The following is a 288358-nucleotide window of genomic DNA, read 5'->3' as shown; positions in this document are numbered from 1 at the left end:
TTGGTACAGTTAAAAACATGATCTTGGACTAAATGGATCTTTGATCTGACTCAACAGGCCTTTTGTTATATTCAAATATTTTACAACTTCTGCAACCTGATATTTTTGGATTTCATTAACTCTAAGCGGCATAGCTACTGGTCAGGGGTGATGGGTTTGTAATCCAAAATGCTAGGATAGCATGGATTTTGGAAAGGCTGTCCTAGAAGAGACTTGAATTCTATCTAGTTCAAGAAGGAGAGCCAGGAGAAATGTATAACTTCATCACAAACTGAAAGACCAAATTATGTGAGAGAACTTCTCATTGTTATGATGCAGTATCTTCAGAACAGCTGAACTTATAGACTGTTTTTCTAGCCATAAAGAAATAGCTATCCCTGTTATTTTTCATCCATTTATAAAGTTCTGAAGCATTTTCAAACATTTCACTTTCTCGTTTCCCCCCTCTCTCTCATATACCTAGATTGACCCCTATAGTTACTCAGCTACTTAAGCTTTTTTTTTTTAGCCCCTACTGAGTGGAACAATAGAATTTTTTAAACTGTTACTTCAAATGTTTTTCACAATCTTGATTCAAAAAGGGATAATTTTCCACTACATTTTTGGTCTAATTATCAGATGATGGTGGACAATGGATTGATAAGAGTCATTCAAGAAGATGCGCTTGTATATGAGAGCAACTGCAATTATCAGCCACTACTAATCCATTATTGATCTTGTTCACATTGGGTGATAACTGAGCATTTTCCACTTATTTAAAATGCTGTTAGCCAGAAATTCCCATCAATGAAAAGCAGCAGATGATCTTGTTCAAACATGGTTCAATAAATAACGCACACGTGGAAGATGCAGAATTTCGAAGTCTCGGTAAAATAACTGTGAAGGAAAAGCACCACATTGCTGGCATTAAATGGTTGATTACAACATAATTAATTCCCCTAGAAGGTTATTTAATACGTACTTTTGGGAACAGAGAGATGCTAAAAGAAAATACTTCTATACAATTTCAGTAATATGAAAAGAAGGTAGAACAAGGAGTGGGAGAATGTCCAGCTTTAATGGAGTAATTTTTCTTCAAAAGTTCAGAGTTCATTCTTAGTGATTTTGTTTAACAACTCTTTTCTATGGGATTATATGATTTTGAAGATCTTGAAAAAACTGATTCATGCTAAAGTAATTATTGTGGCTTCTTTTCTTGTTAATACTGGGAGTACGTCATACAGTATTCAGCATTTCTTTTTCCAAGCACAGCAGTCAAAACAAGAAAGGGACAACATTTAAATAGACCATTAAGGATATCAATGAGTAATTGCCAAGTTAATCTCTCCAAATAATCAGCAGTTTTAAGAAAAGGGCTGACCAACAACATTTAAGGTCAGACTAAAATTGATCAAAAGGAGTCAATTGAAAGGACTTAATTATTTGTGTCACCATACCTTCATTTAGGGTGGATGTTTTATATTTTAATGTCTACAAAACAGATAATTTGACTCAAACGTTTTCTTTTTGTTAGGCCAATAAATGGATCAAACACACAAACCTTGGGTCACAAAGCTGCTTTCTTTGTTGAACAGGATCAAATATAACTAATGATTTTTTTTTCTATTGAAAGATTAACTCAAACTCATCACAGCCAATACACCCAGCAGCCCTGGATCATATCTCAATTGTGAGAGGAGAAGAAACCTAAAATGACCAAGCACCTTCTGCTGGCAGAAGCTCTACAGATGGGCAATAGGCTTCTATATATGAGGATATCAGTTAACTTTCCGATCAAATATTGTCAGTTGATCTCCTCTTACTTGACAGTGTTTTAGTATGCATCGGGGATACTCTGTTCTCCAGTTTGAGTTAAGTCTTACAAACACATAATTTAAGACACGGATGCAACATTTTTGGGGCATACTTGATGTTGCGATGGCATAAAAAATTGCAGAGGTCTGGATAATGAAGAGGACACTGCCATGGTAGAAACTGAATTTCATTTCATTGCCATTTAATTATATGTAATTATGTATTATGTAATTCATATTCACCTTCTGTCATATTAAAAATTACAATTTGATGACAACATTTGGATTTGCCATAAAAGTCACACTCAAGGCTTTCAAGGGCTGTGGGCACTCCTGGGGTCTATGGTTATACACCAAAGATTCAAGCTATATCTGTACCTCCTATGGTATACTAACCTAAATGCTACTGGAGCCCCACTGGAGGCACTGAAAAATGTATTTTTCATTGTGCATGAAACGTAGAAACATTCAATTTGACTGATTATAAATTGATACTGATTTAGAACCAGGTCCATCCTAGCTACAAACGCTGATATCGGCCGTGTTCTTAATGACTGGGTTCACACATCACATGAAGCTAATGCTTATTTAAATAAACTACAAATGGCTGGATTCATTTACTACTCTAAACAGTAAATAGTGATTTACGAACCATAATGGCTGAGTTCATGCCACATGCTAAAAGCAAAATCAAGCAAACTATATTTAGTGCAGTATGTCAAATAGACTGCTGAGCTGGATCCTGTTATAATCATAGTGAAGAACCACTGGAATCAATGAGATTTATATTAAACATCATTTAATGGGTTTCATCTAATATGTCCATTCAGAAGTAATTGCCCCTGGCCTTGTTCCCACAACACACTAACCTAGTTAGGTACTAACCCGATCAACTCTGACTGGTGCTTCTGACAGCACACCATCATACTAACTAGGTCAAAATTGGTCATTTAGAAATATACTTTCTCCAAGAAGATGTTAGTATCTCATGAGTACCTGGACCAGGAGTTTATTGGGAAAATTTATTTAACTAGTAACCCCTTCCTCATTGGCCAACAAAGTAGCAGTAGGTGTGGCTTAGCTGCTGAAGTCAATCGGTGCTTGGAAAGTATGCTAGACCTTTGCAGTGAGTTACATAATGGAACAGGTTGATGTTTCAGCCACTGTTCTCTCCCATTCTTTTTCTTGGAGGATTAGGTAGTCAATACAGGATAGTTTTTCACATTCCTACAAATACCTGACTCAGTGGAATTAGTTCAACCCTGTGCAAGACTGAGTCTGTTTTGGGCTAAATATAATTCCTGATAGCTGACTGTGTCAACTGAGTCCTTTCTGGTGTTCCCTTCAAATAAGACAGCGTTTCAAAAATTCAAAGTACAAATGATATCATTTTTTTTCTTGACATCCAACTTTCAATCTAATCAAATCTAAGCAGGTATACATATGCTGATTATGACACAAGCTTAACTGCTCTAGATGAAATCCATTATCTACATTCTTTTCAATCAGATTTCAGACCTGGACATGGCACTGAGATAGCATTGGCTGCTCTATGGATGACCTTTGTTGGGACCTTGAGAGAGGAAACACATATTCCCTGTGTTCGTTTATAACTACAGTTATGGTATCCTTCTGGACTACCTGCAGGGTTGGGGATTGGGGACTTTACAGCAGTTCCACTCCTTCCTCGATGGGCAGTTCCCATCACTGATCATGGGAAGGAGAGGTCACCCTTGTGGCTGCTCCCTTGTGGAGTTCCATAGGGATTAAAAGAAGATTAAATGGTGGTCTGCATCTCTTTCTGCTTTCCTATCTTCACTTTCCTCTTTCTTCCAGCTTAATGTTCCTTCTTCTTTCATTACATTCCTCTCCATCCAAAACCACCCATAGCCAATCTCTTGTCACAATCTCTTGTCTTCCATTAATACTTTCTCCCTATCACCTATTACTAGCCTCTTCCTATCTCTCAAAGCAAAAACCTGAACTACCATTCCTAACAACTAATATTGGACCTAGCTAAAAACTACACTTCTGCCCTGGGGGATGGGTGTGCCATCTAAAGGTTAGTAAACAAATAAATAAATAGAGTTGACACTAGGATCAGAGGATTTCACCTGGGTATTTCCTTGCCTGTTCAGTCCTCCTTTAGGTATTAAAAGTAATGAAGCCTAAAGAGCATGCCCACCATCAAAGGGACTATAAGACTTCAGATCCAATTCTATTCAACACTATTTAATCTCTAAACTCATTTTTTAAAGAAAAAAATGCTTTATTTCATATTCTCAAATAACTGATTTCTTAGGTTGGCTAATTGAGCTTTTTGCTTCTTGTTTTATTAGCGTAAAGACTGATTGCTGTATTACAATAAATTTATTTGATGCTTTAATCATTTGCTTATTTTGTGGCAACAATAATGAGGCCAACTGGTCAAATGTTATTTCCTTTCTTTTTCTGGTTATATATCCGACTCTAATTATTTTTAATTCATTTTTTTTTAATTGTAGGGTTTAAGAATAAAACTCTTTAAAAGATTAAGCCTAATGCTTTGTTGGGTTGATCTAAGAAGCTCACAGGACAACAGTGAAGAAATTATATTTGGTATCTCTGTTCTTTACTTGAAGTTTTCACTCCGCTAAGTATTTTCTTCCCATTACAGGCAAAGAAACAGAACATGCATTTAGACTGAACAGTCCAGCTGGTTGGTAGGAGTTTTAATCCAACACATCTAAAAGGCAAGAATTTGGCAAGAGGGATTCTCAAATTCATACTGTAGTGCTCAAACTCCATATTCAGCTTGCTTTATGTGGAGGATAAAATCTGTAAGCCACATGCAGCCAGCCCAGCCTAGCCCCATTTTTTGTCCAGAGCATTCTCTGATTGCATCAGTGAAAATCAAAGGCAAAATGGCCTTTGATTCTGGGGTGTTGAGATCTGGTGCCTTCCTTCCTCCCCAAAAGTTACAAAGACATACACACCAACTTTGCACCTTAACCCTCCCCCCACCAAAAAAACCTAGAACGTTTAAAATTTCACCTTTGCAGTAGCTAAAAATCAATGACATGGAAGTGTGGGCTATCTTTCCTTGCTTTATGTAATTTGGCCATAGATATATATGATTGAATATGTTAGTATTGCTAAGAAAAGATATAATTTCCAAATAGATGTATCAGAACAAAAATCACCTCAAAAATAATGCATGTCCTTAACTCTCAGCATCACAGATTGAACCATAGACTATATTGTATCTATATGTTATATTTTATAAATTCTGTAAATTAGAACCTGTTTTTAAGAAAAAAATGAATCTTGCCTGCAAATATGCATTAACCCTATTTTTCATGTGCAGAAGAGAAAGCTGACAGAATCCTGAGATGGCTGAACAAACAACACCACTTCATGCAACAACTCAAGGTGGTCAATTTTAAAGGTTATACCACACGTGTAAAAACAAAAAGTATCAACTTCCCTTAAAAGTGACAGAATATGAGGATAAATACATATGGTGAAATCTCTCTTGTGAAACTCAACTCTTTATGTGACTGCATACAGTTTTCTTAGCAACAGCATAGAAGTGGCTTTCCACAGCTTTCTTCAGATTAATATTTCAATTTTCCAAGCTAATGTATGGCACTGGATTTCTTTTTGGTCCTACATCAAAGTTCAATATAGTTATCTTTTGAAAGATCATCCAAGGTCAGCTAGATGCTGCCATATGCTTGGACATATATGTACTTCGATGAGCTACAAGATGTTACTTGGGATGGGTCAAAGTGACATATGTTTGTTCAGGCTGATTAAATGCCACCTAAGTAACTCAATCCTGGCTTAAAAAATATGGAGTAAATTTTTGTTTTTATTTTTTAAGATAGGGAAGTATGCACAAGTGACACTGCATAGCCAGTGCTGTAGTCTGTTCCTTTACCTCATTCTGTAAAGGTAGCCTTCATGAACAAAAGAGAACGTAGATATTTTTCCCCTTTAAACCACACATGCCCAAAAAACTCCAATTCCATATTATGCAATTATGAGACTCATTCATTAGTATCACATCATTGACTACCCCATGAAAGAAATGACAAATTAGCAATTTCCCAGGCTTGGCATAATATTATCATTTGTATCACAAAGTCAGCAAGATCTACTTTCCAATAATTCAGCTCACTATTCTTACCAAAGACTGGCCATCAATACAATTTGATATGCCCTGTACTAATCACTAAAGTCAGATAATACGCTGGGTTAATGGTTGCAGACAGTCTCAGGAAATATCCAAGATCTGATAAGGAAGCTCCATATTATTGCTACTCTATGTGTATATATCCCACCCAAGAATAGGAGAAAGAAAGAAATCAATACTTAAGGCAGTTGTAATATATCTCTCTGTGTAACAAATAAATTGGCCATTCATTGCCCATTCACATTCCAGTTAATAAATAGTTCACATGCAGGATACACCAATAGGGAAGAAGTGTAATCATTGTATGCTTGTCGCTTTTGGTTTAGATTTATGCCACTTTGGCACATGAAAGTCTAAGCAGCACTTTTCAATTAACTCATTGGCCTTTTAAAAAAATGGCAAGAGCTTGCTCCATTCTGATTTGCATTTTAAAATACAACCCCCACTCTTCCCAAAGTGCTCAACTCTATTTAAACAATAAGCCAAAAACAACAAAACACAATCAACAGTCCAGATCCTCTCTCATCTATCTTATCATGAATTGCTATTCAGAGATAGCTTCATAACATGTATATATGGGTCTATTCCAAACAGGGAGAAAATGGTATTGCAAAGTCAATAGCACTGGTCTGTTTTAATGTTTCCTTGCAAAACAATATTGAGGAACAGAGGAAATTATTTCATACTGAATCAAGCCATGGGTCCATCCAAGTATTGTAGACACCAAACCTTTCATGTTTCCAAGAAAGACTTTTTCCAGTCTGCAGATTCTGTGGATTGGATCTGGGACCTTCTGCATAATACATGTGGTCTATCACTGAACTGGAGGTTCCTCAGTTTAGCATTACACATACCTAGCTATTTTATAAATTAAGGATGTTTACTGTGGTGTTTGTACAAAGGTATTGCAGGCCTGGTTAGACCTGAATTCACATTAGTTCTAGCCACAATAGCTAGTGGTAAAGAATGATGGAAGCTGTGGTATAAAATCATCTGTTGAGTCATTTCATATCCAAAAAAACAAAAGAAAAAGAAATAAAACAAACCAGATTTGGTAATATAATCAGCATAATTTAAATACAAGAAAATACATATTAAATGAAAAAAAAAGAAAAAAACCCAGAATCACTAAAATATACATAATTATCTTATATTCAGGTATTACATTTTACTTATTCCTGTTTGCCCTCATTGCTCGTTGTGTAAACCTTGCTTACTTTAATAAATTATTTATCTTTATGAACTCTTTGTATGCTGTAAACTACTGAGCTAAACTTAGAAACATTATATGAGATGTCTGCGTCTTGATCTGAGAGCTGCAAGATGATTTAAAACTCAGTGGATTTGCGTGATCCACTAATTTAAAATAAGTATAACTACATTCTGATGAATATCATGACAAAAGAGATAATACAGAAGTACTTTATTTATGTATTTATTTCACAATATTTGTGGACTGTCCCAGTCCAAAGAGACAACAAAGCACAGAAACAGAATTAACAATGATGGACATTGGGGGGGTAGGACATTGTCAATTACTGCACAGGCCACTTCCACTGGTGCAAGCCCCCATCTAGCCCCCAGGCCATCTGGCATAGCCAAAATTTCACACTCTTCCTGAAGGCCATGAGAGTGGGGGCACACTGCACCTTGGGTAGTAAGTTGTTCCACAGAGCAGGGGCCATGGCAGAAAAGGCCCTCTTGCTAGACCCCACCAGTCGAAATTCCTTGACTGGGGGGTCTGCAACATGCCCCTTCTGCCGGACCAAGTGGGGCAGGCTGATATAATGGGGGCAAGACCACTCCTCAGATAACCTGGTCCTGTGCCATGAAAGGCTTTAAAAGTAATAGCCAACACCTTGAATTGGACCCAGAAGCAAATGGGCAACCAATGCAGCCCACGTAACAGAGGTGTTATATGGACTCCCCTCAAGGCATTCAGAACTGTCTGCGTTGCTGCATTCTGTGCCAGCTGTAGCTTCCACATACTCTTCAAGGGTAGCCCCGTGTAGAGTGCGTTGCATAATCCAACCGGGAGGTGACCAGGGCATGAGTTACTGTGCAGAGAGCCTCCCAATCCAGGAAGGGACATAGCTGATGCACAACACGAAGGTGCACAAAGGCCCTCCTAGCCACAACTGCCACCCGCTCTTCGAACAGGAGTCGTGAGTCTAGGAGGACCCCCAGATTATGCACCAGGTCTGTCTGGCGTAGTGCGACCCCATCAAGAACCAAAGATGATAAACTCCTAGATCTTGAGGCTCCCCAAACCCACTCCAACTTACCAAGGTTCAGTTAAAGCCTATTGTCCCCCATCCAGGCCCCTACAGCCTCCAGACACCGCAAGAGGGTAGCCACAGCATCACTTAGGTCACCAGGGATGGAGATATATACAGTAGTTGAGTATCATCAGCATACTGATGATACCTCATCCCATGGTACCGGATGATCTCACCCAACGGTTTCATGTAGATGTTAAATAGGAGCGGCGAGAGCACCGAATCCTGAGGCACCCCACAAAGTAGGGGCCATGGGTTGGACCTCTCACTCCCTATCAACACCAATTGGGTTTGGCCTTGGAGAAAGTTGCTGAACCAACACAGAACTATGCCACCCAGCCCCAGCTCCTACAGCCAACCCAAAAGGATACCATGGTCAATGGTATCGAAAGCTGCTGAGAGGTCAAGAAGAGCAAGGATGGATGCACTACCCGCATCCTGCTCTCACCAGAGATCATCTAAAAGTGCGACCAATGTTGTTTCTGTCCCATAACCGGGCCTGAAACCTGACTGATAGGGGTCCAGATAATCCATTTCCTCCAGGTTCCTCTGAAGCTGCTATGCAACTACTTTTTTCACCACCTTTCCTAAAAAGGGAAGGTGGAAAACTGGACAGTGGAAGTGGAAAACTTTCCAGAAGGATGGGATTTAGCAATGGGTGCTTCAGGAGGGGGAGGACCAAAGCCTCCTTAAAAGGCTTCAGGAACACCCCCTCCTGAAAGGATGAATTGACCACTGCCAGTATCCACCCTAAAGTCATCTCCTTGGTGGCTTTAACCAACCAGGAAGGACAGGGATCTAAAATACGGGTATATATAATATAATCCAGAACCCCAAAGTTTCTTGGTAAAAGCTTTATTCCATTCTTAGTTTGCTGTATGCAGAAATACTAGCAAAATTAATCCTGATGGAAGATAAATCACTTTTAGCTAAAAGTTAAAATGATACAACCGTATATTTCTATCTTTAACAGCATTTAGAAGCAGCATTTGAACAACACTTAGGAACTGGTAAATGGAACTCAATTTTTTTCTCTAGAAGTCAATAAACCTAATAAATACAAACATGAGAACCATGTAAGAGCTGAGAAATCATTTTTGCTTCATTGCTACTGGTCCATAATGTTCTCCTGCAGAACTAGGGAACTTGCACTTCTTAAGGCTTTTCCTATGTTATACTGAATTTGAGGTTTTCACCTTCCAGCACCGTAAAAACAATGCCAAAGTATTTATAACACTGCACATGTTCTATTCTGACTCCATCTATCCACCATTTGTGAGCATTTTGCCTCTGGGAGACTAATAACTATTTTGTTTTCTGATAATTTATTATCAGATAGTCCCTCTTCACAGGCATCCTCAATATTGAAGGCTTTTGTCAGCGTTGCACCATCAGGACACAATTTCTGCTCCTTTCTTACACACATACAAACTCACAACACATGTACACAAAAGGTGGAGCTTGCATTATGACAGCACAATGCTACTTTTAACATTTGGTCCTCCTTATCTCTTCATCCTGCAGGTGCCTCATAATGAATCAAGGCACATAAAAACCTTCTCATTTCTGTTGCTGTTAGTAACATGATAGTCATAGATTTACTATATGGAATAGCCAATAAATGCCTTTACTAATGGGGGAGGTGACAATCAGAGTTTGACAAATTCATTATAATGGATTTGACATAAATAGTAATGGAACCATTATACATGTCTAACCCCTTTCTCAGGGCATATTACATTAGACAAATGACCCAATAAATCAGTTCATGAACATGAAAATAGGTGTTTTCATATCATTTCCTCATAAGTAGGAACAAGCATTGTTGAGGGAAGTATCTTAAAATTTATTCCATTATATATCTCTTGGTACTGAATCAAAAGCAGTCTTAAAATCAATAGATTCCCCATTGCATTGCTCTAGATTTATTCATATATATTTCCACCAAATTAATGTCCTAGCCAAAAACTTGCCTGTACATCTCCAATAATGTTGCCGTACTCCTTCCATTTAGACAGCTTCCTACATTATTCAGCAAACTAACTGGTCCATATGGATCTAATTTAGTACCCTTTTAACAAATCAGAATGATAACTGGTATCATTCCCAATATTAGGGTATTAAATCTACAGGTAGTCCTTGTTTAACAATGGTAATTGAGACCAGCAATTCTGTCACTAATCAACATCATGTGACCACGCCAACTTATGATGGCAGTTGTGGCAGTCCCAACTGCCATCATTATGCAAATTCTAAGTGGTCACAGCATCCTGGGTCATGTGATCACCATTTGCAACCTCCTGGCGGCTTCCCCATTGACTTTGCTTGTCAGAAGCCAGCAATGAAGGTTGCAAATGGCAATCACAGGACCGCAGGACACTGCGATGTCATAATTGTGAGCCAGTTGTTAAGCGCCCGAATCATGACCACGTGACCATGGGAATGCTGTGACAGCTGCAACTATGAGGACCCGTCATAAGTCCCCCTCATTCAGAGCCATTGTAACTTCAAACAGTTGCTGAATTAGTGCTCATTCAACAAGGACTACCTGTATTTGTACATATGTAAATAAAATGGCCAATAAAGATACACACCAATAATATTAGCTTTTTATCAAATCCATAGGAATGTTTTCACTATCTGGAGCTTTTCATATCTTCATACCGGTGACTCTGAGCCAGTTGCTCTTTCTCAGCCCAACCTATCTCACAGGATAGCTGTTGTGGGAAAAATAGGAGGAGAGACTGCTATGTACAACTCCTTGAGGTTCTGAGTGAAAGCCAGGATACAAATCTAATAAATAATTTTTAAAAAATGATTTGGCCAACTAAAGTTTTGACCTGTAAAGTAGTTACTAGGGACTATTCTAGTAAAGTATCACTCTTGGGCTATCTGTGGCCAAGGGCCCATACCCACTGTATATTGTAATCATACTGGACAATATGACAAATTATTCTGGGGTCATTGCATTTGAAAATCTCCCGTTTTAATATTTCAGAATTATTCAGTTGTACCTCTTATTTTAGCAGCCTGAATAAGTTGTTGTCAAGCTTCATATATCACTATACTTTTTTTTTTATTATTTACATACTGCTTTGTATTTTTTCTGCAATAACAAAATTGCAAAACTGCCACTACTCATCCCTTTTTTTTTTTTAAAGATACTCTTAGAGTATATTAAAATAGGAGATCTGGCAGTTGATCATTAAAATATTGAATGCTACCCTAGAATGTTTTGCAGCCTGTGATTCTTTCCTTTGGTAATATAATTACATGCATTTACTCTCTCAAGGAATATAAAAGGCATTGCATTTAATTTGCAACTATATCACTAAATGCAAATATAAAATTGGCTGCTTTGCCAAGTGCAATATTCAATATAGCTTATCTCATTGGTGACAGTAAGAAACAGACATTCTCTTAGGACTATGAGTTATGACAATCCAGTGAGTGAAAAATCATCCCTGTATAGCTGTCACCATTGAGATTTTCTTTTTTTCTTACCTAGATACGCATGTGTGCACATGCACATTTAGAAACTGTATTGTAAACAGTTTTAATAGCACTGAAGACAGATACTAGTTACTCTTTCAGCTCACTAATATTAAATTGTTACATATTAATTTGCAAAAAGAATATTTAAAAAATGAAAAGAAAAATCACCAAATCCTCTAGGAATGCAGAAAACCAGTCATTCTACATTTCCTAGGACAAGAAAATGCAAAAGCAAACCATTCCTATCCCAGAAGTAACCTTGCTAATGACACCGATATACATGTTATTATTCAGGCATGTGCTCTCTTGCTGTCCTATATCTGTTTTTTATTCTTTTAATTCTCAAATACCGAAGCATTCCATAATCAATACAGAAGCATAGTTAGGAACGTATAGAAATAAAATGAAGTTTCAGGAAACCTTTGTTGTCCTGATTGGGCAGATAACTGTTTGGATGGAAGTTGATGAAGTCTTGAAAAAAATCCAGTCTCTTAATTTCTTAAAGCTGTTTGCAGGAATGCCTCATTATGCCATCAGTAAGCAGTATGCATGGATCATTCAAGCCCATGTTCAGAAAATGTGTAGAGTTATGCTGCTTGCCATCTGAATATATAATGCTTCCTTTTCACAAGCAAAAAGCAAAACAACAACTTGCTCCAGTTGACTTGCCAATATGATGCCAGAATGGTGCTTTTTGGAGCAAAGTCAAAGATGTTGTACTTTCTGAAGTGCATGTGTGTATCCATATTCATATTTTGTTGCATTCTGCTTCCAAATCTATAAAGCCAGAGGAGAAGACCACAGAACGGTGTGCAAGATCAAGTTCCTAGTCCTCCATGATTCAGTCCACTGGACTATAAATCCTTATTGGTCATCCAGGTGGCATGCAGGTTGACCTCTAATAATTACACTGATCTATCTACTAACACTGAATTTCACTGATATGCAAGTATAAAACAACAAAACAATGACAAGTGTTATATTTGAGGGTTCTTGTAAATGGGCATCAAACACTTCTGAATACACTTTACACTACTGAGAATTATGTAAGAACTGTTCTCTTAGAACAAATCTCCTCCTAGGACCAACAAAAATTGGCGACAGGTAATATTACTGGAGTCTGTTTTTCAGAATACCCTCTACTAATCAGATGAAAACAATATAACTGCCAGAATAGCATATTGCTCAAAGGCATGTTAGATGAGCTTTCCCAACCTGCCATTTGTGGGATTGCAGACCCCAGAATTCCCAGCCAAAATAGCAAGCTAACTGGGATATTGGGAGACTGCTGTCCCAATGCATCTGGAGAATATCAGATGGGGTAGGTTATTGGAATCTTAGACTAGGAACCTATACTTACTAAAATTTATGATGGGGAAGAAAGTTGAACTGATTTACTAAAGCTTTTCTTAACATCAGTACATATAGTATGTTCTATCATAAATCCAAGATTCTATAAGAAAAAGTGTCCAAGTTTCTTCAAGTAGGTATTTTTTCAATTAAGAAATGTTTAAATTTGCATTCAGAGTTCTATATGTGTACATGTGTGTGTGTGTAGGAAAATTAGATTACATGCTATTTTAAATTGTTGAAACAGAACTATATTCAATTATTTTACTTGTAGAACACCAAAATCAAACAACTTATGGTGAGATATGAAAGCTTACACTCTTAAAAAATACAGAATAATACAGTAAAATCCCCATATCAAAACAAAAAACACAAACCAAATAATATAATAACACTCTATAACAGTGCTAACCACCCTAGGCTGTCAAAGATCCAGCCAAATAACTAAAAGATACCAATGTTGATCCATTCTAACGCCCAGGAAAAGGCTATTCTATAACATGGAAGCTACCGCAGAAAAACATTGATTCCAGGCCCCCAAAGATCTTACCTCCAATAATTGGGAACCTTCAACAATCTCAGGTGGGATCAGAAAATTAAACAGTTTGATTCTACTTGGAGTAGGTGGTCCTGCAAGTATCTAGCAACCAAGCCATTTAGGATTTTAAACAAACATTTTGAATTGGATCTGGAAACTTAATTGCAGCCAGTGCAGCACTTACAAGATAACTGGATACTGCATTGTCTCTCACCTACCAGCATGCAGGCACCTGTATTCTAACTATAGTTTGAGTAGTCTTCAAAAGGAGTCCCATATAAATGCACTGCAGAACTTCTTCCAAGTAGTGATGAGGGCATGAGTTACCATCATTAGGTCTTTCTTCTCCAGTTAAGGCTGTAAGTGGCATACCAGCTAATGCTGCACGAAGGCCTTTTTGGCCATGACCTCTACTTGCCCTTCCAGTAGTAGCTGTAAGTTTAGAAGTCACAGACCTTCACATACTTTCTATGTAAAGGGAATACGGGTCCACACATTTTGATGATATCATCATCCATAATTTCTGCAACCAGTTAATTAAAAAAAAAGTGCAGGTTTTGTTGGTCCCTGGCTAAGTTATGCATCACTGGTAAAAAGAATTACTTTTTTGCATGTATAATCCAATCTAGAAGTAATTGTTAGACCTTTCCCCCACCCAGCCAAGTGAAATCCAGCAGATGGTTTTGTATGCATATATAAGAGAAAGAAGGACAAAGAAAAACCTGCAACCCAGAGAGAGAGAGAGTTATGTATCACAGGGTTCTAACTATGGCATGTCCTCCCAATCAATATTTGCCTGGTACCAACTCTGCAATCCCTTTTGATACTGACAACCACTTTTTAAAAATATTCCCAGAGACAATATTGGAGAAGAGAAACCCTGCCGACAATACAAGATTGGGAGACTAAAATTGAAGAATATGCAAGCAACTGAGAAATTGACTATGTATATGGATCCTTTACATACAACATTTTACACAGCAAGGCAGGCTAAAACATTAGAATAGACTTTTGAAGAAAAAGAGAAATTGATTTAAAAACAATATTTAAATAGCAGTTAGGGAAAAAATTAAAGGAAGGGGGAGAGTGCACTATTGAACACTTTTTTAAAATGTATTTTTATTACACTTTATCTTACTTCTTGCATCTCTATTTTTATATTTATATTTAATTAATTTTGCAGGTTTTTAAAAGAGTTTTAACACTTGTCCATGTTTAATTTATTATTAATCTTTGCTTTACTTATTTTTTATTTTATTTATTTATAATTTATATTTATAGGTCCACCCAACCACAGTGAATCTGGACAGTGTATAATGGGTGTTTGCTGATGATCTGGTCATAATTTTGGAAGAGCCTTTGGAAAGAATAGAAATATTAATGGAAAAACTAAAAAAAAATTGGTGTGTTAGCTGGTTTTAAAATTAATAACCAAAAGACGAAGATGTTAACACAGAATATGAAAATGGAAAATCAAATGAAACTGATGGAAATTACTTGGGTATTACTATGACTAATATGAATTGTATATTATTTCAGAATAATTATGTTAAGACATGGAATGAAATTAAGAAGGATATGGGAGAAATTACAATTGTCACTGTTGGGGAGAATCTCTGTGATAAAAATGAATATATTGCCTAAAATGATGTTTTGTTTCAACCAGTACCTATTTTGACAACCAATGCACCATTTAAGCAATGGCAGAAAGATATGTCTAGGTTTGTATGGCGAGGAAAAAGCCAAGGGTTAAATATAAAATCCTCCACGATGCAGAGGAACAAAGGGAATTGGGATTACCTGATTTAAAATTGTATTTTGCAGCCTGCTGTTTAGTTTGGATAAAAGAGCAGGTGCTGCTGAGAAATAAAAGAATTTTAGAATTATAAGAGCATGATCTCAGGTTTGGATGGCATGTTCTTTTATGGTATGATAAAGTTAAGGTAAATGTAGATTTCAAAAATAATTATGTTAGAAGTGCCATATTGAGAATATGGAATAGATATAAACCCAGACTGTGCCCAAAAATGCCTTTATAGGTCTCAGCACAAGAAGCGTTTTATAGGAAAGTAGCAGCAGGTAAAGAGAAATGGTTAACCTATCAAGAGTCATTAGAACAAGAGCATGGAGAATACAAGATGAAATCAAGAGAACAACTGGCTGCAGAGGGATTTAGTTTTCAATGGTTTTTACATGCACAGTTAAGAGAAAGATTTAAGGTAGATAACAGGACATTTGGAATTGAGCAATAGAAGACAAAATTCGAAGTTGAAAATGATGAACATGTAATTATCAAAATGTATAAACTCCTGCTGAAATTCAAAATGGAGGATGAACAAGTGAAAGAGTTGTTTCATGATAAAATGGGCTAAGAATCTTGAACATAATATATTGTTGGAACAGTGGGGAAACGTGGTTAAAAGGACTGAAATTCACATTATGTTATAATCTAAAAGAGAATTTTTATAAAATGATGTACTATTAGTATATGACTCCAGAAAAAATATCTAGAATGTATAAAGGTACTTCAAATTTATGTTGGAAATGGGACAAGAAGAAGGGTCAATTTATCTGCTTGGTGGACTTGTAAAAAAGCCAGAAAATTTTGGGTTCAAATACATATACTGATACAAAGAATTCTAAAGACTAAGATTCAACTGAAACCAGAACTGTTTTTGTTGGGATTAATGGACAGACAACTATAAAAAAGCCATGGCAGTTTGTTTTTCTATGGGAGACAACCATACGCGCAAAAATGGAAATATTCTGAAATACCTACAAAGGAGGAACGGTTGATGAAGATGATGGATCTAACAGAGATGGCAAAATTAACCTGTTTGCTTAGAGAAAGATCAACTACTACATGTATTAGTGACTGGAAACCCCTTATGGACTTTTTGCTGAAAAAAGAAAAAATGAACTGATGATTTATGGATTTGATGATTAGAAAGGGTAGATTATGGAAAGAAGGAAACTTTTATGTAACCTTGGAGAATGAGGACAAAATATAAATGTACTTATAACTTGACAAGGTCAAGCATAAGTCCTCTTTGTCAGCGACACAGAGGAAGGATGGGCGAGTCCACCTTTTTTATAAATATTCACTATAAATCTGTCTATCTCTACATTAATTCATTTTAATCCATGCTTAAATATATATTAATGTATTTTCTCTTAAAATGCTCACAAATCTTCCTTCCAATGCAGTTTAAAACTTTGTTTCTCAGCTGAGAACCTTTGCACCACTTAGAAAGTACTAGAGACAGTAGATGACTACATTCCAATCCAATCTGACTGCAGCAGTCAGTCTGTATCAGTATTAGCAAAATTTACAATCCTTCAAGTATCCCCCTGCTCTACAGGAGCAATTTATGAGCACTTATGCCTATTGTCCATGAAGTAATACCCTTTAGTTTGCACCCATCCCCAGCAATTTCCCACCATCATAATATTGCTTCCTTTGTAGTTAGAAATATTACAGCTTATCATTTATTATCAAGTGTTACATTACTTTTCTCTCCATCAACTTTTACCCCTAATTTTCCTATAAAACATTGTAAAAGATAGTCAGTCTTGCCTCCAGCATTAAAAGATCAATGCCTCTGCAAGAAGAATGCTCTACTGACTTTCTGTGTGGTCTCTGTAACCAAGTAAAGCCCTTTTTAAAAGGGAACTTGGTTAGTAATAAGCTTACCTATCACTTGTCAGCTGACCATGTAAATAGCCTGTGGAACAGTAAAAAGGCAGGTGCTAATCCAATGGGATAATAGTTCAGGCAGGAAAAAATATCCTATTACCTCTGCTGGGGTCCACAAGGCAAACAGCCTTTTCCACTCCTAAAACCCCGAATAGATCCACTGCACAGCAAGAGATCCGTCACGTTCAGCAGCATGTGACAAGCAAAGAAGGGAGAGACCCAGATGAGACAAAAGGCTAAGCTCAGTGTGACAAACAACATTAAAGACTACATTAGAGAAAGAAAATTTAGTAATAGAAATTTGCCCCAAGAATTTTTTTTTTTTAAATCACTGGCTGGTTTATCACTTCATTTATGGAGGATACTGATAATGCCCCTTAAAATATTTCACTCTATGTATTCCAAATATACTGGTGCTAAATACATAAATATTTGCAAAATCCATGCTTCATATCTTAGGCTCATTGTGAAAAAGCAAATGAAGTATGTCTTTTTGAGTATTGTGCCCAGTGATGGTAAATTTGCACTATAAACCAAACGTTCTCAAAGATTAATATGAAATTTGCAATATGTGAATGTCTTCAAAGTAATATATTCCTACAGCCTAAAAAATTATCTCCTACCCGGTTTTGCATCAAGAAGGGTTTATGTAGGTGTTTACTTGAGACATGTATGTAGGGCTATGCAAGGAAAGGAAATGTTGGGCACATGCAAGCCTCATTCTGAATGTCCCCACATACCATGATTTAATATTACTGATATTTATTTATACAATAACTTGTATTCTACCTATTTCCAGGACTGTTTACATAACAACAGCAATAAAGAAATACAATAACATAACTAAATAAAAATAAATAAAACCTAAATTCATTCTAACAGCAGTCATCTTATAAAGACAGCCCATGCCCACCATCTGTACCAAAAGTTTGTCAGAAAAAAATTGTTTGCAAAGCCTTGTAAAAAGCAAGCAGAGTTGGGACCTCCAGATTCAGAGGTGTCCCATAATATGGAGGCTGCAACTGAAAAGGCAAACTTCTAGCCCTCTTCTCTTTTCATCTCATATACAATGGAGATCCTAAACAGTCCCTCTTGGGATGCATACATGAGCTAAATCTGGGCAGAAGAGGCAATTATCAGTATTGAGATGGCAGGCCATGTAGTGCTTTATATGTAATCATTAACATCTTTGACTTGAACCTGGCCATCAGTGCAGTAACTGAAGAACAGGTGTAATGCCACTAAATCTTCTCCTCCTTGTCAGAAATTAACTCTTGAAGCAAGTGCATGGTTGCCTGGATCAAATGAAACAGGGAAAAGACATACCTGCTTTAAAGTGGTATGTTCATGCTCCAATGTAGTCTTAGACAGCAAATCCACAATGTTGCACAACTCTTGTGCTTATACTATATCAGATAATATCTGTTCCTTATAAATTGATTTTTAAATTTTCACTTGTGGATTCTAATTTCTAATATTCATCTAAGACAGAATGGCACATTATACATTAAGAGCAGATCCACTTGTGTAACAAGTGGTTGCTGCAACCTATACTTCATGAGTAGGTGCCATATGCGTATATGTGCCAATATATGTGTATGCATATATACATAAGAGAAACAGAGGCCAAAAGAAGATGTATAATATGTAGCCTTCATTAGTGTATGCTACATGACAACCTTTTCCAGCCTAGCCATTCATAAGTTCTCACAACTCCCTAGAGAAGTGTATGGATCACCTGCAATCTGGTTTCAAGCATTGCTTCAGTTCAGGTAATCAAAGACGTCTAATCTGAAGCAGTTATACAATATGAAAAAACAACTCACTCTATTTCAAATCAAAGCATTGAACTGGGTCAATTCACTCTGGACATTCACTTTGATTCAAAGACAAGACTCCTTTGTCTTCTGTGAGTTTTAAGGAACCTAGCAACTGTGTGCAGAGCTGCAGCCTAACTTGCTTACCCAGGCCTGACTTCCATAGAAAACAATAAGCTTAATTAAATGATGAATGACTAAGGAGACCCTGTGCTGCTCCAAAATGCTAATGTTTCAAAAGTTTCTTCAGTGATTGACCTGATTTATTCTTGAATGCCTCTCTTGTCTTTAAAGTAATACTAATGAGAAGTATGAAAGCACAGAATTTCTAAAAACTCATGTATTTCTTGTGTGTGTAAAAACAAAAAACAAGTGTATAATAAAGAAAAGCAGAGGGTAACAACTTTGTTCTATAGCAAAGCAAGAGACACAGATTGAATGAAAGTTTTAAACATTTACACAGGAAAACAGGTGGTCTTTGCAGAGACTGGAGCAAGGCCAGTCAACACTAGCCCACCTGCAATAAGAAGCATAAACAGACACTATTAACCAGCCAAAGGATGGCAGCTGCTTCTTTTATTTAATTTTTTCCATAACACTCTGGAAGTCAGCAAGAAGAGCAAGATTGCTTGGCAAATCCTGTACAAATACCATGTAAAATTAGACCGTGCAAGATGAGTCAGAGTTTAAATTCTCAAAACAGGTTCAGGTTCAGGTTCAGTTGTTGAAGTAGTTTGCAAGTTGGGGGCAAATGCTGTTTGTTACATCCTTGTTTTGCTGTTCTGTTCTCAAAGACCACATGATTATAACAATCTAAACTAACATAGGGTTGATCCACATAGCCTCCACTTGCACCCAGCCCACTAGATGGCTATATCTGCCTGGCATTTCCTACTACATGTCAAAAATAGTATTTTCCCAAACAGTATTAGCTGGTTCATCTGCTACATTTCCTTTCATTGTAGGCAACACTTCTGCTCCAGTTGGGTGCCATGTGCAATAGCAGGAATTGCACACAGTCTTTTTAAATCAGGGAAGTTAACAGGAGTCCTGCCACTTTTCCCTTCTAGCCCAAGTGACAGGAAAAATGGTAAAACTGTGATGCTGTCTTCTTTCCAACTGGCCCACCAGTGGATACACCATACAGGAAGTTGTCAAGTGTAAGGGAAAGTCACAAGAGAGGCCTCATGCAAAAAGCCTAGCAATGTATATCACATGATTCCCCAAGACCCATCCATGAAAGGAAAAGTATTGGGTGGCATGGATATTTCTGGTACAATAAAGTTAAGGTTAATGTAGATTTTAAAAGTCACTATGTTAGATGTACCTTATTAAAAACATGGAATAGGTACAAATCCAGGTTGTGCCCAAAAACACCTTTGTGGCTTTCAGCACAAGAAGCATTTTATGGACAAGAAATAATAGGCAAACACAAATGATTAACGTACTATGACATACTAGAATTCTGTCAAGGGGAATACAAAATAGAATCAAGAGAACAGCTGATGGCAGAGGGACATAATTGTCAATGGTTTTCCTGCTTACAGTTATCAGAAAGATTCAAAGTAGCAAAAGAATTTATGGTATTGAATATTCTAAGATTGACTTTGAAATGAAACTGTATAAATGATGAACATGTGATTGCTAAAATGTATAAATGTTTATTGAAATTTGAAACAGAAGAAGAACAAGTGAAAGAATGTATGATAAAGTGGGCTAAAAATTTGGCTATAATATACATATGGAACAATGGAAAAATATGTGGTTGAAAGAATTGAAATTTACACTATGTTATAATCTTAAAGAGAACCTTTAGAAAATGATGAACCATTGGTATATAACACCAGAAAACCTATCTAGAATGTATAAAGGTACTTCAAATCTATGTTGGAAATGTGAACAACAAAAAAAGTCATTTTATCATGCTTGGTGGACCTGCAAAAAAGCTAGAAGATTTTGGGTTCAAATGCATACACTGATTCAAAGGATTTTAAAGATCGATATACAACTGAAACCAGAACTTTTCCTCTGGGGATTGATGGATAAACAGTTAGAAAAAAGTAATGGAACTCTGTTTTTATTTATTTATATTTCTAATTTAGGCACCGCACATCTCACAAGGAAGTTTTATATATGATAACTGCAGCAAGCTTATTGTATGCACAAAGATGGAAAGATTTGGCAATACCTACAATGGAGGAATGGTTGGCGAAGATGATGGAACTTGCTGAGATGGCCAAATTGATCTATTTGATTAGAGAAAAGAGAATATCTATGCTTATTGCTGACTGGAACCCTGCTGTGGACTTCTTGCATGAAACGGGAAAAAAATGAACTTATGATCTGTGGTTTTGATGATTAGATAGAATAGATTATAGAAAGAAGAGAGTCACAATGTAACTTTAGAGAAAGAGGTAAATCTATAATTGTACTTATAACTGCTGTAAAGAAGATCGGAAGCCACTTTATATCTTTTTTCTGTCTTTTCTATTTTTCTTCTACCTTCTTTTTTTTCTTTTTGCACTTTAGCTTTCTTTTTTATTTCTTCCCTTTCCCCCCCTTCTTACTCTATTTTAGTTTATATTAATTTTTACTGAAAAATTAAATTTTACTGAAAATTTAATTTTATTTTCAGTAAAATTATACTTTTTTAAAAAAGGAAAAGTATTGGTGCTTGTTTTGCCAACATTGGGGGTGGGGCTAAAAAAGTAGGCTAATCCACCAATCAGAGTCCATGGGGAATATGATCCACATTAGAACATCAGGTCCTCACTGTGGCCAAAGCAGAGGAAGGAGTTGAAATCTAGAAAGGCTTTAGGATGGCTTTATTTCCAGATTGTATACACATGAGGACTGCAGTGAAAATGACATTGAAGGAATCTGGTACAACCTTTTCCGACTAACAAACTATATTAAAGGACATGAAGGGAGGTGCACCTCGTGAAAGCTTCTGTCTTTAAATAACATTTGTTAGTTGGTAAAGGTGCTACTAGACTCCTTCTGATTTCTGAAAATGGCAAACTGCTCCTGGAAGAGATTCAAGATTTAGAAAGGGCACACTGTAGTCCAATCTGACTTTGTTATTCAAAATTCAAGAGCAAACTGACTGAATTTAAGCTGCTTTGAGATCTGAGTTTTGTTCCAAGAAAAAATTGTCAATAGCCTATATAGCAGGAAAGCATGGAAACATTTGCAATTGTTTCATTTCTTGGTAGAATAAGATGAAAGTATAAGTATGATAGACTGTGTAGAGTACATTAACCATGCAAAGTTTCAGCTGGATAGATTCAAGAGTTTTACTGAAATGAGTTTTTGATATATTGCCCCAGCATTAGTTTAAGACAGAAATTGCAAAAAAACAAAAAAAAAACAACAGCGTCCAGCAAAAAGCCTACGTTTTGCTGAACTGAAACACAAGCATTGTGTTCCAATTTAAAAATAAAAACGTTCTAAACTGTTAAAAAGTAAACTCTTTTCACTTGCTTTTTTTGGGGGGGAGGGTGCCAGATTTGGCCTGACACTGAAAAATGACCACTGATATACCTTTGGCATACCCATTAATATGCTGTCTTTGATCACTGGATTTTTCTGGGGTTCCAGAAAGGTTGGCAAACTTGGTCCCTCCGAGGAAGGACACCCTCATCACTGATGTTGGGGAATGTCTGATTAGGAGGGCACATTGACAAATCTTGGTCTCCTCTGGGCACGATATAGAAGAAAGACCATTGATTTCTCTTATAGAACAAAGCAGCTTTATTGCCTCTGATCACTGGATTTTTCTGGCACCAGAAGAGTTCACATAGCTGGATGGCTAGCTTGGCCCCTCTGGAAAAGACTTCCCCCTCACTGGCAGGACTCAGTTGTGTCAGGGAGGCTGGCCACAGAGATAGGAAGACCACAGAGACAGAGGCTGGCACATAGAAACGACTATTTGTAGCTTTATACCCTCTATAGGGTACTGTATACTCCAATTATGTAGATTTTAAAAATAGGGTTAGACTCAAGAGTGCACACCAATCTGGTCAAGGCTGAGCCTGTGTCCAAATTGCTGAGAACTGAGTTAAACAACCAGTTGTGTTGGGAGGGCCTGCACAGAGGCAGAATATTCCACTGGGAAACAAGAGAGTGAAGTTAAAGCTAGTGACTGGCCACAGTAAATATACTGAGGGCTGAGGACATGAAACCCAAAGAAATGTTAGCCTTGCCACCCCAAAAGAGCTCTTGATAGGAAAAGAGTTGAATGAAGTCATTCAAAGCCATCACACCACTAAACCTCTCCATGAGGCTTGTATGAGATAATTTAGATTTCTCTCAATAAAGAGGTTTGCACCAAAGAGGCAACATGACTCATTAAACCAAAGAGACAATGCAGTTTGTCTGAATTTAGTATGTCCCCTTGCCTCAAGGCTTCTCCTTGTCTGTTACATGTGGCAACTGCAGAGAAGATGAGTGGCACATCCATGGCTACCGCTTGATAAAGCTGGGGCAGAGTGGTGTAGCATTTTCTCCAACAATACTTGCCAAAGCTGAGCTTTTCACTATTAGAATAAGGGACCATGTTGCTTTGTGAAGCAGTTTTGAGGGAGAGCTTCCCTTGAATGAAGTGAGGCATCCCTTTGAATATTTGCTTAGGCATTCGCCATGAATAGGAATAAACCTCATTGAACTCCATGAGGCAGCAGTCTGAGGAGATTGTACTCTTTGTCTCCATTTCAACATTTATTTACCTAGGAATTTACATTATTTACCTATGTTCCATTGTGTCCCTACTGCTTATTTTCTAAGAAGAGACAGGCAGTTCCCCCTGGTGCAATGGAATTTATTCCCAACTGTACATAAGATGCAACTTGCTATGATTACTTAAAATGCAATGAACAATTACATAAACACACCTATAATAGGATATAAGGAGGTAAGACCTAATTATTTGAGGCATGTTATGTATTTGCATCTTTAGTCATTTTTGGTTTAAATAGTTTTGCATTACTGAGATATTTGTGGGCTCCCAAACCCCTGTACCCATGTGTAAGCAGACAAAAATAGCAGGAAAGGCATGCATTTAGATGAGTTTTTCCTCATTCAGTTTATATGCTTATTTCCACCTGCTGAATGTAAGAACTAGTTGAGATTCACCCATTGCTGCACAGGCTTTTGTTTCAGTAGGAATTATATGGAGACAAGCCATAATTCTAATGCTTAAAGAACAAGTCATTTATCTAATTATATAGTTTAGTTTCTGTTCACAAACCAGCCTTGTATATTCAAAAGATTCAGAGCAGATGTAATCTAATTTTTTCCCCTTTTTATTTGTACTTTTAAATAGTAGCCCTTAGTAGGAAATTTGCAGAGTGTTATAGCGGCACAATACAAAAAAGAAACAACAAACCTTGAGGCCAGTACATGCCTTATTTTTTTAGAGAGGGAAGGAAGGGAATATTGCTTATTAATTATGGGTTATTTACAACTCAATATTGATCATTTTTAAAGGGCTATTAAATCAAGAAAAATATTGGTGATCATAGTTTCAAATTCAATATCAGATCATACTAGGATCAATGCTCATGGCATTGTGTAACCTAGGGCATATAGATATGTAGATATTGCCAACTGTTGGCATTCTGGAAGGCCCTGAAAACCTGGGTGTTCTCCCAGGCCTTGGGGTAGAGTGGATGGAACCCCCCTATTTGAGGTATTGTCATATTTTGTATATGTATTGGTGTGATGTCTGGATTGCCATCTCATAACAATCTTGTAATTCTTTTTTGAATTAATTTTATAGTATTTTTATTTACTATGTTTTCATGTTGTCCTTTATTTTATGAGCCATCAAAACTGAATAAATAACAACAACAACAACAACAACAACACTATTCCATTAGTCTTTGGCTTAGTTGACACAGGCATTTCAATACTTAGTTTCTTTACACTTCAATGCTATACATTTTGAAACTAACAGAGCGCCTGAAGTACTTTTACTAAAGTACTTTAGAAGCAATCTGAGGACATATGAATATATGGGACTATATGATGCACTATCATATATTGAGCTAGCCAGTTGGCACATTTATTCCAGGGCCTCCGAAGTCATAATATCTTACTATGTATTAAACATAATGGAAACTGAACCCAAGGTCTCCTGTATATAAAGCATAGGTTCAACTCCCAAGCTATAGCCTCTTGCTTCATGCACCACTTGCATCTTTTTCTATTGTAAAACACCAAGATACTGTAATAGATGATGATATAAAAAGTCCAATAAACAAACAAATAATTATTGCAGTTATCAATGACTAAGGAGCATGTATAAATCAGTCAGTACTTTGTTCAAAGAAACTGTTTATAGTTGGTAGGACTGTATAAAGCCATCAGACATGAATGACCCCAGAACTGAATTCTGTTTAAAGCACAGAAATTGTGTATTATAGATAATTAGGATATACAGTACATCCAAGGTCCAACTGGGATGTGAATCTGGGTATTCAGAATCTTTGCATCACATTCAGCCTTTGAGGATTTCTTTACTATGCCTCAAAATAAAATCCTGCTAAATGGTATTACCATAGTAATCTGGAATATAAAGGCCAGACCAAATATACCACAGCAAATGCCCATCTACCCTGCAGTGCCCAAGAAAAGCCCTTCTCCCCTACTTTGGCAATAAATTAATAATATAGTAAATAATACTGCTGTTTCCTAACATCCAGAATCATCTGCAAAAGATAGCCAACTGACTCATGATGATCCTTAATGAAATACCTTTCCACAGTAAGCATTTAAAAATGAAATATGCAAATAAAAGATCCTAACACTCTAGCATAAATTTATATGAGAATAAAATATATGATCACAGAAGACCTACCTAAGATGAAAAGAGAATAGTCAAAGTAAATAACTTGTGTTTAGTTGATTCATTTTTGGTTTGAAGTTCAAGAGTTTGATTGAAGAAATACAATTTGAATTTTATATGAAGATTCATCATATTAAATTCCACAATCCTCTATGAACAGTAGTTGATACAATGAGAAAGAAAAAGAGCATGTTCTTCATGTATTATATTTGGAAGGGAAGCATTTATACCCTGGGATGGTTATCATATTAAACTTTATTTTAATACACCAAGTGTATTTTTATAGATTGTTGCATTTAATTCTGGCTTCTTCCTTCAACAAATTACTTTGTTGCAAACAAACTGTACTTGTCCCAGGAAGCCATTTTGTCTCTCTGCAGTTGCCCCCCGCCCCAGCACCCCCCACAGCATCAATGCCATGCACTCTGCATTCTGCAGTATTGAAATTCCCGATGATCAAGGCAGGTCTATCCTGAGAAAAACTTAAAGTTTCAAGTTTGCAAATATCTAAACATTAACTTTGAGAGTAATATAGAAATAAGATATTTTAACAGTCCTTTGATGCTTACATCATCCTAACTCATATTCTTCTTTTGTCTAGAGTACTATGAGAAAACAATGGTTTCATATACATAATCATTTGATACTGAGCTAATCTTTATAACAGCATTTAAATGAAATTTTAAAAGACACAGAAGTTCACTCCCTGTTATTTTTATTGTATATACCACTATCATGCTTGAAGAAACAAACTTGCCAATATTTCGGATGAAAGTATCTCAGAAAGATGTGGCGATTTCAATGCTATATATCATGCCGTTTTAATCCAAAGGGTAGCTACTTTTCAAATCCAGGTTGAAGGTACTGTGGCTAGTATTTTCATTATTCTGCCCATGCTTACTCTTTCATCTACCTTCCCTACACTTCTGCTTATGTTCCTTGCATATATCAGCATGATATTTCTATAGCTGGTGCCATTTATTGTTGATGTCACCCAGCTGCACATTTATTTTAAACATGGATTTTACTGACATCTGGTGGCAGTAAGAAAAATCTCATCCTGTTTAGAAAATATTACAACATTTTTTAGTAATTAGTCCCAGTTTTTAGCAGGTATGTAAATATTTCTAAGAATTATTTCAAACAAGCAAAAATCTAGCCATAAGATTAATAACATGCTTGATAGCAACTCAAGCTTTGTACAATATATCTTAATACATAAATAGCTCTTAAAGATCATACTTGCTGCAAATTCTGGCAATTGCAGTCTCGGCATATTGGGAAGGCTGAGTTAATTTACTGTCCTACAGAGATAGGAAATAGAATTGAGGAATATAACTATGACTGAAACTATTCCCAGTAATTTGTGGAGCAGTATTAAATTCTGAATATACAAAGCCTCTGAAAACTTCAGGTGCATAAAATATTACATATTTTTACCACAGAAGAAAAAAAATTCAAAGAAGAATCAATATCATCCAATCAGAATTGGAAGAGATGACTCATCTGAAGTAGTCCAGCCTGCTACACTGAAATAAGAAATTATATGAGAAAGACACATGCCTACATATTTCTTCTCCAGAAATTCAAGGAATAGGGTTTTCACTCAACATCTGCAAGAAAAAATACAATGAAAAAGAATATAAGTGTGTAAAGAAAATGGGCAGTCTTGGTTCATACAAGGCAGAAGAAATTCAGATGCAGTGGCATCCACAAAGGGCCAAGGCAGTCAGACTGACAAAAGTCACATGTATTGTAACATTGCACCCACCAAAAGACAAGGAGTTTTGGCCCAATGCTGCCTTCATCATTCTTATAAAACTAGCAAGATCCTGCAGATACTGCTGTTCTGATTGCCAATATACATGAATACAGGAACTGAAATATGTCCTGTTCTTGACTGAACAGCATTCCTTGATGCAGCATTACTCCTGGATATCAAAGATGCTTCTCTGATTAGGAGTACTTTTGTCTAGCTTCTCTTGGTGCTCCAGCTGCATCCTTTCCAGAAGAAGACACTAGCCACATGACTATTAGATTACTGCACTTATTAGCAAATGTTCGATCTGGCTAGTACATGGAAGGGAGACCACCAAGAAATACCAGAGCTGTAAGCTAGACTGGGAAGTTGAGAAAACATCCCTGAAGAAGGCAGTGGCAAACCATTTCAATACTGTTGCCATGAAAACTCAACAGGTGCAAACCTTAGCTTGCAGCAACTTTTTACTAGAATCCTAAAAGACATAATAGTTTCCCAATGTCTGTCAGCCCCACTAGGTAGACCAGATCAGGAAACTGAACACCACTGGAACATTAGAACTATATATTTTTTATTTATTTATTTATTTAGACAGACAGACAGACTGATTATAATCTATCTATCTACCAATCAATCAATCAATCAATCAATCTATCAATCATATTTATATAGCCGCCCATCTCACACAAAGTGACTCTGTGGCATATAATAATAACAGAATCTTCAAGCGTGATTGTGTTTTACCTTCCTCCCTCTTATATCCCATTAAGTCAGGGAGGAACCTGACTCCTTTCCCAGGGCTTAAGGAATGGTTCTCCCCTTGTTGTTTCTGTAACAGCTTCTAAATACTCCCTTCAAGGCCATCTCCATGGCTCTCAGATGAACTCTACAAGAATTCAACTATTTATCATAAAGGAGAACATCCTAAAATTTAAGAATTATATTGAAAAGGGATAAAGTTGCCTTCAAGGAAAGCTCAACTCTTGGTGACCACACAGATTTTGTTAAGTTTTCTTGACAACAGTATGGAAATAGTTTGCTATTGCCATCTTCCAAGTCGGGTTGGAAATTGTCAGTTTTGCCATCTCAGCTAACTCCATTAACTTTACCATCCATTCTTCCAGTGCAGATAATATCGAATCTTTCCACCTTTGAGCATATGAAACTCTCACTGCAGTTATCATATATAAAAACAAAGATTCATGAGATTTTTTTCCAATTGTTTATCCATCAGCCCCAAAAGGGTTGGTTTCGATTGTATATTAATCTTCAAAATCTTCTGAATTAATATATGTATTCGAATCCAATTTTTTTTAGCTTTATTACATGACCACCAAAGATGATAAAAGGTCCCTTCTTGTTGTTCACATTTCCAACATATATTTGAAGTCCCTTTGTACATTTCTGACAATCTTTCTGGTGACAAATACCATCAATACATCATTTTATAAAAATTCTCTTTAAGATTATAGCATAATGTAAATTTCAACCCTTTCATCCACATATTTTCTTATTGTTCCATTTGTATATTATATCCAAAATTTTTAGTCCACTTTATCATACAATCTTTAACTTGTTCACCTTCTGTTTCAAATCTCAACAAAAGTTTATAAATTTTAGCTATAAGACATTCATCACTGGTACATAACTCAGTTTCAAATACAGTTTTATCACATTCAAAACCATACGTCCTTTTATCAACTTTAAATCTTTCTACTAATTGTACATGTAAAAACCATTGACACATATATCCTTCTGATATCACGTCTTCTCTTGATTTTATTTTAAATTCTCCCCAATAAAAATCTAAAATGTCACCATAATCTATCCATTTCTGTTTAATTACCATTTCTCTTCTATAATAGACTTCTTGTGTTGATAGGCATAAAGGTATTTTTGGACACATCTAGATTTATATCTATTCCAAATTCTCAAAATGGCACATCTAATAAAATGATTTTTGAAATCTATATAACCTTAACTTTATCATACCAGAAATAGCCATGCCATCCAAATCACAAATCATGCCTTTCCAAGTCCAATAACCTTCTGGTTCTCAACATCATCCACTCTTTCATCTAAACTAAACAGCAAGCTGCAAAATACAATTTCAAATCAGGTAAAGCTAAACCTCCTCTTTCTTTGGCATCCTGCAACACCTTGTATTTAATTTGTGTTTTTTTGCCTTGCCGCACAAATTTAGATATATCCTTCTGCCATTGTTTAAATGGTAAATCAATAGTCAAAATTGGTATTGTCTGAAATAAAAATAACATCCTAGACAAAACATTCATTTTTATCACAGAAATTCTTCCCAGCAATGACAGTTGTAGTTTCTCCCATCTTAACATGTCTTTTTTAACTTCATTCCATGTCTTAACATAATTATTCTGAAACAACATATAATTCATATTTGTAAAATTAATGTCCAAATATTTTACTTTTTTCAAAATCTTGAAACCTGTTTTGCTCATCAGTTCTATTTGATCTTGTATGATTTGATCTTGTAAGATTAACCCCTGCGCCACTACATATTGCAGTGGTCAGGAGTCAAGGGCTTGGCCTCTTCAAACCCACCAGCACCAAAGAAAAAAGAGATCCACTGAAGAACACTGTCCCTCGCTCCCAACCCTCATAGTCAGTCCAGGAGGATACCATGGTGAATAGTACTGAAGGCTATCCAGAGATCCAGCAGAAACAGGCTTAGTCACAGTCCTGCCAACCTGGTCTTGCCAAAGGTCATCAACAAGAATAACCATTGCAGTTTGGAACTAATACCCAGGCCTGAATCCTGACTGAAAATATTATAAAAGACTATGAAAGTATTATAAAAATTCTCAGTATCCACTTTGTCTATGTTGTGCATAATCTTATACACTACTGTCATGTACTCACTCACATTTTTTCCTAAAACACCTCTATTGCCACTAATTCTTTCTTTTGATTTAGCAAGCAAAAGTAGATGGCTATCCATAGTTTACATTGTCCTTCTAAAACAAATAAATCAGAAACCAAAAATTCTAAAGGATTCTGATTTACCATGATATGCCAGTGAAATTATTATACTGGAACTTTAATTTCTTTTCAAGGATCCCTACCTGCACACAGAGTCAATATTACTTTTGATCTGCCTACAACTATCCAAGGTCCATCCCTTTCTCTGTTTGTCATAGTAATTCAGACTACTCAATATATATTTGCAATAAAGATTCTGTGCCCTAACAAGCATATCAATTCACTCTGACTTTAATCCCTTTTCTTCCAGTTTGGGTAGATTTTGGAGCTTTTCTGTCAGTTCCACTAAGTAGACCAGACCAGAAAAGCAACTCCACAGGAAGACCAGAACTACACTTTATTGAGATTGGCTATAATAACAGAACTTTGCAAGTCTGATTGTGCTGTACCTCCTCCTCCTCCTTATATCTCAGTGAATCAGGTGTCTGCTGAGCCATTTCTGTCAAGGTCACTTCCTTACTCTTGACATCTTCACTGTCTCTTTTTGTTTTTCAACAGCCCTGAATCATTTGTCTCATATATAAAGCTGCGACTTTACTACTCATTTCAGACTGAGGCAAACCTTTGGGAAGGCTGAAATACACAATGTTTACTTTTTTTTTCACCTTTCCTTAGATGTAAATTAATGCTTGCAGAACATATTGAGGCACAAATAGGTTGACCACATTTAAACTTGGCGGACCCTATAGGCCCCTTGGAAAGCCTTAAAAACCTAGCTCTTCCCTCAGACTTTACGGCCAGATTCTATAGCCTGGTCTGTTATTTTGCTTTGCATTGTTTGGGGAGTTTACTGTTTTTATCTGCCATCCTTTATTGTTTTTACTAGTCTTATATGTACATTTCTGTTTTATGTTTTATAAGCCCTCCAAAGTTATTAATTCACACAGGGAGCCATATATATTTGCAAAATAAATAAATGAATAAATGGCTGTGTTATGCCAATGGAGGATTTTGGGTTGAGTGAACAAGTTAATCATGTATAGCATGTCATGCGAACATAGATATTCTGCAGAGGAGAAAGAAAGATGACCAGGAATTGATTTCAGACAGCTAGGATGATGATGTAACATACTAACAAAAATAAAATTATTTAAATTTGCACAATATTTCCGCAGCTAATATATATGGCTGAATACAAATTTGGAAATCATTTATATAACAGAAGCATCTCACCATAGTAAGGAAGACTGACCAATTATTTGTAAGCCTCTTCTATCTGCTGTTCAAATGTCAATTATTAATGGGCATTTCAAGTCCTCCTCCACCCTTTTATGATTCATTATCTTCAAAAGTATTTATATCTAGAAAGCTAAGGAAGATTGGCCTTAGTTAATACCTGGAGGGAGCCCATCTAGGAAGTCTAAGACTTCACCTCAGAAGGAGACAATAGCAAACCATTTCCATATAAAGCAACAAAAACAGCATGAATCAGCCCATTTAAGTCAGCAAGAGCCAAGCTCCACTCTATTTTTATCTTTAAAGCAGCCTTTGACTGGATGACTCTTCAAATGCAGATCTCTTCAAAAACAGAACACTCTCCAACAGGCCTTCAAATAAGGGATTGTCCACTGTAAAGATATCATAGGGCTGACCTGGCATCTGCAATGAACAGTGTGATTTGCATTTAATCTTTTTAAAATGGCAATAGTCATTTGTCAGCTGCTCAGTTGTAAACCTCTGTGATTGGATGAATAAGGAATATTTATAATTTGGCCTGGATGAAGCTTTTTTTTTCCTGCTTCATCTCACAGGGCCTGGGAAAGTTTGCAAGATTATGTAACAATTCCAGTTTGGCACCATTTGATTGGGCCCATTTAGATCTAATCCTGCCAAATGGTGACAGATTTTTTTTTTTAGTTATCTTTCACCATTTTTCCATTTTAGATGGCAAAAGCCTCCTCATATGTTTTCAGTGTATGGTGTGCCAGTGACTGCTGACTGTTGGTTAACAGATTGGATTCATGTGCAAACACTTAATCATTTAATTAGGCAATTAAGCATCCATCCATTCATGTGTGGCCTGTCTAAGCTACAAAACCCACATCTGAAACTGAGCAAAGACAACTCACACAATCTGTGAGGGGTGAAAGAACATGAAAGCATATTGGAACAACAGCTTCACTTCAAGATTGCTGCATGTTCATTTCTGCTACACAAGTAAGTGCTGTAAATAACTAAGAGATTGTATATTAGTTTTCCTATTTCATGGACCTTGCCTACAAGCCCTTAGAGTGTTGGCCTGAAAAGGGTAGACTCTGTCTATTCTAGATAATGGGGCTATCACAATTTCTTATTCCATCTCCCCCACAGGGTTGCAACTGGGAGGAGGAAAATAAAAAAGAAGAGACTCCTATATGTACTACCTTGAACTTCCAGATGAAAAATAGGATATAAATATAACTATTCCTTAGCCTGTTTCTTGGGTTAGGACTGTAGTTTGTATCACAGAATCAGGACAGGCTTCTATGTCACCAGTTGAATATTGAAGTAGCTGACTAGCTACCTCTTACAATTGTTCTGAATAAAGATTTGCACAGGGCATTTGCACAGAACTTAATAAAGAGTAAAACACAAAAGAGTTGAGAGTTCCATCCCAATTCCCAAATGGGGAGTTGGGTCAAATCATGCAGCTGTAGTCTTTAACTCCATGAGAGGTCATATGCTTTGGGTGCACAAGGTCTCAGTTTCAGCCACTGGGATCTCCAATTAAAACAAGGGTCAAGTACCAGGCAATATTATTACAGCCTGAAAGGTGTTAGTCAAAGCAGAAATTACTGAACTAGATGGACAAAGATTTAGACAAAGGTCAGAATGGTTCCTTGGTTTCTAAGGGTTCTGCAAACACAGCATATGCATTTGCCAATATGACAGGCAAGCAGGAAGCATCCATCATAAGGAGTCTATGGGATAAGAACCTCATTATGTGCTTGATTATATACTATGAACTTAGGGAAGAAATCCTGACTTTCTTTTTTAGTCATGAAAAGTGATTGATGTCCTCCAGGCAAATTGGCCTGTCCAACCAACAGACCAAAGGTGGTCTAAAGGAGTATGCCCCAAGTGTTTGTAATTACTAAAAATACCTATTTTATTTTATTTTAACATGTTTGTGCTTTGTGGAAATAAATGCTTTAAAATAATTATTACATCTGTATCTGTCAATGCCCATTTCTGCTTTGAAATGTAAAAGGCCATTTTAATTTTCCTTCATCTAATTAACATGGGAAAGATAAGAAAAAGGAGATCTTTCTAGATTGCACTGTTGCAGTCCGACTCTTTTCAACATCTTCAAAATCTCATCACTAGATGGCGGCGACCTTCACAAAGTTCTAAACAGTAATAGCTTTATACTTAATATGTGAGCCAGCCTTTTCAATTTTTCATATTAAAAGCTGATTAATGCCTAATGTGAATGTTTCATTTCTACCTCTAGATCCTATTCACTCAAATTCTTTACAATATTACCGAATGAACTGTCAGGAAATTAAATAGGCAAGCTTTCAAGGACATATTCAGAAAAAAGCATGAAGACCTTGAGAAAACATCTACTGCATTTCAAAAAGAATTCTACAACAAATTGAGAAAATGTTTGAATAACTTCTAGTTGTTGAGATTTATGTGAATTAATTGAAGCTAACTAGTTACTGTATACATTTGTAACATTTTGAAGATTTCCAGAGAGGTATCCATATCTTTTTGTTAATGCAGCAAAATCAGAGTCTTGGAGCAGTTTAAAAGCAGTTAACAGATTTATAATGTCATTAGTACTGTGACTGAGATAAAGTGAACTCAAGTCCACAAACACATGTCATTAAAAAATAATAATCTTTACATTGTCACAAATCCCTCTCATGGTTTTTATAACAATGTGGAGAACACATGTAAATAAACAATAGTATCTCAGAAGTGTTGTGGACTACAGAGACTCTCAGTGATATTCCATAATCTATTCAGAGATCAAATTTTCCACTCTCTATTTAAACAACAACAACCTAATAATATTCTACAGCAGATGTTTTTAGTATAGATTTACTGATCAAGTCTACACTAATAGTTTGTTAAGACCCTGAGAGAAAATCAGGAAGTAGTTTTGCAAACAGTGATTTACACATTCCTCAACTGTTTGGGAAGACTCACAAGAAGGTTATTAAGAAAAGCTGAGAAAGTGTCCTAACAAATTAAAAGATAAATTGGGTTCTAAAGCAAATAATCCAGTTGTTGAAATTTCTGTAACCTTATTCTTACTCTTTCAATAAATCTTGTTTAAAAAGACTCAGTGGGACTCTTGCTTTTGGTTGACTTGGCTACTAAGAGCTGACATCAACTGATGTGCTGATATTTGTGCTTCGTAGTGCTATATGGTAGTAAGATGGGCAGTGGGAAGAAGGGGCCAAGGAGACAAGGATGGGACTGGATGGGACTTGCTTAATCTCTTCAAATGTGGCAGAGCCACTGCACAGTACGGGTTTCTGTCTGAGATCCTAGAGAAACTCTGCTGGTCAAAGAGGTGGTCCTTAGATGAGAGACCATGCCCTGGTTCAGTATTATATATCCATTGTAATTTAAATGCATTTCTTTTTCAGTTTAGGTTTAATTATACTCAAGAGTGCATGTTTAATGTTTGTGGTTACTTAGAGTTAGGATTGTGTGCGCGCACACATACACACACACTCATCATGACATTTTTATTATTTATTTATTTATCATTACACTGCTACCTTGCCTTTCTCTGAGAGTTCCAGGTGATGTATATAGAGTAGTTTGGGCTGAGAGTTGCCCAAAGTTACCCAGTGAGCTCCTATGGCTGATCAGGTATCTTCATGACCATAACTCACAAAATCAATGTCATTATAGATAAATGAGATGTCTGAAAATGCCCTAAGGTTTCTAAAGCATCACAGTGTCTTCTCCTGAGAAGAAAGCTCTGGTAGTAGAAAAAAGAAAGAAGCAATAGACTGACTTATCTTGCAGAAGACTCAATGAAGTTAAACTTATAGAATGGCATGAAAACAAAGGAGAAAAATAACAAAACAAGCAACCCAGCTTTTCAACACTGAAGCACTTCAATACCCAGAATTTCTAGCCAATATGGTCTGCAAAGGCTGCCTAGGAATTCTGATCATTCATATTTCATTGTGATATCTTATATCTCATGCTGTAGCAGATAATCTGAGGTAGTCATCTTCTAAACATTAAAATATTATGTCAAATCTCCATAATATATATATTCCTGAAATAGACCTACATATATAAGATGATATTCCCAATTTCTAGAATATCTGCACCATCTTATTTAACAACTTTTAATTCACCAAAGATCTGATCTAATAATAAAAAATAGGTTTTTTGCTCTAACCCCCCTCCCATTTTATGATCCTTCCATGCTCTAAATTTATTTTTATTTATTTATTTACTATTTCAAATTTAGTCACCACCCATCTCCCTCAAGAGCAATGATACGGGAGACTTCCAGGTGAGGAAAAATGGCAAACTAAATGTCTCCAAATGAGCAGGGACACTGTGGCGATAACTGACAGACCAGTGGCAAGCAGAACCCCTCTGGACAGGGAGAGGATGAGAGATTGCCCACTTGTGCTCCGGACGGCTGTTCCTCATGAGAAAACCACAGGATAGCAGCTATCCCATGGGTCTGACCACCAGGATAAGAGGGGAGCCATCAAGCTCTCAATTCCAGTGGAGCCTTTAAGGACACTGGGTTCAACTGCCTCAGTTTCTAATCACCTTTAGATTTATAATTACATTACAGTTAAAAGAGGTCTTCCGAACAACAAGTTTGAAAATCTACCTGGTGAATAAAACTTCATCCCAAAATAGAAGAAAAGCTAACTAGCAGCTTAAAGAACTTAAAAAAATATAAAGCAAATGGCAAAAAGCTAAATAAGAATCTAATTTAAGAAAGTTTTAAATGGATTAAGGGACCAGATGAATTTGGAATATTAGAACTTTTGCTAAGATTCTTAAAAAAATGAGTAAACAAAACATTTCTGTGGAAACAGAAATTGTTTAGTCTATCAGCAAAAAGATGATTGGTTGAAGATTGAAAACAAAGCAACAATGAAACCTAATACTTCCTGAATATAGAAATGGGCCACTAGAGGGGACTAAAGTTCCAGGCAGGAAAAAGGAAAGTGAAGTCTACAAAATGATGGACAAAGGTATGACACTTGAGACATTTCAAAAGATTTTGAGGAAGAGTAACCTATAACTTATTTGACAGCAATAATTTTTGTACCTGCAAATGTATTTCTTGATGAAAATGATAAAGAAGTGAAGGATGTGACAGACAACAATACAGAAGAGTTTATGGATAGACAGGATGAAGAGGGGATACAAATTCTAGCTGATGGAGAAATATTGGGGAAAAAAAAATTGAGGATAAAAAACAGAGATGACAGAGTGGAAATACAAATGACAAATCAAGAGATGGAAAAGAACCTGGGCAAGGACTTATTTTTGGATTTACAAAAGAGTGTTTCTAAAAACTTGAAGAAATCTTTGAGATAGGAGAAAGAAAGTCTGAATGGAGATTCAATCCTATGACAGCAACTTGATGAATGAAAGATTAAGATAGTTAGAAGCAAAAGAAAGGAATATAAACTTGATTTGTTTGATCAGGACTAAAAAAAGAAATACTTTTATAAAATTCTGGAAACCCTTTATGGACTTTTTGCTAACATTCAGACAGAAAAGACAACAATTTTTGGTTTTGTGAATGGGGGCGGGGGGTTGGGAAGAAATGAACTATGTACATAATGAAGAGGGTGGGGAATTATTAATTTGCCTGTACTTGTTGCAAGGAAGATTGGGAGTTACTTCTTTAAATATTCTTTTTTTTCCCTCTCTCTCTTTTCTTTTTTTCTTTTTCTTTTCTCCTTTTATTTTGCACTTTGTATTTCTTTTTCTATTCTTTTTTCTTCTGATTTCAGTTTGTATTATCTTTTGGTATTGTAAAACTCTTTAATAAAAAGTATTTTTTAAAAATCCATGATATGCTATCACCTGATACCAATGAGAATTAGAATAAGGATTGTAGGATGCTTTCTTTGAAATTAGCCAACAGCATCTTCTTCCCAGAACCCTTTGGATTTTATTGGGCTGTGACCAAATGCTTTTTCCTGGAAATATTCTATGTTTGATTTACTAAATCAAATCAGAAGAAAATCTGCTTCAAGCTGAACTTGATTCCTTCATAATAATCTTATGGATTATTATGTCATTTCAGTGACAATAACATGGAAGTGGTTGCCACTGCCACTTTCTGGTTTTTTTGGGGAGCAGGGAGTTGCTTCCCAAGCTAGCCTGCAGTTCTGGTATTTCTGGTGGTCTTCCATTCAAGTATTAACCAGGTGCAATCCTGTACAGTACTCTACATTCAAAGAGAAGAAACATTTGACTATATTACCTTATTATGTAAAGAAGAAACTTCAGAGTTCACACTGACTGCATTAGATATCGTCCCTAACAGGGCAGGAAGTTTTGGACATACTCTAAACTTAAATTACAAGAGCTTTTGGTCAAAACTTCCTACATATAGTTGCAAGAAAAAGTATGTGAACCTTTTGGAATTTCATGGTGTTCTGCATTAATCTGTCATAAAATGTGATCTGACCGTCAACTAAGTCAAGAGTATTGACAAATATAATGTGCCTAAAATAATAACACAAAAACAATTCTGATCCTTCATGTCTTTATTGAGAACCACCATAAAAACCTCATAGTGCTAGTGGAAAAAGTATGTGAACCCTTGAGTTGACCTCAAAAAAGCTAATTGGAGTCAGGTGTTAGCATATCTGGAGTCTTGTTAAGAAAATGAGTTTGGAGGTGTGGACTAGAGCTACATTGACTGATAAAAACCACTCAAACTTTTTGAGTTTGCTCCGCACAAGAAGAATATGCTTATGTGACCCATGCATCACCAAAAAGAGCTTTCAGAGGATCTACGATCAAGAATTGTTGATTTACATAAAGCTGGAAAGGGTTACAAAGTGATTTCAAAGACCTTAGAAATTCACCAGTCTACAGTTAGGCAAACGATCTACAAATGGAGACACTTTGGGACTGTGGCTACTCTACCAAGAAGTGGGTGCCCAGTCAAAATGACCCCAATAGCACAATGAAGACTCATCAATGAGGTAAAGAAACAACCCTGAGTGACAGCCAAAGATTTGAAGGCATCATTGGAACTGACTAACATCTGTGTTCATGAGTCTACAGTACATAAAACATTTAACAAGCAGGGTGTCTATGGCAGGACACCATGAAGGAAGCCACTGCTTTCTACAAACAACATTGCTGCACGCCTGAAGTTTGCGAAAGAGCACACTGACACTCCACAGCGGTACTGGCAAAATGTTTTGTGGACTGATGAAACAAAGATTGAACTATTTGGAAAGAACACGCAGCACTACATCTGGCGTAAAAAGGGCACTGCATACCGTCATGAAAACGTCATCCCAACCGTAAATATGGTGGAGGAAACATGATTTGGGCCTGCTTTGCTGCATCAGGGCCTGGCCAGCTTGCAGTCATTGAGGGGAAGATGAATTCCCAAGTGTATCAAAAAATTCTTCAGGATGTGAGAATGTCTGTACGTCAGCTGAAACTCTGTAGAAGTTGGGTGATGCAACAGGATGACGACCCAAAACACCGGAGCAAGTCCACAACAGAATGGCTTCAGAAAAACAAAATCCACCTTTTGGAGTGGCCAAGTCAGAGTCCAAACCTCAACCCAATAGAGATGCTACAGAATGACTTGAAGAGAGCCATACACATGAGACATCCAAAGAATATGACAGAGCTAAAGCAGTTCTGCCAGGAAGAATGGGCTAAAATCCTTCCTGAACGATGTGCAGGTCTGACCCACAGCTACAGGAAGCGCCTAGTTGAGGTTATTGCTGCCAAGGGGGGATCAACCAGTTATTGATTCCAAGGGTTCACTTACTTTTTCCACTAGCATTTTGAATGTTGAATGAGTGTGTTCAATAAAGACATGAAGAATCAGAATTGTTTTTGTGTTATTATTTTAGGCACATTATATTTGTCAATACTCTTGACTTAGATGATGGTCAGATCACATTTTATGACAAATTAATGCAGAACACCATGAAATTCCAAAAGGTTCACATACTTTTTCTTGCAACTGTATTTGAAAAGCACCAGACAAGGGACAACTGGTTTAAGGTACTGCATGACCTCTTGTCTTTGCTGCTGTTACTATTTTAGCCTGAGACAGTTTGATGTCCATGAAATCCAGAATTTCTGCATTATTTTTTATGGGCATTTATCTTTTGTATCAGATCTAAGAAAGGCAGAAAATGTGTAAATGAACTGGAAGTTGAGCAGGCATTCTTAAGTCTAGCAAATCTGTGGAGGATAAGGTTAAGAAAAAGAGTGGGAAATGGCTTGAAACATTAACACCTTATAACCGCCCAGAGTCATTTTCTAACAAGATGGGCAGTGACAAATTTGATATATAAAAATAGGATATATATGAAATTATGAAAATTTAACACCTTGTAGGATATTTATGAAAATAAGCATTAGGATAAGAAGAACTGTATCCCATGCAATTAAAAAAAAAAAAATCCTGCTATACTGCCCAACCCAGTTATTTAGAATAAACCACAGTGACACATGTCTGCATCTCCTGCACTGCACAGTGGGATAGCCTACAATGTATCTTTTTGGGTCTGTTGGGAGTACAGTAATCTTTACTATCAGCCATGTGATTAATTGTAACTCTTTGTCTAAATATACAGAGAGATCTAAGTATGCAACCTGTGTATAAGAAGAATAAACAGTTCAAAAAAAAAGTTTTAAAATGTATGACTTGTACTGTATCAAAGGCAATAATTTGGAGGGGGGGGAGTTCCTTGGCTCTGCATAAAAACAATGATAATATATATGTACAAGACCTCCCTTCCTGCAAGCTACTGACAGCCAGTCCAAGATATCTCTAAGAAAGCTAAATGTACTGTATAATCATCAGGTCCAAGGCCTGTGGGTTCATTATCTCATTATCACCTCAATCTCATTAAAGGGGTGAACATAGAAGGTTTAGTATGGAGAATACCTACACCTGAAGAGCCCCAGTAAGGACCAAACTGATTGTGTAATGCCCCTTAGCCCTCCTCTTAAAGAGAGGCATCTTGAGGCCTCTAGTATGAGGTCCAGACCAATAAAATTCATTATGAATTCTTTCATAAAAGCCAATAAAAATCACAAAAACTCTCTAGAAAAAAAGGAAAGCATACCTGAATAGCTTCTGCAACGACAATACATACATCAAGCAGAATAGCACCTTATTCAGATAGAAAAACTAAATTTATTCCAAAGGGTAGAGCTTAAATGTCTCTAGTAATGTATTTATCTTTTTACAACAAAACCACAATACTACGTCAGAAAGAAGAAGCAGGGCAGTCAGGTTTTCAGTAAAGATCCAACAATTATAGTATTGGCTCATTCTTGATATTTTGACTTATGTAGCTAACACAATTCAATTTTCAAATAAATCACCCTACAATGAATGCTTCAAAAATAGTGATTTCAGCATATTTAGGTAATTCCCTAGGTACATAGTAATATATTAATTTTCAATTAAAATCAAAGTTAAATTGTAAAAATGGCCTGGCAATGATTTCCAGAGCATATGAAATGTTGAACAATTCATGAATTGTTAACAGTATTGTTGTAAAACTGAGTGGGAGATTATTCTGCAAAGCTTATAGAATGTTTTACAAATAGGCATTTGCAAATATAATGTCTAAATGCATTTATTGCTTTATATTAGTTCTTAATATTTAATAATTTTAATTATACATTTATAATAATTACTTTAATACTTAATATTTTTATTATTTAGCAACCAATAATTATTACATAAATAGTTATAAAACTCAACCATGGTCCCTAAAACTTTCATTTGTATACAGCTGACCAACAGTCCTTTGGCTCTGCAGACACTTTAATCCAATCCATTGGCTATAGACTTCCATGTTTAATTTTGTATGGTGCTGGAAGTTACAGTTCATTGTGTTTAGAAAGCCAGAGTTTTCTATCTATCTATCTATCTATCTATCTATCTATCTATCTATCTATCTATCTATCTATCTATCTAATTTGTATGCCACCCATCTCCCCCAACAGGTGACTCTGGACAGCTCACAATTAAAATAAAAAACCCATAAACAATTAAAAATACCCCATAAATAATTAAAATTAATTAATCCATTAAAAATCAACTGTAAAAACAAACCCTATACATAAATACTAAAAACATTCAAGATGATGGGGGGGGCAAAATCAATTACCCCACAAACCATCTCCACTGGTGTGAGCCCCCATCCGGCCCCCAGGCCTTCTGGCAGAGCCGGGATTTCACACCTTTCCTGAAGGTCATGAGAGTGGGGACACACTGTACCTTGGGAGGTAAGTTGTTCCACAGAGCGGGGGCCACAGAAAAGGCCTTCTTCCTAGATCCCACCAGTCGAAATTCCTTGACTGATGGGGTCTGCAACATGCCCCTTCTGCCGGACCGAGTGGGGTGGGCTGATATAACAGGGGCGAGACGGCTCCTCAGATAACCTGGTCCTGTGCCATGAAGGGCTTTAAAGGTGATAGCCAACACCTTGAATTGAACCTGGAAGGAAATCAGCAACCAATGCAGCTCGCGTAAAAGCAGTGTTATATGTGCCCCCCTAGGGGCATTCAGAATGGTCTGCACTGCTGCATTCTGCACCATCTGTAGCTTCTGGATACTCTTCAAGGGTAGCCCTATGTACAGCGCATTGTAGTAATCCAACTGGGAGGCGACCAGGGCATGAGTTACCATGTGGAAGGCCTCCCGATCGAGGAAGGGGCATAACTGCTGCACAACACGAAGTTGCGCAAAGGGCCTCCTAGCCACGACTGCTGCCTGCTCTTTGAACAGGAGTCGTGAGTCCAGGAGGACCCCCAGATTACGCACTGGGTCTCTCTGGGGTAGTGCGGCCATGTCAAGAACCCAAGATGATAAACTCCTAGATCTTGAGGCTCCCCGTACCCACAGCCACTCCATCTTACCAGGGTTCAGTTGAAGCCTGTTGTCCCCTATCCAGGCCCCTACAGCCTCCAGGCACTGCAAGAGGGTAGCCACAGGATCACTTAGGTCACTTGGGATGGAGATGTATACTGATGATACCTCATCCCATGGTGCCAGATGATCTCACCCAACAGTTTCATGTAGATGTTAAATAGGAGTGGTGAGAGCACCAAACCCTGAAGTACCCCACAAAGTAGGGGCCATGGGTTAGACCTCTTGCTCCCTATCAACACCGATTGGGTTCAGCCTTGGAGAAAGGAGCTGAACCAGCATGGCACTGTGCCATCCAGCCCCAACTCCTGTAGCCGACCCAAAGGATACCATGGTTGATGGTTTTGAAAGCTGCTGAGAGGTCAAGAAGAACAAGGATGGTTGCACTACCCCTATCCCGCTCTCACCAGAGATCATCCAAAAGTGCAACCAATCCTGTTTCTGTCCCATAACCGGGCCTGAAACCTGACTGATAGGGGTCCAGATAATCCATTTCCTTCAGGATCCTCTGAAGCTGCCACAAGACTACCTTTTCCACCACCTTTCCTCAGTTCTGAATTATGGTTTCTTGGATGTATGCAATGTGGTTTAAAAGATGTCTCCTTTGCATTGTTTGGCAACGTTTCGGGAAAAGCTAGACAAAAAGTGACAGATCTTTATATTTCCACTCTCCAGAAACGTTCCTTTACCTCAATAAGTAGCAATGACTTGGTCAGCATTGGGACTGGCAACTAATTTTGACTAACACTCCTGAAATTTTCCATTTTCACAAACCCTGAATTTCAGAATTTCAGAATCAGAATGGCCAGAGTCCAGAATAGTGGTATTCCAGTATCTGATGACATTTGGCATTTTGCTACAGATTCCCATTTTCATTTATAATTTATAATTATATGCTTGGCATACAAAGTACTTCAATTAGTATCTTAGCCAAATTTTAACTTGGGGGCAGGGGCTTAAAACACAAATATTAAAAACATACAGAATGTATAAAATCAAAGCACATGAGAGGATTTGAATGAGGTGTTGAGAGAGGTGGGGGGAGAGAGATAGAGGACTACACTGTAAAATTGAATCTTGACACCTGGATACATTGCTCATAGATGCACTGACTTCAAGCTGCATTTTTAAGCTGATTAAGCTGGTTAACATTCAGAATTGCATTCATGGTGGGCAAATGAGCATGTAAAATTCATCCCACACATTTAGAAAGTATAACTGCATGTCAGAAATGGTCAGAGTAGAGGCAAGCTAAAGTCCAGATGCTGGAATCAGAGATGCTGATTCCGAGATTTAGTCTTGGTATATAAAAGTGACTTCTCAGACATAACATTTTTTCAGTATTCATAGTGCAAGTAAGAACAAAATATATTTTCAATCAGCTGTGTCAAATCTCTAGCAGTGGGAAATAGTATTATTACTTTTCCTTTTTTTTTACAGGAAAAGCAATTCATATGTTCATACACAAGAGGGAGTCCCTCTTTTGAAGTAAATAATTGTTTATGCAGAACACATAATGTGCTTTGCATTATGATGCAGATACAGTCCATCGAGACAACACTGCAATTTTGTGCATTTTATTGCAACCATAACAGTAATGACAGCAATAATAACAGAACAAAAGCTATTTTGATTTCCTTCCTCATTTTGTTAATTTGCATAATTCATTTATTGTTACAGAACTTAGGGGAGACAAGCAATCATACAAGGCTATGCAATTCTACTCAGAAGGCATACCCATTGGGTTCACTGCGCAAATAGAAATAGGAAGACAACCTGCAAAATACAACACTGGCAAACTGGTATATTTTAGTGGACTAGCTCGATTTGTAAAAGAAATGCAAGTTGCTGAATCAACCATATTAACCTTGGGATAGAATGAGAGGATTCAAAACTTCATAGTAGTGTATAGGACATCAGTCTAGAGGGGAAGGGTGGGGCCAGGAAAGGAAAGGAAGAGAAGCACTAACTACATTACCTCCTGTAACCTGAGGGCACTTCCAAATAATCAACCTTTCACTGCCCAAGACTACTATTTCACAGTTAAAAGATATGTCAACATCATCAGGTTTTGATGTGATTTGATCCTATCTAATAGTGTCCCAGATGTTCTACTTTGTGGTGTAGTACAAACTTGAACATACAAAAAGCAAATTTGACAAACTATATTTATGCACTTGTACCTTACCCTTTATATAAAGATGGAATATTTGACCAAGTTCAACCCAGGTAATTTCCACAAAATATCCTGTGAAGATATTTAGACTGAGAAATAGTAGCCCACAAGGCTATATACTCAAATACATGATAGATGGATAATTTTGTCTCTGTTATTCAATTCCAATAAGTTTACTATGCAGCATATATTGCAAGTTACAAAAGAAAGTTGCTGAAATAAGAAAACAGCAGGACACACATCAGCTGGGTAAATGGAAATATGTGATCTTAGGTGTAGAATCACAGGGTTGCCCACCAACTAATCAAAAATTATTTTCTTTACTTCTATCTGTTGGATAAGCAGGGCATAGCAGCTGTCCACAAGGAGTCTGAAGCCTAATCTTTGCTGCTGCCTGTTTTTAAAAGATTTCTGTTTCTCACCCTACACATAGAGGTTGAGTTACTGTACCATTTTTGTCCCAAATCTTTCTTCTTGTATAGGGGAATCTTAAGAAAGGAAAAGGAAAAGGAATCAATAACTTGCAAAAGAAAGTGCCTGACAGTAGCTAAGAAACAACAGTGACTGTGTGGACATACTGCTTACCACACACTTGTAAACAAAGTCATAGCAAGTGGCTGCTCCAGATACACATGTAGAGGATACTGATTAAAAAATGGAAGCTGAAGGGTGGTGAGTGGTGACAATATAGACAGACCCTTGGCATAAGATGGATTTTTTTCCTGTCAAGGAAACAGACAGGCAAAGAACACATAACTATTGGGCTGTTTAGGACTGCAAGATGACTTCATGTGGATAATTTGTTACATTTATGTCAATCAGCCATTGTATGCCATGGTAAAGCATTAGTCTTTTGAAGTAGAATGGTAGACAGAAGTTTGTATATACAGTGGTACCTCAGTTCAAGAACTTAATTCATTCCATGATTCTGGTCGCGAGCCGAATCAAATTTTCCCATAAGGTTCAATGTAAATAAGGTTAATCCATTCTGAACCATATGTTGTTGTTTTTTTAACCACAAAAATACGAAACAAAGTACAGTACAATACAGTATGAAGAGAGAGAACTTTTATACAATTTCCTTCTTCAATTCAATGGTTATTTTCTTCAAAACCTTCTTCTTACCATTCTTGCTCTGCACTTTCTTGTTACCTTCATTATTGCTCTGCACATTCTTGTCACCTTCATTACCGCTCTGTACTTTCTTTTTACCACCATGCTTGCTCTGCACTTTCTCTGGAGCCATGCTGGATGTACTCTATGTGCTAAAAAGCACACCAAAAAGCTTCACAGCAAGTGTCTGTCTGCGACTGCGATCTCGCCTAGAGGAAGCCACGACCATGTGTCAGAGAAGGGAAGATGGCCGCCGGTTGTGTTCGTCACCCGATGCGGAGTTTGCGAACGGAAGCAAAATTTTGCAAATGCTGCTGTTTGCGAACCAAATTGGTCATGAACAGAAGCGTTCGTGAACCGAGGTATTACTAAATAAAGCACTCATTCAAAAGGCTCTAAGTCTCCCTAACCAATTTATTTATGAAGAAATTAGGGATGGTATCCAGACAACAAATTGACTTACTTGAATTTATATTCTGGCTCTTCTGCAGTGACTGATTCTCTACTAAGATGTGAACTCTCTAGGGATGTTCAGGCAAATTCCCTCATGAGTTCAATGGACATTTGATGGCACTGCAGGAATGAACAGCCACACCATCTATTCTGATACACCCAATTGTCACACTCTGTTATGTTATAAATGCAACATGAAAGAAGCTATATTCATGAAGAGTTCATTCTCTTTATCAATGTCCCTATCAGTAAATTAGCAGATTTAGAGATGAATGTGCATATGGGCTCATTATCACTAATAGCAAATGCCTATGATGTGAGAAAGAGAGAGATTGTTATCAGAATTGGTGGCTTACCTTTAAATTCCTATCACTACCACAGCAAATATTTTAAAAATGAATTCCAAACGACAGAGGATTAAGCTATTTATTCAATAGCTCATGCTATAGAGCTAATTACTTCAATTAAAGAGAATGGTGAAAATATGCTTTGAACATTAAAAACAACATTTCCAGATCAGATCTATGAAGAATATTTCAACACAGAATAGAACCCTTCCTGTCTAAAGGATGCTGGGATCTAACCACTAGAAACTAAAATAACAGAAATCATAGTTGAGACTGCCAAAACAACAACATCCTAAAAATGTGGATTAATCACTGACTGGCAACTATAACTCTAACACTTACAAAATTTGATCGCTGTCTATAAATGGAATAAACAGACACCTTATTTTGAAATAATAGGAGTTTCCAAAGCCCAAAAGTAGTGATAAAATCTCCTTTCTAGAAACTCTTTTAAAAAATCAATAGTTTAAAAGGATGGCAGAATGAGAACATAGGAAAAGTGCACAAAAATATAACTGATTTCAAAAACATTGTTAAAGAAAACCTATTAGATTTAGCAAACAGAAAGGATACAAAACAATTTTAAAAATCATGAATTGTCTTAATAAAGAACAAGAATTTCAGTGATTTTTTAAAAAAATAACACAGTGAGCCTGACAGTTAAAACAGAAATTCCAGCGAAGAAAATAAGATAAAGAAAAAAGAAAATTGAAGTGCAAGGTTGGTTACAGTTTTTCAAAGAAAGGAGAAACTTTCTAGTAAAATACACATCCCCCTGCCTATATTAAAAACCATCAGCACCAATTTAAATCATATATGTTTTACAGCATAACAGTAAAAGAGATGGATGGGAATCTAACATAAAACTGTTAAGATGGATTTAAATATGTAAGTGATGTTGACTTATTAAAAGAAATAATTGTGAAGATACTATACAATGGGCTTAATATGAAGCTAGCCATCTTGCCATACTTCCTGTTTGAATGTCTCTAGACTATAGACTGAAAACCTAGGCAAACAGTCTTTCTAAGGATCTACAATCATTGAATCAGTAGGAATAAAATACTGATGTTTTAAAAGTGGAAGAGAACTGAAAGATGTCAGGATTTGGGATTTATTTTCTTAATGAAATTAATTTTGAAATTTAATTGGACAAATGAAACAAGATTACCATAACTGGAAAATATACTTATCATGATTAGGACAAATAACTTCAGTAAAGACATCCAATTCTGAGATGTATATTCTTATTTCAAGTACTTTTAACGCAAATCTCATAGAAAAAACCCTTCAAATCTGGCAAAAGAATCACCATAGCTTCATACATACAGTAATATTGTGAAATGAACATTGATCAGGTGCACATTGCAAAATGCAGGAGTGGAGAGAAGCAGCATGAGTTATGACACAGAAAGAAGCCTTGTTTAGGGCACAGAAAAGGTATTCTAAAATACATATGCTTGTGCCAAAAGAAAAGATAATCTACCTAAACTGCAGATCTGAGAAAGGAAAAATGGATACTCACAGTACTGCAAGGGGTACATGACTCTAGATCCTACCACACAATCCATTAAATTATATAGCATTGTTTATTTTGATGAGAGGGGAAGAAAAAGTCAGTTTGTTCCTTGTGTCCAGGCACAAAAGAAGGTTGGAGACTGGATGAAAATTGTCCAGTACAGTTGAGTCTAGTGATAGCTTCTTGAGGAGGGGGTGCACAACCATCTCTTTAAGTGACAGTGGGATGAGCCTCTCTCTCAAAGAATTACCACTGCCAGAACCCATTTATATATCACCTCCTGGAAGGCTTAGCCATCCAGGAGGGACATGGTTCTAATATGCAGGTGATCAAGCTAATAATCCCAAGAACCCTGTCCACTTTATCAGGAGTGACAGGTTCAAACTCCTCCCAGCTAACCAAGCTAGACTGAGCCTCAGTCACCTCCATGGGACCTGACTCAAGGCTAGAATCCAGCTTGGAGAGAATCCAAGAGACTTTATCTGACAAATATCTAGCTTATTCCTCACAGCAACCCTGTAAGTGAACCTCCAGAGCAGCCCTCCCCAGAAGGGCCCAGGTTACCTTGAATAGGGCTGCTAGGCAGCTATCTATGGGTGCAATAATGGCAGAAATATGACATTTCACTGCCCTTACCACCACAAGACAGGTCTTAATAGCAGCTCTAACTTGTGCTCAATCAGGTTCACTTCTTGTTGTCCTCCAGCAGCACTCTGGGTGTTTTTTCTCCCATTTCATCTCCCTGAGCTCCTCTGTAAAGTAAGTGGATAAGATCACGGATGAGGGAGGCCTTATTACAGACTGACCTGGCATTCAGCAGCATCTGAAGGTCCAGTGACTGGGAAATAGGGTTGAGAACTCTATTGGCTAGAACTCAACACCAGTCCTTGACATTGGGTATTCCCCCAGTGTGTCCTGCTCCTGCCTCCCACCATACCTCTCCCTACCCATCACTGCAGCAATGCCCTTAACCCCACCTGCCCAATTCCTAAATCTATTGTAATAATTAATAAATGCATAAAGGATAGTACTTGTGACACTTCTGTGGCTATGGAGTATAAACAACTGCATGAATTTTCTCTGTGTAAGCCTTGTGTCAGTGGTGTGACCACAGCATGCAATATTACTTTTAAAGAATTCATATTTATTGCATCATACTTGGTCCTTGTGTACCAATAACTGCAATGCTGTCTGGTATCTTGCAAATGTATCTCATCATTTTGCTGATGACATGTCATCCAAATAGCACTGGATGCTTGCACAGTGTTGCAGCACTTGGTCCTTGGCTCTCTGCCAAAGCACTAGCGCAGATGCTACTCCAAAAGCAAGTTTGTTATTTTTTTTAATTATTATTAATTTTTTATTAATTTTTTTCATTACAAAAAAGGAAAAAATACATAAAAGTGTTTCAATGTAAAAGTGAAAAAATACAACAAAAAAGTTAATATATCATTATAATAGTACACAGTTCCAATTCTATGTATGCTTATCTAATACAAATATTATTCAAGTACATATATATTTCTATGTGAGTATCCTGTTTGTTTTTTTAAACCCAGTGTAATTTGTATAAATGAGTCCCATATTTCATTATATTAGTCCGTACAAAGTCTACATCTATAGGCAACCCACTCATAAACAGCAAGTGTAATCAGCTCTTTAATCCATTGACAAGTTTGTTAAAATGATATAACACTTTATATGTACTTATGATGAGAAACATATTGGAATCTTCTTCCATTTCCATTTCCATCCAGTCTCCACTAGGCCTAGTTTGCTGAAAGCTTTGAAGGAAAATTAGCAAAGATGTCCTCCATTCTAGGCAGAGGGTATTGCCCAGCCTATAATAATGGATTGATGATAACTTTAAAATCACCAAAACCCCTGACACTTCTGTTCTTTTTAGCTATTGGAAACACAGGCATAGCCCATGGGCTCCAATCAACTTTTGAAAAAATTCCTTCAGCTTCCACCTGATCCAGTTCAGTTTCTATCTTTTTGAGTATAGCATATGGAACTGGACATGCTTTATGAAACTTGGGTGTGACATTCTCCTGTAACACAATTTTACCTCTGATGGACTTGAATGTACCAATGCCATCTTTGAACATAAGTGCAGCATCATGCAATACCTTTTCCAGCTTACTCTTAGTGGTCTCTGTGATCAAAAGGGTAGCACTCAGGCAACAGCTTTCTCAACCAATCACAAACCCAGAATGCTGGTCCTGTTTTCACATTTAATTCTATCATGTATTTCTGGTTACTATATTTTACTGCTACAGATATCACTCCATTCTTTTTGTGGACAGTGTGCACTTCTTTTCACTATTTCAGCTGGTAGAGAGGAATTTAAATAAGTTATTAATATGAAATGAATATTATCCACAAATACCAGGTTCTGTCTGATTCCAGAGTAGTAAATCATTATGGGCCAGCAGACACTGTTCTAGTCTGGTTCAGGGCCTCAAGGAAGTCAGCTAAAGAGAGGTACTCACAAGGAACGTCCAAGATCGGTCTGGGTTCTGGCAGAAGAAAACACTGTCAGAGCCTTGGAGAGCTCAGTACCACAGGCTGGATTAACCTTTAATATAAAATCTGTGTATATGTGAACAAGTAAGGACTTAAGAAGAGTAAATGTTAGATAATTCCACAGCTCCACCCCCTCTGCCATGAAGTCTATTAATAACGTTTGGGGAAAGTCAGTATCTCCCACATCATCTCCCAGAGTTCTTGTATAAGAAAGAAGTAGGCATGTAGCTTCTGTTCCTGAAAGGCAAGACAAATATTTAAATGGGAACAGGCTGTAGGATTATATGGGCAGGGGGAGGGGAAGGGGGAAACTGTCCCTATGTCACCTTTGAAATACTTTGAGTAAACTATTAGTCCATGTTGTACTAGTTTTGTAGCCTTATTCTATAACTGTAATAAACAAAATGAAATGTCTTCTATTTCAAAAATTCATGAGTAAAAATCTATAGTTCTGTCAATAAGATCTTAAAATATTTTAAAAGGTCATCTAGACATTGAAAGCATTGCTGTTTATTCAACATATTTTACTTGCCAGATTCATATCAAGATACACATCTAAAAAGTTGGAGAGTCTCAAGAGTCTTTCTGACATTAACCCTTATTTTAACCTTTGAGTTCAATGAGGCACATTCCATTAGATTTCCATCTTGCTAAGATCATAAAACCTTTCAGAAAATTTCCCACTAAGAAGTTTTGTCAGGCAAGATCATCCTCTGACAAGCATGGAAGGTACCTGCCCTGAGCCTAACAAGAATCTTAGAAAATTGCTTCTTCTCAATGTGTCCGTTGAGAGAATCACAATTAGTTTGTGGTCACCTGAGTTGGTGAGCCAAGGAGAATACAACCAATTCTTGTGTCCAGATTAGTTGTGGCTTTTTGGAGGGCTTATAATGCCATCATCTCCACTAAACTATCCTGTGCAGGAACATACTAAGCTTATAAACTGGACGACAGACATTCACTGCTAAGAGTCTACTGAGTGGGATATAAATTTTATGAATAAATAAAGTATCTACATTATTTAAAGTCCTTCATATCAAAAGTCTGGCAAGGTAAGCTAATATTTATATCTATCCAATTGATTATTAAAATTGTATGTATGTTTCCATAAAGGTGCAATTCATTAAAAAACCATATGTAAGAAATAACTAAATCTCCCAATTTTAAATGATGGTGCTTTCTGTAGACAAGCAGTGAATAAATGAACGTATACCTCCTGCTTACTCCCCGTATGTTGAAAGGCTTATCTTCACAAAACTGGAAACCTGAAAAAAAGACAGGTTCTGATTTAATGGATTCTTGCTACAACATGCAAATGTTGCAGACATGGCCTTCAGTGCATGGAAAGTAGAATATGAAGTTGGCTGCTGTCCTATCTATCCATATAGAAATTTGTACAAATTTATAGAAAAGCTCACACTTGTTACAACATTTATGACAGACAATGTGTATACATGTCTGTTTCATAAAAAAGCCATTTGAGAAACAAACTTTTGCAGTACTGCTCTAGATCTAGTGGCTCACCATTCTTCAGCAAATCTAGATCACAGAATGTTGGAAGAGCGATTATAGGTCATCTTGTCTAGCTCTCTGCTCAGGTTAGGAATTCAACAAACCATTCCAGATAGGTAGCCATCTAGCCCGTTTGAAAACATCCAGCGATAGGGACTCCACTACTATTCAAGGTGGAAAATTCCAACTGTTCTATTGTTTAAGAGCTCTTACCATTTCTCCTAATATTCAGTCTGAATTTCCTTTCTTTTAATTTCAACCAGTTTGTCCTTTGTCTTCTCTTTATTTTAACAGAGAAGTAAGCTATCCTCACTTGCAAATGCCAGCTTTTAGGTATTTATAGACCACTATCATAACTCCCCTTACAGTCTTCTCTTTTGCAAGATAAACTTGTCCAATTTCTTTAACTGTTATTTACTGGCCTTGGTTTCAAGACCCCTTATCATCCCAATAGCTGTTCTCTAAATCCACTAACTCTTCTCCATATCTCGTTTGAAGCACAGTGGCCAGGATATGATAAAGTGTTCCAAGTGCTGTTTAACCAAGACAGTATACAATGGAACAATTATTTCCTGTGATGCTGTGGTGTAATGCTTCTGTTAATACAACCCAAAAGTGAACTGGTGTTTTTAGCTGCTACATTCCATTATGAAAATAATGCATTAAGAAAAATTAGCCAAACCTACTTTTCTAGCTTATTACAGTATTGCCTTCACTATTTCTCTCTACTAGGTCACCTCCTTTCTTAATAAAGATCTTTCCAATAATTTGTTACCCAAAGTGTTTCCAGATAGACTGCTCTTGATGTCACCAATCAACAGGCCAGCTAATTTGCCTTTTTCTCTTTATCAAATTTCCTCAGTGGAGGAAGCAGTGGAAAAATACAGGAAAATTACAGATATAAAATGATATCATCCAGATCTCTTCAAAGATTCCATTAATGGAGCAAGGCAATTACATGTTAAAACTTCATCTGGAAGCACCCCAGGTTTCTCTCTGTATTGATTCTGATGGCAACTTAATGGTACTTTTTCTTAAGAACATGTCAAGATTGACATTTGATAGTTTTTTAATTAGTTGGTCATAACTTTTCATTCTGAAAAACACCTTAGAATATTTTTATTCACTTCTTATATCTTGTGATACCATTATGCTACTGTTTTATTCAGAAATGAGTTGCTATAATCTACTGCCTTTCCTATTGCATTCCCATATTTTCGCAGCTCTGATTTTCCATGTAAATGAAGTACAGGGCTTATGCATGAGCTGGCAAAGGAGTATTCATTTGCCTGGCCAAGGAACAATCACTGAGGCAACTGAAGATATGTCTGTCTGCATTGTTTTTCGGCATTGACTGCCCTGCATTTCCCAACTTCACTGACATCATTTCTTCTCCTGACCCCTTGGAGCTCTTTGAAAGTTTAAAATTTGGCAAATTTCTATTCAAGTGAAGTATTGATTGTCCATTTGGATTCTGTCCTTCAGAAAGTTGATCAAGAGGAATTTAGGTTGCAATGGCTTCTTAACACTTCCTGGTTATATATCTGCACTCTCTTCTACTGTTTTCAACAACTAGCACTTCCTTTCTTTATTTCATCATTATGGTTTTGCAGTAAAACTGAAGTACAGTAAGGAAAAAAATAAGTAACAACTAAATATACAAACTTGTACTGGTATTCTCTAACCCTGAGAATGAAAATGGATATTTCCAAAATATTGCAGAACAAGAACAGATGTACTTTTTGTGGTATCAAGTAATTAGCATCCTTCCCATTCAACCAAGACTCAGTTAGAAAGAAGATCAAAGCCAACATAGATGCCCCACCTTAATGTATTAACAAATGAGGGCCAAAGTACAAATATCCAGTTTACAAAATTAAGTTCAAGCATCTTACAGAAGCTCATAACCAAGAAAGCAAGGTTCTTATCCTTTTGGAGTGGGTAGACTTATTGCAGTGCAAAAGGGGTAAGGTTACAGAATCTAGCATTCACTCTTTCCCACTCACATGACAGCCTTTCTGGATTTGGTTAAAAAAACAACAGATACACACATATATATTCACAAATAGTTCTTGTCATTGCATATCTAGTTTTCAAGATAGCAATTGCTGCCATTTGGCTTGCATTATAAAGTGACAATTTAAAGCACTGATGCTGCTGTAAGTCTATCTGATTAGGATGTCTAGAAATGCAACTTGTCATAGCCATAGCTCTAGCCAGTTTTCTCCTTTAGCCTGGCCTAAACAGGGAGGCAGCTTTATTCAGTCAAGTCCAGAGATGCTTCCATCCATCCTTCTGATTTTTCTAGCTGAAGCAGAGAAACTGTGACAGTGAGTATTTATACAATGAGTTTAGGAATGAAGATAATGACAGTAGAGTATCAATGTCTATGTGGGTGGCTTTTCTGACTTTAGAGAATAAGTCCTGATTTTTTCTGGTTAGCATTGCAATCATGCTAAAGAATCAGCTACAGAGCCTCAGACCTGCCTTATCTTTGAAAGCTATAAGTCTATAACCCACAGTATAGGTCATGGCCACTCTTTTACTATAGTTATCCATGCGCTGATTAGGATCCTCTTTAAACTGTTGTAATTAGTTTTATGCATGCCTGCCCTTCTAGGATGTTTAGGAACTTGAGTTAGTCAAACTGGAGCTAATCATTCAGATCTTGCTGGGCCAGTCTTGAAACAAGTGCAAGAATGGTTTCAGATCACTTTCTGAATATAATTCAAGATGCAAATTTAATTTTAATTATCTTAAGCCCTAATTACCTTATTCTACAAGAACCTGTATGAAAATTAAGCACTTTCCCAGACACCATTCTCCATGTTTCTGAAGTGTGGCATCCGTGGAAGCTTCCTTTGAAATAAAAACAGCCAGCCCATTTTCATTTTGAGTGTGCTACTGAAGGAAAGAACTGAACATTCCATAGCCCTTACCCCCATAGCTTAAGACAACTCAAATATCCCTGCAGGTGGTAAATACTGAATCAAAGTCATGTACATTAATTATATTTAATATTTCAGCCAGATGAGTTTCAGCAGCAATTATTTGAGAAAGAGCAGCCTGAAGCATTCATTAGTACATAAAGTCAGCAATATCTGTGATACATAGATAGCATTTAACTGCAGATCACTCTAACAGTTGGAGAGATACTAAATCATTCTCTGAATGTGCTATGAAGAAACTTCTTTAAATTTCCTAGCTGAACATATGGGAGAATTGAGACTGAAAGAATAACAAGGGACAAGCACACAAGTAGGACCAACTAGCATTTGCAGCCCCATCTCCCTGTGGCCTTGTAGACCCAACTTTTAGACTACATATATACGTTTCACAGGACCTTTTGGTTAGTTAGTTATGCAATTAACTGATGAAATGAAGTTATTTGCCCATGATCACTAACTGATTGCAAACCAAAGGTCAACACTTGCTCTAAAAATCAGCTTAATTCACTGTCCTCCATGGGTTTTCCTACCAATATTTACCATCCATATACCCTAAATCAAATACTTTCAATAAATTTAATTAAAATTCCTCTCCAAATTTGCTAGCCAAACAATTATTCCTTCAATTAATTTAACCACCAAATATTCATTTTCTTTTGCCCTCCCAAATGAAATAACTCTGTTTTTGTGGCCTCATTCAAACCTACCCAGAATCAGTACAGCAACTCAATCATTTGGATCTCTCCAACCAATATGAAGGAGTATAAAATTTGAAAGGAACAGCTGCTGTCCATTTAGCACAACATGCTTCCACTCTTGGTGAGCAGCAATAAGGACCTCCAGATATGCTGAATTGAAATTCCAAGTATTCTTTACCATTGGCCATAGTACATGCTGTACATATCTCTCCACTCACTAAATCTTTTGCATTTATTTTTTACATATTGGCAAAACAAAGAAACACTCAATTTTACAGAACAGATTTTACAGAAATGTCATTCCCCCACCTCCACCCCCACCCTACTTAGTAACAATTTGGCATTTTGTGTACTTCACAGCATAAGAATCAAGTGCAATATCAGATATCAACATAATGTTCATCTGGATAGGCAAAAACAACTATATGGATTATTGGAGAGATTTATTTTTTTAAAATATAATTTTTATTAAGTATTTTAAATTTAGTAGTAAAAACGAATACAAATTAAACTTAGAGAAAGAGAAGAGAACGGAAAAAAGGAATAAAAAATTCAGGGAAAAAGAAAAAGAAAGAAGAAAAAGAAAAGAAAGAATATAATAAAGAAAAAGAAAAATATATATATAAAGAAGTGACTTCCAACCTCCATCATAACAAGTATAAACAAATGTAATAACTCTTCACCCCCTATAAGGTTACAAACTGTTATATCTTCATCCCATGCCCCATTCCTTATCTATTAGCAAATGCATAAAACATCAACTTTTCAATCCTGGTGTCAACAAAAAGTCCATAAAAGGTTGCCCGAACTTTGCAAAAAAGTGTCCTATTTTAACCTTGATCAAATAAATCAACTTTATATCCCTTCCCTTTACTTCTAACAGTCTTAAACTTTAATTCAATCAAATATTGTCATAGGATTTGATTTCTCTTCTTTATCCCATTGCACAGATTTCTTCAAGCCTCTTTTGTAGATCCAATAAGAAAACATTTTCCAGGTCATTCTCTTGGTTTATCATTTGTATTTCCCTTTTAATTTTTAAAACTTTAGCCAGTTTCTTTTGTATATCCAGTAAAATCATCAGTTATCTTTGTTATGACTTACAATAGCCAGGATAGCCAAAATAAGTCTGTTTCCCATGATAAACTGTTTATTTTTTATAGTTAATTCCAAAATCTTATAGTGAAAGTATTCTAAATTTATCTGGACCCTTAATCCATTTATAACTTTCTTAGATTATTTAGCTTTTTAGATGATGATGATTATTATTATTATTATTTAGCTCTTAGATTATTTAGCTAAAGAATTCTTTAAGTTCTTAGGCTGATAATTTTTTGTTGTTGTTCAGAGTTGAAGAAAAACTCACCTGATGAAGACTTTTCAAACTTGTCATTCCAAAGGTCTCTGATAGCTTTAAGATAGGCAATTTCCAAAAGTAATTAGAAAGTGAGTTTTGCAAACTTAGTGTCCTTTAAAAGGCTCCACCACATTTGCGAGCAAGATGGCTGATCCCATCATCTCCCAGCTCTCAAACCTGTGGAAAATTGCTGTCCAGAGCACATGTGGCCAGTCCCCCCTCCTTTCCTTATCCAGAGTGGTTCCAAGGAACCAGTCCACTTACCAGTTTCTTGGTGTTTGCCACGGTCATTGGCTCTGCTTTTGCAGAGCCATCTCCAGTTCATCATACCTCCCCTGGAAGTCCGGAGAAGTTTCATTTCAGGAAGTATATCTGTAATTTCACAATCCCTTCCCCGAGCCAATAAAATCATGGAGTAGTGACCTTAGCTTCCATCCATATTCACAACTAAAGACTACAGCCCTAAGCATATCTACTCGGGAGAAAACCCTACTCAAGCCTGCTCCTGAGATAGCTATCTCAAGCAGCAGATGCATCAATTCTCCCACTGATTCTATCTTACATTCCCTTGCACATTTCTACTTTCCTGGTGATGTTTGCTTATTCTTAATATACGCTTTCTCACCTACTCTTGAAGTTGTAAGTTAGATTCTGAATGAAGGGAGTGGGTGGAAAGCAACTAGCCCAAGGTATCCATGCTGTACTGCAAAATTTGTTTGAAAGGGCAGGGAGCAGATGCCATGAGGAATAGTCAGGAAGCCATTTTACACATTGAAGAAAAGAACATGAAAACATACAGGCTCCCTTTTTGTCCCTTAAACAAATCCACTGACTTCAGGTGAGATAGAAGTCTTTCCAGTCATCAGGAGTGTAGAAAAGTTCAGTTACCAGCCTTGGAAGCTTTTATACCATATATGGTTTGGAGTGGTAATGAGCTATCTTGTCCTTTTCTTAAACACAAAGTTTTATGGACCTTGGCTCCACTTAATTCAGGGGGACATTATCGGGTACACATATATAGTATGTGACTGAAACTCTAGTTCAATTTTTGATCATGCTTTTCTACCAATGCTTTAGAGTTTGCCATATGTTTTGCATGTGGATAGTTTAAGCTTGAATTCCTAGCATTCAGAGGATGGGGTGGGAAGGAGATATGTCGGACTGGATAATTTGGATAGATGGTCTCATTCACTGGAGGCAGCTCAGTTTCTAGGATTACATATTTATTCTTTGTAACACTTCATACGTATGCCTTACAAGTCTACTCAGAAATAAGTCTCATTCAGTTTAATTGACTTACTCCTAAATAAGTGTGCATAAGATTATAGCCATTGCTATAAAGGTATCATTGTATTATCTTAAAAGAATTAGACTCTTTTCTGCATTCCAAACTTTTAAATTAATGTTAAGAACTATGTTTATAAAAGATATGACATGTTGGTATCACAACTGAACAAGTCCTTAAAATGTATGTTCCATTTTAATACCCAAGACCAATATAGTCTTGTACAAATATTAAGCTGTACAATGCATTTATACATTAACCAAACACATTGTTTTGTTTTCTTCCTTTGATTTAGAATACAGAGTCTTTCAAACAGAATACTGCTTTTGAAGTAAAAATCTGGGAGCCACAGCCTTGTCTGAACTTCTGTCAAATAACCTGAAATTACTGGCCTTCCTCCTGAAAAAGTGAAGGCCACAGCATCCTATTGAAATGAAAGGAATTTGAGACACATTTTGATCTCTGAACCCCACTGATTTCAAGGATATTAAGGTATCCATGACTAGATTATAATTGGATTATTGGATTATAATTGTATTATAACATTTGGAATTTTTTTCTTTTGTCCTTATTTCTCTCTAGTTATTTCTATAACATTTCTGAGAAAAGCAGATTGCAAAACAACCATGATGAATAGATTATACCCATGTCAGATACAAACATAAATTGATATATAGTGGAATTCATGCCAAACTATATTTTATATAACATTAAGTCAAACTATTACCCAAAGCCATGTTGATTTTTAAAAAATACTTTCTCTATTTCTATGTCATTTCTGTATTTATTCCAATAGAAGCTAGTCCAATGAAAGATGCCAACTCATTTTATCAATGCTATAGTTCTTTCACTTTTCCCATATAGTCTAAATAATTTGGTTTAGCTTATTGTTCAAATAAATGGTTATCATGCTGAAGCCATTAAGTAAGTTTATCTCTTTTTAAAAGATTTCACCACAGTTCAAAAGCATAATTCACTAAAGTCTGAGGAGAAGTTACAGTATTGGGAAAGAACTAAGTAGATATAAAACATTGTATATAAGTAACTTGAAACTGAACTGTCCAGCATAATTCAGAATAAAACTCTATTGAAGTCAATTAGTTTTAGACTAACTTTACATGGGTGACAGTATGAGATGATAAAAAAGATTGTATTACTTTAGGATTACAATTTTTGAATGACACCTATAGAACTAAAATTTGTATGCATGGAGGGAATGATTTTCAGAGAAAGATTTTATGCTTGCCTCTTGTCCATTATGGCAGGTTTAATTTATTTTAATTGTTTCATATATTTTATTTTGTCTTTGTAAGATATTTTGAAGGCATGTTCACAATAATTCTTAAACCATCACTTTTCCACTTCTAAAGCATTCAAATTAAAGAGTGATTCCCCTGTATAGAACTGCTCAGTGAAGTGGTACAACCCACATTACCACCATTAGGCTGTATCTCTGAATTTCACTATCACATTATGCTCCTCCAATTTTAGAGATGTTCTCTAATTAATGTAGAAAGAGGAAGCAGGCAGTAGTATTCTGGACTGGACTGCTCTGCTCTATCTTCTTCCTTTTTGTGCTAGCTTTCTGTATATAAGGAATATCTTGTTGCATGGAAGCATCATAAAATGTATTCCCTAATCAGAACTCTACCACCTCACTCTGCCTAATTTGTGAAATTGCTTAAATGGATATACACATAAGGTGCCAGGAGTACTACATCTAATGCTTCAGTGGCTTCAAACATATTTGAGAAAATATTCCATTGATGTCAAGAAGGCAAATGAATATAACGTAAAGTGAAAGAGCATTTGTTTTCTGTATTAATAGTAATTAGTAGTAGTAGTGTATCAGGGGATAGCTAATCTGGTGTCCTCCATATTTGGATTACAATTCCCATGCTGACTGGGGTTTATTGATATAATAGGCTAAAACCTCTGGAAGGCTCCAGGTTGCCCAACTTTGATCTATATTAGTAACAAGCACAAATGTTCACAAAGTATCTCATGCACACCACAGCCCAAAAGAGAAGTATGTTAAAAATCACAAATGCAAAAAACCCCCATGCTGGTTGATACTAATTGGATAATGGCATACATTACCATGACTGCCAACTACCACAGTGCCTATAAGTTATTTTACAAAGCATATAATTTCATCACTGAATTGTATAAATAATTAAGCAACAGTGACTATACAATTTCTACATAGGCCTACTCAGAAGTAATTATTACTGAATTTAATACAGATTACTTCCAGGTAAATAGCATTGCACTTTAAAGGTTTTAATGTGGGACACAGAAATTTCTCTGATTCTTTGCACCCTATGTTCTACTGCTGAGTACATCTCAAACTCTATCTGCAATATATTTGACAGAGACATGCTTTCTATTTACCTGTGTTTGAAATTAACATGGAGTTTGCAAAGATTAAAAAAAAAATCATTGTGAATCTCCAGGTTCTTCTTCCATGTCCTCATAACTGAACTTACAAATCACTGCTGTAGATAGTAAGACACCTCATTTTAAAAGCTAGTGGCCAGGGCAGGGGGGATGAAATCCATCAGTTGATCATCTCTTGTCTTTTCATAAGATTTCAGTCCCTACGGAGTAACCATTCCTTTAGGTTTGTTTTCAAGCAATTCAAATATTTTTTTCTGCTTTCAACCAAAGTCTACAGACTAATCAAAATTATACTGAAATATTTGATATAATAATAGCCATTCCAAATGCTGAAAGGACTAGTGTCTTTATCTAAGATTGAATACAACCTGTGTACATTTTAATAAACATGTCATCAACTTAAGACCTCCAACTGAATGATTTACATTTCTCTTACATGAGAACCTCTGGAACAATTAAAATCTGCACATATTCAATCAATCAAAACTTCTCCTCTCTCAGCTTCTCTTCAGAACAGCTTTCACTTTGGACAACAATGTTTCTTTATGGTATTTGATAGTGTTATCTTTTTTTTCTTTTTTTTCAAAATATACATTAATGTGTGCCACCACAGTACCGGGAACATGCACATTTTAGGACAACAACTTCAAATACAAGCTACACATATACAAAATATATCACAATAAATATGCTATTGCCAATGGTCAGAAAAAACATATGAAAAGCAACTCTTCAAAGGCAGGACCAAATATACACATTGCAAATATATAAGAAAACCCACCCCACACAGATCTCAATTCAGTGCTATAGCATACAGGTCCTTTTAAAAATCAACACCATGGCCATCAACATAAAAACCTCCTTCAGTTCTGGTAAAGTAAATAGACTCCTGTAGTACATGGTTCTTTCCAACTGTGATTTCTTCAGCATCACTTCCAAGTTCACCTATAGAACTTTCCCCAGTTTCTGATACCCACTGATTATTTGACTCAACATAAAAGCAAGAGAGGGAAGGAATTCTGCCTACCTTGGGGTGGTCTTGCGGTCCAGTTGCCTATACTGTAGGTATACAGTGATGAAGAATCAGGAACTCTTCAGTGATAATCAGGGTTGAGAGGCTGCTCCTGTGAATAATGTACATCCTCTAGCAGCAGGCTCTGTTTCCCGCAGCTGGCAGCAGCTTTTGCAGCAGCAGTGATGAGCACAGCTTGATACTATCCACAATTAACCAAATATTGTACGGCAGCAACAAATCAACAACTAAAAAGAAGGGGGGGGGGAAGAAAGCAAGACCCAGCTTATATATAAGAGAAAAGTATAATTTCAGAGAGAAGCTGAAAGCTTCAAGTCACCGAACACTACATTTTGTCTTGAAGATTATTCCAGCAAAGCTCCTTCTGCTATTTTTTTTTTACTGTACCATAATGCACTAGGTCTGGCTTTTACCCTATTGAAAGAACATGAATATATTATTATCCACACAAAAGAGCAGGTTATTGTTTATGAATTACCAGCCTTCCCAGCAACAAAGGCTATTTTCATAAGAAAACTCAATTTCATTTTAGCTCCAATTTGATTACCAGCTGAAGAAAAGAAACCCTATGCCTAAACCTCAAAGGATTTTTATTCATGCCACTGAATGGGCTTTATTGCTTCCCTTTCAAGACTGACGTAGAAAGCTTTTAGAGTAAAACATTGACAAAAAATTATTGCGCTGCTATTTTGTGCAATAACAGAGCTGAAGAGGGGCAATGATTTCTCAGTCATCCTTCACTGTACTTCAGAATAGCAAAGGCTGGAATTAATGACAGACTATAGAGAGGAGCCAAGCTAAGGTCTCACAATGCATGTCAAATCTAAATGATCGCTATACATTGAAAAGGCCCCCAAAAAGAGCCTGCAGCTGATTGATTCATGGCTTTCACTCGAAAGACAGCCTTGAAGAGTTTATTGCACCACAATTTACTAGGAATTATCATAAAAATGAAAGTAGAGGCTGAATGTTACCCCGGCACACTCCAAAATCATGCATCCAATGACAAAGTTCAACCAGGAATTATAGCAAGACTGTTCATGCTACTGTAGTTAAAGGTCTGATAGGTTTCTCTCCTGCTATGGACAGGGGGCAGGGGGAAGGACTTGATATTTTTTTTAAGCACAGCTGTAAAATTGGGATTTAAAAAGAAGTTGACATACAAGGTTTATCCTTTTAATAAATTTAGCCATTTTTTTCTTTCCTGCTTGTTTTTAAAGTTAAACATTTTAACAAGAAACCTAGCACAGCAGCTTAGCAGTTTCTTCTGATCGTCATTTTGTGTTGTTTAAGAAATATTGTGTGGGATTTTCTGGTTCGCATCTTTCAAATGAAAACAAATTGTCACAATGCAAGTTGGATGTTTTTGTTTAGGTTTTTGCCTTCCATTTAGGTAATAAATGATTTACCCAAAAGGTACTTTGAATCTATGTTGGAAATGTGAACAATAAGTGACTTTTTATCATGCTTGGTGGACATATAAAAAAGCTTTAAAAAATTGGATTCAGATATATACACTGATACAGAGAATTTTAAAGATTAACATTCAATTGAAACCAGAACTTTTCCTTTTAGGATTGATGGACAAACAGTTAGACAAAAGCAATGGAATATACAATTACTGTGGCGAGATTACTATATGCACAAAGATGGAAAGGTTTGGCATTACCCACCATGGAGGAATGGTTAATGAAACTGACAGAACTTGCTGAGATAGACAAACTGACTTCTTTGATTAGAGAAAGGACAATGTTTACATTTATTGGTGACTAGAAATCCCTTATGGATCCAAATACATACATTAATTTAGAAGATTTTAAAGATTAATATACAATTGAAGCCAGAGATGTTTCTTTTGGGACTGACTGACAAAGAGTTGGAAAAACTCATGGAACTTTGTTTTTATGCATGATAACAAGACTTTTATATGCACAACGGTGGAAGGATTTGACATTATCTACAATGGAAGAGTGGATCATGAAGATGATGGAGCTTGCTGAAATGGCTAAATTGACAGCTTTGATTAGAGACACTGATTAAGTTCAATGTTGATTGGAACCCCCTTTTTGCAGGAAACAGAAAAAAATGAAATGTGGATTTGATGACTAGAAAAAAATATTAGATGATAGAAAAAATGAGTTATGTTGTAACCTTAAGAGTTCAACTTAAATCTATATCTGTAACTGTTATAAACAGAAGTAATTTCTTTATACTTTTTTCTTTCTTTTCTTTCTGACTTTTGGCTTTGTTCTCTCTTTTTTTCCTTTTTCTTAAATATTAGTTCTTGTTAGTTTTTATCTTTCTTGTTTAAAAATTTAATACAGTTATTATGGATTTACCCAAAATATAAATTGCTTGTGTAGCAAATTAATTTTTCTTGAGTTTCCCCCAGCTTTCAAAGTAATTGTTCCATTGCCATATGGACTGCAATAACTATATATACATATATTGCATCTACATGTATGCAAACAAAAAAAAATGATGGCTTCTGCTTTTACTGTATCTAATATAAAACATACCTAATGAGAAATCACTGGATCATGTTGCTAAATTATGGCTTTCATGTATAATCCAAAAATAAGAATTACACCTTTTCCTTGAATGTGAAAATCTACTTTGATTGGGCTTCCACATCTTAAAAAGTAGCAACTGGGTGCCTAAATGAATTCTTTGTCATCTAGCACAATTATCAATGGGACATTTTTCAAGTTTTGCTTTATGAATATTTTCTTCTGGAAGTAAATAAATCCAAATATAAACTGAAAATGATCACAAGATCCTTATCACATCTGAAACTGATGTGATTTCTCTTCTTTAGCAAAGGCTAAACTTTGCCACACTTTTTTTGTTCAGTAATTGAAATGGTAATTCCATCCTGAATATTTTGCAAGCTTGGATAGTTATTCTAAATCAAGAATGTACCTAAGACATCTTTAATCTGTATCATAATGTGGTTTCCTCCTGAGTTTTCTTATCTTACCCTCCATTATTCCTTGTTGTAATGTAAAAGTTATGAGATTCAGAAAATGAGTCCAGTGATTTTAGGAACTACTGAATACACTTGGCAAAAATAAAATAAAATAAATAAAATAAAATAGGGATGAGTATATCCTCAAAAATCAGTTCTATTCTACTGCTCCTTTAGCAGGACAATTTTCTTGTCTGACATTTTTTTTTCTTAAGGGTTATAAAGAAAAGAATGAAAAGAACAATCTGCAACCTTGGATGGACTGTATAGTCTCTTACAATTTTGGTTTTTCTTTTTTTTAATTGTGCACTTTAAGTCCCACCAGACTGTAGAAAAGCAACTTCTTTTCTCCTGGAATGACCATATGACCACACCCAATGCTTCTGTAAAGTGCATTGGACTTTCAAAGAGTAAACAAAGCTGGAAGAGACCCCTTAGTCACCTCATACAATAAGAGTTCCCCCCTGCCTCTCTGTAAGATGTGTTTACAAGAAGGACAAATGCTAGCTGAATTTTGTTTTGGGTCATTGGTCCTGCAGTGGATGCCTCAGGGGATGAAATCTCCAAATCTGCTTCCAGAGAAGTTTGTGGTGGAAATATTTCACATCTTCACAAAATATATTGCTTCCCTTTTAATTACCCAGATTTGACCTTAAAATAGTTATTTGTGTGTTACAGCTGAATCCTAAAGTTTAGCCCTACCCCGGGTCAAACTGTATGTTTCAGTGAATGCCTAAGTGAAAAGAAGCTAACACAACCTTATAGATCATATATTTCTGCAAATTAAAGATTACATTTTTCTGCAAGTTTGAATGCATGTTTCATGTACAGATTCAAAATAATGGAAGAGTTACTATGAACAGATGAAAAACTTCGCACACACTTTCAGTAAGTACTTTGTAACACCACCCCTGGCAGAAATAACAGCTTCCAAATGTTTCCTGTAGCTGACTAGTTTTGGATTTTTTTCCCACTCTTCCTCACAGAAACTTTCTAGTTCAAAAATATTCTTAGGTCACACTATATGTACTAAATGTGAGAGAGGTCCTCACGGAGTTTCAGTAACGTTCAGGTCTGGGGACCATAAAGGCCATTCCAAAGCCCTTAAGTTTCTTTTTTGTAACTACTATTGGAAGACAGTTATTAGAAAGCTGAAATGACACCATTTTAGAAGGGAAATTATTATCTCACCATTATAGAGAAGCAAGAGGGTCACATAGAACAACTGTTCCAGCAACAGAGATAAGATGTGCCAATTAGAAAGAGAGAAATCAGGCTATAGCTTATTTGGAAAGTAAAACTTGAGAATTTTATAATTAGGCATGTGCAAACTAGTTGTTTATACCTGACTATAAAAGTGTGTTGTGCCCTTTGCATGGGGCCAGATGCATTCCATGCTCTTGCCTTGTGCGCTAAATTTTTTTAAAAAATTGGACTCTGAATAATGGTTTCTGGTGTTTCACCTGAGCAAGAAACGAGCCATAGGGAAAAAATTCTTCCCACAGTACCTAATGGTTAATTTTGAGGTATGTTTCAGACTGCTTTATCGCTGAAATATCCGAGCTTAGCTGACCTCAAAACCAACAAGCATGGTCAGAAATGGCTAGTACTTGAATGGGAAAATCCAGGGCTGTAAAGTAAACCAGCAGTTAATAAATTATACAGCTATGTCCATGTAATTTCCACAAGTTGAACTCAAGAGATTCTTTCATCTTTTATCACAGGTAATGGGGAAGAGTAGTAGTAGTAATAGTAACATTATAGAAAATTAAAGCTGATTATTGAACTGCTATACTTAGTGACAGAAAATCTAAATTGCTAAAACAAATTACCTACATTCCAAATTCAAAATGATTGCATTATTGCAACTTTCATAAAAGAATGAAAGAAACCAAGTCTTTTACTCTAGCAGATATATTTGTTAAGATTTAATTATATTTACTTTAAGAATGTTCATACTTTTTAAATAAAAGCCTGTAAAGCCAGTTACAACATTTAAAATTTTAAAATACAAAGCATAGAATGCTAACTCTGAATATGTAACAGCCTGTTTCTAATGGCTATGAGTTGCTACTCTTTTTGCAAATTGCCTCATCTCTAAGAACAATGTAGGGAAAAGAAAAATATACATGAATTTATCTATTCAGAGATAATTCACATTCTTTTCAGAGCAGGTTGCCTTCAGATAAATATGCAGAATGAAATATTTCAAATTTGATTGCTATTGTTCTCCAAAACGGATCCTCCCAGATGTCAACCAGTGCCATACAGATTCCTGAAGATGCCTATTTATTTATTTATTTATTTATTTACCTCCTTTTGTACAGGAGCGCAAGGTGGCACAACTAGTGCTCCCTTCTTCTGTTTTTCTCAACTCAACCCAACCATCAGGAGGTTTTGTCAAAATGGAGAAACATGCATTGTGCCACAAGCTTGGTCTGTTACATGTGTGCATGTTGCCTAGAAACTCAGGCACCCCAAGTAGCATGGAGCTGAAGGAACTTATCCCTGAATTTGAGAGAGAGAGACACTTTTGCCTTTGCAAAAGTGGCTTTTTCACCCACCTGAAAATATGAATCACCAAGTAATTCAGGCAAAGCAAAAAGTGTTTATTAAGGGGGGGATCAAGTCTTCTTATAGGGTACAGAAACAAATGATACATCCATTTGGTATATGTATATATCATTCCACAAGTGGCAAATTTATGGGTTATGTCACCGCCTTTCCCAACCGGGTTTGTATCTTTCTTAAAACTTGCAAGTGTATTCAAGGACTTTCAGAATACACTATTGTTTAGTTGCTGAAAAAGCTAGTTTTTGCAGGTAAAGGAAAGAAGTGGCTTTGGCTAAAAGGAAAACATGGTTTCCTGAACTTCAAAAGGAAGCATGGATGCCATACTAAAATGATAATATCACCTTTATTAAAAAGCTAATAATGAAGCCTAAAATTCCAGGTAACATGCATAAAACATTACAAGTCACACAAAGGGCATGGAACTTGTGTCAAAATGTCACGATACACATTTCATTGTTTGCATTCCTGGTAGACACCCAAGCCCTGTGAGCTAGGCTGGGCTAAAAAGGGGGACTGCCCAAAGTCACCCAGTGAGATTGTGCAGCTAACCTTGGATAGAACCTGGGTTAGTGTCCAACACATTCGCTTTCACTACACTAGCTTTCAATCATTCATGAACAATTTCAACAGCTATAATGCCATTAGTGGCAAAAAAAAAAAAGTGAAAATGTGTAACGTATCAGGTATAGCCACCATTTCAAAAAGGTCCTAGTCCGTTAATAATCTCTTTTACAAAAAAGAAAGATTCATTGGGAACACCACACCGTTTGAGTTCCCTAAGGAGTCATTCTCAGATACTTTTGTTGTAATGGAATGAACAATTCTGTAGTATAATATCAGACCTCCACCAGTGGGTGTATATTGCAATTGTATATTGAGTTAACCAAGCAACAAACTATCTCTTAAGCAATAATTAGGTAAACCTATTTCTTTTCTCTTACATGGAAAACAGTCTTATGCCTCCATTTAGTAAATAGGGCGTTCTTTCTTTTTTTTAAATCATGCCTGCTTTCTTTTCCTCTTACCTGAGGTATGCTTTCCTCTTACAAATGTAGTGAGGGAACAGGTGTCTCTCACAGAGTAAGTCTTGGCAGACCACATTGGCTGCCAGCCTAAGAGACAAGAACAAGGAGAGCCATTTTCTTCTGAATTTGAAGAGGGATTAGAAGCAGACGGGATAGCTAACTGGAACCAGGGAGGAAGGGCCCTGTTTGGGTTGAGGTAACTGCAGCCTGCGTGGCAGAGCTCAGGCATGATAACTGGGTAAGTGGGATGGAATCTGTCACTCTCAGAAATCTACCCTGACCCTCCTCTCAACTGGATTCCTGAGGGAGGGGCATAGAAGGGAGGGAGTCCAACTGTCAACAGGAAGATTGCCGGCTGAGGGAAGCCCTTCATACAAATCTATTTTCAAGCAGTTTAGAAGGACTAATTTAAATAATGGTCACTTCAGCTTTAAAAGGCTAGAGGTTGTAACAGAAAAACAACTTGGAGCAGCAAACTTACCAGGAACCAAGTGGCTAATTTGGCTAGTGGAATAATCTCTGAAAATTAACCTCAAGGGGGTTCCCAAAGAAATTGGATCTTAACAAATACTAACAAAGCCAGGCCTGAATATCTTTGGGCTGGTGGAATCATTTCTTAAAATTAAAGACCTATCACCACATTGAAACAATGCTTGATCCAGCAACAAGCTTGTTACTTTATGCAGGTTAGACAAATGCAAGGTAGAGAAGTGCAAACTGACTTTTATAGTCGTTTCTAAACATTACACCTTAAACTAAGTTTATCTGTAACCTCTCCACATTCCACTAAATCCTGTTACAGAAAAATCCCAAATTGGGAAAAGATTTGGTGGTAGTAACCATACTAGGAGGTATATTTTATATAACTCTGTAGAAGGACATATTTCTCATGATTATATAAGGAATACCTAAACAACCTACCAGATTCTGATAGCATTTGGTTGTCAGGCCACCTCTGCCTTTCCAAGAAGCCATGCTGAAAGAAAGCTGTCTCCCTCTGACTGGGGCCTACTGCAAACTTCAAAGGACTGCTTGGTCTGGTGAATTAAACTGGCTTCCTGGCCTTCCCTGAGTAAAGATCTGCAAACAATATTTACCAATCAGAGTTGCATGCTGTCGTCTGAAACAAGAGGATACCAAACCCCATTTCTGGTATGAATTTACTTCTTGATTAAAGTTCCTTTTGTTGTCCAAAGTCCTCAAGCTTCTGGGAAGCGGTTGTACCTTTGCTTTTTAAAAAAAAAACCCTGAGATTTAACGGAATAAATGGGGGAAAAAAACACTTTCAACCATTAGTCTTTTCTCAGTTGGCCTCTGAGAACCTTGCACCTACGTTTTAAGTAGATGCACTCTGCACCCACAGGGGACAGTCCTTACCATGAGAACATGTTACAGGTGGGGAAGACATCAGCTTGCATATGTATATTCTCTGAAAAGGAGAGCTACTCCAGAGCACATGAAAAAGACTTAAGTAACTACAAAAAAGGATAAAGGCCAGTTCTAGTTGTGTAACAGTGCCACAAAAATGCACCCAGGTCTATCACAAGCTTAAGGCAATGCAGTGCAAAAAGGCAACGGCTCTGAAGCATGCACTATTGAACGAACAATGGCATCTTAAGCTTGTCTAGTAGCAGGATGGCAAAGCTGAATTAGTTGAATTAGTAGATTAATCAAAGGCTTGAAATTAAGAATTAAAACTATGTCTTCTATTATTCAAACAGCTTGAGTTCTGATTGGGTACTGATGGTGGTATGAAATAAAAACCAATTATGAAAGAGTCTTTATAAGTAAGTGTTCATTTCACCATGCAAAAAAATAACTCTTATTTTTGTGCAAGTCTTTATGTACATGTCCATCACACTCTTCCCTTTTGGAGTAACCAATGTTTGTAAAGCACAAAAAGTTTATTTAAGTATCCTTAATGAATAAACTAGTAGTTGAACACCAAATGTTTCTTTTCTGAACAAAGCCATGGAATATAGAGAATCTAAGTAAAATAAAATAAAATATAATTTATAGGCAAGTGGGGCATGCAGCCTGATGGAAATTAAAGGAAATGTCCACAAGCATTTCCATCCTTGCCCTGGCTCTGCCACAGGTCATTAAGAAGCACAACCAAGACTGTCTCCATACTAAATCCCAGCCTGAAACCTGACTGAAATGGATGTAAATAATTTGCTTCCTCCAGGGTCTTCTGCAGTTGCAGCCCGACCAACTTCTCAACAATCTTTCCTAGAACATTCTCAACAATCTTCCCTAGAAATACTGGTCAGTAATTGCCTAAAATAGTTGGATCCAAGGACAGCCTCTTGAGGAGAGGGCACACTACTACTTCCTTCAGAAGGCACCACTCCCTCTCTCAAAAAGGCTGACACCACCACATGGACCCAACTACAGGTTGCTTTCATGACCAAGGAGGGCTGAGTCCAACAGGCAGGTGGCCAAGGTAAGAGTGCAGAGAATCCTGTCCACTTCCTCAAGAGTCACTGACTCAAACTCATCCCAGATCATTTCCAGAATTCTCACTTTTGGTGTCCTAGGCTTCATCACGGAACTTGGATTCGCCTAGATTCTTGAGGAAAGGGAATTATTGTTAAACAAGTTTCAGTCTGTCCTATAGCTTAAAAGCAATTAGATTTCATGGCAGTATTTGACTGTATTACAGGTAGTCCTCAACTTATGACCATTCGTTTAGTGACCCTTCAAAGTTACAATGGCACTAAAAAAAGTGACTTACGACCGGTCCTTGCAGTTACTACCGTTGCAGCGTCCCTGTGGTCACATGATCAAAATTCAGGGGCTTGGCAATCAACATGTATTTACGATGGTTGCAGCATCCCAGACTCACGTTATCACCATTTGCAACCTTCCCAGCTAGCTTCTGACAAGCAAAGTCAAAGGGGGAAGCCAGATTCACTTAATGACTACATGATTTCCTTAATCACCACATGATTCACTTAACAACCATGATGATTTGCTTAATGGTCACAAAAAATGTTGTAAAATCGGATGCAGTCATGTGATGCCTCACATAATGACTACACCACTTAATGACAAATTTTCCAGACCCTATTGTGGTTGTAAATCAAGGACTATCTGTATCTATTTCAAAGTGCATTACCTGAATGCTATATGGGCCCTTTGAAAGCCTTGGATGTGGTCCCTGAAAATCTCTAGTCATAATAGTCAATTTGTCCTTATTATCAATACATGTTTGCAGTGTCATTATGTTATTAATTTCAGTTAAATATAAATGAAATGAAATGAAATGAAATGTAACATTTCTTCTGGCCCCACTCATTATTTTTCAAAGTGAGGGCCCTGGCACACTATTCAGGGCTTAGTGTAGCCCAGAAAAAGTTATATGCCTCTGTGCTCTGATCTTCAGAGATTTGGGGGGGGGGGAAGTATTTTAAAAATGGATATTTATATGCATATTTTATTTATTTACATTTTTTGATTCACATATCAACATGGTCCCCCGCTTAATCCACAACATTTATAAGCTGAAGAAAATGAAAGCCAGTGTGCTATTGTGGTTAAGGTACTTGACCTCAGTGAAAAGATGCAGATTCAGATCCACCCACAGCCATGGAAGCTCCCTGCATGACTTCATCCCAACCTACCTCACAGGATTGTTGTGGGGTCAAATGAGAGGAGGAAATGCTATGTACACTGGCTTGAGCTCCTAAAAGAAATACAGGATATAAAACTAATAAATAAATAAAAAGAGCTTAAAATGAATCTCTTAAAAAGCCTTTAATGCATAGAGGAAAAAAATAGTAGTGCCAAGATATAAAATGCACCAGAATATGTAACATAAAAACATTTTCAGTTAGAACCAAAAAGTTTATCTGTTGTCATCGGATGAATGATTGTGGAGAGTATGTTTCATACTGGAGACTCCTCTCCAAAAAAAGGTCACTCTCAAGTCAGAAGCTTATGAACAAAAGATCCATGATAAAGATCTTTAATACTGAGTACTGAAGATCTTGAATACTGAGTAAAGAAGCAATCCTACAAATATCCTGGCCACAAACTATTTTGGGCTTTAAAGATGTATTTATTTATTTATTTACAGTCCAAGACCAAGTCACAGAATTTAAAAATACAGCACACCATTAATACACGCATAAATAACTATATACTGTATATAAAAGAAGAAACCTTATAAAATTAACATTTCATTGAAGGGACCAAATGGTTTCTAGAAGCTAACGCTATAAATACAAATTTTGCTACTGTTTTCGAAACACCTGGATATTGGTCACTTAATAAAAATACCTCAATCTCCTCATCATGAGTGGAGGTTATCAGACTAAAGAATTAGATCGATCTGATCATCGGTGCAAGTACAGTGGGTACTTTAAAAGCATGAGTGAAACAGCCTCAACCTCTATATTTGAGTAAATACATACTCGATCTTTATATGGAAGGTTGGCATATTGACCAGCTGTCATCCTAGTAGGAAGAGCATCTGGGCTAGGCAGAAGACCCTTCTATGTGGAGAATATAGAATCTTATAGAAGTAATTGGCGAGTGTTCAAGGGAGAGAGAGCAGTTCATCTATATGAGAAATGGAAAAGTTTGGCTCTGTCCACCTGAATGTCTAAGCATACCCTCTGTTTAAGTTCTATCAGGGTTTTTTCTAGGCCTAAAGCAAGTAGGACTGGTATTGACAGTCCACATTGTCTCAGACCTTGGTCAATTTGTTTTTTCAGTGTAGAATGAGATGAACTAATGAGGTTACCCAGAAGTTTTGTTTTGCCCAAAATCTTAGAAAACATAGTCTTGAATGATATGCAACCTAGTTCTCATCTGCTAATGGCTTTAGAAGTCAAGTATGGGATATGTGCTATTGGTTTTAAGAATTTTGTTTGTATTTGTTCAAGAATTGAAAAGTTTTTGAAAATACCCATCTGAGATCCATATAGCAGCATGCCAGGAACTTTGGCCTTGAATAGTTTAATTGCTGCAGGGGCAAAGGTGTTTCCTGCCAACTAGCAAATTTGTTGATTGTGGAGATACTTTTTGAACTTTCATAGCTATCTTATTTGATGACCCCAGCATGTGGAGGATTGAAAGTGAATACCTAGGTATTTAAATGATTTCACCTGCTCAATGGGTCTTCCATTAACTGTCCGGCATAATGGATTATCAGAGTATTTTCTGAAAAAAACAGAAGTTTTTATGTTTTGGTAGTTTGGGCTTTAAAGATTAACACTTTGAAATGAGTCTGAAATTGGACTGAAAGCCAATGCTGTTACTAAAGTCTGAACATGAAATGACTAATCATTAATTAAGCTATTTGGATATACAACATATGATGTTTACTTGGAGTCTGGCCATTATCTATTTAGTCCAGTTGTCATCAACCTGATGCTTACCAGATGTGTTGATTGAATAACATCTTACATGACATGTCATGACATTGTCCCACAAATGATGCATTATGTAATTATCATTTGTGCAATAATATGATGTGTGGCATCACTTGACCCCCTTAATCCCCCTCCTGGTAAATACTCCTGTTTATTAAAGTTATTTATTTATTTATTAAATTTCTCCCCCACCCATCTCCCCCCAATGGGGGATCTCTGGGCAACTCACACAGAACATTAAAAACATAAATATATATAAATACATAAAACATCAATTTAAAAACATTTCTAAAAAAGGGAAAGGAGAATCCAAGAAAATGAAAAATCTATAAATTAAAATAGAATTTTAATTTATTTATTAATTTATTTATTAAATCTATAAATTAAAATAGAATTTTAATTAATTAATTTATTTATTAAATCTATAAATTAAAATAGAATTTTAATTAATTAATTTAATTAATTAATTTTTTAATTAAAAAAATTTTAAATTATAATTATAAACTTCTTCAGCCAAGCATAGGGCAAACTCTTCTCCAATGAGAAGTATTTAGTGCAGCACTTATTAGTCACAGATCCAAAGCAATCCCACTTGATCAGTTTGCCCCTTAATTCTTTGGAAAATGGATATGCAAGAAAACCTTGAAATTACTATTTTCTACCTATATAGATTCTATATAGATCTCTCTGAGACCCTAACATTTTCAAAGTTAGAGCAATCTTTTCACCTACAGTATTTTGTACTATTAATAGTACTTCACTATTTAAGAATAAGAAATGCAGAATCAGTAATTTTATTGGGCTCAGTATTTCCTTATGTATTTGCATATCCTGTTTTAAAGAAATTTAAAGAGGCATCTATACTTGTTGATAAGAATATATGAATATCTTCCAATTTTCATCCAAGGCATGCAATAGAATTTTGTCTGCTACTGAAAAAGTAATCTCTCTTGCCCTTTCTCTGAACTAAAGTATTCAAGAGAGCCAGAAATGAAAGCCAGTGCAAGAGCTTTGAAAAAAATAGAAAAGAATCAGAGGCCATCCTTCCCATTCTTTATTCTCTGATGCATTAAGTGCATTATGTATCAAAACATTAAAAGGATTTTTTTTCCTTTTTAAAGTCCACTGCTATTGAACTTGAGACATTTAATGGTGAGCAAAGCAGTGTTTTCTTTAATACAATTCTACTATTGATTTCTCTATTCATTCAATCTGAATGATTCTGACAGTTTTTTGAAAAGATACATTACCTTGATGAAAGATGCAATATTTCTCATCCAAGAAAGCAAAAGTAGATATTACATTGAACAGAATACTAAACTATTACCTCTTTGTATCAATAAATGAAACAATGCAATAAGTTTGCAATCTTCATGCATAATTGTAAACTACATATTAAGAAGCAGAAATAGCAAGATATAAACTTTTTTTTCTGTTCATTCTGGCACTAAGAAACCAAACAAAAATTATTTCTATTTTCTTGAACATAGGATGGCATAGTATCCAGAACAGGCCTCCTTGCCCAGAAACATATTCACAAATAGACTTTTTATAAAATTAAAACCAGTTCAATACCTAAATCATATCACAATTCCTAAATTCAAAAGGGCATTAAACTTAGCCTATTTTAATGGCCTTCCTACATCAGTCACAGAAGGATTTTTTTTTTAAATTCCATATGTTGACAAGTGCCATTGAAACAGCAGCTCACGTCTTCCTTCACTCTCAACTATAGGATGAAATTCATCTCTACCTTATATCCCCACATTTAATTAGTTCTCCCAGGCACTCAGAGTTACTTAAAATAACTAATTTCTAATTAGTATCCGTTGATCTTTCTAAGTATGATAAAGTTGTGTTCTACTATTTGCAGATTGAGCATGAAACTGAGCAAACTCAGGGAGGCAGTGAAGGACAGGAAGGCCTGGTGCAATATGGTTCATGGGGTCACGAAGAGTCGGACACGACTTAACGACTAAACAACAACAATTTGCAGATTACAGCAGGGCTTGACAAATCAACATATGATCACCTCTGTTATTTTATTGCTTTTTCTGCTATTTATTTATTTATTTATTAAATTTTTCAACCGCCCATCTCCCCCCAATGGGGGAACTCTGGGCGATTCACAACAAACATTAAAAACATAAAATATATAAATACATAAAACCTTAATTAAAAACATTACTAAAAAGAAGAAGGAAAGACCAAGAGGATGAAAAATCTGAGGCTGGAGACAGAAGGCCTCTATGGGGCTAGCTATCCCCATGCTTGAGGTATTCCCACCCCACCCCAGGCCAGGTGGCAGAACCAGGTCTTCAAAGCCTTACGGAAGGCCAGGAGTGTGGGGGCTAATTGCACCTCCGGGGGCAGAACCTTCCAAAGAGCAGGGGCTACCACAGAGAAGGCCCGCCTTCTGGACTCCACCAGTCGAAGTTCTTTCACTGAGGGGGTCCGAAGCATGCCCTCTCTGTGTGATTGGGTGGGACGGGTTGAAGTCATAGGGGAGAGGCGGTCCCTTAGATAACCTGGTCCCATGCCATGTAGGGCCTTAAAGGTGATAACCAACACCTTGAATTGGACCTGGAAGCAAACTGGCACCCAATGCAGCTCACGGAGCAGAGGCATTACATGGGCCCTCCTTGGGGCTCCAACAATAGCCTGTGCAGCTGCATTCTGGACCAGCTGTAGCTTCCGGATACTCTTCAAGGGTAGCCCCATGTATAGCGCATTGCAGTAGTCTATCTGGGAGATAACAAGGGCGTGAGTGACTGTTCGAAGGGCATCCCGATCCAGGAAAGGCCATAACTGATGCACAACCCGAAGTTGTGCAAATGCCCTCCTTGCCACGGCTGCCACCTGCTCTTCAAGCAGGAGCCGTGAGTCTAGGAGGACCCCCAGATTATGCACTGGGTCTGTCTGGGGCAGTGCCACCCCATCCAGCACCAAAGATGACAAAATCCCGGATACAGAGGAGCCATTAACCCACAGCCACTCTGTCTTACCAGGGTTCAGCCAAAGCCTGTTGTTCCCCATCCAGACCCTTACAGCCTCCAGGAACCATGAAAGGGTGGCCACGGCATCACTTACTTCACCAGGGATGGAGATGTATAGCTGCATATCATCAGCATACTGATGATACCTCACCCCATGATGACGGATGATCTCGCCCAGCAGTTTCATGTAGATGTTGGAAAGGAGCGGAGAGAGAACCGAACCCTATGGCACCCCACAAAGGAGGGGCCGAGGATGGGACCTCTTGCTCCCTATCACCACCGATTGGGATCGGCCCCGGAGAAAGGAGGCGAACCAGCACAAGACCATGCCGCCCACCCCCAATTCCCTGAGCCGTCCCAACAGGATACCGTAGTCAATGGTATCGAAAGCCGCTGAGAGATCAAGGAGAGCGAGGATGGTCGCACTTCCACCATCCCGCTCCCACCAGAGGTCATCCATAAGTGCGACCAATGCCGTTTCCATTCCATATCCGGGCCTGAAACCTGACTGGAAGGGATCCAGATAATCCTTTTCCTCCAGAACCCTTTGGAGCTGTGATGCCACCACTTTCTCAACCACCTTCCCCAAAAAGGGGAGGTGGGAGACTGGACAAAAATTGTCCAGCACAGTAGGATCCAGGGAGGGTTTCTTGAGGAGGGGTGCACCAATGCCTCCTTAAAAGCAGCTGGAAACACTCCCTCCTGCAAGGATGTAGTAACCATCACCTGGATCCAACCACATGTCATCTCCCGAGCTGCTTTCACCAGCCAGGAGGGGCATGGGTCAAGATGGCAAGTGGTGGCCTTCACAGTCCCCAGTATCCTGTCCGCTTCCTCAGGAGCAACAGGATCAAACCGTTCCCAGATAACTGGGTAAGAAGAGTCCCTCAGTGTCTCCCCAGACCCTGCCCCATGCTCGGAGTCTAACTTGGAATGAATCCGAGCGACTTTGTCCTGCAGATGCTCTGAAAATTCCTCTGCATGGCCCTGCAAATGAACCACCACATCCCCCTTACCAAGGAGGGACCTAGTGATCCTAAACAGGGCCGCTGGGCGGCACTCTGTGGATACGATAAGGGCGGAGAAGTAGAGGGGCTTCGCCGCTCTTATTGCCACAAGGTAGGCCTTGATAACAGCACTAACCTGTGTTCAGTCGGATTCGGTCTTTGTTTTCCTCCAGCGGCGCTCTAGACGTCTCTTAACCCTCTTCAGCACCCTCAACTCCTCCGTGAACCACGGGGAGTGTCGGGGCCGATGTGGCAAGAGAGGTCGCATAGGCGCGATCCTGTCCAAGGCCCTGGCCGCTTCCCTATTCCAGGCAGCAGCCAAGGCACCCGCTGGACCGTGCAGCAGATCCGTGGGAATAGACTCCAGCTCCTTCTGAAACCTTGACGGGTCCATCAGGCGCTGGGGGCGGACCAATCGCATGGATACGGCCTCCCTGCAGAGGGGGATGGTATAGGAGAAACTCAGGGTCACCAGGACGTGATCTGACCATGACAACGGGGAAAGCTGTAGATCTCCCCTCAGATCACTTTGCCATTGCTCTGACAAGAAAACCAAATCTGGCATGTGGCCACTGTCTCGGGTTGAGTCCCGCACAATTTGAGACAGGCCCATGGCTGCCATGGTAGCCATGAACTCCTGAGCCGCCTCCAAGGACTGCCCCAGGGACGGTAGGTTGAAGTCCCCCAGAACCATAAGCCTGGGGAACTCCATCACCAGCCCTGAGATGGCCTCCAGCAGCTCAGGCAGGGAGGTTGCCACACAGCAGGGAGGCTGGTACAATAGCAGAACTCCCAACTGTTCATGGGCACCCAGCCTAATAAACAGTGTCTCACAGCCAGAAACTTGTGGAGCAATGCCCCTGAAGGCCACTAGAGTTTCCTGGATCACAACAGCCACCCCTCCTCCCCTGCCCTGGCCTCTCGGCTGGTGCCACACCGAGAACCCAGCTGAGCACATTTCCAAGAGGGGCACCCCCCCTCAGGCCCCGCCAGGTCTCAGTAATGCATGCCAGGTCTGCCCCCTCCTTGGTGATCAAGTCACATATGAGGAGGGCCTTGTTGTTAACCAACCTGGCATTAAGCAGCAGCAGCCAAGGCCAGGGCCCCTACAAACCTGCTGACCAGGCTCTGGGAATGAGCCAGGAGGGCCGGAACACGCCACCGGTAACAGACACCGGGGGCGTCTTCCCCGAAGATATATAGCTGCTCTTAGTTTTTATGATGGTCTGGGACCATAATAAAATTAATCTCACATCTGAAATCTAATCTTTGTCAGCTTCTCATCCTTCCTAAATGAGAGCACAGAATATTACATAATCTTCCCAAGGAAGGCTGCTATAACCTTCCTTTTTTCTTTAAAGAAAGAGATAGAGGAGTTCCTGAGCAACATTGTCAGATGAAGCATTTTTCTGAAATCCTGATTTGTGAGAATTTATGAGGCAAAACGATAAAACAACGATGGATAGAATCTATGCATATACAGAACCATATGTAGATTTTAGCATATCCTGGCTGTTATCTAGTATGTAGTACTATTTCTATTACAGATTGCCTTTTAGTATCAGTTGATATAACTTCTTCACATGAAATAAGCCTGACATCAGTGGCAATCTGCTTATCACCCATTCTTCCACCGCTATCAACCTCCCCATTTGGCAGGAAGGTCTAAGAAGGAAGGCTATCCAAAGGATTATAACCACATTCAGCCATATTCAGTAACTCTTTGTATCCAGGCCTTTTTCATTAATACTGAGATTGGGATGGGGAAGGCAGCATAGGAACATGACCTTTTATCTGATTTTCTTACTAATGAATGTCTGAAGGGGGCTTTAATCTTTTGTAGTTATCTACGTTTTGTCATTAAAAAATGAAAGTGAGATTCTGACAAACCTGATTGAGATATTATTCCAGATGTTGATGGTTTCAAGAGCAGGAGTTTTGGACTGTTGGCACATTTGCACTTTGAAAAACATATCATGGACACAGCTATAATATAGCTGTAATGGTGAGCATGGTCAGACACAAAATACCCATAAAGAGAAGTTGCATCCTATTATTCCCTCCAGTTTTCCATAATGCTCTCTACCTCCTCAACTGTCTTTTTTTTTTCTTTTCAAGGTAGGCAAACTTACAATTACTGAGCTTCATCCCCCTCAGGAGCATTATTGGCTATAATTGAGAGTAGCATGATGTTTTGCAGCCCTCTAGCTTCTCCTTTAATACAAAAAATCTAAATGAAATGAAATCAGGTGAATTAGGGAAGTTTCTGTGGGACCATTTTGGGAACAAGAGGATTAGAAGTCTTATGTAATTACTTGTTTTTAACTAAATTATGCTATGTAGGTGCTTAGCTTTCCATATAATAAGATTCCTACTTGTGTAGCGAATTTACAATCCCCTTTCAAATATACTGAATGAATTCTTATTTTAGATATTCATAAACATACTCCCTCTTATATTGTTGTGTCAGTTTCTCCTGAACAATAATAACCAAGCCAAAATGACTCATGTCCAGATGCCTGCTTGAATCGATAACTGTAATGCAATGGAAATGAGTTAGACTTCAATTTCCATAATCCTTAGTACACTCAAAAAGTGTGTGGGACCAAAATAGAAAATTAGGCAGGGAGGGAGGGACACATTAACACCCCCTCTCCAAAATTACAGCTCTTACCATTTTTGTAGCAAAGTGGAAAGCTAACACTGCTCAAGTTTATTATAATAACCTCATGACTGGAAAACTGTAATGCATCCTTGCTCAATCTAGAGTCCTTCAGATGTGTTAGATGACAGAGCCTAGATTCCTTAGCCAACATGTTGTAATGTGTTGACTTTGAAGACTTTGTGTAACACTCAAGTTGCAGAATTTCAAAGCCACAGTGAGACCAACTATAGGAATGTTATTTCATAAGTATTTAGAATAGCTGCCCTGACTGCCAACCCATTTTCAGGTTCAGTTCAAAACTGTGGTTAACTACTGAAAGGTTTTAAGTGCCTTTACTACTTCACACAAGATTCATCTTCGTTCATCCAAGTCTTCTTCAGTTATTTGCTTCACTACCATGTGAAGTTAGATGTGTTCTGAGAAGGATTTTTCAGATATGATCTACAGAGATACTTCCCTGTCCCTTTCACTGATCACTTTGTGATGCCAGAGATGTGAATCTGCGTGCACTTTTGTATTCAGTTACACTGTGTTATTCACTGAGAATGCAAACAATTTGCAGTAAATGGTAGATTAATTCTGTGATGCAACAAAGAGCAAAAATCTGAAAATTAACTTATAGTAGACCAAAGTAGTTATATTTAACAAGGAAAACGGAGTGAAAGGTTGCAGGTTATGAATAAATGGTTATCATTTAGAGAAAGTAGATGAATTTATGTACATTGGTGGAATGTTTAGTAAACATGGAAAAATAGACATTTTAAGACTGCAATTGCTTGTAGAAAGGCAATAGACAGGAATGAATGTTTCTCCAAAGAAGCAAAATGGTTGTGAATAACAATATTCTGCCCAGTTTTTTATATGGAAGTAAGCATTTGGTATGGTTTACTAAAGCAGTATAAGTTGTAAAGCAAGAATAGGGTCAAGAATGAATGGTGGTGAATTAATGTGGACTTAATACAGCAGCATATGACCAGTACTGGAGAAATACACTGAGATTATTTGGTCATAGAGGAGAATTAATGAGAATTGAATTGCAAAACAAACATATAAAGAAAAAGTGAATGGGTTAAGAGGAAGGGTAAGAAGAGCAAGAAAATCATTGTGGATGGAATTGAAAATATCCTATAACAGAGAGAAGTGGAGTGAGGTGAGAAGTTTAAAAAACAAAAGATAATTTGTGAACTGGTGTATGGATATGGTGGAAACAAGGATAGTTTGCAAAGAGGGAAGAAATAGCGGAATATACTGAATTGTGTTGGTGTAAAATAGATATAGATTTCTTCTTCTTTCCTATTTCCTGGTTTTAATTTTTTTTCATTCATAATTTCTTACTCTTTTTTCTGATTTTGTTTAATGCTACTCACCCCAAAAAATAATAGTTTGATGGGTATGCATATATTTTACAATGTATGGGAATGCTTTCTTTTATTTACATAAATATTTATTGACATCTTGCACTGCAGCAGAGTACCAAAAACAGCAAGTGGCAGGCCAGTTTTCTTGCCCTACTCTTACTCTTATTCTTACTTTTACTCTTACTAAGCCTCTGAGCTACCTAGGGTTCAGGTCTTTTCCCTTGAAACATATATTTAATCTATTTAATATTATATCATTTGGTATTCTTTAATTGTTATTGGGCAGATTCTTTTGGCCACTTTATCTAATTATATTCCTCCTACAAATTTGGAGGGCTAGTGGTTAAGGTGTTGAACTAGAAGTGGGAAGATCCAGATTGGATCTACCTCAACTATGGAAATTCACTGGGTGACTTTGGGTCAGTCAGTCCATTTTACCTCATAGGTTGTTGTGGAGAAAATAGGAGAAGGAAGTAGTATGTACACTGCTTTGAGCTCCTGAATGAAAAGGGTATACAAATCAACTATCTTATAATTCATTACAAAGTCTCTACAGTGAAATTTCTGAGGCTCCACAGATCATCTCTGCTACAGATGTAATTGTACCCCATCCCATTTTAGCACTGAAGATGTTACCTAGCCGGGTAATGAAACATTTGCAAGAAAAGAACCAAGCTCAGAGAACCCCAAGGACTCCACAGTAATTGTATCCAAATGGATATTTTTTTTTTTTCAGAATAGATCAAAATAGAGAAAAAACTCACTTTTGTAAATATCATTTCTGAATGTATGTAATTTGGTCTTGAATTGTAACTGCAAAACATATTCCAGCAAGACAATTCCAGGACATCACAATTATCTCCAAATTATTCAAGTCCGTTTGACACACAATTTATGCTGTAGCATAAGTATTATACCTATACATTTCTTGAACCTAAAGAGATCATTTTTGCTTGCTTCCTGTTGTTCCTACTAATATATTTTTTAAAGTCTATCTTATCTCCTTCTCAGTCTCCTTTTAAGCACAGTAGTTCAACCTTTTTTTTTATTTATCCACCCAAAATAATTTGGTTTAAAAATATTAAATCTGTGACTATCTTAATTGCTCATGCATGTGCATTCTCTCTCTCTGACATACACATACATACCTTTATTAACTTTACTTTATCCCTATTAAATATAAGTGAATGTATTGTTGTAGATATAACTTCAATGATGCCTGGTAAGTGGTAAAATGTCAATTCAATAATATAGTTTGTCCTCTTTGTAGCCCATTTACATTGGCCATTTTTCAAACTGGGTATCAAACTCCCCTCCTTTATTTTAGGGCAGCAATACTCTGCTTTCTCCTTTCTATATAGAGGGATAGATGCCCCCTCTTTTTTGTGAAGGAGGGGCAGACTAAATGAGGGTCACCCCATTTAATCATCCAATGTTTGTATTTTCTAAAACATCCCCATGATGATATTATTCTATCAACATCAAAAACCTATGTTTTTATGAACTCTTATTTAAATACTCTTCTTGACTCCCAAGCTACTTTGGTTCAGTGTTGTGATTTAAAAAAAACAACTTTAAGATACCTATTACTTTTACTTCCTTATAAAATGCATTTATAAGAAAAAAGAACATATTTGAAGGAGGCAGTGATATGCCTTTTCCTCAAGAAGCCTTTGCTAGACCCAGTAATTTTATTTAAGTTTCATCCACTCTCCAACCTTCCCTATATGGGGAAAATTGTTGAGAAGTTGGTTGGGTTACAGTCTCAGAGGGTTCTAGAGGAAATGGATTATCTTGACCACCGTTAGTAAGGTTTCAGACCTGAACACAGCACTGAAACAGATTTGATTGCACTTGTTGATGACCTTTGGCAGAGCTGGAGTGGGGGTAGTGCAACTGTCCTGGTTCTCCTTGATTTCTCAGGAGCTTTTGATGCCATCAGCCATGGTACTGTTCTGGGCCATCTGTGGAAATTAGGAGTGTTTTGGTGGTTCTCCTTTCTTTGTAGTGGGGTCCGCTTGGTGTTGGCAGGTGAAGAGAGATCAAGCCAGAAGTCCCTGACATGTGGGGTGGCTCAGGGCTCAACTGTCTCGCTTCTCTAGTTTAACTTCTACATGAGGCTGATGGGAGATGTCATCCATTAGTTTGGGATTAGGGTTAGAGTTAGAGTTTGGGTCCAGAATGCAGTAGCACAGCCAGTTATGGGCATGCCATGGTATTCCTATGTTATACCTCTGCTGCATGAACTGCAATGGTTACCAGTAGACTTCCGGGTGCAATTGTTTTTTGAATATATTTCTATTGAGCATTTTAAGAAAAAATGTATAAACAGAAAATTAAAATTAATAAAGGGCGAAAGGATAGAATACAAGTAAAAATCCCCAAGGTCATAGAAGTTGTTTTTTTTTTTAGTATTTCATTAATTGCTTGTAAGTAACTGAATAGGTTTTATCATTTTAAAAAACCTGAAAATTGCTATTAAATTCTACATAGAATACAAATATCAGGAACAGTAGTCAGTACATTGAGTCATAAAATGAAATTACAAACTGCAATAAATTCTGTCCCATACTACTAGAAATATATACTAATTTTTAAAATCTTATAAAGCTGAAATGTTAAGGCTTTATGCAAAGAGAAGCCCAAATTTTAGATGTGGTACAAATTCATGTATAAAATTGTAATCTAGAAATGGTGTCCAAACTGAATTAAATTATTTGTCAGATTTACTTTTAAGATACAAAGTTATTTTACACATTGAAGCATATTCCCACAATTTAGTTAACTGTTCTTCCAAAGAAGAGATTGAAGATTTTTTCCAATAAGATGCATAAAATATCCTTGCAACAGTTAGCATGCACAACTTGAATTCAGTATACTTTGTGGGAATATAAGGTTTGGTAAAATTTAATAATAATATCACCAATTGAAAAGGAAATTCATCTTTTAAAAATTCTTTCATTCTAATATAAATAATTTTCCAGAATTGTTGAGCTTTACAGTATTGCCACCAGATGAAAGATTATCTAACCTGATTGTAACACTTCCAATAATTTTTAGAAAATGAATTATCCATTTTGATGATCAGGACTGAGGTAATATACCAACCACAAAACATCATATACCAGTTTTCTCTAAGCTTGATATTCAGTGTTAATTTTATGTTCTTCCATTGAAATTGCCATTATTACATACCTATTACATCTCAAATCTGCATCCATTTAATCACAGTCTTCAACTTGTTTGTTTTCTGAGTCATATTTCACCAGCAATTTATAAATTAAGCCCAGCAAATGCTCTGGGTTGAGTAATAAAAGGTTTTCAAATTCAGTCAAATCTCTTAAGTATTCCCCTTTGTTTTGCAGTTATTTTAATACTGTACTACTTGTTTGAAAATACTGAAACCACTCAGGTTGGCTAGGACATTATGAAGTAAAAGTCTCAATATATTTTATCTTTGCCTTATTAATAATGGCTTCCAGGTGAAATTCAAGATCCAGGTAATCACCTACAAAGCCCTTTATGGCATAGGCCTGGTCATCTGAGAGAATCTATTTCCTATGGTTGCTGTATGATACAGCAGATTTGGCACTATATCTATTTTTATAGACTAAACGGTGCCATTTGATGGGATCCAGGAAGCAGGCCTTCTTTAACATTGCCCTCTGGAATAATCCCCCAGAGATTCATACGGCCCCTACCCTGCCTTATTTAAGCAAGCCTTTAAAACCTGGCTTTTATCCCAGACTTTAGATTAGACTGGATGGTGGAGCCTCCATGGGGATAACCAGTTTATTGAAAATAGTGTTCTGTTTCTGCATGTCTGCCTTTTTATGTTGCTTTGATACTGTTTTTATATTATTTGTGTTATAGTATCTTGAAATTATATTGTGTACTGTCCAGAGTCATAATGGAGTTGGGGAGCTTATAAATCCAATAAACAAACTAAGTCCCACATTTCAGTTGGTCTGTGCCAAGTCTGATTAAATCTGAATCTGATTTGCTGGATCTTTTTTTTTTAATAATAACTTTATTAAATTTTGAGAAAAAAACTATAAAAACTAACAAGAACTAATATTAAGAAAAAGAAGAAAAGGAAAGTTGAAAAGAGAGAAAATAGTAAAGATTAAAAGTGCAAAAAGGAAAAAGAAAGAATTGACTTCTAACCCTTCTCACAACAGATATAAGTAACAATATACATCCAACTCTTACTCTAAGTTTAAAAAACAACTTCTGTTATTTCGATTAATCCATGTAATTTCTATTGATTTGCTGGATCTAAACAGTTTTTGTTGTCATTGTTCCTAAAGGGAAGAACAAAAAGCTTTCACAATCAGGTTACATAAAATGTTTGCTTTTTAATCATCTTTTAACATGAACACTTTGACATTTTTAGATTACAGGAGGAAGGTAGCTTTTTCTGCACATTCTTGGACAAATATAATACAAAAACAAAAGCTTTAGTTAGCTGTTCCAACTGATCAGGAAGTTATGTGGTAATGGTGTAAAAAGTATGCTCTACATAAATCTCCATGTGTTAATGTTGAACTCTATCCCTTCAATGGAAGAAAAAAAATGCAGATTACAGGACGCTATCCATTTGAATAGCTTTTCCCCTCTATTGTTACCCTGTTAAGTCCTGCTGGGACATGGAATAGGCAACTGTATGAATGAGAATTCAATAGCATGCTTTCCTATGCAAAAATCAGCGGATCTGGAATGCTTTTTTTACTTTACAAAATGTGCAAATTACTGAGTCTGAAATCATATTTTTCTATTATTCAGGAACTCTACTTTTTCTTCTGAATATATTCTATCAAATATTCAGACCCAACTGAAGTTTAATTAAATTACCCAGTGTCTTGCAAAATCTGATATGGAACCAAGAACTATAGGTATAAATACAAGAATCTATCAAAAGGGTTTTAGAATTTCACTGTTCTAATTCTATGTAGTTGTAAATCGACTTTTCTCCTCATTAGAGAAATTTGGCATGCAGAACTGCCCCTACATTCTACACCTGATCATTTCCATAATAGATAATATAGTTATCAGCAGAGTCATATTACTTCACCTGGAACATTTTCAACCATTTATCACAATGTTGATCTTTATTTTAAACATAAAATCAGGCAATCATTTATGTCTCCCATGTTCTTTGTATTTATTCAAGAATATTTAACAGGAGACAAAAGGTGACTTATTCATTATTCATCCCGAACAAGGCAAGTATGGCAATTTGAAAAGCCTGACATTTGAGCTTTTTGCCAACACTAGCAAAATTATATCCTTCCCATTGTAAATCAATGAAGTAGAATCATTGTGCACAAAAGAATTAAATTGCCTTGTCACTTTAATAAGGCCACCTTATATACACCCTTCAGCCAGTGCCATTGTGCAGAGAAAGGGTCCATCCTTTGCCCCAGCTGCCTTAGATCTCAGTAGGCTTTCCAATTAAATGAACATCCTCTTAGTCTTTTGCTGTACTCAGCCCCTCCAAAGAGAAGGAGTAAAGTCAGAATGTCACTGACTCAAAACTTTGTATCAATGGAATGTACCTATCAATAGGGATTAGCAATTCTCTCCATAATTTCTCTAGGTTTGGGGGAAGGAGGACATGGTCCTTTAACTGGTTCAGCCATGATCACAATATGAGTGAAGAACTCAGGAAGTAATCAGTTGGAGGTTTTGCTCTCTTGGATAGAAATGTTAGTATATTGAACAGGCATTATAAATTTGAAAAGTACAACTAAAATATTGCATTTGATGAAGAATATGAGAGACATCAAAAAGCATGGGAACTAGTTTGTATACTGTGAATCTCTGAATGAACACAAGCAGAACTGACTTTTCTTTACTTTTTTTTTTTTTTGGCTAGCCTTATTAAGCTGAACATTTTTCAATATAATGGGAATCTTTTTTAACCACTTCGGATGTCTAATTAGTTGCCTTAGGATGCTTCCAATTCATAGTGGCACTCATGGAGCAGAAGTGCTCAAATAGGTAAGAAAAAGAAGTTGGTGGGGGGAGGAAATCACATTTAATATATTCAGTAGGTATGACCTGGAAGAAAATTTTCATCTTTCAAAACACTGCCAACCACTGCACCCATGAAACTCTGTGAAAGGTACATTCTTGCATTGTTTTAATAGCTTCTTGAATACATATGTTAGGACAGTAAAACAAATGGAAAGGAATAAAACTGAATGATGGGCTAAGGAGCAAGAATAGCTTGAATTCAACAAACATTTCAAGTTTTAGTCAGAAAATGTTGATGCCAAATGACCTTTTTCTGAAGGACGATTTGAGAAGACCAAGCAAAAGGATTGTTTCTATAATATGGTTACCATAGAGATTGGCCCTTTTTAAAAGACTGGGGGGGAAATTGATGTACATTTGCAATCAGCTAGTGACTATAACAACAAATGGGCTTGATAAAGCAACACTCCGAATTTAACTCTAAGCAAGAAAAAAAGTGTGCTTGAGATTCAGGGAAGAAAAGAAGCTATTCAAAAAGGTGGACAAAGAGACATTTGGTAACATTGATGATGAACTGGGAAGTATTGTGCTTGAAAAGAATGTACTTGCACATAATAGTGGCCCTAGCAATGATTTCACCATATATACTATAATAATGAAACATTAGGAGCCATCATTCCCTAACTGTACTTGACAAGAAAGAGCAGCCAAGAAACACTGACAGCAAAAAGGATCATGATTTTGATATTTCCCCATGGGATCAAAATGCAACAAAAGGTGGGATAGATTTGGAGAAGGAATTATGCCTATAATGGTAGCCAATCATGTATGCATGAAGTTCTGTAAGATTTCACAAACCTACCAGATGTAGGAACAGTCTTTTTTTTTTGCTTATACATTATAGTCTTCTCTTCAATCTTGCTTTAAAAGTTGGATAAAATTTTCTATATTTCCAGTATATTTGTATATTCTTTTGTATTATTTTCTGGAGAAAGATTCATCTATCAAGAAAAAAATGGATCTCTGTGAAAAATTAGGCCATGTTCCCATACAAGGCTTTTACTTAGCTGATTTCTCATGCAAACCTATACATAACCTGTTGATTAGAAATCTCATTTCAGTGCAACAGAAGGTGTAACTGTTGTCCAAACATTCTTTAGATCATTCTTTTGCTTTCTTGGACTGTGGTTTGGATGCATACAGCAGAACAAAGAGGCACTGCAAAGAAGTTCCACAGTCCCCAGCAAGAGGAGGGAAAGTATCATCTCAGTGACAATGCTCCCTTCTCCCAAAACAAAGATAATTAAGGCTATAATCAGTGTAGGGAGGAAACTGAAACAATAGCACCACAAAAGTACGTCTCCCTCTCTATTTATTTAGTCATATCAAATGAGGCATGGAACAATTGTGGCTGCATAACCAGGGCAATTCTTTAGGACATTTTAGGTGGATCTTCCTTCCACAGCGGTCATAGTAGATAACCTTAATAACTAACAACCAATCAAGCTATAACTAATTAAAATCCAAATTCTTGTTTGTAATTCTGTAATTTCAGAGAAGACTAAATAGAAAAAAATGGCATGCTTTACAGTAAATAAAATCCATATAGTGAGATAATAATTCTTCTTACATCTTCAGTACCACCTTTGTTCAACATTATCAAATATATCTGCAGAAACAATATAGGAAGAATATTAGGAAGCCTGCACTTCAGTTTAGATCTTATTATATATGTGGCTTTATGGATCAATTGCTTAATGACTAAATTGATTTATTTACCTTATCTAGACTAGTATTATTTATATACTAATCAATCTTTCCTGGGTTAGAAAGAGGTGCATTTCCCAACCTTATATGGAAATGCTGAAGTTGGGATCTTCTACATGCAAAGTATGTGTTCTGTCACACAGCCATCTTAAGCTTTCATTATGGAACAATGAAATACTGATACCACTAACTGAATAGATATGATGACTGGTGTGGTGGCTATAATAAAAGGAATCAGCAATCAGGAGCACCCAGGTGTTGCTGAGCAATGACTACCAGCATTCTTAGAAAGTATGGCCAGTGGGGAGGGATGCTGCTGTCTTCTCTAAGAATTATTTTCACCTGAATGTTTCAGAGCATGTCGGCATACTATAATAAAATGAGGGAGGAAAAAGTACTAGTGAGATCTTCTTCTTCTTACTATATTCTTTATGATTACAACCAGTCTGAAACATTCAATTTGTGAGATGAAGAATCTAAGGGATACTCAGTCAAGTAATTTGGGGTATAATCTGCCACTGAAATGAATGGAAGCAGATGAATGTTCATTTGGACTCCATGAATCACATCTAAATCAGGTTTTACATCTCTCGATGAGCCAATCAGTGAATTAAGAATCTTATAGAACATTAAAACTGTCTGGCCAAATGAGTAAATTTTAAAGTTTCATACATACTTTCATTCACTAGGAAACAGGAAAATAGACACAATTTCCCAAGCAACCCATTGATTAAGCTGGTTTACTCTGTATAAAGGATATGCATTTTTTTTTAGAAAGGAATAACAGCAGGAAAACAAGGAATGTTATTCCCAGAATTCCAGCCAGCTACCTTTGCAAGCGTGTGCCTCTTCCATCTCCACTAAAAGTTCTGGCTTAAGCAAGACAACAATAGAGAAATGGCCCTACTATAAAGATGGTGAATGGAGTACAAGCTACACTGAGTCTTGCCTAATTAGAAATGGAGCCCTCCTACTCCCTTTGTTCTCACTTTGAGCATTGCAGAAAACTCCAATTAACTTACATCATAACGGAGTCACTGCAAAATTTCCAGCTGCTTTGAAAACCACCAGAGTGCTTTCTGCAAAGTTCACTAAGATAAGAAACAATGCAGCAGAATCTAAGCAAGGCAGCCAGACAGTGGAGGATCAGTGGAATTTTATTTTCATTCAGAGTTGCTAGCTTATTGTGCAAATGGAAGACCACGAGGCACAGAAAAAGGAGCAAAATGATGGAGACACCTAATTCGATATCATCCGTATATTAATATACTAATATTTTCCCCTGGCATAACATTTGCAGCAAAGTATAACAGTTAACTATTTGTAAAATCTAGCAATATTAAATTATCAACATCAGGAAAAATTAACAACTGACAAAGTAGAGACAGAAAGATACAAGGGATTCATAACAAGCCATGATCACCTCAAAATGATAGCGTGTGCTTTATTAAATGGCTGGGTAAACAGCTCAATTATATAACACCAGAACATAAATCCCATCATTTACCTGCTGATGCCAGGACATAAATGTCATAATTTGCTGTTCTTAATCTCCCTGCAGATACCTGTGTCTCAGGACCAACTAAATTATCTCAGTTATCTCTATTGAATAAAATCATGACACTGTTGAACGAATGTTTCAATTTAGCAAGATACAAAAAATGCTTACATTTCAAAGTATCAGCCTAGTCTTCATCTTCCTCCTCTTCAGATTCACTTGTACTATCTGTATCAGCTACACTTTCCTTATCTTCTTTGTTTCTCTTTTTCTGGGCTGTCATCTTCTCACCTATACAACTGTAGTGACATTTAATTATTTGATATTTACAGTTTTAACATTTCCTTTTCTTGTACTTCATGCCTTAATATTGTTGGCTTACAATTTCTTACTTCTTTTCTGTGCTTTGTATAACACTGCTTATCCCAAATGGGAATAGCATGATGGGGATGTGTGTATGTATGTTTAGTAGTTGTAGTAAGTAGTAAATAGCAACAACAGCAATATTCTGCAATGGAATGCTTGCTTGCCTTTCAAAATAGGGCAGGAAATCTAGGATTTTTCTAAAATTCATCAACAATTCCAAAATTATAAGACTGATGGCAACATTGGGGAAGCATCCCTGAAAATCAGCTTGCTATTCACTTAGCCCAGCCTGCATGGGCATGAATAACCTATTTGTGTCCTGGGCTTGCACTGTAATGAAACATTTGTTCACTTGTTTATTAACCTGTTTATATCACATGTCCACATGTAAAATTTATCAGGAATGTTGTGAAAGAAGCCCTGTGTCTTTGTGATGAAACTAGCGCACATTACAGCAATTGCTGAGCATATTCTAAGACATGCATTTAATTTTTCTACTGAATTGGCTGGCTATCCACGTCTCATAAAACTATTTGATATTTTTCTCAACTGCTTGGTTGTCTACCATTTTTTGGTGGGAAATACAAAAAGAACTTAATAATGGGTTTGACATAGCAATAACAAAAACAAAAATCCCTTGAAACACCTGAAAATCATGGACTTGCCTTCTTAAAATCATCACCCTACTCCCCTACAACATTCATCTTCCAAACAAATGTTACCTGCATTTCAGCTATAAAAAGGTTGTCCAGCTATGCCATCAATCATGGTAAGCAACCTTCTGATGTCTAAGGGGTACACGTAACTGTTCTGGGGTATCCAAAGGTCACAGTAGGCAAGAGTGTAATGCGAAATGGGTGAGGCTTGTTTTGTTCATGTTCTGTGAAGGGAGGGAGGGAGGGAGTCCTACAGTATGTTTTAATTTTGTTAAAACATATTGTAGGACTAGCAATTCAGTCTTCATTGTTTCCTTGCCTCAGAATGGAAAGAAATTGGTCCAAGCAATTTTCAGCAACACTGAATAAAAAGAAAGGCTTGGAACTACACACAGCCCTGGAGTCTTTGGTTGCTGCTCCCGTGCCATAAAATATGATTTAGAAATGATGTATCAGTTTGCACATCAGTTTAAACAAGATCCATCCAGCTACATAATGTGCTTGGGCAGGCAACTTGATGGCCTTCAAACCAATATTTTTCTGAGTTGTACAGCCTTCTTTGAATGTGATAGCCAAAAATTGGTGGCATGGTTTCCCACTATTCTGAGACATGCAACACATGGAAACTCTAACATAAACTAGGACTGTACATTGCTTTGGACTCAATGGCAAAAAAGCCTTCATAGTATATATGGACACTCAGATAACATCTCTCAGCAACAGTTGCATCTCTTCCTGGCATTGTGTGGTTATCCTTTATGATTGCAGCACAATCCCAGAAAAAGACACATTTTATTTAAGAAGTTGCAGATAGGTGCTACTTGAGCATCCTGTGTGCTCTGGTCCAGTACCTTTTTGCATTTGAATCTGAAGCACTGTTCTTTGCTTGTGTAAACTCTAAAAGACATTTAACACAGTTTATAAAGAAGCCTTTCCATCACCCTTGTTTTATTATTAAAAAAAAACCCCAAAACCCAAATCTTAGCCCAGTTGATATACATGACATAGCCTGGGGCTTCCAGGTGAGGACCTATGGTGGGTTAGATGTTCCTGTTAGTGGCTCTATGAGTGGGGACAGCACCAAGGTGAAATTGGCAGCCAGGAGACAGGTTCTGGCTGACAAAAACCTCTCCGGAGGAAGGAGAGATTGGGAGATCATACACTTGTACTCTGGATAGCTGCTTCTTGCGAGAAGACCACAGGAATTGAGTTTCTTGTGATCAATTGTGAGTTGAGCAGCTTGGGAGCTGAGGGAATATCAAAGCACTCTTCTGCTATGCAGCCTTTACAGACATATGACCAGTAAAAACCTCACTTTCTTAACACCTTTGTATATAATTAATTTACAGCCTGAGAGAGATATTCTGAACAGCAGGGAAGAACAAAGACTCTTGGTGAATTGCCTTCTTTTTGGAATTAAGAAAAGGGAAAAAATGCTATTTTAAAGGATTTTAATTTAAAAGCAAAACGCTTAACAAGATTGTGATTCAAAAAAGTTTTAAACAGATAAAGGGAGCAGTAGTTTTTGAAAACAGAAGAGTATTTTTTTTTTCTGATGAAAGGGCCTTTGAAAATAGTAAAATTAATTAGAGAAACAGACTGGACCTTTGTGGAATGCTGATTGTTTATTATTAAGGAAAGTAGATAATTGGTGGATTTTACAAAATAAGAAGATAAGGGTAATATGAACCAGATAGTGTAACTGTAACTATGGAGAGATCATTGGAACTAAAGTGTTAAAGATAGAAAAAAGCAAAACAGAAAAAAAAAGCTTGCCTTTTACTTTCATCCTAATAATTGACATACTTTCATTTTCTCATAATGGCAACCACAAGAAAAGCTGCAAGATAAGGAGAGGTTCTCTAGAACTTACAGATAAGGACATTTCACCATATTTATTGCAGAAAATGTTTGAGGAATTTGGCAAGAAAATGACTGCAATGGTTGCCAATAGCTTGGATGCTTTTAAAAAGGGAAGAAGGATTTGCAGGAATAAATATATATATATATATATATATATATATATATATATATATATATGAAAGAAGAGATTAAGAAGATTGAAATATCTGTAGGCCAATTTTCCTACAATTGGCTGGAGATCTAAAGCAAATTACTGACAAAGTGGAAGTTTTGGAAAGTAAGACAGAAGTTATAAATAGAGAGATGGAGAAAGATTTGAACAACTTTCTGGGGGGGTTGATGGCCAGGGGCTGTTGGGTGAGTGGGTTCTAGTAATGATTAATTCTTCCTTGAGTGAGGGGGCTTTGGTTTGCCCTCTCCTCAAGAAGCCATCACTGGACCTGGACTTCCAGGGAAGATGGCTGACTAAAGACAGCTCTGTGAAAAAGCAGAGCTGATGTTTGTGGACTTTTTAAAGGAACCGGTTAGTAGACTGGCTACTTTGATGCTCTCTGGATAAAAAAGAGAGATGCAAGATGGTACAAGCTGTTTCTTCTTATGGTTGTTCCTTTTCCTCACGAAGAGACCGCAAGATAGTGATCTCTGGTGTGTGTGGGGGGGGGGGAAATCTGGAGATGGGGGAATTCGCCATAATTGCTCCAGCCACAAATGGAACCTTTCAAAGGACACTAAGTTTGTACCCTTCCCTTGCTAACTATCTTCGGAAATTGCTTATTAACTGCTTCTATTAAGTTAGACACCTTCAAAGGGACAAGGCTGGAAATACCCAGTGAGTGAGTACCTTCAAACCTTAATATAAGAAAATGAAGGTTTATTTTTATAACTTTTGAGAATTTGAAATACACAGCGAAAAGCAAGACAAGGTTTTGGCCACAGAAAGTTTTAAAAAGACTAAGGGTTCAGAAAATGTTGGAATATTGATTTTTGAATATTAAGACTTTGAAATTATTTTTAAAGAATAAATGGATGTTTGTGGGAAATAAATTATCATGGCATTTAGTGATTATCTTTGAGGAATTCCACTGAGGACTGTGTCAAAACTTTGAATCAATTATGGCAGCTATGTTGTGTCTTTTTGGGAACAGTCTATCTTCAGAACAAGATGTTACCTAGCCGGGTAATGAAATGTTTGCAAGAAAACAACCAAGCTCAGAGAACCCCAAGGACTCCAAATTCATAATAAGGATCAACAACTACTGGAATGGATTACAGAGAAAGACTGTTCTATATTTAAAAAAAAGCAATACAAAGTTGGCTTATTTGACCAGGGTTAAAATAAGACATGTTGTTGCTCTGGGTGGCTCTTTTTGGATTTATTGATATTTTGACTGGGAAATGTGGTATACTAGATTTGCTTATTTTGTGTTTACATTTTTTTACTTTATAGCTATTTTCTCTATCCTAATTGTTTAGTGTCTAAGTGCTTAGTATCTAATTGTGTGACTTTTTTAAAAAAGCAGAAACTAGCTCTTTTTGTTAGATTAAATTTTTATTATTATCTTTTTTGTATTAGGATGCTGGGATTACTTTATACTTGTGAATAGTTTAGGTATGGAATGTTTATTTGAATGGGATATGTTGTTATTTGGGGTGGTTATTTTTGGAAAGGTTGGCATTTGGAATGGGTTCTGGACTGGAGTTTGTTTTTTAAAGGAGAAATTGTGTCTTTTTGTTATGTTAAACTTTAGGTTTGGTTTGTTTATACTGGAATATTGGGACTTTTTTATGCCTTATAATTGGGGTTTTGCTTATAGCTAAGAGCGAAATGTGGAAAGTTGAGTTTTATATTTGTTAATTAATTAAGCTGCCTGGAATCACTTTTCTGAGATGAGTGGCTATATAAATTCAATACATACATACATATATACATGCATACTTGGCATTACTGGAACTGAGAGAAAAAGAATTTTATTTAAGATTTAGAGCAATTCCAGAACAACATTGAGAAAATAGCAGAGAAAAGATTAAGTCTCTGTCTAATTTCCGGGATTGGGAGGAAGAGTTTGATAAAGTTTATAGGATTAACACACAATTTTCATAATTAAGAAATGTTCCAAGGGATGTCTTTGTGCACTCATCAGGAAGAAGACTAGACATCAAGTTTTGCAGCAGCATTTTAATACTAAATTGAGGATTGTACTTAAGGAACACAGATATAATTATATTTAAGAAAATTCCAATTAGAATATTATGTAAAAAGAGTATTTTTTTTTCTGACAAACTTAAACAGAAGAGGATTCCGTTTAGGTGGGATAGGTTGTAAGGGATTATTTTTCTTTTAAATAGCAGAGATTCAGATTGAACTCTGTGCAGAAAGCAAGAGATTTTTTGGGAAAATTTAAAAAAGAATTGGAGAAAATACAAATGGAAGTGACAATGTGACTAAACAAATGCCACAAGAGATACAACAAGACACTGAAGATGATTCCATATTGAGTGGTATTGATTTTTCTAAAATCTTGGCCTAACTATGGATTATAAATGCTTAACATGGAATATAAATGGAGCAAATGCTCCTCAAAAGGGGGGGGGAGTCATTATTTGAAAAAGTTAAAACAAGATGTGATTTGCTTACAAGAAACGCATATTAGAAAAAAAAAGATATAAAATATTTGAGTCATAAAATTTGGGTGAAGAATTTATTTCAGAAGGAATGAAAAAAAATGGAGTTGTTTTGTATATAAATCCTCAACTATATCCAAAACTTACATTGACTGATGATCATGGCAGATATGTTGGGGTGGAATTTAATTTGCAAGGGGCTTAGACTTTGATATTGGGAATTTATGCCCCAAATGAAGAGTATTTTATAAAGGACTTATGAACAAATTATTGGACTTCCCATACAAAAATTGGTGTCTCTTGGGAGATTGGAATGGGGTCGTTTCCTCACAAAAAGATAGACAAATATTAAAAATACACAAGGTAAACTACCAACAATTTTTTTTTATTTCATGGATAATTTTTGAGCTTGTTGATGCATGGAGATATAAAAATGGTGATTCAAAAGAATATATTTATTTTTCTGAAAGACATAGATCATTTTCAAGAATAGATATGATTTGGATTTCTAAGACTTTGGCTACTAATGTTCATAAAGTGGAGATATTACCAAAGACTTTCTCAAATCACAATCCAGTGACTTTAACTTTTAAAAGGAAAAAGGGATCTTTTAGGTGGAGATTGAATGAGATGTTGCTACGAAAGGAAGCAGTAGTGGAGGATTGCAAAAAGAAATTAAAATAATTTTTTGAGAATAATCTTAATAAAGGCACAGAAGTAAGAATGGTTTGGGATGCAAGTAAAACTTTTGTAAAAGGATACTTTATACAGTGTAATAGTGAACTTAAAAAGAAAAGGCAAGAGAAAATACAAATGATTTTGGATGACATGAAAAAAAAGGAAGGAGAACTTTAAAAATCCCCAGAGATGACAACTATTACTCAACAAATTAATAGAGGCAACTATCTATGTTTAAAGTGAGAGAGATGGAAATAAAGATGAATTATGCAAAACAAAGAAATTTTGAATTTGTAAATAAACTGGGGAAATGGTTGGCATATAAGTTGAGAAAAGAAAAAGAAAAGAAAATGATATTAAAGTTACAAGAAGGAAATATTGTAATAACAGATTATGCAAAAAGCGTTTCATCAGTATTATTCTACTTTATATGAAGATCAAGAAGTTTCCTTAGAAAAAGTGGATAGATATTTACATAAACAGAATTTACCAAAGATTATAGAGAATCAGAGATGAATTTTGAATGGACCTATAACAATAAGTAAAGTGTGTAAAGCTATTAAAAAGATTAAAACAGGAAAGGCACCTGGCCCTGCTTCCTATTATAAATGTTTTGAGGATGAGCTTTTACAACCTTTACAAAAATGATGAATATTATTTTACAGAATGGAAAGATTCCTGATAGCTGGAAAGAGGCTAATATAGCATTAATATCTAAAGAGGCCCAAGACTTGACTTTAACAAGACATTATCATTCAATATCTTTATTGAATAATTACTATAAATTATTTATCATGTTTTTGGCTGAAAGGTTGAAAATAATTTTACAGGACTTTATTGAAGATCAGTGAGGGTTTTTACCTAAAAGACAATTATGAGATAGTATTAGAAAAGTTTTGGATACTTTGCAGTATTTGGAGCAACTTAATGAAAAACAAGCTGCATTTATATTCTTAGATGCAGAGAAGGCCTTTGACAATTTGAATTGGATTTTCTTGTTTAGAGTTCTGGAACATATGAATCTTGGAGATAATTTTATTAAATGGGTAAGATCGATTTATACTTTACAGAAAGCACAGATAATTGTTAAAGGAGAACTAATAAAACCTTGTGAGATTCAAAAAGGGACAAGACAAGAATGGCTGCTGTCTCCACTCTTGTTCATTTTAGTTCTTGAGGTACTGAATAGAGACATAAGACAAGATGAGAGAATCACGGGAATTAAGATTAAAAAAGAAATGTATAAGTTAAGGGCATTTGTGGATGACCTGGTGTTAACTTTGGAAGATCTGCTAGAGGGAGTAGAAATCTTAATGGAAAAATTAAAGGACTTTGGTATCCTGGCAGGTTTTAAGATTAACAATCAGAAGGCGAAGATGTTAACAAAAAATATGAAATTAGAAGATCAAATGTAACTGATGGAGAAAACTGGGTTTAAGACTGAGAAAAAAATACTGTATTTTTCCGACTATAAGATGATACTTTTTTCTAAAATCCTTACCCTAAAAACTGAGGGGCGTCTTATTCAAGGAAGTCAGCTGAGAATCGCGGTTGCAAAACTGCCAAACTTTGTTTCTGCAGAGAGGCTTCTTCCTATTGCTAGCCTCCAATCACGAGTGAAATAGCTTGTCTCCCAAACAGACTTCCTCCAATCACGAGCCTGATGTAACTGATGTCAGCTGATGCTGAACAAACCAATTAGAGGAAGGTTGTTTGCAGAGACAAGCTATCAGCAGTTTCACTCGTGCTTGAATGTAATCAGTTATGCAAAACAGCCTGGAAATAGAGCTGCAGAGAGACGGTTTGGACCTCCTCCCACCGAATGTATCAGGTAAATGTTAACTAATTACTAAATAAAAATGTGTTCTGCACTATCTTTAAAATACTGATTTTTTAATTTTGGGCTGGAAAAGTGGGGGTCGTCTTGTACATGGGGGCGTCTTATTGTCGGAAAAATACGGTAAAATACTTCAGTATTACTATGACAAATATGAATTATATGTTATTTCAAAATAACTATGTTAAGACATGGAATAAGGACACATTAAGATGGGAGAAATTAAAATTGTCACTGTTATGGAGGATTTCTGTGATAAAAATCATATTTTTGTTTCAGACAATACCTGCTTTGACAACTGATGTACCATTCAAACAATGGCAAAAAGATATATCTAAATTTGTATGGCAAGGGAAAAAAATATGAGTTAAATATAAAGTGTTACAAGATGCAAAGGAAAGAGGAGGATTGAGTTTACTGGATTTTAAATTGTATTTTGCAGCTTGTTGTTTGGCCTGGATGAAAGAATGCATGTTGCTGAGAAACAAGAGACTCTTAGAGTTAGAAGATCATGACCTGAGGTTTGGATGGCATGGATACTTACGGTACAATAAAGTTAAAATTAATGTGGACTTTAAAAATCATTTTATTAGATGTGCCATATTGAGAATAAGGAATCAATATAAACCCAGATTGTGCCTGAAAATACCTCTGGATCTCAGTACAAGAAGCAATTTCATAGAAGAGAAACATCAGGCAAAGACAAATAGTTAATATACCAGGAGTTATTGGAAAGTCATCAAGGGGAATATAAGATTAAATCAAGAGAGCAACTAATAGCAGAAGGATTTCAAGGACTGTAAATGCTATAACCATTTACAGTTATCAGGAAGATTCAAAATGGATAAAAAGACTTATGGTATGGAGCAAAGTAAGATAGAATTTGAAGTAAAATTGTGCACCGATGGTGAACACGTAATTGCTAAAATGTATACACTTTTGTTGAAATTTGAAACAGAGAAAGAACATGTTAAAGAATGTATGATAAAATGGGCTAAGAATTTTGGTTATAATATACAGATGGATCAATGGGAAAATATGTGGTTAAAAGGGTTGAAATTTAGATTATGTTATGATCTCAAAGAGAATTTTTATAAAAAAATGTATCGTTGTTACATGACACCAGAGAAATTATCTAGATTATATAACGGCACTTCAAATGTACTGTATGTTGGAAATGTGAACAACATGAAGGGACATTTTATCATGCTTGGTGGACATGTAAAAAAGCTAAAAAATGTTGGATTCAGATACATACACTGATACAGAGGATTTTAAAGATTAACATTCAATTGAAGCCAGAACTCTTCCTCTTAGGATTGGTGGACAAACAGTTAGAAAAAAGCTATGGAACATTATTTCAATATATGATTACTGTGGTGAGATTATTATATGCACAAAGACAGAAAGATTCAGCATTATCCGCCATGGAGGAATGGTTGTTGAAATTGACAGAACTTGCTGAGATGGACAAACTGACTTCTTCGATTATAGAAAGGACAATATTTATATTTATTGGTGACTGGAAACCCCTTATGGACTTTTTGCGTAAAAATGAAAAAAATGAATTTGTGATTTATGGTTTTGATGATTAGACAGAACAGATTATAGAAAGAAGAGAGTCATAATGTAACTTTAGAGAGAGAGGTTAAAATATAATTGTACTTATAACTGCTGTGGAGAATATCAGTAGCTACTTCTTTATATCTTTATATCTTTCTTTATAGCTATCTCTTTTTTTTCTATTTTTTCTATTTTATTTTCTTATCGCACTTTTAGCTTTTTCTGGGTTTTTTTTCATTTTCTCTGTTCTGATTTAGTTTGTATTAGTTATTATTATTGCTTTTAAAACTTTTAATTATATATATATACATATATTATATATATATATAAAAGATATACATGACATAGGCCTGTCCACTTTACATCATCATCTTGCCCACTGTGGCTCCCAACTCTCTTATGTGCGGCCTTAGCCCCTGGCTTAGTGCATTACATGAATCCAGTATTTATATTTAAACTAAAGATTTTCACAAATAAAATAATTCAATAGCAATTTAGTATAAATGTATAAACTTTAGTCTGAGTTCTTGTAATGTTTTAAACAATTCCTCTATAAAAATTGCACCCATCAGAATCTATACATCAATGTACACATGCACAGATCAACATGAGCAAAAAATCCTTTCCTTCTCTGATTGTATCCTTAAGAATATTTTCTTGGGATTTTTTTCCTGGAATACTACCAGCAGTCCATGGAAGGTCAACCTCTGAGCAATCAAGCTGACTTGAATCATCATCTTACCTTTTCAGCATAAATAAAGAGAACACTGCCAGTATAATCACTATTAAGGCAACAAATGCTTTCATATAGCCTAAAAAGTGAAAGAAAAATACAACTTTCTTCAACCCTCAAACAAGGTAGAAATTTTTATTTTTTAAATTTATTTATAAGGTGCAGCTTTAATACAAAAGAATAGTGGTATCCTGTGTGATCACAGCAAGCACATTTCTAAATTAGCAGCAGCTGTTTTCATGACCACAGCATTATCTGCATCAAACCACAATAATGCTAAAATAATGTTTCATGCATGGTGATGTCATCACACAAATGTGATTGCGTACTTGCATCTCAATGTCTGACAGAAGTATGTAATTTATGGAATTTGCATAATGACATCATCACTCATTCCATCATTTATGCCCCTTGCTCCCTCTGCAGACAACTAAGGATGTACATGACAACCTGGGGCATGACTTTAAAAAGCCAGGATGTTCCACTGAATTGTAATACACTTTCCTTTATCTACGATTTGGAAAGAATGGGAGACAATCTTTGAAAAGAAAAGAAACTGGCACATCTGCATATTAGTCTGTGCGTTACAAAAAACAGAGCTCTGTTTTAAGACATCCTCTGCTTTAGGGAGTGTGTGGTGTAACACCAGTTTAAAGAGAGACATAAGAAAGGAAAATAATGTTTCTGATTCTGCCAGATGCAGCAGTTATTCAAATCACCTGAATGGTTAGCTACACAGAGGAGATATAGTATAGTACTTCTGTTATAGTAGCTATTAACATCTAGGAACACATTTTCTCTGAGGCTAATTCCTTCCATTTTTCCCCAGGGGTTTCCTCACATAATTGTGATTGTGAATGACATACAAGTGCACACATTAGATCAGTGGTTCTCAACCTTTTATATTTTACCCTCTCCAATCGTAGAACCTGGATTCTACTAGTATAGAAACAAAAGGCTCACTTTTTCAGAGAAGGTCCTCCTAATAATGAAAGCTAATTAGAATAAGGTTATTTTATTTCATTCCTAAACCCAAACTTTCCTGAGGCTGCTCCAACCCTGGGCTCCAAGAAACAATCTTCAACAGGAGATACACTGGTCTCCCCTCCCCTCCCCTCCCCTTCCTTCTTCTCTTTCTCATTGGCTCTTGGCAATTTGTACAGAGGAATCAAACTCATCTCAACTATTTCTTGGAACTAATGGATAAACAGGTGGAAAAAAGTCATGGATCTTTGTTTCTATATATGAAAACTGCAGCAAGATTATTATATGCTCAAAAGTGGAAAGATTCGGTACTACCCACAGTGGAGGAATGGTTGGTGAAGATGACAGAACTTGCAGAGATGGCTAAATTTATTTCTTTGATTAGCAAAAGACAACATCTACATTTATTGCTGACTGGAAACCCCTTATAGACATTTTGGGTGAAACAGAAAAAAATTAACTTTTGATTTGTGGTTTCGATTATTAGAAAATATTAATAGAAAAAAGAGTTATTTTTGTAACCATAGCATACGAGGTAATTTTGTAATCATATTTATATTTGCTGCAAAGGAAATTGGAAATTTCTATTTCTTTTTATCTTTTTGCATTTTTGTCTCTTTTTGTCTTTGTCTTTTTTTTCTTTCTTTCCTTTCTTTCCTTTGTATTAGTTTTTGTTAGTTTTTATCTTCTTTTTAAAACTTTTAATAAAATTTCTGCAAATCACCACTGGTTGAGTCATGCCACACATTACCCTGGATCTTGTGTATAGTGACAGAATATTTTGCCAGGCACACACCTAAGACAGAGGTGCATTCAGTCTGGTAAAGCACATTTTAATTTGCTTTGCAAGTATTATTCTAAAAGTTTCTCTCATTAAATTGGAATTCAGCCAGGACAGAGAGTGTGGCTGCTCCTTAGGTGGTCTATAAAGCCCCTAGATTTTGTCTGTTCCTTGGCCTCACCTGAACTGCTGATTATGGGCCTTCTTATTAAGTTCACAGCCCTTTGATCTGCTAGACTCATGCATAATGATATATTTATTTTACAGCATTTCTAAGCCACTTCATTTCCAGCAGACTCTCGGTAATTTAGAGAAAATGGAGATGTTACCTTAGTAATTTAGTAAATAATTCCTTAAATAAATTAATCAATTTGATAAATAGTGCCATGTATTTTTTTAAATTTTGTACATTATCTAAAGAACTCTTATTATTGGACAGCAGATAAATGTACAAGTTCTCTAGAAAGCTATGTTCTGTGCCCCTTCTATTCTGGCTAATAAATAATTCAGAACCTTGTTGGCTTAAATGGTAGTTTGCTTATGTGAAATTGAAGAATCTCTATCATGAATGAGACACAGCACCTATGCGTTTAGTGCCTTCTATTCATTCGATGCTTACAAAGCAAGAAAGAAGAGGAATGGAGCAAGAAGTTCACCAAAGCCCTCTTCATTCATTCTGGAGAACATCTGAGTGTAAAAATGGTGACAGAGAATTGCTGGCTCACCCACTATGTCCTTCACCACTATCAGCTCCCACCCCAAGTGAAAATGGGCTTTACCAGACTGAGCTGTTCTAACTCTGTGCTTGGCAAACAGAGATCTCTGAAGGAGAGTAATATCTACTTCCAAGTAAAACTCTCCTTCACACCTTCCTGCTCAATCTGGAATATCTAAGGCTGCAGGGGCAGGAACTGACACACCTGGAGATTCTGATGGCAGGGTGTTTATGAAGTTTTGTTCTTATGTTCTCCAGAACATTCGCAGAGGGCTGTGATGGTCATTGTTGCCTGCTCGCTAATAAACTTTGGGAAAAGGGAAATGTTTTAACATCCGCTTGCTGTCAGAGAACACTAATTCCTCAGAGAGGGAACAACAAGGGGTCTTTTGAAAGAGAGAGGAAAAGTGGGGGGGGGAGATGAAGTTTTTCCCCCGTTTTTGAAAAATGGGGAAGATGGGTAACTCCATGGTTTATCTTTTCTAACTTTGTTTTGCGTGTTGCTTTTTAAGTCTTTTTCATTTTATAAAAAGAGAAAGAACTCAGATACCTAAAAGTGGCTCACCAATTCAAAATATTTTTCCCCAAGTTTTAAGTTGTAGATAATTCTGGCTGCTGTTAAATTTCTGATGAAAAATGGCCTTTACACGCTATGCAGATACTAATATATGCCCAGTAGCAATCGTGTTTAGGACTGGTCTTTGTAGTCATCCCCAAGTCTATTGCTGTTGCACAGCATAAAAATATATCAGGAATTTTTTAAAAAGATATTTAAAAATAATTCCTAATATATGTTTATGCTGTACAACATAAGTAACCCTTTCCTTTCTGTTGAAAGTCCACCCTTGTTCCCTTTAATATCAGATCTGTTTTCTGTTTGAAACAAGAAATAAGAGCGTTAGATTTATTTGGAAAATTAGCAACCACACGAACAGGTTGCAAGGGTGTCTACAGGGAGACAAGTGATGACTTGTACATCATGCAACATGCAAATAACACAAAGGATGTAACTTGGGTCTTTTGCATAGTGTCATGACACATGTTATTGTTATTGCTATACATGTTATTGTAGTTTCTACCAAATGCATTTGTTGAGCTATTGTGATAATAACTTACTTGGTACAGCTTTCTTATAGCATGTCTCTTTGTAGTAACAGCATCCTAACTCTGTGCACTCGATTCTTGATACATTTGTCTGGCATATTTCATAAAAAGGAAGTTCACATACTTCAGAAAAGAGAAATACCCAAAGTTATATTTAAAATGTTCACAATGAATTGAAATCATGAGTTTTTGAAGAGATCCATCAAGCCAATGTTAAACTATGATGTCTCATTTATATTATGAAATATATTAAATAACCACAAAACCTACAAGCTCTCTGTAAATACGAATATATTAGGATTCTCACAGAAGTGATTGGAGGAAAACCAATAGCTATTAAGTAGAATGCTAGTAACATATACATTTCACAAGACAACTGTGGTGCAGGCGTTTACTGATTGTGTAAATGTGGAATATTCCTGGAAAAAAAATTCCACATTCCCCCAAGAATTCAAGATGGCATATCACTTCCTCCTCTGATTTTTCCCACAGCTAAGCTGTAAACTATCAAGAGAGCACAAAAAGCAGGAATACTGAACAGAGAGCCAAATGTCTGAGCCCAAATCATACCATGAGATTCCATGGCTAAAAATAGATTTGAACTTGGGTTACCCAAGTCCAACAACTCACTGTCCCACTCAGACTCAGGGCACAATTTGGGAGTCCTCCTGGACTCACATCTGCTTGAGGAGCAGGTGGCAGGTGTGTCCAGGGGATGGGCTTTGCACCACTTCATCTTGTGTGCCAATTGTGCCCCTTCCTGGATCGAGAGGCTCTGCTAATGGTCTTTCATGACTTAGTTACCTGCTGGTTGGATTATTGCAATGCAGTCTACATGGGGCTGTCCTTGAAAACCGTCCTGAAGCTACAGTTGGTCCAGAATGCAGTGGCATGAATAATTATGGGTGTTTCTCACTATGCCTACATGACACCACTAATCCACAAGCTGCACTGGCTCCCAGTTGGCTTCCAGATGCAATTCAAGGTGCTAATTATCACCTTTAAGGCCATATATTCCATAGAACCAGGTTATTCTTCCCAGGGTATTGGCCAGCCCCACATGCTCTGATAGGGAGTGTTCACTCCAGATCGTTTCATTGAAACAGTGTCATCTTGTGGCACGTAGAAGGCACACCTTTTCAGTGGTGGTCCCCATCTTATGAAGCAACCTTCCTCTTGATATATGGTTGGCCCTGATCCTGCTGTTCTTTAGAAAGCTGTCAAGACCTAGCTCTTTACCTGGGGTTTTTAGTCATGATGTGTTGGAGCCCCGATTGAATAATGGTGTTATTGCTGTTTGGATTGCCATTTTGTTGTTTTATTGTTCATTATTGTTTGTATAGTGGTTTTGTATATCTTGGTTAAGTTGGGCAGCCATATAAATGTTTTAAATGACTAAAAAAACACATTGCTTATACATAGCTTGGTAGGCAAAAGAGGATACCAAGACCCTAATTCCTGGCAGTGATCCTGCCCCTTGTAGTCTCTTGATAGTTAAATTTCAGTTTCTGTATTTCTCCCTTTCCCTTCACATTCAGATGGCTGAACTATTAATAATTGCCCCAGGGAGTATGTTTTCATCAGTAGCTTCTGTGTTCAGGGCCTACAATTCCAAACCCACTGATTTAACCCAGAGGCTTCATATTATTTTGAACAGCATGGGGCCCTGTGTAACTTATTAGCCATGTGGATGAATAAAACAAACCAATGCCATCTTATTGAATTAATTTTTCAGGCAAGCATGAAACTACTCCAGTACTGTGTGTCCAACTGTAGCAAAAGCTGAATCAGTAAGACATTACAGGTAGTCCTTGGTTAATGACGGTAACTGGAACTAGAATTTCCATTGCTAAGTGAGGTGGTCATAAAGCGCAACATCATGTGATTGCATTGCTTAGTGGCTGCAATCCCAGCAGTCTCCGTTGCCACCATTAAGAGAGACACACGGGTCATTAAGCAAGGACCTCCTCATGACTGCCTGCCAGCTTCCAACAAGCATAGTTAATGGGGAAGCTGGCAGACAGTCGCGAGTCCCAGGTGGCTCACAAGCAGGCTGGCAGGCGGGTAAGTGGCTGTTGCAGCCTGGCACAAGTACAGCTGGGCAAGGGGTGGCTGCTGTCAGGGGCAGGAGAGTACATAAGCCACCTTACACTCCGCTGTCCTTGCCACCCCCAGCTGACCTTCGCCATCTTCTGCTGAGGACAAGGCATGCCCAGCCTGGCCCTTCATGAAGCCGCAGCTGCTGCAGCCCAGGTCAGCACCGCAGCATGGTGCAAAGCTGCAGCTGCCCCAGCCCAGCACTGCAGCAGGAAGCCCCAGCCACTCCAACTACAGCCGTCCTTGCCGCCCTGAGCTCCACTGCCCTCAGCTGACCTTTGCCGTCTTGAGGTGTGCCTGGCCTGGCCCTTTGCGAGGCAGCTGCTGGCCATATGAGGCCTTCTTCCCGAGTCTCACAAGGAAACCTCATGAGGCCTTAGGAAGGCTGCACATGGCCAGCAGCTGCCTCATGAAGGGCCAGGCTGGGCATGCCTCAGCAGCAGCAGGAGGCAGAAGACAGTGAAGGTCAGCTGGGCATGGCAGAGCGCAGGGTAGAAGGGGCTGCAGAGTGCACAGGGCCAAAAAGGTAGATATGAGGGAAGACAGGCAGGTCAGGGTTGTCGAAGCACACCCTGTGGTCATAAATCTGGGAGGGCTCACACATAAATGGTCATTAAGTGAGGACTACATGTATAGGGGAAAAGTGTTGCAATAACCTTGGTCAGTATCCTCTGGTTCATTCACTGGAGTATTTAGCAAAGATATAAGCAGAACCAACCCCATTAAATGTATATTGTAGGACTGTGCAGTACTTCTGATCTGAAAAGAAAAAAAAGTGCTTTGGTGTATTTGGGGGCTCATGCATAGTATTCCATAGCAACTCTTTAAAACAGACATGTCCTTTCCTGGGATTGCACTGCAGCTAGGGGGCAGCTGCATAATCCCAGAGATATTGCTGCTTTAAGGAGATCCCAGCAGGAGCTATTAGAGCACCGTGCTCTGAGGCCCATTTTTTTTTTCAAAGCTAAAGTGTGGCAAAGTCCTAATAACTAGAGGCAGCTGCAAAGGTGTCTGCAGCAATGGGCACTGGCTTCAAAATGGTGCATGCAATCAGGCAATCAAAGCCCTGCCCTCGCTTTTCTGAAGGGCATTTCAGGATTAATTCTTGGGCAATCAAGGTAGGTTATACAGTTATTTTAGCTATGTATTTGCTGTATTTTATTTTACTGTACTCTTATTACTGTATTATATTATATACATTGTAAACAGCCCTCAATTCCAGTTGGATTGAGGTGGTGAATAAATTTCAGAGAGAAAAAGAGAGAAAGAGGATAAAAGTTCCCAAAATCTGCATCTTCAACAGTTTTTGATTTTAGTGACTGCTAAGAGTTCCAGATTATCAGCCAGTGTAACAATGGTGGTTTAGATAATAAACTTTCACTTGAAATCAGAGTGGAATGGAGACAGAATTGTGTTTTTAGCATCATATTGTCCCCATTTTGTCTTTTTTAAATTAGATTTCTAAGCTACCTTTCTACTCTGGTGAGTAGTCCAGACAGCTAACAAAATTTTAAAACCAAAACAGAATGTATCATGTTTAAAACACAGAAAAAGAAAATAACAAATTGGAACTAAAATAATTTAACAGCGAACATTAAAATCCTAGCAAAAATGATGGATCTTTTCAGAATTTTTAAAAACAGTTTCCATATACATGTGTACAATGCTGTCACAATTAAGTAGTCTCAAAGGTTTCTCTAAGCACCAGTTTATTCTATCCAAGGCTGCAAAATATTTTTCTTAAATGTAAACCAGTGGATATATTTACTTGGACAGATTTACTTTAACAGGGTTGCTATGTTATATGGACAATCAGCTATCAATGAAAAGAGACCAGAAGGTCAAAAATACAGTAGGGATTGCAATAGGACCTTGTCTAGCATCTACCAAAACCATACGTATATGTATATGTACATGCACATGCACGCACACACCTTGGTTTATTTGATTGTTTCTAAATGCTGTTGTGGGAACAAAAAATGTCCTGGTAGTATGCCAATACAGAAAAGATAAGATGAAATATTATTATCTCCCATTTTAATTTAGTATATTTATTATACAAGATTGAAGGGAGCAAAGGCTAGCTTAAATAATAAAATTAAAGTTGTGGAGTAAAAGAATCTCTTTGCTTTTGGAGCAGAAACAGAGATGTTTAATACTGTAGTTGTAAAGCTGTAAGCAATTTAGGCAGAGCAGATTGTCCATTCCAATCAGATTTCTGAAATGGATTCACTACTGAATTTTATTTTGCAACTCATCTTGAAGATCTGTGCCAGGAAGACAAGGACATGATCTGGTAACTCCTCAGCAGCTTTTGTACAATTGACCGTAACACCCTTATCCAGGATGGGGACACAGAAGCAATCAATCTCTAGAATCTCATTCCTATCTCACTTGCTATTTCCAAGAGGTGGTACTAGAAGATAACTACTCCATCTTAGACTATTTGTGCTATGAGATTTCATACCCTTTCAGTGGAATTTGTTCCCTTTGTGAAACAACAGATGACATCAGGGGACATAGAACTGGTGAAGGATGTGTAAAAATAGAGAAATTTTCCCCCTTCCAAGTGGGGTGATGGAAGTCATATAAAACCCCATACATGGGGGCCTGATATAATGTAACATCTGTATCTCTCTCCTCTGAGAGTTTAAGGGAAGGTGGACTGTATGTACCATTAGTTTCTAAAAGACAAAATGAGGCCTAACAAACCACAGTGATTAACAAAGCTGCAACCTTCACAATCCAAAATTAGTCTTAGTTAAGGAAAGAAATTTCAGGCCACTTGAAGGTTTTAAGCTAAGTTTATTCATCACCACTAAATTGCAAGCTCAGCCTGGAACAATTTAACTTTCACATGAATACATCAAAATGTTACCTGTATGCAGATGGCACATTTTCATGCAATGCAGAAAAGGCAACTGTTGTGCTAAAATATGTAGTTTCTGCTTTAAAATATATTATGTACACATAATAAAATTGAAGACCAAAACTCTTAAGAAGAAACATACATTCAGAGCTGGGTAATTTCAATTGCCTCCTTATTGTTAAACTTGTAAGAATTTGTGTGCTCTTCCTATTTTCAAAGGGCTTCATTTTACTTATTTCGGAGTTTTAGGTAACTGCCACCAGAGGGAGCTCGTCAGCAGTTTATAATGTCTGAAAAACTTGGGCCATAGGTCCTATTCTATCTAATGGTGCCAATATAAAAAATGATCGAAAATTATTCTGAAATCATTATTTATAGAACCACTAAGATCATAGCAAATTCATAGGATATACACAATATGCTAGAACTAAATAAAATGGTATTCTGGGAAATAACATTTACATTTACAACTACAAATTGAGTTAATTTGAGATTCACAGATAAAGAATTACTGTGAGTCTTACAAGAATTCCTGACTTCATGAATCTGTTCAGACAAACTGATAAAGGAAAACTTTCCTTCACAGATATTTTAGACTTTGTTTGGCCAATACTGTGATCAAATTCCTGATTGTACAAATGTTTGTTCTAATAGCAAAGAATGAGAAATTGGCAAGTCTTGGCAAATTCCTTGAAAAGCATAGTAAGTTATCAATTTCTCAAAGACTTCCATGTCAGTTCAAGAGTTGCTGTCGGGGCAATATTGTATTAAATGGATTACAGCCAACTAACCAACATACAGTCTAGACTTGCACACTGAATTGAGCTATAATATTGGGTAAAATCAGCCATCATGGTTTATGATCTAGCAGTTGCTGCTTATCCACAAGCCATTAGAAATTATGTGGCTGAGTGCAATGATTCTTTGTGTATTTTTTTAACTTTTAATTATAAGCCACCCGGAGTCTACATGTATAAATAATAGGTAAAACCAGCCATATAACAATATTGAATCTATGACACCTATATAGTTATAAGAATTCCTTGGCACACACAGGAATAAAACTGAAAGGAAATGTCTTTTTAGGACCAAACTACTGTACATGCTATCTTTTCTAAATAGTTCTGAGTTTAAGGATAATCATTATAGAACCATAGAACCATAGAAAGGACCACAAAGATCAGCTACTCCAACTCTCTCTGCAGGGTGCACAAAGCCAATTAAATCATTTTTGAGAATGGCTGTCCAACCTCTTTTTAAAAAATTCCAGAGATGGAGAATCCACAATCTTCACAGATGGACCATTCCACTGTTGTACATATCTGACCATCAGGAAGTTCTTTCTTATATTTAAATGAAATCTAAGTACTGCAATGTATACTTATTGTTTCTGGTCCTAGTTCCTGTAGCCATGGAAAATAGTTCCTTATCATCTTCTCTATGGACATCTTTTATGTACCTCAAAACTGATATAAGGTCTTTCCTCAGTTTTCTTTTCTCCGGACTGAAGATCTCAAGTTCCTTTAGCTTGTCTTGTCTAGAGAATGTCCTCAAATCCCTTATCATCTTTGTTGACCTCAAGTTGTTCTAACCTTGTACTGTCCTTTGGAAAATACAGTGTCCAGAGTTCCCCAGAGGTGGTCTTACCAGAGCAGGGCAGAGAGTAAGGACTTCACATTTCTGATACAATGCTGCTTGGACTGCAGCCAAGAACTGTTAGCCATTCTAACAGCTGCTTCACATTACTAGCACATCTTCAGCTTCTTGCTAATGACCATATCCAAATCATACTTAGAAATAGTGCTTCCAAGCCATGAATCCTCCATCTTGTATGTGTGCCCTATATTTTTTACCCCTAAATGTAATGCCTTACATTTCTCCTTGCTGAAGAGCATTTTATTCCTCTCAGATCCAGTCTTCCAACCTGTCCAGATTAGATTGCAATCTTGTTCTGTCTTCCTGGGTGTTGGGCAGACCTCATAATTTTCTGTCATTCACGAATTTGATAAGCAACTTATCAATCCCATTATTCAGTTCATTAATAAAAAAATGAATAATACCACCCCTGAGACAAATCCTTGTAGGACTCCACTGGTTACTCTTTTCTAACAATGTAGAGCCATTATTGATTATTCTTTGAATGCAGTTAAGCCAGCCAGTTGTGGACCCAGCTTGCTATAGAGCCATCCAAACCACACTTGAACAGCTTGTCAATGAGAATGTGATGTGGAATCTTGTCAAAAGCTCTGCTGAAATAGAGTTAGATTATATCCACAACATTCCCATTGGCCACTAAAGTAGTTGCCTTGTCAAAAAAGGAGATGGCCTTTGTTTTACATGACCTATTTTTGACAAAGCCATGCTGACTCTTAGCAATCGTGGTATTCTTTTCAACATGTTTCCAAATGGCCTGGTTTATTATCTCTCTAACTTCTTTCCAGATATTGATATTAGCCTCACTGGTCAATCATTATTGGCATGCTTTTTTCCATTCTTGAAGAGAGGGACATTTGCTTTTTTCTAGTCCTCTAACATCTTCCTAATTCTCCAGGATTCCTCAAAGATAATGGACAGAAAGCTTCAATATTTTAGAGGGTATTTCATAAGGAGCTGGGGACTTCAAGGCATTCAAATTACTACAGGATCCTTTACCACATCCTTACTGACCTGTAGCCTCACCTGTTGCATTTGTTCCTAGTTTATGCTACTTAAATAACTGTTTCCTTTTAATGTAAAGACAGAGTCAACAGGAATTGAATTCCTTTGCTTTCTATTGGTCATCTGTTAAGATTTCTCCATTTGGATGGAGAAATGAGCCCACTGCCTCTTTTGTTTTCCTCTTGCTGATGACATATTTGAAGAAACCCTTCTTGCTGGATTTTGCCTCTCATGCCAGCCTTAGCTCATTTTCTGCTTTTAACCTCATTCCTCGATTTCTGAGTTGAAATGTTGTAAACTTCTTTAGTTATTAGGCCTTCCTTCCATTTTCAGTAAGCATCCTTCTTTAGTCTCTGCTCCTTCATGAGGTGCCTGCTGAACCACATTTGCTCCTTTGGATGTTTGTTGGTTTCCTTCCTTATTAGAATTGTTTGAGCTTGTACTATCCTTAATGCCAGTCTTAAGATGTTCCAGCCAGCTACAACACCTTTGCCATTAAGGTTTTCTCCCCATGACATCTTTATTATTTCTCTTAATTTATTAAAATTGGTGTTTCTAAAATCCATGGATTGAGTTTGACATTTTTTTTAACCAGGATTTCTATTAAAATCAAGAACACTAATAGTGCATGGTCAAATGACAAATGAGATCTTCTATGCTGCCCCCCAAGGTATGCAGTGGAACCATGGGGGTGGGTCAGAGGACTAATCTTTTGCTCATTACAGTCTTAAATCTGTTTCTACTGCCATAAACTGATGCATATTTTTCACTGATATAATCAATGAAAATGTGGGAGACACTCCAGTCTGAAGGCTTTGTCTTCTCATTTTGCTCTAACTTTAGCTGAACACCTTTTCCCTCCACCTCTGGATGAGGGAAAAATAAGAATCCCCAAGTAGTGAGCTAACCATTCAGGAAGTACAGCCAATGGCATACACCCCCCCCCCCATCGTTGGTGGCTTGTAAGTAATGGAATAAACCAACATCATGACAAACATAAGGATCGCCTTTAATACCTGGATGAAAATCCTTTGCAGTCAATGACTATCTGAAGTCTGGAACCCATGGACATGACCAAATGCTGAGTTTCCTCCCTCAAGATGCTTTGCCAGGCCTTTACTGTAGCTACCTTCAGCTGCCGTTTGTGGGTCTTTCTGCCTTCAGTCTTGTCTTCAGTAAGTGAAAAACATGCTCTGCTGGGTTGAGATCAGGTGACTGACTTGGCCATTGAAGAACATCTCACTTCTTTGCCTTGAGAAACTCTTGGGTAGCTTTTGCTGTATATTTTGGGTCATTATCCATCTGCAACATGAAGCAGTGTCCTATCAGTTGGGCAGCATTTGGCTGAATCTGAGCAGAAAGTATAGCCTTATACACTTCAGAATTCATCCTGCTGCTTTTGTTAGCAGTCAGGTCATCAGTCAACACCAGTGACCCGGTTCCATTGGCAGCCATACATGCCCATGCCATAACTGTGCCTCCACCATGTTTGACAGATGATGTGGTATGCTTTGGATCATGAGCTGTTCCTTTCCTTCTCCATACTTTTCTCTTCCCATCATTCTGGTGCAAGTTAACCTTGGTTTCATCAGTCCAAAGAACCTTATTCCAGAACTGGGCAGGCTTTTTTAGGTGTTTGCTGGCAAAGTCTAATCTGGCCTTTCTGTTCTTGAGAATTACCAGTGGTTTGCACCTTGTTGTGAAGCCTCTGTATTTACATTCATAAAGCCATCTCTTGTCTGTAGATGTTGACAATGACATGCCTACCTCCTCAAGAGCGTTCTTGACCTGGCTAGATGTTGTGAAAGGGTTCCTCTTCATCATGAGCAGAATTCTGTGGTCATCCACTTTAGTTGTCTTCCGTGGTCTTCCAGGCCTTTTGCTGTTGCTGAGCTTGCCAGTTAATTCCTTCTTTTTCAAGATGTTCCAAACTGTTGTATTGGCCACTCCCAATGTTCTTGCTATCTCCCTGATGGGTTTATTTTGTTTTCTCAGCCTAATCATGGCCTCCTTCACTCTCATGGACACCTCTTTGGACCTCATGTTGTGAGTTCCCGCAAACAGCTACCAAATGCAGATGTAACACTCAGAACCATCTCCAGGCCTTTTATCTGCTTGATTGGTCATGGGGTACCTAGGAAACAGGCCACACCTGTCAGCCATTTGTTCCATTACTTATGAGCCACCAACGATGGGTGTGTGTGTATGCCATTGGCTGTACTTCCTGAATGGTTAGTGCCCCACTTTTGTCAAACCCCTTGAATTACAGCTGAAAGTCCTGACTTTGCTCCCATCTGGGTGTGATTTCCTTTCAACTTCAATGTGGTGGTGTACAGAGGCCAAATGCCACAACTGTTATCCTTGTTCCAATATTTCTGGTCCTGACTGTACATGAATAATAACCACATTTAGAGTTCTTGGACTCCTACAAAAATGGACTAATTATTTAAAGTGACCAGTCTTAATAACAGAATGCCAGGTATATGTGACCGTGACAAGACCTGAGCCTGTGAGTGGTTACCAATAGGGGACAAGAGGAAACATAGCATTTCACACATAATATGCAGTAAGTAAAATATCCTTGTTGAACCCAGATGAGCTTATTTCTTATGCTGTATATAAAAGAAGTAAAATAAAGCTAATGGGTTAGGCCATATACAGTAGCTTTGATTTACTGCAAGGCAGCGTGGCATTTTATGAGTATTCTTGCACAAATACTTTAAGCTATTTTATACACACACACCAATTAAATTCTATTTCATATTTCTTCACAGTGCTACATGAAGCATTTGAAAGAGGATATTTTTCAAAATGTGTCAGCAGGGAAAAAGCACTAAAGTACTGACAGAGCCATCTCCTTTGCAAGACTGGAATGGCTGCTTTTATTTTTGCTTTATTTATCAAATGTGTAAGGCCACCTGACTCCATAGCAACTCTGGGCAGCAAACAATATTAAAAGCAAATTTATGATGACAGGAAAGGAAAATAATGGACATCTGGAAGAAATAAAACCAACACCATCTCAAACATACAACATTCCCACAAAGGGCCCACTATACAGTCTAATTCAATATCTGGGGTAAGAGCCAGATTTAAGGGCCCATTTGAACAAGGTCAGAGTAGGGCAATATGAATCTCTGGGGAAATTCTGTTCCAGAGGGCAGACACCTTGACAGAAGGCTCATTTTCTAGGTCCCATCAGATAACACTGTTTAATTAAGCATGCCAAGTCTGTTGGATTGAATAGAATGGGCAGAAGCTATAGGAGACAGATGGTGTCTCAGCTAGCCAGGTCCTATGCCATGAAGGGCTTTATAGGTAATAACCAGTGTCTTGAATTGTACTCAGCTTACTGGTAGCCAGTGTAGCTCAGAGTAGAGGTGTTACATGGGCATAGTATCCCATGTCCATAACTACCTATGCCACCACATTCTGCACAACTGGTCTGTAAAGACAGCTCTAGAGAGCATTTAATAGTCTACATGAGGTGCCCAAAGCATAACTGACTGTAAGGATGGGCCTTCTGCTCCAGAAATGGCCACAATTGGTGCACAAGATGAATCTGTGCAAATACCTTTCTGGCCACAGCTGCCACCTGGTCCTCAAGCAGGAGCTTTAAGTTCAGGAAAACTCCCAAGTTGTGCACCAGTCCCAAACAGGGAATTGCAAACCCATTCAGGACAAAAGACAGAAAGTCTCTAGTTCCAGAGGGTCCAAATACCCACAACCAATTGGTCTTGCTAGGGTTGAGCTTCAGTATATTTCTCTGTATCTAGATTCCCACAGCCTCCAAACACATGAGATAAGCCCTCAACAGCATCCCCTGTTTGGCCTGGAGTCAACATATACAGCTGAATATCATCAGTATACCAGTGATACCTGACCCCAAACCAATGGATGACCTTGCCCAGTGGCCTCATGCATATGTTAAACAGGGGACTGCATGGCATCCCACACATCAGGGGGCTTGGGTTCAATCTCTTACCACCCCTGGCAACACTGACTGGAACTGGTCAGAGAGTGAGGAGAACCATGGCAACACAGTGCCTCCCCCCCACACTCCTAATCTGTAGATGGTCCAGAAGGATACCATGGCCAATGGTATGAAAAATCTCTGAAATCAAGAAGAGCCAGGATAGTTGTACTACCTTTGTCCTGCCTCCACCAGGGTCATCCACAATGTGACCAATGCTGTCTTTATACTGTGTCCCAGTCTGCAACCTGGCTGAAAAGATCCAGATAATCCATTTATTCCAAGCTTTAGACCACCTGCTCAACAATCTTCCCTAGAAAGGAAAGTTTGACTGAATGAAAGTTGTCCAGAACTGTTGGATCCAGCAACAGGTTCTTAAGATGGGAGCATACCATCATCTCCTTCGGAACCAAAACCTCCCTCAGCAAAGCCAATACTGTTGTATGGAACAACCATACACCACCTCCTGGGAGGCAGGAAAACTGTCCCAAGTTATCTGTGCATGTATAGGCAGATAACACTTCAGCTGAACTGCCAGCAAAATAAAGTGCCTGTGCCTATGTCTGCAAACTGAGAAGCAGCCACACAAGTCTTGCAAAGGCTATACTGTAGCTGTTTGAACCCTTCAAGAATGGTGCTATGTTTGTGCCAACATGCTCTGCAAAGCATCTCTTTCTAATGATTTTATTGTCAGAAGGGGTAGCTGGCAATATGTTGGGGACTGTGGTTGGATGATGTTGCTTATGCAGTCATTCTACAGGTGAGATGAGGTCTAGGATTCCTTCAGTATCTAGGAAGACACACTGGTTGAAATTTGGTTTACCTTTGCCGCTCTCTTGCTGTGTGGAATCAGATAAGTTCTGTAATTATTTGTGCCTAGAATAATGAATATTAGCCAATTGTTGTTCCATGTCTATATCATTGACCAAAGGGGCTGTCTCAACCCTGGGTGATGGTGTTCTTCCTGCCCCATGGACTACCGTTGTCATGATTTCCTATGGTTCCTGAAGCAGAGGCTTGCCTGGAGAGCTGGAGGATGTGCCAGTTATTGGATGTATTAGGCTACAAACATCCATCTCATGTTCCTGGTGTGGCCCACCACCTAACTCAGATTGTGAGTCCCAGAGCTTTAGGCAGTCAAGACCCTCTTGTTGATTAACAGCATCCTGGTTTTTGTTCTTTGAAATTTCTGAATGTTGTGCTGTTTTAACAGGGGGCAATGAGGAGTTTGAATCTGCTCCAGGGGACTCTGTATTGATGATTTGCATATCTAGATTCCACAAGTCAGAGGAGGGGGCTGGGACATCAGCAAGTCCTCTCTCAAAGTAGATGCAGTTGCTTTGGGTAGTTGGTAAAACTAAATCAATTAGAGGTTTGGCTATTTTGTGTGTTGCCACTAAGGTTTCTCTTAGATCATCCCGTCTTTTAATAATGTCAGCTTGTTCCAAGTCTGACAAGGCACTAAAAGAGTTAGTCATGTTTTCTTCCAGGAGGTCATCTGTACACTGTCTTGTTGTAGGTAGTGCCGATTGTTTGCCTGGGTGGTCATCTCTCGGGGGCAGAGCTGGTAGAATGTCCTTGAGGTTATCTGGAATCGAGTGGTCACATTTGTTCTTTAAAGTGACAGTACTCTCTGGGCCAGATTGGCTCAAGAGTGGGCTGAGTTCCTCTGAACAAACATGCGTATTGGAAAAATTGAAAAAGTATGCAAAAAGGGCCTCATTTTAAACAGCATGCTGGAAACTGTGGATTGCCTGAATGTAAGTAAAATGCATTCTCAGCCTCCGCTGGGTGGGAGCCATTCAGCCTCTTTTAAATCAATCAGCTGCTTTTCGCAGCATAGTAGCTGGCTTAAAGATAAAATAATTTCTCTTTTTGATCCCCATCGCCCTCTGTTTGTAGGGTGATTTGATTACGCTGTAGGTAGTATTTGCCATTTGAATGCCTCTCTCCCTTAATTACATGACCACTAGGCACTTGTTCCTCACCCTTTTCCACATGAGTAGTCAGCTGTCTCTGACCGTTGCTCTCCCTCTTGGTGTAGGTGTCAGGTTGACCATAACGTCCCTGCTGACTGCTTTTATGGCACACTTTGTACAGGTGATCTGCGCTTTAGCAATGTTATCATTTGCTTGGTTTTCAATAAGCTTTACCAAGACCTCTTTTAAAGGGTCCACTTTGGTTTTGATTGTGGATAACAGCTCAAAGAGAGGTTTGTGCTGTTAGCAGGCTTTGTCTGGTTAGAAAGTTATATTTTCATTCTTTATCAGGTTTGTGTTCCCACCCTCATCCTGCAAAAGCTGTACAGTTGCTAAGTAGATTGCACCAGTGTATTGGGGGGCATCCTCTTTCATAGAAGAGGAGAGATCTATAAGCTGTTGGCTTTTGATCTCTGCTTGTAGATCCCACTCTAAAGCATCATGTCTATCAGAGGGATTAGAGGGGATTGGATTACTTACAGGAGGTGGCTGCCTGCTTGTTAAGTAACTGTTGACTTTCAGCTGTTTGTGGGCTTGGATGCAGCTTACGTTGCAGAATGTGTCTGGTGTCTCTTCCTTCTTTTTCCCATGATGGTTGATGATGTCCTGAAGTTTTCTCTACTCTTTCTGTATGTTGAGGGTTCCGATGGGGCAGTGCGAGGCTGTCACACTAACAGCATGGGTGGAGGGGTAATTGTAAAATAAAATAAGCTGGTATTTAAACCAGTAGATTAAGAAAAAGGATAATAAAAAATAATCTTTGGAGGAGCTCTTTACAGCAGTTGTTGCCTCTTCAGTTCATCTACTGTAGTGCCAACAGTAATTCGCACCAAACTTACCTGCAAATCCATAGCGAAGAAAATTACTTCTTTTTTCCAACTGAAGAGCCAGTAATGGAGACTGTGTTGTCCTGTTGGACTTAAAAGACAATTTAATGCATGCACCTGGAGGAAGCCACAAAATTAGGCAAGATACTAGGAAAATCAACATTTGATTCTGGTCCTGTTCTTCTATGCACTTAATTAATGAGATTGAGATCCATCTATAAAAAGTACCTAATAGAGCTGTGAATAAAAAGAGAGGTTTTTTGGGGGGGGAGGGGGTGGCCAGCAGCTTGCTTTCAGAAAGACTTGGCAAATTCAGTATTTCCATTTATATAGCACTAAGGCAATCTAAGGAGTATAGCCACACAATTAGCTAATCTATTCCGTCTACCTAGTCCCTCTCCTACCATAATACTATGGTGAGGAACAGAAAATGTAACTGGTGACATCACAGTTCTGTTATGTGTTGTCATTAAACTGGTCACCAAGGGAACTGATAATTGAGATGAGAGATGCAAGGGAGAAAATAGAAAACAGAAGAGAAAGAGGGTGTAAAAATGTCTGGTTTACTCTATTTTTCCATAGAAAGATGTAGGATGAAAAATCCTGCAATTAGAAGGCTCCTCTGAGTATCTCAGTTGGCAGATAGCTAAGGAAAGGAGGAGGACAGCCAACAGGTAGGGTAAGAGTCAAATAACCTGATATACTACTCATTCTGTAAACTAGCAATTCCCAATGCTTTTCTGATGGATATTTCTTATGAAACCCAACAGCTCCCTTGTCTCATCCTTTTTAACATTTCATTTTCTGAAATGAAAATGTGTAACAGCAGGCTGATTGATGACAAAATGAGTGCTATTCTCCAGCACATTTTATATTTAAGATGCTTCTGGATGGTGCAGAGGCCTCAGAGTGGGCAGCAGTTCACTTTGTTAGGAGTGCAGCCAACTATTTAGAAAAGGTGTAAGCTTAGAGTTATGGAGCATATCTGAGACACAATAAGGGGGGTTAGAAAGATTTTGGGTGTGGTGCTATATATGCCTTTAGGCAACATCAATTTGCCTTGTGCAAAAATTATATTTTGTGGCTCTTCTGGTTGGAAACTATGTAATTTGGAGCACAAATCCCACTTCTGCTCTGAACTTTTGGAGAATGGGTGTTAAAGCAGAAAATGCTGATTTCCAAACAATATTTTTGTATTTTGGAGTTCAGACATAATCTTGTACAAGTTTTCTTTTATCCTAACTTCCTTTCTCCTTGAATGGCTCTTTGAAAATGTGCCTACTAACCCCCTACCACTAGGAAGCCCTGAAGCTGACAGAGATAACTGACATGAGATTATCTGTATCCAGGATATATAGCCCTGATTTAATGAAAGATTCTTCTAGTCCCTAAGGCTGCTTGTGCTTCAAGTGATGATAGATCTAGAAACATCCCCAAACGTGTTCTTCCAGGGAACACATTGTTCCCGTCTAAAACAGATTAAATACCACTCAGTTGGAGAGACTGGTCATAACTGTGCTTGTTTTGTCCAGTTTCCCCAACCTGGGCTTGGCAGTAATTCATCAGTCTCCTGATGCTTGACGACTTAGCTCAGTTTCCAAGTTGGACTTAGCAAAAACTCTTAGATGTGGCTTGGCTAGAATAGAATCATAACTGCAGACAATAATGAAGTCATACACCACCCTACATTGCCCACTGCTAGCACAAAGGCATGAAAGCTTTTATACCCTCAGCAGTTTAAACATGAGGCTTCTATTTTTCCAAATTAACAGATATGTAGCACCCTGCTTGGTGATCTTGAAATCAAATGGTAGTTTTACTTTTAAATAGCAGCCACCTCTGGCTTGGGAACTATTGGTTCCCATCTTGCCCACTCAACCCTCACATGTTTTGACTGAAACTGGTTGTCCTTCAGACAATTTCCTTGCTCAGGTATTGATCCAGGACATCATTCAAAATGTTGCTGATGTTGTCAAAATAACAACAGAACAATTTGAATAAGGTTGGAATAGCTGTTTTGAGCTTGAAACACTGTGTGCACCAGTGGGACCAAGAACAAGGACCTTGAAGGAAATTTCATGGTGGTAGCTGAACACTGACCATATGCAATCTGTTAAGCCTCAAATTGTGCTTTATATGGATCCAAGAACTTCATGATTTTTTCTCCAGGTGAACAATTTAGATTTTCTTTCTTGTTCTGCTTTGACTACACAACATCAGTGATATGAGAAAGGCTTTGTCAAAGGGCAAAAATAGGAAAGTCCAAGAAATGGGAAAACAGGAGTTAGGTCAGGAGGTAAAAAGAGGTCAGAGAGTACTAAACTTGATGAATATCATTTGGATTCTTTGGGGCACAGAATTCCTTTTATGTCTATTTCAATAAGCCATTAAGTTTTGACTATCAACTAATATATAGATGGTATAATCTGTTAAGACAATATAATATAAATTTAATCTCTTTTAGAGTGGGTTAATGGGGGCATACAATGATAATATGCACCACTTGTTCAGTAATTTGGTTAAAAGACTTTTGAAGGAACTCAGCAAATCCAACAAGTTTCATAATTAATCCTGAGATCCATTTATTCTGTATATTTTCTAATGTATATAAATCGATCCATCATGTGATCTTGGTTCACTTTTTACTCTTAGCTATTATGTTTATTACTGCATTGTTGGATCAATGGTACTTAAAAGTATGAGAAAATGCTTTGGCCAAAAATTAAGAACTTTAAAAAACACTACAATGAAGGACAATTTTTTCCAACAGATTAGTTTGGACTCCATAGATGTCATTTTGGACATTAATACTTAATATAGATAAAGAACATGTTTTTTACCTCATGATTTTATATACATAATTCAGTTGTTATAATTTTTTGCTCTACATTGTTCCTTTTGTCTTGCATCATCATCAGAACTGAGAAATCTGCTGAAGCTTAGACTAAATTTTTCAGCATCTAGGGCTAATCCTTTTCCTTTCGTTACCTTATATAATACTGTATATAATTTATAGGGCTATAAACAACTGAATATTAATACAGGACCAGAAAAAGTCTAAATTATGGATTTAGAAATGGGACTAAACTCTTAGTAGAGATGCTGAATCTAGGGTGCCTTGGGGCAATTTGGGACTGATTTTGTAGTTAGCCAAAACAGCACAAAAAGCTCTAATAGCTAATTGCTATTCAAACTCTGATTTCTTATGCTGCACATGGTATACTACAGAACATCAAAAAGAAGAAAAAAACTTTTGATACTGTTTGTATAAACAAGTTGATGAAGAGAATTTGGCGACCAACAAACAGATCTCCCTTTAACTCAGTGACCTTGTGTTCAGATGAGTGGCAAGATCATGATGACAGGATCTCATTAATTGGGCAAGCTATTGCTGGGGCCTTGGGCTATCTATTTCCATGGCCTCAAATCCTATCTTTAAAGCAAACTGGACAGTTCCCATACAACTGTAATATTTACTTTAATTTTATTTCTAAAATTAAGGTTGCACAAAGCCATTCTATAAAATAAGAATCCATGTATGCCCTCTGCCATGACAATCATCATGACAATTTTCAGCAGATGCATAGCTGCTCATTTCTGGTTGTCATCACTGAGAAATAATATACACCTCAAGTCTTGCTCCATGAATGGAGGGGATGTATGTTTTGATGAATACAAGAATTATACAATTATAAATTATGGCAAACACTGAACTGCCCTTCTAATGATATGGCCATGTTGAATTCTCCCCGCTTTTACATTTAGCAAATTAAAATCTATATTGTGATGTAAATATGATGAAGGTTTTCCCTACTTCTAACTGAAGGTTGAAGGTTTTCCCCATTCCAGATTAGTAGCTGAAGGCAACAGTATTTTTTGATCTAAAGATATGAAACACAGAAAAAGAAAAATGTAAAAAGACTGGCACAGAAGGGGAAAGTGTTTTTCTCCAAATAATGTGAAATCCAATATTGAGAGGGTGGCATTAAAAAAAAAAAAAAAGAGCTCCCCCCAATTTTTTTTTTCCTTTCAGGGCCATCACATCTCTAAGCAGAACATAATGCTTAATACTGTCCAATAAGCAGGGAGAAAATTGAAAATAGGAATGCTGCTTTTAGCACAGATACTGTTTCCCTTAATGTACAGTGGTACCTCGGGTCATGAACTTAATTCGTTCCGTGACTCTGGTCACGACCCGAATTGGTTGCGACCCGAATCAAATTTTCCCATAAGGTTCAATGTAAATATGGTTAATCCATTCTAAACCAATTAATTGGCATCAAAAGCCAAATATCTTGAAAATTTATGTGCAATCTTTGTTTGGAATATGGAAAAACATATTACATGACCAAAATGTAATTTAAAATAATCCATATGTAATTTCCCAAATGTACATACATTTCAAACAACCAACATAAAGTTACAGCACCATACTTCATTAGGTGGTTTCTTTTCAAAAAGCAATTTTTGGTGCTGTTCTTATATATAAATAGAATGGAGGTCAGAGATTATTATTTTGTTTAGATTGTAGAAGGAAAAAAGATTTTGTTTGCAGAGTAAAATAACAAGAGTTGAGATGTGACCCTAAAACACTATACGCACATGTTAACCTAAAACTTGCTATGATCATGCTAAAATAATAAATAAATAATACATTTATTTCACAAAACAAGCTTACACATCATTGACTTGAATTCTTTTGACAACAGTACCAAGTGATTCATTAGAACATTTGCCAGTTGTTTGTTAAATATATGCACAACTACTGTAAACTCTAATATACAAATTATCTAAGAACTAGCCACTAAAAATAAGAGCAAGCACATTTGTCTTAACTGGCTATTCTGTATGTTAACATGCTAAAAGAAACATTAAGTCTTGAGTCTTAACATATTACCTTTAATATGAAATGGTGCCAATTGACAGTTTACTGCACTGACAGGTTGGTAGTTTTAATGTTAAAATGGTGTCTGAAGGTTTAAACAGACATAAATAAATGTAATTAAATTATTAAAATAGATTGAATACTGGGAAGTATGTTGGGAATTACCAAAAATGTTTTGTAACTAATGCCTAATAATGAAAAATTCAAAACAATTCATCTAACAGTATATAATTTTCAGTAAATTTTAGGAGCGCATCATCAGCCACTGCTATGTTTGCTGCTTAGCTGAAATCATTACAGGAAGACAATATAATACTATATCAGTCCTGATACACTGATCACATACAAGTTCAAAATTACAAATATTTACAAGAGGGACATGGATTTCTTATCCAGCTGTTGCACCTGCTGCAAAATGAGGCAATTTAAATGGAAACAAGTAAGGATAGGTCAAGTTCAGGGTCCATGCTATCTACACTTAAGTAAAGACAGCTTCATAAATGGACTGAATATTATTATATATTGAGACAAGCTTCATTCAATCCAGTTAAGTCCTGTTTTGTAGTGCTCTATATGCAACACTGACTAAATATCAGAATGCTTCCCAGTTTGATTTGACAACTGGTCTTTCAATAGAAAGAAAAAAATCAGTAATAAATTTGTTATAAATTGGTTTCATCCCAAGAAGGATCATTCATACTCTTTAGAACTTTCCGGACAAGCTTTTCAAGCTCCTTGCGAGCTCTTTGCTCTTCTTCCAGCGATTTCTTCATCTTCTTATTGTCCTGGCAAACAAAAAGATAAACATATTATGATAACTTGTTTTAAGTGGCTAAAACATTGTTTTCCATGAAGAATTTAACTTCTACAAGGGGGAGACATTCAGAGTATGTTGCTGTAAATTTTTTGCTCTCTGGCATAGTAGCTTGGGGTTTAGTTTATCAACAAAGAAAACAGGGATTGTTTTGCTCGGAGCTCCGAACAATATGTATTTTTCATTTTGTACAACCCCCTAAAAATGTTATAACTGCAGATACAAATCACATTTAGGAAAAGAATTATATATCTTATTAGAAGGGGTCTGGCAACATTTGATAGATGCAAACTGAGAAGATGAATCTTGATGAAATATATTTTACAGGAGAATAGGGAGTCAGAGCAATAAAGTAACTCTCAGTGCTCAAGATTTCATTAATTTACAAAATAATTATCCAGAACTGTGTTGTGAGATAAACACAATTACTAGCTGAAATTAGAAGTTTTGTAGAATGATTCCTCCATAGCTAAATTCAGCAGCAGCACACTGGGGCAGGTGCTTCAGATTCTGCTGGCTCCCGACAGTCAACTTTACTTAAACTGGAATCTGTGCAGTCTGTGCAGACTGCGTGGCCACCTTTGCATTTTGACTAAAGTGTGCTCAAGGGAAGATTCTTCTTCCTCCCAAATAACATTTCCTGCTATCTTGTATTGGTACCATGTTCTGGCTTGTGTACTCACACCCAAGATCTGGTCACTGAGCCTTAAGAGGCCCAAGCTTCAGCTGCTGTTGCTTAGTGCCAGATCCGTCTCCAACAATGTCTATTTCATCCATGATCTAATATTTTGATAGATGGGTGTGAGACTCTACATGGGAGGCTGGGCCTCAGCGGTCAATTGGAATTGCTGCTGCTACTGTATCAGCCCCCTTGCTGAGTAGCAGCTTCCCTGCTTGTGCTGCTTGATGGTGTATCTGGGTTAGCAGCACAATTTACTGCGCTTAAGATGTTGGGGGACTTCACCCTGCCTTCCATAGATGCAGACCTGGAGGCAGCCAAGGATTTCATGGTTGCCAGAACAACCATGAACCTGATCCAGTTTAATAAGGGCCCAACCCACACAGGGGCCCTCCTGTTAAGACCTGGTTTTCATCTCAGGACAGTAGCAATGTCATCTGGAATTGGGGGACATTGTTATCAGTCCCTTGTAAGGGAAGAATCACTCCCTGTTGTTCCTGGAGTTTTCCCTGGCTACTTCCCACTGCAGGGAGGCGGGACCTATTTGATTGGTCTGTCCCAGAGGCATAATGGACCTAATTGGGTTTCCAAGGGAATTTGGAGTTGTCCTTGAGGCTCTGATGCATAGTCCAACTCAGGCCTTAGTGGCTGCTTGGAATGATAGGGAGATGACAGCCTTGGATTGGATCGTGCCTGGGAGCACTCTCTGCAGAAGCTACAGCCAGTCCAGAATACAGTGGTACAGGTAGTTATGGGTGCACTTCAGTACACCCATGTAACACCACTATTCCACAAGTGCATTAGCTCCCAAAAGGCTTCCAGGTACAATTCAAGGTGCTAGATATCATCAATAAAGTCCTACATGACACAGGACCAGGTTATTTGCAAGACTGCCTCTCCACAACAGTATCTGCCCATCCCACTCATTCTATTGGGGTGGGCACACTTCAGGTCCCTTCTCTGAAACAGTGCTCTTCTCTGAAACAGTGTCATCTGTTGGGACTACAGAGGCATTCCTTTTCTGTGGGCACCTGCCCTCTGGAATATTTCCCCTCTTCTACATAAGTTTGGTCCTGACTCTGTTGACCTTTAGAAAGGCATTAAAAACCCATCTCTTTCCTTGGGCCCTGGGGTCAGGATGATGAGTCCCCCCATCTGGAGGAGGTTAATAACTGTGAGTTGCACGGGTTTCTTTTCATTTTAACAGAACTGTTAAATTCTGTTCCATTATCTGTTTTTGCTTATTTTTGGTTTATTGTAAGCTGTCCAGAATCACAGTGTCCGAGTTGAGTGATCATATAAATTTCATAAATATTCATTTCCTATTCATATTTCTACTCATAAACTACACACACACACACACACAACCTTAAATTGCCAAGACTTAGCTTGACCTACAAGGCAGAGACAGAACCTGGAAAACAGCAGCAGTAGTAATGCCAACTCTCATTAGTAACTGATAGCTGCAATAACAAAGTGGTTGGATCATATTGATACAAAGCAGATCTAAAAGAGTCTATAAAGGCATTCTCTTTCATGTGCTGCTGCCCCTTCTCTAGACACTTGCTCTTATGGTACATTGGATCACCTGTACAATCAATTGTGCATGAAGGCTACTTAACTTCTGTTTCATTACAGTACTGATACTACTTATTGATCCAACTGCCAATTCTGAAGCACAATTCTAAAAAACCACCCTATGTTTTTGACATAACTGCTGCACTCTATAATCTTATCCTCAGTTGTAGAGTATATTATAGTATCTTTTACCAACCTGTCTTAATTCCTGTACTTCATCCTTTAATGCATATACTGTGTCAACAAGACTTCTAAAACAGAAAATTAAGATAAAATATTTTCAAAAATATAATAAACATGTACAAATCGTATCAACACATGTGGTTTTACATCAAAAACTATATAATGCGGGATGAAAAAGATACAGCTATTGAACCTACTCTATTTGCAGTACATTTTGGCCTTTTCTGGCATATTTTTAATTAAGACTTTGAGGACATGGGAGGAGGAATAAAGAGACATTATTAAACTAATTAGCATAAAGTAACTTTGATTAAGGAGGGATTTGCTATCAGATGCTGTTCACTAGCAATCCTATTGTTACAAATGTTTTTGAGATAAAGCAGCTCTTTAACTGTACATTCATATAAAAACAATACAATTATCAACACTAAAACACCTGCAATCCTACATACAAATAAAAACAGAAATCCCAGGGTACTCAAGAATGCCACCTTACCACAACATTGATCAATTCCCAGCTGGCACAAGGACAAAGAAAGAAAGATGCAAAAAGAAAAGTTAGAGAACCCAAGATTACTGGAATTGGCCTAAATGGGCTACAGTGGACCGATGATCCACATTTCAGGCAATTAAGTAATGAATTCTAATAGGATATTCATTTCCATATACATATATACATATATACAGTCATGTGAAAAAATAAGGACACCCCATATAAAGTTTTTTTTTCTTTTTAAACATATGTGGACATATCAATATTTTACCTTCATACAAATAGTATGTAAAGATAAAGGTGATGTAATTTAATAAAAAGTATGAAAAATTGACTTTGCAATCATTTGTTCAAGAAAAAATTAACAAATATGCCTTTTCCTTCTGTGGAAAAAGTTAAGTACACCCTTGGCAATAATACCTAGGATTACCCCCTTCAGCATAAACCACCTCAAGTAGGCATTTCTTATAACTGTCTACTAGTCTCTGACGTTGACTGAGAGGAATTTTTCCCCACTCCTCCATGCAGAATTTTTTCAGCTGTGTGATACTTGAGGGTTTTCCTGCATGCACAACCCATTTCAAATCACCCCATGGCATTTTGATGGAATTTAGATCCAGACCTTGAGTCAGCCATTCTAGAACCTTCCATTTCTCTTTTTTCAGCCATTCCTTGGTGGATTTACTGGAATGTTTGTTGTCATTGTCATGTTGCAAGGTCTACTTTCAGTTGAGTGTCAATCTTCTGACAGATGGTCTTACATTATCCTCAAGCACCCTCTGGCACAATGAAGAATTCATAGTGGATTCTGTAAGGGTGAATTGTTCAGACCCTGATGCAGCAAAGCAGCCCCAAACCATAACATTTCCACCACTGTGCTTTACAGTTGGTATCAGATTCTTCTGGTGAAATGCCATCTTTAGTTTTTGCCAAACATGTCTTCCGGTACTATGGCTAAATAACTCTATGTTTGCCTTGTTTGTCCAGAGTACATTGTTCCAGAAATTCTGAACTTTGCCTGCGTGTTCATGAGCAAACTTTAGTCTTGCCCTGATGTTCTTGATGATGAAATTCTGGGGTTCTTAGAGACATCTTTCAGCAACTTGGGTTCTGCTCTTGGGCTGAACTTGCTGGGACTGCCTGGCCTGGGGAAGCTGGCAGTTGTTTGAAATCTTCTTCACTTGTAGAAGATCTTCTGGACAGTAGAATGATTGATGTCAGATTGCTTGGTGACCTTTTTAAATCCCTTCCCAGACTCATAGGCATCTATAACCTTCTTTCTGAAGGCATCAGAGAGCTCTTTCAATCTAGGCACGGTGATACCACACACTTCAACAACAAAGAGTAAATCAAACTAAATGTCTGATGTTTCAAAGACAGCTTTATCCCCTATCCTACCCCCAATCATTGGCACCTCATCTGGTGCACCTGATTCTAATTTTAGGTATTTGAGGTAGAGATAAATGTAGGGGTGTACTTACTTTTTCCACATGTGAAATGTGTATTTATGTTTATTTAAATTAAACAAATGGACTACAAAATATAAATGGTATATGGTATTTGTTATATTAGATCCCCTTTATCTATCAATATTGTTGAAATGAAGATCAAATATCTGTATGTTGAAATATGATGAAAAAGTCAAAAATTTCAACAGGGTGTACTTACTTTTTCACATGACTATATATTCCATACTTGTATATTATTGAGGAGGTATGTACATAACTAGTGCATAAATTCTACTATAACATTACACAAAAACTTCCTGTTTACAAGAATGCAAACTGTTTAAAACAGTTGTTAAAAAGAAATCATCTTACTTTTCTTCTATCACAGTTTGACCATTACTTTTTGTTTCTTCTACAATAATTTTCTCTTCCTCTGGAAGCAGTACTTGGGGAGCAGATTCTTTACGGGAGTCTAGTATAAAATGATAATAGAATTAAAAGATAAAACATGCAAGCATTATTTTTAGAAAGATTATTAGAATTAATGTTCATAGCAGCAGTTAATTTTTGATTTGCTTGTTCTCTATTTTAAATGATATGTACCAATCACTATTACAGGTTTATTATCACTGGCTTCAATAAGAATGGTCAACAAACTATGATTTAAGTTTCTCAACCAGCATTAAATTGCCAAGTTAAACTTAGTACAGCTGTTAGATACAAAGCTGGTAAAGTAACAAGCAATAATGATTATGAAGTATTCTGTTGACTGAGAAATAATTGACTATAGTATAATACATTCAGCAAAGATTAGTATTTCAGAAAATATTTGAGGATGTTTCTGATAGTACCTCTAAACCTGGTTAGATATAAGAAGCAGAATTAAAACGGTATTCCACTCTTCTACCAAGCACAATTCAAATTACTAGAGTTGACTGCCTAAATGTCTTGAACTTTAAATGTCTTTAAAGTACGGTGACCACATTTTCTTGGAAAAAAATAAAGGTCAAACCTGAAAAGGGGACAAATCTGAAAGAGGTTCATAAGGATAAAAAAAAAATGTTTATATCTATAACTTTGCTTTACAGAAGAAAATTCAAGAGCTCATCCAAGAAAAAACATACAAAAATGCATATTCTAACAAAAATATTTAAAATCAGTTTATGTAAATTTATTTTAAAAAGGCAATGCAATTTCCATATTTTTTATATGAATGTGAAAGACTGTGCATTAAGTAGTACCATTTGTATATTAAAAGTTAAATGACCAAAACAAAGAACAAAAGTGAGTTTTTGAAAAATAAATAAATCTAAAGGATAGCTTTGTGAAATAAAGGACTGTCCTTTATAATAAAGGACCTTTGGTCACTGTACTTTAAAGCAATCTTTCACAACTTCATGACCCCCATATGCTAAATATCAACGCTCATAATCCCCAGCCAGCACAACCATTTGCTTCTTCTCTTCCCACTGTATATCCTATGGTAAAAGACAAGCACTTTGTTGATAACATTTTCAGAACTAAGAATAAAAAAACAGCCTATTCAGAGGTGCTATTCCACTGCAGGAAAACATTGCTACTACAACACCTATAAAATTACACCTAATGTGCAGTAAAATTCTCTTTACCAACTTATCAACTATCCAGCTGGTAAAGGATCACTATGATGCAGACTGAGTCAGAAATGGTAAAAAATATTTTCAAAAATACTAATTCTGCGAGCAGAATCAAAACTAGATCTTTTGTTAGCCTTTGTCTTAGGCACAAGCAAAAGGCAAAGTAAATGCAAAGTAAAAACTTAAAAATGAGGACAGGTAGGTTGAAATAGTGATCTGTAGTGAGACAGATGTTAACTCTGAAGGACAAACTACATAAAAACAATGTCTTAATGTTAATTTACTTAAACCACTCAGAATTTTATTTTAAATACTAAACCATGGTAGAAAGCAAAAGGGATAGATTAAAATTAAGAAATGAAGACACAGTCCTTGGCTTATGACAGAAAAATAAAGAATATATAAAACTATTCTTGAAAAACACCAATAATTTTAAAACAGGAGGTTAATTCCCGGGAACTATTAACTTTATTCAGAGAGTCACAGATATTTCATTTAATTAAGCCCTGGGGTGGAGATCTATTATCTTACAAGGTGGTACAACAATCCAATTAACTTTTAAAAAATACTAATTTATTCCCATTGAAATTAATAAGAAAAGGCATCTAAACAAGGTAAGTAAGGTCAAGTTTTCTAAGAGTTTTGAAGACCTTCTGTAAATGCAAGTCTCTTGACTAATTCACTGTAACTTAATCCAGTCTTCCTTGGAAGTCAATGTGAGAAATCATGTGAAAATGCCATTTCTGCTGCAAACACATATTACCCAATGTATAGAAACATGTTTCAACATTTACATATACATACAAGCTTTTGATTCCCTTAACATAGAAACAAATTGCACTGGGGAATGTTTTGCCAAAAAAAGCAGTAGAAAGTTAATAATATGTTGATACTAAAGCAACAATTTTGTGTGTACAACTTTAACACTAAATGCCAAGAGATGGAGCATTTAGCAAATCCTGTAGCTCAGAAAAGCCATTAAATTTCCTGATCACAGTAAAGGGAAGACACATCAATATGGGACTGAACTCCAATACACATGCAATTTTCAAAATGGCAATTTCATTCTGGGATATAGCAAAGATCAGACTCCCACTCCTACCAGTTATAATCCTCATCATTATCACAGACACACACCCGCCCAAGTATCTTCCACTTGCATGTTTAAAAATATCCCACTTAATGTTACCTTTAGTTTAAACCTTATTGCAGAGATAAAGACAAAAGACAGAAAGATAATCCCAAGAACTGCAAGAAGTCTGTAGGTAGTAGCACTTTATTACAGTAATTGACCAGCCCAAAAAACAAAAGAAGAAAAAAATTGTGAGACAGCAAATAAAAAAACACAGTAAAACCCAATCATTATAATACTGAAGTGGTCAAAGTACAGCTTATTTTACAAATAGTAAAACAAAACTTTGCCATGTTATGAGATATAAAATCACAATAATTGGATAATTACAACTGTAAATAAAATGGATCTACGTGACCTGGAAATCTGACTAGATGGGGCATTATTACCTGCAGCTGGGTGTCTTTATAATGACAACAATATAACAAAATATGGGCTAATGTTTCAGAAAATCTGTAATATATTGTTCCAAGCCCTGCAAAATAAATGGCCAGTATTTGGGATTCAATTCCTTTATTCCCCTAAAGGAATCATCGGGCAACCTTTGACAAGGCTGATCAGTTATATATTAGATTATGTATGAATGATATAGAGGTCCAGCTTCTGTATGTAAAGAGCCTCTTGGATTTGTGTGATGGAGAAGGACTGCAAACATTCTAGCCCAGGGTTTCCCAAATTCTGTGGTACCATGAAAATCATGTACAGACTAATGTGAACATCCCTCATGTATAAAACAAGATTGCATTGGAGTTTGGACTAAGCAAGAAGTATGCAACTTATTTTTAATTATTAAATTTTAATGTATATAGCATATAGATTATCTCTTTTTAGTACAACTGCCCACTTCAGACTTGCACAGAGCAAAGCCCAGAGGTTTTGACAGTGCTGCCACTTTGCCTTCACAAGCCTGGTAGAAAAAGAGGGTTTAATCAAATAATCCAATAATACTGGAGCAGGATAAATAATATATTAAAAAAGTAATATCTCACCAAATCACTCTTCCGTATTTTTGATAATAGCATGAATCTAATAATTGCTGTTCAGAAGTAGATACTCTGGAGCTTTCAAAGAACAATTCACTTCTATTTCCAACAGACCCTGACAACTCTCAAGAGTTAGATATAAATACATTAAAACCTAATGCTGGAAAATGTCCTTGAAGTTCTTGATGTGGATTCATACCTCTATGAGGAAAATGCTAAGATATGAGATGTGGCAAGATGCAGGAGCTGATGATGGACAGGCCTGTACGTATTCCGCTTAAACCAATGTGCTTCCAAGCAATCCTAAATCTATAGCAAATAGCAGAAATGAAAACATACAGGTTTTTTCCCCTCCATATTTTGCTGAATTTAACATTTTTCCCATCCTACACATTTTTTAGTTTTGTTTGCATAGGCAACGAGACTGAAGCTTAGCCTCCAAACATTAACCATGTTGTTTTAAAAAGCTTTGGATCTACATTCTTTGCTAAACAAGACTGCATATACAATTGCTTTGTGCTATTCAGCAGTGTCATTGGACCAGCCTATTATATGTGTATGTTTGAAATCGGTAAATAAAATAATGCAGGCTTGGTTTGTCTTAGCATAGCTATGTTCATGAGCACAATATGATCCAGAATCCAGATACATCTTTTTGGAGGATTGGAAGAGAGGACGAGTCCACAGGGATCAAAGTATCATCTAGGGGAGTTTCTAGAAACTGGTCACCTTCTTTCATTGGTCCCACTTCATCAATGGGCAGGAACTGTTTCCAGATCTCTTGAATGCGATGATGACATTTTTTTTACAAATAGTTTTAAAGAAATTATTTAACAGAGATGTAGTACTGATTGCATTACTTTCTTTACTGCAACTTCTTATTCTTTGAAAAATGACTTATATGGAAAGAGTTATCCAATCTTTAATAGGGATATGCAGTGCTTCGGATTCAAGCAGAAAAAGATTTTTCAATGCATGAGGGGCTGTTCAACTAACATCTGTCAGAACTCCTAAAAGAAGCTGCAACCTTTCTCAGGATTTAGCAGTGACTATCCACAGCTGCCCCACAACTAATGAATGACATTATTGTCCGCTATAAAAATAATAGCCTAAGTTAAGGAAATACAGAACACAGGACACAAACAGAGCAACTATATTCATTTTATTCACATTTGAACTAGCAGTCTAATATCATTAAGGTACTATATCATCCTATAAACAAAGGAAACTTTGAGAAACAATCATACATTAAAAAAGGAATATTATTAAAATGGGATTAGAAGTCCATAAAGCTGGCTTCAACTTGGCAGATCAGATGAATTATCATATATGCAGAGTCAGAATCCATTTGAAGACATCCATTCTAAAATATATCAAAATTAATGTTCATAAAAGATTCCAAGTTCAGATCTTACATCACCAGTAAGTTCCAATTAAATCATGAGAAAAAAAGGGGGGGGCGAATGGAACTATTTTCAATCTCTGCAGAAAATTCTCTTAGTAGCACAAATTCACTTAAACTAAGATAATATGGGTTTAAGACTGACCTTAGAAGGAAGCTTATGTACATATGTATAATTCTCTACTGAGTACCAACAACAGGGAGATGAAACACTTACTGCATACCTCTGAGAGAAATCAATATAATAGCAGGTACCATCATGGCTTCACTTAGATAATATAAAATTAAATATATAAAGGAATGGGACATTGTTATATGAGTAAGCCTCTAATACAGGTTATGATGGATTTTTTTGCAATTTATTTTGTTTGAACAAAACAGCAATTCAGGAGCTATAGTACAAGATGCCAGTTAAATGGATTTTGTGGTAAAAAATAATCAGGTGCCTGCTTCACCAGTTGCCAAAGTCCATACAAATTTGATCCATATTTTTGACATTCCAACCCTCCCTCCCTCCCTATATATATGTGTGTGTGTGTGTGTGTGTGTGTGTGTGAGAGAGAGAGAGAGAGAGAGAGAGAGAGAGAGAGAGAGAGAGAGAGAGAGAGAGAGAGAGAGAGAGAATTGATCCTAGTCACAATTACTTCAAAAAAGAATTCTGAAAAGACTTGGTCAAATTCTAAGAAAATTTAGCAGAACTTTGGAAAACATGTTTATTCAACATAGCTAACACTTTAATTCATATGTTTGCAAGAAAGAACCTGAAAGCATTTTATAATTATTTCAAAACTGTTCATGGTTGTATAGAACTCATTAATTTCTCCAAAGCACTTTTAACAGTTCAGAATGTTCTGCCAAACTTTGTATAAATATTTGTATTTGGTATAAACACACAAATGATATTAACATATACTCTCTATTTTATTTAATTTATTCCACTTCTTAAAATATGTGTGTTGAATTTTATTTTTAAAATGATGGAATCCCAGAACCCAATATAGGTGATTAAAATCAGAAAGTGTTTCAAGGTGGGCTTTTCATCACCACAATGCTCTGAACATTTAGTAAAAAATGATCTCAGTTATCCTTGTGTTCTTGTTTATGGCTCATAGAAAGTACTATTTATCCATCCTTGAACTGATAGAGAACTGTATTAGTTTAAAAACTTCTGCCTCATTGCTGATTCTGTCATGCCACATTTATTTATTTTCTTACTTACAATATTTATATACTGTTAATTCCATAAGGACTCCTAACAGTTTTCAACATCTCATATAAAACCAGTAAAAATTGAAACACAGTTGTTATTGGCCATCTGCACGACATGTTAAGGAAAGGGACTGGTGGATTTCCCCAGCTGTTTTATTCTCTTCCCACCAACAATCATCAGCTGGAAAGAAAATATCCACCAATTAGGCTCCTTGATGTGGGATGGGATAATTGTTGTACGCCGCCCAGAGTCACCTTGTGTGTGATGGGCAGCTATATTAAATAAACAAACAAACAAACAAACAAATAAATGGGGCAGGGGAGGATACTCACTGTCAAAATACTCTTCACGTTTTCTTTTGCATGGGGGTCCAAAAGCAGCCTAAGAGGTGACAGACACTGGGGGGTGGTTGCAGGGCGAAGCAAGAGGAAGCCCTCTCACTGCACTACTCCTTCCCCATACCTGTCACCTGTTAGTTGGACTACTAACAGCTAACAGGCACATGGGGTGGTTGTGTGGTATGGAGGGAGTCTCCCTCCTGCTTCACAGTACAGCCCCGCCCCCCATAGCACCTATCACTTGTTAATTGAGCTACTTTTCTGCATGAGTTTAGGCCAGTTTAAAGACTCTGCTCTCTCCCACAGTCCACAGACCCCATGGAAAGGGGCACGTCTGTCGCAAACTACAGCGGTCAATTAATGCTGGGCTGATTCAACTCCCTAAGAGTAATCTGACAAAATGGCTGGTGAAGTCAGTTTGTATCTACAACTAAAAATGTGTCAGGATAAGAGAGAAAACATTAACACAAGGACAACTAATGATCACGTAAACCTGAACCCTGGGCTAGGGATCAGATGTAGGCTATATTTAACTTGGGGGGGGGGGAGAGAGAGAAAGAGAAAAGAGCATTTTAGGAATAATTAACTACAAGTAAAAAAAGATGCCTAAAATAATCCCTGCGGCTACATTCCCTTGACAGTTGAAATGCAATCAACCAAGAGTCGAGGACATAGTTTTCAGTGGAATGCGAATCATCAAAATCACTCTAACTTAAATGCATCATTACCATGCAAAGTTAATTACACAGAATCCTGCACATCCCATACAGTGTCTACCCAAAATAAAGACAGCAAGAACAAAAGGTGCACATCTGTAGATAAAGCAGCTGGCTTGCTTGCTTTTTTTGTCTTTGACCATTCAGTAAGTAAACAAATAAAAAGATAAGATAAAGCAACTGAAAGGAGCACATTTTTTTTTCCATGCAGGAGGTCCTAGGTGAAATCACCAGGATGATCTGGCATGATTTTTGACCAAAATCACAGTGTGACTTTGGACCTGTCTCTGCCTCTCAGCCCAATCTATTTCATGGAATGATTGTTGTGGAGAAAAATAGAAGGAACACTATGTATGCTGTGCCTTGGACTCCTGAGTAAAAGGTGAGATATACATCTAATCAAATAAATAAATAAGTTGTATGGGCTACTCCATGTAGCTACAAAGTGAATTATTGTTATGCAGTGTCAACTGAAAAGCAGGAGAATTTATCAATAGTTTTCATTATTGTATGCAACAGGAAGAAGAGATTATTCTGGGAATTCCCAATCTAAACATGCTAAGACCTCATACATTTATTTAGCCATGTGCATCATCCTATTCTCATAAGATCTGAATTGAAAATCCACCTGTCAATTTGAAAATCCAGTTAAAAAACTCTGGATGGAGTAATTAATTCCCTGAGTTTGCTGGCAAACTGATCAAACCTTACTTTCACTGATCACAGCCTTTTCTGCCTCTCCCTGCAACCCCCATCCTCAGATATTTCTGAAAATTGAGGAAACACTGGGAATACTGTAGAACTGCCAGTGAAGAGGTCTGTTGGCGGAAATAGTCACCTTTAACATGAGTGAAAAAAACAATTTAAGACCAAAGTCGTGGTATGTAATTCTCAAACAATTTCACCAGCAAATGTTCAATATACGAATTTGGTTTATTTAAAGCTGCTACAAAAAGTAACTGTAGCAATTAAACTTTGAGATCTGCATCTACATCTGAGTAAATTTTTTTGATTAGTATTTTAAACACCTATTTGCACAACCTTGTTTTTCGGTTGTTCATTTTATTCTACCTAGCTGTTTCATTTATACTTCCAATCAACCATCTTCAATTTTTAACTATAAAAATTTTCTTGTGAAAATACTATAAATATCCATGTTAGCTAAACAGATATACTGGAGACCATTTTAAGCCAAACAAGATTACCAATATTCTTTATTACTAAGAATGAAAAATGAGCATAGACTCAATAAAAGTTAATAAAACTCAATGCCTGATCATATGCATGCTTACTCATAAACATTGTCATTTGATAGGGTTAATTACTAATTAAATATACAAATGATTGCAGCATCATAACAATATACACTGCTAATATTGTAAATTTACAATAATAGCTCCTAATACTTTGACAATTCAAAAAATAAATTCTCAGAGGAAGTTACATTCTTTTAATGTTGGGAATGAACAATAATACTTTAGACCTGAACCAAAATCCCTAACTGATGATGCTCACATAAAACAAACAAAAAACAAATCATGATTAGTACAGATGGGCCACCAACACAGCAGGGTATCTGAACGTCTGCATATCTGAATCTTGGGCAGTATCTTAGTTCACACAAATAAAAAGTTTACGAATGACAATATAGGCAGTAATTATTTTACAAATCCAGGTACCGTGCTGATAATCTTACAAATATTAAGAGCCCATTTATAGACATGCTCCAATCCAATTTCTCATAGATGCTAGGATGATACTACCATACAATATATGCCCTCCCTCATTTGGAACAGCACTGTGAATGCAGTTCTGCTTCTCCCATTAATACTACTGAGACAGCTGTCAGGAAATATATATATCCCCTGGACACCATATAAATGTCTCCCACTTCAAGAACTGACCTATGACTTACAAATGTGTATAAGTCTTCCATATGAGATGTTCAATACACTTGTTTGGACTAACAAAAAAACCCCTAGCTTTTCTCTGGCCACATACCCATTTTTCTTTTTCTGACTCAACAATTTTATCTAGACAGAGATGAGCTGTGATTCATCTTAGCTTTATTAGCAGAAAGAAGCAAATATAAAATCAATTTATCAAGCAGGCTTGTTTTCACTAACCATGGTTAAATTAGCCATAGTTAGTTTTACAGTTTAAACAAAATGCTAAAAAAATTCTTAATTTAGAATGGAAGCATTTCATGTTTTTGCAGCTCCCTAAGGGGAGGGAACAGGAAAGATTTACCTTGTTTTGCTAATGCATTTGAATGAAATCAATATCAGAGATTAATTTTGTAAATAACAGATTTTCAGAAAACTAAAAAGGTAAAATCCAACAAAAATCTGTTTCAACATGAAATAATCCCTCAAAATATAAAAAGGCAGCTACTTAGGTATACTCAGGTACTAAATTAAATTTTTTATTGTTTGGTTTCCACTCTGGTCACCTAACAAAGGATTATTTTAAGAAAACAATATTTTAAACAAGTCTGCCTTATCTCTCTCTCTCCCTCTCTCTTTTTGGCATAATAACTTCAATATTAAAAGCATGAACTAGTAAATACAAAATTTATTAAAATGTACATAACAGGTACCTTTTAAAAAAAGAGCAAAACACATAGCTGTTATAAGCTGCCACACACAATTAAATACAAACTGTACAATACAGTGCACATTTAGATATACATCTATATTTGCTTTCAAGTCTGTAACTTACTTTTCTCATTCACAAATAAAATGCAAAGCCTCTCTCTCTCTCTTTATATATACATATATTTTTATGTCACTATATACACAATATATTGTGTTTTGGCAAGATTACACAAAACACAAAATTAATATAGCTTAAAATTATTATAGTAAATACTAATTGAATGGTAATACCATTTAAGCCATGTGAAAAGGACCCACAATGGTTCACACCTACATTCTAATTCTGAACTCCTTCATTATAATACTAACTGTACATTTCATAACATAAAGTACCCAGTATTATCATTCAAGTTCCACAAAAATAATCACTAAAAATTCGGGCTGAATACAACAATTTTAACACTGGAAAGTTTTTTTTTAATGCTGTTGCATTAGAACTTCAAATCCATCAAAACAGCTAGCAGTCTCCAACAGCAAAAACACCGATAGGGAATTTTAACAGCATAGTTACACTGAAGAAAACTATTGTAAAGATCCCATCATTATGATGATGGTTCACAGTTCTTGTAGGAATTAATAGTGGGAAATTATCAGAATTTGAACATTTGGAATAGTTAAACATCATTCTGAAAAAGAATAGAAAGTTTTAGAGCAGCCACAGTATTTCAAATTTGTAATACATCATAAAAGCAATAGACTGTATTAAAAAGAGTTTACCCACTGTAAAAAAAATACTTCCAAAACCAAAACACTTTTGATTAATGACAGCATTGACCTATAGTTCAGTATTATTCATATTGTTTTTTTTTAAATTAAAAAACTGAATACTGAGCTTTGAAAATATAAAAGAGTTAAGGAGGCTTACAAAACATTGTTCACCTACATGGGATACACAAACATTCCCATGTCCACTGTCTTCTTAGTAGAAGCTAGATTTCGTACGGCAGATGCATGTAATTCCTAATGTTTTGTACGTATGAAAAGCAGCAGGGAAAGATATGTCTGAGCAGAAAAACAGTGAGGGAGGCCATTAACTCCTTTCCCCAGTCATTTTCACACTCAAATTGCTTCTTTTCAGGTGTTTGTAATGGAGAGATACTGTATTTGAAAAGGAATCCAGCCCCAATGGAAAGGATTAAGAATCTAACAGAAGCCTAATCCCATATCCTATTGAAAGATCCATAATAATTTAATGCTGCCTTAGTTGCAGGGAAAGGCAAAACAGAAGCCAACGCCCCTAAGGACTGCTGTTGTTGATTCATCTCTGTGGGTCACAGTAACTTAAACTGCTCTTAGCTTCCTTTGGGCCATGAAGTGGTACAGCTCTCCATTCTATTAAGCCATTTTGAAGGCTGCGGTGGTTATTTAACCCATAAGTGAGATCAAAGAGCAAGCAGCATTCCACCTTCCAGGCCATCTCATTTCTAGCAATGCAGCTCAAAATGAGCTCCCAACTCACTAATCGATTGATTATTTCATGGCTAGCAAGTAAATATGTTACCTTAGGTTTTTCATTGAAAAATGTGCATTTATGAAATGGTTCATGTAGAATTAAATTCAAGTAATTTTATATCTACTTTTTCAGCATATCATCTCCAGTATCTGCTTCTATTAACCGATAAACTGTCCAGTCTTTGAGCAGTATAAACTGTATGCAAATATACAGGTTCAAGATTGGTCACATTCTAGTCCTCTAGGGCAGTGTTTCTCAACCTTGGCAACTTTAAAGTGTGTGGACTTCAACTCCCAGAATTCCCCAGCAAGCTGGAGGATTCTGGGAATTAAAGTCCACACACCTTAAAGTTGTCAAGGTTGAGAAACACTGCTCTAGGGTGTGCCAAACAGTAACAACTGAAATGTTTGATTAAATTTGTTTAAGCAGTAGTATTGCTGAACCAAAAAGTGATAAATTCAGTATTCTTGAGAAATGTTGTTTTGAGGATATTTAGTACCAATTTTAATACTTTTAGATTGCTTTCTCTTCTAAAATGATTCCTGGCAATAGTTTTATGCAGCAAACCTCCTGTGAAATATTAAGAGCTTCTGTGAATGAGCTGAACACAGAAAACATTGCATAAACTTTGCGAGAGTATTACTGATGAAAATTTAGATGGCTTTTAAAAGTGTGCTTAAAGAGAAATTAATACAGTTATATTTACATTTCACAGGCAAAGCAAACTGTGAAAATACACCCCTACTGTTTAATTTTAACAGAATGGGCTTAAAAAGCCAGTAGGGACATATGACTTTGGCACTTCAAAAATCTGGACACTTGGGGCTTTCTTTTTTCCCCAAGGACATTTATTACTTGCTAATCTTTAGACAGAAATTAGCCTATCTCCTGTATTACAGTAAGTGACCTATGATTTATTATTATACACGTCTTAAAATCTGTATTTAACATTCCAGCTACAGCTCAACATAATATTGCAACTCACAGAAACTTGCAAATGTTCTAGCGTGTTATTTTGTGTGGAGTCGGCTGCACAATTTCTTGAATTGTGTGATTTTTAAATACTCTACCAAAATCATAGCAAAACTCAACTTGCTCTAATAGCTCTCAGAACAGTGTTTTGCAATCCTGAACTTTTCCACGCTTAATTCACTTGCTCAGTTTTTGAGGCATATATATGTGATTCTTCCAAAAGTTTAAGAAATGTAGCTAGAATGATGCAGTAACAATTAGTAATAGACTAAATCTGCTTGTTGTTTTAAAAATTAACATAGACATTTACCATACATATCAAAGTCTGATGTTCTCATTTCTGGCAGTTTTGGTTTCTGTGATTTTTTTTTTTTTTTTTTGCTGCTGTGTTTAGTTTACTCTAGGTTATTTTTTTTGTTTAAAACATGTATGAACCTAAACACTGTAAGGCTTAATAATTTTCATGTGAATGGCACAAGTACTGTTTCAAGATACAAGTATATATTGTAAGAATTGGTGGGAGGGGGGAAGAAGAGTACTGTAGCTATACTTAAAAAGAGTAAACTATTCATAGCTACATATCAATGCTTGAATCTTAATATAAAAAGATTCCATGAATGTAAAAGGTGTATCAGAGGTTTTTTCAAAAGATTGTTAAAATATCACGTTAAAAGAGACAAAGAACTGCAAGAAAACGTCTAAGAAAAGCAAGCTGTGATACAACAAGCATTTGTTAAGAAAAGCTCAGAAGTGCATTAGTTCTGGTGAGAGATATATGAGCAACAGCTCTTACGAGATGTAGAGCCCATTCTGTAACTATGAGCTGTCCATATACTGTCATAGTCAGAGTCTTCAGAGAGGTCGGAAGGCTCCAAACGAGAAAGGCTACTGCGACGACCCAAGGAATCTAGACTGGATTGGTCATCATCAGCCAAGACGTGATTATGCATCAGGTCAGTGCCTTGCCATGCTAAGGATGTATGGGTGAAATGAAAGGGAGGATGGAGACAGGCAGAGGTGGGATGAGGAGGAGGACATACAGATAAGCCACAACCAAAACACATGAAAATAAAAGCAAAAGGTGATGGGAAGAAAAGGAAAAGAGAAAATATTGTTAAAAAAGCACCAACTCTTTTAAATCCCTATTTTGGTTGGGTTTTATCTACAAAGTATATTTAGCACATACATTTAAAGAAGAAAAAAAGGGAAGCCTCTGAATTTGACTGTCTTGCTTAGAATGTACATTTGCTTTCATGTTCCTTTTAATGTTCTAAGAAACCATGACTTTAACATGAAGTTTTTAAAAAAAAAAAAAAAAGTGGGGGAAATTAAGAATTTTTAAAAAGTCCTTTGAATGAATTCTTAAAGCTGGCTGGATGGCATTTCCAGAAGGAAAAAAAAAATATTCTCAGGAACGCTGAATGAACTTTCCCTAACTCTCAGCTTCAGATACTGGGAATGCAATACATTTGGAGGACAGCAGATTAAAAAAAATCTACTACTTAGCCATATTTAGTACATTTTCCCCTTAAAAGCCAATTTTGATCATAGCCTTCTCCATACAACTATATCTGGAATGATTCCCTGGAAGGACTAGAAGAATGTCCTTATGAAAAAGGAAATTAGTGACTAGGAGTTGTTAGCATTCTGCCATCCTACACAAAACTCCTATCAGAAATTACATGTGAACTCTCATTCAGTACTGATTTTTTATAGAAATATTCCAGATTAGTTGAATGGGAGAAAAAAATTTAACTGGTTCAGGAACTTTTTGTTTAAAAAAGGAGAATGTGCAACTGATGTAAAGTACAATTCTCAAACTGAAAAATGCCAACAGAAACTGAAAACTATTTATGTAAGTAGCTAATATTAATCAGCTTGATTCAGTGAAAGTTAAGACATAAGACACTTAGGCCCAATTTGCATATACAGTCAGTGGTCCGATACTCTTTGAAAACAGTTGTACCCAGGCATTATCCATATAGTTGCAGCCTCTTAATGACACAGATATGAATTCCCCATCAAAGAAGGTTTGCAGTAGTTAAAATTGTAAGTCATATGGGGAGATGTGCTCAATAAGCAGCTTAACACATAGAATTGCCTTGCTATTCTCCTTAGGCTCCCAATCCACCCTTCCCTAGACTGCACATGCGAACAGGGCCAAAAGTTCTGAGACCACTCTAGATTTCCCTGTCCCTCCTACAGGAGATAAAACTGTACATGCCAAAACATGGTGTGCATATGACAGCACACTTGGATCTCTGTACTGGGTGAAACAAAACCAGACAATTCACAGTGGTATTTAGGAGAAACTACCACTGAGCATAATGGAACTGGATTTCCGTACTGTTTTTCCAATCCTTTCAATATTATATAAAGGCCTTTTCACATGATCAGTTAATAGGCTCATATAATAGGCCTACACTTGAAATCTTGAAATTTTCTGTTCTGTGAAGACACATATTGTCCACATGTAATGAAGGAAAAAGACCGTCCTGTTGCAGGGAGAGAAAATATGCATATTGGCTATACTATCCCTCTCCACTCCCTTATAAAGTGAAGTATGCCAAAATCAAGAAGTGCAGGGAAGGTTCTGAGAATAAACAAAAAACAGGAAAGGCTAGAAAACAGTTCATAAAACAAGTAGAAGGGTGGTAGCTCCTAGTAACTAGTGATATTTGGATGGGATATCTTCATGGTAGTCCAGGACTGTTGGTTTTGAGATATTCAAAAACACCTCAGTAGAAGGCAATGCACAACACTATTGTTGCCAAAAACAATTACATGGATGGATACGTCCAGGAGAAGGTGTTGAGGGATCCGTTAACCTCTACAGTATGCTAAATAAACTCTCCTGTGCTGGAGAACTATAGCACAGGATACAAACAGCTAATTAACATCAACATCTTGAATATACAATAAACTAATCAAAGAATTTTTTAATTTGAAAAAACTGTAACATCTCTTTAAAAATAATACTGAGACTAGTGGCATGTGCAATCATGTTCTATTTGACAATTTTAACCGCAGTGAATGGCATATTTCCCATACAAAAATATTTCTTCTGTCCCACCCAAATGGTGAAACTCAGAAAATAAGATGTGTGGACTGTGTTCAAAGAAGCAGAATATATACAGGTAGGGCACAATACTCTCATCTTGTGAAAAGGCCCATACAGTTATATGCAGAGGTTTAGGCATCACAGTCAAATTGTATGACTCCTTAAAGCTGACACAGCTCTCCATGTAACAAAGTAATAATGACATATTTCTAAAAATCTCAATGTATATTTATTATTCAAAATAAAATAGTGATTGTGACAGTTACAGAAGTTTGGATGTCTTTCTAGACATTACTTTGTAACACCTCCTTTGGCAGAAATAACAGCTTCCAAATATTTCTGGTAGCCAAATACAATCTTTCTAGAGTCTTGAAAATAAAAAGAGGTTGGATAATTTAGCAAGACAATGTTCCAAGACATACTGTCAGTCTTTAAAGGTAGGCCAAGTCAGGAAACAGACATTGCAAGGATTACAGAATGCTACTTATTATTGCAGAGTATAATTACAGAATCTTGAAAGCATGCCAGAATTTCCCTCTGCTTCCTCTAACACCTAACAGACTCAAGGCAGGGTTGTTTTGAGTTTCCTTCTCAAACCTTCTCCTTTCCCAGGATTCAGTTTTCTCTTATTTTTCCTTAATGCTCCTGCGTGTCTTCTTCAAGGTTATCTATGCATTCCTCTATACCAGATCAACCATGAAGCACTTACAGGAAAGGAAGATAAATGTGTGACTGAAAATCTCTGGGCAAATCTCAAACATGCAGTGCACATAAGAGACCTAAGAACATTTTTGAGCTAGAAAAGTTCTGTGAGGAACAGTAAAAAGAAAGTCTAAAAGCAAGAATAGAAAGACTATTAGCTGACTATAACATACATTTGAAAACTGACAGAAAGGGTGTGCAAAGCTTTGCATTTACCATATTCACTGTTTTCTCATTCTGAATCAGTAAACAAGTGCCCATAATAGGCATTCAATTTCACAGGAAGATGTGATCAACTTCTTACAGTGGAGAGCTGTATCAACTTCTGTTCCCTTAGGGATTCATTGAATTGTACAGTTTGACCAGGGGTACCTAAACTTTTGCATACAACTGAATGGCTTTGTGGTCTTGTCCACCTAGAACTGAGAGTTAAAGACAGGGTATCACAAAAAAATAGAAGAAAAGAAAGAAAACTCAGCTGCTAGGAATTCTTCTTCCCAAATCTCCTCTCTCAAAAGTTATTTTCCAAATCACGTTTCTCCATATGAAAATTTAAAAATACCTTCTGTCCTACCTCTTATGGTTCCTCCAGTCATGCCGAACTTGCATTTCCCAGCAGCACCTCCAAAATGATAAATGGATGATGCTACTAGCAGAATTGCCAGATCTGCACTATGAGGAACAGGCAGAATGTGAACACAGAGGTGAAGAGACACTGGAGACAAATCAGTGCATTTCTTAAAGGATATGAAACACGATCTAATCTCCTGGGCTTGATGAAGGTTTTTACAATGGCCAGTCTCTTAAAGTTACAGTTAAGTATTTAGGAACTATTACATACAGACCAGCCAACCTTCCTAAAGCACAAGGCCAACTCTACTTGCTTTTGTGAAGGTCTGTTAAATTATATGTGGGCAGATTTTAAAAATAATAATTTTAACAAAATCAGCAGTCTTGAAAAAAGAAGCCGTGCAACTATTTGCTATTACCATTTTCCATTGCAGAGAAACACAAATGAAAGCAGTAGATTTTTTGATGTATGCAATGAAATTTCTTGCACTATGTATACTTATAAAATATACATAGAAAGGGAAAAACAGCAAAAAGCATTTTGCACTAGTTTTGTGTCTCAGTAAGCACACATTTGCATGAACTGAAAAGGATATGCTCAAATAAGACTTCTCTCACCTTATACATATTTGTATATATAAATATATTTAAATGACAAGCACCAACTTAGCACAGTTGTACCATTTGAAGCATTGCCAATTTATCTTGTCCCACTCAGTACAATCATCTACAGAATCATAATAGCTTTCAGTTAATTGTAGGGCTAGCATCAAATTATATGACAATGTCTGATTTAAAACAGAACTGTAAAAAGGCCCATACGAGAAGACACAAAAACATCACTGACAATTTTACTGCACTAAATACCAATCATGCCTGCCTATAGCTCCAAACAGTACAAACCTTTTTATCAAGGTTCTAGCCAAAAATAATCTCAGTAAAGACAAAAAGTAGTCCTACAATAATTAGCACTAATATTAAAAAGAGCTTTACGCAAAAGAGCTTTAATTGATGTTCCAAGAAACAAAAAGAATGACAGTTAACTGTCAATCAAATATTAGCACACAAATTATTGTCAACAATGCATATTGTCCAAAATCTAACAAAATAAGCATTTGGGAGATTTAGAGGACAAAAAGCCCATCAATGTCTGTACTGATTTCTTCCTATATTGAACTACCTTGACTATTCTGAAGGATAAATAAACTAACTGCCAACCACCTTTATCATTAATGGCAAAACTGTGCAAACTGAATCAAATCAAGAAGAGTATTCTCTTCCTTAGGTACATGTTATGCATGCGGGCAGATTGTCCTGTTAGGTGCAATGCTTTACTTACAATAGAGGATCTCCACCATTGCAGCCTTGTTTAAGATTAAAATAACCTGGGTCCCCAAGACACAGTGAAAGTTGAGCATGTATCTGAGTAACTGAAAATAGCAGCTTTGCTCAATATACAAAATGTAAAAAAAAAAAAAACTAGAATAAAAAGGTACTATTAATAGCTATAATAAAAGCAGTATTTGCTATCAATTTTTCTATCATATGTCTCATTACCATTTTTGATAGAAACAGCCACAGTAAGCCAGATTTTGGGGAACTCTGACTTACCATGAATGAGCCGAGTGCTAATGAATACAGCTTGTTCACTCTCACCTGGCTGCTCCCACTAGCTTGAGCAGATAAACAAATCAAAAATTGTTTGTTTAGCACAAAAGTTAGAGTTAGGACTTTTAAAAAAAAAAAGAATGAATAAAAGGCTGCACTGGTGGCTGATGAATCCTTGGAAGCCAATTAGAGACATATCTGCTATTCCTCCCTTCTTGCACAAACATACCCACAAGAACATATTCACTAATGCAATGCAGAGAGCCTGATCCAGATTGTTGGTTCACCATGGCTAACTGAAATGCTGAAACAACAAGTAGGAAGTGGGTAGAACTCCCTGACCCTCCACAGGGTCATCAAAACTATGTAACTTGAGGGCTGCCCCTCTGCAATTAAGGATGCTAACTAAACCTTGAACCTTGGTGTGCTGTACTTTGTACAAGTCACAACTGTATGGTAGGGGTTGCTAACAATTTAGAAATTCTAGCGTCTAAGCCAAGTTTTCAAGTTAGATAATAAAATTAAAGCATTTCAGGAACGTTCAGCAGGGGGACATCAGTATGCAGCTCATATGTAGTAAGCCGAAATTCCCCAGAATAGTGGCCTACCATTCTGTGTTCATGTGGATCATTTTTTAAAAAAAACTATTTTTAAATGTAAACCATATCAAGCACTTAGTATTTACTATTACAAGGAAGATTTGGCTTAAATGAATAAAAACAACCCAATCGTTCAAGCAAGATTTATTCACTATCTGTGCTATCTGAAATCTTGCACGTGTCTAGCTAAGTGGCAACACTGACCAATCTTGAAAAGCTAAGCAGGGTCATACCCAGTTAGTACTTGGTTGAGAAACCAACAGGGGAGACCATAAAAGTTAAAAGCAAAATCCAGTAAGAAGGCAAAGGAAACTACTTTTGCATTACTGTCAAGAAAATTACATGGACAAGCCTAAGATTTGAGCTTTATTCAAAGGAAACTACCTTTACTTAAATCTTGCTATAGGAAAGACATATTTAAGGCTGGGTTTGGCAACTTCAGTGATGACATTATCGTCAACATGTGGTATAATTAAATTAATAATCCATAATTATTTTAAAACTGAGAACATTAGATTAGAACAGAAATGTTCAGGGCGGTGATTCTCAGTTTAAAGCAACTCCCCCCCCCCCAAAAAAAAACCCTGACATATTCTCAGCAGAAACATTATCCATGTTGGGAGCTCTATTTCTTTTCTGTGGTAGTGACCTCTTTTCAGTAGGTAGGAACTGCTCAAAAAATCCATGATGCAGTAGAGAGGTGAGAGAAGGTCCTAGAAAAGCCTTCCCAACCTGTTGTCCTCCATATTTACTGGATTCAATTCCCATAATGCTAAAGCAATGTCACTAACCATACTACTCAAACATTATGAGAATTCATTCAACATATCTGGAGAACACTAGGTTAGGAGAAAGTGCTTGTGAAACACTCTCACTACAGGGTGAAAGTGTCTGAATTCTGGCTTATAGGACTAAGGGAAAGACATGATGTCAACAGTGGCATTCATTCAGCTGTCTCACAATAAAAATGGTGTCTTTTGTGAGCCGATCAAGAAAATGCATACCTACCTTTCTGAGTGTCAAGTAAAGAATGCCTCCAATTCTAAACCAAAAAGAAACTATGCCTTAGGTATTAAAATGTTTGCAAGAACATTTTTTAGAGTCAGAGAAGTAAACAATAAAGCCTAATAACCTTCCAGTAAGTTCAACTGAATGGTCTAATGAGATGGTGTATGGACTGCAAATTTCATCGTGAACATCCAAAACTAAGTTGTTAGCATGTATTATTCAAGAAATCCAGTAAGATATCCTAGCCGTGTGGCCAATGCAACACATTTCCTATTGCTAAATCTGGGAATTGCAAAAGCATTTCTAAAGGATCAAAGTATCAGAGGACATTACAAACGCACACTTGCCCAAATTCCTAATGAATTTATTTATGTACTATTTTCATCACTTACAACTTACTTTTCAGACCATACAAGCGACTGGCACCAGTAAAAAACATTTTTAGCAATTACTTGCTAAATGGCTAAGATAACATTTTACATTTTTCTACTCATATTTTTTAAAAACTTACTTGAGTTTAATGTTTGACGTGTTTTGGCACTTGTGCAGTAAGCTTCAATGACTTTTAGAATCTGAGCATCTTCTTCTAATGCAGCTGTACCTATGAAATACCCAAAAGATATTAATTTAACAATACAATTATGTTGTATGCTGTCACTTAAAATAAACACTATGATTGACATATCATGTAGTTCTTGCTTAACAACCACAATTGGGACTGGCCACTCCTTCACTAAGTAATGCAGCTGTTAAATAAGACATCACGTGACCCCGACTTGCGATTTTATCGCTGGCTTCTCCGCTGACTCTGCTTGTTGGAAGCCGGCTGTGAAGTGCACAAGTGGAATCACATGACGTGGGACACTGCAACAGTCACAAACGCCCGCTGGTTACAATGTGCCCGAATTTCAAACACATGACTCCGGGGATGCTGCAACAGTTATAAGTGTGAGGAGTTACTTTTTCAGCCCCATCATAACTTTGAATGGTTGCTAAACAGGATAGTCGTTAAGTGAGGACTACCTGTAATCCTATATTTCTGAAAACATCAAGTGTCTTATTAATATGACAGCAGAATTTTGGATTTGGCAATAATATCCTTCTGGATTTTGACATGGTAAACCATTGTACAACTGCTTAATAGGCTAAGATATGAATTATCAATCTGCTGGCACACACAGTTCAAGAGATCCAGCAAATAAATTGGGGAGACTCACATACCTACTGCTTCTCATTTTTTCAAATTAGGAAATGATGATTTAACTGTTTGGGGGGAAAATAATATTAAATTAAAATGCTATGTTGTTCCTATTATTATTTTATTAAATAATAACCATAAGACTCTTGGTGGTATGCAAAAACAAGCATAAGTCATACATGGCAGAAAAGATTTTTAAAAATCCACAGTAAAAGATAATAATCAGAAGTCAATAACAATTGGTATACGATCTAAAAACAGAGCAGCTCACACTAAGAAAAATAAGATGACATCACCTTAACTAAGTCTAAGAGCACTCTGGCAAAGCTGTCTTAACCAGCTTCTGAAAAGCTGTGAGTATGGGGCAAGTCAAATCCCATAGTGTGGAGGCCATGATGAAGAAACATCCTCTAATTTCAGTCCTAATTTCATGGAAGCGAGGAATCACAAACAAATTTTCTTGGGATTTGTGTCTTAGGTTGATGCTAGCTGAAAAAGCCTGTCCTGAGGTATCTCAACACCAAGTCACTTAGTGCTTTACCATTCATAAAAAGCACTGTGAATTGCTCCTGGAACCCTACTGGGGACCAGAGCAGGGCCTGCATCACAGGTGGAATGTATTCCTGACAGCCACTGCCATTAGCAGGCAGGCTGCTGCACTGTGTACTGAACGCAGCCCAAACTAATGAAGGACTAATGAAGTAGTTTTATGTAGATCAGTGTTGTCCAAACTTGGCCACTTTAAGATAAGTGGACTTCAACTCCCAGAATTCCCCAGCCAGCATGGGGAAGTCCACTCATCTTAAAGTGGCCAAGTTTGCACAACACTGATGTAGATGTTCAAAAGTTGAGGGGACAAAACTGAATGCTGCAGCTGTGCTGCAAAAACACAGGTGGTGTTTTCTTGAGATTTTACAGTAATTTTAAAATATGTTTAACTCTATTTTCAGAAGTTAAACCCAGCAATCCCAACTTTCTCTTCTAATCTTTCTCAATACTCTCCTCTTTAGCTCTAAATTTAATTGATATTTTAAACAATTGATCCTTGTCCCTCCACTTCCACCAGGAACTATTAGATTAAAACAGTCCTGTTTAGGAGGAAGTTAATTCCTTTCTGCCTATAAAAATACAATAAACCTGTTTTATCAAACTAATCCTGCGAATTTTAAAAATTTGCCTATCAAATTTTACTTTCTACTAGTGAAGACTAATTTATTGGAGTTTAACTTCTGAGGATTTTTTAGTGTTACACCTAGATTTATAAAAGGGAATTAAAGTAATCTTTCTCATTTGTTAACAACAGTTCCATGAAAGGGCACACTACATTGTGGGGGGAGAAAACAACAAATGGGATGCTAGGTAGTATGGGCATTATAATAAATAAAATCAAATTATTCATTTTAGATCTCTGTATGGCATCCTAATGAAACATATTCCTATAAGCATTAATAAAGCTTTTTTGAAATAACAGGATCTATCTGCAAGATAGAATATGGGATATTCATTTATTTCTTAAATTTCTCCCCTGCCCATCTCCCCCCATTGGGGGAACTCTGGGCGACTCACACAAAACATTAAAACCATAAATATATATAAATACATAAAACATCAAATTAAAAACATTACTAAAAACGGAAAAGGAGAGTCCAAGAAGATGAAGAATCTGGGGCTGAAGACAGCAGGCCTCTATGGGGCTAGCCATCCCCACGCTTGAAGTATTCCCTCCCCACCCCAGGCCAAGTGGCAGAGCCAGCCATATGAGATACAAATCCTAATAAAACTGAATTAATCCAAATGTATTAGATTACTATGACATATTGTGCACAAAAAAGAAAAATGGCAATTTTCTCTCTCGTGCTCCAGGAAATACTTACTTTTTCTCAGAGCAAATTCTTCTTCTGATGGTTTCCGTTCAGGTTTTCGCTTGGGCAACAGCTTTTTCATGGTTTTAGGGCTTTTGCTGAGATCCTGCTTGGATTTTTTAAAAAGTATATACTGTACATAACAGATATTCACACTTAAAAGTTCAAAACATTAAGATATGTCAATGAAACAGTGATTCATTATTATAAATTCTGCTTAACTGTTTCCCCCTTTATTATAATTTTCACATTATGTCCTAGAAATTCATTACAACATTTTAAAAAAATAATTGGTTATATTTATATTTGTGTTCAATGATTAACAAAAACAGACACAAATATAAGGGAAATCTTCAAATGGAAGCTAAAAATATCTATTTGTCAAAGCAGAAGTTCATTTATTTACAGTCTAAGACCAGCCAAATAAAAAACATCAAATACCACAAATAAGTTACAGAAGCCATAAACAATAAAAAATTATGGAAGAAGCCTAAAACAGTTTGGGGATGAGGACACCAAATGACCTCTCTAGGCTATAACTACTGAAAGACATTCTGCAACTTTCTTGGGGATACATGGAAATTGGTTACATAAAGTGAATGGTAACCAAAGGTGATCATAAGAACAATTAAATTTTCTGACAATTAGTATTATGAGCTCCGTTTGCCTTTGAGTGTACAATGGGCATTTTAACAACATATGTGATACGGATTCCACCTCTGCATCAGAACATGTGCAAGGACACTTTTCATAAGGGAGGCTGGTACAGATGGGGCAAAAAGTATTGGTAACCCTCCAGTTTTCCCCAAACGATCCCAGTTTGCTATGAAATAAGTTGAAACTGACACAAGTAAATGGCATCCACCCTTCTTTATTCCACAGTCCATAGAGCAGACATTTTCTTTTTGATGTATGACTCAACATATTCTTGTAAGTAATACATGAAAATGGCATGGACGTACTTATTGGTACCACTTAGAAGTTAAAAGACATTATTGGATTTTAGTGATCTCTCAAGCACACTATTTACTTTAATTAGTATCACAGGTTTCTTCAATCTCATAATCAGTCACTTTGTCTATTTGAATGGAGAAAAGTACTCACTCAGGCATTTTGTGTCATTGTGTGCAGCACAGTGAACATGGACAAGAGAAAGAAAAGCAGAGAGTTGTCTGAGGAGAAAAGGAAGAAGGTAATAGCCAAGCATGGTAAAGGCAAAGGCTACAAAACCATCTCCAAAGAGCTTCATGTTCCTATGACCACCATTGCTAATATTATCAAGATGTTTAAGTACCGTGAGACCGTAGTCAACCTCCCTGGATGTGGCCAGCAGAGGAAAACTGACCCCAGATTAAACAGAAGGACAGTCTGAATGGTGGAGAAAGAACCAAAGAAAATTTCAAAACAGATCTTGGCTGACCTCCAAGATCAAGGTACTACAATATCAAGCTGTCACCATCACTGTCGGACTGAAAGTGGCCTCCATAGTAAAAAGTCCAGGCAGACCCGATTTCTGAAAGACAGGCACAAAAAAGCCAGACTGGAGTTTGCTAAAATACATGTTCACAGATCACAGTCCTTCTGGGAGAATGTCCTTTGGACAAATGAAACAAAATCAGAGATTTTTGGTAAGTCACAGCTGCTCTATGTCCACAGAAGAAAAAAATTATACTTTTAAAGTAAAGAACACCATCCCTACTGTGAAACATGGAGGAGGCTCCATAATGTTATGGGGTTGCTTTGCTGCCTCCAGTACTGGGTGCCTTGAACCTCTGCAGGGCACAATGAAATCAGAAGATTATCAAGGCATTCTGGAATGAAACGTAATGCCCAGGGTTAGAAATCTCTGTCTCAGTCACAAGTCATGGGTCCTCCAACAGGATAATGACCCAAAACATACAGTACATCTAAGAGAACCCAAGAATAGTTGAAAAGTAAATATTGGACTATTCTGAAGTAGCCTGCTATGAGTCCTGACCTGAATCCAATAGAACATCTATGGAAAGAGCTGAAACTCACAGTTGGGAGAAAGAAACCATCAAGCCTAACGCAACTGGAGCAGTTTGCTCAAGAAGAGTGGGACAAATTGCCAGTTGAGAAGTATAGAAGTCTTATTCAGAGCTATAGAAAGTGCTTGATTGCAGTTATTGCCTCAAAAGGGTATGCTATGAAATATTAGGTTAGTGGAGGGATACCAATACTTTTGGCCACATCTGTATATTTGCTCATTGTTACCTAATGGGTGGCATGTCAGTTAGAGCCAGGGAGTAAAGTTTTCTTTGTGGGTCATCTAATATGTTGAAAAAGTATCTAGTGATAGTCCAGGAAAAGGGGGAAATTGCACTGTAACAGGCATGGGAAACTCTGGCTCTATCAGTTTGAATGTCTTGGTCCCAAAGCCTCCGTTTAAATTCAGCCAAAGCTTTATCAAGTATGAGGAGAGATAATGCCAAAATAGAAAAGCCACACCATGCCAGACCATGATTAGTTTATCTCCTCAGGGAGGAGACAAACCAACTTAGTAAGGTAAAATGGACCAAGAAAGTCAAAGAGTTTGCTTCGACCACAATCCAAGATGATAGCCTCAGATAAGCTCCAAAGAAAATGCAGCCCAATTTTAACCATATGACAGCATTAGGGGACCCATTTGACAGCCTCTTAAGAATTTTGATTGGATGAAGCTTGAGGTATCCTTGTGGATGTGAAACTGAATATGATATAGCATCAAACTCAGAACTTTAGTTTTAAATAATTTAACTGCTGCTGGGACACAGTTGTTACCATATAGGTTTCAGTATTAAATGTATATTTCTTATTAAAAAAACCACACACACACACAGAACACCAATGACTCTCCATTAATCACACTATTCTTAGGAGCATGACATTCAAGATTAAGATTCTCCTGTCAAAGTCATACCCATTCCTTCATAATTATAGCTTAGTGTTGGATGAAGGCTAGTTCAAAAGCTTTGTAAAAGTGGAAAGTATGTACATGGACAAAATCAAGAACTATCAAGTTTTTTGATGGGATTCTTCATTCTCACCTCTTTATAACAGAGTGCTGCTGAAGGCCTTAATGGAGGTGCAGGTCGTAAACAGCTCAAACTCCATGGCTTGGGAGTTTTAGGTGGCTCCAGTGGTCCCCAGTTTATAGTAGTATGAGGTGTCCCATGATGTGAAGGGTGTGGAAGTGTGTGATAGACAGGAGTCATCGGCATTTGCTTGCTATCTGCATGCTTGCTAGATGGTGTTACAGGATGAGATGGAAGCTGCCAGGTGAACAATGGTGACAGAAAGGACCAGAAAAAGAATACTACAATGAATATCATCTGATTGTGGATTTTGGCATTGTTCTCATGAACAGTTGGCTTACTCTACCTTATTTATGCTGAACACTGACATGACAAATATGCAGCAGAAACATGCAATGCTATATGTACTGGAATTTATGTTTCCTTCAACTCTGTTGCATAAAAATACTGACAATGAATTGACTTAGAAATACAAATACATTTGTGACTAAAGGAAAAATCTATCCATTTTTAAAATTAATTCCATAGCTACTAGTATATTGACCAATTTATACATTACTGGAACCTTCTAGATCAAGCAAACGATAACAGCTCTTTTCCATGTGAGTATTACTAGCCCCAAAAAAGGATAAAGCTAATAAGAGAAATAACCATGTATTTTTCCTGGGCCTGGATGACTCGTCAGCAGACATCAACAGAGCAGCAAGAGACTGGGTTTTATTTGACACAATCCTTTCTTACACAAACAAATCACAATCAGAGATGATTTCAGCAACTATTTCTTGAATTTAATATTCTATAGCTTGGTGCTAAATGCTCGGTAATTCTATCACTGCAATTTATCAGGATATACCAAGCAATGGTTCCAGTTATAATACAAGTCTTTTCTTCAATAGCACCTGCACAATGTGTTGGGCTTCTTTAACTTATAAGCAGTGGACTAAAGGCAGGCGGCCTCTTACCGTATGAGATGGGACAGAATGTGGTTTAATTGCAGGAGTCCCAACAGTTGTTACTTTTGTTTGCTTCTGCAGATGATCCACCCACTCATGCAAATCTTGTTGATTATTACAAGATACCAATATCCGCTCTATCATATTTCCTAGAACCAAACAGAAAATGCTGAATGAAAATGTAAAAGAAATAACCTTTTTAAGAGTATACAATGCTGAATTGTTGTGTCAGCTATAGCTTGCACACGCTGTCTCCACACACATGCAAGTACCCATAATCCTTAATTCTTCTTTGATACCTATGCAATACGTTAGGTATCTTCTCCACATTATAGCACAACAATTTGTGATAATCCTACTACCACAGTGTGCTCATATGAAAATTCATGTTCCTGCTTCCAAGAACTGTGAATATGTGTAATCTCTGGCTTTAAGATTTGTCAGAAGGTTGCGAGTGCAGATCTAAGGCCCAGAATATATAACCTTGCAGAGAGGTTGCCTGACAACTACTTGTCCTTTAAGATGATAGCCATTTCACACACTCACCAGTAAACCTTAGAAAACTAGTAGTCGCTCAGTTTGGTAAACTCACTGGTTGCCAGTACACTTCCAAATACAGGTCAAAGTGCTGTTTTTTCCTTCTCAAGTCTTAAAAAGCTCAGATGGTAACCACTTCCATAATGCAAGATTACCTGAGGAAGACGTGCTCCAAGTGCTACCTCTATTAGGCCATTAATGATTTTGGAGAAGAATATTTGCTACGGAGCCCTAATTTCTTAGGTGTTTTTATAATGTATCTCTCTCTAAGCCTACTAATTAAGTGTGGTTTATTCTGGCTGTTGATAACAATATAATTTTTACTGATTTTAGATTAGTTTACACTTTTTTCTAGGATACTTTTTAGTTTTAATGAAGCCTATCTTGAATTCATACATACATTTAAACTAAATAAATTTAAAGTGGCATGATGTCAAACTAGAGAGACTGCTTATACTATCTTGCTGCTAATTTAGCAGACCTCCTAACAGGCTTAGAACAGCCTTTCTGCCTGCAAAAAGTATTGAGTCACAACACCCATCCACACCAGCCTGTCAGACCAATGGACACGCTAGCTGGAGATGATGGAGTTGTAGTTCTGTGCATCTGGAGGGAACCAAGATGGGGAACACTAGTTTGGAAGATGAACAGATCCTGATTCTGGTAATATTGTTTGCTGCATATTCACAGAAAAAGCCCAGAATGAACAAGAACATTACCTGATATTTCAAATGCATTTCTGTGATTTTCACTATCTTCTAGCTTTGTGATGGTCATCCCTGTCAACGGGAGCTTTCCCTAAAAGCAGATACACCAAGTCACTATATCAACTGATTCAATAAATATTACTGAATAACAAAACATACAGAGGAAATTTTATCAACATTTAAATTAAGACATACACATCCTGACACTGAAGAAAGGTCCCTGTTGACATTGTATTTGTATATTCATACTTCTAAAAAGCACTTACTTGCATAAATGCCATAGTATTTCAGTGTAATATTTGCAGGATCTTAGTCAAATGATACAAATGGTTCCAAGGCTGGAAATAATAGTTTGGGTCTACACATAATCATACTTGATGTATATCCACTGAGGTAAATCCCATGTCACAAGAGCAGACTTCTCATGCAGTGTAGGTGTCCTTTCCTCTTCTCTGCCCCACTCACCCACCCTCATGAACTGTCCCACATATGGATGAAATCTGTTCTAAAAAAATCCGACAGATCTAAAGAGTGCATGGAGAGGAGAAAACTAGTGGTGTCCTTACTCCTGATGAATGAACACAACTGATGACAGCCTACTGAAACCACCATCACCACTATCTTATCTATTTTAAGCATGACTGTGCCTGGAGTTCAATTTAATTCAAATATGTCACAGAGACTAAAATTGTATTGAAGCTTCTATTACCTGGTAGATAAACCCACTCATCCTAGGGCTGGCAGACAACATCAGCAAAATGTTAGGGAAGAGAAGAAGGTATCTTTCATTTTTTTCCTTATTAGAGAGAAGAAAACCATTAACATATAAAGGTCAGATTAAATGGCATGGTTAAACAAAAATGCAGATAAACAAATGTGATGGCAATCACAATATTTCTCAAATCTTTATTATTAAATTAAAACCACGTTAGACATCTTTAGAACAAGAAAAAAGGCCAAGAGATTTTTAGGACAAAGTCCTTACAGAGAATGCAAACTTATTTGAAAGAAAAGGCAAAACTCTTGTCACAGACAGAGAACCCCTGTTTTTTTTTTTAAGTGACTTCTATCATAGTTATGATAAAATGTTTATTTCAAAAATACTTCATTCCTCTACTAAATGTGCCTTTCAGAGTATTTTTTTAATTGACTAGATAAGACCAAAACAGAGACATTTTTAAAAATATACACTCAAAACAGGCTACAAATAACTATTTTGAAGGGGCAAATGCATTGTGTTGGCCCTTATCTCTAGACTGAATGACTGAATGAATCACTTTCTAAGGCCGTCCACTTGCCAAATAACTCTGAGTGGCTCAGAAGGGTTAAAAACAGTAAAAACCATTCTGGTAGTAGTGTAAGCAAAACCTGCCATACCTCACTGCCAGCACACTGAATCATGACTTGTGACATGTAAATTACATTTCCTAGTGTTTTAATGTCTTCTCCTTCCCAGCACCGGATGGCTTCAGTTAATATCTGGAGTTCAAGTTCTTTTCTTTTCCGTACTTCTTGGCACTGTGCCTACAGGGCCAGAATAAAAATATCATCATGTATCATACAACTGGACTAGCCATGAATAAATAGTTTTTTAGTACTGTCTCTAGACTTCTTCCCAGTCCCTGAATTAAAGATGGGAATGGAAATGGGAGGCCTCTGGGAGATCAACTCTTTCTATTCCCATTCTTACAGAGTTCCAGCCCCTGCCAAACATATTTTGATCAAACAGATTAATCAGGAAAGTTTGAATTTATGAGTTTGTAAGGGCAAGTAATATCCTCTCTTGCAATGCAAACTCGTGTTGTACAATGGAAGAGGGAGAATGAAGGCATACAACTTCCCTGCCTCTGATGAAGATTGTTAATATGAGTTCTACCTGTAGGATTTCATTTTTTATCAAGAATTATCATATAAGTCACAGTTATAGTGTGCTCATTGTGCCCAAATCAAAATTATTAATGGAAGTATCCATGTTTTATTCTTCCATGGGTATAATTTGTTAACTTTACTCTTGCTACTACTCCAAAGAAAATGGTCTTGAACTTCTCTATATTTTGGGTTATTCTACAAGTTACTTACAGAAAGGTTTTTGAAAGCTGTCATGGATTTCTGAATGTCTGGTCGGTCTGGATGATAATCCTAAAAGAAAATTCAAAGGGAAATTGCTTTTCAACTTGTTTTGGAATTAAAGACCCTTCTGTTAATACTGGATTAAACAGTTAAGAAACTTTCCTCTTAACTACTTTGACTTAAGCAACTAATCTCTAAATAAGATCATGCCAGCAAGAAACAAATAATTTTGGAAGAAAATCTTTTCTTGACAGGAACAAACTTTATGAATATTTATCTTTTCCCATATAATTTAGACTGTCTTCTTAGTACAGAAATTAAGATCTGACAGTTTTCCAAGAGATAATAATGTAAATCAATATGAAGCAATATGATTAATGGCACTTAATGTGCTAGAATTTTCAAATTTAAGATTTAAGTTTAAAACTAAGATTACACACACACACACTCCAAAAATATTAAACGAAAGATCTTAATGCTATGTTTAATACTGAGGACTTGGCCTTCAAGCAATAGTAACTGAATATCTAGCAGATAAACCCTCTGAAAGTGTATAATCAAATTGCAATGGCACACTGCAGAATAAACTAAATGAACTTTAGCATCCTGATTGATGGGAATATATGAAAAATATATGCTTCACAATCCCCTCTTGAGCATTCAAACATCAGTTACTGCAAGTTCAGCCATCTCTTTCTAATCTTGCAAAAGTATCAAAGAAAGCCACAAAATTTAGGAAAGGGAGTAAATTAAGAAACAGCATCAACACCATATTCCCAGTGTGCATTTACAGAGCATATTTCTACAGTGCAGTTTCATATTTCTGAAAGGCACAAACTGTGCAATAGCTATGCCATATGAAAGGTCTGAAGGACGTGCCCAAGAGACTGAGCCAAGCACATTAGCAGATGCAAAACATGTATAACTGTGGCATTACGCTAGTGTGATAGAGATTCCACAAGCCAACTGACAAAGTGAGCTGTCAGTTTAGGATCAGGGTTTATTATTTTAATTCTTTGAAAATACAGTCAATCTTAAATGTATAATCTAGCATTCCAAACAATTACTTCTGTAAGAACAAAGTACTGTACTTTGTCACTCATCTTCTTTGACATGCTCTTTTAAGATGTTTGTCTAATCATCATTAAAGTAGAATATAAATGCTGCAAGGATATACCTCCATGTGTCTTTCAAGCTCTTTGAGTAACGTGGGATATTTATCTAGACGCATAAAAGGTTTGCTCAGGCCTGTGGTCAGTACAAGAATCCCAGGGCTGTTGGCTCCTTTTATCTCCATGAATTCTCCTAACTCTTCACTGTACATACAAAAGGAAAAAATAAATAAATAAAAAACTGAAGTTTAAATAGAGAATTGTGGTCAGCCATATCTATAAGAAATTTTAAAAACATTCTAAGTACTTAGGAATTGTAGTTTATTTTCTGAGAACAGACAATACTTATTCACAAATGAAGTATATACGAGACAAAACCTGTTTTAATCAAATGAGGAAAGGGTAGGCAGGTTGAATTATCTTTAAACTTTGTTTTGTTTCTGCCTGAACACCAATTAAAAAATATTAATTTGGAGATTAAAGTAAGGATTACAGTATTACAAATAGTCAACTATTTTAGTTAGAGTCATTTAAGCAACATATTATTAATATTACCAAGCAAATCTGCATGTGATTAAAGCTTGGGGGAGAATTTTAAGAGTCTGACTATGAAAACCTCAAAAACAACAATAATAATGGCATAAGATGATAACCTTGAAAATGGTTTCCTTCCTGCAGATATTCTTAAGATCTAATTACCTTAGTCTTATTTAAGTCTATTACTTTATAATTTAAAAGTAATGCTACATACTATTTATTTTATTGTTTATCCCTGTAGTTGCATACAACTATCTCATCTATATTTTAATAAAGAGTATATACATGCAAACTGAGCACAAAGCTAATTTAATAACATTTCTGAATGTTTGAAAGAGGCAGTATAAAAATATAAAGATATATTTCTTAGTACCACTAGAATAGCTCCATTTGTACACTCACAAATATCTCACAACAATTTTATCTACCCTACCTCACAATATGAATACCTACATGCATTTTTACTGATCCTCCCAACTACAAATTTTTCAGCATTTATGCCCAATATCTGGAAAGAAGTATCCTCTATATATACATCGGCACAATATTACAGCAAGCTATGGCTTGCTTCAAATGACAATTCAACAGAGCCAGAGCACTTGTCTTTTCCTACGAATGTTAGAAAACATGAAAACATACAGTCAGACTATTTTCCTCCCAAATCAATAGCTATGACTCAGCCTTCATTCATTTAGAGCAAAACCAGGCCACCCACAACACAAGTGCTTTAAATCTCTTTTGGGCAACCTGGAGCATACCACAGCTATCTACGGGAATGGGGGGGGTCAAGAGCTGGAAAATCCTGAATCCTGCCCGCCTTGCATCACTCTTCCATCCACCACCTATTTTAACACCCCAGGACCAATCACCCTTGTGAAAACAATAGTGCAAAGACATCTATATTTTTTTCTCACTTTTTCTCATAAGCCCTGAAGATTTTCCAACATTCCAGAATGAGAAATGACCAAGCCTTAAGACACAGCCTTGATACTGTCACTAATCACTCATTTTGTTATAAAAGACAACCTACGAGAAGTATCCAGTAGCAGAGGGGGGTTTTTTGCTTTATAAGAGGGACAAATGGAATTTTAATGTCTTCCTCACTGGATTATGTTTTGATTTCTTGCAGAGCTTCACTGATCTTCCTTAATATAACTTTAGAAGACAACTTTAAAAAGTTGCTACAAAAAAAAAATATTACTGATTTCAATAATGAAATCAAATATAAAAATGTCTCCAAGACATAAAGCAATCTAAACCATTAACAAAAGGTCATTAATATAAACCTTCTGTTAAAAATATATTCTACTATTTTAACAGAAAGCTTGTATCATACACAGGACTGTGATTTTATATTTACATAAGACATTAAATATTTAAAGCACCATTTTGATTTATGTACTATTCACTTGCTACTTTGATTTGCTCTTCTTGTGAAAGAACTTTGCTTCAAGATTAAATATGAATCTTAGAAACTATAGTCATATTTAATCACACTAGAAAATCTGTTTCCGTAGAGGATCATTCTGTTCACAAAATGTGTAGTTCAAAATCATAATTATTTCAACAAAGAATGGATCTTTATAAGAAGTAGGAAGTGTTACACAGCAAATTCCCAATGTATTTAACAGGGAATACAGAAAGCAGAAAAATAAGATATACAAAAACAGTCCTTTAGTTAATTAACAAACAGATCCTTGGAATATAAAAAATAAATTACTATGTATTATTTACTCAAAACAGGTTGGCTATATAGAATAAATAAGCAACTTATGACTATTGTGATACTAATATAGAGTTATTGACCCAGTGGTAGGTCTGCTATCTAGATAGCCCTAATAATTTTCCACTGTTAAGGTCTATGGTGGAGTCTGCATTCTTAGAACCACTTACTAAGGAGTAAAACCCTCTAAAACCACTGGGACTTACTTCTGAATGCATGAACTGTAATTTTAGAAAGGGTTATCTAGAGAAAGCAAATTAAGCAAATTAGATTCCAAATTAAATCTAAGCAATTGTCATTTTTAAGGCATAAAATCACTACAAGCTAGGAAGAATGTCTTAAACCTCCAAGTACTTTCATGAGAAATCAGTCAGTAAACAATAGAACAAGAATTCACGTAAAATTATAAACAAGTGCAAAACATTGAAAGTTGTAACTTACACTTCCAGTTCCTGCCTATAATAGATAGAACATGAACTCTCAGTACTGAGAGGTCTAAAGATGTCACACAGACAATGCATGCTCAAGACCCTCTAGCAAATCCTTGACTCACTAAATGACTCTGAGCTCTCCGCTGCGGTTCCACACAGAGCGGCTTATTCTGAGGCTGTTGCTTCAAGTATGACATCACCCTCTATGTTAGCAGCCCTTGGGAAACCAAATGAGGGAGGGACAAAAGACTGTCTGACTCAGATGCTTATCGGGATCCCACACGCCAATTAATCTCTCATAAGTGTGATCTTCTAAGCTTCCCATTTTGAAATCTGATATTAAAAGCAATGAGATGAATGCAATAGTCATGTCTGATTAAGCTCCAGCTGTATTACCTATGTTTATGCAACTATACTTTAAAAAAACCGGTGGCATCTCTTTACAGATAGGATTGCTACCTTGAAGCAATATATTTGAATTATTGTACATTTTACATCTTATTCTCAGTTATATTACTTTTTGATTATGTGCCTCAAATCATTTTTGACTCCTAGCAACCATAATTACAATTAAAGTGATGCCATTTTTATTTGAATACTTGTTTTGGTATCCAAGTTTCCCCAGGCAACTTATAATACATTAAAATCACAGCATAACATTTTTGAAAATACACAATAATACATATGCAAAGTATATCTTTTCTTCAGAATGTGTTCTATTTACAGTACTTTCATAGGCAACCAATTAATCTCAGACAGTTAAATTGGCTGGCTGACTTGATGACAGCCCATAATAAAGAACAGAATCCCTGAAGCGAAAAATAGTACAGGTGGCATGTCAGGATGGTTGCATGGAAGTGCTTTTATTAGGAAAATCTGGACAGAAATCCTTCCCAGCCAAACCTATTTGTCCTGTGTTGTGCTTTGTCAATTATTAAAATTTTAGGTGCCAGAAAAGGCAACAGAGTCCATTTGATCCAGGGAACCAAGGCAAAATTCTAAGCTGAGCATGAAATACACCTGCTGTAATGGCAGTTAAAGCAAGTCCAGCTACTTTCTACTAACTATTACAATCAAAGCACAGTCACATTTAAAAAATTCTACAATAGGCTAAATTGGTGTTACTATTACAACAGACAAGCTTTGCACCTTGAATCTTAGGAATACTGAAGAAGGTCCAGAGATACTGAAATCACTATGTATTTTTAGAACAAAGAAAATAATTTATTTAAGATTGACGAATATTGTGCTCAAGTGGCATCAGATCTTGTAAATACCCAGTGGAAGGTGAAACAGAAAAGGGTGTTTTAAAGAATCACACACTTTCAACAACAATGATAATACTGCTACCGTGAACATCGCTAGCCAGGAATCTTTAGAAAAAGTAATTCTTTCCACAAACTTCAAAACAACCTTGATATATACAACAGCATTTTTTCCAACAATCAACTGTTCAAGTGCAAAAGATTATATTTTAAATTCTGTAGGGAAATATGTTATCAAATATAAAATTTTAGCCCTGCTTCTGGTAATAGCATACTGCTGAGCACTCTCTGCATACAGTGACTTGAAAAGGCTTTTTAAAAGTATGTAACAGCCTGAAGAATAAAAATAGCTACGCTGGATCAGACCAAAGGTCCCACAGCTTCTGACAGTGGCCAACCAGATTCTTCCAGAAGGCCTACAAAAAGTCTTGAAGGCAATAATCCTTCTCCTGCTATTCCCTCCCAAATAATTGGTATTCTGTGGCATTCAGCCTCTGAATTGCATCTCGCAAAATACAGTATTTTTCTCAAGGCAACATACAAAATATAACATTAAAAAATTAAAGTAATAATAATAAATGCAATGACAACCCCAAACTCAAATACAATTTTATTTCAACCAGCCATTCTACTGTAAGATCTAAAAACAGATCTTCTATCATGTATTTATTAGATCTCTACCACCTATAAAAGCCATCAAAATGCTGCTTTAAATATTAAAAAAAACAACAGAAAACCATAAAAACCAAAAGAAACATTAAGTGATTTAAAAGGCCAAAAAATGGAGAGAACGTGAGGTTAAACAGCTCCAAAGGAACAAAATTCCATTGTTGGTAACACTGGAGAAGACCTTTTCCCACCTGGTTGACAAAATGGGCCTCTATAAATGCCTGTTATCTCCAAAAGGAACTCTCCCTTGCAGATCATAATAACTAGAACGGTTCATAAATTACCCTAAAACAAAATTGCTACCCTTTGCTTTTAAAAGAGTCTGGATTTTTTTTTTTAAATACTTTTAGTGCCTGGTTTAAAAAATAGGGAAGATACCACTGCCTCTTGTACCCACTTGCCCACTTATCACTTATGATGGGCCCATAAGCAAAGCTTATTTTTAAATTACATTAAAGCTGTCCAAATCCTTTGAAAAAAGTACTTTACAATCCACAGGAGCATGTATAAAGCAGCTCTTTCCAAATCATTAAACCAACCTTGTTTGTGCAGATGCACATATGGAGAGAGAGCAGAGAAGAACCTTTGAAGCAATCACATGAGCCTAGAGAAAGATGCAGCTGGTTTAATGATTCCAAGAGAGGCACTTTGCATGCACTCTGCCTTATGAAGCATGTCTTTCAAACGATCTGCAAGACCAAATTTACATAGGTACAAAGAATACTCTAAGTAACTTGGTATTCAAGATTTTAAAGTTTAATACCAGCACTATTCACTTAGATTCCATATATGGGAATACTGGACAAGAGAGGACTTTGATGAGATCCAGCAGGACACTTTAGTTAGAAATTAGCAACACTTTTATTGAGGAGAAGAATATCAAGCTACATATTTTAAAGAAACTATGTTTATTTTCAACTTCAACACAAAAGCATTGCTATTTCAATGTTATGCATGAATTAAACTTTTCAAATGGTATTTTCACCACAAACAAAAGAAAATACCAGGGCAATAGTCTTATATTTGTTGCCAACACTATTTTTGAAACAGAGGAAAAAGAAGCAAAACATAAATTCATAAACTCTTCCTTATTTGTATCATTTCTAGGTACACATACCTGTGTTCTGTAAGAACAGTTACTGCTGATGGGTGATTGGCACAATATGTAAGGTATAAGTTTTTCATTTGTGGCATGAGATTCAGAAAGCAACTGCCAACCCTCTGCTGGGCTTCAGGCAACCTGAAATAAAGCAGCATCAATGTAACTTCTCAAATTTTCTAAGACCCAATGCCTTCAAATTTATCAGGACGCAGATGACACAGTCTCAAAGGTCATGCGAAGGTTCTTCATGTTTAAGTGGAAAGATAGTGAGGGAGACAAAGTAGCAGGAAATAGTTCTATAAATTATTATTTAATATGTCTGCATATCACTTTACAAAATATTGTTTTCAATCAACAATTAAAATACAGTAAATAATAATTTGCACTAATTATTATTTAGAGTATATAAATTATTAATACAAAAATGACAATCAATTTAAAAAGTATGAAAAAGAGGGAAAGAAAATAAAGCCATTCTTAAAGTGGAGCCCTGGGTGAAGGAGCTAGGTCTTCATTAGGTTCCAAAAAGAAGTAATCATGGGTGGTTCACGTATTTCAAGGAAGAGAGCATTCCAGGGTGAAGGAACCACCACTAGGAAGGCCCCCCATGAGGACTCTACAGTTCTTGCCATATCCTTGAAGTTCTCACCAGGTCCATCTTAGTGATTAATCTCATCTACAATGCCAAAAGTATTCCAATCCCAAATTCTTTAAGGGCATATAAATAAAAAACAAGACTTTGGCTCATTAGCTAACTGGCCACCAGTACACCTGCATTAATAATTGTGTAACTGGTATACAGCCACATATCCAGCTCTGAAATGGCACACCTGAAATGCTGATTTTTCTGTATACTGTTGCAAAAAAAGAAAAAGGGGAGGGTTTCAGTATAGACTGTTTAAGTTTGCAGAAACAGTCATGCTTAATATCAGCCCTAAATGTTTGTTTATATTATTTACTTGGGATACATGTGATGCTACCAGTATGCTAGAGAACTATAACTTTTATATATATATTTATTCTTGCAACAATTAAAATGATGGTACTTTCAAAATGAACGTTATATTTTAAAATTTCAGATGAAGAATCAATGTTATAGCAAATAAAATTTCTTTTAATACTAAAAAATTAAGAGTTAACAGAAAGGTGTCTCAAAAACAGGTCTGGAGGATTCATTTTTAAGCTTATATTATGAAGCAGCACATTTGGGACATAACATTGCATTTATATGAGAAGAGCTGCAGTGGAAAACAGTACATAGTTGGTATACAACTTCTGTAAGAATAGCACAAATATCTCACAACTACCCAACAAAATGGATTGTCAACAGAAGGGAACATTTTTCCCTATGTGGTGGGCATATGTGAAAAAAATGTGCCCTTGAAGATCATCCGGAAGCTACAATTGGTCCAGAATGCAGTGGCATAGGTAGTTACGGCTGTTTCTTGCCATGCCTAGGTACCGTCACTCTCCACAAACTGCACAGCCCTACGTGACATAGAACCAGGTTATTTGCAGGACCTTTTTCCCAATTACATCTGTGTGCCCCTCACACTCCAACGGGTAGGGCATACTCCTGGACCCATCTTTGAAACAATATCATCTTATGGGACCCAGAGGCATGCCTTCTCTATGGTGGTGCCTGCCCTCTAGAACAGTCGCCTCCCCAACTCAATTTATGGCTGGCTCCAACCCTGCAGGCCTTTAGAAAGGCAGTGAAGACGTGGCTCTTTCCTCCACATTTGGATCAACACGAGCGAAGTTCTCATCTGGCGACATTTAATAAATTTCGATCCCCAATCACCTATTAATAGTTCTATATGTTTTTAACTAGTACTGGTATTTTGTTTTTGGCATTTTTGTTAATGGTTTTTTATATGCTTCCCAGTCACACTGTCCAAGTTGGGTGGAAATGCCATCAATCAATCAATCAATCAATCAATCAATCAATCAATCTTCGACAGTGGAAGTTCCTGAATAATTTAACAATTGAAAATAGCATACTAAGGTATGGTCAATTGCTCTTTTTGAAAAAGGAACCAACTGAATGTTTACCAAATCTGAAAATATTATATTATTACATTTATAGCTCTAATTTTAATGAATCTTGTGATCTATGGAAACTATGGATGAACCTTGATTTATGCTGTTATTGGAAGTAAAATAAAAGTAATTTTAAAAGTTAGTGACAACACAGAAACTACAATGAATAAAATAGATATCATAAATTTTAGGTACATACAAGTAGTCCTCGATTTACGACCACAATTGGGACTGGAACGTCTGTTGCTAAGCAATGCAGTCATTAAGTGAGTCGCACCTGATTTTACAATCTTTTTGCTATGGTCATTAAGCAAATCATGCAGTTGTTAAATGAATTTGGCATCCCCCATTGACTTTGCTTGTCAGAAGCCCCCTGGGAAGGTGACAAATGGCAATCACATGACACTGGGATGCTGCAACTGTCATAAATACATGCCGGCTACCAATTGCCCAAAATTTGATTACATGACCACAGGGACACTCCGATGGTTGTTAAGTGTGAGGAACAGTTGTAAGTTCACTTTTTACAGTGCCATCATAACTTTGAACGGTCATTAAACAAATGGTAATAAATCGAGGGCTATCTGTAGTTTTATAGCTGCTCTGACATTTTGTTTGTCTGTTTCTAAGCACAGTAGCCTCAAGCCACAATAAAACTGAATTTGAATTTTGTATCATTTTTTTTTAAATCAAGTTTTATGGAGGAGTACAGAAATGGCTTTACAGAAAGCATCCATCAGCCATTAGGCAAATACCAGCTTAGCCCCAAAGGGAGGAGGGAGTGAGGAAAAAACTCAAGATTGCCCTGCCTTGATTCACTTGGTATAAGAGGAGAGAGACAGAATCTCTGTTATTCTTACAAGTTTCTGTTATTATACCCTGCAACAATAAAGTAGAATTATAGCTGTCCTTGTAGAGTCTGCTTCCTGACCTGGCCTACCTCAAAGAGCTGACAAGTCTCATTTTTGACTAGTTTATATAATACTTACTTAGTGCATTCTTCTAAAGACTGTACAAGCATTTGTTGAAAAGAACTAATTTCTTCTAGGTTTCCCATTAAATATGAAGTATCTGCAGAGTTTAATCTGTAACCAAGAAAATAAGAATATTAAAACAAAGTATTTCTAAAAAAAATAGCAATATCTTCCTGATTAGCCTTGGCTGCCAGGGAGTTGTCTCTTGTTTTGTTGCACACTTATCAGTCCTGCCCCTTGCACAACACAATACAACAGAGCAATTCCCACTGACCATATATTCTAAGACATTTTCTCCTCTCATTCAGGAAGTTGGCTGCTATCTTTCACCATAAAATAATCCATGTAAGCAGTACATACAGAACTGCAGGAGAAAGTGTGCAATACCTCAAAGGTTAGAAAGCAGGTGGTACCCATAGCATAGTTTAACTTGCATAGAGAACTAGTCAAGTCAGAAGCAGCCAAACCAACCCATTCTGTGAACAAAATAATTCAGTAACTGAGCCAATGCCACCCAAAGAACAGAAAGTGGGAAGATGGAGTAGTGATAGATAACCAACTCTTTCAAGAATGGCAGCATATTATATCTGTGTACCCTTCTGTCTGGCACTTTTCTAACAAACTGCTCTCTTTCACTAGCAAGCTATTAGGAGCACACAAGCTATTACTACTGAAAAAAATATAAATGCTACTAAAAAATGTTGTAAATAAAATCTTTTTTGAGTCAAACTTGACTTCCAAACACATCCATGAAATTTTCTTGGCAGCAATATAAAAATTATTTGCCATTACTTCTTCCAGGATATGTTTAGAATTTCCCAGGCTAGCCTACAGTTTTTGTGCTTCCTGGTGATCTCCAATGCAATTACTAACCACATCTACCATTGTTTGGCTCTGGATCTCCCACCTAGCTCTAACATTTTTGATGGCCAAACGCACTTACTTTTCACTAGTTTGTAAGGGTCGTAGATAGCTAGAAAGCATAGTCTGTAACTCCTTAGCGTATTCATTTTCTGTTTCCAGAATATTCTGAAGCACCTACAACATATAAAACTTTAAATCATAATGCTACAATTACAAAGAAAAAAAAAAAGAAGTGTTAGACATCAAGATTCTTTGAAAATGTTTTATTCTTCAGAAAAGGCTATAATGGGAAAACGTGCAAATTCTCAAGGGTATGCAGTGAATAGAAGCATTAGAAAAGAGATAAAAATTAGAGGAATGAACATAACTAAAAAGTAAAATAAGTGATTTGCAAGCAAAAGTCTCAGGTTCAGATAGGCCTGGGAAATCTGAAACCCTGGAGAACCCATTGACAGATGATGTACAGTAGATGGATCCATAGTTTGATTTTGTATAAAGAAACTTCCTCATAGAAAAAGCTTTGCATTTAGATGCATTTTAGTTACTTCAATCAATCAATCATATTTATGGCCAAAAGGGCCAAAAGATTTTAGTTCCTTAAGGCAATGACGGCTAAACTTTCCTAATTAGTGTGCCAAAAGGAAGTTTACTGGCTAAATTGTCCTATTTACATTTAGAAATACAGGTAGTCCTCAACTTACGACTATTCGTTTATCGACCTTTTGAAGTTACAACAGTGCTGAAAAAAAGCAACTTTCAATTGGTTCTCGCACTGACAATGATCGCAGCATCCCCCAGTCACATGATCAAAATTTGGGTGCTTGGCAACCAGCATATATTTACAAGAGTTGCAGCGTCCCGGGGTCACGTAGTCTCCATCTGCAATCTTCCCAGCTGGCTTCCAATAAGCAAACTCAATGGAGAACCAGTGATTCATTTAACGACCACAGTGATTCGTTTAATGACTACTGCAAAAGATGTCGTAAAATCGGGTACAGTCACATGATGCCTCACTTAATGACTGCACCACTTAACAATGAGTTTTCCAGTTCCCACTATGGTCATAAGTCAAGGACTACCTATAGTGCCATGTTCTGCAGCTTTTGCTCTGGCTTTGGTGTGATATTGGTATAGTCTATTTATTACAGGTAGTCCTCAACTTACAACCACAGTTGGGACCAGATCTTCCATCATTAAGCGATACAGTCGTTAAGTGAGTCATGCCCAATTTTACAAACTTTTTTGCTGCAGTCAATAAGCAAATCACATGGTCGTTAAGCAAATCCGGCTTCCCCCATTGACTTTGCTTGTCGGAAGCCACCTGGGAAGGTCACAAATGGTGATCACATGACCCCAGGACACTGCAACCGTTGTAAATACATGCCAGTTGCCAAGCACCTGAATTTTGATTATGTGACCACAGGGATGCTGTGAGGGTCATAAGTGCAAGGACTGGTTGTAAGTCACTTTTTTCAGTGCTGTCATAACTTCAAACGGTCATTAAATGAATGGTTGTAAGTCGAGGACTACCTGTATATTAAAGTAAGTTAAGAATTGGACTTGTGCCCTCCAGGGCACAATTTCAGCAATATTCAATCTGAGGCACCAGCAATACAAGCGGATGGTTTGAAGACTCCAAATTTATTGTCCTGCTCTATTTTACACTTTTATCAGCTCAGAATTCTATTACTGCATCTTAAGGACATAATTCGCAATTTAAAAATTAAAAATAAACAATCTAGTATCTAATATTTTGATAACATCAATCAAACGGGATTGGTCTCCCAGCAGACCTATAATCTTCAGATGTTATACAATGTGGCCAATTTATAGCCTGCTTGGTATATAAAACAGTTATTCATGCCTGTATGAAAACCTGATGAAACAAGGGACAGGCTGAACTATTTAAAACTGAGAATTTGTGGATTCTTTCATTAGCATTGCTGAGCTCAGTTTGGGGGCCTTGAATAGGCCTATTCAGTTGAAAAGGGGAGGAGGAAGGGAGACTATTTCTGAGTTCATTCTTTTGTTGGTAACTTGACTCCTGCCCCAAAGATTAAAATGTCTCCATTCTGCATGAAGCACTACGAATGACAGATGTTACAAAGAACCCATAAACTATGAAAATAGCCAGTTTCAAAGTGCAATACGAAAAAGATGTGAATACCACAAAAATCAGAAAGATTAGTCCATTTAAATTTTGGAAAGTAAAAGGCAACAGCATACAATCAGCAAATAAATTACTGGAAAGAAAGTTAGGTTAAACACCAGAAAAAATCAGACAATGGTTCCCAGTCCAAGAAGAAATTAGGCAAAAACTGAATTAAGTTATGGGAAGAAGAGTCTAAAACAAGGCTCCACCAAGCAACTCATTCAGTAAGATTTTCAAATACTACAAATATTACCAATAAAGGTATGCTACTGATACACACAGTGTTGTATGTTATGTTTGCACAGATCAAGTTGCTATTTAGAGACATTAATCATAAAAAGCATTGATTTAAATGTGTTTTCCATTCAACTAGATCCTTTTAAGGGTCAATAAATGAGTGTCTTTGGAATTTAAAATAAACCCAGTTACCCTCTCTAATCTGAAAAAAGCGTACACAAATAAAACAACTTAATACTGTAGATAAATTAACAAAGACAATTACATTTTAGTCAATGTAAACTGCATTCTCAAAAAAGGGCTCAATTATTTATATCACCTTTACCTTTTCCACGTTCATAAAGAACTGCTGAAAAAAGCCTGTATTAATTTTAGAGTTCGTACAAGCATATTTTCTTCAAAAAGTAAGACGTGTTTACTTTTTTCTCTCTATTTTAGATAGACCACTTATTTATCTCCAATGCAGAGAAAATTGTGAGCACTATGTGATTGCAGCAGTAAAACTGCAAATACATTAGTATGGTACATTTACATAACTGCACTTAATAATTTCTAATGTCCCCATCACATGCTTCTACTCTAATAATCACCTTTTTCCTCTTTCCTGTTTTCTGTACATTCTGACTGCTACAAGACCCCATAAGATTCCAAACCTTATTTTGAAAAGTCCATCACCAGTTCATGAAACTAGGTACCAAAATGTGGACTGCTTTCACAGACATGGTAACCTTTTACAATGTGAAATATAAATGAAAAGCACAGAGAATCAATTCAACCAGTGTGAGCGATCCAGTCAGAAGGCACAGAAAAAAATAAAGTACATCAAAAGTTCATTCACTCAAGGCCCGGCTACTTTCCCTAAAGCAAAAGCTCTCACCACAGCATTGCTTTAAAACTGAATTTCTTAAATGAGTCTTCCACTGTTAGGTATATGGAAACTGAGATTTATTTCACCAAAATATGAAATATAAAATGTATTCCTTAAAGATGAAATTAACTTTGTCACGCCACATATTTGGGAACTATTGCTGAAAACAATGCTGCATGATTATTCCCCCCTCTACGTATACTGCATTTATGTCTCCACCCATGAATCAGAGCAATCTTTTAAAAATTCTAGCTTAAACAGAATTGTATAGAATGATTTAAACCAAAGATCTATAAGTAATTTTTGGACTTGTGAGCACATTTCACATTTTGAAATAACCCAATGCAGAATTCAACTGAGAGCTTTATATCCAGATTATTTAACATTAACCTAGCTGATATTAGCATACCAGTTTCAAAAAAAGAAGCTAGAAAAATAATTATTGTATACCCAAAGTCATTAACCTTAGTTAAAGTCTTAATTCCTGGGGCACTGATCACTGCACCCACTGTTTTAGCTCTATAAGAGACATCAAAGAGGATGCCCAGATGAGTTTTAGCTTTCTGGAAGAGACCTGCTAAGCACCAGCAAGCAGGTCTCCTGAATGTAAAACACCCACTATGGATTTTGATGCACAATCTGCCATATGGCAAAAAGCATTAATTTGTTATTTTGTCAATCACACGGTCTCATTCTAAAAGGCTACGGTGAGATTTTGCTATACTCCGGCAGATGTTGAAGAAAATATCATTATTTTCTGCTATCAGAAATGTGGTGCAGGTACTATAACCTGATGTTTAATCATCACAAAAGAAGACACAGTGAATAAACTGTTAAATACAGAATATCTGTTTTTATCCCTCTATGCCTACCAATATCTTATTCATCTTTTTTTCCATTTTAAGATTATACAGTTAATGCTGGGTGATGAACTAAAAACCCTTTATCCTTGCAAAGCTTTCCAATTTTGGAATAGGTGGCAAAGATGGTGGATTTTGCTATGGTTTTGCCACATTCTAAAATAAGGCTGGAAATGCAAAAATAATCATAGATAATTCTTAGTGAATCATCTGGATCTTCAATTAGCAAAAAAAGATTATGCTAAGAAAATGGAAAACTGTGTACATGGGTTATCCTGATTATTAACCAGTGCATAGACCAGAACTATTAGTGAAAGGTTTAATTAGAATCAGTATAATATTCCATTGTATCAACAATCCCTGGTGCTGGTTCTCGGGGCATTTCTAAAATCTTCTGAGCTAGTAAGATAAATACAGATAGGATTGTAAAGGTAGGCTCATCCTATCAGAAAAATGGGCCAAGTCCACTAATTACATCAAAGGAGTTGGCATGGAGACAGCCTTTGGGAGCACAGGCCAAAAAAAAAAGTAAAAAAATAGTACTAAAACAAGTGAAGTAAATCAAAGCAAAATAGTTGATGCCAGTAGTATTGATACAGTAATGATGTGATAATGATAGCTTTGGGACTGATGGGGAATACTCAAGAGGCAGAACAGCTAGTATAGCTCTGAGTATGTCCTATGATGCCAATTTAGCAGTACTGGGCTTTTAAGATAGTTTAAATGCAATATTATATATGTATCAACAACTACCCATAGTTTTTTCATAGTGATATCTATTTGTTGTATCCCACTCTCAGCACTGTTCAAAACGGACTCAATACTGTAAGTATTAGAACTGACAAAGACAAAATGCAGTGAGGGAGGCAATCAATCAAGATTGTATGTTAATCTTGGCCTCTGCAACTAATAGGAAAATGTTGGGGAACTTTGTAATACAGGTAGTAGTTGGTGTGGACATCTGTAAATTCAACCTTGACTGCAACTTTAATGCCCCATTCACAGAGGAATGAAGGAAGTCTTGAAGGTAATAGCAGTGAGTCAGTTCAGTGAGCATTTGGCCAAAAAAGCAGGAATCAGAGATACAGGCTGTATTCATCTATTTGAGTGACTTATTCCCAGAGCAAGAACATTTCCAGAGTGAACCCTCCAGGGCCATTAACCGAAGATGAAAGAGAACTCAGAGATATAAGTGACAAGCAAAAAAATGGAAAATGGAAAATACAATGAGAAAGCAGAAAAAAACCAACTAAAAAAGTCATGAGGCATACGACTAATTTCAAATACAGTTCACACAAGGCAGCAAATTCAGCACTTAGATGAGAACTTATCTGGAATATAAAGTGCTCTCTGAAATGGAGCAGGTCTACTTCCAGCCACTCCCCTATAAAATACTCCTGACCAGGCTCAAACCCATTGCCACATGAGATCACAGGGAAATATGGGCTTTCTAACAGTGGACATAAGTATGCAAGATATTATTTAGCATCAGCCTTCAGTAATTAGGTTATAATATTTAAGGCAGGTCTGTAAACACATGACCTGTAGAATACACAAACAGGAGATGGAAATGGGTGCCAAGGCTTCTGGATTGCAGAAACAAATGACAGATGACTTGGCTGACCACAAAACAGGCACTTCTTGTTTTAAATTGTTAAATTGTTCAGCTCATGCAAATCAAGATCCTTTGGAAAAATACATCAACTTCAATGATACCAGTCTAAACAAAAATCAACTGTTAAATAAAATTCATATAAAATCACTCACCACATTGTAATAGCTTTTGCTAATAGCAGATGTATCGAACCCTTTCGGAGGACTTTTCAGGCTTCCTGATTTGGGAGAGACAGGTTTTTCTGAAACAAAGATTATTTCAGCAATAAAATATAATTTAATATTTTAAAACCTGATACTCCAACAATGCCCTTAAGACAATATCCAGACTGATCTGCTTGAAGTTATATACTGAACAAATGAGTGGCTTGGGGCCCAGTTCACACAATTATGTCTGGACTTAATAAACTATGTCAAAACCTTTTTGCCTATGCACTCCACATTTTACTCTTCCTTCTGTTTTCCAGTAAGATCCAATAAAAACCAGGAAAATTTTAGTTAACCTGTTTCTCATTATATTCCATCCAGAAAAAAATGGTTTCTAAGTTGAGATATAATAGGAAGCTATCGTTAATTGAAGGAGCAAAGAGGAAAGATAAATGAAGAAGTCATGTAGACAGGCATAAAACTTTTTCCTAGTATAACTTATTTAGTCAAAACAGGTTGTCTGAAAAAGTTAATCAGGTCAATTCAGCAAAACACAATTTCAAAAATCAAAACTTTACATGATAAAGCACACAAGTATTTGGTGATTAAAAACAACATACTTGTCATATTGCACAAGTATCCCTATATAAAAGTCACTACAAAAAAAAATCTACTTTAAGGATGAAAGTACCTGTTATCAATTAAACTACCTATGTTTTTTTTTAACATTTGCAAGAACCAATGCTCATACAAAATGCATTATGCCTCCTCCCCCAGATTTAAAAAAACCCTATTGCAATTGTAACTCTTCCAGTTTTTAGGTCACATTATATAGTTATTCAGGATATATAATATTGCTTTTTTTATCAAAGAAATGTCCCTCATTCCACACAGAATACATCACTATCTTCAGAACTAGGAAGCTGATTGTGAAAAATTATAATCCATCTGGAAAAGTTAGAGGGGCAGAAGGATCAATGGCTAATTTCCATTTAAAAGAAAGGTCCAGCTTTTAAAATTGTTTGGAAGAATCAGTTCTTAATTCCAATATGTGGGGTTCTAGTGGACTTGCTGTATGTCTAGGGTCTTTGTGATAATGCCTGTAAAACGTCTTTCCCATTTTCATTAAAAATATCCTTTACCTAGCAACAAGCAAACATTTCAGAGCTAATTGCTGGTGTCCAAAATGTCCCAGAGCTCAGGAATGAACTGGAAACCAGCAGCTAATGTTGAAGCATACCCTTTCTGTTATAATGAAAGAAAAAAAAGGTCTCCACTGTTGCAGGTAGACCTACAGTACATGTATTAGATGACTGTGGAGAATGGGACCAGCACAATCACTCCTTGAAAGATAGTAATAAGAGGGAAAAAGAGGAGTGTCTTCAGAGGACTGGCCAGTCCAGTGACTCTGTGTGATAAACAAAATGTAAAATTCACAACAATGTAGGTAAACAATACAATAAAAAAGAAACAGCAGCCAAGTGTAAAACCTCAAATAATAAAATAACCAACCAGGCCTCACCGAGTACCTGACCACCTATAGGAACTTCTCTTGGGGGGGTGCTTTAGAATGGCTTTTATATGCTCGCCTATAGGAAACTGATTGCAGACCCCACTTCTATCTTGTAAACAGGCTGTTAGATAAGTTACTTGACTTTCTTGTCTCCCTAGTTTACCTATTTTTACTGGCCTTGCCTACCACCACAATACTGTAAATGCTCCTACACAGCAGTCATTTTGTGCTGGTGCAACAACACTTTCTCAAAATTCCTAATGTGCCCTCTGGTCAGGTATACTATTTATATAGGTTATATATGCAATGCAGTACATATGTGTGTTACATTGCAATGCAATGTCAAACAAGTACCATGCTCTGCCATGTGTACCGAGGCAGATAAATCCAAATACATTATTAATATAAATTAATATTACTCCACCATACTGGTATTTCGAAGGGCCCTAAAGTCCTGACTCTTCTCCCAGGCCTTTGGTGAGGACAACTGATGCTTCTTTCTTCCTTTCTTTACTCCCCTCCGGGTTTGTTTTCTTTGCCATTGTTGTTCTTTTGTCTTGTGCTGTTTTTTTTGTATTGTTCTTTGTTTTTAAATGCTTTTAACAACTATAAATTACCCAGAGTCCCTGGGAGTTGGGTGATATAAATATAAATTTAATATATTATAGTTGGTCACACAGTCAGCCAGATGTTTAGGCTGAATTTGGCATTTTTATCTGCCTATCGAGTCTTTCCCAGGGACCTGGGATAGGCAGATGTTGTTTGATGGTGTTAAAGGTATCGTCGCAGGATATAAGCTGTTCCAAGTAAAGCTGTCTTTTGCAATTGACTGAAGGTGATTTTGTCAATGCCGATGGTCTTCAAGTGATGCTCCAGATGTTTTGGGATTGCACCCAATGTGCCTATGACTATTGGTACTACCTTTGCTTTCTTTTGCCACTGTTGTTCTACTTCTATTTGCAAGTCTTTGAATTTGGGCTTTTTCTCCAGTTTTTTTATCTTCTATTCTGCTGTCCCCAAGTATTGCAATGTCCACTATCCAGACTTTTTTGTTTTTCTTATCAACAATTGTTAAGTCTGGGTTTTTTTTGTGGTAGGTATTATTATTATTATTATTAATATTAATATTATTTGCCCATTGGAGTTGGGCGGCTAATAAATTCAAATTAAATAAATAAATAAAGATGCATTTTATACCCTTGAATAGTTACCAACTTTATTTAAGGTCATTGGGAAAGGCAGACTCTTGAAACTCACCACTGGATTTTACTTCTCGCACATAATTGCTGGGGAACCATCCTGTTTTGCCATTGTGAGTTCCTTCCCACCAGCCTCCTTCTTCTACTCTTGTAACATGGATAATATCTCCTTTTGTAAAAGAAAGTTCATCTTCATTTGTCTGTTGAAAATTAAATTTAGCTCTTACCACTAGTTGGTGGTTGCTGTTATCTGTCATATCCTAGAAATGATGAGACCAGTGAAATAACAAAGTTTTAGGTACTTTTCAAAAGAACAAAATATTTAGATAAAAATTTAACTTAATGAGTTGTAAGGAAAAGCTAACACACTTGCTTCTTCAACCTACATGCATATGTGATTCTATAATTTTAAAAAAATTATACAATCAGCCTTTCAAATGTATATGATCCTAAGTACATACTACTTTGATAACATTAACTGCATTAGAACTAGTTTTAGAGTTCTACATTGTATGGCAGGGCAAATCAAGCTGATAATTATTTGAACAATATTAACATTTTGCCATAAGACTGGCTGGTTCATGTGTATCAAGCAGTTTATATAAACACATTTGGATACAGAACTGTTGCTGGTTTGAACTGGAATAACTTCAGTTGCAGTTGAACCTGAATTGGAACAGAACCAACAAATATACCACTAGTAAACTGATACAATTAAGACTGATTTAACACATTAAGCGGAGGAGTATCCTTTATATATTAAGATTTAGGCTGATGAACAGTAGCTCATAATGAACATGGTGACAATACAATTGTCATGGCTACAATACAGAAGTTCTAGGACTCTCTGGCTATACTCCAAAACATTGGTTTTAAAAGACTTAAGCATACATTGATATATTGGGGTGTTGACTATAATCCATCTCTATACAGCATCTGAAGAGATATTGTTTCTCATTATGTCTCAAGAAATCAAGAAAAGCAAAACAATGTAAAACAAGACACTTACCTTAGGCGAGAAGCACACTATCAGCTATTAATCTGAGTCAAGCTTTTCATTTTGCAGCAATAATTAAGGAAAATAAAAAGCTATTTAAAATGTGTTAATACTTACCAGACTTCTGTACTGGCCTTGAAACAGTTTTGAAGTTCTACTATGTAAAGACTGGGATCCCAAGGAATCAAAAGACTTTATCCGGTGAGACGATGGCCTTGCACACACAGAATCACTCCCTAAACCAATATCTGGAAAAAAAAATTGGCACATATACATGTACATAACATTTAACTTTTTACCTATTGCTTTACATATATTGTTATATTTATTTTAGGAAATATGCTTACATAGATATAGGCTCATTTAAATTTAGCTATCATTCCCCAAATTTGTAAATTGGATGTCCTTCATGGATATGCACTGCACCCCAAAGGGCACTATATGCACCAGGGAAGACACAGGACGGGAGGAGATCTCTGTCAAATGGAGGGAATTCAACAAGTATCCAGAAAAAAGCTCCCTTTACAAACGAAAAACCACCACTTCCTAACTTTTCAAAAATAGCTATAATCTAACCACAGACTATGCCTACTGCCCTTGTAAAGTTCGTTAAGGCGGGAAGCAAAAACTACTGCATAGAAATAACCCTGAACCCCACTGGATTTAAGATGGACATTGCCTTGAGCCTCCAGCTTAAAAGGTGAATAAAAACTGGTTTCCTTATAAAGTAGCTCTAAACCCAATTTCTTTCCCTTTAAAATACCCAAGTTAGTCTGCAATGCAATTGCCCTTTCACAATTCAAAGGATTAAGAAGAAACCGACTGCATATCCAAGTATGCAATACAATCTTTATAGTGCTTTTTCTAGAACAGTCTTCCTTAATAGTGTGCTCCCTCCAGATGTGTTGGTATGTTGACTCAGAATTCTGAAATGTGTTGTCTAATATCTGGAGAGCACTGGGTTCATAATAGGTACATTAAAACATACCCAACTAATTTCTCAGGTTAAATTAAAAAAGAATGCTGCTTCTATATGGGGTTCTCCTCATATGAATAAGGAACAAAATCTGGGAATAGCAAGGAGAAATGATACTCCAGAAGAGTAAATTACACAATTCATTATATATTCTTTATTAGTCTAAATCAGACTACCCCAATCCAGCAGTCTCCAGATCAATCAGACTATAAATCCTATCATTTAATCAAGACCTGAGCCAAATAAGAAGTGATGGGTCATCTAACACATCTGGTATTAAGTTGGGAAAAGCTAATCTTAATGTACAGCCTATCCTTCCCACATTCAAGCCATCTGAACTTTCAGCCTCCATTCACTGTACGAAAAAGCACATGCTACTGAAACCAATGCGGTTTGTGTACGCAAAGCAGCACTTAAATATATCAAGTACAGTAGTCTCTGAATCCATTTGCAACTTATTCTGCCTTCCCCTTGGAGGGCAAAGCTTAGAATGTTATCTATAACTCTGGCTGCATGGAACTAGGAGAAGGCAGTAAAAGGTGAAGCCACTCTCTGCTAGAGCTGAGCAGCACTCCTCTGACAGCAAATGGGTGCTTCAGAATAGAGGCGTCACAGATGAAACACCTCTCTGCAACTTCTGAAATCAAGGATGTCTTTCCCAGGATTGTATAGCTAAGTGATCCCAAGAAAAGGCACAACCACTTTGAAGAGTTGCAGACAGATGCTATGTTGATGCTGTCATGTGCTCTGAAGCACCTGTATCCCTTTGAATCTGAAGTACTATATAGCTATTAACTTTGTTGCTAGCATTAGCCAACTGAACACAGCATCAGCGCATTTGTTTTCTTTTAAAAAAAGGATATTCTGCTCATGCCCAGGTAGGTGGCAGCATCTAGGCAACTTTGGCTGATCTCAAAAAGTTAAGCAGGACCAGACTGGGTTAGGGTTTTGAAGGGAAGTCCCAGGACTACAATTTTGACTAGAAATCAAAAAAGTCACTTTTGTATTCTTGCCAGGAAAATTATACAGAAGTCACCATGAAGTCACCAGGAGTTGACTTGGCCTCAAAGGAGAACTGACTTTACATTTTGCAGCTCGCAGATCACTGGAGAGTCAGACAAGGGATGTGGGAGAAAGTCAATCCCAAAAGTAGAAAAGCAAATGATACGGAGTAACATTCTGAGAAATGTAACCGCAGTTATTCAAATTTGAATCATACAAGCTAAAGGAGGAAGGAGGAAAGGTTATTACATTAATGCTAAGTAACTGAAAACAATAAACTTCTCCCAGAAAACTATAAAATATATCTATTAAATGGATTTCTATTTACCTGCTGTTACTTTATTTAGTGCAACCAAGGAACTGAGCACTTTACTGAAATTCTGTCCTTGATAGAGATCATTTGCATCAAAGGTCTAAAAAAAAATCATAGTCTCATTATAATCTAGAAACAAGATCAACACTTTTTTGAAAGGCCTGTAAATATATTAGCTTACCTCAACATTTGTAGTTTATGTTTATATTACTTGCATACACAAATCATTTTAAGCCATGGTTTGTTTTAACTACAGTTTGAAGTTGCACAAGCCTGATTCATACTCAAAGTGATAAAACACAATTTAAAATCCAGAATGACTAGGTTCAAACACTATGCCAATCCCAGATTAAACAATCCATATTTATGATGTGTCAACCAGCAATGAATTATATGGGACCTTGCAGAGCTGTAATTGTTAAGAATATCAAACTTATACTGGACAGATCTGGGCTCAAATCCCAGAACAGGCAATTGAGTGATTCAGATCATCTTAAACCAGGAATGGGAACTTTTCCTGGCTCAAGGGCTGCATTAAAGTACTTTAAATGTAGGTGAGGGTAGGCCCCAATCCTAGATATACACGTAGGAAAGGCTTGATTTTTCCCCAGCAGTTGAATTTTTTCTTTGTTTAAACAAAGAAAACACTTTTTAGGCTTGCACCACATCTGTTTTCCATCATCAGACAGTAGGAAATTGTGCCATCAGTTTTCAACAGCAATAGCTAGAAGGGCTCCAAGGCTTGCAGGTAGCCCTAAGTCACAGGTTGCCTCTGCTCAAAGCCATACATAATGTGGCTTGCTTGAGTTTCATTTCATCTCTTGTACGATCCCATCCTTTGTAGTTTGTAAACCACAGTACAGTGAAATCTCATTTTAACAGACATTGTGGGAAGGGGATGTCCATTATTTATGAAGGTCCATTAATAGAAAAGTATGTTATTTTGGCAATTATCATTTGTATAACGATGTCATGTATGAATGGAGGCAACTGTGTCTTATTCAACACACTGTGGTTAAACAAACAATGGTTTAGAATGTGTGAATCCAGAGAGCTGTCATTCTGACAAACCTTGGAAGCTTATCCAAAGGATAGCATATCCCATCTAAGCTCCTTGAAGAAAGGATAAAAAAATATCTTTTCACATTCAAGAACTGCAAAAACTGTATGTTCAATCCATGTTGTTTCTCTTTCACATTTTATCTCAGATATTAAAAAGCAATCTTATGAAACATGAGTATGACTCAAACCTATGTGTATGACAATACAACCAAGCACATAGCAAAGAACACATTTGTGATGTTTCTCTTATGTGTGTTAGCATACATATACATCTATGGGAGGAAAACAATTTAGGCTTTGTTCCCACTTTTTAAAAAAGACATTTATATATTGGCAGGTTTACATGCTTCTCCAATCTTTGTCAATTCTAATGGGTTTCATACCCTAGTTCTGTAAATAGGATTAAAACAATACATACAGAAAGCTGAATAAAGAGTAATTAGTTCCACCTTTTCACATATGAAGAACTGAAATTCCTTACTGGGGAGAAAGGTAATCACCTCACAAGAATGCACAAATTATAGAAAAAAACCTGTAAGATTAATTTTATAACTTGAATGTTTACTCATTATGTAGAAGCTGGAAAACATCCTTTCGAATTCAAGGTGCTATTTTTCTTTCTTCTTCTTTTTTTTTTTTTTACAAAATATGAAAGTGCAAATGAAATAAAAATTATTAATGCACCTTAAGTACAGTAAATGAAACTTCAGTAGAATTGGCAGCATACTTTGAAATATCTGCATAATGGAAACAATTAAAATGGCATTGAATAGTATTTACTTCAATGCCACTTTAATTACTTAAAAATAAAGCAAAATTAAGTTAAAGAACATTATTGGTTAGGAAATGCTAGCAATACAGTAAGCTTTTTGTTTTTTGAAAATACATTTTATACATACTATAAATACCAGAAAAAACAAAACTTCTATTTTTTTCATTCCTATTAACTATTCTTAATGATAATTTGCCAACCAACACATAAATGAAAAATCTTAGTTTAGTGTAACCTAAATCCACTAAATTAAAAATTCTGAGAGATGAAACAGAAAGCTTATTGTACTGTACCAGGATGCATAAAATAATAGTCAATTCTATAACATCTCCCATTTCTATGGGTATGCAGCCCCTCCCACGTGTGCAGCCAGATTCATTCATTTCCACATGCATAGCCTCTCCGATTTCATAATTCAAATGCTGCCTGCTTTTCAGAACATTTTAAAGCAAAATCTTTTGTAACGTGCTAAACTATCTATATAAAGAACATACAGTATTACATACATGCATTATTACTCCATTTCATCTCTTCATATATACTTTGTTGTAAAGCAAAGTATGTAAGCGGTGTAATTTATTTTTGCACCTCTGCCACATCTGGTACGCATACCCACATTTTGCTACACCTCTAAGTAAGAGAACAACATCAAAAACAATAAAACATCACAAATACCAAGTTTAACATCAGAAACAAACAGCCATGGCTTGAGAGAGACAAGTTTTAATTCCATTAAGTAAACATACTCAACAAAAAAAATATTCTGCAGAGATTCTTCCTAAACATCTATTAAAAAAAGGAAACTTCAGTTGATTTTTATTTATTTTTTTAAATCCAGTTTCTGGATCCGTGTTTCAGAAACTCTTAAACAACTTTATGCAAGATAAAGGCAAAAAAGTCCTAAATCCAGAGAGACATTTAAAATGAAAATTTTAAATAACAGAAACTATTTAAAAACAAAAGAATTTTTCTAAAATGGCAAGGGGAAAAATGGATTTAAACTCACCTTCATTGTAAATTCTCACTCAGTAACAGTTCACTAAACCAGCATTAAAAGAAGTCATGAAAAAACAGGATGTTAAGGGGCTTATGTTTCCTGTCAGACTGAGACAATCTGGCATATTGGAACAAGTTGGCTCACCCCAACTGAAGCATCATCATCATCATCATCTGCATTCTGCACCTAGCATGCATTACTCAACAGGAAAACAAACAGGATGAAGGATGGGGGAGGGAAGAGCAAAGTATGTATACGTACTGTACTGATTATACAAAAGTGATTTTATGATGTATCAGAATTTTCTTTATGTAGAACAGTAATCATATTAACAGAGACAAGTATTTCAAATAACTAATACCCAGGTACTCAAGATCATACCAAGAAAGGCATCCCTTTCTTTGTATCACAGAAATTGCATTTAAATATATGTATGCTCTTCAGCATACAGATGAAAAGTAAAATGAAATGACCCTCCCCCCCAAAAAAACAGAAACACAAGAACTGTAGTTGCTTCTCAGGAAGCAGAGCTGGGAAGGCTCTGGAGTGCTACCTACAGATCCTTCTGGCCAAACTGTATACCAAAAGAACTAAGTAGACTATCTGGGTAGAAACATCAATTCCTAGAACAGAGAAGTGGAACAGACCATAATGGAAATATCCATGCTCTTCAGTATAGTTGGGAGAGTTTCAGCAGAACATCCTGTAATATTTATATTCAAAATGTGACTGGTTGATAAAACATATTACTGAGCATCCCCATGCATTTCTTTTTTTTTCCTTTCCCATATTTCTGAAATCTCAATTTCAAGACTGATTGCCAACTTTAAAGTAGAATATTTTGCTATTATATAGGTAGGAGCTGCCTCTGTTTTGGACTTGAATTTTCACGAGTCACTTTTTGGCATGCCCAACATTAGAGCATCTAGCATCTGTCTTGAGGGCAGCAGATCCCCTACTTCTGTATGGCGTTTTAAAAAACAAGAATTCTTGTCCCTCATTTATAACAAGAACAGGAAGGTTTTTGGTTTGTTTGTTTGTTTTTAATTTCATAGCACATATACCCCTTAGGATATTTGAGAGCCTGGGAAGCTAATTTCTCACCACTTCACAACTCACAATCTCAACCGAAACCACAGAGTAGACCTTCTCTTTGGCTCATTAATAACTAATTCAACTTGTTTTCAGTGTTACATAATGCCAACTTTCTTGGATTTTTTGCATGGATAGTACCAAGAAGCACTGTTCTGCAGAATTCCAATTCTTCCCAGAATTGGATTCTAAAATCTGGTGTAAAGAGACTTACCCTCTACACTAAGGCTCCCTGGGTGGAGAGTGCTGCGGTATTCTATCTTGCCTCCTATGCTTTACACCTACTGTATATCAAAAAACGTTTCCATTTTTTGTCTATTTACAATAGTGAGAGAGAACTGAAGTCCTTGAGATTGTGCTGAATTGCAAACCTGAGCATCCCTATGAGCTGCTAATTCATCAATATCCAAAGGACCACAGATTCCCTATCCCTGATTTACATAACAGACTGCTAGATAAGATCATCCAAAGATGTAAGGTACAGAATCATGGTACATATCCCTTATTTCAATTCTAATTTTACTCTAACAGATGGCTGGGACAGGACAAATGTGTGTATTTATCACAAGAGAAAAATGCTGCTGATACTGCTGTCTGATCTGAGTGTAGTCATACATGCTGGATAAGGCTATAGCTGCAGGTTTGCATTTGAGTTTATTTGTTGTAAAGCAAGGTAGCCCGGAGCGCCTTCTGTTAGCAAAGGCTGTTTGGCCAACTGTATCATTTGCTAGAGATGTAGGACTTGCCTTGATTTCTAGGCTAGAAGGTTTTGATGCTCTCTGAGATCTTTCTCTGGAGGAAAAAAGCTGAAAATCACAGCCTCGTTAACATGTGATGCCAGGGTAAAAAATCTAGACAGAACTTCCTCCACTCTAATATTTCAAGCCCTACTGTGTTCTGAAGCTTATTATTGCAATATGACTTCAGTTATGACTAAGCACAGAAGTATACTGTATGACAAACATTCAATAGGTAGTTACATCAAGTGCCCAAAAGACCCTTGAAAATTATTCAGCCCTCTACCTGCAGGCAGTATATAGTACAAGTGACAGAATTCAGCCACATTACTGGAGTTGATCTTTTTAATAATCTGCTAGATGACTCACCTAAAATTTAACCTCCCTACCTGGAAGATCCCATGAAACAGATATTACAATTAAGATATGAGAGTCCCTACAAAAAGACAGATTCAACTTCACTTTGGGCTTTCTCTTGGATGAACCTATCCACCAACTAAGATCAACTTGGTTGGTCCACAATCAAATGGAGATAAAAGAAAGGGCTTCTCAGCTACTTAAGCTTATGTGTTCATTTTCTAGTAAGACTTTTTTTTTGTTTTCACTTTTAGTTTTCAGACGTTGAGTTTATTCAAGTTTTCTTTGGCAGAATTGTTTAGGTACTAAATTTTAACTGACACTTTTACTGGTTTCTTTGATTTATTCCTATTTTTAACTTACATTTTTCTTTTTTCTTTTTATTATAATGCTAATAACCATATATCCTGGATGTGTGCTTGGATGGATCAAAAAGGATATTTTGTTTTTAAATAACCAAAACACATAGGTTATAGTTTCATTTGCTTAGTTCTTTGTTCCCAAAAACTAAAACCTATTTTCATCTTTATTGTTTAGAAAAGAAAAACAGAAAAATGTAAAGGAAAACAAGGGTCCTTAGCATTTTTTCAACACAGAGAAGGTCCCTAACATCCAAGGGCTATAACATTCAAAAAGGCACTACAGGGAAAGTCTCATCAGAGGCACTCACAGGGTGCCTGGGCCCCTCACATGGGTGAAATTCCTGAGAAGCCTTCTCAGTTGCAGAAGTTTCCCAGTGATGCTGCAATTTTGGCTAAGAACACCTATGTGTGATGCACAGAGATTCTGAGGAAAAAATTACAATCTCATTTGCTAGATTCCTTGTCCACAAATTAAAAACTAAAATATATTTTCAGCTTAAGGAATGCATGCTTACTTTCTATTTGTGTGCTGCATATATTCAGCCATCTCTTAGTTTTGATTAGTAAATATAAGCTTATGTGCTGTTTTCTCCCTTATATGGAAACTTTGCCTACATTCTCTTTAGCGCACTAAAACAGTGTTTCTCAACCTCAGCAGCTTTAAGATGTGTGGACTATAACTCCCAGAATTCCTCAGCCAGAATTATGGGAGTTGAAGGCCACACAGCATATAATTGATGAGATTGAGAAACACTGCACTAAAACATGTCATACCTTTCTGAATATGAACTTCACTGGTTTATACTTCGCAGTGTACAAGGAACAACTCCAAAATGCAGAGGTAGGAGGGGGGAGAAAAGAGTGGAAAGTTTAAGTGAGGTATGAAGAGCCAAATAGATTGTTTGTTTCCAAACTTCTCTTAACTTGTCACAGTGATCCTAATAAGCCAAATGCTGTCATGCATACTATTATTTTCAGTTTTATTCTGAATATTATGTAGTAGTGAGAATTCCATAGCCGCATTATACAATTTGAGGTGTAAGCATGGGTTGAGGAACAAAATTGCTAAATTTTCCATAATGAAAGTATCTGTCTGTACAGCAAAAGAGAGATTAACATGCAGCTATTTTGAAGAACCCCTTAGGTCTCTCCAAGGGTTCTCTTGGCAATCTTGCAATCCTCTACAATGATAAATAGATTTCTGTAACACACACACACACACACACACACCCCACTCACTAAAAGATATGTAACTTTCATCATTCTTTCTTGACTTAGGCTTAGTTTTATCAGCACTTAACAGCTGAATTGTCATCTTTAGCTTTTTTATTACCACCCAACAATTTCCACAATGGTAAAAAGAACTTGACAAACACACACACTTTTCCAGCCACTCCAAAGGCTATAGGTATATTATGGGTCACTGCCCAGCACCAATCACAATCAGTGATGTGACTGGAGGGTGGTTTTGAATAGACCCCACAGATTTAGACATCTCTCAAAACTTGCTCCAGGCTCCTATGGGCTTGCTCAGGCAAAGAAGAGTGAGGTTTGACAGAGCTCCCCTTAGCCTGTACAAGCCTGATCAGCTATTTAAAAAAGTTTTACAATCTTTCTCTAAATTGCTTGTGAATCCCCGGGGACTGCAGTCCATAGTTGCAACAGTTTGTGAATGTCTGGATTACATTTTAGGGTCACCTTACCACCTACATCAGGTTATGGAAAAGAAATAGAAATTTTGCCTTTTTCTTAGTAGTCATCTAACAGTCTTTCCACCAAAATATTGCAGAGGAAATGCTAAGATTATAACATTAAAAATTACTACCTGAATATTCTTGTTTTCCTTTCTCCCCATGATCTTATTCCTTTGATGTCATTTCTTTTTAGCGTGTAAGCTTGGAAGGCAGAACAGACTTTTTATTGATTTGCAAGCCACACTGGGAGCCCTTCCAAGTGAAGTGCTGGCATGCTCTGAATAAATAATTCCAGAGTTTCCAACTGGCACATTTATAAAACAATTCTTATTGGCTTATTTAATCAAGGAAACCTTTTAGATTTTTAAGTCAAGTGAGGGACTAATACTTTTATTACCATTTCTCCACATCTGTAATCACAACTTCCAATTATCTTGGCTCACTTTTAGAGCACAAAGAAAAAACTAATTCATTTTCATAAAAACAGATGCCATGTATACCAAACCTTTTTGAGCAGATGACCACATCTGGAATAGAGAGATCATGTTATGAACACTCTTTCAGGATTACTGTTGGGGGCCTTCCCATTCACAAAATGACTGCCAGTACAACCACTCACAAAACACCAATTTACCAGAATGCTACCTAGCATCCCTGCTTCCCAGAGGATGCTCCACACACCCCACTTTATCTTTGTACTTTTACTGGACAGGTCAGTACACTTCTAGAAAAAGCAACCATCCATTTTTATTTTCTAAAGAATTCCCAGGAGCAGTCTTGAAAATGATGGTGCTAGAGGCTGACACTCTGCTTTGTTACAGGCCAGCTTCACTTTGTTTGCTTAAACTTTTTTTAAAAAATGTAAACAGTCAGAGACAGAAGACAGCCTAGTGGCACCAAAGAAAACATCTACAGGCACACTGGCACTCCAGATATAAGCATGATCCCTGACATAAACATATATAATTCTAAGTCAATTTCTTAAATCACTGGCTACTGAATACGGTAAACAACTGCCTGGGTTGGCCCAAGACACTCAGCCATACAGTTCTGCTTACAACCCCCAGTGGTTGGGCTCACACAGTGTGCTAAAATAAAACCAAACAAAAACATGTGTGAAAATAAATGGAATGCTAAGTAAATGGTTCAATCCCAAGTAGGGAATAAAACAAGGATATATGAGATCTCCTTGATTGTTTATTTTATGGATACTTGTGTAATAAATACTTACGGTGACATTACATATTATGTATGTTCAAACAAAAATATGTATTTACTTTTTCATGCAGATGCTGAACTGCGGCTGCCTGAGAACCAATATGATTTACAACATTAGATACACAGTATAATAAAACAAGGAGTATGGACCTAAAAATCAGTGTATCAAAGATCAAGGTTGTAGCTTGAAAGAGAAACCACAGTGAATGATTTCAAGTTATACATAAATGAAAAATTAAATGTATTCACATACTAGTAGACTAGACTAGAATGTTTACTAAAGATAGAAAAATGAATGAGGAAATGTTAATGTGGTTAGACCACAGAAAATGGATGAGGAACAAATGCAAAGCATATCTATGAAGGAAGAGAAAATGGGTTGAGAAGACAGAAAAGACCAAGAAAATAGTGGTTAGAGGGAACTGTTGAGATCCTCCAAAAGAGAGAGGTGAGAAGTTTAAAGAACAAAAGGCAACGTATAAAGCAGAGTACAGATATGGTGGTTGCAAGAATAGAAAGCAGTGGAGAAAGAGAGATCACAGAATCATAGAAGCAGTGAATGATAACTAAATTTAGAGTTCTTTTTCTTTTATCTCCTGCATTTAATTTCTTTTCCTTATTATTTTTTTTGGGGGGGGGGGACTTGTTCTTTGCATACCTATACCAAAAGAGAACAGCACACTAGATTTGCATGTGTGAGATTTCCAAGACAGAGTCTAAGATCAAGAGTAGCTTTGTAAGTCATATGAGACAACAAATGTATATATGAAAACTTCAGATCAAGCAATTCTGTAACTAGGAAAAAGCTTACTAAAGGAATTATAGACATGATAGAAATACTATTTTACCAATGAGTGGGCACTTCTGTCATGGAGGACTTCTTGTCCAGTAGTAAATTAAAGCACGTTTAGTAGCAGAACCTTTCACAGGTGTGCCAGGCACAGCCTTAAATGTATAGGATCTAAATGCCATGATGATGATGATGATGATGATGGTTGGTCGCACAATCAGCCAGATGTTTAGGCTGGATTTGGCATCAAGTCCCTCAAGAACCTGGGATAGGCAGATGTTGTTGCTTGATGATGTTAAAGGTATCATCACAAGATATAAGCTGTTCCAAGTAAAGCTGCCTTTTGCCATTATTATTATTATTATTATTATTATTATTATTATATTTTTATCCTTTTTTTAAATTTGGTCAACTCAAGATGGTGAACATACTTAATACTTCTATTTTCCCCTCAACAACAACCCTGTGAGGTGGGCTGGACTAAGCGAAAGTGTCTGGCCCAAAGTTACCCAGCCAGCTTTCATGACTAAGAGAGGCCTAGAACTCAGTCTCCTGGTTTTTAGGTCAGCACCTAAACCACACCAAATTGGCACTCTATCCCCCAACATGCCAAGAACTATTCTGCTCCTGAAGCTAACATATTTATTTTCCCACTCACTGGCACCAAAGGAAAGATATAAAGAAATAAACCTTCCGCCTTGGCTTCCAGAAGTCTACCCAGCATCAGAACCCATACTGGTTCCACCAGGTATTCTCTCCAAAACAGCCTCTGTAGAACTACTACAGTCCTACAGACAGTTTATAATTATTGGACCCAATTACACCTATTTCAGAGTAATCATCTACATAGTTAGGCTGTATCATGGAACCTTCTCATTTCCATCTGGCTGCTTCTGCCAGTACATAAGGATTTAAGAATAGTCCTACTGGATCGGGCTAAGACCCATCTTAGTCCAACATTTTGTCCATCACATGCCTCTGGGTTTCTCATAAACAACAGATGGAGACACACACACACCCCATCCCACCACAGAAATAACATTTAGTCTTCAAGCCTACAGGCTTGTTCTCCACCTTTTAAAGCCATCCAAATTAATAGCCATCAGAGGCTTATTTTGAAGCAATTCACATTAAACTGCTGGGAGAGGAACAACTGGATAGCCTGTTTTCATTTTTCTCTGAACAATTCACGACATTGCAAAAGGGGTGCTCGCTATTTAATTTGCTCACAAGGCTAAAACTGGTTATATTCACACAACATGCTTACCCATAATTAACTTTACTGAATTAACCCACATGCATAACACACCACACCATATTCAAACCACACAGGCTAGATTTTCACAATGTATGTAGGCTTCAGCATGGTGGGCTAGTTTGTGAATAGGAATATATATATTAAAAAAGCAACTGAATACATACAGTGGAAAAGTTAGTTTTCTCTCCAATCTAAGTACCTTACTAGCTCACTAGTAGAAACCATACCAGATACCTTCCGCTGTGAGGCTAATATCAGTCAGGAGTAGTACCGGTAATATGGAGCGATTATATTCACCCCCAAGACAAGCATTCCAATGCAACAGAGTTCTCCATAAACCTGTTATATCTTACCTAGCTTCTCCCTCAATTCAATTGCTTCAGAGGGAGTACTTTTAAGCCTGACTGCAAAAACACTATTCAAACAATACAACAGCAATAAAAGACAAATTATGGTTATACACACACACACATACAGCAAATAGAGGACCGGTACCGTGTAAGCAAACAGCTCAGATATATAGATATCTGCATATAAATCATGGTATTAATATTGGGCTAGTGACAGACTCGCCTGCGTGTAAAAGAGAGACAGGGAGGTTTCTTGCTAGCAGCCACTCCGTTCCAGCTCCGGCACGCCCCGATTCATTCTTTGGCGGAGATTTTACGGCGGCCGCGGCGACCCGCCACCCCCCCACCCCCCCCCGACGCTCCACAGGTAGACATGCATTCGCCTCCCACCCCATTTCCTCACCTCCAGGCGAAGGGTGGCGCCGCATGCTCGAAGGAACTCGCGGATATTGCTCAGGCACTCGCTCTCGGTGCGCGGCTCCGGGTAAACCTGCAAGGAGAAGGCGAAGCGGCTCAAATCAGATCGGGCGCTGGGCTCCAACGGCGGGAAGGGCGCCCGGGAGGAGCCACCCCGGACTCACCTTTATGGGCAACTCTCCCCTGTAGTCCCATTCACTCCCCTGCTTCTCCCGTTCTGGGCTTCACTTGAAAACAGCGTTTGATTTGCTGTGCCCGTGACGGGAGAGGTGAACCGGGAAGTAAACACGAAGGCAGGAAATGGCGTGTGAAGAGGACGAGGGAAGTCCCTGTCCACCCACCCCGGGTGATTTTCCCTACTGTCTCTCTCCCTCGTCCCTAGCCGATGGATGCTTCCCATCCTAAGGACCGTTTGGTTAAGAAGTAGCACGCCTATGAGTTTCGGGCCACCCGGGAAAAGAAGGCAGAGAAGTTTGCTCGCGCGCCCCTTTTTTGCAGCCGCCGCTGCCGGGGGGGGGGAGGAGCGGGGAGAAACTAAACACGGTTGCAATGGGAAGCGGTTTGTTTCTCTCCGGAACTGCCCCCCCCCTTTCTAGACAGGCTCCTGCGCTTTTAACGAGTATGAAATCTTTTTTAGGCAACGGTTAACACCTGGGACGATGAAACAGAAGTTCAGTCTTATAATTCTCCTGCAGAACAAGAAGGCTCCGCGATGGCGTTATTTCTTCAGGTCTTTGTCCTCGGTAGTACCTGGGCTTGAAAGCGTCACCTAAACGCCATCAGGTCTACGACTGCCCTGTACCAAAGCGCCCAGCACCCACTAACGCAGAGGTCACCGTAAGTTCCAGCCAGCCAGCCAGCCAGCAGTGGTGCTTTCATAGCAAAACATACACGTGACTCAAGTAAATAATGAAGCAAAGTCTTATTCTGCAAAGGAAACCAAGAGCCCTTTATCACTAGCTTCTGTAACAATCTGCCAAACCTCAGGCCTACTTCAAGAGATTACAGTATACCAAGTTGAAATGTCTTCTACTGCTCTTCTATGCTCCTCCCACTTAAAAAATACTTTTTTCTAATACTGTACATAGAATCTGTTATATTGCCCTCTGGAACATTCTCCCTTCAGAGATTAGGATGGCCCTGACCCTGTTGGCCTTTCTAAGGCCTTGAAGACCTGGTCATGTGCCCAGACCTGGGGCCCAAGTGTGTTAGGGCTCCATTTCTTGGTTATATTAACATCTATGGTTATAATCTTCCTCAGTTGCTATATACATACTTATTTTTTGTACTGTGTTTGTACTTGGTTTTAGTTGATTTTATGTTTGCCACATACAGTCACTTGCTTGAGATGGATGGCCATAGAAATTGAATAAATAAATATAAATAAATAAATGTCCTGCACTACAGAAAGCATATTAAATAGGAGAAATCTGTTTAAACTGGAGTTGAGTAGGAGGATAGTCCTGTTGCATAGCATAGCATTTTGCTATCTTCAAAGCTGAAGGAGAGACAGTGTCAGTTTTCAAACCTATGTCAGTTTCAAGGTACAGTACTAAAACACTGAATATATACTAGATTTACAGGTTGTGCTGCATCCTCATAACATTGCCTTCATCTTGTCCCCATGAGTGAGATAGCTTTAAGACATCCCAAATGGAACCAGGGTTAAAAATAGCATTTTCCCCCTTATGTCAACTGCATCCAAAAGCATCCTCTGTTAACTTGGAGGGAAGTTAAGTGAGTGCCAACAATTGGGAACAGAAGCAATAAAGGCAGGATAGGAATTGGCAAATGTCAAGCCTCCATAATTTTTTGTTGATTCAAAGATGGGTAGAGAGCACTATAATTTTGGAGTAGGGAAATGTCTATGGAGATTTCCATATATTGTTAAAACTGGTTTTTAAAAAGATGAAGTGTACATTACAGGTGTCCATATTCTGGGTCATTTATTTAAATCATTTTCTATTAAGCTTCTGATGTTAAGCATCTCTCTCTCTCCATACACATGCATGCACATACACATGGCCCCTACCTAATTGTGGGATGGTTTAGAGAGATTCTGCTGAATATGAGTCACAACATTCACAAAATGTGACATCAGAATTATTTGCCACTTTTTAGTTCATTTGCAGTTGCATTCCTCTGTCCTATTAGCTCTCATCTTTAGCTACTCCCTATATAAATTACTATTTTCAAAAGTAGGCAACACTTTTACAATGCAGCGGAGTCCACAGGGAGGGTTAAAAGCTCTCATGAAAGCAGCATGACACTGTGACACAAGCCCCATCTGTTTTATATTTTCATGGACCCATGCCAATTTTGTGATGTGTCGCACTATGGAGGCAGCAAAATTTAGGGAGGCCTGATTTCCTACAGGCTCCAGGATGAGAAAGGACTATGGCAAAGCAGTAGTGTGGATATGGCTTAAGACCACTTTATGTAAAACATACCTACTTCTCCAAATAATTTATTTTGTTCACACTTCAAAAATAATTTGGAAGAAGTGCTTCAGAACTCACATGGGTGCAAAACACGTCTTTTATACAAGTCTTCTCAAAGATGCGGCTGTTTTCAAAGTTTCTTAATGCTTGAGAGCTGCCACATCTATTTCCAAGCTTGTATAGAACCCTAAAAAAAAGGCATGGCTGCAGAGAGATGCTATGTTTACACTTGTACAATTTCCAAAGTTTCTACCAAATAACTTTTGAAGCATGCACAGCCCTAATCTATTCAGACCATCTGGATCTTTTTTTGTATTCATCAACAACATATAACTCTAGCAGGGAGAAAACATATTCCATCAAGAGAAACTTCTTTTTATACCTTAAAATTCATTCTATGATCAGTTTTTCAGTTCACACGCAATCTCACATGTTAGAGAAGCATGGCACTCCAAAATGTTTGGATTCAGCCAGGAAAGCTTTGCAAAATTGTGGAATTCTTCTGTTTAACTGGACAGAAAAGAATTATTACATGCATAAAAAGTAATCTGGTTGCAGTATTTAGGGCTACAAAATATTTGGGCTACAAAAAAATGAAGGACCACTAGACGGAAGCAAAACAACACTTTTTTCTGTATCTCTGATGTCTCCTAGTGTTCATCTGGATTTTTGCAGCCTATTTACAATAGCCCTATGTTAACTGCATTTACATTTTGTAATTTACATGTGAGTTTACTTTTTGCCCCAGCCTTTCTGCTTTTGGACGACCATGTCTAAAAAGCCAAAGTGTGTCTTTGGCCTGAGAAAAAAAAAATTGCTCATCTCAAGCCATGGTTTACTTTATCATGCTTTATTACAGTTAAATATTTTATTGGGCAAAATATGGTAGTCTGAATTCATCAAACAAAAGCAACCAAGCATATGCCTGATAAGCCACTCTTGCCAGCTTCATACACCATGCTAAGATATAACCCATGGGTACAAACCAAATCAAATTATATTATGGCTAAGTGTAATTTACAAAACTAGCCTGCAGTTGAATCTTTTCCTCCATGGCCAAATTAAAAAAAAAAAATCTTATTTCAAACCTAGCATATCAGACAATTTACCTTCTTCCAACCTCTATTTTTCTATATTCAAGATTTGTTTCCTATCGTTTAATCCCAGATCTTCAGTTGAATATACAGTTTATATAACACACAAAATATGCTCCTTTTAAATAAGGTATTGTCGACTGATTCAGAAAATCAATGAGGAAAGTTTCAAAACGCAAGATAGGTTTAGTTTGAGACATAATACATTTGAAAGGATGGAACATTCAAGCAGAAAGATACAGTAAGTCAGGAACTTGGAGATTCATAATTGGATGGATTGGAGAAAATTCCTGGGTAGAGCTGAATGTTTCTTTATCTGCCCAATCTCCAGAATTCTCAGCATATAGCTGGTAGGGACAACCATGGAATTTGTTGAGGTCATTTGACAGAGAAAGGAGAAAATGGAAAAACCATCTAGACAGGCATGTTCACATGACTCCCCAAGCCTAATCTGGTACTACAGACTTACTCAGTATTCTGAGAATTATCTGATTCAAGAAACTGAAGACAGAACAGCAGCACCTATTTTGTTGGGATCCTGGCCCTGAGGCTATCACTTCCTAGTGTTTGCTTACTTCCTTGTTTTCAAAGGGTTTTTAAATTTTTTTTAAAATCTTGGCTAAAAAAACAGACAAGACAGAGAGGCAGGAGTCAACAAACATTTCAGGCACGGAGTGATCATGCAATTTCATTGCTCACCAATCCTCTAAAATAAATACATCAATGGGCATGGGCTGCAATCTTGTAAACAGCCATCTCACCACCTTAGATCTTATGTAATCCCAAGGGTTCTTCCCTGAATTCTCATGAAATGGAGTGCTGGAATCTCATGTGATTTGGTGATTTTGCAAGGTTGGGACAATTTCATTTATTTTTTATTTAAAGTTGGGATTAGAGCATGACATCCAGAGGTGTTGTCACCACCATGCTGCCAAACCCTGTGATTAGACAAAGCAGCAGCAGCAACCAAAGGGAATTTAAGATGGCAGGAAGGAGCCCATTGATGAAATTGAAGGTTTCATGGTTAATTATATGGTTAATTATAATGCCCAGTACACAAGAGACAACAAAAGCAGTTGAACTGGAAAGAGATGCCCTAGTTGCAGCGTTTTCTACTCGTCAACTGCTTTATAATACATAGGAGTGTTGTATACCTAGTTTATTTCCCAATGAAAGTTGGGAGGTGAAGGTACTACCATCAGACAGTAAGTTGCCACTGAATTTCAGGGGTGCAATTTTGATGGCTCTGGAAGCCACAAAACAGAAACCGGGCAAATACCCATGACCCTTTGACTGCCTACCTAAGCCATACTTTGTTTTCACCAAGCTCTGTTGAATAAGCCACGATAGCTGGGTTCATACATAAGGCTAAGTCATAAACCGTGACTAACACATTGCAATGGATAGTTATACATTGTGCTAAGCCAAAGTCACATGATTTAGTACGATAAGGAAACTTAAATGGTGGCTCCAAAATTATCTACAGTAGAGGTCAGCTAACAGGTGAAATTTTGCCAACAGCTACAGTAGAACTGCAGTCCTTAAGAAGCAATTATCATTTCGCTATTCCCTGAACCACCAGGACAGCTGGTATAAAATTTAATTTGATGTACATTTAGGAAATGTTTGTCTCACCAGCTTTCAAGGAATTAACATTGTAAATGACAAATGTGTGCACTGTTATTCCCTGAACAGACCAAACACAGCTGCCCCATTCAGATTATTCCTGCCAGGATACATAAATCTCCACAGGAGGCTGCACATTGTGACTATTGTCAGAGAAAAAGACCATATGGGTGCAAACTGTCCTAAGATGTCTTTGAACAACTGTCACAGAGGATCCTGCACAGGGGCTTATTTAAGTCAAGAAAATGGATTTGCAGTATTTTGGTAGCTGCTTTCACCACAGTAGTATGTTTTGCAGATCAGTGGCATCAGATCAACCTCATACTATGGCTACTGCTTTGTTATCCATTTCATCCATTTGCTTCTTCACCCCGTAATGCCATTTTTCTCCAAAGTATTTCTGATTGCTCTATGTGTTATCATTCCATTTCAACAATCCAGATTCCAAGGCAAGCAAAAGTAAACAAAACACATCAGAGACTCATACAGTCCAACCCAATCTATATATTCGCCAAAACCAAGCTATAAACGTTTCCTTAGAATTCAAGCAGAAATGAATTCTTCCCCATTGAAAATAGGGAAGGAGTTACACACTCTAACATGAATAAACAACAGCACACATTAAAATGCACACCAGCATTTCTGGAAAAAGGTGAGGCTGAATTGTCCCAGATATGCTTATTTTTAGAGTAGTACATTTTCTGCCACAGTCCAGCATCTTAGTGAACTAGCCCCAAAATGGGTCTTTCCTTATCTAAGAACAAGTTGTTCTGCTACTTCAAGGTAACTGTGGTCAATTCCAGATTGGGATGCAAATCTGATCACAGAATAACTTGAGCTCCTGACCATCATAAACCAATTCTAGGTGCTTACCGTTGCAATAAATCCTGGATTATCCCAGTCACAAGTTTTCTGCAATCTAAGAACGTTATCTTAAAGCAGCAACTATCACTGCCAAAACAGCAGCATTTTACTGCATATTATTGCATAGGCTCATCTATGTAATCATTGAAGGAGATCATCTAGCTTGGCTCACTTTCTAGTTCCTGGTATCCCAACATGGGGGCTGGACATCATGACTGAATAAAGCAGTCTAAACTTCATGGCAGGCTTTTCTCTCTTTCACTTTGTTTCCAGAGGGAGCAGAGACTCATTTCTTGGTGCAAAACCAAGGGGACAGGATGAGGCATTCATTTCTGGCTGACCAATGAGCCCTAATTAATTGTCAGTTCCCTGCACTCAAATATTGGGGAGGAAGAGCTTGTTGGCTCTTGGATCTTTGTGAGCGCTAGGATTTGCAAACAAGCAAATATGCATGAAAGCCAGTTTGGTGTGCTGGCAAAGCCCCAGGCTAGAAATCGCAGACCGTGAGTTCTAGTCCCACCTTAGGCACGAAGCCAGCTGGGTGACCTTGGGCCATTCACTCTCTCTCAGCCCTAGGAAGAAGGCCATGGCAAACCAATTCTGAAAAACCTTGCCAAGAAAACTTAAGGGACTAGCCCAGGCAGTGGCCAGGAGTCAACACTGATTTAAAAGTACCAAAAAAAAAAAAAAGACGATAGCATCCTAACATAACTGTAAATAGTTGGAACATCCTTATTATTCTATGCTGCATTTTAATTGTGGAATCAGAAAACACAGGCAGTGGAAAAACTGATATACTAGAAGTGCCCTAGACAAAGCCGACAGATGATTCAGGGAGGGTATTAAGTACTGGGGGTTTTGAATCAAGAGCTCGGTGAGTGCAGACACTTACCCCATGGTATCTGGTCGGTCAGTCAAACAGAGAATTACGGATCACTTACTGGAGCTCGCTACATTCATCTGTACGCACCCTGGTGATGCTAGTACATGTCCAACACATTTTTATAGGCAGGCTGCATTTTTTTTAGCAACTGCAGGGGACATGGCCATGATGTCAGGTAATGCGTTCAGGCCAGTGTGACAGTTTAAGCGGAGTTCTACATGCCTATTTAGGAGGAAATTTATTGCTATCCAACCAGGGGTGCTATTAGATTCAAGACCACATGTTGTATTAGATCACCCGCTGTCTGTGCTAGGGATCAACTGGTGTTGCACAGGAGGTATAAACAATCACTACTCTGCTAGATTTTGTTTTTTTTCCAGCGTGCTGCAGAAGCTCACTTTGTTTTGGTATTTCTGTTTTTCAGACTGCCTTTATTCTATGCACTAAAGAGTTCATAATTCCTGAGCTGATTCTATGTACTGTCCTAATCGGGTCTGCTTGTTTGTGGCTTAATACAGTTGATGAATCCAACCCCTGCACCATGGTTTATGGGAAGGGTAAGCAACCTTTTTAACAGCCAGTAGTCTCCCCCAGCCCCAAGACTCCAAGGGCTGCAGAGTATATGGCAGTGGTACATATGGGGGTGGGGGTGGTAGTGGTGGGTACAGCTAAAATATTTGGCCAGATTTTTTAAAATTTGTATTTGGACTGATGGTAGTAAGCAAAATAGGTGTGGTAAGCCTACCAAATTTGCAAAAAAATCTTATCAAAAATGTGCAATGTTTTTTTCTTCCTAGTGTTTTCTCACAGGTGCAGGGCCTGCTTTTTTGGGGTGGGGGGATCAAGTGAATGCTGATCCATTGGTTGTGACAGGAATTTACTGATCAGCTTGTTGTCCAAGCCTGACATTGTGGGCTGAGAGAGAGTGACTGGCCCAAAGTCACCCAGCCGGCTTTCGTGCCTAAGGCAGGACTAGAACTCTCAGTCTCCTGGTTTCTAGCCTGGTGCCTGAACCACTAGACCAAACTGGCTTTCAAAAATCTGCAATCTGACATCCAAATTCTATCTCAAAAAGCTGGAGGAGCCAGACAAATGGACCTGCCTACCCATGGAGGATCCCACAGGCTTCAAAAGTGGTTCTCTCCACTCATGGATTATGGCTCAGCATATGTGAATCTATCCATTACAACTTGTATAACAAACAGTGGTTAATACAAACTATGCCTTAGCACAACGTACGAAACTCTAGAAGGAACTGGGACTTTCCACATGCCATGCTAAGCTGAAATGTGGCTGACTAGTCTGTGGCTGAGTGGGCTGTGCTCACATGATACAAACTCCAGATCCAGCCTCTGTGGTTAGTCTGTGATTCAGCGTAACCCCACACATTTAAGTTAATTTACTATAACGTGATTACATGGGCATCTGCATGGGGGCAAGGGGGAAAGTGATGCCACGTGCATCATGACTCCATCATGCAACTGACAGAAATTATTTGCATCATTTGTCTGACAATGTCATGGTACAGGTAATGTCACTTTCACTGGATGATTATGCCTTGGTGCCTTGTGTGAGCAGACTCAGCTGTCCTCCTGGAATGAGCAATCATGTAAATAATATAGCAAGCACCTTTTCTTCCATTAAGGCTCCTGTGGGTTTTTTCCCCCCCTTGGTGTGTGCCAAAGTAAATGCAATACTAACAGGCAAATGCAAAACTAGTAAAAATATTCTACCTGCTGCATTTTGGCTTGGTATCAAGCTTTTATAGGAATGGGAGCCATGCCAGGGGGAAAAAAATCCATCCAATAGCAAGATTATTTAAAAGGGAGTATAGCTTTCTCTTTTCTATATAAATACACAATCTGCAAATACCCAAAGAAAACCAGCAAGAGAAAATGGCTGACAACACAGTACTACTGTATGCCTGCCTATTCAGAAGTAAATCCTGATTTAAGTGAATTGTTTGTTTGTTTATTTATTTGTTTATTTATTTATTTATTTTGTGCCTTCATGTCATTCTTGACTCCTGGTAACTGCCTGGAGGTTTTCCTGGCAAGATTTTTGAAAGTGATTTGCCCTTGCCTTCTTCTTTCTAGGGCTGAGAGAGAGGGACTGGCCCAAAGTCACCCAACTGGCTTTGTCCCCAAGGTGCGACTAGAACTCACAGTCTCCCAGCTTCTAGCCTAGCACTTTTACCACGACACCAGTTTAATCTACCATTTGATAAATGTATATATGGTTTCACCCTAAATGTCCTTTAGGCCATTATTGTTGGGATCATACAGTGCCATGTGGTTGTGGTTTGTGTATAAGCACATTGGTTGAGTAATGCAAGTTTAAATAAACCATGACTTAGCATGCTGTGCAAATGTAGCTGATTTGTTACAGGATAAATTTGAGGTAAATAATTTTGAAACATGATGTGTGAACAGGCTGTTAGACATTCTAGTCTGACTCAGAACTGGAACAGAACAAGTCAGGGAATATGAGCATGTTTTCAAATGCTTAAAATAATGTTGACAAAGCCAGTCTATAAATATGGCTATTTTCACACTCCTTGCTCCATATATTACCTAGTACTATGTAACACTGGGGGAGAGTGATTAGGAGCAACTTCCTGATGGTAAGAACGATTTAGCAAAAGAACAATTAGTCAAGGATAATGGTTGGATCCCACTCCCTAGGAGTGTTCAAATGGGGGCTGAGGGACTACTTGTTTGAGATGGTAGTGGATTGGGGCACTAAGCAAGAGGTTGGACTAGATGACCTTTCCGACTGATTATGTGCCATCAAGACAATGTCAACTTTCAATGAAGACATAGACTGTCCTTCTTCAGGATGATCTGTCCCCAACCTGGTCCTTCAGGTCTTCCAGCGGTGGACTCATTGCTGCTCTACTGTAATGAAGCCTATCCACCTTGCTGCTGGTCATCCTCTTCTTCTCTTTTCTTCCACTTTTCCCAACATTACAGACTTCTCAAGAGAGCTAGGTCTTTGCCTAATGTGTCTGATATATGATCACTTGAGCTTGGTCATTTGTGCCTCAAGAGAGGACTTTGGATTCATTTATTCTATAATTCATCTGTTTTCTTGGCCATGCATAGTATTCTCAAACATCGAAGTTCAACCACATCAATACTCTTTCTATCCTGCTCCTTCCAATTCATACCTTTTATGATTCTATAATATCACATTAATGTTGCTACACTGCCTAATCCACCTTGCAAGAGAAAGCAAATGTGATTACATCATGTTGTTCCCTCTGCCCCCAATGAAATGTCTTTGGAAAGAGGTAGATTGGTGGCAGCTTCCCATAATGCAGCATGGGGAACAATGCTGCTTGGTGCGCCCCGGTAAGACTTTTACACGTAGAGCGCTTTTATTCCCTCTTAGCAGCTTGCCTTTTGCTGGAATTCAGGGGCTTTTCAGACAACATTCTGTTAAGCATAAAGTTCTGCTAACTACTCTGTGCATTTAAACGTTCTATCTGGATTGTGGCCTAATAAAAAAAATGCGTAAGCCATTCTGATAGTTTCTTGCAAGGAGAAACTGTTTTTGTCAAGTGCCCAAAAGATTAATTCAAAACAGAAACTTGCATTCCACTTACTCTTTGTGGAGTAGTGGAATAGCATCCAGCCATATATATGTTCATTTACTGTGGCTTTCTCCCAGAGCCGCTTTATATAGTTCACACATGGTTATCAATTTACATGGTCAAAAAAAAAAAAAAATTAGAAAGAGAGATGATCATACACTACCCAGACTATTTTTCAACTATTTCTAAACTTTCTTTCATTTCAAAACATTGGTGTCAAAATAAATATGCTTTTTTTTGTTTTTTTAATGTACACGTTGCCCTGTATTAACAGTAGGGTTGTCATAAATCATTAGTCTTCCTGGAATTCCACTGTGAACTACAAGTGGGTCATGCCTCACTTAAACTGGGTCATACAATTATTTCCTTTCTAAACAGTTAGGAAAAAGACAAGATGACAGACAAATTTTGGACCATACATTTCACTAATTCACAACTGGCTAGGTTCACACATTGTGACAAGCCATAAGGTAGTTTGATTTTGGCTTACTGTGCAAACCTAACTATTCATAAAACATGATTTATGAAACAGCACAGTGTATGACTAGTGGCTTCAATGTGCAATTGGTTGGCCATTGTGAGAACAGACTGCTGGACTAAATGGGCTAAGTGTCTAGTCCAGCAGGGCACTGCTTATGTTCTTGACCTAGATCGAAATCTAAGTTCATATGACACTAGCTAAAAAGTACCCTTGACAAGCATGTGGTTATAATGATTTTATTGTTACATACAGCTCTTTAATAAATCATTATGGCTTATGCATCTTCTGAACTCTGAAACAATCATTATTTGGGGTTTCTGGAAATCAAGACTTGCAACTTAACACAAACCTAGAATAAAAACCCCCAGTTGGTAGCTCTTTCTCATTTAAACAACAAGGTAAGTCATGATGTTTGGTGAAAGAGTCACACAAGAACAGGATAACATGGTAGCAAGCATGCTCATTAACCAAATTTTCCAACTGATGTGTTCTGCAAACGTAGCCTCTGAGCAAGATGAATCCACATTTTACAAACTAATACAAGGATGCTGCCAAAATGGCATTCCCATCAGTAATCCTATCATTTCATAAATGTGGGAATGCTTATCACATGTTTTGTTTCTCTGACCACACCACCAATAGCCAAGCATGTAGACAGAGGCTGAGGGGAATGCATCCCTGGTGTTCTTAAAAAATGGAAACATGGTTCTTTGCATCACGTCAGCTGTAACATAATGCTACCTAGAAACAGGCCAATGCAATTTAAAAAATGTGTTTTGTGATTCAGTTTAAGGTTCTCCCTTCCACAGGGAGACCTGAGGAGACAAATGATGAAAGCAGCATTGTGCTAACATGACACAAAGTCTACCTCTTTTGTCATGCATCATGCTGCCACACCCATGTACAAAAGAGGTGGAGCTTACTGTACAACACTGCTTTTGTCATTCTGATGAAAGCTCTGGATTTTGTGGACACCTCTAATCTAGAATCATCTAGAACCAAAGATTTTGATGCACGGTACCATCAAGCTTTGGTACCTCTACCAACATACCATTATAAAAACTAAAATAGACTTCCTTGTTCACTTCGGGAGATTAGAAAATAATATTAGAAATATTAATAACAATCAGAAATTAAAAGCAATTCATATTGATTTTAAAAAGGCAACTTTAACAGTCGGCCTTTAGATTCAGCTGGAAACGGTCTGGCCCTGGAAAACAAAATAGCTTATTCCTACTGAGCTCTGGAGGAGGAGGTAAGAGTTTTCTCTGTTTGGTTATTTCATTATTAACTCCTAATTAGTTTGGTTGTTCTTTCTGCAAAAGAAAGAATAATATGAGTTTATTTTAAATTCCATTGTTTCAATGGAAGACCCAGTTACTCTTCTGCTGCCTGTACCTTCCACATCTTTCATCCAATTTCTTTAACATCTGGGGCATCCACAGGAGGAGTTAAAAAAGTCACGATGTCAACCCCACCCCTATTTTACATGCATCACAGCCACCATGTTGGCTTTTATGATTCCCTCTACTGACGCTGCTGTTAAAGTTAAAGATGGTACCCACAATCCCAGTGATATGCTTTCTTCCCATCCCCAAGATAGGAGGAAGTTATTTTACTTGGAAACTCACAATTCCTATACAGTCCCTCTTGTGTCTCTCAAATGAGACTGACAGAGGGACAGTGGTCCACTATTGCTACTACTGTCAGGGAAAGGGATGAGCAGAGAAGAGAAAGGGGTTCTTCTCCTCTCTGCCTGCCTCTCCCACTTTCTCTGGCCCTCTCCCCTTTGCTGTCCTTCCCTTCCCTCCTGACTTACTGGAGAGACTGCCACCAACCACCGTCAAAGCAGGACCAAGAACACCTCCCTTCATGGGTAGTCCTTAGCTGCCACTGCTGCATCCTAGGTGATCATAATACTTTCCAAGAAGCACAATGGGAAGCAAAGGGGCAGCAAAGGGAGAAGAGCAGGGAAGGCAAGAGATCTGCATTTGATGGGGGTGAACAGAGGTAAGCAGGTAAGAAGAATGCGGAGAATGACAAGGAAGGTTATCATTCAGAAAACTGTTGTGGTACAAAACAGCAACAGGCTGCATGGAAGTTACTGGTGTGGAAAGCAAACTTTCCACACCAGTAACTTTCAAGGTTCTACAAGGTTGCTATTTCTTTGCTCCTAGAGAAGACCTTTGGTTACCAGGGAGGTTCTGAACTCTTCATCAGCCAAAGGAGAAATAGCCACAGAAGCACAGAGTCCCATAGCTGGATGAGAAGGTCCCATAGCTGGACCTCCCTCAGGCTCCTCCTCCAGGTGACAGAATATCCTCATAAAGAAGAACTTGTTCCATTTTCCAGTGGAAAACACTATTTTCTGGCTGGCACCATGAGGGAGGCTCAGAGGACATGTCCTGCACAAATGATAAGCAGGCCATCTTGGCACTTGGCAAGAAGGGTGTGTGATGAATTGTAAAAGGAAATGGGTGTGTTTGGGTAGTCATTAAAATCTCCACCTTTTTGTATGCCTAATGTTTCACCAGGCTTAGATATACCTTAAAGAGTCAGTTCAGTGCTACGCCTGTTTTTCATTGATGCGGATTATTGATCATATTAATTTTAAAAATAAATGTGTGTTGACACAAATCATTCATCCAAAAATTTAGACTGATATCGGAATGGTATAAATCCTTCCAAATGAAGTCATAAAGATAAAGCAGCAAATGAAAATCAGAAGGTCTCCTATCTAAGAATGTTCATATCGCAATGACCAATTCGGACAATCATATTTATTTAGTTTACTAAGCTAAAATACCAATGAACCTTTTGCCTAAACATGCAGCATCTTCGGTTCCCTCTTAGCCCAAATTATAACTGATTTTTTTTTTTAAAAATCCTCTAACCATAGTTTTCTAATTTTGCCCATGCCTAGTAAATATAGTTAGCAACTTTAGAATGTGGCAGTATGTTTAATCAGAATGAAATCCAGAGAAACCCCTTGTTCATTGTTTTGTGTAAAAGTCTTAGATACTAACAGAGTCCCTTGCTATCTTAAATCACACATAAAAGCTTCTAGGATCCTCTTTTATTTTGATTTGCACTCCTACATTATCCAAAGTAATGATAGTAAGCATACTGCATAGACAACCATTCTTTCAGAGAGTGCCTCGAGTTTCCATTCCACATTTCTTCCTTAGCTACAATGACATGCAAATTGCAAATTCCAGACTTCATTCTACTTGCTCACTCCCTTATTTTCTGTATACTCCTTAATAATGTTAATTTCAAAGAATGCCAGGACACTCAACTATTGCTGAGTATCAACCATTCTTTCATCAGACTTTATGTCTAGTCAACCCGCCAGCACATCCTAGCCTTGAAAAAGACTTATTTGCAAGGCGTGTGGCAAGATTACTGTAAGCATAATTTGGATCTTAAAGGATCTAATATGAGTTCTTATGACTTAGGTAGCCTCGGTCAAAATCATATTGACCATTGGGCTAGACCTGTTTGATTCATAGATCATGCTGGTCCACAGATTATGCTGAGGCATGGTGTGTTTAACCAAGGCTTGCTGAATAGATCACTTTTGATTGGCTTCACTAAACACACAAAGCCGTAAGGCACGTTTTATAAACTACAACGGTTGGGCCACACAACACACTGTACCAAACCATACACACACAGGCTGACACAGGGAAGTGGGTGTGGATTTATTCTCTACTGCTCTCAAGGGTAAGACAAGAACCAATGGGTGGAAATTTTAAAGAAGAAGATCTAAACTCAACATAAGGAGGAATTTCCTGACCATGCTAGCTATTAGGCCATGGAACAGCCTCCCTCCTGCAATTGTGGGGGCTCCACCACTGGAAGCTTTCAAGCAAAGGTGGGGCAGCCATTTCTCCACAATGGGCTGAGAATTCCTGCCCTGGGCAGTGGGTTGGACTAGAAGACGTCCAACACTATATTTCTGTGATATATTCAGAACTAACTCATGTTGATCAATGATAAACTTATTTAAATTATACTAAACACCTGAAGGGGACTCAGAGCTTTTAAGAAATCGTCTGTGCCTTTTTTTAATTAAAGCAAGTTCTGTAAACTTCTAAAGAATGGAATTTAAAAATGCAGCTGAAGGGACTTTTCTACACCGTCACGCTCCATGAAGGTTATTGCTCAGGGTGAAAAAGTTAAAAAAAAAATCAAATCCCAAATTCAAATTCATAAGCTCTCAGGATGCAACTAGGAGCCACCTTCCACAGCAAACCCACCCTCTAGTGGCCATTATTGTGCATCTATTATTCTGATTGCCTTAAAACAGCACCAAAACTTCTGGCTAGTATAATCTTTTCATTAAACAGTGTATGTGGTTTTCCCAGCCAGCCCCTCACGGTTAATTCACAACTATGGTGATTTCCTCCAAACCTGGAAATGCTTAGTTTCCCATTCTCATTTAATCTCTCCTTAATTAGAGTAAAAATGCAGCTTCAGTCAATATCTAGGTCAAAGTGCATTGTACAGCATATACCGTGGGGGAAGAATCCTATGTAGCACTGTTGCCCCTTCCTTCCTCCCTGGAGTCTGGGTCCTAGTAGACAGAGAAACAAAAATCCAATCTGCTGATCTAAGTACATTTGTATACATATGGAACAAACATATCCTTCTGTCTTGCAGAACACATGGAACCTTCTCATTTCAAACCAAGGTTTGAAAATGTCTGAATAAACAAGAATTTGAGGGGGGAAAGGGTTTTAAAAAATCATATTTACACACACAACAGAAAATAAAAAACCATGTCCTTGGTTTTCACATTGCACAGTGCTCCATCTGAATATCAAGATACTAAACTTAGACTTTAAAATAACACAATAAATCACAGGAGCTGCCTTGCTAACTAGGTCATCATTCTGCAATGTGGGCACCTTAAGAAATTTCTCACCAAGAGGAACATATTCAAGCAATAGAAATAGGAGTGTTATGGCAGAATTGAAATTATGTGATTTTTCCCATTTTTTCCTAAAAGTAGAAGCCTACATTGCATGCTGAACTGCGTACACACACACAGTCTAACATGCATGTGTATATATGTATTATTGTATATATTTATATAAAATTGTAACTACTGTATAATATAAAAACCCTGCACTGTCACACATACACAGTCTCAGTGCAAAATTTATCTACAGAAAGATCTACAGAAAGTGATCTCAAAGTAAAATTAAATTTGTCTCCATGGCTATCAAAGCGAAGTATTCTTATTTTTCAGTAATAATAATTAAGAAGGTACATAATGCCTACACAAAAAATATATTCGAATCTAGATTAGTATTTTAAGAAAAAAGAAAACTACCTTCTAAAGATTCATCTTTTCAAAATATTCTTTTATTTACACACACACACACACAGAGTACACACGTGCGCACACACGCACATTCATTCTTGAGGGTGATTGATGGCTTAATGTGTTTTGCCCTTTTTGGTAAGATTTGAAGATACCAGCCTGGAGCATTTCTGCTTGAACGCCGAAAAGCTAAAAGCGCAGCTGCCTCCCCGCATTTCAAACTCTGCTCCCAATTCGGCCCACCTCCCCACCCATCCCCGTTTCCATCCCCTCCGAGCCCTTGACAATGGAGCCTTTGCGGCCAGACAGGGAGGATGTCTCCGCGCAGGAGGCTTCCCACGGAAAAGGCCACACGCTTCCTCCCTTCCAAGGGTGGGGAAGGACTGACTGCGTTGGGGGGGGGGGACCCTGGACAAAGGAAAGTGCGTGGATCTAAACGAATCCCGGGCTCGGCTCACTTTCCGACCTATCCAGAGAAGCAGCCTTGCGGATTGAATCCAGGCGTGCCGTGCGCGCTTCCCCCCCCCCTTTTTCCATCTGCCCGAGCTTCTCGCCGCCTCTGCCCAGATTTAACTGCTGCGCCCGGGGAGTCGGAAAGGGACTGGCAGCGGCGTATTACGCAGCCCACCGCCCGGGCGCTTTAGCCCGCGATGGTCGCAAGACCCCGCGCGGGCTGGGGAGGACGGCTCGGCGCGCTCCCTGGGTTCTGCGACGCCCTGGCGGCGAAGCCCCGGTAAAACCCGCTTCTGTTATGGGGCCGGGCCGGCGTAGGCGGGGGAGGGGAGGGGAGCGGGGAGATTTAATGGGAAATACCGTATAGGAATATAAGGCACTTACTTTATCTATGGTACCCGGCAGCAGGCGATCCAGCAGCCTGCAAAGAACCACCCCGTCTTTCAGAGATGCTTGCAAAAATCCCTCCGGGTCCGAGATGCTTTTTTTGGGCGACTCCAGCACCCCCAGGGTGATCAGCCATGTAACGGTTTGCTCGGCTGAATTCATGGCTGCTGCCGCCGCCGCTGCCCAGAAGAGGCTTCTGATCCCACCGAAGAGCCAGCGCGCGAGAGACGGGGAAGGCAACGCACCGGAGGCGGCGGGGGTCGTATTTTACGGGGCGTGGGGGGCTGCTGCTTTCGGAACGACCCTTTCCTCCCTGGACTTGCCCCCAGCCACCCCACCCTCCCCCGTTGTCCCCCCTTTATTTTCTGCTTGGGGTTTCACATTGAGGCAGCCGAGTCGCGAGTCGCCGCCGCCGCCGCTCCCCCTCCTCTTTCCTCCTGTAGTTGCAGATGATGACGACTCGGTTTACGAAATCCAGGCGGCTCAGTTTCTCCCTCCCGTGCGCTTTGGCAGATTGTCAAACGCCTTTTCATTATATACACATGAACCTGCAGCGCCTCCCCCCGCCGGCTGCCTCTCCATGACATCATTCGAGCAGCGGGAGGCGGGGGAGCGGGAGCAAGCAGACCCTCGCCCTCTCCGCGCGCAGACCTCGCGCCGAGTCAGCGCCCCTTCGCCGGGTGCGTCGCAGGAAAGGCGGGGGGAGGAAGGGGGAGGGCCGCGGCCCCGCCGCCGCCGCCGCCGCTTCCTGTTGGAAACCTCCTCGGCGGAGGTCCGTAGCTGGCGATGCGGGCGAAATGGGTAGTTGGACGTGAGGGCGCGCGAAGAGGCAGGGCTGGTTTCGCTTCTGCGGCCTCGCAGAGGTCGACCAGAGGCTTTGACAAAAGCGTGTGCGTGTGCGTACACACACGAGCGGTATAGCGGTCCCAGGATTCAAAATATTCGGGTGGGTTAAGCTCTCAATTTTACGTTTACCATAACGTCGAGAGGAACTAATTCGTTATCATCTCTTGCCCGGGGGTGGGGGTGGGAGGCTTTTCCTAGGCAATACTCCAGTGATTTGAACGGAGACCCGCGGGGGGGGGGGGGGCTGTTTTTGGAACCAGCGGACCCTTCGGACTGAATGTCCAGCACTGATTTCCATCTCTCCGGTTCAGTTAAAAAAAAAAAAAAGCAGAGCTCGGTCACTTAACAAAGAACGAGAAGGGGACAAGCCTGCAGGGGAGGCAGGCATGGGGGTTCAGCGAGGAGCCTTTTAATCGTTTTCGGGCGGCTACGAAGCTGCAGATTTACGGTACGCGCTGAACAAGGGAAGATGCGGGAAAATAATCCGCCCACCTTCTGGTGCAGCAAGAAGAGAAGGCGCTCTTGCCGAAAACCCTTCGCGTTTGCGGCGGCGCTTCTCTTCTGCTCAAAAACAGTTCAGGCGATCCGGCTGGGAGGGCAGCGGGCCAGCCTTAGATACCCTGACGTAGCTTGAGCGGTTCTTGCTCGGGGCGCCCTCCAGCGGCAGGTTCCGTTCTTTCCACCGCAGGATTTGTAGCTCGATCACCTGGAAGCAGCGTGGCTGCGTAGACCTGCGGGTTTTTGTCGTGAAGGGAGAGTTTCTTGTTCCTTTCCCTGGTGACTAACAATGCAGATAAACCACAAAACAAATATCTGTCTTAAAATCTAAGATAAATTGCTTTTAAAATGACCGGCCGCCTTTCACAATTAATAAAATGATGGGGAAGGAATTTAAAAAGCACCACTTGAGGTGGTTGTTTCTTTTAATAGTGCATCGTATCACAACTGTCAGCGCTAAATTATGTTATAACCTAATAGTATTAAAACATATTCTGATTAATAAAACATATACTTTATTTCCCTTTCATTTAAATAAAGCAACTTTTTAGTTAAAAAAATTATCCATTCCTAAAAATCAGGCTTTATTTTTCTCTACAAATTTTATATTAATGTAATTTAATTTGAACACATTATTTTAAACTACTGATTAGATTATATATTTTTTCACAAATAATCTAATAACATTTCAATAAGTTTTGTGATTTTTTTTCTATTATTTTTGTTTTGCACTTTTAGCGTTTTGCCAGCAGGGCTTTTAATAGGACACAAGGTTGACAAGAAGAGAAAGCAACATCTCTTCTCTTTTCTCTCTTTGTTTCTTCCTTTATCTATTACATTTATACCCCAACTTTCTTCCAAAGATCCAAGTTGTCCCTCCCTTTAACTCTCATAGCAACAGTATGACATGAAATTTGAGAAAGTGGGTTTGCTCCAAACTCAGAGCTGTTCACTTTCTCATCTGCAAAATATATCTGACCAAAATAACCAATATTTCAAAACCGTTTTTGTTGATATAACTACCTATAGATTCTTCATGGTTTTCCATAGATATTAACGAATACCATTACTAATGTCTTACCTTCTTAGTGTGGTCGACCCAGTTCATTTGTTCTTCTTGCAGAACATCATCATTGGGTTCTCATCCCCCTTGTCATGTTTTAGCAGCTATTCTACCGGGCTGCAGCGGAGGGAAGGATTGGACTGCAAAGTCTACAGCCATTAATTCATTTGATGTCTCTTTTCCCTGATTTATTTCAGTGCAAGGTGATCATTATAACAACTTCATATGTCACTTGAAGGGCCGATGCCTGAGTTTGTTTATTTTGTCTTCTCCCTCCCTCCTGCTCCTCCTCCTCCTGCAGTTTGCAAGGAGGAATTAAGATCACATTTTTTTCAGCAGTTCTGCACTTGAAGACAACAATAACATGTTCAGTATCTGGGACTACCTGACAGTAACAAAGATCTATTTCAGAATAACTATATCATATTATGAAGAGAAATCCAAAACAATCTTGAAAGGTGGAAAAATGTAAAACTCTCCAGGTTAGCATTAATTCCAACTTCAAAATGAATATATTACTTGAACTTTGTATTTCAAAATTTGTCAAATCTTTCTGGTCAACTGGTAAGAAAAGAAACAGAAACCAAGAAAACTTCTCTCTTGTGAAACAAAGGGAAAGGAATCCAAACTTACTTTATGACCAGCTCCAAATTTTAATTAAAAATTCAATTGAACAGACTTAGTTTATTACATGTCACAGACCTAGACAATGTAAAAGAAAATACAGTATATAATACAAATTACACTGTAGCATGCATGGTAAAAAGTCCTGTAATCATGCTTCATCCACTTAGCTGATAACGCACCAACTTTACAGGCTACATGTACAAACTTTTCAACAGCAAGAGTCATCTTGGGATCTTATCTGCCAAAAGAAGCTGTACCTAGAATTCTTATGTCCAACCTGGAAATGAGTTAAGAAGAGATATTAGTAGGTCATTGCAAATGTCTTGGTAAACGTTACAGGAAGCCAGGGCATGATCCCATCTTTACAAAGGCAAAGCCTTTCAGCGTAAGGGATTCTGTGGTATTTCCATCCAACACAATTGCATTATTAAGATAGAAACCTAGATATTGATTCTTTTGTTCTTGGACTCCTCTTCCAGGATCTGAGATCCCAAAATGGTTCATTTGACTTGCCACAAATAAGATACAAAAGCTTCTATTCCTGAAGAACTTTTAAACATCTAAATTGGTGGATTCCTATTATTTCTAAATGTTCATAGACCATGTTGTGTAGGTTGGAATTCAAAGGGACATAATCTTTCATAGAAGGGAATGAAAAGCATGTCAGTAATTCTCACTCTATTTTAATTCGTGTAATTGCCAAATTGCTACTTCCTATATTAGATGTCTGGCTAGAGGTGAATGACCCAAGAAACCTGGGTTAGGGTCAGATTTTGAATTATATGTTAATTGCCTTATTTTAGACTATTGATTGCCATGCATATAGTTGTGATAAAGTGTTACATTTATTGATCTGAGCCAAGCTGTTGAGCTATCAACAGGGGAATACACTTTAGATTAAATACTGATCCTTATATTTGCAGCCTTCCCTTACTCCTGAGTTGAAATGCTGTTCATCATCTTTGAACTGGCTGCCGAAAATGATACTTACGTGAAACTTGTTGCCCCATTGCCAATCCCTATCCTGCCTCTCTTGCCTCTGCTTCAAGTCTCAGCAGTCTCCTGGCGTCACTGCAAGGCAATGGGTGACAAAGCAGAACACAATTATTCCGAAGAATGGGAAGTAGGTTCTCATGGCTAGAGAAGCACATGGGAAGAGAAGCTAATGAAAAGGACATTCCTTATTCAGAAATGGAAAGAGGGCCATGTCACAAAGGGAGAGTTTGTGCAGGGAGCCAGGATCTGCCTGTCAGGAAAGCCGAAGCTCAGGATGAGCTGAGGTTAGTGAGGAGAAGTAAGAATAACAAAAGGCTTCTACAGATATGTTCAGAATAAAAGGAAAAGAAAAACACAAACCCACTGCTTGTTGAAGACCACAAAATGCTGACAAGTAACAAAAAGCAGAGCCATTCAACAACTATTGTGATTCAGTCTTCTCCGACTAAAAATATATGTTCCACCAGGTAGCTAGTTATGTTTATATTTCATTGAGTTTATTATAGCTGCTCACTCCAACAGACTTTGGGTGGCTTCCAAAATCCAATACAAGATAAAAGAATTGAAAACAAACAAAACAAGACAGCCTGGACTAAAAACAGCCATTAAAACATAATGCAACAGCAGCCCCTGCAACATATCCACCCCAGGCTTAGGACCAAAGCCAGATTTTAAGGGCTTTTTGGAACACCAGGAGAGTGGGTGCCATCCATATCTCTGTGGGATGCTGTTCCAGAGGGGGCCACAACAGAGAAGGCATACTTCCTAGGTCCCACAAGATGCAACATTAAATAGAAGGGACCTGGTGCCCACCCACTCTGCCTGAATGTACTAGGCAAGCAGATACAATGGGAGAAAGGTAGATAACCAGGCCATGAAGGGCTTTAAAGGTAACAACCAGCACCTTGAATTGCACCTGGAAGCCAACTGGTAGCCAGTGCAGCCCACAAAGCAGTGGTGACACATGGGCACATCAAGAAATGCCCATTACTGCTTGTGCCTCTACATTTGAACCAGCTGTTGCTTCCAGATGGTCTTCAAAGGCAGCCCCATTGCAGAAATCCATTCATGAGGTATTGAGGGTGTGAATGACTGTCTGCAAGGCCTCCCAGTCAAGGAAAGGGTACAACTGACACATAAGATGTACCTGGACAGAATTGAAGCTTGAAATGATAGAAATTTATGCCTGCAGAAATCTCTTTTATCTATTCATGATTGGACCAAAGTTGCATTTGATCACGCTCAAATAATGATTTTTGAGAATTGATGAGCAGCTGATTGGACAAGAGTATAATGATTTATCTGATGTTTTTGGCTGGAGGGATTGGTTAATTTGCCAGCCTAAAGCTTAGATTTTGGAGATACGTTGGGTATAAACAATATTCTTGTTCTAAATATGCTAAGAGCCAAATTATATCTCAGGTTTTAATATAGTTCCAAAATTGTTCTGCCAGATAAGAAGCCTACAGTATACATTTGTGTAAAACTGTTTTGGGAATTCCTAAATGCACCCTTGTGATTCTGATAATTATTAGTACAGGTAGTCCTCGTTTAGCAACTGCATTGTTTAGCGACTGTTTGCAGTTATGACAGTGATGAAAAAGTAACTTTGCGATCAATTCTTGCATTTATGATCTTCCCAGGTCTGTAAAGCAAGGGAAAGCTGAAGTGAGGTCATAAGCATAGTTGTGGTTCCACTTAGTGACTGCTTCACTTAACATCCAAATTGCTGGTCCCAATTGTGGTTGCTAAGTGAGGATTACCTGTACTGGAATTCTGTCTACAGTGAGACTCTGCATATATTTCACTGCTCCATAACAGTCATACAATCCTTAATATATGTTTGAGCTCACAATAAATATGACATCTTACAAATTTTCATATTAATATCTTTGTTTTGACATCAAACAAAATTTAGCTATATATTGCCTTTTAGATAAGAGGCAATATGCCTCTTAGTACCAATTTCTAGGCACCATGGAGGGTACTAGCTCGCTCATATTCTGCTTTTGGGTCTCAGAGTCAACTAGACAGTCTCTGCAGGAATAGAACATCAGACCAACGGGTCATTCCAGAGGCAATAAATTCACCTGTTTTCTTCTGCCACCATTCTGGAGATTTTCTGTCTTAAAGAACATGAGCTGACTGAATTCCAGGATGCCCAAATCCTTTTGATATAAGCCTACAAGGTAAGCCTTTACCACTTCTTTTTTCCTGAGATAATGAGGAAGCCTGTGAAAACTACATTCGTTTTAAGAATAAAAAATAGCTCAAAGCAAAGCATTGCTGTCTCTGCATACTGAGCTTTCCAAAAATTAAACCATCCATTCCAAAGTTAACCAGGAAAACTCTTCTTCTCAGTGAGATTCTAAGGAAACAAGTCACAGGAGCTTGAAGAAAGAGCCTGTGCGGACTGAGAGGAAAGAGGAAGATGATCCCTATTTTTCAAGATTTTTTACATAAACACCCCACCTTTCGCCTAGAAGCTCACAGGGTACACAGCTATATGAACTAAGCTGGGCTTTGAGATCGTGATTGGCCCAAAGTCAAAAAGTGAAGTTTATTATCAGGCTGATGCTTGAAATCTCTAAGTCTCTCTTCAGTTTCAGTTTAATGCTTTAACCAGCAGGCACCAGCTTTCTGAGGGTGAACAGTATCAGGTCTTGTCTAATGCTAGATGCAAACAGCAGTGTCAATCAGGAAACCAGATCAAAGACAGAATGATATATAAGCATTTACACTATCACTGGAAAGTATTTTATTATTAACATTTTATTAAAGTATTTTATTAGTGGGTGAACTTTGGAAAGCCAGAATATTTGGAACTCTCCCTTTTCCATGGCTAAATATAATAGACATTATTCAACTTTTAAGCATTGGTTTCAGGAAAAGAATTAGGACCCAAGGTACACTTGAGACCTGCCAAAGGCAGACATTGAAGACAAGAACACTGAAGACAACAACATTTAAAAACCAAGTTCAGATGGCTAAACAGGGTGAGATCTATAGCCTGAGCCTTGAATGCCCTGACTTTGCACAGATGAAACAATGTGAAGATATATAACAGTCCCCCAAACCCCAGATTGACATCATATCAGTAACTTCAGCTTCCTAGTGTAGACTCTCAAAAGCATTTGTTCTCTATTCAATAATTTACTACATTTCAGGACAGCTAGACATTCTGAACCCTTGTTAAAATTAAAACCAGATGAGCTCATTTGGTAAATGTTTGTTTGTTTGTTTATACAATTGTTATGGCTGCCTATCTCATTCTCACAACTCTGGGCAACTAACAATACATTAAAAATCAAAATAAAGTTAATTCTTTGCAGATGTAGGTAGATTACTAGAGAGATCAGCTCTGGAAAACAACAATGACAAAGTGCAACATTTATGGATCTTATGGGGAAACAGCTGTGTATTTCTGAAAGATCTATTAAAGTTAACAGTTCCTTTGCTTGGGATCCTTCAGTACTGACTTAATTTCATTAATTAATTAAGTACATTAATTTAAAGTTAGGAAGTGTGTGTGTGCTCCCATTAGAGAATTCAAAACTAATTTGCTTTAAACCCAGAATCACAGAGAAATACAGATGCTACACAATAATGGAATTTAGACAACTGTCTGAAGAAGCAACTTCAAGAAGGTGAAAATTTTGTATTTTGATGAATATTGGCAGGTTATTATAATTATTTAGCTAAAACTACAACACAAGAGACTATAAAGAATTAACAGAGAATCTGATGTCTTTAGGGATGATATTTCTGCTCAGTTGTTTTTATTCATTCATTCGTTCAAAACATTTGTATAGCAGCCCACCTTAAACCAAACTCTGGGTGGTTTACAGTCATTCTCAGGACTACTAGCTAAATAAATGCTTTGACTTACATGATGTGTTCTTTATACTTTGTACATGTAATTTGTTCAAGAAGTTGCTAATGTGCAGATAGAAGGAAAAAAATAGAACTATTAGCAACAGATAAAGCCTTAGGGCAAGAGGTCTCAAACACCTGGAGGGAGTTGTGAGTAACTTAGAAAAGAGTTGCATTTTCTTGAAACCTAATGCTTGCCCAGGCAAAATGGGAATAAGCATCCTAGGATTTGCACTGGGATTTGCACAAATGGGAGCAGATTTTGACAGTGTTCTCACTAGGCCAGCACAAGCATGCACAGGCAAGGCAGAAACACGGTTAATTCTCCATTCTGGCTTTGCTCCCTGCTTTGGGCAAATTTGCAGCAGCCATTGTGATAACTCAAAATTGGAGGAACCCTGTGATACCTAGATTAACATTCCATTATTACAGACAACATGTTATTCCTACTCAGTCCTTACCCCAGTGAAATCATCAGTTTCATTCACAGGGGAGATCATTCACGTTTGGGGAGGGGCTGCAGTACTGCAGTGTCTTAAGGCCCTGTCTTAAGTAATTGGCAGAACACTTTTAAAAAACAAAATTTCACTGAGAACGGTGCATATTCTAGGAGTTCCTTATTCGAAAGATTTCAAAGGCATAAGAGTAATAGGAGATCGATGATAAATTAATAATCTAAAATTTCATGAGATCTCAGCTGATTTTTGTTGTCCCCCCCCCCCCCCCGGATTTGAAGCCAGGCTAGCAAGAAAAACCTTTGAACTCCTAATAGACTGATGAGCAACTCATTTATTTTTAAACTGACACCATCTAGAAGAGGCATCAGGGTTTTTGCTGTCGCCCTGGGAAACGCCTTGTTGGCCTTGGCTTAGAAAGGGGAATTGGCCTCCCTGAATAGAAACCGAGGGCTTTTCTTGCTCAAGTGACTTCAGAGAAAAGAGATGGGAAAGCGTCTGCTATAGAATGCAGACTTTTTGCTCTACCCGGGGTCAGAAGGAGAAACTAAGGAAAGACGTATTTGTACTCTCAACAGATGAACATTTGGGAACTCGCACTTCCTTTGCCACCCAGCCCAGCATTTTGTTTGCTTTGTTTTTGAAGTGTGTGTGTGTGTGTGTGTGTATTTCTGTCTTCCATAGAAGAAAACCCTGCAGTTCTCTGAGTCTCTTACCTACAGCTCACTGTCCCTTTTATTGGTAAAACAGAAAAGGTCTGGAGCTTTTGAGTTCCTTACCAGTGAACTGTCCATCCCCTTTTCTGCTCTAAAGCAGAAAAGAGGATCGACACTCAGTGTGTTATCTCAGGTTGGGTAACACAAGATATCTTGGCTAGTTTACAAGTTTGAGGATGTTGGGATAAGCTTAATTTTTTGTGTGTGTGGAGGGGGGAGAGAGAAATAAAAGAAAATGGACTAAAAATAATAGGCACGTTTTAAGTTATCTTTGGCTTCTATGCATCACACACATACGTATGCTAAAAACATAATTTCATCCACTGGAATGGACCTGCTAACCTTATTAATTCCCCCATTTCCTAATAATAGTAAGTAAAAGTAATTTGTTTAGTGTGCATGCTTAAGCACAGCACAGGTAAATAAAAAAATATATACTATAAAACAACTGCAAGAAAACTGTATTAATTAATATCAAGGCATTTCCTAATACAACAGATAAAACATTTCTTAATACTAGCACAACCATAATATGCATTTGTAGTGAATAATGAGAAAGAAGGTTCTTCTACCTTCATAAAGATCCTGCAAAAAGAAGCATTTTAAGGGCCTCTTCAAAATTCAAGAGATCTGGCTCCAGACATAATTCAAGGGGAAGTTGATTCCAGAAAGTAGGAGCTAAGTGGGGGGGAAAACCCCTAAAATGTAAGATGGTGATTTTAACACATTGAAAAACCAACTGATCTTGATTGGATGATCAAGCCAAGTGCAAAGGAACATGAACTATAATCAAGGTGTTCAGATAACTGGAAGAATGAGATCTGGATGGGATGAAAAAATTGCAGGCATCACAATGTTAAGATGTGCGTACTTCTTTAGCACTTTTTTTTTTAGTCTGGTCCATAAAGTCCCCATAGCAACTAGCTCTAGTATTGAAGATCATAGATACTGGGACAAGCTTCTCTGTCTCAATCTTCCAATGGTCTGCCAGCATGGTTCTGGCTCTGGCAAACTTCGTTTTTTAAGTTTTATGGCTAGGACGTAAACAAAATATTGCATCTCAAATGCTGCAAAAAAGTGCTTTGACCCTGACCCCATTAACCATATCAGTATTGATGGCAAAAAAGCTGGTTATCCTGATCGTGATCTGAGTATCAAGCCAACCATATACCTTTTGATTAGATTGTGCTGACACCCGAACAAACACTACTACTGTAGTGGGAAAAACAAAAAAGTCCTCAGCTGCTTGTCATGCTGCTTGCCAACAAATCCTTAGGTCAGCCTGTAACACACCATTGATTCTTGAAATAAACTCAAAAACACATAGTGGTAATTTCCTAATCTGGCCACACCAGCAAAATGTTGGAAGATCTGAAATGGAGCATATGAAAATATGCACAGGCATAGCCCTACTCATATAAACATTGCCCTTACTGAATTACTGAATTTTCTTTAGGGGCATCCCCATATAGAGTCTATTGTAGTAATCCCATCAGGAAGTAACTGGATCGATAGTGATCACAAAGTGAGACTGCTGCAAGAAGGTAGCTCTTATGCCACTAGAAATATAGGTACTCCTTGTCACTGTGCTGACCTGCACACCGAGGGACAGTATATGTTTAGGGAGCACCCCCCTGCATTGTACTTGTTCCTTCCAGGAGACTATAACACTATATATTGCAGATAAGGTCTCATTCACACGGAGAAAAATTTGCCCAACTCCCATCCCCTCTGCCTTCTCTGGATTCAGTGAATCTGTTGTGCCTCATCTAGTCCGCAAGCCAGTTCAAGCAGGAGCCTGTCAAGGACCCAACACACTAGAGAAAGGTGAAAAGGAGTAGACCTGAATATTTTCTGCATGTAAAATGTGCTCCGGTGCAGTTTACTCACAGTCGTTTTCATGATTGGTCTCAGACTGCTGTTAACCATAACATTTTCAAAGGATTAAATGAGCTGCACTTGTCAAATACTGCAATAATGTCAGTAGGGGTACAGATCCCGTACTCTGTTCATCTTTATCCTGGCCTCAGGTTTGCTTTGGTGGGGCATATAGCAAGAAGTGCTGGCGTTGCTGAATAAACTTTCCACTTCTATTTCAGCATTTTCAAAGTCATAACATAAATGAGATTGCTATTACCAGCAGGTGGTGTGTTGAGATTTCCAATGTATATCTTGGCCTTTCTGAGCAAAAAGGAGGACGGGGGTATCGTCCTTTTGTACCCTTGCAAAGTACCCATGTTTAGAAGAGATGGGTTGTTATTCTCTGATTCCTTATCATTCCTCAGTGTACAATCTAATTTTTTTAAAAATCGAGTTAAGTTGCTATTCATTGAAGAAAAATAAAGAATCCTAAGAAATCAAGACAGACTAAAAAATAAGCAAGAATAAATATTGTAGAGGGCAATGAAAAAAATAATTTTATTGTAAACCACCCAGAGTCACTTCCTCGTGAGATGGGCAGTGTCTAAATTCGAAATATAAATAAATATAAATAAATAATAGCTCTTAAAAATAGACATCAATATCTTTGTGACCAGTAGATGCTGAAAGAAGCTAGAAAGAAAAATGTGAAGTCTCAATTTCTTGGGTGTTCTTCCCACACTGTCTTATGATGAATAACTCTACTCTTGTGTTTTCTATATTTATTGATTTTATTTGTCAAATTTATATAGCCACCTATCTCACAAAACAAGTGACACTGGGTGGTGTACAACAAATTATTATAAAACATTAAAAACTATAAAAAAAAACTATTTACCTACAGATATGTTGGTAGCAATGGAATCAGATGCATAATGCGGATACTTTTTGACTCCAAAGAAATGGGAATTCTAAAAATGTATAGTGACCACTCACTCTGGCATACATAGTCTATCTGAACATTATTACTTTGCTAAACAGCACTGATCATATCCACATAATGATTCTGTAAATTGACTGGGAAATATACACACCTATTATGAAGTTTCTCAGAGTATAATGCTCTCTTTATGCAGGCATCCTCCACAAATCCATGTGAATGGGAATCCTTCATTTATCTTATATGGACTATTATAAGTATAGTCAACCAAGTGCTTGAGTGATCCACTAAACCAAGTTTCTGCTTCACATATGTCTTTATAAATGCAAACATAAGAACATAAATATTACATGCTGTAACCCATAAACCCCTACATTCAGAATAAATTAATAAATAAGCACAAGTTTGTATCATCCAGAGCCTCATTAATATTGCCTCCAAATTGCTAAAAAAAATGAAATTACTAAAAAGAACTATACCCAGAAAAAAATGGATTGGAATCTTAATAATATTTGGGGATATAGATGTCTGGTAACAATAACAGACTTTGCAACAGACCTAAAGTTTTCCTGGGAAGATTGTGGGGAAACCAAGGTACTCCTGAAGTTTGGGGAAAAAAAGAAAAAAATTCTCAGCAAATATTAACTAAAAATAAGGGCATTTCCTGTAACACATACTGTATTATTTATTGATGCTTGCAGCTTGCCTAAGATATATTCAGCAGAACGGAAGTCAGTCTGGTTTCCCTTCCAGAAGCAACTTGTCATACTCCTAAAATTAAATACAGATGTACATGTTAATAACATTAGACGCCTATGTGGAAAGGAATAGGAGGGTTGACAGCAAGAGTGCTTTAGCACTTCTTGGTCTTTGTGAATGATCAGTAGTTGCTTTGTGTGCAATAGGTAGCATCGTTAATTTATTTGAAGGCACTCTCCCATCAAATTCTCTTCTGCAGTCTTTCAGTAGTGTATCTAAATACTAAAATGGCAAGAAGGAACTGGGTTATTCAAAAAGATCAAGGAAAAGCTGGAATGGAAGTGAGATCTCAGCTAGCTATTGAGTTTTTAAATTATCTTTTATAGGCAAATATATAATGGGCAAGTTATTTTTATTTGTGAATAAGTGTTTATCCCAAAAGGCGACTCTTTTTTTACTGATTTGGGGTTCTATTAGAAATAACTGAAACTATGTAGCTAGTTTCATTATTCTTGATTAGGGCTTTGCAAAGACGTAATATTAGCTGCTTTGCAATATGCAGGAGCATGAACAAAGACCTTATCTTTGAGTTGTTAAAACAACCACATCTTTTGCAAGCAGAGAAAGCCAGGAACTATAATGGCATGTGGGAATGACCTTGGGAGATGGGGGAAGAGCCACAACTAGGGCAATGGTTGGATAAGCGGCAGCTTAGCCCACAGAAGGAAAATGAGTGTGGCAAATGTCTCAAAAGGGACTCTCCCTAGTTTTGGGGGCTGTAAAAGTGAGGGGGGAGAAATCTACTTTCAGACTTGCAAGATTCTAATAATGTAACCTTACAGTAAAGTAGAACTAGTTCATCTGGGTGTGCTTCTTGTCTGGACTACCTCACAAGGCTGATGTCAATCTTGCAAGTCTTCTCCTATTCAAAGATAGAGAACCTTTATAACAGGACCAGGGTCACATTTAACCATTTTTGTAATATAAAACACTTCCTACACTGAATCCTCTCTGTACCTGTTGGCCTTCCAGGGCAGACCAGACAGGAAACGCAACCAGATGAGCTAATTCTACTTTATTGTAAAGCTACATTAACAGAAACTTGCATGTCTGAAAGTACATCTCTCCCCCTGTCTTCTTTACAGACCAAGAATCTAGGGAGGGTCTCTTCTGAGCCTCTTGCCCTGTCCACATTCCTGCTAGGGACTCAGTTGCCTTTTATCTGACTGTTCCTTTGGTTGCATCTCTTTGCCCTGTCTCTCAAGGCCATTCTCGTATACCATTACAGATGACCTATTTGAAAGCTACTGGAAACTACTTAGAGATACAAGTACTGCACAGTTTTAGTCTTCCTTCTCCTCCTCCTTCTACTTAGGAATTGTTCTACAATATTCATGTGTATCCCTTCTCAGAATGACAGGAAAATATGCTGCCAATTTTTATTTTTTTTTTGTAACCATGAAATTCAGTTGTTTAAAAAAGGGGTGTAGGGCAGTAGTCCTTAAACTGGGGGTAATTGTTCCCAAGGAGATAATTTGGGCATATCCTGGGGGTAATGGAGCAATTTATAATTGCTTGTGAGTCAAGGATCCAGTTTGGAACTGCCGCTGACAAGATGCTTGTGTAAAACAACAGAGTCTGTATTTTTTGGTGGGAGGTAATGACATTATTCGAGACCAGGAAAAGGGGAAATTGTGTCAAACAGTTTAAGAACCACTGGCTTAGGGGTTATATAGTGGTCTGGGGCTACAAGTTGCCTATCCCAGCTTTAGAGGATGAGCAAATATAGCAAGGTTTCAGATCTATATATGTTGGAGTTCCAAGAGTGGCCACCAAGCAAAGAGAGTTGAATGATAGTATACTTATGTCCAAAGTAGTACAGTATACTTTATGTCCAAAGTCAAATTTGACATCTATTAAGTCCTCCTACTTCATATTGACATCTGGAAGACAGAGAGGAAAGCAGATTAAGCAGCTGACTGAAGTAAGGAAATAACTTTATTGTAGTGTTACTGAGGAATGTTTAGAATGGAAAAGCCAAAAAAAAAAAGCAAGGTTCAATTTTATGAATACCATGTTCCAGTTTAGTACTCAACTAGCTGTGATAGAGTGTAATAGTACAATTAGACTTGCAAAATCGGTCAATTCCACCGGATAGACCAGACCAAGAATCAGCTTTCCAAGAAGGGCTAAGACTGTTTTTATTGAGAGTGGCTATAATAACAATCTTGCAAGTCTGATTGTGCTGTGCCTCTTCCCCTTGTTATACCCATATGAATTAGGGAGGTGTCTGTCTGAATCACTTATGCATACTTTCTGGTTTTCTTGGACTGAACCCTTGTCACTTTGGTAACAGGCCTGGCCTTTCTCTTTCAAAGTCATCTTCCTTACTCTCTACAAGACCTGAGGATCCTGTCCACCTCCTCAGAAGTTACCAGCTCAGACTTGTCCCAGATAATCATAAAAGACCTTGCTTCTATCACTTAATTAGGACTTGCTCAATCAGATTCCAACTCTGAGTGAATCCAAGTGACATAGCCTTGTTCCCATTTTCAAATTGCTTCATATGTTAATAAGTTTTAGGAAGAAATATTATAGTTAAGGATCTCAGAATGATGTTGAACTAGATTCCTAGAACATGGAATTTGTCATCTCATGAAGAGCTTTGGCTCTATTGAGCCTGAGGTACAGCAAGGAAGATAATTCCACATAATTGGAAAGAAATTTATTCTCCTGATTTTAAAGAATGGATCCAGGATATGAGTTTGTAATGTAGTTTTGAGAAGTCTCTATGTTTTAAAAATGAGAAGATGACACAATATGTTGTTATATGATTTAGATTTAATGATAAACTTAACAACTGAATTAATTTTATGCAGTTATTTATAGTAAGCATATGGATGTTTTTGTTATTTTTTGTCACATTTAGATTATTGTAATTGCTATAATAAATGCAGATTTTTTTACTGTATAATCTTTTTCTTTGGTGACATAGACTTTTTTTGTAAGTCATAAATTAAAAAAATAAAAAAGAGGAAAAACATGAGTTACAAAGGATTGACTACTTGAGTAACAAGACAACAACTATATAGTTAAACAAGATACTTGCTCATATTAGATAAGAAACGAATTAACAGAATCACAGCTTGGGCAATGTGCTGACTCTGGCTGGGCTGGAATTGGAGGGCTCATCGTTCTGGGGGATTTCAAGCTGCCTTTGCTGGGCCATGAGTCAGCGGTAGCTCAGGAGTTCATGGCCACCATGGACTTGATGCAGGTTATTGACAGTCTGACTCACAGTGGGGATCACACACTAGATCTAGTTTTTGTCCTGGGGCAGTGACAGTGTGATCTGGAATTGAGGGGTATTGTCTTCAGCCCCTTGGCATGGATGGATCACTCCCTGCTAGCCCTGGAGCTGTTCCCTGCTGTAAGGGGAAAAAACTATTCAATTGATGTCCCTAGACACATGGTGGACCCAGTGGGGTTCCAGAGGGAATTTGGGGTAGTTCCTGAAGCTCTGGTGCATGCTTCAGTTGAAAGCTTAGTCGCTGTTTAGAATGAGCAAGTGATAGTAGCCTTGGATTAGATCATACTACGCAGACTCTCTATGCAGGCAGATCCAGGAGGGCCCCTAGTTCTCAGAAGAACTCCAGAAGGTGAAGTTACATAAGAAATACCTAGAGTGTTGCTGGAGTAAGATGAGTGAGTCTGACTGAGCACAAGTAAGAGCCTTTTGGCAATAAGACTGGGTCTGATGGAGCACAGGTAACAGCATTTTGGCCCTTGTTGTACTCACAGACACCCTGTTTCAGGTGACTCAGTTCCTTCTAGATAAGGAGGGGTTGGGGGAATGCTTGCAGGGCCTCTGTGAAGATTATGCCAAGTATCTATCAGATGAAGTTTCTTAGATTCACTTAGACCTAACCTCTGGCTGTCCTGATCCTATGGATATGACTGGGGCACAGTCTTGTCCAGTTATATGAGCTGAGTTCAATCTGTGACCCCAAGCTCTGCTACTGGGTATTAGACTTATATCCTTCCTGGCTGGTCATGGCCTCCAGAGACATGACATGCAGTTGGGTCCAAGTGGTGGAGGGAGCAGTTCTACCTGCAGTTTAAAGGAAGCAGTGATCCACCCTCTCTTTAAGAGGCCATCTCTGGACCTAGCAGTACTAGGAGACTTTCATCCAGTCTCCAACCTTCCCTTTTGGGAAAAATTGTTGAGAAAGTGGTAAACCTGCAACTTCAAAGGATTCTGAAGTAGATTATCTGGACCTGTTGCAGTTGGGGTTCAAACCAGAATGTAGTACCAAGATGGCATTGATAGTACTTGTGGATGATTTTTGGCAGGCCCAGGATGGGGGTAGTGCATCCATATTAGCCCTCCTTGATCTCTCAGAGGCTTTTGACACAATGATCATGGTATCCTTCTCAACTGGCTGAAGGGATTAGGAGTGGGAGGCACAGCTCTTCAATGACTCTCTTCCTTCCTCTTATGTTGGTTTCAGTGAGTGTTGGCGGGGGGGGGGGGGGGGAGAGAAGAAAATCCAGTCCTAGGCCTCAACTGTTTCCCTGCTTCTATTTATATGAAACTGTTGGGTGAGGTCATCTGTTGGCATGGGGTTAAGTGTCATCAGAATGCTGATAAAATTCAGTTATACATTTCTGCCCAAATCACCCAAGTGATGCTGTTGAGGTGTTTTCTCAGTGCCTGGAGTCTGTGCATATCTGGATGGGAAAGAAAAGGTTCTAATCAACTCAGACAAAACTAAGTTGTTGTGGGTTTTATGGTTCTATATCTAATGATTTTCCATCATTAATTTTGGATGAGGTAACACTCTCCCAGGCAGAGTTGGTGTGCAATCTGGGGGTTCTCCTGGACTCATGGCTCTTTCCCAAGGAGCAGTTGGCAGTTGTGGCCAGGAGGGTCTATCCATGATTGCATCTTATGCATCAGTTGTGCCCACTCCTAGATTGAGAGGCACCACTCATGGTCACTCATGCCTTAGTCACTTCCCAGTTGGACTATAACAATGTACTCTACATGGGGCTGCCCTTGAAGAACATTCGGAAACTTCAGCTGGTCCAAAATGCAGTGGCACATGCAGTATTAGTCATACCACAGTACACTCATGTAACATTGGTGCTACATGAGCTACACTGCCTCCAGTGGTTTGTAGATGCAATTCAAGGTGCTAGTTGTCATCTCTGAAGTCCTACATGTCATGGGGAAGTTACTTGCAGGACCACCAAATCCCATTAGTTTTGGTTCATCCCACTAGATCTGGCAGAGTGAGCATGCTTTGAGTCCCATTAGTGAAGTAGTGTCACCTGGTTGGCCCTATGAGGTGTGTCTTCTTCGTCATGGTATCTGTCTTGTGGAACAGCCTCCCTTCTGAAGACCTGGCTCTTCTCCTAGGCAGTGGGACCAGGATGTTGATGGAACTCTGGAGTGGATGTAGTTTGTTTTATGAGCTGATAATGTGATTTTTAGGGGCTGCGACCAAGTTTCTGTTTAATGGATCTGTCTAGTTGGTTTATATTTATTTCTGCTTGCTGCCCAGAGTTCCTTGGGTAGATGGATGGCTATATGTGATTGATTGATTGATAGATAATCAGATAGAGAGATAGAGAGATAACTGATAAATAGATAGATATATTCAATACACCCAAAACAGGGAAGTGGGAAACAAGTTAGAATTTCCCAGATGCTCAAGGAATTTTGTGATTATGGAAGAAAAATAAACCCTGATTACTCAGAAGACCTGGGTGAGAACACCCTGATGACCCAGAAATAATCCAAGACTGAATAGGCTTAGTAGCCCCAGAATGTTGTCAGTAATAGGAGGAATGGAGAGAGATGGAATAGGATATGATGGAGGAGAATCGACTATTGGCTAGCTGGCATTCCTGTTAAAAGAAAAGAATACATCATCACAATATCATATTTTTCTAGATGTGACAAGAATTGTCATTTAAAGCATCTCTGATTTCATGGAACATAAGAAATGTGTTTTATTACTACATAATTTCTATATGAATCACTGTCATGTACTTTCCAATATATACAGAACATTACAACACCCTGAATCAGAAACAACAAAGAAGAAACAGTTGTGCCTCAGTGTTGTAAACATTTATTTTTTATCTGAAATGCGATATTTTATGAATAGGGGAGCATCAAACCTCCATAGCGGATTATACATAACAAATGTTTTAAGCATATTATATTCATAATCAGCATGCTTAGCTGAAACATACTCATATAACTAATTAGGACGAGCTAGTTCAGATCTTATAAATAAATAAATATGCTCCAAAGCAATTCTCCTCAGAACTAAGGCACTAGAAGTTAGTCATCTGGATATGGTTAGACAGGAATGTCTAACAAGCAAAGATGACACCTACCTATGCAGCTCAGAGGAATCACCTATGCTGGAGACTAATTGAGAAATGAAGGGTCCTTCGGGTCTACAGAAACTAAAAAATCACAATTTTCTACACTGAACAAAAAGGATACTGGAATGGGCAACAATTTGAGTTTCACATTAGAAACAGGCCCCCAAAGCCTCTGTCTTCCTTTAACCTGTACCAAGAATAGAAAAATGTGATTGGTGATTACAGGCTCTATGGCTCCTTTCTGCAATAAATTCCTTACCTCATCCAGCAAGGATAACCACACTGAGAATAATAACATCCTATAAATGGAAAACTACAGCAAGCCTGAAATGAATGATAGTAAGTACTCACAAGTCTGTTAACATTGCCTCCCAAGCTGAAACCTAAACTACAAGATGCACACAAAACAAGGAAACTGGCAGACACTCCAAAGTGAAAGGCAACATCTGTTCTTGTCACTTGACCTTTTTCAAGAAGTGGAACGGAATTTGGAAGTATTAAAGGGATGTTATGCTGAATTTGGAGCCAACTGCTTGCTGAACTGGCTGGAATACCACTGGATATTTCTGGAAAATGACAAATCTTGGAACCATAGCCCAAGAACAGAACTGAGACATGCCTGATTCATACTCATACAACAGGCAGTGTTTTACTAACCAGCTTTCACCATCAGCTGGAGATCTTCATACAAATGCAAGCATTCTGGGCAAGAACAAAAGTATATAACTGAACATGTTGAAGAGCACCTCTGATATAATAATGGAGATGTTTATCTGTAAGGAGATAAATCAGAATGCCTCAGTAACAAACAAACCCAGAAACCCAACCAATTCTTGATTTTTGGCAGAAGTGGTAAAACAGTATTTTCTTCTTGTCCTCTGGGAGAGGAGAATGATAGTTCTTCCACGGAAAAAGCTGGTACAGTTTCAAAAAAACAGGTTAACTCTAGACTACTGTGGATTGTGCATTTCAAAGGTTGTGGACCACACAGGGTAATTTTTCAGCATGTGACCTAACATGGATAATAGAGCTATATCCCACCTATCAGGATGGGCAAGGACCACAATTGTATCTCTCGGTGTCTTGCCCCATCAGGCCAGAGTCAGTTAACTAGCAGCTTAAGGGTCATAAATCCAGCTTGCAAAGGCACAGTTGCAAATACCATCCAAATTCAAAGGGGATGAAGTTCCTATTGGTTGTCAAAGTTCATATGACAAGGTAGTGTTTGTCATCAGAGTCAAGGATGGGTTAAAGTTTCTAAGAAAGCATCAGAACAAAAAGAGCTAGCTGTATCATGGTTTAAAGTAAAATACAAGGTATACAAGGTTGCGGTGTTATGGAGAGTTGTTCCAGTGCCAGCCTATACTCAAATGAGGCCTAAAATACAGAATGTTATCCCCTCTGTACGAGCACAGCTTGTATTTATCAGTCCTGTCCCAAGCAGATCTCCCTGTACCAGATGCTTCTTGGTGCAGTCAAGCATTCCTCCATTTCCCTGCTGATTCAGCATGGCGATGGAAGTATTCCCATGTGCTGTATGGATAAGACTTGGGTTTGAAGTCTGAATCATAAGATCAGTGTCAAAAGTGGTAGATCTTGATGCCATCTCACCATTGTTGCTACGACTGGGATCCATCGGGTCCAACTCCCTGATTGCCTTGTTTTGGTCCTCTTTGCTTGAGGATATCACTTAACCAAGGGTATGACATGAAGACACAAATCAGCTTCCTATTCTTCAGCATTTGTAGAAGACAGAAATGGATCCAAAGTTGCTTGTTGATACCAGTGGCAGTTCCAGAAATCCAAAAAGCCGACCAACTCTTGATTTTTGGAAGAAGTAGTAAAACACTAACCCTTGGTAGGGTCTGCTTAGTGTTCGGGGTCTTGGAAGCCTATACTGGCAAGGTCATAGATGTTAAAGTTGAAGAGTATATCTAAAACTGTGACAGCAGACCAGGGACTGAGGCAGAATGCCTGTTCTGGAACTGTAACAGTCAATGGAGCTTTCCACCTACAGAGTCCACATCGGCAACTGGAATTCATGGAAGCAATTAGAAAGGAATGAGACTTTCAGGTAACCATGGATATTATACTGTGATGAATAAGGATTCAGGCTGTGTGAAGCCTTGAATGAATGCTTCATTTCAATCAAAATCACAAGCTAAATACTCTTTTGAAATTGCTCCACGAAGCAGAACAGTACTGCTTTACACAGGCCTATGAAAGATAGGAATGATAAGCCACAAAATCAGAGAGTTGAATATTCTCAGTGTGGAAATTATTATAACAGCTAGTGACACAGTATTGTGTTCATCTGATAGTAACCTGTGCCAAATAGAAAAGCAGAAGATGGTAGCATGAAGCACTGATCCTGTGTGTACCTTGAGAAGTGGGTTTAGGGCTCATCATAGTCTCCTCAGAGAAGACCGCTGTAATAGAGTGATGCCTGCTCTTCAGACTTTTGGGGAACAATTAACCTCTACGTTAAACGTCTGGGGACAATAAATCTGTACAACCCTCAGAATGGTGGAACCATCTTCACATGCTTTGTGCCTCCAAAGATGTGGGTTGTGTGTCACTCAGTCTCAATATCAGAAAATTGAATAGAAATCAATGAAGCTACAAAAAGTCTTTGTGTTGTCTTTTCTTCTTTTGGGCAGTGGGCTCCAAGGCAGAGTGTTTAGTGGATTATTTTTATCTTAATCCTTAGATCTCCAGGAAGATAATTGTACATGCTGACTGGAAGTAACCAAAAAAGGGTCCTTGGAAGAAACCAGCATATTTTGTTGATTATTGAATTTTACAATTACAGGTATCACTTCAGTGGGAATTATTTTTTTCTCCAATCAGTTTTTCACTGCATTGAGCATCTCTAAAATGCTGCTCACATTTGTTCTTTTATAAAACTGATACATTGAAACTGGTATTCAGTTCCATTGATATGGTTTTGCCATTCACTTCTGATATGGGCCATATTGCTGGTCTCATTTCACGTTTTATGCTATAGATTCCCATGTTAGCTATCCCTGTTTCAATTCATTATGATTCTTCATCTGTAACAAGCACTACTGGCTTCCTTCTGACATAATGGCTTGATTCACACATCAGGCTATACTGTACTATACTTTGTTTGACTTTGGCTTAATGTTTGTGTGAATTTAACCAACTGAGGCTTATTCAGTAACCATGGCTAAAATAAACCATAGTTTAGCACATGTGAATTTACCCAGTTATAGTTTATGCAGTAAGCCTCAATTAAACCACAGATTAGTACAATGTGAGAAACTGACAATTAAGTTTGGATATTCAGGCAGCCAGGCTACATTTTATCTCATGCCTGATATAAAGCTGTAATTGGAAAGAGAAGTGAGACTCACTGAGAAGATGAGTCTTGGATTATTTTATTTATTTATTTATTTATTTATTAAATTTTTCAACCACCCATCTCCCCCCAATGGAGGAACTCTGGGCGATTCACAATAAACATTAGAACATAAAATATATAAACACATAAAACCATAAATTAAAACATAACTAAAAAGAAGGAGAGACCAAGGGGATGAAAACCTGAGGCTGAAGGCTGAGGCCTCTGTGGGGCTAGCCATCCCCATGCTTGAGGTATTCTCACCCCAGGTGGCAAAACCAGGTCTTCAAAACCTTACGGAAGGCCAGGAGTGTGGCTAATCACATCTTCGGGGGCAGGATGTTCCAAAGAGCAGGGGCTACTGCAGAGAAGGCCCGCCTTCTGGACCCCGCCAGTCGAAGTACTTTCACTGAGGGGGTCTGAAGCATGCCCTCTCTGTGTGATCGGGTGGGACGGGTTGAAGTCATAGGGGAGAGGCGGTCCCTTAGATAACCTGGTCCCATGCCATGTAGGGCTTTAAAGGTGATAACCAACACCTTGAATTGGACCTGGAAGCAAACTGGCACCCAATGCAGCTCGCGGAGCAGAGGCGTTATATGGGCCCTCCTTGGGGCACCAACAATAGTCTGCGCGGCTGCATTCAGGACCAGCTGTAGCTTCCGGATACTCTTCAAGGGTAGCCCCATGTAGAGCGCATTGCAGTAGTCTATCTGGGAGATAACAAGGGCATGAGTGACTGTTCGAAGGGCATCCCGATCCAGGAAAGGGCGTAACTGATGCACAACCCGAAGTTGTGCAAAGGCCCTCCTTGCTACCTGCTCTTCAAGCAGGAGCCATGAGTCTAGGAGGACCCCCAGATTACGCACTGGGTCTGTTTGGGGCAGTGCCACCCCATCCAGCACCAAAGATGACAAAATCCCGGATACAGAGGAGCCATTAACCCACAGCCACTCTGTCTTACCAGGGTTCAGCCAAAGCCTGTTGTTCCCCATCCAGACCCTTACAGCCTCCAGGAACCATGAAAGGGTGGCCACGGCATCACTTACTTCACCAGGGATGGAGATGTATAGCTGTGTATCATCAGCATACTGATGATACCTCACCCCATTATATTAGATGTACAGTGCATTTGGAAAGTATTCAGACCCCCTTCACTTTTTTCAATTTTGTTATGTTGCAGCCTGATACTACAATCATTCAAATTCATTTTTTTCTCATTAATTAACACTCAGTACCCCATAATGACAAAGTGAAAATAGAATTTTAGAAATGTCTGTAAATTTATTAAAAAGGAAAAACTGAAATATCACACTGGCATAAGTATTCAGACCCTTTACTCAGTACTTTGGCAGCAATTACAGCCTTGAGTCTTTTTCGGCATGACACATGATTGGGGAATTTTCTGCCATTCTTCTTTGCAAATCCTCTCAAGCTCAATCAAGTTGGATGGGGACCATCGGTGGACAGCCATTGTCAGGTCTCTCCAGAGAGGTTCAATAGGGTTCAAGTCAGGGCTCTGGCTGGGCCACTCTAGGACATTCAGAGTTGTCCCTAAGCCATTCTTGTGTTGTCTTGGCTGTGTGCTTAGGATCGTTGTCATGTTGGAAGGTGAACCTTCGGCCCAGTCTGAGGTCCTGAGCACTGTGGAACAGGTTTTCATTGAGGATATCTCTGCACTTTGCTCCATTCAGCTTTCCCTCAACCCTGACCAGTCTCCCAGTCCCTGCTGCTGAAAAACACCCCACAGCATGATGCTGCCACCACCATGCTTCACTGTTGGGATGGTATTGGGCAGGTGATGAGCAGTGCCTGGTTTCCTCCAGACATAACATTTATAATTGAGGCCAAACAGTTCAATCTTGGCTTCATCAGACGAGAGAATCTTGTTCCTCACAGTCTGAGAGTCCTTCAGGTGCTTTTTTTCAAACTCCAAGTGGGCTTTCATGTTTTTGCACTGAGGAGAGGCTTCCGTGTAGCCACTCTGCCATAAAGCCCAGATCGGTGGAGGGCTGCAGTGATGGTTGTCCTTCTCGAACTTTGTCCCATCTCCATACAGGATCTGTGGAGCTCAGTCAGAGTGACTATCAGGTTCTTGGTCACCTCTCTTACTATGGCTCTTCTCCCCCAATTGCTCAGTTTGGCTGGGCAACCAGCTGTTGGAAGAGTCCTGGTTGTGCCAAACTTCTTCTGTTTGAGAATTATGGAGGCCACTGTGCTCTTGGGAACCTTCAGTGCAGCAGAAATTTTTTTGTAGCCTTGCCCAGATCTGTGCCTTGCAATAATCCTGTCTCTGAGCTCTGCAGGCAGTTCCTTTGACCTCATGGCTTTTGCTCTGATACCATATGCATTGTCAGCTGTGAGGCCTTCTATAGAGAGGTGTGTGCCTTTCCAAATCATGTCCAATCAATTTAATTTACCACAGGTGGACTCCAATCAAGGTGTAGAAACAGCTCAGCAATGATCAAGAGGCACCTGAGCTAAATTTCAAGTGTTGTTGCAAAGGGTCAGTTTTTCCTTTTTAATAAATTTACAGACATTTCTAAAATTCTGTTTTCACTTTGTCATTATGGGATACACTGTGTTAGTATAGGAACTTGTTGTGGTTACTTCATGGCAAAGCCATTCACATGGACAGTTGTCTTTTCATATATTCCAAAAATGTACATTGTAAAATCAGGACCTAGAAATCAGTGCAGGATTCCCTGATGCTGTATAAATAACTTTTTCTTTTCTTTTCTCTTTATTTTCTTTTCAGAACAAATGTTTTATGATAAAGAAGGCTAATAGATTTAACCTCAGGTACTTTCTGCAAATTCCAGTGGAAAATTACAGGCCTGTCTGCCTTAGTATAATCTCAGCACTAGGACTATCAGACACTTGAAACTTTTCCATTATACAGGAACAGCGACTTCTCCAGTTCTATTTGGAGTGCCTTGATGGAAAGACCCAGCTGGTGAAACCCTGAGAACGTTGGCTTTTGCCCAAGCAAAGGCAGACTTAAAGACTTTCAAGAATATGAACAAGCCACATTCAAAATCTCAGAATGAGCTGCAAGTGTTCAACTTTTCAGTACATCAATTTCATCATTTTTTGAAGGGTTTGTTAGCAGCCACCCAGATTATCACAAATATTGTAAATAGAGACTGCCTGCTTAAGCCTAAAAATATTGACTCACATCAGCTAAACTCACATCTAAGCAGAGATTGGTATTGTTTCTCAAACAGGAACCTATAAAGTTGCATAGCGAACTGTATTTAAAAGTGAGAGAACTTTCAAAAGCAGTTTATGATCAAGCAACTAGCCTCTGCTGTTCAGTGAAGGGGGAAACTCTTACTTTGGGGTGTACTTAAACTAGCTGTTTTAATTCTGGCTACTGTGTGATCATTAAAGGCTCTCATCCTGTGGGCTCATAAAGTTTACAGGAATGAGGCAAATCAATGAACCTACAAGCAGCCTTCTCTGTGAACGTGTGTTCCACTCTTACTCCACCTATTCTACAAATATTTGGAGGAAGTCAAAGAAATGGTGGTAATTACTAATAGGAAGACATAATTATTCCCATATGTATGTATTTGTGCAGCAAGAAAAATAATGATTCCAATATGTTCTACCAGCATGATGAATCACTTCTACAAAAAGGTTATGCAGTTTGAAAAAACTCTTCCAAATCTTCCAATATGAGATTTGGCAACTTATCCCTGAAAAGGTATTTTTAATCATTTCCATTGTAGTTTAAAACATTCTCAGCATGAACATGAAACTAGAAAGCAGCAGCTCACAAATCCAGATTTTAAAAAAAGTAGCCCCAAAGATAGAATAAGCATCCACCATGTTATCTGCAAATTAATTATTTTGTGAGTGCTACTAAATGAGTTTTTTTTCACATGGAACCTTTTTGCTTATTCACAAAATGTCCTGGGGATGGCGTGAGCCAGTATTGATGCCTACCATCTGAAATCCTTTCATTTCTACCTATTTTTCTGTTTTCTTTCCACAGAAATATGTTAAGGAGATGGAAGTGCCAAATATTAATTATGTTACTATTCTTCCTAATAGATTCATCTTCATCTGAACAAATGTCATTTTAGATAGTAATACTGGATACAGATGCTTAAAGAGTTTGTTCTCAAAAATATATAAATTTATATTAAATTCAACATTTTGAATTATATTCATTATATTTATATTAAATGTAAATGTAAATGTGTATAAATTATTTTTTAAAACTCTTCAAATGTGATTTTGGGGTTCATTTTTTCTCTTTTAATTCTGCATTGATACTTGTTTGTGCTGGCTTTTTGTTCTTTATTTCTTCATAGTCTTGCAAAATAATAATAAAACAATTAAAAGGGAGAAAAGTGAACTAGCACACCATATTTGCCCCTCAGCAAACCTTATCAACTATCTGCACTTTTACAAAGGAATACTTCCCACTGAACTCAAGAGAACTGAGTGCTAAGTAAATATAATTAAAATTGCACTATTCATCAAAGAATCAATCATCTTTATTTGGTCAATGACCAGCACTATTCATCAACTAATCAGAAGTTGGGATGATTAATGTCTATTGTACTAGGAAAAAATCCCTAAAAGGAGTTCATTTAAACCAGAGACCAAGTCACATTATATTGAGGCACAAATTGTTTTATTCTTTACACTATCCTAGATGAAAATGGCATATCCAATGCTTTTCAGCAAACATGTTAGACCTTGATATTTGTGAAGGCCTTACCACTCTATGAATCATGTTAGAAGTACTTCATGTTCATTAGGTCCATAATTCTTTCAACAGCCATTAGTGTTGTCCATTGCAGGAGCAATGTCAAGAAAATAAGAATATGCCTATGTTGCATTGTCTGCCTTCTATACCATGGGTAGTTAACTTTACTGACATCAAAGGTCCTACTTCAACTTTGAGTGACTTGCAGGGCCATATTAGCCAAAATTAGGAAGTGAAGCCAATAAATCATTTTTATTTCACTGCATTTTCAGTTCATCAAAATATAACATAGTTCACATGACTACAATTACTAGTTTTATATTTGATCATTTAATAATCTACAACTACAACTTGATACCTTTTGAGGACTCTGGGAATCTCATGTGACCTTAGGTCTCACCTCTGTCATATGAATGTTAAAATGTTATACTCATGGGTGTATGTAGGTGGGGCAACAATATCATCATGGCTTGTATTAACCTATTCGTATTTCAAACGTCTGCTACATTGGGAGAAAACAGAGAAACTTGGCATTTAGGTCCAATCTTCTCTATGTTGACTCAGAAATAAACCCAAGTGTTTTAAGCAAGTGTACTCTGAAGAAAGCATCCATACATTTTCAATCCTACTCAAGCATCTGATAACAGACTGTAGTCTTTGAAACCATTTTGATTCTCACAGAAAGGGCTACAATGCACTCATTCTAAATACAATTAATAACCCATATTGGACACAGTACCTAGATTTACACAACATATGTTATGAACTATGATTTGCAAACCACAATGGCTGTATTCATGAAAGCTAAGCCAAGCTACAAGATGTCCATGGCTAACCCAAAACAGAAGAAGTTGCATTATGTCCTGGGATGCATAAATCTAGCCATGCAAATTACTTCTAAGGAACACTTTCCACAGGAAGGACCCTATTAGACTTTTCCAGCAAAAGCAACCGTCTTGCACCCATTTAGGCTAATCTGTTTATTACAGTAAATCACCTCTCATGGACTGTGATAATACCAGTTAAGGCAACTCTGATTTCATTAGCCTTTCAGAATGCATAAGATTGCATTCATAATCTTTCTTGGCCCCACTATTAAGGCGATATATCTACTGTATTATGTCAACCATCGATTTTTACTAAAGTAGGGCGACCAGATCTGAGGTGCAACAATTTGCAAGACCACCAAACAGCAGCCAAGGGATTCAGAAAGCTAACCTCTGCCGGTCCACTGGATTTTACAGCCCAGACCGGGGAGCCCTCCCTAAAAAGAGGGCAGGCGCTCGAATTTCCGGTAACTTTTCATTAGCCAGGGTGCAGTCCCGGTTTCGAAGCGGATTGTGATTCATCCTTGCTCTCTGAGAGAGCGCGGTTGCTTTGAGGCCGGAACTCAGGGCACAAGAGCGAGGCATTCGGACGCAGCTGTTCCTCGCGCCTCAACACCGCCCCCGCTTCCTTCCACAGAGGCTCCGGCCGAGTCGCGCTTGGAATTCAGGCCTGGCGCAGGCGCCCGTGGTCCCGCCTCTCGCCGGGGCGGGGTTCCTGCAGGCCCGCCTCGATTTCTTTGTTCGGCAGCTGGGCGGTGTGGAAGCGGCGAGGGTCTCCCAGCTCCGCGGCGGAGGGCGATTTCTTCCCCAGCTAGAGCCGTCGCTGCCGGGTGCCGGCCGTGCCTTGACTCCTCTCCCTGCGCGTTGCCTGAGGTCGCCATGTCGCTGGACGCGGGTTTCTCGAGCGAGGAGCTGCTGATCCTCCGCTTTCCGTTGCATCGCGCCTGCCGCGACGGAGACGTGCCCGCCCTGTGCGCTCTGCTTCAGAGCGCGTCCCGCGACAGCCTGGCAGCCGAGGACTCCTTCTACGGGTGGACGCCCATCCACTGGGCCGCGCATTTCGGAAAGGTACCGGGGCGAGGGAGAAGAAGCGCGCGCAGCCAGGCGAGAGCGCGCGCGCGCCCGCCCTCCCGGGCCGCGTTCGAAGCAACTCGGCTGGCGGGATGGTTCGGGGAAGGGAGTCCGCGGCTGCCTCCGGGGCTTGGCGAAAGCAGCGGGGGCGAAAGCGCGCTGCCGCCGCCGCCATCTTAAAGGGCTTCTCCAGCCCGGTGGGGTCGGTGGAGAAACGGGCGAGTAGAGCCGCCATTCTGTGCACGCATCTCGCCCGAGGTCTGCCTGTCATTTTTGCCAACAGCAACCCGGGGTGGGGGGAAATAGAGGCATCTAATTCTCTGGGTGCAAAAGCGCACTCTCGGAGGCAGAAAGCCGCGTCCAGTGATGAAGGAGAGCGCGCGCTTTGCTGCTGCAAATGCCCTTCATGCTCCCCCTCCCTTTTATGCCCGGGAATACGCTTCCCAAGTGTTGGGCTACTAATTCCCTTACCTGTTTCCGGATTGGGAAAATTAAGAATAAAGAGCATATCCCCGGCTCACTTTGCACAAGGTGATTATTCTAGGAGGAACTTCGCAGGAGCGGGGAATGAGGTGGAGTTCAGCTTTTTCAAGGCTGAAAAGGAACTTAATCCCGATACCTATAAATGTGTGATTTTCCGAAGGTTTCTTTACACTTTACACCTCAAGAAGCACTCAGGTTTTATCCTTTTTCTGAACTTTTCCCATCTTTTGAAGGGACTAATAAAATACAAATATTGCCTATATGGGTTGCCTCATTTGATACTCCCCACTGGGGACGAATATTCCCACACGGTCAGCTTGTCAGAATAGTTTTTGTTCTTTCTAGTGTAGTAGAAATGTTGCCCTGTTTTTAAAATACTGTAACAAATGGATATTTGTTCCAAGTCCTTATGTTCCTGTTTGGGATTTTCTTGCCATGTTAGGCAGTATTAAATCTCAGAATTAGGGCTAATTAAGTGCCTTAAGTGGCCTCCTGAGGTTCCCTCCAAGATCCACCTTGGTAGGAGCTCCCTCCTCAATGAACCCCTTCAGAATCTCCAGTTTCTGTTTCTTGTAATGTTTTAATGTTTTCTGATAATACTGTATTTATGTATTTATTTACTGCTTTTCCAGAAAAATCCTCCTTAAAGTATGGGCCAAAGAGCAGGGCAATGTCTTGTATTGGTATTGGGAAGAATGCTGTTTGTGGAATGACTTTATCAAGAAAGGAAGATAGAGTTGCTTATAGAAAACAGTGGAAAAATACAGGCTTTTAGTGGAGCTGTGATTGGAATGCTGTTGTCCAAGCCAAAAACAAAAAACAATGCAGTCAGGATAAGAATTACTGCCTTTTGGGTTTATTCCAACTCTTCAGATTTCCTCTCTAGACAGTGATTATCTTTGGACATTACGATTATCTGTACAGTATGCCCAGCATTCATATAAGTTGTCAAAGCTCATAGGACTCAAAGTTCATAACTTTTGCATTTATAAATGGATGTACATATGGCAAGTATCTCTTCTTCTAGGTTGGATGTTATTCCAGTTCTGTGGTAACTATTCTGAGTGCGTTGTATTGACTAATGATGTATTAGACTAGGAAGGGAGAGATACAGTTTTGGGTCTACACTCAGTTATGGAAGCTCATTGACTGACAAGTGTAGAGCAAGAAATAACTCCAAACCAGATAGTGCCACCACTTACATCAGGAACAAGCCATCTGTGGTTCCTAGGCTTCGTGTTGTCTCTTTTTCCCAGCCTTGTGACCAGGATGGCTGAAAAGTGACAGCCCACTTTTCTGCATGTTAAGATGGGGAACATATGAGAATAATAATTTATTAAACTTGTATGGTGCCCGATTCTCAACTTCTCTGGGCAGCTCACAACGATCAAAGAAATTACAGTAAAATCGATAAAAAAGGTAAAAGATGACAAGCACAATGAAGTGAGGGGTATAGGTGTACCATATTTAATAAAACTCTTCAAACTGCCTTCAGAAACAGCCCTGATCATATGTGTGATGAAGCCTACCTCCTTTGCAGTTCTCAGCTTCTCCAAACTACTAATGTGGTCCTTTGCTACTCAGTGGCTGACTTTTGCGTTCAACATTATTTTTTGTTCTCCACATTTGCTGACTTTCCCAAAGTCAGGAAAAGAAAAAGATTGCTAATGTAAACAGGTCATAAAAGCCAAGAACTGCTTTGAATGTGGGACTGGGGCAATCCTTCTCCCTTTTACTGTTAAACAAGGCAGAAGCTTTTTTATTTTCAGACATGTTCCATCATGAGATGCAATTTTTACTCCTGTAGATTAACCCAAGGATCTTTTACATGAAGTGTTTATTCAGTAGTCTTTGTTTTTTTGCATAGGGGCTGAATTGGTTCCAGTTGGATTAGGAAGGGCGATATAAAGGTACTTCTGATAGTATTATAAGAGAGCCAGTTTGGAAACTGGGAGTCCCTGAGTTCTAGTCCCATTTTAGACACAAAGTCAGCTGGGTGATCCAGAGCCAGTCATTCTCCCTCAGCCCTAGAAAGAAGGAGGCAAGAGCAAACCGCTTTTGAAAATTTTTCCAAGAAAACTGCAGGAACTTGTCCAGGCAGTCACTAGGAGTCAACATGGACCCAAAGGCACCAAAAAATCCCCCAAAAAACAAAAATCCTACCCTACTGAATGATAGCTTCCTTTCCTGGAACCAGGTATACTAAATATGACCGTAAGTTCAGAACTATGACCAACCTATTTCCTTTTTTTTTTTCTGCCCAAAAGAATAAAATATTCATCTACCCTTTGGTAGACAGTTTTATTCTCAAAGTCTTGCCCATGAATCTTACCCAAAGTTTTTTGAACTGTACATGAGTTGGAGACACCAATGGGGAAGGAGGTTAAGAGTGTTCCACCAGCACTTATTCTTCCACCCTGCACTTCTCATTGTTTGTTCTCGGTAGGGCACCTGGTGTTTATCTTGAGTTATTGTTAATGAGCTTTTGCCTAGCTTTGAACAGTTCATTTTTATTCTGATTATTTGCTTATGGCACAGTTTAGTCATAAGGAATGTTCAGATTGCAGTTGAGCCTCCTTGTCCTGTCTTTGGCATCAACAATTGTGAATAATGGATTGAAAGCTAAAATAACTAGTTGTCATATTTTATCCATTAAGTCCCTTAGTTTGTGTTCTGCTTCAGTTGTCCAATGTACATATTGTAAAAATATATTAATGTGTTTGCTGCAATTAAGCACTGCAAAATTATCAACCAACATTTCAATTATATTTTTGTCCTTTACCTTAAATTCAGAACAAAGACAAAGTTTTCTTTCAAAATGTGATTACCTAAAGAAGCTCTAAATTGACTTACATTTCATTAAATATTTAAAAATTATAGATTATTTATAAATGCCCTCAGGTCTGTGATTTCCTTTTATTTACTGTCCAGTTTGTTCAAACATAGTTTGATTAGGATATAATTTTTCAGCTTATTGTTCCTGCCCATAGTCTGAAGACACATTACATAGTAACTTTGATGAAATGAAGGGAGTCTTTGTCTGATCAGTAACACATTTTTTAGAATCTCATCCAGTTCACCAAAGGAAAGATGGAATATATTGTTTAACTGATTTAATGATATTGTCTACTTGTTTATTTTAATTTTTATTCTAATCACTTCTCTGTGTTGAGACAAATATGCTTGATCAATTGTGACTAGAGCAACAATTTGCTTAATTTAAATTTGACACTCTGTTTGTTTAGATGCGTCTCACTAATTTTATATATATAAATAAAATAGCTAATAGTTTAACTTGTCAATATAAATAACTCCACATGTCATTTTTCTGTTCCTGAATTACTGTAGCTCGTAGTTTAATTGTTGTAATGTTTGCTTATTCATCACATTTGTTGCCTTCTGCAGGCTTGCCTCAAATCCTAAATCTTAGGACAGGAATGGACAATTTTTGGTTGGCCAATAAACATACTTAATGTTTTGTGGTACCTGAAGGTTGCAGACTAGGTGAGGGGCATCACAGTTGTGAATGGGGCTGAGTGTTTAACAGATTTCATTTTTTAAATGATGATTGCCTAATGTGGGGCTTATTCTGCAGTTTTCACATTTCCTACACTTTTCTATGTTTCTTCCCTCAAAATTTTTCCTCCATTATCAGTTTCTAGTAATTGTGCTCGAAGAGAGCTATAAAGAGACAACTTGGACTGGTGCTTTTAGCTACTGTGACCAGAAGAACTTTCTTTTTAAACATACAGTGGTGCCTCGGGTCACAAACGCTTCTGTTCATGACCAATTCGGGTCATGAACAGCTCCGGTCGCAAAATTTTGCCTCCGTTCGCAAACGCCGGATCAGGTCACGGACAGGATCTGTGGCCATTTTCCCTCCCGTGACACAGTCCGTGGCCATTTTCCGTCCCTGACACGTCCCCAGCCATTTTTCCGCCCCTGACACGTGTTCCGTGGCCATTTTTCCGCCCCTGACACGTGGTGCGTGGCCATTTTCCGCCCCTGACACGTGGTCGTAGGGAGGGGGACTCTCCCTCCAAGCAATAGCTGCCTCCCTGTCCTCCACGCCAGAACGGATTAAGGGTAATTACATTGAACCTTATGGGAAAATTTGCTTCGGGTCGCGACCAATTCGGGTCGCGACTAGAGTCGCAGAATGAATTAAGTTCGTGAACCGAGGTTCCACTGTATTTAGAAACACACAAACAGCTTTAATTGGTAAGAATATTATTCCAAAGACACATGTTTAATAGACTTGACTATGTGATGGTGCAGAAAAAAAGATCATTTTCTTACATAGGAGCCAACACATTTTTCTAAATTTCTTTTCCCAAAATCAGTTTATTAAAAACAGGCTTTCAAAGGATTTTATTTTAAACATTAAATAATCAGATGTAGAACTAAACATTTAAATCAAGACTAGTTAATATTTAAATAATTGTCTTACATTAAATGCGCAACATCATTTTGTAGAGAGATGTGATGGGGAAATCTTACTGTGGTCCAAAAGAAAAGTTTAATTCTGTTTTAATCCCTTGTAACAACTTAGAACAAGAATTAGGAATGTTTAAGGTCCTACAACCACAAGCTTGAAGGACTTCTGGTATGACCCTGCTCTCCATGGCCTTGTCACTTCCCTGATTGTGTGAGTGACATTTGCCACATTTCCATCTTTGGTGCCTGGAAGTATAATTCTGTAGTTAAAAGATTTGTCTCTTTGGATAGGGCAAGTATGGAGAGTGGTCTCCAAGTTTTCTTGATGCATAGAAAAAAAGGAAGATTATGTTGATCACTGGGACTTAATAAGGAGATTACTCTCACTCAGTGCCAAAAGTGCATCCTGGCACTACTCAGCTGTCCAGCCTTGAGGCTGAATTCAGTAACACACCTCTGTCTTAGTAGAATATATAATTAACTAGCAACTCAAGTAGGGTTATTTTAAGAAACTCTGATATGCAGCATTGTTTTGCTTGTATATATATAATTAATGGCTGTCTGCTAATAGACTGCGTTCTTTGAATTTATCTCATGGTAGCGATCGCTACATTTTGTAGTGAATTCCATAAATGAATTTTGGCTTGTGCTGAAATTCTTTTTTCCTAAGCTAAAAAACTGCAGATATTATCAGCTTAACTTATTGGAGAACTGCTGCACACCTTCAGTAAATTTGCTTTTCCCTTTCTCTGTGCTTTCCAGCTCTACAATGTCTTCCTTGAGATGCAGATTGTAGCACAGGTTTGCACAGTGGCGTTAAAGTTTTGTTGTCATCAAATTTGAATGTACAAGAGGAATTCCTGCATACGTTCAGTGCACCTTTTTCTTTGGATTATGCTTACACTAAATAAACGCACATTTCTCCTATTCAGTTTTTGGCAGGTATAATTTGGGAGCAATAGGCAGGAGTATTAAAAGAGAAAAGATGGAATGAGACTGCTGCCTTTAACCCCTATTAAATGACCTTGAATGATATGAGTGTAAACGTTTATAGATATAATAGCTACAAACAGGATGTCTTCCTAGCAATTGCCTCTGGGTATTCAATAGTCTTCCACCCAACTTTTGCCAGGGGGTGGAAAAGAGATACTTTGCCTTTCTACACATGTCTGCTATATGTGGAGGAGGTGAGGGGAAATATTATTTGTACTAGGCTTTTGAAATGTTGAAAGCAGTAAGAATATCTCCTGCTGCATTTGAGTGTCTTCTGAGGTGGGAATAAAAGAAAAGTTTCCTTCAGACACTCTGTTGAAGAATTCAGGAGTAAGAGATTCTGTGAGAATTGCAAACTGGCTATAAAGCCAGCTGAAAAGTGTTTTGATGTTGATTTGATGTAACTTTTAAGTGAATAAGCGCAAAACATATTTCAGTAGATGTTACTGCAGTTAGGCTTTAGGATATAGTTTCATGTTTGCTAAAATATTATCGTTCTTTTGGTGGCTCAGTCATTTATTCCAGTTAAAATGGGTGCAGTGTTTGAAACACATTGCTCTTTGAAAGCCTTGGTGCAATATCCAGAATTCCCGCCGAAATTGCCATCAAACTGTAATTTTTAATGTGACTGAAAGAGAAAATGTGTTGCTAAGTACATATGGAATGATGATAGAAACTCAGATTTTCAACTATGCATCTCTGATACGTAGTGCTCAGAACTAGGGATTCCTATTATCATGGTACTTGACAGGCTCTCTCCCCCTTCAATGGTTAATGTTAAAATCCAGGAAGCTGGCATGTTGCAGATGGAAATACTAAATTCTGGCATCTTTATTTCCACTTCTGATGCAGATGTCTTGGTCATGGAATGTTTTACATCAGAATGGATAGACATGATAATTAACTCAAGGGAGGTTGGATTACAGGTAGTTTAAGAACAAATTCTGTTCCCAAGGTATGTCCTTCAGTCGAATTTGTATGTAAGCCAGAACAGTATTATTGTATAATACTGTATAAGTAGTATTGTGTAATGAACTTGAACCATTGTGTATTTAACTCGAATTTTGCTACAGTAGGCTCCATTCTTAACTATGCGTCGTCCTTACACCGGGTATTCTTAACCTGGGAGCTACCTTTGTTTAGCAACATTGAAACAAAGTTAATAATGCCAATAATTCCTGTCATATTAGTCTATTTTGGATTATGCTAACTGCATATTTGATCAAAACTAAAAACACCTATTTGGATTTCTTCTATTATATAGTTTTTGTGAATTAAGATTTGAAAGTGATAGTCTTGGTTAGAAGGAGAAAAGTGGGGTGATGATGCCTTTAATTCTTAGTCAGTGACCTTGCATGACATGAATGCAAACATTCATAGATACTGTTGCTAAGCAACCAGAAATCTTTCTAGCAATTGTGTTTTGGTAGACAACAAACCTCAATATGCAAACCCATAATCCTCTTCTTTTTGGGGGCACACAGCATTATACAAAGTGCAGAAACAGAGTAAGTAGTAGAAAGCAAAATACATTGGAGGTAGAGAATAAGAGAAAAGAGAGGTAACTAAATTTAGTTTACATTGACTACATTCACTAGTGCTTTCTTGGTGTATGACACCAGAAAAACTATCTAGAATGTAAAAGGTACTTCAGATCTGTGTTGGAAATATGAAAAACATTAAAGGTGCTTTTATCATGCTTGGTGGACTTGTGAAAAAGCTAGAAAATTTTGGGTTCAAAACCATAGAGCAATACAAAGAATTGTAAAGATAAATATTCAGCTGAAACCAGAACTTTTTTTGCTAGGACTAATGAATAGAAAAGACTTATGGAAGATTATTTTTGTACCTAGTTACTGCAGCAAGATTATTATATGCACAAAGATGGAAAGACTCTAAAATACCCACAAAATGCTTGGTGAAGATGACAGAATTTGCAGAGATGGCAAAATCGACTTGTTTGATTAGAGAAAAGACAATAACTACGTTGGTTAGTGACTGGAAATCCTTTGGACTTTTTGCTGAAGACGGGAAAAAAATGAATGCGATTTATGGGTTTGATGATTAGAAAGGCTAGAATATGGAAAGAAGGGAGCCACGATGTAGACTTAGAGAGGATAAAATATAAATGCATTTATAACTGCTGTAAAGAAAATTGGAAGCCGTTCCTTTATATCCTCTTTTCTTTTCTTTCCCTTTCTTTTCTGTCTCTTTTCTTTCTTTCTTTAAAATACAAACTACAAAACACAAAACCAATAATAACAAAAACATAAAATAGTTCAAACAACCAAAATAGAACACATATAAACTTAACCTCTGCTTGCACCCATTACCCGTGGGACTTGTAACCCTCCTTATCTCTTTACTTTTATCATAAATTTTTATTATTACTAATTTTTAATGAGCCCTCCTCTCCAAAAGGATGATATTGATCTAGTTTTACTCCCTTCCCTTTAACAAAAACATATTCCAGAAATTAACCCCATATAACATCAAAATCATTCCTTTTCTCCAGACTCTTTTTATATTTTAATTCACATGTCAATTTATCATCAATAGCAATATTCCATATTTCTTTAAACCAGTCTTCAAACTCATATTCAAAATCCACTTTCCATTTTTTAACTATTATTAATCTTAAGGCAGTGAGAAAAATTATCTCCTCTTTCTTTTGCCATTCTAGTTTCATATTTCCAAAATTGAACAGTAATGCAATTTTTGGACTTATTTGAAAATTAATAAATAATATTTTGTTAATCTCAGCAAAAAGCTTTTCCCATTTTCTTTTTTATTTACTTATCACTAAAAAAAAATTGTATTGTTTTTATTCTGTAAAAATTTCTTCAGTAAAAATTAACCCATTCACTAGTGCTTTCTTTTTCCTTTCATCTTCTTTATTATTTTATTTTCTCTTTGTTCTATTTTATTAAATAAAGCAAAGCGCACGTGCACACAATACAATACAACTGTACCTTTTAATCCTTGCAAACCTTCCATGTTTGCACAAATCTAGTGCTTGATATGTTACTTTTACATCTTCAAACTTCTTACCTCTCTCTCTTTGAGGATCTCATCAGAATGGAGGTTTGTGATTCATGCCTCATTCTTTCTATGGCCTCTGATTTTGCGTCCAATCCATAATCATCCATTTATTATTGACACTATATGTTCTTGTTTTGCTATATTCAGTTCTTAGGTAATCCCTTTCCACTGCATTCAACTGTTAACATTTCTCCTGACATATAGTTTTCACCTGTAAAACAGAATAGGCACTTCCCAAATTTTGCTGATTGCCACCTTTTGTATCCTTGTCATTCTGATGCTGCCAAAGACCTTGCCAGGCACAGTTAACAAATTAATCACCCTATACAGTAGGTTTTTAAAATTATTTTTGTTACTTTTCCTTTGGAAGAAGGCTGCTATTGTTCCATATACAATCTTCAGGCACAGAAACAGTCTTTATATACATAGCCACTCCATAAGCAAACCACATTCATATTTTAACATTTCTCCATTTACACTAGTTATATCTGCAACCCTATCATTCTTCAACATTAGAAAATATAAGTTTTTTCTTTGATGTTAACATAATATCCATTTCAATTCCACTCTTTCACATATCACTGTGAATCCCATGCAGATCTCTAAAGTACAGGTAGTCCTCACTTAACGACCACAGTAGGGACCAGAAAATTGGTTGTTAAGCAAATCGGACCCGATTTTACTACCTTTTTTGCAGTGGACATTAAGCAAATCACTGTGGTTGTTAAGCGAATCATGCGGTTGTTAAGTGAATCCACCTTCCCCCATTACTTTGCTTGTCGGAAGCCCCCTGCGAAGGTCACAAATGGTGATCACAGGACCCCAGCACATTGCACCTGTCATAAGTGCGAGCTGGTTGCCAGCTATCATGTGACTGCGGGGGGCACTGGGACAGCAGTAACTTTGAACAACGGTCATAAATCGTTTTTAGGACTGTTGTAACTTCGCACAGTCACTAAACAAATGGTTGTTAAGTGACTTGATTTTTCTTGGTATAAGAAGGAAAAGAGAGAATCTCTATCAGGCGTTCAAGATTCTGTTGTTATATCCTAAACCAGTAAAGTAGAGTTCTAGTAGTCTTTGTGGAGTCTGTTACCTGAACTAACCTACTTTGAAAGGCTGGCATAAACATTTACAGGTACTCCTTGTTTAATGACCACTCGTTCAGTGACCGTTTGAAGTTATAATGGTGCTGAATGAGTGGTATGTATGACCAGTCTTCTAAGTTCTGACCATCCCAGCACTTATGACAAATGCAGCATCCCATGGTCACATGATTGCCATTTGCAACCTTCCCTGTCAGCTTCCCACAAGCAAAGTCAATGGGGAAGCTGGCAGGAAAGATCATAAGTCTCTTGTATTCTCCCCCATCCAGCAGCAGATGGCACCATTGCACTTGTGCTGTACCTCACCAGCTACCCACATATCCTCCCCCACCTGGCAGCAGCTACTTGCCTGCCTGCCTTCCTGCCAGCCTGCTTGTGAGCCACCTGGGACCCGCTTAACTACAGCAATGGGGAGTGCCAGGATTGCCATCGCTAAGCAATACAGTCATGACATCGCGCTTTATGACCACATTACTTAGCAATGGAAATTCCAGTCCTAATTACTGTTGTTAAGGGAGGACTACCTGTAATTGCTTTTATTTTTAATTCCATTCATTCTGGTAGAGACTCCTTGTTTAGTCCTCTTCACGCACTTCAAAACAATTTTTTATTTCCATCAAAATTGCTCTGCATTGTCTTCCTCTTTTCATCATGACTGTTTTCTACATTCTTTGTAACTACATGTAGTCCTTGACGTACAACCATTCATTTAACAACCGTTTGAAGTTACAATGGCACTGAGAAAAGTGACTTACAACCAGTCCTCACACTTACCATCATCATAGCATCCCTGCAGTCGCATGATCAAAATTTGGATGCTTAGCAACTGGCATGTATTTATGACAGTTGCAGCATCCTGGGGTCATGTGATCGCCATTTGCAGCCTTCCCAAGGGGCTTCCAACAAGCAGAGTCAATGGGGAAGCTGATTTGCTTAATGACCATGGCAAAAGTCATAAAATCAGGCACAGCTCACTTAATCACATTGCTTAGTGATGGAAGTTCCAGTCCCAATTGTGGTCATAAGTTGAGGATTACCTGTATATTTTTTTGTCTGTATGATTACAATATCTTTCTCACATCCTTATTTTTGTAGCAATTGCTCTCTTATATGCATTATTTCTCATCCATAGCCTCTTTTAAGTATACAGCATGTACCATTCATATTCTTTATTGGGTCTTTGAATGGCCCAGTCACTTTTCTCATGCTCTCTCATCTTGTCAGTCATCTATTCATGTCCCTGAACAGAATAGCTTTTTCCTACAGGTAACATTGATTCAAGATGTTGAACAGTTGTTCAAAAATTCTTTCCTTTCTTTCAGTGTCACTGTTCCTGTGTAATTTGCAGATGTCAAAACCTATACATCTCTGGTTTCATACACACCCACAGCAATATAAACACAAATTTGTACTTTTGGAAATACTTTTTAGCCCTTTTATTAATAATTTACAGGTAGTCCTCAGTTAGCAACCACTCATTCAGTGAGCATTTGAAGTTATGACAGCACTGAATGAGTGGTGGTTATGATTAGTCCTTGAAGTTCCGGCCATCCGAGCAGCCCTGCAGTCACGTGATCATGATCTGGGCACTTGGCAATCAGCTTGCACTTACAATGGTTGCAGGGTCCCATGGTCACATGCTTGCAATTTGTGACCTTCTCTGCTGACTTCCCACAAGCAAAGTCAACAGGGAAGCTGGCTGGGAAGTTGCAAGTTGCTCAGGTAAGTCTCCCCCACTTGTGCACCCTCCCCCCGCCCCTCTGCACTTGCAGCTCACTGGCCACCCACACAACCTCACCCACCTCCTTGAGCCTTGCTGCACTTGCATCGCACCTCACTGGCCCCTCATGCACCCTCCCCCACCCAGCAGCGGCTACTCCAAGCCCTGCCACACTTGTGCCATACCTCCGCCATGACTTATGCACCCTCCCCTACCCAGCAGCAGCTACCCCACGCCTTGCCGTGCCTCACCTGCGTGCCGTCATGCACCTTCCCTGAGCCTCACTGCATTCACACCTTCCTTAAGCCTCACTGCACTCGTGCCTCCCTGGCTACTCACACACCCTACCTCACCTGGCAGCAGCCACACTCACCCCTCCCTAGCCACTCACCAGCCTGCTAACCTGTTTGCGAGCCACCTGGGACTTCCTACTTCCTGCTGGCTTCCCCACTGACTTTCGTTGTTGGAAGCAGGCAGGGAGTTGCAAGGAGGGGCTCTCTTAACGACCCACAATCTTTAACAATGGCAACAGGGACTGCAGGGATTGCCGTCACTAAGTGATGCAGTCGTGTGATGTGCTTTATGACCACATTGCTTAGCAACAGAAATTCGGTCCCAATTGCCACGTGACTTGCGGATTACCTGTACACCTTTATTTCTCTGCATGCATTAATGAATTCCATTTCAAAAGATCCAACCACCTGCATTCAAATACATATAATACACCTTCCCCCTTCTTTTAGTTTCACAGCTATAAAACATACCTATGTGTTTTTGCTTTTATTTGTTAATTCATGCTTTTTCTAGCAGTTATGCTGGAAATGATTTATCAACAGAATTTTTATATCACTGCAATCTAATGACTTGGTATGGTGTACAACAATGTCAACATAAACAGTAGCTAAAATATATAAAACTAGTCACTAATATAATAAATATGCCTCACTCTTCATAACTAGGTGTCATAATCATCAAAGGCCTGGTTAAAAGGAATGTTTGGGATATTTTGTCTAAAAACCAGGAGCCAAGTAGCCAAGCAGTATGTTCCACAATATGAGGTCTACCAGCAAGAAGACCTACTTTCTGACCCACATTCCTTCATCGTTGGGTATGGGGAAGAGGAAGTAGGAGCTTAAATAAGCCATCTCTAGATGCTATTACTGGCTGTGCAGGATAATTTTGGACATGCTGGCTCTAAGATAATTCAGTGGCACATCAAGTAGATCTTTATAGATAATAATCAGAGCTCTGAAATGGGTTCAGAAGGCTGACAGCCAGTGCAGTGACTGTAAAATAGATGTTATTCTGCAGTGACAGGGCAAGAAGTCCACATATCTGCAAGAACCACAGCGATTTCAGGAAGGTATCTTTAATATTAGTCAAGGGTAAAAACAATGTTGAAAATTGTAACATTGATTTCTCAGAAGAGTAAGACAATTAAGACAGAGTATCTTTGAAACATTTCCTTCCCAAAAACCCCACATCTGGGCTAGGGTGCCTGTTCTTACATCAACAGAACTGCTCCTTCCCCAGCTGCTTCCCACAGACTCTTACATAGGGTCCATCAACCAGTAGTCCGGCTACTATGTTCTGTGCAACTTATAGCTTCTGTGGTCTTTTCAAAGGCAGGTTAGAGCATACTGGGGATAGTCCAACTGCATGGTCATGAGGATATGAGTCACCAAAGCTGCCTGGTCTAGGTGGGGGCCATAAGTGGGGCACCAGAAGCTGCGCAAAGGTCCCTCAGGCCATGGCCTCCACCTCCTGCTCAGGTGGGAACTATGAGTTCAGGAGCGCTCCAAATCATGAACTTGCTCCTTTAGGGGAGTACGATCCTGTTTAACTGTGTTTGAGGTTACCAGAGTAGGAATGCCGGTTGCTTTAAAATTCAGTGGTTCTCTAGCACTACATCTTAAAAGTGCAAAATATGGTAATCTTTAAGATGTGGGAGAGACCCAGAAAAGAAAATAGTGGGTATAAGGGGATTGTACTCTTCTGTTGACATAGAGCACTCAGCTGCTTAAAGGGGCTTCATTCTAGCGTGCAATAAAAAGTTTATGTAGGGTCTGGATAGCTTCCATATTACAGTGGACATTACCAGAAGGTCTACAGACATTGACTTCCATAGTCATCATAGCTTTGATAGATCAAGATTTTTATATAGTGCCCTTCACCAAGATAGAGAAGATATAGACTAGTCATATTCATGTCAGATGTGTTATGCTTTCAAAACATTATGACCAGTATGTCACTAATGTTAGGAAAACCCAGTTTTATCCCAAATATGCTCACATTATTCTGTGCAAGATAGAATCTATAAACTAGAGAATATCTAGGAAGCCAGAGCTGTAAAAAACAGAGTCTGTCTTTTATAATATATCAGTTGGGTATAGTGGTTAAGGCACAAGGCTAGAAACTGGTAAGACGGAGTGGCTGTGGATACGGGGAGCCTCAAGATCTAGGACTTTGTCATCTTTGGTTCTTGACGGGGTTGCACTACCCCAGACAGACCCGGTGCGTAATTTGGGGGTTCTCCTGGACTCACGACTCCTGCTCGAAGAGCAGGTGGCAGTCGTGGCCAGGAGGGCCTTTGCACGACTTTGTGTCGTGCGGCAGTTACGCCCCTTCCTGGATCGGGGGACCTCCACACGGTCACTCATGCCCTGGTCTCCTCTGGGTTGGACTACTGTAATGCGCTCTACATGGGGCTACCCTTGAAGAGTATCCGGAAGCTACAGCTGGTGCAGAATGCGGCGGCGCAGACAGTTCTTAATGCCCCTAGGAGGGCACATATAACACCGCTGTTGCGCGAGCTGCATTGGTTACTGGTTTGTTTCCGGGTCCAGTTCAAGGTGTTGGTCATCACCTTTAAAGCCCTTCATGGCACGGGACCAGGTTATCTGAGGAACCGCCTCGCCCTGGTCACTTCAGCCCGTTCCACTTGGTCCAGCAGAAGGGGCAGGTTGCAGACCCCACCAGTCAGGGAATTTCGATTGGTGGGATCTAGGCAGAGAGCCTTTTCTGCTGCAGCGCCCGCCCTATGGAACATCCTGCCTCCTGAGGTCCGGTGTGCCCCCTCCCTCATGGCCTTCAGGAAAGGTATTAAATCCTGGCTTTGCCAGAAGGCCTGGGGGCCAGAGGGGGGCCCGCACCTGTGGATATGGCTGGTGGGATGATGGGTTGCCCCCCCCCCAGCATCTTACAGGTTTTTATAGGGCCAAAATTAGAGGAGGTTTTTTAGGGCATTTTTAATGTTTTTTAGTTATTTATAGTTTTTAGCCATCTTGGAGAGAATTGTGTTTTTTCTTTTTTATTGTGAGCTGCCCAGAGTCACCTGTGGGGAAGATGGGCGGCATACAAGCCGAATAAACAAACAAACAAACAGGGAGACTGAGTTCTAGTCCTGTCCTGGACATGAAGCCAGCTGGGTGACTTAGGGCTGGCCATTCTCTCTCTGCCATAGGAAGGAGGCAATGGCAGACCACTTTCAGGAGTCAACCCTGACTCAAAGGCACAAAAAAAGTGAGTTGTTTTACCCAAATGCGATATAGAGAGGGTTTGTATATAGGCATTGGCTGTAGAGTTTAACAGTTGAGACTGATATGTGGTATGAAGTGAATAATGTACACTGAAACATCAATTTTCTTCCTTCTTTTTAAGCTGGAATGTCTAATGCAGTTAGTGAGAGCTGGAGCAACAGTAAATGCCTGTACAACACGTTTTGCGCAAACACCAGCCCATATTGCTGCTTTTGGAGGACATCCTCAGTGTCTCATCTGGTTAATTCAGTCAGGGGCCAACATAAACAAGCAGGTATCAACCTTTTTTTAATCTTCTAAATGCTATTCTACAATTGTGAGACGATGTTAATCTCAAGAAGATCCATAGGTGCTTTCAGATACAGCTGTCTTCATACAATCTTTGGGGTGCTTGCAGGTTCCAAGTCATGTTGGAGATGAAGACTTTGCCCTCTGTGTCCTTTGTGTGCATATTCTTATACCTTGCCATATAGAGTTACTGTGTCTTATGGAAGTTACTAGCTGTATTCAGTTAGAGAGAAGTCTCTGTACTGATGAATCATTGTATAGGTCAGTGAACAAAAAGATTGTTCTATTTGCAATGTGAGTAGAAGCTCCTTTTAGCACAGGTCAGAACTGAGGATGTAGACCATGCACCCATCTCCAATCATTCTCTCTTTACATTCTGCAGAAGAATAGAGTATATTGTTGTTTCAGTATATATTTAATGTAATTCTTCCTATAACCCTGAAAATATTTGAAAAACAGCTTAAAAACAAAATTACAGTCCAGGGTAAAACTAAAATTAAATATTGGAAGATACTGTTTTAAGCAATAAAATCTCAGATGTATCACTAAATAGTATTCATTGTATTTATACTCTACATTTTAATCAAAGTAGACCCTGAAACTTCAAATGTACTCCTGGAGACTTTTCTGCCTCTGTTGTTAGTGATTTTGTTGAGTTGTCTCTCTTGGTTGGTCAAGTCAACCAGGTTCTATCTGACTCTGTGGTTAAGGGAAGTAGTCAGTGTCACTAGCAAGGCAGAATATAAATTAATGGAATGTATTAATAAATCTTCTGGTAATTCATCACGATTCTGCTTGTCCTAGCCAGATAATTATATGCAGCCTTGTACCATAGTATAGTTAACTGTGAATATTTCTCTTTGCTAGGTGATATCATCCAGATTACATTTCTGTTATCTTTAGCCTAAGAATCCTTCATTGAAGTCATACATAGTTTGTATTAATTTGCTATGTTTTTGCTACAGGATTATGTTGGTGAAACTCCTATTCACAAAGCAGCCCGATCTGGTAGTATGGAATCCATAACTGCCCTTGTGGCTCATGGAGCTCAAATAGAGTAAGTAAGGTTGGGGGATATTTTCAGTAGATGTATGTCTAGTTAACTAACATAGAGCAGTAAACTCAGGTATTAACAAAGAAATCCAGAGTAGTGGACAACGTTGAAATGATTTTAGTTAAGATAGGTTGAGCTACGCAAGTGCTAGATATTTATCATGTCCTTTGACTTTAGCACCCGCAGTGCACATTTACTCATTGTAGTCATTAGAATTCCTGTGTAAGTGTGCCTAAAGTGATAACAGTGTCTGTCATATAGGAAACATTGTGTATGTGTGTGTGTATATATATATATATGTGTGTGTGTGTATATATATATATATATATATATTATATATATACATATTAGTTAATACAATTAATTGCATTTTTAGATGAAATATTTTTAATAATATATAACTGTAAAAATGACATATCATCTAGGTGTTTGTCAAAATAGAATTTCAGGCATGCATGTTTAGTAGTTTTTTTGTAGTTCTGTTGTTTAACTTTTTCTTTAAAGGTTTTATGCCCTGCAAAATACTCAGAAAATCTTACAAACAGTGACAACATACTTCTTGGACAAAATGGATGCAGTGTTCACTAGAACTGTTGAGTATAAGCTATATGGCTTATAATATAAATGACATTAGAATTTTCTATTGAAGCTAGTTATATTAAATAGTGTGTTATAATTTAATCTGAAGTATAAACTTTAAGTTTAGTGCAAGAGAGTTCACTGCTTCTTTAACCCTTTGGTTTCCATTTTAATTAATCTGCTTATATTGAAACTCAACAGACAGATACCATGGATCTTCCTGTGCATCTTTTTTAAGCTATTCAACAAATGGTCTTGCTAAAAAATTTTCATTTTAATTATTGCCATAAAAACTTTGGCCTTTGTTTATTTGAAATTTGATAAATTTATTTCTTTTCCCTTTGCCTTTGTACCTTAAGACATGAAACGTTTCGTTTATGTTTTCAAAAATGCGAATGCCTAAAATGAAGCCATCATATATTTTGAGGACATACTATTTTAAATTGAAAGCTTTATAATCAGAGAAATGTTAATGAAATTTAACTATTAAGTTTTTGAAGAGTGGTAATTTACATAAAAACAACATTAACGAATTCAGGAAATTTTGCACAGTTGCTATTAAACCTTTCTGCTTACTGTACTTTCAGATATCACACATTAGTAGGGAGTTCATTGATTGTGCTAGCTTCACAAATTTAGCTTTTCTGTGGTCTTTCTTTTTGCTTTCCAATTAATTTGTAGGCTTGAAGATAAAAGCTGGGAGAGAGGCAATATCTCTCTCAATACCAGTTGCTGGGAAACTGATTTAGGAGGACCCAGTTGCACCCAGCTTCTGCTTTTGTGATCCTCATTGGCATCAGTGTGGCTACTGTAAGAAAAGAATGCAGGATCCCTCACCTCTCATACTTTCTGCTTAATTGGGTATGGCCATCTTTAGTCCCAAATGCCATTCTTTATGGCTCCAACTCTTATCTCTTAAATGTGGGAACATTTAAAGATGCTGCAGACAGTAAAGTCCTCTATCACTGTGTTCCTTATTCTTTCTCTATATAGGTTCCGGTATGCCAATTTTTCCAGCCTGTTCTTCTGAACCATGACATACAGAGCAGTTCCCTCCGTTGTGAATTGTCACCAGAGTGAAATCTTTGTCTGGTACTAGCACTGATTTCACTAAGGAAAAAGGAGGATAGACTAAAATTAAATGGAGTCCAAGGCATGAGGTATACATAAGAGATGCAGAAAGAAAAGAATCTGTTGTGGAGTACAGAGATAAATAATGTGCATTTGCAGTCTGGAGAAAGATGGAGAAGAAAGAGGTGGAGGTAATGCAGTATGATTTATGCAGCCAGGAGATATAGCGTGCTTCTGTGCATTCTTGGTTTCAGTTTTCAAATACATTTCAGAACAAAAAGTAAGCTTTATTTTTCTTACTTTTGTAATTTGCAGTTTAATTTTTTTTTGGCAGCACATTTTATATTAGGAACTGGATTTTTCTGCAGGGTTTCACCAACATACATGAGAATTTGGCAGCAATAACAGATGGAAGGACTGAGAAATCTGTAGGGCAGAGAGAAGGAGAATATCCTCTGAGAAGGGGCTTTTTTCTTTTGCCCCACGCCAGAAGAGCTGACTGCTGACAGGAGACCCCAGAGAGGAAAATAAGTGGCAATTGGGGCAGCTGAATGAAAAGGACTTTGCGTTCTCTCCCTTCACTGGGCTGTACACTACACATCAAGGGAGGCCTGTTGGTTAACAGTTTAAAAATTCACCATATTCTCTCATTTTCAATGTTTAAAACTGTTGTTCAAAACTAGAAAAGGGAGAAAATCCTTGAATGCACAGCTGTCACTTTGGCTGTGTCCCAGCTGGTAAGATGGAAAAAAAACCCTTTCCTTTATAGGAAATTTTAGACTGATACAGGATTTTTTAAGTATGTGTAACATGTTCATTGCTGCCACACAGGTCAAATCCCAGGCATTAACTGGATGTCTGAAGATTGTGCGAGGGCCTTTCCTCTTAGTGACTTGTGAGGACAAGGTTGCTAAAAGCCTTAGAGGTTTCTCATCACCTTTCCTTTTCTAATAATAATATATATTATTATTGTATTAGTTATTGACCCAAGGAAGTAAGAGCAGATAGTTTGCTTAATTTTTAAAATACTGCAATGCTTCTATGGAGTGACTTCATGTTGGCGTGAACAAAGGGCCCTTCCTCAGAGTGTGGGTATGCAGCCATGTCCTTTGGAAGGTTCGGTTTGGCTACTTCAAGGGCTTCTTGGGTTGTCTCTGCGTGTGTGTGAGACACAGCTGCTGTGCTTCACCATCAGTTCACCAGAAGTGTTACTGGTGCTTGCACACACACACACACACACGCCTAGAAAAGCTCACAGAGCAGTTGCATTCAGCTTTCTAAAGGCTGTGGCTGTCTCAACATAATGAGGAAGACCTCTATGCTTGTATCAGTATGTTTTTCAAAGGGCTGCTTCTTATGAATTAAATAGCCCTCATTTTACAGAAGCATTTTGTGTTGGAACATGGCCACCAGCCTTATACATATTCTACCAGATTTTTAAGTTTGCTATGTAGTGGAAACCCGCCAGCAATGAATACTGCTTGCCTGACGACATTTTGCCTCAGGCACCAAGTTATTTGCAGGTCTAATAAATAACAATGTTTACAAACTAGATTCATAAAAGAATATTATCGCAAGTACAAAAACACTGTAATCTTGAATATGTAGAAGAGCTAAGGCAGGAGATTCAGTTATTCTAATTGTACTCAATTAAATTTTTGATCATGGAGTTCAAAAATTGTATCTTCTGTATGCGTTCTTTCTGGGCTCTGACCACTGGCAACACCTTGGAAGCCAAGCAGTTTAGTTTTCTTAAACTCTGTGCTATGTAGATATACAACAATACCTCTTAGAAAGCATTTACCTGGAACATCTGGTAATCAGCAGCTATATGTACATTGCAAGCATGGACATCTAAAATTAAAAATGCTTTAAAAATGTGATATCTGAAAGTATGTCTGGCAAAGTATTAGAATGTTCAGATTTTGGAGTGTTCACTTCCTCCTCCTCAATTTCAAATTTGAAATGTTTTGCACACTACTGTTCAAAACAAGAAGAATCCACTGGAGTGGATTTATTAAAATTTATTGCAGCCAATAAATTTTAATAAATAATGATAATAACAACATGTCAGGAGATACTGTATATAAATGACACTAGTGTATGTCATAATAAATTGTTAGCATTTGTCCTGACTTTCAAAGTATTTTGTCATTCTGCATGAGGGGAGTAATTAAATAAGCACTCTTAAAACTTGAGGATCAATAGTGATAACCAATAATTGCGGATATGCAGGTTGGATCGTTCTAGCTTTCATACTGAGATAGAAATATCCTCATTATTTGCCTATGTGGGAATTGGCAATTTAGGCATCCATTTTGAAAACTGGAGATAGTAAGTTTGTCATATTGTACAATATGATAAGCAAATCTGAAAAATAAAATATGTTGATAGTACAAACTGCAAATCCCATGCTTTCTTATTAATTTGGTGGTTCTTACCACAAAGCGTTCCATAAAGTCAATAAGAGTGAACAGTATAGAAATATCACTAATATACTATGCTAATTGAACCCCTGCATTCTGTTTGACCTTGGCTTACTGTGGAACTCTTATTTTGCTACAGTAAGAATACTAGCTTTTAAAAATAAAGAAGTGACAAGGTGCATTTTCAACTCTTCATGTTATATAAATCTGACACATTGGGATCATTGATAAAATGAGATAATCCATATATATTTTGCCTTGAATGCTTTCAAGGAACATGTATCTAAAGTTTAAGTAAAGATATTTTTCATCTTTAGACATGAAAAATATTGTTTTAACTTGTGAACGTTTTGCTACCTATAATGCTTATATAGTATAATATTTAAAACATTATTACCATTTAATTGAAAAGGCTCTTAATTTTCAGTACCTTCCTTTATACTTTTATTTTATTCCTATAAAAAGGATGACCTTGCTGTTCTGAAATAAAGCAAATAAAAGTAATGTAAGTCAAGATGCTTTGTTTCCCCAATACTTAAGTTGGATTTCAGAGTTATGCATACTTTAATAGAAAGCAATGTTAAATAAACCACAGTGGAAAATATTTTGATGTGTTTGTGGTATTTACTTCTCATTTTAGCTGGAGCATATTCTGTGACAGTATGCCCAACAGACATAAACATGGTTGCTCCATTAACTTGGTTCTGTATTCATGGACACGTGAAGAGGGGAAGCAGGTGGTCCCAATGTCCTCATATCAGTAAAGGTTTGAGGTGTAACTTTTTAATGTGGACAGATATTTTTATTATCCATATTAGTGAAGTTTGATGAAAATGAGAATTGCATAAAAACATTTGAGTTGTACATGTACAATTTTGGTGCCATGTTTTCTTTTGCCTTTCTGGCATGATAGTACTAAAATGAAGAAACACTTTTATAACGTACTTTCTTTGCCTTATAAATGCACATTCATAAGTTACATTTTTATAAATGTCTGTTTATAAAACGTCTTTATTCAACAATACATACGTGAACATATAGTGTTAAATAAATGGAAAAGGGTATGTAGTTTCTTATTAACACTTGAAGATGAACAAATACATAGCGTAGCGGTCTTCATCTGAAACTTCCCTTATAGTATCTGTCCATGTTCTTGTATCTCTTTTGCACATCATGGCTTGTCAGTATTTAGGTTTCAGCTAATTTCAGAATTGCAGCACTTCAGTTAAACTGGACTATTAGGGAGAAAGTCTTAAGAACTAAATGAATGATGTGCATTCCTTTCTGGGAAACCGCTCTAACGTAGTACATTGAATGTTAAGATTAAAGAAGAAAATAGTACAAATAAAATGGCTTAATATGTTTTCATCATTCCAGAATAACTCCATTCTTAAACTATTGATGGAAGTCTTTGTATTAAAAAAAGAAAAAAAACTTTACCCATCTTAGCAACTAGCTATTTACATTTCTTCCTATCTCTTGCTTCAGTCTCAGAAGGCAAAACAGCAGCTATACGTGACTTGTCAGTGGAGGTACTAATTACTACTTTCCAGCAAAGCATTCTGTAGAAGTAATATCAGTGAAATTTAGTGTTCAGATAAGCTTCTTCAGCATTGTAGTACATCATGTTTACCATCTCTACGCTGAACAGTAATTATTTTTAAATATCCAAACATCTTTTGATTTAAAGCCAAAAAAAAATGCAGTATCAATTTCCAATCATTCTACTTTTTGCAAATTTTTCAAAGTGCAGTAATGTTATTTAGAACTACATCACAGTGAAGTGAGAACATTGGCAAGATTTGCAGAATATTCCACCATGTGTAAATCAGCGAAATTCATCTGGTGAGCTATCCTAATGCCAGGACTTAATTCTAGGGATCTTCTTGAAGAATCATTGCTCTTCTTTCCAACTTTCCGCCTTTCCAACTTTTAAGAGTATCCACACTTGCTCTTTTTACAGCATTGTTCATGAACGTAGCATTAAAAATAATAGACTTTTTGTATATTGCAATATATTAGTACAAAGACAGTAAATATACTTTTTCATTTTTTGAGTATAGAGAAGGCATACATGCATGTTATATTTGTTATGGTTTCTTAGTATCCAACACTTCCAGTTTAGGCTCACTAAATTCTCATAAAGGCACTTGTTTCTTCTTTGCTCAGTACAAATAAAGAATATATTAGATATCCTTCTTTGCTTATATTCCATTTGTTAAACATTCTTTTTTATATATATTTTTTCTTGAAAAAGAATCAGACACAGAATTTAAATACTACAAAAAAGTTAAAAAGTAGAAAAAAGATAAAAAGAAAAAGTGAGAAATGAGGCAAAAAGGAAAAGAGACCTTTGTAGCAGCAGTTACTAGCATGATTATTACCATTTCCAACCTCCAAAGTTACATATCTTGGTTTCTTTCTTCCCATAAACAACCCTTTTTAATCAGTAAATCCTGAGATCATCAATTCATTCTTGTCCATTTTCAGCAAAAAGTCCATAAAAGGTTTCCAGTCTTTTGTAAAAGCAGTAGTTGTTCCTTCCCTAATCAGACACGTCAATATAGCCATTTCAGCAAGTTCTACCATCTTCACAGTCCACTCCTCCATTAGGGGTATTTTTGTATTTTTCCATCTTTATTAAATGTTCTTACTGGTCCAAAGCTGCAGTAGCTTTTCATCTGACTAAAAATGTTACTATTTCGGTTTAAAGTATTCAGTGACAATCCTTTATAAAAGACTAGTTAACATATTCTCAAAAAGGGTATTGTGGCCATTTTTTTTACAAAGTTTTATGCAAGAATTAATTTTTATTTCATCTCTTAAATCCATTTGCTTTTACTTCATTGTTTCAGAATCTGGAGTTGGACTTTAATCTGAATGCATATATTTGGCCGTTTGTTCCGTAGATACACTAGGTGTCTTTTGTAGCCAAGATGCAAGGTCAATGTTTGCTAAACCAGCCTAAATTCAACTTCAGCTGATTCCTGCCCTGATCTTACACTGCTATTTTCATAGACTTGTCTGTGCACTTCCAGGAATAGTTGTTCTTTTTTCTATATTCCAAGATTCTATGTGAAAACTACTTCAATCATTAGCACTTCCTACTAAAAACCTTAGAATAAAAGTTATTGATTTTCTCACTTCCCTTTTTGTGAGGGGCTTGCTATAAGGATTATGAATGATATTCTTTGAGAGATAACAGTTTGGATAATTAATCATAAAAATACATGTATTAGATTAAAAGCAAATATTCTTTTAAATCATTTGCTTTCTCTGCTAGAGAAAATATATTTCTTCATAACAGTACAGGTTTAAATTCTGCTTGCAGTCTCAGATTTAAAGAGACAGTGGAGAAACCTTCACAAGCGTGTCTAAAAATGCGCTAATTTATGTAAAAGGTATTGGGGGAAAATAAAAAATGAACCCTTTTGAAAATATATCAAACAGCTGAGTGTTTAGCTGTCTTGCAGGTATTCATAATGTAAAGTACAGAAGTAAACAGATTGTAGCCCATTTACTGTTGAAGTAGTATATAAGTTTAAAGTATGTTGTCAATATGAAATGAAAACATGGCACCATAATATCCATGTATGTGCAGTGTATTTCTGCGGCAACTCTGGAGAAGTTTTTTCCAATCTGTCTTTTAAACGGTTAAAAATATTCTCAAGATCACTTTGTTGTGTTCTCTTTTTGGATGCCAAAGGGTTAAAACTTCCAGCTTAGAGTCTCTTAGATTGATTGATTGATTGATTTTGTTTAGTGGCCATTGCTAGTATGTGAGGAACCTGTGGAAGAAATATTTCAATAGCAGTAGAGTTCTGCTTAATCCCTTGTATTAGCTATTTTTTTTTCATGTAGGCATAATTAAGAATTCATTTTTACTTGCAATTTGCCAAATTTTAAAGTAACAGAAGCCATGAGTTGACGATTTGTTTCTAGTACATATCATGTTTACATTTCAGAGAACTGACAGAATTACATTGGGCTTCAGGATGAAAATCCGTGCTTGAGAGTCCGTCCTTGAGTCAGGCGCACTGTCTCATGGTTAAGGTGGTCACATGATGTTGGCTTAATGATAATGAATTATGTGCCACTGCACTTTATGTATGTTAATATAATTTAGTCTAAATGTTGCCTGCAAAATATGTGATCCCTTATGATGTAAGTTTCCTGTTTAATGCACCATTGCCCGTTTTTTAAATCAAAGAGAAGATTCTGAAACTATAAAAACTACACATGTCAATGTTTTACAGCTACGTAATTCGAATTGACTTGATTTTTTCAAGTAATCCTAGAAAGGGGGAGCATTCCATATAGAAACTGCTGAAACTGCCACAGGTGCTTCTCCGAAAACCTTACAGTTGTGGCATTGAATGTTCAGTATCGCTTCCTTTCTGCACACAAGGCATACTGTTGAGGTATTTGTTGCGGTGATTGGTTTTAATGCTAATCTAGGAATTCAGATAATAGAATATATAGATTTGCATGCTTTTGCTTAGTCTAATTACAGTATCTCTTTTTATAATTTATAAACTAACAATATAAGTTTGAATACTTTTAAATGAGCATATTAAGAATGGAGATTTTGTTTTCTTAGATTGTCTCATGGCATTAGTGAAGAACTATTTTAAGCTGCAGAAACTGTGGCAGTTGCTTAAATTATTCTTGGAGGCTAGTCTTCATATAAGCTCAACACCCTTTTTTAGATGAACATTTTAGACATGTTTTGTTCAAAGTATGTGACATTATAAGTGGATGATACTTTTAATTTTTCAGCTCATCTATCTGAATGAAATGAATTTCCCCTTCTCCTTCTCCAATAAACCACAGGAAAAACAAGCAAAGTATACACTTAAAAAATCTGGCAAAATAATATTTGTTACCACATTTTTTATGTCCAACTGTCTTTAGGATACCTATCTATTTATTAGATTTATATCCTGCCTTTCTTCCAGGTGCTCAAGCGGCATGTGCTGCATTCTCTTCATTTTTCTTCTTCACAACATTATGAGGTGTATTGGGCTAAAAGAGAGGGACTGGCCCAAAATCACTCCCTGAACTTCATGGTTGAGGGTGGGCTTGAACCTGGATCTTCCCAATCCTAGTTCAGCACCTTCACCATTGCAACATATTGGCTTTGAAATTTCAATTATGACTTGTTAATCGTAATTAGTAAAGTAGCAATTTTTGAATGCCAGAGTTACTGTTCTTAATCAAAGTGGTATGTGCTCTGCAATCTTCTTTTAAAAAAAAATTAATTGTAGGCTGTTAGATTGTCTTCATAAGCATCTTTTAATTCTTTCATTATTGGAAGGTAGCAATATTCATGTATAATAAACAGCAGTTTGTTAGCAGTTGAAATTGGTGAGGTTAACACCAAACATCACATTTAGGATAAGGTTCTTGATATAGTCAAAGAATGTATGTTTGATAAGTAGGAATTGGAACTGCTGATGAATCTGTTTTTAGTTGAGAGCATTGCACAGTTTATGTTCTAAAATATTATATGCTTCATCACTACCATCCTTTAATAGCTGGTTTATAATATTATAACAGTCTCAAATGAATCATGGCCTTAGAATGGATGTCATGGGGACATAGCTAAGTGGAAACCCAAAACAGAAGAAGAGTGAAACCACAGATGAGAAGACCTCTTGGCAAGAATAACCATAGACATGAAGTCTCTGGGAGCAGCACATTACCCAAGAGGAATGTGGATGAGGCAAACGGGGAGAAGTCGCTATGAAAGTTGCCCTTAGTACTGCAAACCAAGGTATACATGTACATCACTGTTAAAGATCAAAAGAATAGACATTTTAACTCAGATGAAATTTTTATTTTATATCACACAGTCATATATTCAACACATTTGAGTAACTAGTTTTTGTTCTTTCCTCCAGTTGTCCCTTTCTCATTTAGAAAAGTGCAAATTTTACCTCTTTCTTCCCCTACCTTGTTACCTACATTGTTTCTGTAACTCAGGCATTGTTTCTGTTCCATATAGATGTAGTTTAGTGAAAGCTTGCATTCAGTGCCCTAGTTTCCAAGAAAAACAAAATTAAAGCACAAGAAAACCTTTTTGTCAGCTGTTGCTGTCATAGGAGTTACTGTCAACAATACTCTGTGCTCACTTAAAGCAACCTAATTTACCTGCAATACTTCCTTTATAACACAGGTTATAGTACTGTACTGTGATATAAGTGCTAGAGTAATTCTTTGAATTAGCAAATTAAGTATTGTACCACTTCACGTGGGTTGTTCAGCCACTCGCGCAGTGAGCTTTGATATTGTGTTTCTTCAGCACAATGTTCTCTTAAGCCAGTTTTAGATCAACTCCATCTTACTACCAGAATTTTTAAAATCTTGATCAATAAAAATCTTTGTGTTCCTGCCTAAAAGCTAATTTTCTGTTAAATCTGTGTTAAATGTTACAGTGAACTATGTCTTAGTCCATGTCGAAGTCCATATTTTTGAAGAAACCTAACATAAGATTGAATGAGAAGAATTGCTTTAAAAAAATCTTTGCCAGGTTTCTTTCAGCCTACTTCTTTTAGTAAAACTAATGAACAAAAAATCAGTTATACAGGCTTTAAGGTCTGCTGTACATTAATCTACCTTTTATACTAACAAGATAAGATAAATGGATCACCAGAAGGTGTATATGTATTTGTATAGATTTATATTATGATATGGGTGTTTGTCTTTACTGTCTAAGTAAGCTTTTTGTTCAGATCTGAAATTGGTTTGAATTAACAATTACTTGTAGTATTCTCATTTCATTCACTTGTCATCTCTTCTGTGTACATTTGAAATAAAAATTGCCTCCCCATTTAATGGGGAGAAAAGGTCTGTAGCAGATTCTTGCTTAATACTAAAAAATTTCATCATTCCCAGCTACTTCTTCCAAACACTAACTTTTCCTGTTAAAAACATTAAGACAATTTCTTTTCTTTACCGTTACAAGTTAGGGATAATTGTATAAAAGGAAACCTACTTCCTCTTTGTTGATCTTTTGGTAGAGAGCTTGTTTATGTTTGAATTAGTAAAATTGCTGAAATTTCTGAAATTTCACTCTTACTCAACTTTGAAACACAGGTAGCTATATATGAAACAATCCTACTTCAGGTTCCCCCACCAGACCTACATATGAGATCTACCACCTCCTTCAGAGGGTGGTTCTTTGTTTTTGTTTTTTGGTGCCTTCAAGTTAATACTGACTCCTGGCAACTGCCTGGACAAGTCCCTGCAGTGTTCTTGGCAAGATTTTGGAAATGATTTGTCATTGCTACCTTCCTAGGGCTGAGAGAGGCCTAAGGTCACCCAGCTGGCTTTGTGCCTAAGGCAGGACTAGAATTCATGGTCTACCAGTTTCTAGTCTGGTACCTTAACCACTACACCTATCTGGCTCTCCCTTTATGACTACTGCATAATCTTCTATTGCACTAATTTATCTAACCCCTTTTCTGAACCATTCAAGGTAGTGGTTGTTGTCATCTCTTTCGGAAGTGGAATGGATTAATGCACTGTGTGATGAATTCCTTTGGATCTGACCTGAAAACTTCGGTCATTCAGTTTCCATGGATTCTTCTGTTTGAAAAAAAGAAAAACCACCCATCTGCTTCCTTTTCACTGGGTGTAAAGTTACATACTTCTATCTTATCTCCCAAGGTTTGCACCGCAGTTGTTGCAATCTTTCTTCGTGGAGAGTTGCTCCACCCTGTTGATCGTTTGCTTGCCACTGGCATCATTTCTAGTTTCGCTTCACAGATGTTTTGAAGAACTGTGACCAGAGTAAATAGATTGCTTTATTCAAATAGGTGTGAAGGTATTACAATATTGGCAGTTTTTCATTCCAGCATTTCATTGATAATTTTCATTATGCAGCATCAGTCCACAATTCCTTCCCTGATCAAAACTAATCTGTAATAGAAAGTAGGGATGGTTTGTTCTTCTGTTCGTTGCTTTACTCTTTCTTACATCAATTGCATTTGCCATTTTAGAGCCCATTTCCTCAATTTGGAAAGCATTTTTGGTGCTTTTCCAACTGTATCTGTTGGTTCTAATAATCTGAAATAACGTGATGTCATCCATGTCAGTTATATTTTAGTGCTCAAATGAGTTCTGTTTGCCCATAGATTCTAGGATTTCATCTATCATGATCATTGCCTTAGTCTTTCCTTCTTGAAAAGATTAATCCAGGCATTAGTATCTGTCCTAAATAGATGCAAAGAATGCAGACCAGCTTCTCAATAGTTTGATCCACTTTTAGCATGTCTTTAATTCCTTTTAATCCAACAGTTCTACTGCCTTCCATTACAAGATTCTTGCTGCTGCTATAAAGAATTTTTAATAAAGTCTATTAGTAGTTTGCTCCTCAGACACTTTTGTTGTTTTTCTTAGCATTTCCACTCATTTCCTACAAATTTCTGTTCTTCTTTGGGCAAAAGAATTTCTGAATAAACCTCCATTTTCTCTAATGGCTTCCTTAGCATTGCTCATTAGCTACATTGGTGACCACCCTGGACTTCGTAGAATTTTTCCAGAATTATAGTAGACATTCCAGCTACCCTTTATTATTTGGAGAGCAGTTGTCTTTGGCTTTCACCTACAACTTCCATCTTACAATCTCTGAGATTAGAGGTGGCCTGAATTTGATAATGTTGTGGGTTTCTTTAACATTTTCTATTTGCATGAGATGTTAATTATTCTGATGCATTATATCTATAGTTTAGCTCATAGATATACAAGCTGTGCAGACTGCCACCAAAAAATTAGAATAACTTTTTCATTAATAATGACTACTTGCCTTGAAACATTCCCATCTCAGATTTCTTTCCTAAATCTTTTTGCAGTTTGAATTAATCATGCAATAATACTTGACTTCAGTTAGTATATTTGCTGTTCTTATTTCCTAAATAGTCCCAACAATCTATTTCCCAATTCTAATAATACACCATGTTGCTTAAGCTATGTGATGTATATAAGAGATATTACAAGGCACAGGATTTTTTAATTGAGAAAAAGATTAGCTGCTTTCTGTGCTATTCTGTGTTCTGCCTTTATATACAGTATGTGTGTCTTCTGTCATGTGGTTTTCAATAAGTAGTGAATTGTTCAGATATCTGCCTGAATAATTTCAGTTTTAAAGCTCAAAATCTTACATCTTCCACAACAATGGTTTAAAATACTGGATAATATTCTACCACTTATGATGTCACAAACTTTGGTATAAGCTGCCCGCTTAATACAAAACATAAGCATTGGCAAGATAAAGCGCTCTGTGCAGATACTACACCTGCATACCTACTTTTTATTAAGAAGAACTGAAATATTTTTGTGGTATGAGATTCTAGAATGCTGTGGACTCTTATAACAATTATTTTGAATATTTATCTTCAGATAATTCCTTTTTATCAAATGAGATAAGACAGGAGTTGGATCAAATGTCTGAAGTTTGTGTAAAGGTGAGGTGCTTCAGGCTGCAGGCAAGACATTTTAGCAATTTCAGGCACTTAAGTAGGAATTACTTTTTATGGCACATAATGATTCTTAATTGTACTGCTTCCCAAATTTTGCTTAGAATGCAGATATGTGCCAAAAAGATTAGTGATATAATTTTAAACTTGATAGCTTAAATGCCCATACTGGGGAAATTAGAAAAACACTCATCTTCAGAATTAGTAAAATCAGCAGCAATCACCAGCTTATTTTTTATTATGGGGTATAATTCAATATATTTGTATTGTGCAGCTTAAGAAATGCCAGTGGCCTGACAGCAGCAGATCTTGCACATACCCAGGGCTTCCAGGAATGTGCTCAGTTGCTCTTGAACCTCCAAAACTGCCCATTGAACCATTTCTATAGCAATGGCATCTTAAATGGGGTCCATCAGAATACTAGTCCAAGTTTCCTCAGTAGAGGGCCCAGTAGAAAACGATCCTTTGAAGATATGGACAATGTTGGAATGAAGAAAGCTAGAACTGAAGGTGAGACATTGTTTTTTTTTCACCCCAGTTGAAAAATGGTAATGTAAACTCAGACGATAAATCACAGATATATCCTTCCGTACAAAAGAGAAGTGCATAATGCCATGGCAAATCACGTAGCAGGAACCAATTGCTTCCCATTCTGCTGAATTGGTGCTGAATGTTAAATTAATCTTGAAAATCAAAGCAACATAGCATAAACTGCATAAAGATTAATTTTTTTTCTCTTCACATTTTTTATTATTCTACCCTTATGAGCATATCATTGAGTTTGTGAAGATGTAAGAAAGTTTATTTTAGGGACGTGAAAAATGTCATTTTCTAAACAGCTTGCTACTTTTACATGGCAAGTATTTCCATTAAAATTGCTAGACCATTAAATTAATCCATGTGATCATATGTAGAATTTAGGTATTGGCTAGGTATTGACTTTGTTTTCAAACTCTTTCATGTTGCCTCACAATCTATCTGATTAAACATTTCCAAGTGTAGGAAATATTGAAATAGCTCAGCTTCCTTATGCAATCTGCAGGTAGAACTATGCTGATTGTGTCAAATTTAAGCAAGTGTGTTTAAACAATATTGTTACAGATCATAAGAATGAGCTATTGTTAAGTAGCATCTCTCATTCTGAAATTATCAACATAAATCAGTAGATTCAGGTGATCAGTTTTAAGTAAAAAAGCTTCCATGTAAACAATAATTGTTTACAAACCTTGATACAGCAAATAAACATGCTGATAGGGTTCAAGATTTGCAATAGCCTGGGAGAAACTGACCAGGACAGGCTAGATTTAGATTGATCTCAAGGCTTTCATATCACAAAAAACTCAAACATCACCTGCCCAAAACAGCCCAATTTTTCTTACTAAATACAGATGCAAACTATTTTCTTATAGATCAATATTTACTGTTCTGAATATTTTCTTAAACAGATCAAAGTTTTGATGGCCTAATACCAGTGACAAATGGAGGAAATGAAGAGGATGCTGGCAATATGCATGTTGATAGAGAGTTTGCTCTTATATCAGGTGGGAGACAAGAGTTTCCTGTTAACCACAAGATCATTCACATGATTGAAGAAACAAAACAGAAGAATGATTCTGTTGAGCCCAAAGAGATTCAAATTTACACCGTTTCCGCAATGCAAACCCCTTGTCGTTGCAAGAATCAATATACATTTTATCTATAGCTTTACCTTATCGCATATGTCCAAACTTTTAAGCTATTTTATTGCTAAAATACCTTAAGGCTTCCTAACTAGCATGAATATTTGTAGAAGGTATTGTAAGATTTTGAAGGTGTTGGTTTCAGGTGTAATATATTGCCAGCATTGAGTTAAGCATGCATGCCATGTGCCTTGATCACAGATGATTGCTTCTTAAAAGAATCGTAATAGCTTAATTAACAAAACAGTTATTTATTATGATTAAATAAAAAGCTAACTGCACTGCCTTCATAGTCATGACCAGTTTTAGTATCACAAATAAAGCTCTACAAGTGCTACCAGCTTTGTTCCCAAGTTATTCCATATACATTAAAACAAACATATTTGTTTTTAGCTTGCTGCCAATGTTAGCTGAATTAATATCAATGATCGATTCTCCCAAATTTCTATTTGAAACCTAAAGGAATTTAAATTGTAATCAATATTTGCTTTTCTTTCTCAAGGATGGGTACTTACATTTGAAATTCTCCCAGCTCAAAAAGGCTTATTCAGGGCCAGGCTAAATGAGTTAGTAACTATATGGATTATGACCTTAAATTTGGGGTTTGCTTTTAATTAATCCTAGGTACAAATGGGTAAGAGTGTTTTCATTGGGAATAGGCCATGTGTAGTCTGTTCTCTCCCCCCCAGTTCCCTTTGGGGAAAAAATAAGGGCCAGTGGAAATTGGGATGGAAGTATCTACAGTTAAATTCATCAAAAATATTCTGACATGGCTGCAAATCAAGCAGTAGCTTATTTCTCAATCACATCAGTGGAAAAAGCAACTTTGTAATACTGTTTGTAAAAAGCTTTTTCTCCCTCTATGGAGTCATTGGAGAAGACTCCACACATTGATGGGGTCAACGTGTGCTATACTAGTTGCTATACTAAACACAAGATTCTGAATCACTACCCTAGAATGGTAGTAGTTAGCATTTTAACAGGACTCCTGTTGGTACAGTGGTACCTCGGGTTACGAACGCCTCTGCTCACGAACTTTTCGGGTTATGACCAGCTCTGGCCGCAAAAATTTACCTCGGTTTGCGAACTCCGCCTTGGGGTACGAACCGGATCTGCGGCCATTTTCCGCCGTGCCACGTGGTCCGCGGCCATTTTCTGCCCGTGCCACGTGGTCTGCGGCCATTTTCCGCCCGTGCCACGTGGTCCGCGGCCATTTTCCGCCTGTGCCACGTGGTCCGCGGCCATTTTCCGCCCTGCTGCGTGGTCCGCGGCCGTTTTTCCGCCATGCCGCGTGGTCCACAGTCGTTTTTCCGCCCTTGACGCGTGGTCTGCAGACGCCGGAACGGATTAACGGTAATTACATTGAACCTTATGGGAAATTTTGCTTTGGGTTGCGAACAAATCGGGTTGCGACCATAGTCACGGAACGGATTAAATTCGTAACCCGAGGTACCACTGTATATGATTTTATCTGTAAATTTTAATGTTTGTATTCATTGGTAACAATTTATTTGTTTAGTATAAGAACATTAAACAGGTTGGATAATTTAGTCATTTCTGTATACAATTGAAGAAATTAGCTGAGTTGGAAACCCCTATGCAGTTACCTAGCTTTAAGACCTGTTGAGCTCAGTAAAACCATTCAGAGAGAGAGAATTATATTGCTAATACATTTTTTAAAGTGGAAATTTCATTTCCTACCATTTTATAGTAATTTCAGTATAACAGTTGTTTTCACTAGAAATGCCCTTACGTTAAACAAGAATTATATACAGATTTTAAGGAGGAAAAAACTATTAGCATATTTTGCCTATTCAATATCTTTCCTAGGACCCCTGTAGCATTTAATATTTCTTACAAGCTTTTGTGGAAAACTGGATTTAAACATCCAGTCTGTTAATTGCTACTTGTCTGCTTGTTAGTAGAAGCTGCTAAATGAACCAGCTTATTGATCCATAAAAAATGTGAGTAGTAAATCAAAACAGATCAACCCTGATCTGGAAATCATGACTCAAAGAAGCTACCTTTAATGGCATAATAAGTTTACAAACCAGGAGAAACCAAAGCAATGGAGTAGTTGAATAGGCTGTGGCCAGTGACTTTAAATGGTCCCATTGAGGTAAAACACTGATACTGCAAATTACTTGTGCACTTGCAGCATTTATGGTGAAAATATTAATAAAATATGGCACTTTGCAAAAATAAAGCCAAATTCTGCTGAACAAAAAAATACCCTTCATTCATAGATGGAACAAGACAAATTAAAAAAATAGTGACTTGCCAAACATAGCATTAGTTTTACTGTACAAGGTAGGACATCATTATTTCTTGCAAGGAGGTTTAGTGCCCTGTTTCTGAACTAGTCCCATTAAATGTCCACTTTAAAGTACATTATGAATATTATGTAATTATTGCATTAATAATCAACTCATTGGTCTAGTATATAAATACCTCTGTACAGTTTGCATTAATGTATGCCGCTTTTGAAAATTGTACAGATTGTGTTCTAAAAATGATTTTATTTTGCTTTGTATTTTAAATAAAATTGATATAAAATTTCTGATCCTAATACATTGCATAACCATTCTTGAATTTTTACAAGACTTTTCATAATTGTAAAAATCCAAGAGTTTTCATAATTATTTACTGTATGCATATCTGAAGTCTGAACTTAAATATTAAAATAGCTATCCTGTTCACAAGTTTTAATTTCTATGAAACCTTATAAAATGTGGTTTTATAGCATTTAAAATTGTACCTAACATTATCTGTGTCCTCTTTCCCAAAATACTGCTTACAGCTTTGTACGATGCAACACATATAGTACCAGCCATAACTATTAGAAATATGCATACAGATTACCCTAGGCATAGTTACTTAAAATAAACCCATTGTTTTTGATGCAGCATACTATTAAGCAAGTATGTATAGCACTATCTGTATTAGATTATTTTTTTCATCAGAAAAGGTATAAAATGTATAAGCAAGCTGATTAAGATCTAAAATATAAGTTTGACCTGAGACATATTCAATTTATACATTTAAAAAAAAATAGTGTAGAGAAGATGGTTTTTATTTTGAGTCAATTTGTGCTTGACAGGTCTATTTCTTAATACAGATATGAATTGCAGTAACTCCATATTGAATGCATTGGCAAATGGGAATATCATCAATGGACATTTGGACTTCACTTCCCCACCTCAACTCAATGGATTGAGTTCCAGGCGTGAAGAATGCCTAACATTGATAGTACCTAACGCACTAATCTCTGGTCATAAGCATATAATCAGTGATGGCCATAGTGTTGAAGAACCAGAAAAAGTTCTAAATGCTTCTGATATGTGTGGTTCTTTGCATCTGAATGGAAGCCCGAGTAGTCTGGTTTCAAATAGGCCCTCGTGGTTGGATGACCTTGGAGATACATTGCACTATGGACATTTCCATGGTTTTGGGGATACTGCTGAAAGTATTCCTGAACTTAACAGTGTTGTTGAGCATTCCAATTCGATTAAAGTTGCACAAAAATACGATAATACTGTCTTAGGTACAATGTATCTTTATCATGGTTCCTAAATTATTAATGCCACATTTTCTGGATGTTAACATACTCTGAAATAGTACTACAAACAATGTACAGGGGGTGGGTGGTGGGTTGGTATCACCTGAAAGATGCAAGATTTTTTTTTTACACATTATTAAAAGCATTTGACACAACAGCCTTATGCTTCTAATTTTGCATGTGTCGGGTTCATTAGTTATATTAATAGCTAATTTTACAATGGAATGTTTGTTTTTTATGACAATGTCTAGTTTTATATTTTTTTATTTGCTATAAGAACTTTTAGAATGTTTTCACTTTCATTGAACCTTTTTAAAAACTAAACTTTGTGTAGATTAGTTCATTTTGATATTAGCAAACTACAATGTTTTGATTTAACATTTTCTGTTGAGACTATGGTAAGCAATATCAGTGCCAGTTATGACTATGCAAGGAGTGGGTGGTGGCAGTAAAAGCAGTTTATATATTTGCTCAGTTCTCAAAAGGAAATGAATTTTCTTCGATCAGGTTAACAATTGAATTGAAGCAATGATTGATTATTTCTGTACATGTTTTAATTCATAATGTTATAGCTGATATCAGGTTGCCCTATTTTTTGTTAAATGTTAGCCTTTTGTATTGTAGGATTGGGAAAATAGATTCATATTCTACAATTAAAAGAATAAATTTGAGATACTTTTTGCTCACTGCAGGTAAACATATCTTACCATAGTTCACAGAATGGCATTTTGACACTCTGTATGTGAATTACAAAAAACTCTTAAAATGTTTGGTCGGTATATTTCAGCTTCATTTTGTTGAATGCATACATTTACTTTTTAAAACAGACATTGCTTTGTAATATTAAAATATGCATTTCCAGTTAAAAGTAGTGGCTATGTTATTTTATTTTTCACCAAATTCAGTGATGATATATTGATTGACTTGAAAAGGTTGTATGTATATATTCTATTTACATGTGTACTTTAAAAGCTTTGCAACAATACTTCTTTTGTGATTTGCATAAAATTAAGATGGATGAAATGTTTAAAAACGAACTGTTGTGTCTGTGTCTTTCTGTTTCTAAAGGGACTTTTACAAATTGAATTAGAAAATAAAACACCTTGTGTTATACTTTAGCATTTTTGTGCAATAGTATTTGTTTCTTGTCTGCTTCCTAACTTTAGCATTTTGAACTGCAGGTTATAATTTTTCTGAGGTGGTTCAAGGATATGACTGCTATCTTGCCTGGTTGACCTCAGCTCTTGCTTTGGTCTCTGGGACAAGATAAAGAGCCTAAAGTTAAAAAGTGAGATATACCTAGCAAAACTCAGTTCTTCAGGAGTAGTAGACACTGCAGTTGCTCAAAATCCAGCATTTATGGGGAAGGAAAACCAAGGAACTCTGTATTATAAATTGAATAAATAAGTAAATTATTGGTGTGGAGCACTATGTGTTGTAGTATAGTTTACTACAAAAGAAGACTAATTTTCAGATTTAGGATATCAATCCCACCTCCCCAAAATCACCAAATATTAATACCAAATAAAGCTCTCCCTTAACCTTGGCAGTGACACTGAGCTGAAGCTCAACTAATCTAGACAGAAATAGGTTGGAAAAGACTATGGTGAAAGATACTTTCTTCAGTCTATGAAATTATTAGGTTGCTGTCTTCTCTGTCCTCCTTTCTAATTATTCTACTGTTTTAGGCCTTTCTGACTAACCTGACTGTTACTCAGAGCTGAATAACAAGCAATATCAGAAACTTTTCTATCTGCCACTCACCTCTGATAATTAGGGCTGCTCAGCTAATCACTGACAGGAGCATTACAATAACTGAAAAGCTGTCGTTCCTTAGCAAAAGCAATAGATAGAAGGTAAACACAGTCTCCACAGCTTCCATTAAAGTAGCCATTCTATTGCTGGGATATTGACTATACAAAACTTCAATCAATCTACAGTATGTTCAGTCAGTCATGAAACTCACTGGGTGGCCTTTGTAAGGAAAGATGAACAGAAGAGGTTCAAAATACACTGTTTTCAGTCTCTTGAAGCAAGCTGGATGGCCGATTGGATTAATGGGTAGGCACGTGTTAAGCAGTTACTCATCCAGGCTGTATTTCATGTAGGCAGTTATTTCTAAAAATGGTGCATTATAAAAAGAAACTGCCTTAAAATACATTGCTTGACAAAATCATTGATAAGAGGCCAACTAAGGGCAGAAGGATAAGAGTAGAGGGTGGAATGGAAGGGTGGCTGTGATTAGTGGGAGTGGAGCTAGTAGGCCCTAAGAGGTGAGGGGAAGACGTCGGAAAGTAGGTAGATAAGGCTGGCTGTTGAAGAGGGGAACCTGTTAGGTTGCCAAAACTTATTTTATCTCACACTGATACTTATTTTTGGATGTGTAATCTCTGCATGTTTATTCATTGGGGGAAAAAGAATGGGTTATATTATGTAACCTTCATTCAAGTAATTCATCTATTCTTCTCATCCAGGAGAAAGGAAGGGAGGTTCTGAGTGACAGTTGGCAATCTGGGCTCTTAGTGATAGGACACAGGTTGGAGGGAGGTGTTGAAGAGAGAAGAGGAGCAGGTTAAGGTCTGAGGGAATTTTTTTCCAGTAAGGCTCCAATTCCAGACAGTGATTAAGTTACCTGTCTATGCTTGTCCAAGCTGCTTTCAGATTTGTCTCATATTAAAATCTTGTACAACTATTTTTGAAACTGCTCATTGAGGGCTATACACAGTTGGAAACACATATTGGTAGGACCTATCCATAAAATCTGACAGTAATTTATCATCAGAAAAAGGGATTCCTGTTTTGGATTTCCTCCAGTAAAGGAGGAATATCCCTTACATAACGAAACCTATGATGGCAGTTCTGCTAAGGGGAAGGGGGGGGGGGGAACTGTTGCTCAGCCAGGGAACTATATGATCTTTTTGGTTGGCAGGAAGCTAGGAAAAAAGACTAGGAGACTCAATTGAGAGGTAGGCGTGTGACCCAGAATCTGCAGAACCTTGCACACCACTTCAATTAGGTATCTCAATCAATGTAAGTAAGTTTATGCTCTGGACTAAGTTCTAGTTTGAGTGTGTTCTAGATTTTATTTATTTATCAAATTTATATGGCCACCCATCTCACAAAAAGTGACTCTGGGCGGCATGCAACAATTGAGTAAAACAATTATATAAAAGCAATCATTAATAAAAATAGAACACTCATCACTAGAATATAAAAAAAGGCACAGGAGAGAGTAAACATTACCATAATGGAGCCACCTTAAAACCTCCCTGGTCCCCTGGAACCCCCAGGCCTGATGACATAGCCAGGTCTTAAGGGACTTTAACAGGGATGGAGCTAACCTCACTTGGGGGATGTTCCATAAGGCAGGTACCACAGCAGAGAAGGCCCCCTTCCTGGTACCCACCAAGTTTAAGTTCCTAACAAAGGGGTCCTGCAGCATACCCTCCCTGCCACATCTAATGGTGTGGGCAGATGTTATCGGGGGGAAGCAGTCCCTCAGATAACAGATTTCCATGTTAGTGTGGGAGTCTGGGGAACTGTAGGTTATTTGGGGATATTTGAAGACTGGGCTTAATGGCTCACTAGACTTACCCAAAGAAAATCCATGGGCCTGGGCCTTGGAAAAAAATCTCCCCTTTCATTAAAGGATCCATGCTGTAGCTCAGGGTTCCTCAACCTTGGCAACTTTAAGACGGGTGGACTTCAACTCCCAGAATTCCCCAGCCAGCAAGGCTGGCTGGGGAATTCTGGGAGTTGAAGTCCATCTGTCTTAAAGTTGCCAAGGTTGAGGAACCCTGCTGTAGCTAGTCCCGCACTAAGCTATTCATGTTCCATATAGGCTGTTCTTTCCTTCGTTTCCCTGCCTTACCTGAAATTTATTCTCCGAACTGTTTTAAAATTTCTATCAATGTATATGCTCCAGTTCATGTTTTTATTTCCTTTTCAGGGAGGACTCTTACCATTTAAAAACAGTATCTTAGAATACCATAATTCAATAACAGTAAATGAAAATTCTTGTTACAAGTTTGTATATTCAGGCTTAGCATTTAATTCATTCAAAATTCATTCAAAAACGAGGTGAAAGGAGGAGAGTAATTAGAGGTTAGTCCTAATATATTTCATCAAACAACTTCCTTACTCTACACTCCCCTCTAGTGGAAAAGAAGAGAAAAATGTAAGCCTAACAATTTTCTTCCTCATGCCAATATATAATGCAGAGGTGGGCAAAGTGTGGGTCTCAGGATATTATTAGGTTGCAAACTCCATCATTCCTGGACATACTAACTGATGGGAAATGAAGTTCAACAATATCTGGAAGGCTATTTCTTATCTTTTCTTGATCTAGCACAAGGATTTTCAATACAATCAAGACTTGGAAATACCTTAAACAATGTTAAGTATAGGTAGTTCTTGTTTAGCAACTGCAGTTGGTTCCAGCAACTTGGCCATTAAGCAAAGTAGTCACTAAGTGAAAAATCACATGACCGCAACAGTGTATGGAGGCTGTTAGGGCTTAGCGGGGACAAAACATGCTGAAGTTGAACCCAAACTAGGTGGAGTTATTTTGTTGTTCATTGGAGTACTCAGGCAGCTCTTTTATTGTCTGTCTTTGGAGTGGCACTGCCTGTAAGAGAGCAGATCCAAGACTTGGAGGTCTTCCTGGATTCACAACTGCTGCAGGATGGGCAGGTGGAGGCAACAGCCACTAGGGCTTTTGCCCACCTCTGATTGGTGAGCAAATTGTGGCTCTACCTGGTGTGAGAGGTCCTCACTATGTCCCCATGTGGACTACTGCAATGCACTCTACATGGGCTTTGAAGATCAAATGGAAGCTATCTGTTAGTCCAGAACACAGTAACTCTGGTGTTGACTTATATGAGAGCCTTACCATTTATTAATTTTAACTTCAATTCCTTCCCTAATAATTTCTAGCAGGACTTCCTTCCCTCCTCCCTCCCTCCCCCCCCTTCCTTCCTTCCACAGCTGCTTACAGCATTGAAATTTTTATTGAATTATTCACCTTGACTCTAAGATCCCTTTTGTAATCAGTCAATATCAGTGCCATCCCCATTAATATAGATATGAAGTTTGTGGTATTTGCATCAACATGCATCACTTTAAACTTGTTTACGTTGAACTAAGGTCTTTGCAGTCAGGTGGAAATCCTTCTGAAGCTTTTCACAATCCTTTTTTTTTCATTTTAACACTGGACTGATTGATATCATCAGCTAATCTAGGCCCTCACTGTTCATTTCTAACTCCAGATAATTTATAAATAACTTAAAAAGCACAGACCCAACACTGACCTTGTGACTGGGGGCAGGGAAGAAGTAACACTTTTGGCGTAACTATTTCTGCAAATCAGACATTCTAGTGTGTGAAGTATAATTTATGTCTTAGCCAGTTATAATTTATTTAAAAAAATGGTAAAACAAACATGGATTAGAGCCATGCTTGTCACTTGGGTCACTGAGTTCTATAAATCCAATAAATAGAATATAATATGGGACAAAAAGAGGAAACTAAACTTGTTTCTCAGTCCAGGCACTGAGGACACTATCAAAATTTGTGAAAAGCAGTTTGAAGCCAGTTTTCCATTGTATTTATTACTGCCAACCTCAAAATGATGAGAAGCTCTGAGAACATGTGGGAGCCAATTAGTGTTTTTTTCAAACTGATCAGTAGAAAAGTATAAAGATTGGTATTGCATCAATACATGCAACTTTTTAATTCATGTGTGTGCAATTTGTAACAAATCTGAGTGATTGCTATGGGGGGCATCTTGCAAAGGTACCATGAGACTGTTAGTGGGAAAACAACTTGCCCACAAGATCTGCAAAGTTTTAGCACTGCAAAAAAGGAGATGATATTTAGGGTGATTTCGGATGCACGGCAGCTTTAGCAGGAAATAACAGTTCAACGGCGAAATACAAATGATAGCACTGATATCTCACAGGTCAACAGCTGATTCTGGAGCACTGCTGGCACAAAGTGCTGGCACAAAGTGCTCTAAACGTACCACTGATGCAAACAGGTTTAATTTTGATTCTAGGAGTGATCCTCCCATATAAATAAATGTTTGCTGTTTATTTCAATGGTGGAACTAAAATCTATCCCCACCCCAGTGCAGGCTGAGAAATCCCATCAGGAGAGTGTCCTTCATCTGCCAAAGATGGCCTAGGATGAAGATAACATTTTTAATTTTCTACTTTCAACTCTTAGCTTTCATTTGTAGTTTGCTTTCTTTCACCCTGAAGAATGCAGGACATACAAAGATATCTAAGTAGATAGATGCTTAGTTTTTAGCAAGCTTGAGGTATCTTGGGTCTTCAAATTGATTAAGATTAAAATTTTAAGTCATAGGTTCTCTGCTGCCTTGACTGGAAGCATATTTTATATTACTGCATTTCCATTTTTTCTCCTGAGAGCTCAAGGCAGTGCACATGCAGACTTTTTTCTCATTTTATCCCCATTACAACAATTCTGTGATAGAAGAGGGGCTAAGAGCGTGCCTGGCCTCAAATCACCCATTGTGTCCAAGTGAAGATTTTTGCCTACTTTGTTGAATGTCTTAACCATGACATGACACTTTGGAAAGACTATCTTGAACACGCTCATAAAACAGCTTCCGCTGTTCCAGATGAGTACAAGGATAATTCATCCACAACAACAGAAAATGATGGGGTTAGGTTTATCCTTGCAGAATTTGGCCTCCTACTTTAAAATCTAGTTTAATGGTAAATATAATCTTTAAAAAGCAAGCAAGCAGAGCAGTGAATATTGCAGATGCCAAGGAAGGAGCCCAAGTATATCATGTTGGTGAGCACTGAAATAGGCAAGTATATATCAAAGTGAACGTCTTGATCTCAGGAAATAGTAGAAATAAACATACAGTTATGGATATTTGCTGAAGATACTTGGAAGACCTTTTGAGTCTCTGAATTTTCTGAGATGTAATCCTGAGTCTCCTGAAAACTTATTTAATACCGATTTATTAGATTTCTTGCACATGGGAATGTGTAAAATACACAAGAAATTAATGAAATCATGCATACATTTGAAAATGAATAGTTTAGAGCAATTGTTGCATATTAATGTAAATAGGTGCTTTTTCCAAATGATGAGATTGGAAAAGAAGAGATAATAACTCAGTAAAAATATTTGTTTTGTTTCAATAATTAACCTTACTTCTGAGTTGATTAGATTATATTGCACCAATATAATGCATCTAGAGAAGATAATATTATTAAAGCCAGTGGCCCATTCACTATTACAGTACCCTTTTAATTCAAAGTGTGCTGCAACAATTTTAACAACAACCTGCTTGTTTGATTGAGAAACTTACTGATATTAAAACATATTTGATGCCTCATTTGGCACAAGTAATAATACTTCTTGTCTAATGACCAACTTAGATTTTATTTCCATGCTTCCAATGAAAATAGACAAGTACCCTAATAATTACCACATTTGATCATTATTTAAATTATTATTATTACAGGAAAAATATAATAAAAAGCCTAGTCTTGGCCTGAAAAACTTTGGAGAGTTTACAGTTGTGACAACAAAGACACAGTGTTTTCACATCAACATAAAGAAATGAGAAGACAACATACTGTTTAGACCAGTGCTTTTCAACCTTGGCAACTTTAAGATGTGTGGACTTCAACTCTCAGAATTCCCCAGCCAGCAATTCTGGGAATGAAGTCCACACATCTTAAAATTGCCAAGGTTGAGAAACACTGGTTTAGATAAAACTGCACTGCTAAAAACAATATGGAATGAAGAAAACCAGAAGAAAACCTACAAGAAATTGAACTTTACCAAACAGAAATATTTTGAAAAAGGCAATGTCAGATGAATTGCTGGCTTATCAACTTTGTAAGGAAAAGGACAAAAGAACAATTATTTCTATTTGAGATGGAACCAAACATCTTTTCACAATGAAAGAGATACAATCATTTGTCAGTTATTATTCCAAATTATGTGGTGAACAGAAATATGATCCAGAAAAGACTAAGAATGTCTGAATGAAATCTCATTCACAAAATTTACAGAACGACCAAAAAAAGTTCTTTATCAACACAAAACTGAAGAGGGAACTAAAGAGGCAATATAAAAACTGAAATTGAATAAAGCTCTTGCACCTGACAGTATTTCTACAGTATACTATAAGACTTTCCAAGAAATTCTGGCTAAATCTTTAACTCAAGTAATGAATAGAATTCAGGAATGTGAAGAAATTCCTTTGTCAGGGAAAGGCAGCTTTATTTCTTTGATTTACTGTATAAAGAAAGAAAAGATTCAACTCGCCCTGAGTCATGTAGACCTATTTCTTTCTTTCTTTGAACACAGCAAGCTTTTCATAACGGTACTTGCTAAGAGAATAGATGGTTTTCTTAACTAGAATGATGCACCTTGATCAGTCTTGATTTGTCCTGAAGAGATTTGTAAGAACCAGCATTATACATATTTTGAATGTTATTGACAAGATCAATTTAAAAAATTAAAAAGTAGTTGTGATCTTTCTTGATGCAGAAAAGCCTTTGATAATGTAAAATGTTTATTTATCTGGATTTCTAAGTGACCTGCCCCCACACTCACTGCCTACTCACTTACCTCTTGTTCATATGTTCTTCGAGTCCTGAGCTCACATGATGAGAATAAACGAATCCAGGAAAGTTCCAGTCCTTTCAGTGATCAAAAATGCATTAAACTTGCACTGCAAGACATTCAAAATGTCAGGTGTCTTCCTAAACACTTCGACCAGCTGACGCTGCAGCTGAGAGCTTGCAGAGGTGGTCAGACCAAATGACAGCACTCATAGATTCTGTTTGAATGCTTGGACTGTTACTACATTTGGGGCTTATATTCTAAAGGCTACAGTCTGAAAGCCATAGTACCATGTAAAATTTGCTGAAATGGTACAAGTAGTCTTTGTTGAACAACCACTCATTCAGCAACTGTTCAAAGTTATGATGGTGCTAAATGAGGAGGACTTACAATGGGTCCTCATCGTTGCAGCCATCACAGCATCCCTGCGGTCGTGTGTTCATGATTCGGGCGCTTGGCAACTGGCTCATAATTATGATGTTACAACGTCCTGCAGTCACATGATCACCATTTGTGACCTTCACTGCCAGCTTCTGACAAGCATAGTCAATGGGGAAGCTGGCAGGAGGTTGCAAATGGCGATCACGTGACCACGGGATGCTGCGACTACACAGGATTCACTTAACGATGACAACTGGGACTGTCACAACTGCCGTCGTAAGTCAGCATGGTCACGTGTCGTCACGCAATACAACCATGATGGAGTTGCTGGTCCCAGTTACCACTGTTAAGCAAGAACTACCTGTAAACGATTCTGTTTTGACTTTTAAAAACAAAATTAAACTATCAAAACAAAATTAAAGATCAAAATGAAACTTCCTGTAACAACAACAAAAAAAGTATCATGTGGAGCAAAGACAGCAATCTGTTCTGAATTCTTTGTTTTGAATAGTCAAAGACCACCAGAAACAAACAGTAATGGATTGGGCATGTCTTTGAACCCCCACCTCCCAAGTCCTGCTGTGCTGCCTCATTGTGGTGGGTGGGTGGGTGTTCCTGAGAGGGATGTGTGAAGAACGCCAGGGCCGTATGCCAAGCAGGGTCACCTAAGGCATGAAGATCATCTCATCTGCCCAGCTAAAGCAAGCAGGTACCTTTACTGGGCAGCGTAATGGGCTGTGAGAATAACCTTGAGGAACAGGAGGAAGAGCCACAGCCAAGGCAATGGTCAGATAAGAGAAAACTGAGCCCAAAGCAGAATGGAATTTGAGAAAACGTCTGAGACTTGACCCTCCCTAGTTCTCTTTAGGATAAAGGCAGGGAGGGGGGAGGCACATTCAGAGTTGCAAGATAGTTACTGCAACCGTATAATAAAAGTAATTTTAGTATGTATAACTTTAGTGCTCAAGTCTGGTTTACCTTGAAGGGCTGACAGGCAGTAGTGATATAAGAAGATCCTGGAGACAGATGATCACTTTAGTGACAGTGGCAAAGGCATCAATTACTACATACTACACAGGGCAAGGCAATGGTAAACCACTTCTGTATTTTTCCCAAGAAAACCACATGGATAGAAAATATAAAATAATTGACAATATAGTGCCTGATGATGGGCCCCTCAGGTTGGATGGCACTCAACATGCTGCTAAGGAAGAGCAGAGGAGCTTTCGGAGTACTAAGGATGTTTACAACATGGCTAGATTAAAGCCTTTGGGACATCTAGTTGCTGATGTTGCCATACAGGAAAAGAAAATCTGAAGCTGAAAATACAGAATTACTGTAGAAACATAAGAAGCATGAACACAGGAAAGGTCAACACAGTGAAAGATAAAATGAAACGACTAGGATTGTACACTTTCAGTCAGAAGATTGTGTTTATTACTCAGGACATGAAAAACAAAGAAGGAACAAGCATTGCTTTTAGAGTTAGGAAAGGTATAGCAAGAACAGTACTTGGCTACAATGCACTCAATGATTAAATAATATCAATTAGATTTAGTGGACAACCCTTTAATATAACAATCATTCAAGTTTAGGCTCCAAGCATAAATACCAGTGTGGAAGAGGAATTGTATGAGTTTTACGATCAAGTTAATAAAACTGCAAGCAAGTTGAGCTGCTTGTGATTGGAGACTGGCATGCTAAAGTTGGAAACATTAAAGAGGAAAATGTAATTGGATTGTATGGTTTAGGAAACTGAGGTGAAGCAGGAGACCAGTTTATCAATTGCTAGTATGCCAATTATTTCTTTATAGCTAACATTGGTTTCAAACAACCAAAACGATGCCTCTGTACATGGACATCACCAGATGGAGTGCATAGAAATCAAATTGACTATATTATTGCTAAACGGAGGTGAGGAGTTCAGTTATAGCATCAAAGACATGACCAGCTGCTGACTGTGGAAGAGATCAGGAACTACTCATGTGCAAGTTCCAAGTTAAGCTAAAGAAGAAGAAAGCTAACCTCATTGACACAGACTCAGAGGAAATGTACAGTAGAGTGAACTTAAAGACATTGTTAAGGATGAATGTGAAAAGAGACTGCCAAAGAGGAAGAAACCGAACAAAGCAAACTGGATGTCAGAAGAAACCATGCAAATTGCCCAGAAGAAAAGAGAAGCCATAGCCAAGAAAGGCAAAAATCTCAGCAAGGAACAAAGAATTTCAGAAAGCTGTTAGAAGAGACAAGAAGCAGTATTACAACAACATTTGTAAAGACATTGAAGATAAAAATACACATAGAAAAATAAGGAAAGATCTCTGAACTCAGAAGAGGTTCCACCTTGAATTGGTATGCTAAAGGATGCCAACAGACAAATAGTAACCAATTCAAAGGAAATCAAACGAAGATGGAAGGAGTGTACTGAAACACTGTACAATAAAGATGTCAACATCCAAGATACTTTAGAAGATGTTCCCTACTTACAAGAACCTCTAGTACTAGAAGATGAAGTTATATCAGCACTCCAGTCATCACGAAATTGGAAGCCTACAGGATCTGATGGAATACCCACAGAAATATGGCAAACAACAGAAGAACAATTAGTAAAGGTTCTAATTAAGCTATGCCAGCAAATCTGGAGAATGTCACAGTGGCCAAAAGATTGGAAGAGGTCAGTCTACATTCCAATACTAAAAAAATGAGACTTAATAGAGTGTGCAAACTATCATACAATATCCTTAATTTCACACACTAGCAAAATAATGCTTCGGATCTTCCAATGCAGCTTAGAGCCCTACATGGAAAAAGAGATGCCAGATGTTCAAGCTGGCTTTAGAAAAGACTGAGAAACACGAAACATTATTACTGATGCACACTGGATAATTGAGAAAGCCAATGAATATCAAAAGTAAGTCACTATGTGGTTCATCAATTATAGAAAGGCCTTCGGTTGTGTTGATCATGTCAAGCTGTGGAATGTGCTTAGAAAAATGGGAATCCCTGAACAAGTCATTGTCCTCATGAGAAACTTATATACAGGTCAGGAAGCCACAGTATGGACAGAACATGGAGAAACAGAATGGTTCCAGGTTTGCAAGGGAGTGAGACAAGGCTGCATAATCTTCCCTTATTTATTCAACCTAAATGCTGAATATATTTTAAGAGAAGTTGGATTGGAAGAAGATGAGCGTGGTTTTAAAATTGGAGGAAGAAACAACAATAACTTGCACTATGCTGACGACGCTATTCTAATAGCCGAAAATACAGAGGATCTGCAAGATCTACTAATAAAAGCCAAGGAGTATAGTGAAACAATGGGACTGAAATTAAATATAAAGAAGAATGACAACAGGTACAACAACCACCCTTAGAACTGATAATGAAGATATCAAAATGGTGGATAGCTTCTGCCTTTTAGAATCAACCATCAACAGTAAATGAACAAGCAATCAAGAAATGTGCCACAGACTAGCACTTGGTAGAACAGCCATGAAGGTGTTGGAAAAGATAGTCAGATGCTGTGACGTGTCTACACCTACAAAGATCAGAAGAGTGCAGGCTATAGTATTCCATGTGACACTCTAAGTTGTACTTTGAAGAAGCAGGATAGGAAGATTCCATTTCCACCCTTTTGAATTTTGGTGTTGGAGAAGACTCCTGAGAATATCTTGGTCAGCCAAGAAAACAAACAAATGGATCATCAAACAAATCAACTCAGAGTTCTTACTAGAGACTCAAATGACTAAGCTCAAATTATCTTACTTCAGATACATTATGTGAAGACCTAGCTCTCTGGAAAAAGCTCTAAAGATGGAAGGAAAGAGAAGATGACGGGCAGCAGCAAAGTGGATGGACTCAGTTAAAGT

The 288358-nt window shown here is 37.5% G+C and overlaps 2 protein-coding genes and 2 long non-coding RNA genes across 12 annotated transcripts; 2 read left to right on the top strand and 2 right to left on the bottom strand.

The window, feature by feature from the left end:
- Nucleotides 1–123214: 123214 nt before the first annotated feature.
- ARHGEF7 (Rho guanine nucleotide exchange factor 7) lies at nt 123215–211421 on the bottom strand. Of its 8 annotated transcripts, XM_088136521.1 has the most exons (22): nt 211078–211420; nt 193911–193997; nt 182834–182918; nt 180645–180775; nt 179589–179790; nt 176825–176913; nt 171020–171114; nt 170092–170187; nt 167075–167197; nt 161398–161536; nt 160230–160289; nt 159528–159674; nt 158860–158946; nt 158163–158241; nt 156916–157055; nt 155966–156190; nt 152931–153024; nt 150370–150459; nt 143104–143280; nt 130204–130303; nt 127904–127958; nt 123215–125421 (listed from the first exon to the last, which is right to left on the bottom strand). In XM_088136521.1, exons 1-22 carry the CDS (start codon nt 211240–211242, stop codon nt 125299–125301), a joined length of 2589 nt encoding a protein of 862 aa, XP_087992647.1. In that variant the 5' UTR covers nt 211243–211420; the 3' UTR covers nt 123215–125298. The 8 variants fall into 8 exon arrangements, 7 of the variants coding, with proteins under 7 accessions (XP_087992647.1, XP_087992640.1, XP_087992646.1 ...); XM_088136514.1 differs by lacking the exon at nt 143104–143280 and having other exon boundaries at nt 211078–211417; XM_088136520.1 differs by lacking the exons at nt 143104–143280; nt 211078–211420 and adding an exon at nt 194089–194141.
- On the top strand, nt 210378–237640 carry LOC148216439 (uncharacterized). Of its 2 annotated transcripts, none has more exons than XR_015795399.1 (3): nt 210378–210973; nt 217131–217299; nt 236175–237640. It is a non-coding gene; the product is annotated as an uncharacterized LOC148216439 (long non-coding RNA). The 2 variants fall into 2 exon arrangements; XR_015795398.1 differs by lacking the exon at nt 236175–237640 and adding an exon at nt 218686–218962.
- On the bottom strand, nt 214071–239616 carry LOC148216438 (uncharacterized). The gene is made up of 3 exons (XR_015795397.1): nt 239358–239616; nt 215106–215185; nt 214071–214391 (listed from the first exon to the last, which is right to left on the bottom strand). It is a non-coding gene; the product is annotated as an uncharacterized LOC148216438 (long non-coding RNA).
- Nucleotides 239617–239769: 153 nt separating this feature from the next.
- On the top strand, nt 239770–276515 carry ANKRD10 (ankyrin repeat domain 10). The gene is made up of 6 exons (XM_007436114.4): nt 239770–240034; nt 255479–255631; nt 256611–256702; nt 270529–270764; nt 271700–271795; nt 275052–276515. The coding sequence occupies exons 1-6, from the start codon at nt 239846–239848 to the stop codon at nt 275504–275506; spliced, it is 1221 nt and encodes a 406-aa protein (XP_007436176.3). The 5' UTR covers nt 239770–239845; the 3' UTR covers nt 275507–276515.
- The last annotated feature ends 11843 nt before the right edge of the window (nt 276516–288358 follow it).

Source organism: Python bivittatus, unplaced genomic scaffold, assembly GCF_059951505.1.
Source record: "Python bivittatus isolate LINGU-HERP-01145 unplaced genomic scaffold, Pbiv_v1 ctg000060_np1212, whole genome shotgun sequence".
NCBI classification, from domain to species: domain Eukaryota; kingdom Metazoa; phylum Chordata; class Lepidosauria; order Squamata; family Pythonidae; genus Python; species Python bivittatus.
Note: the sequence above shows the minus strand (reverse complement) of the source record. Positions and strands in the feature narration are given on the sequence as shown.

Bases quoted from the DNA above. Each gene is read 5' to 3' on its own strand.
- ARHGEF7 (XM_088136521.1), bottom strand. From the start codon at position 211,242: ATGAATTCAGCCGAGCAAACCGTTACATGGCTGATCACCCTGGGGGTG. The intron at 156,191-156,915 runs GTAAGAGGCCGC...TTCACCTGGCAG, and splicing joins ATTCTGTCCCATCTCATACG to CTTCCATCTCATCCTGTAAC. The intron at 130,304-143,103 runs GTAAGAGCTGTT...ATTTTATACTAG, and splicing joins CAGAATGGGCTCTACATCTC to ACTCCCGTAAAGAATCTGCT.
- ANKRD10 (XM_007436114.4), top strand. From the start codon at position 239,846: ATGTCGCTGGACGCGGGTTTCTCGAGCGAGGAGCTGCTGATCCTCCGC. The intron at 256,703-270,528 runs GTAAGTAAGGTT...TGTATTGTGCAG, and splicing joins GCTCATGGAGCTCAAATAGA to CTTAAGAAATGCCAGTGGCC. The intron at 270,765-271,699 runs GTGAGACATTGT...TTTCTTAAACAG, and splicing joins GAAGAAAGCTAGAACTGAAG to ATCAAAGTTTTGATGGCCTA.